At 37.9% G+C, this 258800-nt stretch overlaps 6 protein-coding genes and 2 pseudogenes across 9 annotated transcripts; 7 read left to right on the top strand and 1 right to left on the bottom strand.

The window, feature by feature from the left end:
- Positions 1-2031: 2031 nt before the first annotated feature.
- Positions 2032-56583, top strand: LOC127629829 (lissencephaly-1 homolog A-like). The gene is made up of 11 exons (XM_052107091.1): positions 2032-2161; positions 17405-17644; positions 33003-33087; positions 39899-39973; positions 40229-40435; positions 44638-44806; positions 46108-46210; positions 46704-46932; positions 52374-52475; positions 52578-52734; positions 56323-56583. The coding sequence occupies exons 2-11, from the start codon at positions 17613-17615 to the stop codon at positions 56394-56396; spliced, it is 1233 nt and encodes a 410-aa protein (XP_051963051.1). The 5' UTR covers positions 2032-2161; positions 17405-17612; the 3' UTR covers positions 56397-56583.
- Positions 56584-61225: 4642 nt separating this feature from the next.
- LOC127629860 (RNA N6-adenosine-methyltransferase mettl16-like) lies at positions 61226-104159 on the top strand (annotated as a pseudogene).
- Positions 104160-108549: 4390 nt separating this feature from the next.
- Positions 108550-143564, top strand: LOC127629859 (max-binding protein MNT-like). 3 transcript variants are annotated; one of them, XM_052107138.1, is made up of 7 exons: positions 108550-108824; positions 110449-110516; positions 116506-117064; positions 117379-117420; positions 118140-118251; positions 139114-139306; positions 139638-143564. In XM_052107138.1, exons 3-7 carry the CDS (start codon positions 116595-116597, stop codon positions 140426-140428), a joined length of 1608 nt encoding a protein of 535 aa, XP_051963098.1. In that variant the 5' UTR covers positions 108550-108824; positions 110449-110516; positions 116506-116594; the 3' UTR covers positions 140429-143564. The 3 variants fall into 3 exon arrangements, with proteins under 3 accessions (XP_051963098.1, XP_051963096.1, XP_051963097.1); XM_052107136.1 differs by lacking the exon at positions 110449-110516 and having other exon boundaries at positions 116503-117064; XM_052107137.1 differs by lacking the exon at positions 110449-110516.
- A 3017-nt stretch (positions 143565-146581) lies between these two features.
- Positions 146582-150995, bottom strand: LOC127630234 (solute carrier family 35 member F2-like). Its single transcript, XM_052107709.1, has 8 exons — positions 150909-150995; positions 150625-150800; positions 150346-150473; positions 149302-149461; positions 149020-149176; positions 148848-148900; positions 148574-148728; positions 146582-147316 (listed from the first exon to the last, which is right to left on the bottom strand). Exons 1-8 carry the CDS (start codon positions 150983-150985, stop codon positions 147050-147052), a joined length of 1173 nt encoding a protein of 390 aa, XP_051963669.1. The 5' UTR covers positions 150986-150995; the 3' UTR covers positions 146582-147049.
- Positions 150996-152156: 1161 nt separating this feature from the next.
- LOC127629886 (vacuolar protein sorting-associated protein 53 homolog) lies at positions 152157-191598 on the top strand. 2 transcript variants are annotated; one of them, XM_052107173.1, is made up of 22 exons: positions 152157-152297; positions 153161-153241; positions 154259-154308; positions 154409-154475; positions 169896-169982; positions 170261-170376; positions 170975-171094; positions 173371-173449; positions 173585-173728; positions 173816-173958; positions 174732-174873; positions 175031-175129; positions 177092-177186; positions 180467-180709; positions 181338-181485; positions 181580-181662; positions 182199-182277; positions 182445-182593; positions 182718-182787; positions 182943-183080; positions 188365-188469; positions 189361-191598. In XM_052107173.1, exons 1-22 carry the CDS (start codon positions 152211-152213, stop codon positions 189532-189534), a joined length of 2499 nt encoding a protein of 832 aa, XP_051963133.1. In that variant the 5' UTR covers positions 152157-152210; the 3' UTR covers positions 189535-191598. The 2 variants fall into 2 exon arrangements, with proteins under 2 accessions (XP_051963133.1, XP_051963134.1); XM_052107174.1 differs by having other exon boundaries at positions 175034-175129.
- Positions 191599-191754: 156 nt separating this feature from the next.
- Positions 191755-195652, top strand: LOC127630112 (refilin-B-like). The gene is made up of 3 exons (XM_052107544.1): positions 191755-192342; positions 192583-192656; positions 193921-195652. The coding sequence occupies exons 1-3, from the start codon at positions 192154-192156 to the stop codon at positions 194234-194236; spliced, it is 579 nt and encodes a 192-aa protein (XP_051963504.1). The 5' UTR covers positions 191755-192153; the 3' UTR covers positions 194237-195652.
- Positions 195653-198547: 2895 nt separating this feature from the next.
- LOC127629503 (exonuclease V-like) lies at positions 198548-204956 on the top strand (annotated as a pseudogene).
- A 27314-nt stretch (positions 204957-232270) lies between these two features.
- Positions 232271-243631, top strand: LOC127629983 (protein ABHD15-like). Its single transcript, XM_052107335.1, has 3 exons — positions 232271-233275; positions 238633-238985; positions 239218-243631. The coding sequence occupies exons 1-3, from the start codon at positions 232745-232747 to the stop codon at positions 239771-239773; spliced, it is 1440 nt and encodes a 479-aa protein (XP_051963295.1). The 5' UTR covers positions 232271-232744; the 3' UTR covers positions 239774-243631.
- The last annotated feature ends 15169 nt before the right edge of the window (positions 243632-258800 follow it).

Here is a 258800-nt window from a genome sequence, read left to right on the forward strand (position 1 = left end):
TTATGTAGCAACATATCAATTCAGCATTTCGATAACTGCTTGCATGAGAAACCGATTTGACGTGATCTAGATTTTTAGTGAGAAAGGTTTGGATCTTATTAAGATGCCGAAATAAAAGCATCTACTTTGCTACTTTTCTTTCTTGAATTACAGTTTTGTATTTGATGTGTCTTCCTGGGTATAATCTCTGGTATAATATCCATAATATTCTTCAAATTACAAGTTCATCACAAATGTGAATGTTTCTTGAATATCAAACAATGGACCTTTTAATTTGTGGGAAGAAAACAACATTAACCAAGTGATTGCCAAAGAGGCTTTGCTCATTGCCTTTTGAAGATTCTTAATTTCATCAAAAAAGATTTGTTGTACATCAGTAATTTGAAGGAATATCACAATTAAGACGCCCACCCACCCACCCTATTCAGTCCAGTGAACATTTGTCTTTTATTTGGTCTCACTTTGATATGAAATCACCTGCACAAACCCATTATAAACTAGAACAACCAAAAAGAACATAAAGTTGTTTATCTGGGGAAATCTATATAGAGCAAGATGCTCAATCAGTTCATCTCAATGTCATTAATGCTAAACATCTTTTTTCTTCTTTTTTATAAACCAAGGATATCTGGATTTTCCTCTGTTTTTATTTTGATTTCCCTGTTCTCAACATGAACTATTTGTCATGCTCTTTTTTTTTTTTTTTGTCACTGAGCGATACCTTAATGTCAATTCTTCTAAATAACAATCTGATTATTTTTGGTCCAAGTATGCTTTTGTATTAAAATTAATAAAGGAACTAGAAAATAACATTTGCGCATATTCAGTCAAATATTATAGACTACTGTATCAGAACATTGACCACTTATCTTTTGTTTTCAATATTCTCAAAATTAAATAAACTTTTGTGTTACTCAGAAAAAACAAACAAAAAAAAAAACCTAATTTATCACCCAAAAATAAAAAAATCACTCATCATTTACTCCCCCTCATGCTATCCCAGATCCACATGACTTTCTTTCTTCTTCAAAACAAAAAATAAGATTATTTTTAGAAGAATATATCAGCTCTGTAGGTCCATACAATGCAAGTGAATGGTAATCAAACATTTGAAACTCCTAAACGCATATAAAGGCAGCATAAAAGTAATACTTGTGACTCCAGTGGTTTAATCAATGTCTTCTAAAGTGATCCAATCGGTTTTGGGTGAAAACTGACCAAAAATATAACTCCTTTTCACTATGAATTGTGACATCAACAGTCTTCTTGGTGATCACGTTTTCAAGCTTGATTACACTTCCAATAGTGCCATCTAGCACTCTGTGCATGTGTCAAGCTCTAGGAAGTGTAATCAAGCTTGAAAACATGATCGTACCTAGAGACAAAAATTTGTATGGTTTTTTCACTTGCATTGGATGGACCTACAGAGCTGAGATATTCTTCTAAAAATCTTCGTTTTTGTTCAGCAGAAGAAAGTTGGACATACACATCTGTGATGATGAGAGAATTTTCATTTTTGGGTGAACTATTCCTTTAACATCCAGTAAATGTTTTTGTTCATTTCTGGATTGTTTGTTATTGATGTAGCCTAATGAAATTGGGGCATACAAATACACTAAACTTTATTGATAGTTCAAGCCACTAGTCGGTTTCTAAACAAAATATTTAAAAATATAACTCTGATAAATATTTTGCCTCACAGCCTGAATTGTTATATGGTAAACTGTGAGTGCAGTGCACCGGCATAACTAGCACAAAACTAGCACATGACACACAGGTGCTGTACTGTCTAACTCCAGCTGAGACTCTCATGAACAGAGGTCACAACGCTCTGATTAAGGTCACTGATGTGAGAAATAATTTTTCATAGTTCATTTTCTTTGTAGACCTCTGCAGTAAAACCGAGACAATATGTGATGATGTGACTATTTAATAAAGAAACGCCCACAGTAAAGGAGGGTGTGATTTAGAAGGGCGTGCGCGCCTCCGCCTGATGATGAAGTCAGCCTATGCGCGCTCCCGTACCGTGTAGAGGCGAATGCGGCGCTGCAAGGAGGCAGACCCTGAGACTTGAGTCCCCCCCTTTTGACTCGAAAATAACACGTATTTCTTCCTTTACCAGCGTCTTCTGGGGATTAACATTCAGCGCTGACTCTGTATGGTAAGAACAGACCATTAATCTCACTCTTTGCAGTAATGTTAAAGAAAACTAGCCGGTTAATGCTGTTTGCCTGTAAGTTTTGCGCCTCCTTTTCTCGGTGTCTCAAAATGGCGGACGCGGCCGTTGGAGAAATACTTTAGCTTCTGTTTTTTTCCTCACATATTTTGGCAGCACAACGGATGACTGTGTGAACTCAATCGCTGCTAACCAAACACTCTATTGTGTCCTGGTCTGCTGTTCTAGCGGCTTCTACGAGATGTATGTAGTCGGCGAATCAGCACGTCGTTTCATCAATGTCATGTCAGCTAGCAACAGTTGGCCAACGCCGTGTCAAGAAAATCTATTTGATCTTTCGTAAACATTCATATGAACATGGACAGTCTCTTGTACAGTTCGGCCCTGTTAAGAATAAGCGTGATGAGGGCTGGGTTAGAAACTCTTGTGAGCTGCCTATATAGACTGCATTCTCGTGTGTGCCTTCCGATAACTAATAAACGTCACTTTTTAATATGCCAAATTGTCAAACACATTTGTCAACACCTACCCTATCCAGAAAGCATTTTGGCTATCACAGGTGCCTTCGAGTCGATATCTAATAGGTTAAACTTGATGTGTTTCATATGCAAACGAGCTTAAGAATGGTCAAGGTCTTAGGCTGTTTTAAATCCTAGTTAGGTGCCCTGTCTAGACAGCAATTCTGGGCATTATAGACACGTTCCGAGCAGTCGACTCGAGGTTTTGGTGTTTGTTATTGTGAATGAAAATTATGAAGCTTGTTTGCTAATGCATAATGCATTTTTTTTTGCTTGCGACTTGACCTGAAGATTTGTCAAGTCGGTACCGGGCTGTGGCTATATTGGTTATTGCCCGATCTCAAATGCAGGTCGGTTGATTCTTTGCATGCATACCAGCAAGATTCTACTTTTTCAGTGGGATGTTTAATCATTGTGTTGACATGTGGCCATCACACCTGCAGTTAACTTGGGCATCTTTATATTTATAAAGCATATTTAACCATATCTTGCTAAAGTGCAAGTGTTTTGCATCCCCTAATGATCATCCATCATTGCTGTACTTGATTTAATAGCGATGCAGTGGTGTGATATTAATAAAGTAGTGGAGTAATTTGGTTCAGCCAAGAAAGATGCTGGTTTTGTGATCAATTTCAATAGGATTTCTATAAGTGATGTTGAGGAGGCAAGTGCATCTGTTATTTAGTTATAACATCCTCATCTTGATAAATGTTACCTTGTGAACTATCTTGATCATAATGGTTAAGCTATTGTGCCAAGTTTGGTGTACACAACCTCTAGATATTTCAAGTGTCTTGGCTTGTTTTAGTTTGTGTTAGTTGACTCGTGCATTGTATTAAAGATATTTTGAATGTGTAATGACACTATATTTTGAAAAAACAATGAAAATATTTCTTCATCACAATTTTTGCTTCCGCGCCTGATATGTCAAGCCGTACATCTTATCACTTGGCTTGTTGAGCACGTTACTACGGAGACATAGAGCGTGTGGAGGCTTTGCTATTCTCCGCTGCATCCATGCACAGCTCACCATGTACCCCACCGAGAGCGAACCACATTGTAGCGACCACTAGGAGGTTACCCCATGTGACTCTACCTTCCATAGCAACAGGGCCAATTTAGTTGTTTAGGAGACCTGGCTGGAGTCACTCAGCATGCCCTGGATTCGAACTTACGACTCCAGGGGTGGTAGCCAGTGTCTTTAGGCAATGCACTTGACATTTTATTCTCAAGTTAGTGATATTTTGGTCATCTTTGGACTCTCTGTGCCATCCAGATGAGCTACTACTCAGCATTCCCTCAGCAGAAATGTAATGTGGTCTGGATATCATGGCAATTCCATCAAGGGACTGAAAGAAGTTATTATTAGTCCAAGCTTTATTGGCCAGCGAGCTGTGTCAGCAAGCACAATTTCACAAAGAGGGATGTTTCCTTTTGCCATCTGTCTAAGTGATACTTAAAGGACTATGACAGACTGGCCTATTAATCTATAAGAGTTTAGACCCATAAAGATGTCTTTTGTATTCCTTAAGATTTGAGTTAAACAAATGCAGGCATCTCCAGACCTCCTCACACACACACACACATCCTCTTGACTTGCACATCCACTGGTGGTGTTTCCATCATCTTCATGAACTTCTTTGTGAAAGCAACAACTCAATAGAGCGCAACAGTGCCCGCCCACTTTTTCATCCATCTGGGGTCCGGAAGTGTTTCCCCATTCATTTCTCCCATAGACTTTTCATTAAATCTTTCATAAAAGTGTTGTAAGCCATGAACCAAACTAACTAGCTCTGACGAGAATCACAACATCACAAACTTTGTTTTGAGGCAAAAAATTATTTTTAAATCTGACAAAGGTACAAGAGTGTGTACTTGCCTTATCATCTTTCATGAGGACTTAGGATCCCACGAAGTATTGTGAATGATGTCATTCAATAAAAAACGATGGGAATATATAGAACTATTGATTTTAGGTTGTTGAATATATATTATTATTATTATTATTATTATTATTATTATATATTTTTTTTTCCACTTATTGCATAATAGTAGGATATTAACATATAAAAGTAGTTTAAGGGTGAAGGGAGACCAAATCTATTACGTCATTCACAGTGCAAAATGGGTGCGCGCGGTCACTCCAAGGCATGTTTCGTGGGCTTGATTGGTCATGGTTCTCTGATTGGTGATGCTTTCTCTGCTGGTCCATGGGTAATATAGTTGTTTACCATAAACTCTGCTATCAAACACTACTATCTCAACTAACGAGTTGATGAGTTGAATCAGGTGTGTTTGTTTGGGGAGGTATCCAAAATGTGTAGTGTTTGGGGGGTGTGCTAGGAACAGGGTTGAGACCACTGCACTGATCTAAAGAAATTTGACAAACGGACTGACTTTTTTGGGGTTGAAGTTGCACAGGGAAATGCTGGTAACAGATTTGACTCATTACTTCTCTCACACATCTTTTGTTAGTTTATCTTTTCTTTTTGAAGATCTCTTGCCTGTTTTTACTAACTAACAATGAAAAAAATAACACGGCATGGGCTAGATTTCTTTAAATTCTTTCTTTGTCTTAATCGGATGCTCTTGTTAGTGTTTTTTTTTTTTGTAACGGTAATTTATAAACAATACTTGACTCTTTTTTCTTCAGATGTATGGTTCTGTTGCACACAGACAGTTGCTACATAAACTCCTCCAAGCCCTTGGCTGAAATAATGCTATGCTCAAGCTACAGTAATTGTTTAAGAAATTCCTACAGGCAGTTTGTAATGACTGGGATGGAAGCAGCATGGCAAGAAGTACGTTTTGAAATGCATGTTTTGGGATTGTGGGTTTGTGCACTCTCCAGTTGTCCATCTGTTCCTTTATGGTTGCGATGATGTATTTTAGTGCTAGTGTGGAATCGTAATGCATTCTCTATGGCAACTAAAAGCTCCAGTGTTTGATGTGTGAAATGTAGATTTCGTGGTCACAATTGGATCAATAGACCCACTGTTTTTGACTGCTGGTTAAATCAGTTTACATGGAGAAAAGTACTATGGCATGTTTTGGTACAAAAATGGTGATTTAGCCTATGTGTTTTGAGAATGTGTAAGCTTATCTATAAGAATTGAAGAGGTTACAGTAAGTGTTGGTTTCTCGTAACACTAAAACATCAGAAATTAACCTTTTCATTAAGGGGCAATATTTGGTTTCCAGGGGTATTTTTACCTTTTTTTTTTTTCTATTCTAACATAAAATTACCCTGTCATCCTTTTTATGTTAGAATTTAAACCATTAATAAGGGGGGCATTTACAGAGAAAGGTTGCAGCAGGTAGTTTAATTTTGGAATACAATTCATTTTAATAACATTAAATTTTCCAATCATAGATAAATGTAATGAAACCCACCTGCCCACATCGCTCAACTTTTTATTAAGGGGTCAAAATTAACTCTAACTAAATCACACAAATTGCTGGGAATAAAATGCCCAAATACTTAATGCCCTGTTTGGGCCACTAGAAGACAACTGGCTAGAAAGCTGTTACTGGGCAGTACGTTTTCAGAGCCTAATATTCAGATTTAGACCAATTGACTTTGTATCTTGAGAACTTGGAAAAGATATTAATAATTCTATGGAGGCAAGGCATAGATCTAATGGGATCATAGACGAATAATAAAATATCATCTGCGTAAAGCAAAAGCTTATGTGCCATACCTCCATCCATCACCCCTGGAAAATCATCTTCCCTTCTTATCAGGGGTGCTAATGATTCCAGAGCAAGACAGAACAGTAATGGAGAAAGAGGGCAACCCTGCAGGGTGCCCCTATCCAGAGTAAAATAATCTGAAATTAATCCATTTGTTTGTACCGCCACTACCGGGTGTCTATAAAGTAACTTAATCCATCCACTTACCATATCAAATGCCTTGTTGGCGTCGAGTTAGATGGCCGCGACTGGATGATCATTTGCCACTGGCCACATAATATTGATGAAATACCTAATGTTATCAGAAGAACTGCAGCCCCGAATAAACCCCATCTGATCTATATGTATAAGAGATGTCATAACTTAATTGGTTCGCCAGAATTTGACAATATTTTTACGTCTAGCTGGATCAGGGAAATTGGACAGTAACTCTTACACTCGTTTGGATCTAGAGGTCGATCGATATTGTTTTTTTCAGGCCGAAATCCGGGTCGGCCGATTAATGCTGTCGATTTATTTTGGCCGATATGTGCTTGTTTTTAACTTCTTATTTGAATCTTTTATTTGAAAGATAAAATGTAACACAAATAATTACTCAAATAAATTTCTCAAGAAATACATTTATTGAACACTTGACCAATCTGCACTTGTACACTTAAATAAAAAATGTATAATGTAAAAACATATTGTATAAATAATGTATAACAAATATATTAAATAAACAAAGCAGGTGTTACGAACTGCTCCGAGACACGAAGGTTGAGATCCAAATGCAGCTTTAATTAAGGGGCAATCCAGACACGTAATCCAATATTCAGAGCATCCAAGAGAAGCACAGGCATAACTAGGGATGGGTATCGTTAAGGTTTTAATGGTATTACTTCTCTTACCGATACTGCTTATCGATCCTGTACTTTTTGTTATATATATATATATATATATATATATATATATATATATATATATATATATATATATATATATATATAGGCTATAATATATATTAAACAAAGATAAACGTTATTGCGCATAATTTAAGCCATTCCCGCAAGGTTAGCTTTTGTAGTGCGAGAAATTCCCGCACAAATATATTTGCTTCATCTCAGAGCAAATGATTAAAAAATAAATTCACAGATGCGAGAAAAAAGATGTCTCACTGTATTTTATTTTCGAATTTAATACCTCAATCAGCGCTGGACCGGCATTCTCTTCCGCTGAGCCCTGGCTGTTACAGACAGATCATGTTTCACGCTGTCAATGCAGTGGTCTGCGTTGCGCTGATCTTATCCACACTATCGAGTGTAGGTGCAGCATTCTAACATTTTGAGTCATAATGAGCTGTTTGTGAAGAAATTATCCGCTTCCAAATAATGTCATTTTAATCACGCAATTGAAACATTATAAACCATTTTGCTTTTTATGGTGTGCGAGTGATAGAACGCGGCAGCAACGAACCAACTGATCAGTTTACAGCGTAACAACATTGAATTCTCGGCCGAACAGCTGATCATGATAGCTGTACAGGGCGCCTTATTATTCATCTCCATAAATATATCTAGTAGTAAAGCAAGGGTTAGAAATCAATTAATCTTTTGCTGATACTTCCTTGTCATCATGGAGAGCGCAGTTCATGGTTGCATAGCAACAACAGACGCCACGGGAGAGCACGCGCTTGTGGAAAGGAGTTCTTAATATCAATTTGAAGGAGAGCATGGTGTATTTTGTATGAAGTTTAAAAAAAAAAAAAAAAGCAAAGAACTGAACTGAAACACATGAACGACACTGAAATAGAGAGACATTAATATATAGCCTAGGCCTAGTTTAAACTGAGGTCTTAATGTCAATTTGAAGAAGAGCATGGTGTATTTTGTATAAAGTTTTTTGTTGTTGTTAACTGTTTTGAGAACTGGAAATGCACAATTCATGCATACAAATCTGTATATATTAATAAATGAAGATGATGAAATTAGCAATGCATCAAAAGTTACCCCCCCCCCCCATAATCTTTAGATCCCCCCCATGTAAGGGGGGAATTCCCCCCCAGTTTAAAAAACGAAATTCAGGCCCTGCCTTTTGTTGTTTGATTCGCAGTAATGGCTCAATCGTCAGCCTGTTTATTAGACCGCTTCCCCTTTAAGACCGAGTTCAGATCTAATAGACTCCTGATGCACCATATTTTCTCCCAACTATTTCCACAACTACGTCCATTTAAGACATAAACTGTGTTTAAGTGAATCTCCAAGCCGGTCGTTTTGACATATTTTTGTGTATAGTTGATCGTTTAGACGCGCACATGAAACCCAAAGTAGCCTATACTTTGCTTGTCTCGTTGCGGTCTGTTTTGGAGCGCGCGCCGCCTTGGGAACGGTATCTCTTGCGCTCTTTATTATTAAAAGCGTCCCACAATTTAGCAACAGTAGCTAGACTGCATTATACAACAATCACCGATCGTGCTGATTCTGACGTTTAATTTGAGTTTTAGGGAGAAATGTCAGTGCACCGCTGTGAAGGGAAGGAAGTTGTGCTAGACAGAATGCGGCTTATGTATAAATATTATTTTTATAATCTTTGGAAGGCGAAATCTAAAATAAAATCAGACTAATAATCACAGATCTAAACCAGGCTATGTTTAAATGTTTAGTTCTGTCCTCTGTCGTCACTCATTAAGCAGGGCTCGTGTTGTGCTCGCTGTGGCACCGCGTGAGAGAGATATATCCTCTCTCTCTCTCTCTCTCTCTCTCTCTCTGTCTCTCTCTCTCTCTGACTGCGAATAGCTAAATTGCATCACAGACAAATGGTTTCATATTATTATACATAGAAATGGCTGGCGAGATAAAATAACTTTCTCTTTATAGCAATAATAAATGTATTTTCTTAATTTCTCCAGTACCGACAGCAGAACCGATAACGTCCGAGCTTACCAAAGCCAGTCCTTCACTAGCCTATAGTGCGTTGGTATATTTTTATTACTTATTTCTCTGCATTGAGTGACAACCCTCTCAAATATAAGACACACAAACAGAACAAATAGAAGTCTCAGATTCACTCTCTGTAATTGCTAAATTCTTGCTTAGATATTGTGACATGATAGCAACGCGTTTGTCACGTTTTTCTTGAAGTTGGCAGTAACATATCAAAAGATGTAATTAAATGTAAAGAAGTTATACAAATTTAATCCTTACAGTTTTCTCCAAGGAACTTAGCTCCTTCCTTGTGAGGTCTGCTCACTCTGCTTGAAAATGACTCTGTTGTTGTTCCACAACAACACTAGGCTGCCCACAGATGCGCCTGCCTAATAATCGGCTTGATATACTTGGATATTTGCCGATTATGTTAAAAAAATGTCGACCTCTACTTGGATCTTTATCCTTTTTAAGGATCAGTCTGATCCTGACTTGTGTCATTGTTGGCGGAAGCTTTCCATTCTTTAACGATTCCTTCTAACAAAAGTGGAGCCAGTTCTGTAGCATAAGATCTAAAACAAATTCAGCTGCAAAACAGCCTGACCCCAGAGCCTTGCCTGTTGGCAAGTCCTTAATTACCTTGCATCCCTCTAAATTCAAACAATCCAATTATGCCTCCGAGAGCCCCTGTAACAACTTTGCCATTGGATTTCTCAATTCTGGTGTTTCAATACAAAAATTAGCAGAATTACACAACAGAAGATAATCTATAAAACAAACTCTAGCCAATAAGTGGAATATTTACCATTTTTTTGTAGATTCATTTACTTAACTATCTCGAAGGTGTGTACCTCCACAAATCAAGCTTCAGCCGCTAGCGGAACCAGCACAAAAAAAAAAATAAAAATGGGCTTCGAACACCAATGTACTGCATGAAATATTACACAAAACCAACTCCAGCCAACAGGAGGGATAAGCACCCAAAACGAGCAATTGATCCAAGCTGTCCCGAATAAATGATAATACACAAAACAAACTCTAGCTGCTAGGCGGAACCAGCACAAAACAAAAAAAGTACCCAGTTTCCTCGAACAGTCAAGAGAATGTTCAGTGAGTCTGGTCCACTAGGCGGCAACATGAAAATCACCAAATGGCTTACTCACTCCTTTGTCTTTATTTAGGACAATGCTTGCTGTGGGCATTTAAATTCTCCACTGCCATCCTTAGCATCAATTCTCAGTTTGGCCAGAAACATCAGAGCAAACGCAACCTTCTGTTGATGTAAGAGATTCTTGCATTCTCTGAATCGTTTTCATTTCTCTCTTGTTGAAATTGCAAAGTCTGGGAACAAGTAAATGCTGTGGTTCTTCCAAGACAGCTTTCCATTACTCCTCGCTTCGCGTAACACAAGGTATTTTATCGTATGATCTCAGAAAATTAACCAGAATTGATCGGGGCCTGTCTCCCTCCGTAGATCTCTGAGTCGGGACACTGTGAGATCGCTTGATTTTCAGCTTATGGCCTGTTATGTTGAGCAGAATCGGGAAGAGCCCATCTAGGAATTTTACCATACCTCGGCCTTCCTCATGCTCAGGAATTCCAACCATTCAGGCGTTGTTTCGTCAATTACGATTCTCAAAATCCCCAGTGTTTCCAAGATGGGTTCAAAATCTCCCTTGGTCTCTAGTGGGTTAGCAGCTAATTCCCTCTCTGATGACTCCAGATAATCTATCCGTTTCTCGACATCCCTCCATTCTTGTAATCAATGCAGAGAATTTCGGCTCCATGGAAGTGATCGATCGACGTATCACAGGAAGATTCTCCAAGTCTGCAACGACCTTAGTCAGCATTGCCGACACATTCATCAGTTCACACCAGATTTCTTTCATTTTACTGTCCAAATTGAGTCCAGGGCTTTCGGTCTGCCGCTGAAGGGAATCAGCTTGAGCTTGTAAGTGGCTTTTAATATCTCCGGAGCCTGAGAATTTTGAATTCTTTGACACATTTTCTTCATAGAACAGTTATGGAACAGGGTTTATTGAATCTCACCAGTTTATGACACGTATAGTATTAAAACTAGCAAAGTGCACAGAGCTCGCCATTCAAACGTCCGCTCCTCGCATGGCATCCACACTTGCAATGTTAACCGCTTTGTTAATTGTTAACAGGAGCGATAGTTTTATCATGTTATTTGCATGTCGAATTAACAAGTTTAGAAAAGTTTATACATCTGTAACATCTTAAGTTCAGTATCTGACAAAGCGCTCCCTCACTGCACTTACTAAATTCAACAGGTGCTCAAACGTGATGCTGACATCTGCACGGGCGAGAGAGGGAGAGAAGGATCGGATTTACTCGCGCATCTTCTGGAGTTACAGTTTGATAGAAATACAAGTTTATTGATTTGAGTTGTTCATCTGTATCTATTGGTTTAATCATTTTAAGCTGCACTGTAAAGTGAATAAAAGTGTGCAGGAATTTCCCGCGCAAGGAACTATTATTTTCCATGGTAAATAATAACTGGATGTGAAAGAGCTACAGTGTCATTACAAGTTCCATTTTAATAGAGGAGTCACAAAAAAGAAGAGGAGAGATGGAGGATAAAGACCCCCTCTTACTCTTTGCATATCATTCACATTTTTGGTGTAGTCTCCTGCTTCCCTCAATGTTAAACTATTGTGTTAGTGGAGAAAGACAGGAAAAGAGTTTTGGTTGACATCCCAAGTAACACTGCTGGGATTGGCAGGCCTGCTGATGTTGGCATGACATTGGTGAATTGATTTTTGCTTCTCTGTATGTGATTATCTCAGTGGTTGTAATGACTGGTATGTCAGGAGTGAAAGTGGATATCAGAGCCTCTCTAGATGTTTATTGTTCAAGTGGTGCTCAGGATCTGGCAATTTAAAAGCTAATGATAAATATTCAACCCATGAAGTATGCTGATAAAAGCAGCATTTTATTAATTTATTGCCATTTATATGTGTCAAATGCTACTCAAAATGGCAGGGAATGAAGTGCACAGTGAGCTATGAGCTTTAAAAGCACAATACACAGATCTTAGATACTTTCTACATAACCATCCTACAAACAAATGGAGCACATTGGGTCTGTTGATGAGTTATGCTATACCTAAAACGACCCTGACGTCAATGCGTATGCGACAGTGATAAATAACTTACAAGCACAATATCTGTGTTATGAATTACAATACACTAACATTAAGAATAATCAACACTTACTCGTTCTGTACATCCCAAGGAACTTGAACGAAAACGGCTGCAATAAACATTTGAAAGAACTTCAGCGAGTTTCTTAGCATCCAACTCCTGTATTGCAACGTTATTCAGCAGAGATCATCACTATGCCTTATTCCCTTCTGCAAAGTCATGATCTTCTCCAGTTAGAACACAGCCAGATGTGCTGATTAGATGCAGGAGGAGGGGACATTCTCGTTATAGAAAGCATTTGATTGGAAGAGTTGAGAGTCATACATTTAACTGGCTCGGTTTATCCAGAAGAGAGAGAGACTGCATAAATACTTTTATCTTCTGAAAACTTTTGGAAAAAAAAAGTTTTGAAGTACACTAGCATATAGATGGCCTTAAAGCTAATAGCAATAGATAAGGACTAAAAGCAGCAAAACTTTAGTTCTGATTTCACAGGATCTTTAAAGTTAAGCGTTTTGTGTTTTGCTGCTTGGGTGAGGAATGCAGTGTTCTGATCTCTTGTTTGTAATAACAGGGACTCCCTCAAGCCACTTGTAGGCCTTCTGTGTAGGGTACTAACTGGACTTGAATACAGGTCTAACTAAGAGGCTTATAATGTTTTCTCTTGTGCCATCAGTCCCATCTTGGAGAGAACTGAATCTAATGGCTGGATTAACTCCATAAAGTCAAGCTGTTTGTTTCCAGGAGGATACTCTCAATTCAGTGCTTTTCCGAACTGTAGAGTCGTATATCAAACAGCTACCCAAAAGGTACTTGCTTGTTGCTATCAAGCTGTGTATTTCAATGGAGTGCAGAAGTAGGTTGATGCTAAAATCTGGGTCATTGGTCCCTTTTGCATGTGTTCAGAGATCCTGACAGGGGCAAGAGATGTCTGTTACAATACACACCACATAGTGGACCGAGTGCTGGGGGAAATGGAGCAGATGGAACACCTGATGAAATATGTGTTAACCCCTCAAAACTACCATCAGAGAAGGAACGGACTATGTTATTTATTCACTGTTGCCTTAAGGCTATGTGGCCACTACTCTTCTAGGCTGCTTTTATTTGCATTTTGAGGTCTGTTATTGTGTATGTGCTTTCACCTGGTATTAGGATCCATCTTGGTTGGTTACCAGAAAAGTGTAAAACTCTTGTTTCACCGCAGTCATTGATTGACAGATGATTAGGCAGCCCTTCGTTGTTGCCAGAACCCATTAGCACTTGCACTACAATGTTCAAAGTGCAAGTGTTTTTGAACAAATCTTGATGTGGATGAATCTCAAAATATTTTGGATTTAAATCCATATAAATCAGTCCTATTTCAAACAGGTCACCTGAAACATGTTAAAGGGTCATGACCCCCCATTTAAACCTGTTTCCCCCATCATGAAAGAGGCTGTAGACTGACTTTCTTTTTTTTTTTTGTTGTCATTTTTGGTTAATTGTATTTTTTTCCCCTGAGGCCCACTTATTATGTTAGTAAAGCTTTTCTGCACAGGTCATAATATAGATAATTTCCCACCCTGTCTATGGCCATCTGTTCTCAGTGTCTCCTTTTAACTTCCAAGTAAATACATTTCAGGTTTACACAACAGCCCATTGCATCCGAATGTATTAAACTGTTCACTCAAGCACAGCAGCACCATAAATTATAAATATAAAAACATCATGACATGAAACAATTTTCCAGTTTTGTGGTCGGGCCAAATAGTTTTGTCAAAAAACACTTTAATTTGCTCATAATTGAAATTGCAGCATTACCTTTTAACCATTACCTCAAAAACGACTGGTTCTAAAGCATTCATTCTAAACTCCTCCATTCAGAGAGCTTACTCTGCTCTGATTGGTCAGACCGCTTACTATAGTGTTTGAGGGCAGGTCAAAGCTGTTCGCGAGCAGCCAATTAAGACCAGAGGTGGGTTTTTGTAACCAAATTACGTAGGTTAGTACAGGACGTAAGTCTGAAATTACTAACGACTCTTCAATAACTCCATGTGTCGTCGTGCACTTTGATTTTTGAAACTTTGCAATTTTTTTGACATCCACAATCAGCTATATAACACATTACATGAAAGGTAATATTTGAAAAACCATAATGGGTACTAATTCAAATTTGACGAATATATAGAATTTGACTTTGTCAGCCTTAATAGTACCCGCATTTGTCTTGTTCTCTTCACCTTTCTACCTGAGTGCTGGTGGGTGACTGCAATTATGTAAAAGTAGGTGTTGATGTCTTGCTGTAGAGGCTGTCAGGTGCTGATATATTTATCCGTGTGATGTCACAAATTAAGGAAAATCCAAACAAAATTTTTTTTGCAGTTTAAATAGATGCTCTTTTTGAATTGAGGAGGTGGTTTTGAGTTCTGAAACTTGCAGTATGTTTTTATAGTACAATGAACTCTTACACATCAAAAGATCAAGGGAAGTTTTATTCCTCATGTCATGACCCACTTAACCCTCTGGGGTCTGAGGGTATTTTGGGCCCTGGAGAAGTTTTGACATGCCTTGACATTTGTGCTTCTTTCAGTTACTTAAAAACATATTAATGGCTAAAGTCTGATTACACTGTATTCAGCACAAACTGGGCTACAATAATATGTGAGCAACATGCATGTACAGGTTTGTATTTTTGAGAAAATAATGTTTATGCATGGATTTTGAAAAAAAAAATAAATTAAGTCACTGAAATAAGGTCATATAACGCATACTAAACATTTGTCCACAAGACATTTGAGAACTGGATCTTGTAGCCTAGAGTTTTTGCTACAAAATAATGTGAAAACCATCCTGATCACTCATTCATAGAAAACAATATAGTAATTAAACTTTTGTAAGACACTTTTAGTGTTGATAGTTCACGCCTCCTCGCATATTACCTATCTTGAATATGGATTTATTTCACACCTGAGGATACAAAGACCCCTCCCCTGGGCCTATCAATGAGGGATGGAGACTTAATGATCAAAATCAAGTTTTAAGTTAAAAGAAGTAATCTGACTATATATTTTCTTTACATAAAGACTTTACTTAATTTTAGACCTACACTACCCAGAGTTTCCGCTAGAAAAAAATTGGTTTCGTTTTACGGATATTTTGATGATATGCCGGTCAAATATATCGCCTCTTAATTAAGTCAAGTTGAGGAAAACTGGAGGCAGTCTATGTAACTTAAAAAATGACATAATCAGGCCGTATAGAATGCAACATATTATTATTAGCTTAACTTTCAAATAGACAGAAAAAAAAAACATGAACGTCCGATTGGCGTCAATCAACGCCAATTGTTTTTTACTGTGGTTTCACACACATTCACTTTTTGAAACATTGAGGCAAGGATGTACCTAATACAAATAAATAAAACATCTCCAGTTAACTAGCAGATCATTCATTTAGTCCGTTATTAAATAAGAGATCTAGCGCTAAAATCTGTTGTTTTTGAAATCAAGCTGAGCTCGTGTCCGCTGCTATCAGTTGCATGGACGACGCTGCTGCGCGAGTTGCGCAGTCTTCACTAGGACGCCGCGTTTCAATCTGTCGCCGTTATGGAGACTCTCTATTAATTCCGTGAAATCACAAAATAAAATGCACACAAACGTGTCCCTGCTTGATATAGACTGTAACCATGCACTGATGAACATAGGCTATTCAGTTTTGATGATAGAGAAAAAAAACTGCACGAATGCGCGGATTAGTAGCACATAATATTATAATATAATGATTTTCTAATATGGGCATATTTAAAGTGTATTTTACTAATTTAACCTGAACACATATTTGCAAGCACAAGCTTTGTTGATGATAATGAGGCATTTTAAACACTAGATAAAATATAATCTAAACATTCATATTATTTTTATATCATATAGCATACAATTTAAATGCCTGCTTTAGCCGAAACAACATTTACATGTAATTAAAGCTTGCTTATTAGGACATATTTAAAATTTCAATACTCTGAATCCTGGCTGGTAAGTCTGGAAACAGTACCACTTGTAAAATATGAACATATTTTCCATTTGATATAAAATAGCATGTCAGGTAATGAAAACTAATTGAATTACTCGTCTGAAATTGTATCCTTGGCTGGATCAGATCTCTGTTTAAGATACAAACGTTCATCGGAGTCCTGCTCTTCTTCTGAGGAAAATTTGAAATCTTCCATACTATCCTGGAGATTTCTCGTCTGTGTATTGTTGCAAACGCGCTGAAAAATGAATGAAATGTGTTTAAATCAAACCTCACAGTCGCCTGTGTATCGTTGCAAACACGCAGAAAAATGAATGAAGTGTTTACAACTTCACAGTCAGGGGGCGTGTACATTTGTGTTGATCGTCTCAGCACATTAGCGTATGAATGGCGTGCTCTGGTGGTGGGTGGGATCACATTACAGATAATGAGATGGACCGGTAAAAACTGTACATTGCTTAGTTTCAAACAGATTGCATTGCAGGAGAATATTTGTTTTAAATTTGAATTGTTTTATTTAAAAGTAGACATTTTAAGCTTTCTTTAGACATGTGTTTCATGTTTGTGTAATAAGTATTCGCAGAGTTTCAGTTCATTTTTGTGACGTGTTTCTGAAATATGCTCGTGAACACAGAGACTGCTGAAAGCTCACCCTTTTTATTTTCTTTATTTTACAAAAGCACAAGATTTTGTTGTTTATTGTGAGTGTACACAAATAAAAGTAGACCCTTAATAGTCTCTAATGATGTCTTACACTTATCTGTATACCCAAAAATGAGTATTTTAAGTTGTTTCTGCTGTAATGACGAAAATATCCAGCAGGATGCGCCGGCACGTCCGTCGCCCCAGAGGGTTTATACCAAGTGTAAATGGGGCCTGAGATAATTTGTCCTTTCCAAACTGACCGAATTTTGAATGTGTCTTGTTCTCTCACAGGTGCAGTGACTGTCTGGCTGGTAGGTGCCTGCAGGCTGTCAATGCATGGTGCTCCCGAAGACAGTCATTAAGGAGAAGTGTTTTGGTGTGAGCTGCTCACTACCCTGCGATTCGGCCACGGCGTTCTGTCTCTGATCTCCTGCCAAGGGAGACCGCAGTTTCTGCACGCTCATTACCTGATTCTCCCCGCCCCGTCCCCACCGCCACCATGGTGCTGTCACAGAGGCAACGTGACGAGCTGTAAGTTCACAAACCCTCTAATCTCCTTTCTCACACAGGACTGTGATGGCACACTATAGAAAATGTACTTAGAGGGATGTCGCACGTTTCGACATTTGGGTGCATTACATAGCCACATTGCATGCATGTTCCAATCAGAAGTTGTGCTGCAAAATAAACATTATTCATCACTTGGATGGCTATTAGTTGTAAAACTTGCACATGTTGTTTGGTTTGTTGATCCGTTTGGTCATGGGATTGCATTCTAACCACCAGCGAACTGCTCCAGAGTTCGTATGCAATTGGACCTAGACTACCTCATCCAGGTGGTTTTGGACCAGTTGTTTTGGTGCAAATCTGAGTGTGATTGCTGTGGTCTTATATGCCTAATAAAACCGAGAAAATGCACCAGGTTCCAAAACAAATGCTCCAAATGAGCCATGTGTGAAAATGTCAACATTCACTTTCTTCACATGTTTTTCCCTATACAATGAAAGTGAATGCTTCGGGATACTATTCGGGTGTTATTTTATTAATTTAATTTGTAAATTAAACTAGTGTTTCACAACTATATCTTTACGTTTAACTAAGAAGTAACTTTGATGTCTAGTGGATTGTCTTGTAACCGACCGTAGCAAGTTTATGGCATGTTATGCCATATAATAGGTTTGTGAATGTATGAAGGAAAACATCATAATCTATTCACCTCTATGATTGCTTGTACCTCATTAAACTTGTGACCATAGTCAAAGATAGTATAGATTCATCAGGGAGTTTAACATGTGAAAAGAACACTGGTTTAATGTCTTGAGCAGATGACTACAGGAATTCTAGACAAAGCCTGGACATCAACTTCATCCCCTTTGTCTCCCATCAGGATTGACATCATTATAATAAGCTTAGAGAGAGCTTTTAGGCACTCAAAGAAAAGTGTTCGATGAACTGACACCAGATAGGATGTTTTAATCTAGTCACCCAAAAAGGTGTGTGTGTGTGTGTGTGTGTGTGCGTGTGTGCGTGCAGATTCAGTGTCTTACAGCTATGCTACACGCATTGTAATTAACCTTCGAATGTGCATGAGTTGGACAAATAAGGGTTTTTATAATCCCTGTGGTTTGAGGCAATGATAGGAGTGATTTTAAAATGAGTTGAATATGTAAACCTGTTTCCCCCATCATGAAAGAGGCTGTAGACTGACTTTCTTTGAACAAGCACTTAATGAAGATATTGATTGCTGGAGCAAATCTTTTGTTATCCTTACAAAAACGTGAGAAATGTATCCATGTCTGTATTTTAGCTTGGGATGTTAATGTCGAGATGTTACTCTTGAAACTAATTAGAATCATAACATGATTTTCAATGGGACTCTTTTAATGGCTTAATTCCATGAGTCAACCCACTTGATGAATTAATGCATAATTTTTTGTTTTATGCTTTAAAATTGAATGCTACTGTGGGTTAGACTGAAACATTAGTTGATTATTTAAAAGCTGATCAAACAAAAAGTTAACTTCTCTTCATACTTTGATTCACTGGCGTGAATGGTCTTTTTTTTTGCCTGCCAGCCAATGCTGGACAGTTTTTGTGAATGCTGATAGAATACCATGGGGGCATCTTGATGCATTATTGCTGAATTCACTTGGACAATAGAGGAAGGGAAACGGAGACAGTGATGAACCGACCGCCTGCTTTGACAGTTTACCCTCTTCCTTTGGCAGATTTCTCTCATACAGAACACATGAAATCTGTGTTATCCAATTTATTCAGGCTTTTCTCAATACATAGCTCAGCTTCTCACCATACAAAAATGGTACTTGAACCCATTCTTGTTCTCCGAATTTCACAATCTTTTCTAGGTCACGTAAAGACAAGTATGTGCATTGTTTCTTTGACCCACTTGTCATATCCGGTTTATGCATTTCCTTTGTCTTAAGTTTTCTTTTTGTCTAGCTAAAAATATATTTTTTGATGATTAGGTAATAAGGTGGATTTTCATATTCATTTACAGCTCATCATCTAAACTTATCTCACATGTAGAAGTCAGAAGGAGTGGTAGTTTAAGATGTTTATCATGGTCATATGGTTGCACAAATCCTAAAATTGGCTGTATTTACTTTCAAAGTCATAATGGAGTCAGTCAAACAAGAGAACATTGTGTTTGTGCACTGAATGTATGGCAAATTGAAGCCTGTAAGGGATTGTTTTAAAAATAATATACTGTGTATAATTCAGCCTTTTGAAGTGTAGGGATAAGGAAAATGTGTGTTTTTATGATGAAAGATCATCTGTCTTGAGTTAAAAGGGTCATGAAATGCTTAATTTTATTTATAGTTGAATTATCTTCCCTGGGGTCCACTGATTATTTTAGTAATGCATGATAATTTTACACCTTGTATCTGGCCCTCTGTCTGAAATGCTTTGTTTTGGCCTAAGGGCCTCCTTAAAACTTCAACAAATGGTTATGATTGGCTAATACAGCCATATTTGAAACTCAACTGGAAGAGCATTAACAAGCTCCAAAACACTATAAAACTAAATTTCAGCATTTACACAACGTGCATCTAACACATTGCATCCGAATGTATTAAACTGTTCATCTCAAGCACAGCTGTGAACACATGCAACCTGTCTACATTGGATGTGAGAGGTGTCATGTCACGTCAAAAGCATATCATCTAAATGCTTTGTACACTGGAAGTGCCTGTTGTGGCGTATTGTGCAGACGGTCAACCGGTGTCCCGGTCCATTTTGTGCTGCATGCACTGGCTACTGCAGCCACAACACAAATAAACTGTTTAGAAAGTTATTGTAGGCAGCCTCAAGTAGTGGTCGACCGATATGTTTTTTTTATTTTTAAAAAGGCTGATGCCAAAATCCAGAGAGCAGGGTGGCTGATAGTCCAATACAATGCAGATATATCACACAATTTAATTTAGTAAATAACAAACATATAATTGCTATAAAAATACTAAACTCTTAATTAGCACTATATTTACTCAATTACACACACACACACACACACACACACACACACACACACACACACACAAATAAGTGTATTTTATAGATTTGGTAGATTGCAGTTTCTTCAGATTTCTATTTAGTCATCAATGTTTTGTAATTTATATGCACATGAAGAAATTGTTAATATATAAGAAAGAAGGAAATAACAGTACACACAGTAGTCCAGCAACCATGGATGGCATGTCCACATTTAGCAATCGCATTTACTAAAAAAAAAAAAAAAACTGTTTACGGATGTACATTTTCCTGGTTTCGGACGCAGCCTTGAAGTTGCACTAACGCGCTCGTGTGGATCCAGGGCGAGCGACAATCTCCTTACTGTTTAAATGGCTTGGAATGTCACAGGTCAGACCGTCATGATTTGTGAAATGAGAGTAACATTTCATCCTGAAGTGTTTTTTTTTTATTTATTTTTTTTATTTTCTGGCTGATAGAATACCCGCTCAACGGTTTGTGAATTACATCCGTTTAAATGAGGTATCTGCATATTTGCAAACTAAGTATAATTGAAGTTTTATTGATATTTGACTTCTAATTAGAAAAGAAAGTTAAAAGTGACTTGGAACTGCTGAGGAGAGACTGTTAGAATACATGCTTCAGCGGAAGATTTATGAGTGCTCCACAGGATGCTGGATCTGCACAAGTTGTGTGAGGTTTATTACATCTGTTTTAACGAGATATGTGCATATTTGCAGAGACTGTATATGATATTAGTTTTATAGATATTTGCCTTTTTATCATTAGACAAGACAGGGAAATTTACAGGGATCTGTTGAAGAGGGAGAGGGAGAATGAAACGGGTGAGCATTTTAACATACGCCTAGCACATCTCTGATATGCGGATCGTTTAAATGACATTGCACACCGGCCTATTATTGTAGTAACACGATGGCACATAACAACATAAAGAAAAAATCGGCCAAATGGGAAAATGTATAGGCTGATGCGATAATTAAAACAAAATTAGAATATCTACCTATTTATAGCCCTTGACCACTAGCCTCAAGCCATTGCTTGGTGTCAATGGACACGGCCGGTGTTGAAAGTGTGTCCGCACCATAAACTATCAAACAGTCATGACATTTGAAATATTCATGAATGGAACTGTTTACTTGTGGTTTTATGTTCAAGTGTTTTTAACTGCCCCATTCGTCATTAACAGTTCCTTTGCAAAGCTTGAATCGTTTTATGACCGGTTTACAAGCAATCCACGCTCATACGAGCCAAAAAAATGCAATCCATGCTGGAATTCACACATTCATGATTGAAAGACACACATGATGCACATTCATAGTACAAAGCACAGTGTGAACTTGACACACATATCCAGTTTCCACTATCATCCTGCAATGAAATGCACATTGTGAGAAGTGCATCAAAACGGTCAAAGATGTCTACCTAGTGCATGTTTACATAAACAATTAAAAATAGCACAGATGGGTGCAAGACGGTGTCCATGACGCTTTTGTTCTCAAAATAACAAAAGGTACATCAGCTGAATGAAACCAAATGGCTTCTCCTTTTCGGAGTTGTAACTTGACACCACGTCTCTTAAAAGCGGGCTGAAATGTGTATCAAGCAGTCAAAGAGTGTCTGTCTAGTGCATGTTTATACACAGAAATAATTCAAAATAGCCCAGATGGGTCCCCTTTGGTGTTCAGGAGTAGTGAGGCCATACAAGGCCTGTCTGCCCTGCTCTCTCTGTTTACGAACTGTGCCAGTGAATGGGGCTAAGGGTGTGATTATGTGAAGTAGGCATTTTCTCTGCTGTAGAGGCAGTCATGAATTCATGAGCCCCCAAATTACATTGAGTAGTCTCAGAAATGGAGAATGAGGTGTTTTTCAGCTTTGTTTGAATAAATGCTTTTATTGCACTGGGAATTAAGTTTGAGGTCTGAAATTTACAGTGCGTTGTTTTTTTTAAATTTATTTATTTATTTTTTTTATTTATAATGAAAGACCTCTTACGTCAAAATATCAAGAGAATTTTATTCCTTATGACATAACACCTTTAACAGTGTCTCCGGATTCATGCTCTCCTAGAGAGCGATTAACCTAAATTAGATCAATATTGCTGTCGACATGCTGTTTGATCATGTTGCTTGTATCTTTCTAATAGATCTAACCTTCTTTAGCTTTGGGAGTTTATTCTAATTTAACAGATTTGCAAGTAAATTGAGATGCATTATTGTTTGTTTAGCTCATGTCTAAATCTTGAATTGCCTTTTACATTTAAATCAGTCCCCTATATTAGGTACAGCAGCCGTGTGTTGTGCTTTAGGTGTGGCAGGTGTGTGCAGGCCTGGGCCCCCTCTACCTCTTTGAGCAGAGCTGCTCTTGCCAACCCCTGCCGCCTGTCAGTCAGCAGGAGTCCCATCAGCAGTATGGATTTAATCTGTAGACTGGCACACGAAGGTGGCGGCAGCCCTTCTGCTGCGTTTAGGAGCTTAGAATGCCACCTCAGCATCCCTAGAGTCAGTCTAGACCTAGATTTATTTCATTATTGGGAAGGTTTGAAAGGCACATTTGAGATATGCTCTGCTTTGGTTTTAAAGTGGTAGTTCTCCCAGTAGTGCTCACCCTTGTATGGATGTTTGACTTTCTTTACCCTCACCCCTCAATCACCATTCAGTTTCGTTGTATGGAAAAAAGATGCAGTGACTGAGGCAAACATTTAGCCTTTTTTGTTCAATGAAGAAAGTCATATGGGTTTGGAACATCATTAAGGGTATGGTAATTATTACAGAATGTTAATTGTGAGAGAATTACCCCTTTAGATGACATTTTAGTTGATGTTTGCATGGTATTGTTTTGTGATGTTTGTGGTTTAGTACTTGTTTATCATAATGGTATTTGTGTGGAGGAGCTGAACAAAGATTTACATACATAATGCATGCATTAGTGCCACACACAGTCAGAGATTACTGTGCCAACCACCACTCCTTTGCACTGGTGAGGGAATATGAATGTCTAATCTAAAGCTTCCTCTTGACAGAGATTGGTAATCCCTCTGCCGCTGTGCGTGCGTGTGTGTGCGCGAGATTGTGCTATGGCTCAGGTCCTCATTTAAATGACTAAACAAAAACACCGCTTTAGTGCTAAGACCCTGCTCTGCTTGGCTTCTTATGGCCTAAATCTCATTAACGCCGCTGTCAAAGTGTGTGTGCGCGTGTGCGCGCGACAGCTGGCTCAACACCCCCTTTGCTGTGTACACCCGTAAATCCATGTCCGAGTGTCCTCTACATGCACTAACTCAAGGTCTGCCATCTCTGAACTTGTTAGAGGTTGATGTGTAGCACTTGCAGTTCACCTACATTGAGATCACTAAAATAATATCTATTTGTATCATTATTTTACGTGAGTGATTATTTCTCCTAGTTTCACATTTTTGGCAATTGTGTGGATCAGTTTTCTCCTTGTCCCTGAAATCCTTGCATGAAATGTCTCAGATCTGACAAGCTTTCCAAGTATTTACAGTTAGCACACTGTATTTGAGCAGTTTAACAAAAATAGCAATAATGAATATTGAGTTAAAAAAAAAAATCTGAAACTTTTTATCCATGCAATACTTGCTGCCATAATGTTTGGGTGTTGTGGGTAGTTGCCTGGACATTGCTTTGTCATTGCCAAGGTGTTCTGAGGGTGTGAGGCTGATAAGGGTGTGTTTTGGTGTTTGGTTCCTGAGAAGAGATGCTTTGGGTGTGTGTAGTCATGATGGGAAGGGTGCGGGATGCTGCCTGGCTGGGAGTGTTGATGTGGAAGCAAGCACTTAGCAGAAGTGATGTGAGGGTGAGATGACGCTCCTCCAGAAAGAATGAGGTAATGCTGCTCTTCTCCTCCTGCAATCCACTCTCCTGTGCTCTCTGGGATTTATTGTCTTCTAGTTTGTAGTTTGATATTCACTGAGGACATGTGAGCTGCAGATTCAGCGATTTGTTGTTCTGAAAACTACACAGTCTACTATGAGAAAGATCCAGTGCCTGTCAAGACATGGGTTTTATCATACAGGTGCCAACAGAATCTTGGTTAGGTTCACAACCATTTTTGCTGTACAAAATACTTACAATAAGGAATTGCATTGCTTCGCAATATCAAAATTGGATTGTGATTTTAATTTGTGGACTCCGTTTCGGTCTCTCTCGTGCTTAATGAAATGACTACAAATACAGGGGCAATTACACACTTTGGAATTACCTGCATTTATAAATAAATAAATTTGTCTTTAAAATCTGGTTTGATCTTCATCCAAGTTACAATATTGAACGAACACAATGTTTTAACTAATAACAAACAAATTATTGTTTTGTTCTTGTACATATTGAATACATCAGTCAAACATTTACAGTGTGGGTTGGAAAAGTTATCTGAACTCCTAGGCTAATGACAGGAGTTGGCAAACCTGGCATCCAATTAGTGAAACTAGGTGTGGGTTAGCGATACTTTGACTTATAAAAAGCACTCCTACATTTTGAGTTTGCTATTAACAAGAAACATCTGCTGGCATGGACCGTGCCTCACAAAAAAAGAGATCTCAGAAGACCTATGATCAAGAATTTTTGCTTTACATAAAGCTGGAAAGGGTTACAAAGTTACCGCGAAGAGATACTTATCTGTTCACAGTTAGACAAATTGTCTGTAAATGGAGTTTATTTAGTACTGTGGCTACTCTCCCTAGAAGTGGCCGTACATCAGAGATGACTCAAAGGGCACACTGCAGAATGCTCAATTAGGTAAAAAGTATCCTAGAGTGATGGCTAAAGACTTGAAGCAATTATTGGAACTGGTAAACATCTCTGTTCATGAGTCTAGCATACAGAAAACATTAAACGGGCATGATCCATGGCAGGACACCACGATGGAAGCTTTCCTACAAAGCATGGCTGCATATCTTGAGTTTGCCAAAGACCACCCTGACATTCCACAATGCTACAGGGAAAACATTTTCTGTCAAATTGTTTGGGAAGAACACTCAGCACTAGGGTTGTGCCGATGGACGATATCATCGTCCATCGTGATGGCTGACCAACATCACGATGTAGAGCCACCATCGTGATGCCACGCCCCCTTTTGCGAGTCTTGCTAGTGTGACTCACTAATCCTAGTCTCTTCTATAGTTAACCTAAAAACTTTGCAGGGATTGCTCTGTAAATTAAATTGAGAATATAACTAATGCATATATGCTATTTTAAATACTGTAGTATATGCCAGAGACGTGACGTGTTAGTCTGTGAAAATACCGTGTCAGGCAGGCTACACAAATATTGATCTTGACATTGTTAGCTTCTTGTCTTTTTTTTACATGTCTTACACTGTACATTTAGATTAAAATATTTTATGTTGTAGGCTACAAGAAAATAGCCTTTATTAATTAATTATTAGTAGTTGTAGTGTCTCAGAAAATCTTGCTCATTGTCACATAGCTCTTGTATACACTGAAGCGGCAGTTTAAGATAAACCCAGACCAGCTGAACGTCAAATAACTTTTGTCTGGTTAATACTTTTAAAGAAAAATGTCCTTGGCCATGAATCCATAATGTCAAATCAAATGAAAGAAACAAGGTGAATATGAATAACACACATTTATTAAAACATAGAAGAACAACAAATAAAGAACTAGAAAACGGGAACAACACTCAAACCGAAACTCGGCATTAACATTTCACTTATAATTAGCAGCACAATTAACTTCAGCACAGGCTACAAAATAAATTGTTATTGAAATATTGTAAAGTGGTCATATGAACTACACAAATGAACGATTAAAAAATAATATGCAAAATCGAATAGCTCCATAACGGATGGCGAAAAATGCGTAAAGAAGTCTAATATCTTTCACCATAGACCATGTTTAAATTTCGATGTTTCTGGCCAGAAATACCAACATATTCACTTTATCTGGTTTTAATAAGCTGCGGATTGGAGTAACTACACTACCCGCTGTGCTGGAGACCAGCTCTGATGGAGTACTGGTAGCACATATGCACAGATATTTCCGTGCTAATCTTGCCATGAACGGAAACCTTTTGTCGTTCGTTTTCCACCAAGTCAGCGGGTCCTCTTCCCCATCAATGGCCATTTCCTGCAGGTACATGGTCATTTCTGCCTTCGACCATTTGCTCATCAATGAGTAAAATAACGAAATTTATAGTTTTTAAGTGGAAAATAGTATTTATGTAAAGATATATATATATATATATATATATATTAAAATAAAAAGTGCACAACTCTTCTTAAGTGAAAGCTAAAAAAAAATGCTTCACGTGTCGCAACCTACTGATAAAGCCGACGAGTCATTAGTTGGGTTAGTAAAATAACGAAAAATAATTTTTCATATCATTTTTGAAAATTATATGAAATTATATTAACCCCGAACAATATCATCGTCCATCGCGATGTTTTACTCTCAACATCGTCAACTGCCAATTTAGGAGACATCGCCCAACCCTAGCACTACGCAATTATCTGGAAAAATTAATTTCCAAGATTATCAAGATATTCTACAGGATAATGCCAGGGTGGCTGTGTGCCAGCTGAAACTTAGAAGTTGGGTGATTCAGCAGGACAATGACCCTAAACATCGAAGTAAATCCACTACAAAAATATTGACTGGAGCAAACTAATGAATTCACCACCAGCTCAATGATAATGACTAACAATATGAACTTCACAAGAATAGATTTTCCTTGGAACAGGAGCAAAATATAATCTGGTAAATCCAATCAATGCATTAGAGAAGTCACCGGACGTTCTCAACAAATGTATCCATTTTATACTTAAATTTTCAGGTTTTATTTTTGCAAGTTTTCTAGGTTAAGACAATAATGTGGGAAAGGATATTCACTTTAAATTGAAATTAAATTTATATTTATGCATGCATGCATTTAAAAAAAAAAAAAAAAAAAAAGTTTTATTACTACAAAAACTTTAAACTGTGATTTTAATTTGAGCTCTAGTCAAAATATCTCTGAGGTTCTCCAAAGGAAAAATTTCCTGGGTTAAGCAACCATCTGAGGGTGTTTGGTGCACTGATGGCATGTGAATCGACATGCATTTAGTTGTTGGAAAATGAATCCAAATTCAATACAAATAATGAAATCATAATAAATCCACTTTTTCTTTTTACCACGTTTTTCTGTTCTACCTGACACTTTGCCATAGTCACTGATTTGGTTTGGCTAGCTCACCTGTTGTTTTGATCGTTGCTTACAACAAGCAGCTTTGCTGCAACTTTTAAAAAAGCCTACGTCTTTAACACTCATGAGATGCGCACCAAACAGCTAATGTTAGACATACTGTATGTCTTTTTATATATCTCATAAATTAAAGATGATTCAAATACTTAAAATTGCCATTATTAATTGTGCTTTTATTACAAAATAATTTAAACTTTTTCACATTCCTTTTGTTTTTCTTGTAACCCTCAGAACAGAGAGAGCTTCGGGACCCCGCCGTGAAGATCTAATGACCCCTAGTGGGGTTGGAAATCACTGCATTATTGTATCGTAATTGCGTTGCAATTGAACTAGTACCAAACTGGCGAGAGAGTCTCCATAATTAGTTTCAGGATCTCTTGCACAATTCACTTCATTTTTGTCCTGTACAGCACTTAGAAATTAACTTGGAAATATTTGCCTCCCGATCAGATTTTTTAGGGGCATTTGTTTTTTACCTTTTTATGAGGTCATTTTTTAAAAACCAATGTGTTGCTTACGGTTTTATTAATTTAAATGAAGTAAATACTGTGAATGCGCACACAAATAAAAATATATTGATACAAAGATCTGAAGTATTGATGCAATCTCTTGAGAAAAATAATTACTAATAAATATCTGTACATTGTGCTATTGACAGAGTCCTACAAAATATGATACAAAGTAGATATTTGGCATGAGAGAGAAGATGAGCATTGCATCAGTACAGATATAGACATTGACTTTCTCAAGACAGCTTTTGGTTAATTTGAGGAAGCCCTCTGCACACTCATTTTCATTGCTGCTGCTTCTGTCCCTGCTCCTCGGTTTCCATGGATACTAACCCAAAGCTATGAGCATTCATTTATTTGTTCACAATGTTTTCTTTTCCTTGCTGTGTTTGGTACATCATGTCCTTCCAAACCAGTTTTGGAAAGCTGGAGGGGCTTGTCTACCTCGTGCTGCAGTAAAAATTGTAATACAATGTGATGTTTTTTTTTTTTTGTTGAGCTGCATTTCTGGCAAGGTATCGGTCAAACATATCCCTCCGTACAAAGACAACAAAGCAGTCAAGACACCCTCTATCATCAAGCAATATGCAGAGTATTCCTGCTGCCTGTCACATGAGAGAGAACCTTGTACTGACCTTGACTTAAACTTGGCACCTTCTTTGTCACAGGCTACAGTGGATCCACTGGTAGAGCTCTGTGAATTTGTCAGTCTGCTCTTTAGTGAACTGACCAGGGTTTACTCCACCATACACAGAGCCAGCTCAAATCTGCCAGCTGCATTTATATAAAATCATAATAAAGAAATAATTTATTTCTAGCTATGCCACGCACAGAATTTTTCTCTCCCTGTGTTTGCTGTTGGTCTGTTTTTCTTATCTATAGATTATATAATTCTGGTTATCAACCTTGATTTTGATCTTATCTTAATTTTAAGATTCTATGCACACAATGCAGCTGTTTTGCTAAAGCAGCATTTCCATATTGGGCTCCTTTCCTCACAACCTTAGATGCTTCTGGCATCACAATGCCAGGATGAGTTGGACAGCAGAGTGACGTCTCAGACAGTAATCTTTGTCTTCACTATCACCACCATCAGTTGAATGTCTTCTGCTCGCCACAGACTTGCTGACTCCCCAGTAGCTCACCGAATGTGTTAAAAACAGTGTTTGAGGCTTGATACTCGCTAAGCTACCCAGGCCCCAACATTCTGGTGTTTTTGGCTTGTGCTGTATTTATGATAATAGACTAGGACTGTCTGCATGTCGAGAAAATTTGGGCCACTCACAGCCTGTCCACGCCGATGACAAAATTTGCATCACTCATACTGTGCACATTCCGATCAGCAACACAACCGACGTATACTTTGGTAGAGATCGACGATAATCCGTTTTACTGATTTTCACACGATTACATAATTGGTTATCGGCTTTTTAATATCGGTTTCATGATCAGTTGCGCCATCTTGTGGATCTCTCGTGAACTGTGCACAAGCGTAATTACGGCATTGCCTGCAATGGGAGACTGAGACAACAGTGTTCACAGGGGAAGTAACTGGCTTATGTAATTTATTGTTTAAATCAATTATTCCATGTAACAGACATTCGTGCTCAAGTGAGATGTATTACAGAATTGCTTGTGTAGTGAGAAATAGCTGAAGATTAACTCTCATAGTGGCAAGCAAATTTTGCAAAGTCCACAAGCTGTAACATTTTACTTTAATCAGAGAATGTTGAGTGTATGATGGAAATAAAATAGGCTAATTTAATTATTTGTTGCCTGTGCACCTTGTTAATCTCGTCAAGCAGATCGTTCACATTCGGGAATGTTTGTCATCAGGTTCCAACTAGCCACCGTACATAGCCCAGCCAGAGAAGTTTTGTTAAAGTATGTAAGATTCAGAAACCCTTGTTATTAATGACACCTGTGGCCGTTAAGTGAATTGCAGCCAGCTAACTGTTGCTCGTGCTCACGCACACACTCCATAGGTACGCGAGCGAGCATCGACCAAAGCAATGACGTAACATACAAAAAGAGACGTGATTCACCAGCATCATGCTGACAGATGAGGTACCATAATTAAAATTACACCGTTATGATTGTTTTACTACAAACTTTAAGACTGTATATTATATTTGATTCTCCAGTGCTGGAACAGGGTTAAAACAAAGTGTGGATATAGGCTGACTATTCAAGAATGTAGTTTGAAGTAATCACTTTTCTTTGCATGATACATTGACTGCATTTATACGATCAATGTCGCCGTTAGCTAGCTAGCCAGCTTTAGCTTTGCTAAATTTGGCAGTAGCGGTTTATAAAATAGACTGCACATTATAAAATGTTGACACAATTCAGTATTGATGTGATTCAATCACATCGATATATCCAACTGTCATTTTGATATATCGATGCGCTCTTGTTTTATAATAAGATTGTATACATTTTCTGTATAGCCAAGTTAAGTTACACTAATGAATGGAGCTTTTTGCGTTATCTTGAACATTGTCTAGTATTCATTTAATGCGTTATTGTAGTTTAGCTAAAATTACACACATCAATCCTTATGCCATTATATTTCAAGTGCTTTGTATTTATATAAGCTTAACTGTCCAATAAGAACACCAATTCGAGGTCTGTTTTGATCCCCAAAACTGAATCAAAACAGTTTTCGCTTGACCACGATCACATTCTTGCTTAGCCAGATGGGATTCAGTAGAGCAATTTTATTTATTTATTTGCTTACTCTGAGTTTGTGTAGGAGTCTGTGTTGGTAGCTGGACATTTGCTAGATTCCATCTAAAATAACGTTACCTAGTTTTGCAGTTTGTTGTCGCTGTTGAATAGCGGAAGCACTGAGGCAAGGCTGTCTCTGGAGAGCGCATAAACGTCACATCCTTTGGATTTTCCCGGCAAAAGCAACCCACTTCCGTTGCATGAAAATCAGTCTACAGGCTAGGAAGTTTTTTTAAGTTGCATTACAAGCCATTCACACATTGGCAAAAAAAAGGGCAAATATTACATGAAAGTTGTTACATATTGCACCTTTTAAGCTTTGAAACTCAACAAGATCCATTTGTTAAGATTCAACTCCCTAAATCTGTATTTCAAACATTTCTCTACTGTAATCTTGGCATCCATGTGTATTACAGCTCTGTGGAAAATAATTAACTCTCTCCGCAACTCCTTTGTTGTGTCTGTCATTTCATCAGACAGGTTGCAAACGTGCTGCAGATTGTAATAACATGGTAAATACCGCTCCGTCAGTAGGCTAAAAATTTCATTGCAATATTGACTAGACTGACAGAAACATTTATTATTCCGATGCCATTTCAGATAGACTCCTTAATTGCTACGATGTATTCACAATTATTTTATTTTCTCATTTCAAGAATGTAAGCCCAGCGACCTAGTTGGCTATAGCCTTATAAACCATTAAATGAAAACAAATAGGGATGCACTGATACCACTTTTTCTCTTCCGATTCAGATATCGGAAATCTCTGTATCGGCCGATCCTTATCCGATACCAGTTTTTTGCATAATCAGTTTAGAAATATGTTTACATTCTAAATGCATATTATAAGTAAACCAAACTATTGAGCATCTACATAGATGTTGTTCAGAGATTTTGTTCGGGAGTAGCGCTCAAATATTGCGCACTGCTTTTAAGGCTAAAAATAGCTGTGTGTGTGTGTGTGTGTGTGTGTGTGTGTAAACGGAGCAGCGCCATTCACTGACATGCTGAAGCAGCGCGTGCATTTTATATATTTACTTTTTAAACACCACTTTTTGTGATTCACAGAGCTATTGTATGTCTTCAAGTGGCTTTGAATAAAATGCATGAGTCATATGAACTTGATATAAAACTACAAATTAATTATTTTTTGAGCTTGACCGTAACGAACATGACTAACACACATTGTCCAATTTGGATCGGACTCGTCGGACCGATACCTTATCCATTTAAATACATCAGTATCGGAGCATCGCATTGGTTCATTTTTAAAATGGTTAAAATGTTCAAATTTATTTTGTTGTTTGTCAATTTAATACTACTAATAATAATACAAAATATTGTTATTATTTTGCACTATTTCAGAAATTCAGACACCCCCTTTTTTTTTTTTTCTTTTTTAGAAAAAACCTTTTGTTTAATAGTATGGGTGGAGTGGAAAAAATTGAAAGGTGTTATTAATAAAGTAGTTTAAGTTCCACCTATGTTTGTTATCACCCATATATATTAGGTTATATATGGTTTTGGAACAACAAGAGGATTATTACTTTTTATTTTGGGATGGGTAAATGATGACACAATTTTATTTATGGGTGTACTTTTCATTTAAGGAAAATCCTTTTTTTTTGTTTTCTTTACGCATATATGGGCCAGTAATTACATTTGTATAGGCAGGGAATTTATGTCTTTTCTCCTCCCTTTGCTTTATCAAATATAACTCAGCATTTAAGCACAGTGTGTTCATAAGCAGATGTATTATGGTTACCTAAATAAAATTCCAATGTACCGAATGCCTTTTTAACATATGCTCAGACTCTCATGTTCTCTCAAATATGTCAAAAGCTTTCACCAACGGCCTTTTCTTAATCCACAGTCATAAAGCCTGGTTATCAGGAGAACTAATTAGGCTTCTTTGTTTTTCAGAAACCGAGCGATAGCTGATTACCTTCGTTCCAACGGATATGAAGAGGCATATTCAGTTTTCAAAAAGGAGGCGGAATTAGACATGGTGAGTGTGGGAACCCCCTCCCTTTTAACACCAGTCAGGCCAATGTTTCTTAATTTGAAGTATTCCCCATTTAATTGGCGCCTCTGTATGAGGTTGTGACTGACAGCACGCATGCTGAATTAAGGCACTGCAGAGATAATAATGTGTGGCAGATGTAAAGCCCCATGCTCCCTGTTGTCTCAGCGATGCTTCTCACTGATAAAGAGACATTTTGAATAGTGTTTTTCCATTATCAAAGGGGTGAACACGAGAATAACTAACTGAAATTCAGCAGAAAACGCCTTTTGTGTTGGAGGCCGTCTGGCTTTTGTCTGGAAATATGAGAGCTATTTAGCATGCACAGAAGCTGTTGTTTGAAAACAGCTGGTTTGACAGAAGATAAACATTCATGTCCATTAGTGGGAAGAAAAAGGATAAATGCTTGATCCGATCTCTGGCCCGAGAGGTGGTCACTGGATGATGGCATGGGGCTAAAAGCTCACTTTAATTAAGCAGAATGCTGTTAATATGGGTTAATTTAGCAGAAAACATCTCATCGTCAATCCTTCTAGCTGTTAAGATGTTCTGAGAGGTGGCAGGGATTTGTGATTTGCACCTCTGGATTGCAAGTGGCTCTCAGAGGGCCAGAATGATCTGATGGACTGTCAGACTGGAGTGATTATAGGCTGGCTCTGCTGATGGGGATGATATTCAGCCATTGACTGCCATGTATGGCAGAGGGTCCAGGCAGATGGTTGATCAGACCTCGGAAAAGGCTTGAAATGTCCCTCTCCTTCAGAAATGTATGGCACTACCCCTCACACTCCGCTTAATAGAGACAGCACTTGTTCTGTTCTGCTGGACTTCTCTGATATTAGTCCAACAGAGACTCAACTCTTTTGCTCTCTCTCTCTTTGCCTTCCATGTCCATAAGATGGCTCCATGATATGGGAGCCATCTTATGCTTTTGCATTTTTGATGGATGGTCTCGAGATGGGGTATTTCTAGGTTGTATCACGGTTCTGCACTAAGCCAAAACAGAAATGTTTACAATTGAGGCTGTGCTCTCTGCTGTGAAATGAAACCAAAGCTGTTTCAAAACAAAGGGAGGTTCTGAGGTGACAAGCTAACTAAATGTAGCCTCATAAATCACTGATTTGGAATGCTCTAAATAGATAGCTCCTTGTGTGAAGTGCACAGATGACTATTTAAAAATGGATTCCATTAGAATTTTACCTATTGCACGCTACTAAGCTGACCATGCAATACTCCCAAGAAGTAGGGATGCACCAATATGGAATTTCTGGGGCGAAACGATATCCAATAATTCACAGCTCATTGTGGCCGATATGATATTTAAAGTTTACATTTTTTATCATGAACTTAACTAATTAACAGGACTCCAGACTGTGACCAAGATGGTCGCAAATGCGACCAAAAATAATTGATTGTGACAACAATTTAAAATCAAGTCACCATTGGCGACAGTCGTGTTGTGTTTGTTCACATGCGATTTCGTCAGATATCATCTTGTGAGTTATTGAATATATTCTTAGAACACACACACAACCAGTGTCTTGCACCGCTTTTCACCCATTCTGTTTCTGATGAGCTTGCTGCACTGCATGCAACAACAAACCCAGCGCAAGAGACTAATGAACAAATGGCTCTTTTGAACCGGGACTTTTTCATGAATCACTCAAAGAAATGAGGGTTTACACTCAGGTTGGCAGTTTTAATCAGATTCACTTTCTCAGCTTTCGGTAAGTTCACAACTGGGAGCGCAGACATTTCAAAATAAGAGTCCCATGTGTATTACAGGCTTCTTTATAATTAAAAGTCCCGTATTGTGTACCACTTTATTTTCTTCTGGTAATTATTGATTGGGATTGGAGTAGCACAATAAACTGCATGTGGATTTCATTCAATTTGCACTCTTGTAGTCTCTGTGTCTGGACCATTTGGTAACAGAGTAAGGCAATATTTTAAAACAATTAAAATTATAAACCCTGGCGGCCAAAAGTTTGGAATAATTGACATATAATTTGTGGAATTATTTGTTGTTTCGGAAGGAATTTGGCACTTTAATTCACCAAGTGGCGTTCAACTGATCACAAATTATAGTCCTGATATTTCTGATGAAATAAAACTGCACCATCACTATTTCAGAAATTATTTTTTTATCAAATCTAGACTGGCCCTGTTTCCAGCAGCCATCACTCAACATCCTATCCTTGAGTAATCATGCTAAATTGCTAATTTGGTACTAGAAAATCACTTGCCATTAATTTAAACACAGCTGAAAGCTGTTAAGCTTAATTAACTAAATATTGTTGTTGTTTTTGAGTTGCCACCGTATGCAATAGAATGGCATGTCTTAAGGTCAATATTAGGTCAAAAATGGCACACACAAAAAATAAACCGCTTTCTCTAGAAACTCATCAGTCAATCATTGTTTTGAGGAATGAAGGCTATAGAATGTTTGAAATTGCCAAAAAAAAAACTGAAGATTTCATACAATGTTGTACACTGCAGTCTTCAAAGACAAAGGACAACTGGCTTTAACAAGGACAGAAATAGATGGTGAAGGCCAGATGTACAACCAAACAAATAGATGTCCTCCTCTGACAGCTTCATTAAATTCTTCATGCTCGACACCAGTTTCATGTACAACAGTAAAGAGAAGACTCAGGGGTGCAGGTCTTATGGGAATAATTGCAAATAAAAAGCCACTTTTGAAACCGAAAAACAAAGAAAAGGGTAGAGTGGGCAAAGACATGGACATTGGACAACAGATAATTGGAAAAGATTGTTATGGATCTTTACCCCATTGAGCTTTTGTGGGATCAGCTAGACTGTAAGTTGCGTGAGAAGTGCACGACAAGGTGTGTGTGTGTGTGTGTGTGTGTGTTTATCACTTTGTGGGGACCAAATGTCCCCATAAGGATAGTAAAACCCAAAATGTTTGACCTTGTGGGGACATTTTGTCGGTCCCCATGAGGAAAACAGCTTATAAATCATACTAAATTATGTTTTTTGAAAATGTAAAAATGCAGAAAGTTTTCTGTGAGGTTTAGGTTTAGGGGTAGGGTTAGGTTTAGGGGATAGAATATAAAGTTTGTACAGTATAAAAACCATTATGTCTATGGAAAGTCCCCATAAAACATGGAAACACAACGTGTGTGTGTGTGTGTGTGTGTGTGTGTGTGTGTGTGTGTGTGTGTTAATCCTGATGACACTCTTCCAGAGAGAATAATTAACTTCAAACAGCTGTGATAATGCATTAAACCAAAATGAGGTTAGAAATGGCATGTAACAAAAATTTTGGGTCTTGTTTTAATTGCAAATACAGCCAGACCGATATTTATTTGATTTTGAATACAGTTACCGATTTTAGAGGAGGAAAATTCACTGATTACCGATATGGTGGCTTGGATTGTTTACAGATTTTGCACTGATATAACTATAAAAAGCTAATCAGCAGGCTGCTTTCTTAATTTTGATCAAAGAATATTTGACATTATTTTTATTATACATTGTCAACATGGGAAAAAGTACAATATTTCCCTCTGAAATATAGTGGAGTGGAAGTACAGTGGATATAAAAAGTCTACACACCCCTGTTAAAATGCCAGGTTCTGATGTAAAAGAATGAGACAAAGATAAATATTTTTCCACCTTTAATGTGACCTATAACGTGAACAATTCAATTGAAAAATAAACTGAAATCTTTGATCCCCAGTTATAAGAGGGTGTGCACACTTATGCAACCAGGTTATTGTAAGGTTTTTCACCCCTCCCCAAAAAAGATTTCAGTTTGTTTTTCAATTGAATTGTTCACATTATAGGTCACATTAAAAGTGGAAAAAGTTCTGACATGATTTATCTTTGTCTCATTCTTTTACATAACAAAAACCTGGAATTTTAACAGGGGTTTGTAGACTTTTTATATTCACTGTATAAAGTAATAGAAAATGCCATGGTAATACTCAAGTAAAGTACAAGTATCTCTAATTTGTACTACAGTACAGTTTTCTTGCTTATCAAAACATAATCATCAATAGTTCACTTTTAATGTATAACATAAGTCAAACAATAACTCTTGGTTTGCTACTGCCGAGTCTAGAGATAAGCAGCAGTGTTACACCTTATTCTGGTGGAAAACCAGACTTTTAAATATTACATTTTGTAAATGCAATGACTGGAATTGTTCGGTTGAAGGGGGTACCAAATTGCGAATCCTGAACAAAACAGTTTGGTGAATACATGTTTACACATTAGCTTCCACTCAGCTGACAAGCAATGAAAGTAGCTACGTGGTTAGCTAGTTAGCTATAAGCTTGTTGTCTCAGAGATTAAAAGATGGATGTTGTTTATTTACTTTCCAACATTGCGTCTCACCAAATAGGTAACAATGTAGTGTGAAATCAACTCCCAACTGGCACAATCCACCACCGCACCATTGCCTACTGAGCTGCAAATAGATGCTCTATTTGCCTTTCAATCTGCTACGTTACTGACTGCACTGACAAAATATAGCTGGCAAACAGATGTGATAAACATGAGTGACATGGTTGTCAGGAACAGGGTTAATGTTATATTAGTTTTATTGAAAAGGGAAAATTAAGTCATTGTTTATTAACTTTCCAGTATGTATATCACAAACTAGTAAGCAACTTACCGAGAAGACACCACTTAACTCTGTACCGCTCAACTCCGCCCTGTCATCAGCTCATATCTGCGCGTATCAGAAAACATATACGCAGATTCCGATATATCTGTGAAGGGCTAATATCGGCCGACTGATAAATTGGTCGAGCACTAATCGTAATGCTGTACTGCTAGTAACGATCTGCAATTTTCCACATTTGGTTTGTTTCATGACGTAATAAGCTAAAATGATCGTCCCCTAGTAACATACTGTACATGCATGTTTTTATCGCATTTTCATTTGCTTCATGAAACATAAACGGAATATGGGAAATGGCATGTCGTTACTTACAGCAGATTATCCCAAATTAAAACCAGACCCAAAACAATGTAACAAGGTACAGAGATGTTTAAATAACCCTCACAGATCAACATTGAGCTTGGCTTTCATTCACACGGACGCACTGTGTGTGCGCACACACACCGTCGCTTGGGGCTGCACTAGTCTTTGCCTGAATGGAAGACACTGCAGGCAGTCAGAGATTCTCAGCCACAAGCAAATAAACCGTAACTCATTATCAGCAAAAATATACACGTTAATGGCATTATCGGTGCGATTTTTAATATTGAGATTTTCCCGGTTATTGGCTGATATATCATGCATTCCTAACAATAAGCATAGAAATATGTCCAAAGCACCCTTAAATATCGAGGAAAGTTGATTAGTTCATGTATCTGTATAAGATGCATACCAAGACAAGGTATCTTAATAGACAGCATAACCTTCCTGCTGTCTGCAGTGCATCTATAAAATGCTGTCTATTTAGTCTGCTCAATAGGTTTTGGAACAGAGATAATGTATACACTTCTTTCAGCAAGCACAACCCTTATTGCCTTCAAGCTTAGACTGTGAGCCTGCATATTTAAAAACACACAACTGTAAGAATGTTTTTGCCAGAGTAAACTCAATTACTCTTGTTGGCTTATCATACTGCTGAATTGGAATCTGAGCCCTGACTGAACCGCAAATGTGAATACGGGTTTTGATACGCAGAGTGGTAAAGCTAAATATCAAACATCATTGCTTTTGCTATTCCAGCCTCTTGAGCTTTTGATAGGATAGATCTTGTAATTTTCTGATGTTTACTACTATTACATGGACACCAGAAAGCAGCTTATTTCGAGAAAGCATTTACATGCACTGTATAAGCGGCGTACTCTCTACAGCTCGTTCAGTAAGCAGCCATCTCCACAGCAACGTAATTTTCCTACGACACTTGTGTAAATGGCATCCATGAGGAAGAATTCGCCATTTCATTATTCATTGCTTCGCTTCATTTCCAGAAATTCCCAAGTTGTTGCTGTTTGTTTTCATAACTTTCTACCACCCTGCAGCAGAATTGCACTGCAATAGAGTTTTCCTCTTATGTGAAACTCTGGAATTCCCCCAATGTTCGAGCACATATATGTGAACATGAGGGACCGTCGATATTTTACATTTGTGTGTATAAATGGTATAGTTTACGCTGTATGTGCTTTTCTTTCTTTACTCCTAGAAATGTTGAATTCTTTTGGCTTTGTTAACTTGTTTTTGGGCTCCATCCAATGACGTTAGTTATCCAGTCTGTTCACGTACATGCGCACTCTTCATAAACTTGTAAGAACACTGTTTCTGTTTCCATGACCACATAAATTGTGTTCTCGGATAGGAAACTGGGTGTGTTTTTTACTTAATTCCTTAAACGCTGTGCTCGTTTGCATGACATTTCAGAATGCCGCTTTCTGCAAAAAACCTGGAATAAACAGACATCCCCTTCTGATGAAGAAACAACCACTTGCCCACCCTAAAGATCAAGAAGCCCCCCAGAGATAGAATCTTAGTTTCAGCCCTGCGTTGGAGATACTTTACATTTTAAACCAAGATCTGAATGTGACTTCCAGAAATGTGTAGACCCTGAAGATAATTTTTCACAGTGCAGTGTTTGTGTAATTGTAATCTTGGTAAGATCTATTTGTCTGCAGGAGATTAACCCATGTGAAGGGATTTAAAGGGAATTTACACTGACCACTGTGGTGATGGGTGTATTCCTCTGGTTTTGCTGTAGACTTAATTCTTGTTTAGTTTTTTTCAATACCATTTGTTCTTCTATGGTGTAATGTTTCTTTAATCTTTTGTTACCAGAATGAGGAATTGGATAAGAAGTATGCAGGCCTTTTGGAAAAGAAATGGACTTCAGTCATCAGATTACAGAAAAAGGTTTGCACATTTCATATTTAATGCAAATCCTATTAAGGAACATGGAGGTGGCCTTGACTCATTGACTATTCATACTCAGAAATACAAATTATAGGGTTTAGAGATGCCTTTACTGTGCCTGTACAACAACAACTGCAAACAAAATCAAAGCATAATTTAATCTAACGCTTTTGTTTATTTGAAATGTAACTTTTATTTATTTATTTATTTATTTATTTATTTATTTATTTTTTATAACATGGTACCTCCTCCCAGGTGATGGAATTAGAATCAAAACTGAATGAGGCGAAAGAAGAGATAACTTTAGGTGGGCCAATTGGACAGAAGCGAGACCCCAAAGAATGGATACCCCGTCCCCCTGAGCGATACGCCCTGAGCGGTCACAGGAGTCCTGTCACCAGAGTAATTTTCCATCCTGTCTTCAGTGTCATGGTCTCTGCTTCAGAGGATGCAACAATAAAGGTGAATTAGTCTTTATCTTCCAAGCTTTTTGTCTGCATGGTACACATCTCATACCTAAAAAAAAAAAAAAAATAGTTTTTTTGAGTTTTACAAAAATAAAAATTATGATCTGTTTGACTATTTATCATGGCTAAATAAATAAAAATATTTAAAATGTACTGGTTTTTTAGGGTTTCTTATATTGTTGTTCTCAAATCTCGATTGAAAATGGCACGTTGAATATAGGTTAACCTGCCTCCCTGATGTAAATACAGTGTTGTGCCTTGAATGAGCTGTAAATTTGACTGCAGGCAGCCATTGTCCTCACAAGTCTGCACAATCAGTGTGATATTCCCCTGGTATGAAGCACTTCTCCTAGACATGCCCCATTTCTGCATGACTGCTATTCATAACAGAGCCCAGCAACTCTGTGCACATCCTCAGTGATGCCTCCAAATGAACAACCATACCATATGTAGCCTAAACCTTTATTTATAGACAATTATTGAGGGATTTTTTTTTTTTTTCCAGCCATCATTTATTTATATTTTCAGGACGGCACCCCTCCATGTTCTGTTTTATTTGGAATTGTTCCTCAATAGTGTTCCTCTAATGTACTGAACACTTGCTTTTCTAGTAATTCATTTTCTACCTCAGTGCTTGCAGCTACAAAGACCAACCTGTGACCGACAAGACTGCGCTGTGCCCCCCTCCTCCTTTGCCCTAGATTTGAACACTGCTTTTAAATCCTTCCCTAAAATCCCCAGCACTCACCATTATAAATGGGCTGCCCCCAGCCAGACAACCAGGACTTGTCCAAATATTCTTCCCCATTAACTACAACTACATATGCATCGCTAATTATCAGGGGCCTCTAAACCTGTGCAGCCTAATGCATTATTTTCTCACCTCTGCTCAGTGTAATGTAGATGTGGCAAGACATCTATGGTAGACCTTTTTAACACTGAGATTTATTTTTCTTTTATGTTAATTACAACTTTGACAGCTTCCTTTTTTTCCTGTTGACAAGACCGTTTTCCGTCTGATCAGCCTGGACATAAGAGAATCAACCAAATGGCTTGCAGTTCAGTTTCATGCATGAGTAGTTGTATTTTGAAAGCCCCGTGTTTATCATACAGATTGTAATGTTTTATACATGCTCTAACATAGTCTTATGTGAAATGTCAACAGTCTTATCTAAAATAGCTCTCTGATTTTTATCATGTTCTTTTTTTTCTTTTTTTTTCCGTTTCGTCTGATTTTGAAGCCTAGTGATTTACAGTTTTTCTTTTGATTCAGGCGCTTAGTCTGTTAGATATAGATAAACAGAGTTTTAGTTTGCCTAGTTCTAAAAAATATCAGTTTTTGCTTGCCATGCTGCCACAGTTCAGGTTTGCTGTTATCTTGGGCCACTCTCACAATGGGTTTTTTGCATCTATCTACGTGTTGTTGTTTTTTCCCTTCTATGTAAACATTCGCTAGAATGATGTTTCTGAACGTTGCACCATGTTTTGCTGTTTTTAGCTTGTCAATCTTGAAGAACTTTTAAAGCATTCAATCCATTTATTGCACCGTATCTAGCTTTCTTTTAATGCAAGAACGCTTTCTGCCTGAATGGATCCTTAGAGTTCCTTTTTTAATTTAATATATTATTGATTCCCATCTTAAATCTTCAACCCTTATGTTGCGTTTCGGTCATTTTGACACAGATTTTTTTTTTTAATTTTTTTTTTTTACTTAATCCAATTGGTTTAAAATTCCTTTACTTTGTTTACATATTGTATCTGAAAACACAAAAAATTTTGGACCATTTTATTGGTTTTATTTAACTTTTGTTACAACTGTTGTGTTCCTGGTGAAAATTAACCAGCCATTGGATATAAATGGATTAGACAATAAAACACTGAAATATTAAGTGTTCAGGAGCATCGTTTAGATGAGCACACATGTGGATGTGTGTTTGCACACACAAAGTCCTCGAACACTACATGTGTTGAGTGCCCTTTTGTGCATTGTCTTTCCATATACAGACTTTGAGTAATATTTCAAGATCTACTTGTCATATGTTGTGTTTGGACTAGTTTGAATTGGGATAGTCTTCTGTAAGTTATGATATGTCATTGTCTATATTATGTGTCAGAATTTAGAATAAGGAAAAAACGTTATATATTAAATAGGGTTGTCGATTTAACACGTTAATTCAGTGCGATTAATTTGATAAAAAAAAAAAAAATATCACGTTAAAAAAATTAACACAATCGCCCCTGGACAGTAATAAGGAAGATTCCTTCCTGAGAAATACAAGCTTGTAGTACTACCTGTCTACTCCAGAGGGCAGTAAGTGAAACTTCAGCTGTGTGAGCAACACAGTTTATACGCGTGAAGAAATCAACCCATCAGCAGACAGAACAACACACACATGCATAACTTTCTTGCGTTCAAAACACTTGGAGCGCAAATCCGAACTAAGGGATCTCAAGTTGTGTTCTAATTATTAAACTATATTTAACTTGACACCGTGACCTAAAAAGTTTATGATTCAACGCACCCGAGACCGCTACACAAGCATCTGTCTGACGCAGGTGTACATTGACGGGACCTTGAACAAGCCCTCATAATTAATCTCCAACTGATTGACAAATTCACTTGTGAAATGGATTGCTGTGAACTGTGTGCCAATGATTGACTTGTGATCAATATGGTAGTAAACAATACATTGTATTCTAAAGCCACTTTTTATATTGTCTTATCAATGATGAACTCTTCTGCCAAGAGTTCTATATATATATATATATATATATATATATATATATATATATATATATATATATATATATATATATATATATATATATATATATATATATATATATAATTTTAAATGTTTAAAGATAACTATGTATCATTGTTTCATTATTATGTATTAAATAATTTTTATATGAGGGGCTTTCTCAGCAAATATTTGTAAATGCGATTAATTAATCGGGACACTATGTAATTAATTTTGATTTAAAATTTGTAATCGATTGACAGCCCTAATAATAAACAGGACTGTCTATTTATGGGTGTTAGTGGGAATTTCATAAACTAATACTCAATGCTGTTTGGGCTCTGAGTGAAACAAATCTGCACATTGTATTTTACTAATAGAGACCTTTATAAAAGATCTAATGCAATATAGGAGATTTATTAATAATCTTAGTGGGCCGGTCATTTTTGATAGCACAAACGTACATAGCACAAACGTACACAAGGGTTAAAACAACAGTGCTGAAATTCGGGCACATACAGAAGGATCAACAAGGGCAAATTTAAGTCCTTACAAAAAGTACACGAATAATATTATGTTGCAGTCTCAGATACATGGTTTAAGCACACTCCTTGGATGCTTGACTGACCCAGGTCTGCCACATCATGTGTTTTGTGTGGATATTTTCTATCAGCACACGACTGGATGGGGTTCAGGCCCCCTCCACTTTAGAAGCGGGAGGCAGATAAGCAGGTGGAGGGGCTTTTGTCATTAGCCGCCTGTGCAGCAGACAGAGCTTATCCCTCTGTGTCTGCAGCATGCAAACTGCTGAAACCTGATCTTCACATTAAGCCCTGGGGCTGTTTATCATACTGCTGCATCCAGGTGAACAAGCAGATCATGTTCACCGCACTTCACCAAAATGCTTTAACGAAAAAAATAAAACTGAACTTTAAGGAGTTAATGTAATGTTAAATGATCTGCCCCAGTCTTGCTAGGAGTTCAGGAGATAATGTTTAAATTCTAATGATTCTTGAAGCAGACGCTATAAACAAGTGTTAGATTGTATCCAGAGGGTAGTCTGACACATTTGATCGTGTTTAAAAAGCAAGCAACATGACGGGTGTTTTACTGAATAAATAATAGCAGCCGCAAGCCCAAACCTGCCTTTTTATGCTTAAGCTCATTATCATTAGATAATTGTTAATATGATAAAAGGAGTAGTTAGTCCAAAATGACAATTATGTGGTGATTTACTCACCCTACTCTTTCCAAACATATATGCAGAATTTTATTTGAAGAATATAACAAAAATTTGTGAAGGGAAAAAAAAAATAATGCTATGCAGGTCTGGAAAGATATAATGACAACTTTCGTTTTTGGGTGAGCTATACATATAACATGTTTTTTATGTACTTTGTCCATGTTAATGTGAATGAATAGGGCTAAAACATGCATTCTGTGTCTGATCCAGGTATGGGACTATGAAACGGGCGACTTCGAGCGCACTCTTAAGGGCCACACAGACTCTGTACAGGACATCTCCTTTGACCAAACTGGAAAGCTCTTGGCCTCCTGTTCAGCAGACATGACCATTAAGCTTTGGGACTTCCAGGGCTTCGAGTGTATCAGGACCATGCACGGTATGCAGTGTCTAGTGTCAGATATTTTCATTGGTTCTGGGAACTGTTAGGAGCTGTCAGGTGTCTCAGGAGTGAGTAGAGTGTCAAGAGGCAGGTGTTGAATGCAGCTCATTAAAGTTCCAGCTTGCCAACAAATCCATAAGACAGACTCTCACAATAATAGTAGCCAGCCTGTAACACATTTCTTCACCTGTGCCATTTTTGAAGGCTTTCTTTTTTTTTTTTTTTAGATATCAGAGAATTCTGTTTTATAGCCTTTTAGTTTTAGACATGTTTAAATTATTTGTATTATTTTATTCCATGAAAGTGAAGACAGTCCTAACAGGACAATGGTAATTCAAATTGGTAAATTTGAATAGCTTCTGTATAAATGTGAGCCTAAAGGCTTCTCTTATGGGAGAGCAACACAGAAGCGAATATGCATTTTTACATATGGGTGCTCCATGTTAACAAATTTTCACTTATGCTAACACTTTAAAAAAAAAAAAAAAAAAAAGCCCAAAACTGGCACCTCAACGTTCCTACTGAAGAGAGAGAGAACATAAGCTAATCAAGTGTTGTCAGAGTTTTCCTCCATGTCATTCGTAATCCACGTAAAAAATGTGTAAACCCTGAGTGGTAATAATCCAAATAATGTGTGCACCAGCTTGTAATGTGCTCAAATCCAAATGCTTGTAATTTACACCCTGTCACTAAAGCTGGCACATTGCCCTGAGACTAGGTTAAACTGTTGTAGAACAGAAATGAAAAGTCGGGCAAAGGGGACACCCCCCCCCCCCCCCTCCATCTCGCTTCGTGGGTTGGCTGCTTTAGCAAAAGATTATGAGATTTGGACAGCAGTTTAATTATCCTCTTCAAGACAAGATAACATTTTGTGGTTCTCCCCCCATATTTAAGACTGCCTTTTTCTAGGCTACTTAGTTTCATCATCTATTCAACTGCTTAAAAATGGCGTCCTGTGTAATTAGCTCTTCTCTTTCATTGCAAATGGAGAACAAAGCCACCCAAGGCAAATTAGCAGCTTATTACTCCCCGTTAAATTGTACAATACGTTTTAAAGCTTAACCACTCATTGTCAAGCGTTAATGTGCATAACATTGATTTGCATGGTAGAAATGTTTTCATATTTTGTGCTGAATTGGCATATGTATTCTGCTGTCTCAGACAAACAATGTGTAATTCCAAATGCTTATCCAGATATTTGTAAACTCTGATTTGGATGTGCTGTGGATGACAATGGTTATTTAAGGATAATATGAGAAATCTTCTACTCAATTCTTTGCTTTCCTTTCTTTTTTCAGGGCATGACCATAATGTTTCATCAGTAGCTATTATGCCCAATGGAGACCATATAGTTTCAGCCTCAAGGGATAAAACCATTAAAATGTGGGAGGTGGCCACTGGGTAAGTCCTTAACCAAATGCTGTATGCAGGCTTCTCATTCTTTTAAATAGACATTTATTGAGATACTGGGCATATTGGTTGTAAAATTTAAGGTGTAGGTTGCTGGCCCAATCCCATTTTGGAGTGATCCAAAAAGGTTGGAGTTACTTGGTTCACAGTTCTGCTTAATCACCATTGTGCCTTAGATCAATGCATCTAACCCCAGCTTGCTCCAACAGAACAGTCCTTTCAATTACTATATTGTTAAGTTACTTTGGATGAAAAGCACCTGTATTTGCGCAACCTACAGGTCTCAGAACTACTTTACAAGTTGTAATAATAGAGGCAGCCCTTTGATGATAACAAAACACATTTGAGATGTGGGGAACTTATTGATTTTATTACATACTGTATCTTTCATAGAAGTGTTTGTCCCTCAACATGTATAGCAGAAATATAGAAATGTTTAATTCTTTAAAGTTTTTATGTCTGTGGTTGCTGGCACCCCTAACAGGTACTGTGTGAAGACATTCACTGGCCACAGAGAGTGGGTGCGCATGGTGCGGCCCAACCAGGATGGGACCCTGATCGCCAGTAGTTCTAATGACCAGACGGTGCGTGTTTGGGCGGTGGCCTCGAAAGAGTGTAAGGCAGAGCTGCGGGAGCATGAACATGTGGTGGAGTGCATTTCTTGGGCCCCTGAAAGTGCACATCCCACTATTCTGGAAGCGACTGGCTCAGAGGTGAGAACATATTAAAACCACAAAATTAGGGGGTAGCCCTAGCATTTACAAATGCAAATGATTTCTCTTGTCTGTTATTTTAAATCAAAAACTGTTTTTGAATATGTGCAAAACATCTTACCCTCTAAATCCATTAGGAATACTGTAGTATTTGCAATAGCAAGTGTTTTTCCTTGTCAATTTGGTTAAAGGACTTATGGATTATTCTAGTTTCAGAAACAATATTTGACTGAAATTGCATTAATTTACATCTGTACTTTGCTCTAAACATGTAGAAGGTCATACTATATTTTGTAGAGTTCATGTTACAGTAGTTTATTACTAATACATTTAATGTACTTGCTGTGTATTATTTTGTATTAATGTTACTATTACTAATTACTATAATAAAGTGTAAAACACTGTGAACAAAAGTGTCATTAACCTCACAAGACCAGACCATGACTGGTGTGCTCATTTTCCATTTCCCTTTTTGATTTGTAACTAGTAGCATCTAATAAACAAGCAAAAATTGTATGTCCACATATGTGGACAGCAGGACTAAGTGGTAAAACTGTAAATAATGCCAAGCTATAGAATGTCAGATTTTTTTTTATCTAATAGTTTATGATTCCAGGATTGCTGGTTTTAAATGTTTTTGACACATTACTGCTGATTTTTTTGTAAAGCTGAATAATTAATTCAGATTTAAAGTAATGGCCAGCATCATCCAATCACTGCCAACCATGTTAAAATAGAATTATACATTATAAATTCTGAATCTATTGATTTACCATTATCCAATGTCTGCCAAAACATGATGAGTGGAGCAAACATCATTACCAGCCTGAAACTGAACTTTGGTCAGATTTTACGAGTGAATGCACTTAGCTGCATAGAAAGCTATAGGGTTTCCCCCTGCTGTGAATGACTTAACCTCCAGTGTGCTGTCTGTCTACGCTGGTCTCAGAACAGTTCGAAATGCACATTATTTTCATCTTCAGCAAGACTCCGCGCAACATCAAATACCTCGGTCTAGAGCATGTTTACATAGTAAAACAATTGAAAACAGTGCAGATGGACACAATAAAGTGTTTGGTGTGAACTGCCCCTAAACCAGGTATAAAGAATTTCACAGAATTGTACAAAGCTAGTAAAATAGGCTAGCTCATCAGATTTCAGTGGCCCCAAATTTCCAATTGTCCGAGGCAACGAGAAACCAGTTCTCATATGTTAATTCAGATCAACAGGAAATTTCATCCTTTTCTTTTAACTATATTTCAAGAGGTTTCAATGAAAGTGTTCTTTGTTTTTGTGGTTATTCAATGCATCATCTTTTGTTCAGATTTTTATATTGGTCTTTGCCTTGTAAACACATTGTGATGGGCCTGAGGATCTAAAATTGTGATGTAGAATGGTTTGAACTGGACCATGAAATTACATTGGAGGGATTAGCGCTTGATGGCCTAAGGTGAAGACTGTACCATTTTGATATTTGTGAGTCTTATGATCAACCGCATCCAATTTCATATTTATCTGATGAAGCATAAGCCCTCATAGCATGTGGAATACCAATCAGGCTTTAACTCTCAGTTATTACAATCATTGTATGAAGGGAACTTTTTCCTCCTATATTTAGTTAGTTGTCTTGGTCTTGTCAAACCAGTTCAGGTACAATAAAAATAGAATCTCTTGACATCAGTAACACTGTCACAGATGTTAATTGCGAATCCCTGAATGTTATTTACAGCAGCTCTGTTTAATGGTATAAATTTGCTTTGAACACACTTGTCTGAGCATGCCAGCCTCTCAGCATGAGCAGTTTTGATTGTAATCTCCCTTTGTCCTTACACCCTACAGCAGAGTTGGCTTTTATGGAGAGAAAATGGATAAAGTCTTAATGTAATGGCCATCATCCATTCTTTACAAAAAAATAAACAATAACTGTCTAATAGTCACAAACACCTCTGCTCTTTTTAAATCCTCCTTTTCATTGACTGTGCAGAAGATTTGTAATAGCTTTCTGTACTCTATTTTTAGAGGTGTGGTATTCACCAGTCATTCATCAAAGTGGACTTATTATTGGATGTCTGTAATAAATGATCCTCCGTTGAGAGTCAGACTCGTCTAATGATGCTGTTGGTAATGCGTCAGTCTTTATAAACCGTTTTTCATAACTGTATTGTGGATCAGAGACTTGCCCCTGCACTGTATTGCATTTTCTTCAAAGCAAGAACCATAAATATCAATATAGATGGTGCAGGCTCTGTGTTAAAATTAGGGTTGTCAATTTAACATTTGATTATTAAAAACCAAAAAATAAATTGCAGTGACACTTTTACAAAAAGGCTCCATTTGCTAACATAATCCATTGGGTATTGATATATAAATATATATGTATTAATCTTTATTAATGTTTACATAAATACAATTGTTCATTTTTGGCTCATGTTCATAGTGCTAGGGCTGGGAATTGATACAGATTTCCCGATTGTATTCCGATTCACAAGCTTATGATTCTGATCTCAATTCGATATTGATTCATATAGATGCCTTTGTGACTCCATTTTGCTTTCATATAAAATAAATTCTCTCAGTTAATGCTCATGTGTGTGCGTGCATGCATGCATGAACTTCTTGGCAATTTGAAAATATTTAATCAAATTGGTCATATTTTAGCTTTTGAAAAATGTTCAAATTCAGTCTGTTCCATCAAGTAATGTCTTGAAGTTCAATATTTTGCATTGCACATATACATACATTGCATATATATATATATATGTATATGTGTGTGTGTGTTTTTATTTTTGTTGTTTACTTGCATAATTTCTTCTAGACTCTTGGATATAACAAGAGAAGAGATTATTTAGTGCATCCATCTGTAATTAGAAGTAAATTCAGTCTGTTCCATCAAGTAATGTCTTGAAGTTCAATATTTTGCAGTGTATGTGTATATATATATATATATATATATATATATATTATAATATACACTCACCTAAAGGATTATTAGGAACACCATACTAATACTGTGTTTGACCCCCTTTCGCCTTCAGAACTGCCTTAATTCTATGTGGCATTGATTCAACAAGGTGCTGAAAGCATTCTTTAGAAATGTTGGCCCATATTGATAGGATAGCATCTTGCAGTTGGAGATTTGTGGGATGCTCATCCAGGGCACGAAGCTCCCGTTCCACCACATCCCAAAGATGCTCTATTGGGTTGAGATCTGGTGACTGTGGGGGCCATTTTAGTACAGTGAACTCATTGTCATGTTCAAGAAACCAATTTGAAATAATTCGAGCTTTGTGACATGGTGCATTATCCTGCTGGAAGTAGCCATCAGAGGATGGGTACATGGTGGCCATAAAGGGATGGACATTGTCAGAAACAATGCTCAGGTAGGCCGTGGCATTTAAACGATGCCCAATTGGCACTAAGGGGCCTAAAGTGTGCCAAGAAAACATCCCCACACCATTACACCACCACCACCAGCCTGCACAGTGGTAACAAGGCATGATGGATCCATGTTCTTATTCTGTTTACGCCAAATTCTGACTCTACCATCTGAATGTCTCAACAGAAATCGAGACTCATCAGACCAGGCAACATTTTTCCAGTCTTCAACTGTCCAATTTTGGTGAGCTCTTGCAAATTGTAGCCTCTTTTTCCTATTTGTAGTGGAGATGAGTGGTACTCGGTGGGGTCTTCTGCTGTTGTAGCCCATCCGCCTCAAGGTTGTGCGTGTTGTGGCTTCACAAATGCTTTGCTGCATACCTCGGTTGTAACGAGTGGTTATTTCAGGCAAAGTTGCTCTTCTATCAGCTTGAATCAGTCGGCCCATTCTCCTCTGACCTCTAGCATCAACAAGGCATTTTCAGCCCACAGGACTGCCGCATACTGGATGTTTTTCCCTTTTCACACCATTCTTTGTAAACCCTAGAAATGGTTGTGCGTGAAAATCCCAGTAACTGAGCAGATTGTGAAATACTCAGACCGGCCCGTCTGGCACCAACAACCATGCCACGCTCAAAATTGCTTAAATCACCTTTCTTTCCCATTCTGACATTCAGTTTGGAGTTCAGGAGATTGTCTTGACCAGGACCACACCCCTAAATGCATTGAAGCAACTGCCATGTGATTGGTTGATTAGATAATTGCATTAATGAGAAATTGAACAGGTGTTCCTAATAATCCTTTAGGTGAGTGTATATATGCAATGTATGCATATGTTTTTATTTTTGTTGTTTACTTGCATAATTTCTTCTAGACTCTTGGATATAGCAAGAGAAGAGATTCTTTAGTGCATCCATCTGTAATTAGAAGTAAATGTTTCTTTTGTTATTTTTTTTTTAATCTACAACTTACTGTAAGAAAAGAAAGGGTATTAATAAGACATTAATCAATGACATTTGGATCTCGTCTTTGGACACAGAACGAGTTAAACCAAACTTTTATTCTCAACACGCAGTGAAAGGACCTTTTGTACTAATAACTTATTCTCAACTATACCTCTGAATCACTGGGAAGTGAAATCTGATCATTTACTAGCCAGTGGCTAATCGTTGACATTTTTAGTCGCATAGCATGGGATTTGGTTGCACATGTGAGTAATTTATTTGAATTATAGAGGGTTGCCACACAAAGTGAAAGCTCGATCTTAGGATTTAAGAATCGATATCGAGATAATTCAAACAAAGATCATGATGCATTAGAAAAACGATATTTTTACCCATCCCTACATAATGCATTAACTAATATTAACATGTACAACTTTTGATTAAAAAAAATGTGTATTGTATTAGTATGTTCAAATTATCATCAACCTAGAATAATAAATGCTTTAAAACTATTGGTCATTTTTATTCATGTTAATGCAGTTAACAAATGTAACCTTATTGTAAAGTATTACCAAAATGCAGTAATAAATATTAATGCAAATAATAATGTACACAAAGGATGTGTTCTTGTGTTCTTAACAGTTGGATGCAGTGCAATAGAACAGATGCAGGGGTCTTGACACATTTTTCAAAGTTGAATACATTTTAGCACTAAAAACACCGCTCAAGGAACGAGGTGTTGAAAAACCCTCAGATGCACTGGCTGAAGATTTCAGTCATGTGTACATGGGCCAAGATATTGCAGATGGAATACAAGAACGCATCTTTTGTTGACGGGCCCTAAGTTTACATTGGATAGACTTGACAAACTCGATTGCTTTGAACAGCAGGCCAGTGAAAGACTTCTGTTCAACGTATTGGAAATGAAACCAAATAATTTGACTATAAGCCATTGTTCAATGTTTTTGTCTGCTACAATAATGTAATGTCTTTGAATTATCTTTGTATGTGGGGTTTTCTCAGCAAATATTGCTATATGCAATTAATTTGAATAACATTTTTCATCATTAGGCCTTGTTAAAATGCTTCATATATGTTCATCTTTGCTTGTTCTTTTGCAAGACAAAGAAGAGTGGGAAACCTGGACCTTTCCTGCTGTCTGGTTCCAGAGACAAGACTATCAAGATGTGGGATGTGAGCATTGGGATGTGCCTTATGACACTGGTGAGTGGCCTAGTGCAGTGGCTAGGATTCTCAGTAGTGTAGAGGATGACTGTTTGAGAAGTGTTTTGCCTCTTTTGTCTTTTCATCTGGTGTTGTCTTCAGGTTGGCCATGATAATTGGGTGCGTGGTATTCTTGTGCACCCTGGCGGAAAGTTCATTGTGAGCTGTGCTGATGACAAGACCTTGAGGATCTGGGACTACAAAAATAAGCGCTGCATGAAGACCTTGAGTGCCCATGAGCATTTTGTTACCTCTCTGGGTATGTGACCTTAAATCGGCCATCTTTTCTCACCAGATGGCATTACCTGGTATTGTTTGGAATGCTTTGTAGTTGTTTTGATCACCTGGGAAGAGCAAAGATGCCTCTTGGAAGTGTACAATACAGCTTCACTCGCCCAAAAGCTGATTTCTTAGGTTGAAATTGTACAACTCCCAGCCACAAAAGGTTATCCTATCAGCTGCTGGAAACATGTTAGGAGAGGAAGCTGAGCCCTCCAGTCTTTTAACTGCCCGAGTCCAGATCTTTGTAGTGGATCAAAGCACTGAAGCTCTCCGGAGATGCTTCTTTTTTTTTTTTTTCTGCTAGCTTCCAGTAGACTTCTGTTAGGCTTTAGACTTTTTTTAAATATAGTTCGGTACTCAACGCATCTTTCAGGCTATTGTTTTAAGTGATGATTTGGTTTGAATTGAGAACTGGTCTTAGTTTCTGTTTGTGACTTGAGTTCTCTTGTTTGTCACAGATTTGAGTCTGTTAATACAGTTAATGGAAGTGTATTTGAAAAGCTTTTATATCTTCTAAGAAAGCCTATATTTTCCTAATTTCTCACGGGAAAATTAGCAGTTTTTGTAATTTGCTTGATATGTCCAGATTTGTTTTAAGAAAGTTTAACGTTCAGTAGAAAGAAATATTAGTAATAGGTTTTGTACATGCAGTACAATCAGAAGATATTCAGACACCTCTAGTTTGGTATGTTGCAGTCTTATGCTAAAATGCTTAAATTATTGTTATTATGGGGTATAGAATGAAGATTGGAAAAAACAACAAAGCAAAAAAATATTTTTAATAACTTTGCAAATTTATTAAAAAGAAAAAACTGAAACAAGTATTCATGACACTTGGAATTAAGCTCAGGTGCATCCCATTTCTCTGGATCATCTTTTAGACGGTTCAACACTTTGATTGGAGTCCACCGGTGGCAAATTAAATTGATTGGACATGATTTGGAAAGTCACACCAGTCTTTGTAAGGTCTCACAGCTGCCATGAGGTCAAAAGAAATGCCTGCAGAGCTCAGATACAGGATTGTGTTGAGGCACAGATCTGGGGAAGGCTACAAAAAAATTTCAACTGCAATGAAGGTTCCCAAGAGCACAGTGGCCTCCATAATTATTAAATGGAAGAAGTTTGAAACAACCAGGACTCTTCCTAGAGCTGGTCTCACGGCCAAACTGAGCAATCAGGGGAGGAGGGCCTTTGTAAAAGAGGTGACAAAGAACCTGATGGTCACTCTGTCTGAGCTCCAGAGATCATGTGTGGAGATGGGAGAAACATGCAGAAGGACAACCATCACTGCAACACTCTTTATGGCAGAGTGGCCAGATGTAAGCCTCTTCTTAGTACAAGACCCCCCACCACAAAAAAATCACCTAAAGGACTCTCAGACTGTGAGAAACAAGAGTCTCTGGTCTGATAAAATGAAGATTGAAATGTTTGGCCTCAATTCCAATTGTTATGTCTGGAGGAAACCAGGCACAACTCATCACCTGCACAATATCATCCCAACGGTGAAGCATGGTGGTGGCAGCATCATGCTGTGGGGGTGTTTTTCAGTGGCAGGGACTGGGGGACTCGTCAGAGTTGAAGGAAAGCTGAACGCAGCAAAATACAGAGATATCTTTAATGAAAACCTGGTCCAGAGCGCTCAGGACCTTAGACTGGGCCAAAGGTTCACATTCCAACAGGACAATGACCCTAAGCACACAGCCAAGACAACACAAGAGAGGCTTATGGACAACTCAGTGAATGTCCTTGAGTGGCCCAGCCAGAGCCCGGACTTTAACCCAATCGAACATCTCTGGAGAGACCTGAAAATGGCTGTCAACCGATGGTCCCCATCCAACCTGACAGAGCTTGAGAGGATCTGCAGAGAAGAACGGCCAAGTCCCCAAATCCAGGTGTGCAAAGCTTGTCGCATCATACCCCAAAAGACTTGAGGCTGTAATCGCTGCCAAAAGTGCTTCAACTAAGTACTGAGTTAAGGGTCTGAATACTTATATTAATGTGATATTTCAGTTTTTTCTTTTTAATAAATGTAAGTTATCAAAAGTCTGGTTTTTGCTTTCATTATAGGGTATGGAGTGTAGATTGAGGTGGATTTAGTATAAGGCTGCAAAAACGAAAAATGAAGAGGTCTGAATACTTTCTGAATGCACTGTATATATATATTAGGGGTGTAATGGTTCAAATTTCTCATGGTTTGGTTTGTATCACGGTTTTAGGGTCAATGTTTAAAAACGATTCAGTTCTTGCCATGTTCAGAACTAATTATATTACTACCTTGTCCAAAGTAAGAATACTTAATTTGGTAATAAACTTCCAACATGTTAGCACCTTACGGGAAATCACTACAGTAACCATAGTTTCAACATAGTATTTTTTAGTAAAACCATGGTAACCACAAAATTAACTTTGGTTCATACAGTCATGGTTACTGCAATATTACTAGAGTAAAACCCTTGATACTGTATGGATACTACATTTACTGTAGTAAAACCATGGTTAATGGTATCAAACACATGGTTTCTGTCAATAAAACCAAGGTTACAGTATCTATGGTTACAATATCTATATAGTAAAACCACTGTTAATTCTCTTGGGTCCTTAATAACAAAAAAAAAACATTTTCTCTAATTACTATAAATCAAAATTTTAATGTAATACCTGCATTATTATGCTACATTTATCAACAGAATGTGCATTTCAAACTCAACATTTATTCAACATTCGGAAGCTGTACATCACTATTGGAATAAGCACAATATTAAAATGGATAAGAGAAGGAATGACGTAACATGGCTCGACTCTTTTAATCATACACTGAAATTCCCAATCTTCATCAACAGAGTATGGCATCATATCTTTGGTAATGAACTCTGAGTGCTTAAGTTATTGTTAAGTGTCTGTCGGAATAAGAGTTCCTGGAATGAAAAAAAACGGAAGGGAGTATGTAAATTTCGGGCTCATCTTCGTTTCGCCGTGCGTGATATATTCAATGTATTACCGTGAGTTTACGGCACTCGCTTTGAGCAATATCTGCAAACAGTGCTTATTTATTCAACTTTTTTTACCATCGCTGTTGTAAATGACTGCAAATCGAAAAATGTTTCCAGACAGGAGTCTTAAATGACTTTGTGCTTCTCTATCAGCGGCTTGTTTCCTAATTTTCCATTACACACCACACATGCAGAACTGTAATGTTATAAACTGATTTAACATACTAACAGTTAATTGGACAGCTACTGTCTGTAGAAAGTTGACCCATGTAAGAGACAGGCGAAGCATATCCATCTACAGAGTGCATTAGCGGATGTTGTAAATTTTGTAAATCACCAAACCATATGCTTGAGATGCATTGTCAGACTTGAGATGAACCATGGTGCAAATGCTTACCGAACTGGCTCCGTTTTTTTACCAACAACCATTACACCCCTAATATATATGCAAGTTAGCCTATATCAGCAAGGCCAGGCCAGTAGTCAAAGTCTTACTGGTTTTTCCCTGCAATATCATCATGGTCACATCAAGGTACACATGGGCTCATGCTGATGTGTGTCTCATCTCTCTACAGATTTCCACAAGTCTGCTCCATACGTCGTCACCGGCAGTGTAGATCAAACGGTAAAAGTGTGGGAGTGTCGCTGATCGAACCTACAGGACCCTTCACAACACCTCCATGCTCCCCTCAACATCTTCCTGACCCACTCCACCTCCTTCAGCTTCCTCCTGCTCTTCTGGATGCACTCAAACATCATGGTTATCACCCACGGAGCTCGGGTTCAATACCATGTCCTTTTATGTAAATTATTCTGGCTGTAGATTGAGCTATTAAAGGGGGATTCTTGCATGGTGAATCCAAAACTTAATACTGTAAATTGACATAATTTTGTCTAGAAGTACCATAGGTTTAACATGGGCTGATCTTTCACTCAGCCTGACCTACCTAAGGCAGAAGCTGACTGGGTTAATGTAGGGCACTAAACTGATAATATAATGACAGTGTCATTTATTGTTTGTCTGATATATTCTTTTTTTATTTTATTTTTTTTTTTTCTTTCAAGGTCTTTTGTCTGTTTCATGTTCAAAAGCTACAGAAATAACTTTTAAAGCTTAGGTGGAGAGTCAATCTATGGGGCTTGTTATCAGAACTATTCTGTAGCTTTGTTACATCACTTCTGGAGTGTTATCTTATTGTGGATTTAGATAACATATAATGGTTGCGTCTAAAAAAAAAAGTTTCAAAAGTTTTGTTTTGAAACCATTGGGAATAAATCTTTGTACGCTTGTCATGACACATCCTATTGAGAAGTACAATCCTAGAGACATGACTTTACACTGTAAGAGAGAATTTTGATTAATTGTAGGAGTTGATTTGTATGAAACTCCTGCATCCAAAAAAGCTATGCTGCATAGTGGGCAGCAAAAGTTTTCCTTACTGGCTCAAATGAACCTTGAGCCAATAAGGAACCTTGATGGTTATCTGTCATTCAGGAGCACTTCAAACTTTTAAGTACCATAAATGATTCCTCTACACTTGATTTGGCCCTTAACAGTTGTTATTGTTAACATACTGCACCAATGAGCAAGGATTTATATCCAGATGATGTTCTTCATTTGTTTTTGATTATATTCTGCAATTATCATGTTAGCTGGATGAGTAATTATCTCGTTGCCCGTATGTCAGTTGTGCTGAGACTTGTGTTCAGTAAAGACATTTGGCACTTGAATCACAAACCCTCAGTTTGGACCTAAGATATAAAGCATGACAAGGGCTCAAAGTTTCCTCTCATTAGAGGATGTGCAAAATCTGTCATAAAAGATGGAATGATGGCAACTTCTGGGGTTAAGATGAAATCAAAAAATAACACCTGATACTGTGGAAAGCTAAATCTTCTAATAAACTTACGAGTTAATGTGGAGCTTAAGACTAATGAAATGCTAGCGTCTGACTGTTCTCTTTGTGGAGAGGCTTGAAGGGGTATTGTTGTTGTGGGCCACAGCAGAAGCTCTTTGTATGACATGTACGTTTCTAAAAGAGCTGATTGCAAGAGGTCCTTGAACATCCCTGAAATAAAGCATCACAGGTGCTCAAGCCATTATTTATGTCTGATAAGTGGCACATTCTCTGCTATTCTGTTAATAAAAGTACAAATAAAAACAATGGGAAATTATTTGATATGTACTGAACTTGGAAGTAAACCATTCCATATCTTTTAGGGGGAAAATTGCCTTTGGCTTTGTGGTAAGACAAAATAAATTTAGTTAATGTGTACATCCCTGCTATTGTTAGATCTTTGGTCCCATCAGACTGAAGGTCCAAGTAATGTAAGACTTGTTTTAAAAAACAAAAAAAACAATGCATAAACTGATATCGTTTTAATTAGCCTTTTCATTCCAATACAATAATATAATAAAGACTTTCATTGCTTAACCATGCTATTATGAAGCGATTTCCTGTTGTGTGTGTGTATGTGTGTACTGGATGTACCTGCTGCTGCTGGAAATCTGATAGTGACTAGTCTGAGATATGTACCTGTCGACGTAGCACTGCTGCATGTATAACAGTTCTGAGGAATGAGCTGTCTGGTGGGGTACCATTGGCCACATTTAATCTCTGGCAATGCTGAAACTGTCTTAAAGGGATGGTTCACCTAAAAATTCAATGTTTGTCATCATTTACTCACCCTCATGTCGTTCCAACCCCATATGAGCCTTTTTTTTTTTTTTCTTGTCAGGAACACAAAAGGAAATGTTTAGTACAAAGTTAGTCTTTGAGTCACCATCATTTTCATTGGATTTTCTTTTCCCCCATACAGTGACGGTGTATGGTGACAGGCTTACACTGCCTAATGTCATCTTTGTGTTTTGGGTGTATTATCTCTTTAGGCCCAAACAAACAAATTGATATCTTGAACTATAAGGATGTGATTGTGTAACCTGCTCATTTGAAATAGGACATATATGCATTCAGAATTGCTCCTCAGTGGTTAAAAGGAGACAGACAGACACCCAACCAGATAGGTCAACAGGAATGCTAACTGTGGACATGCTCAGTATGTGGTCTGTAGAGGCTGTCTGTGTATGTTTGTATGAAAAGGGACATTGACTCTGTTCTTTTTGCTATGGGATTGTGGCAGACTAAGCAACCTAAGGGAGAAGTGGCCATCACTAGCAACCACTGCTGATGCCTCCACCTATAATTTTTTGATTTTGCTGCTGGTGGATTAATATTTCTTAAGTCACTTATTGAGCTTAGGCTTCAATGTATTACAGAGCAAAGAGATCCAGTAGGTGGTTGATAAAAGTAGCTTTATACTACAAACTGTAAATCTAAACAAGAATGTGAGTAATTATCATTATTTGTATTTTATGGTATGTACAATCACGGTGGAGTTTATTATCCCTGTTTGAAGAAATCTCTGAAAAGTTAATCCTTTGTGATTGGCTTTCTTCAAGACTCTTAGGGGCAAAGGTCTGATACTGAGGACTCGCTGAAGATTGGACTCACCATTTTAAAAGAGATTAGCCTTTCTTGGTTTGACAAGAACCACACAGATGGCAAGACCTGTTTTTGTACGTCAGAAAACAAAATGTTGGCCGTGCGCAGGTCCCAAGCAATCCCACTGCTGTAAATATTGGATGGGTTAATGTAGAGACAGACTCTTGAAGCTGTCTGTTGGTCCATCCTCTTGCCACAGATCTGTCATCAGCTATAATTTGTGAATAGATTGGAGGCTTCAGACTTCACAGCTTGAATGGGACTCTTTACTTTTTATGGTATCACTGTTCACACAGCCAATTGTTAACAATATACCTGGATGTTATTATTGTTTGCAACATAATTAAAGAAAAAATTAAGAATCTTGTGTCTGTTGCTAGTACTTAATGTGTGTTAACAATGTTAGTGACATTCAGTTTCTAATATAGTTATAATTCCAGTGAATCACATATGCATTTAAGGATGCATACTTGTTCCTCAATAGGTATAAAGTTAGCTGTTAAATAGGCGGCTTGGAACCACCATGTTGTTATTTTTGAAATAATTAAAATTACAAGCTATATTCATATAGTGATTATGCCAGATAGTATACTTGTTTACTACATTTTTTTTATTTTTTTATTTGCTGAAAGATGTACCTTTGGCAAAATCACTCAAATGTTTTTGAGTTCACACAAAAGTGAAAATTCTCGCATTGTTTACTCACCCTCTTGCCATCCCAGAGGGGTGTGGCTTTATTTCTATTGCAGAACTCAAACGAAGATTTTTAGAAGGATATTTCACCTCTGCAGGTCCTTTCAATGCATGTGAAAGGGGTCCAAAAATGTGAAGCTCCAAAAATCACATAAAGGCATCATAGAAGTAAACCATATGACTGCAGTGGTTTATTAGATACCTTCTGAAACTATACAATCACTGTGGGTGAGAAAAAGATACATATTTAAATCTTTGTTTACTATAAATCTCCACTTTCACTTTCAGAATGTATAAACGGATGTATCTCTTTCTCACCCCCACCTATCATATTGTGTCTAAACCATAGATTTAACCACTGGCGTCTTATGGATTAATTTATGATGCCTTTATGTATGCTGTCTTTTTTTGCTCAATTTATGTATAGATATGATTTGACCTAGTTTGCAGGCAAACATTGAAAATATACTCAAGCCATGTAAAGGCCACGATAAGGATCTAATGAGAGGGAAATATGACCAACAAAAATGTAATTAGAAATATTTCCCCAAGGCTGAGCATATAAGGTTGGTGAGTGTAAGTAATGGAATTTTAGTCTATACAAACAAAAATACAAACATTACAAAAAGCAGCTGTTTAATTTCACTGGATATCATATTTTATTACAGTCTGTTATGAAGTGATCCTCCTGAGCTATAATTGATTACAAACAGGGCATATCAAGCACACTCAATCATAATAGGCTTCTATACATAGTTATGATAACTCCAGTCCCTCCCACATGAAATATAAGTACTGTTTTTCATATTTTATTACAAATAAACAAGACTCGTGACGTCATACTTGTGCCTCGGCGCAGGATTGTGACTAAACTCCGGAACAAACACATTGAACGTTGCTACAACGTGAGTTATCACTGAGAGTAAAGTCTGGAGAATATTGAGAAATTAAGTTATTAATCTTAAAACTAGTCCAAACGGTGAAGTCTCACGCGTTGTCGTCGTTACAGTTGCATGTTTGTCTAGTAAATGCGTGAGCTGTTTGGTTGCATTTTACAATATCTCATTTAGTCGGAAACATTTGCAAGTTTAATTTTAAATTTATAATGGCATACCTGATAGACAAGAGTAATATACATAGACACAGTCTGATATAACGTCACATATGCATGTTTCCTCAATTCATGTGTAAATGGGAATAAGACCTATTCTTTTAAAAACTTTTTATGATTTGCTTGTCGGTGTCTGTGATGTCATTTGTAATTTCCAGTGGAGCAGAAATAATGGCGCTGAATAAATCAATGCATCCTCGAAACCGTTATAATGATAAACCGCCTGATTTTGTCTATCTGGCTTCCAAATATCCAGAATTTCAGAAGCACGTGCAGACCACACTGACCGGCAGAGTGACGTAAGTAACATTCTGTATTGTGTTTTTAAATGTGTCAGATGAATTGCTTTTCTTTATAAACTGTATTCTGTTCAAGCATTGTGAGGAAAAGATACTGATCTGTGTTGTATGAGATGATAAGCCACAAATAATGTGTAATTTTAACAAATCTGCAGCCAGTGTCTCTGAAGTTTCAATTATTTTTTAATTGATTTCCCTGTATTCAGCAGTTGTGAGTGGCATGAGATCATTTTAGAGATCACAGACAATCACACTTATGCTCTCATAATGATTGATTTATAATTGTGGTTAACAATTTTGAAGGTGAAGTGTGTCAAACAGAACTGTAAAAAATAACGAGATTGTTGAAGTGTGTCAAGAAGACAAATTTCATGTTGGCTTGAGATAGCCTTCTCTGAAAGTTGAAAATAATTAAAAAAGTATGTAGTTTGATGGTCTTACCGGCCCAATGGTCAGAAAGATATATATATATATATATATGTGTGTGTGAGAGAAAGAGAGACTGAGACTGAGACTATTTGCAGAGATGGACCACTTCTATTAAAATGAATGGGAGAAATTGACCCTTTTCACATATCCGGGTTGGAGAATGGAAGTAGATGCATAGCAGGGTAGACTTCAATGGCTGTGAATGGGAGACTACAGCAATATTACATTTTTGCTTACCTGTTTGCTCCAACAGCAAAAGAAAAATCAATGATTACACTCAAGTTTTTGCAAAAGATGATAAAAATAAAGAGCACTGGATAACTTTAGTAAGAAGAGAGAAATAGACAACATTTTCTGTCACCCCTCAGCAGCTGTGTTAGAAGCCTCGTCGCAGCTCTGGTAACTGATTTTTTTTTAACGTATTTCAGGGTAATATAATACAACGTGCAATATTATAAAAGTACATTAATGTTTTTAAAATTGGAAATATAAAAAGTTTTCTACATTTGCTTTGTTAATGAAGGGGGAAATGCGTCACAACAGGTCTGTGAAAAGGGTCTTTGGAATGCCCAATGGTTGTAGAAAAGGAAGTCACAACTTACAGATAAAAGAGTAACTCAAGAACGCCCATGCGCATTAGCTGAACCAGCCTGAAAAATAGTGTTATTTTCACGCGTGACCTGAGCTAAAGAAACACAATGTATGATACCACTGTTGTCAGATTTGACTGCTGATTTGAAATATGTTATTTGATTGTAATTTTGATCAACTGTTTTGGAGATTGTGTTCTTTCCTCATTCAATTTGATAGGAGCTGCATTTTTGTCAAGCCAACATAATGTTTGTTACAAACTGGTTTCCTAAACACTCAACTCCATTTTCCAGGGAAATAGATTGTATTGCACCAAACTAACAGGATTGGTTGAGCCAGAAATTGATGTCCATTCTGATAGATGGACACCCACTGTTCATGATCCAACCAATACCTCATATTTAAAATCTAGTCACACCCTACATTTTGTATGATGACTTTAATCTGTGAAAGGGGAAAGTATTTAAACATAGAATAATCTATAGACATCACTTTTAACACATTATCCCATTGAAACAAGCCCTCTCTACCTTATGAATCCATTGCTGTAAATGACAGGTCATATAAATCAGAGATGCATCATATTTAATGCCCAAAAACAAGTCTACTAGGATGCATATATTCTCAAGGGAGTCAGCCAGCCATAGAGTGGGACGTCTCTCTTTGAATTTTTGTTTGGCTTGGCTTGTAAAGGAGATAAGTTACTTGGGGATCAATAATAACATTGGAACAGTATTTTAGGCATGTCCCGTTGAAACAGCCGCTATGATTGGATGGGCTTCCTGCTGTGAATGTCAATAGACAGCAGTGCACCCCGAGCTCCAGGGGAGGGGCTGAGCTCATGCTGTTGTCAGAAAATGAATTTGACAAGCAGCGCTTTTCTCTGAGAAAATTGTCTGCTTTTTTTTTTCCCTCCATTTTTCCAGTCTCAGTTGTAAGATTAGTTTTTGGTCTAATGGGAATCATATTGAGCAAACGCCTTAAAGACATGTCTGAGGCTGAACATCTTGCATTTTTTTGCCAAGTCTCAATATTTCCAGTCAGTCCCACTTGGTTGTGCATGGATACTGTTGACCTTGCCAAGAGGAGCATACTTTTCTCTTTCGAGTGATAAGTCCCATTGGTTTCAGAGTTAGTGCATGCAAATCAACCCTGTGCCTGCAGGGTTTCAGCCCTGAAACAGGCTGGCAATGTTTGTTTCGATTGAGTCTTGACTAGAGCAAAGTTCTCAGCCTCTGGGATTTTAGCCCCCATGGTGCTAGAGGGCAATGTGTAAAATCACAAAGGTATTCCTCCTCTCCACCCTGGCCCAGGTCTCTGGAACGTCTCCATCTTTCACAAAATCTGCAGTCCAGTCATGGTAGAGCCTGAGGGTTTGTATTCAAAAAAATGTACAGTCTCGGACTCCATTATTATGCTCGCTATAATTTTGCATCGGTTTGGCAGGAGAAAGAAAGACCTCCCTGATTTTGTATGCATGAGAGGAAGCAGGAGATTTCAGATGCTCTGAGACATTTCCTGCCCACATTTGTGGGAAAGCACTGCAGCTATGCACTACAGAGACATATTGTGGCAGGTGGAAAGGGGCACAAAACCACCCTGGAGTGTTTGAACGATGGAGGGCAGGAGCTTGTAATTGGGACACATAAAAATATGAGACATGTCAGATGGTGTGTGTGGGCTGTGTGGCATTCACTCTCTTCTGTCTTCTCTGATCGTTAATAATCCTTGAGGGAACTGAAAAAGGACTTTGGGTGTAATAAATTATTTTCCCAGATTTAGGATCAAATTTAGAACTACACATTTGCAAAACCATAGACCTTTGTTGGCCATTCTAATTCAGAGTAAATGATATATGAATTTGGTCTTTAGTTAAATCTGGGATAGATTTGCAGTGTTGTGGAAAAGTGAAATAAATAGAATATTTAATAATATTATAGAGCAACTTTAGAGATTGTAAGGATTTGCAGAGAATTAGGAATACAGGTGAGGTTGTGCATAAGGCACTTATATGGTTTGCGCTATATATGGTGTATATAAAGAGCAAGGTTATGTGCATATGCTTGTATGCTATTATTATATTATGCTATGTTGTGTCTTGAGGATATATTTCTTGTGTGTTGAGTTTGTATCATTGTAATGTGTATTGTTCAACTGGTTGATTGTGCCTTATACAGTGTCTCATAATATATCACAAAAAAACTGTAGTTGGTGTGTCCTGTTACCGTGTTGAGATCCTGTCTTCTCACGTCACATTGCCTCAGCTGGATAAGTCATTATAACATGGCAGAGAAAGAGAGGTCTGTGCTTCAGAGCGGCCAGAGGAACAAAAGAGAGCTGGGCTGTGGGGGCTTGCTTTTACAACCCTAGGCTGTATTGATAGCTGAGCACCTGGAGAGGCTTGGCTGATAGCATTAATATGTCCATCTTTCTACTGTCTTTTCTCTCAGGTGTGCTGTCAGGTCTGGCCATAGAGGCTCTTTTTGAAGATTCAGCTTGAAAAGAACCCCATGTTTCCTCACCCTTTGATTCCTAATGATGGTCTTGAAAATTCAAACAATGCCCCTGAAGCTATCTGGCTCTGCGGTCTAATTAGGAGGGCTGCCCAGCCTGTCCACCACAAAGTCCCTTCTCTGTTAGCATCGTTTCTTGCTCTATTGTGAAAATCTGGTATTTGTTGTCTTGCTAGTGTGCGTATACATAATGAAAAAGATGTACAAAATTACACATTTTTCAATATTGACTAGTACCCGGATTGCCTGAACAACTTGTCAGCTAATCACTCTTGAGGAAGATCTTTGTAAGTAAGACGCAGTCACACTACTAGACTTTGTGCATGCAAAATTATTTTGGACAGCACAATGGAGAGGATATGATGTCACTTTGAGGGGTTTCTGGTTTGCTGTTGTACCAAATGGAAAATAAAAATTAATATTTTCTGTGGTTACTCATTAACTACTAAAGAAGTTTACTTTCACAATCCAAACTCGGTAGATTAAGAGCTGTACTGTTCTGCTTATGATCAGTAAAGGTGACCAGATCAGCTCCAAGTCCTAATTTGTTTCTCATGTGTTATGCACGATTGCAATAAAATCATCCCAGCCTTGGCCACATAAAACATTTAAAGTACAGGGCGATTTAGTTTAAAACAGGTCTGCGTCAGATGTAGCCATAATAAAAAAAATTATTAAAAAATAAAAAGCTACCCTGGTCTTAACTGTGAAAAGTTGCTTTGTTCAGTTACATGTACGGGTTACATCAAATTTGAATAAAAATGTACCATCTTTACATTCACATCCTTTTGTAGATCTCGTGATATTTGATTTCTAAAGTCAGTTGTAGGTGGCACAGCGGTTTTGGACAGGACTTTGTGTCCTTTGGGAAGTGTTAGGAGATTTCTTCTGTGCTGTATTTTGTTTTGTTGAGCCAAGTCCTATTCCGATGTCTGGGGTTGTTTCGACAGCACAGCAGCTGGGGCTCATATGTGTATGTATGTGTGTTTTGTGTGGTCTGACAGTCTCTGTAACAACAGCCTGTGAGAGGAGGAAATGACATTGTGTAAATGTAGATGAATTTAGTAGCAGGTGTTAGTTTGTCACGCTTTGCATGATTTTAAGCAGTGTGTAAAACCTGCCATCTGTAGCAGTTGTAAGTTACAGCACACAGTGTTACTACTTTGTTTTTTTTTATTATTTTCTCCCATTTTCTCCCCAATTTGGAATTCCCAGTGTGCACTTAGTGACTTTAATATAGGTAGTGGAGGACAAATCTCATTTTCCTCCGTGTCTGAGGTGTCAATCCGCGCATCTTATCATGTGGCTTGTTGAGCACTTTACCGCGGAGACATAGTGCGTGTGGAGGCTTCATGCTATTCTCTGTGCGGCATCCACACACAACTCTCCACGTGCCCCACCGAGAGCGAGAACCACGTTATAGCGACCACGAGGCGGTTACCCCATGTGACTCTACCCTCCCCAGCAACCTGGCCAATTTGGTTGCTTAGGAGACCTGGCTGGAGTCACTCAGCATGCCCTGGATTCGAACTCGCGAAGGTTGGTAGTCAGCGTCAATACTCGCTAACCTACTCAGACCCCACATTTACTACTATTAACCACTGTATTGGACCACATACTTTCCCCATCTCTCTCAAACCAAACCAGCTTTGGCTTTATAGGTTAAGATGATTTTATTCAACAGTGCCATTTTCATCTTTGAAAATAAACACAAAACAAACATGTATAGCATATTTTCCAATTTTGTGTCAAATGTGTTGGCAGTCCGAATCATATAATGAATATTCCATGCATTATGCTCTTTTGTATACTGCATATTTTGGCAAATGTAGTAGGTCATCCCATATTCATACAGAAAAATTGCATATTGTGCACTATACATTGCAGAGTATTGCTGAAAAAGTCAGAGTAGTACAGTATAGTATCCTATTCTGAACTCCCCCCCCCCCCCTCTTTTTCCTGTGGTATGCTAAAAGATTTGCTTAAACCCAAACTGATCTGCTATTTAACCAAAACTTCTTAAGTTAGCCTCAAAACTTCGTCTTAAGACATTGGATTTGGCAAAATATTAAGTCTTTTATACATGTGAATTATCATTAGCTTCTTCTTTTAATCTTTCAAACTCCAGACATTGCCTCGCTTGTTAGATAAGCTTCCTTCCATTTTTACTAAGTCTATCATGCCACAGTTTGGAAGATAGGGTTAATCTGGAAAGAGACTCTCTCCAAGAGGTATATTGGTATAACAACGAATCATCTCCCCCATCCGTCTTTCTCTGCTGCCACTGGAGGAGAAATATATTTCAGAAGAGGAAAGATTTGGGGCGCAGATGTCATTCAGAGAGAGATAGGATTAGAAGGCGTGAACCAGAGAGACGACGTCCATCAGTGGCTTGTGGACTACCTGGAAGGAACGGGGGAGCATTAAAAATGTAGACCAATGAGACATTTAATATTGATTCTGTGGTGAGATGAATAAGAAAAATCTTTAAAGAGTAGGGCTCGGCAATATAGCTAAAAATCTTCATATTTTCCAACCTTTTGATAACATAAATTTCATGTCTTAATATTTTAGAATTTCTTAAGTAGTTTATAAGGATGATTTAATTTTTTAATTGTCAAGGCATGTTTTCCGCATTTTGTCACTAAATGAACACAAGGAAGAACGATAATTAAAGGACTATTCCGGGCTCAATACAAAGATCAATCGATCTTTTATGGCATTTATGGCATAATATTGATTACACAAATCTGTGTTCCGGTGAGGCACTTACAATGGAAGTGAATGGGGCCAATCTGTAAACGTTAAAATACTCACTGTTTCAAAAGTATAGTCACAAGATATAAACAATATGTGTGTAACAATTTTAGTGTGAGAAAATTGCTTACTGACCATTCTGTGTAAAGTCTAATGGCCATGATGATGTAATGTCAACAAACCCTTAAAGGACTGTAAAAACTATGATTTAAACAACTTTACAGTAATATATGAGTTTTAACTGAAGAATGAATGTAAGTGCATTTATAAAATTTTAAGCTTCACTTTTCTGCCTTTAAACCCTCCAGAAATTTGCCCCATTCACTTCCATTGTCAGTGCCTCACTGTAACCACGATTTTTGCTTTGGTGGCAAGTCAGCATTATGCCATAAATACTGTCGATTAAGCTTAACTTGTATTGAACCTGGAATATTCCTTTGATCATTTTAATTTATGTGCACCAATACAACAATACACAGGAATAGTATTTACCAACATTATATAAAAATATATATAAAACTATTTTAATACATAGAAAATGCCATGCATGGACTTTATATATGTGCTTATTGTCACGGGGCAAGTGGGATTGTGAAATTATTTAAACACAGCCTTTTAGGAAAACTAATGGCCAAATAAATTGTTGCAATATTCGTTGCTTAATTTTATATTGCCATCAAAATCATTGCAAATATATGGTGAATATTCTATGATGTTAAAATCAAAAGTGCATTTGAATATTTGCGATATTTACAGTGTTGCTTAATTTTATATCGGCAGTAAAATAATTGTGAAAATATTGCTAGTGTTCTATAATATCCAAATAAAAAGAATATTAAAATTGTTGCAATATTCACAATGTTGCTGAATTTTATATCACTATCAAATTCATCACAAATATATTGTGAATTTTCTATACTGGCCAAAAACCCATTTAAATTGTTGCAATATTTTACTTAATGTTATACTGGCCTCAAAATCATCGCAAAATATTGTGAATATTTGATGTATCGCCTAGCCCTATGTAAGAGTAGCATTAATCCCTGTAGCCTGACAGGCAGTGTGGTGCATTATTAATGCAGTGGAGGGCTGTCCTGGTTAGGGATCTCTGTTGAAATGATGGGTGTAATTGCAGGGTTCAGCCTCAGCTCACTTACCATTGAGATGAGGGGATATGTGGGGTGGGGGTGTCACACATCGCTCATCCTCTCTGCTGTCTGCTACAGAACTACTCCTTATTTTAGTCTTGCACTCCCCTCTTTATGTGTCATGCTTTGACGAATAGATCATCATTAGCATCAAGCATCAGCTTGTCTGAAATGCTGTCATCATTTACTCATTACAAGTTTTTTTTCCAAAACCGTATGGCGAAAATCGGGCTCTAGTAGAATGCCCAAGCTGCTCTTTATCACACAATGAAAGTGAATGGTGACCACAGCTGTTAATCAAGATTTTTGGTGAAAAACTGCTAACATTTCAGTCTGTTCCTCGTACAAAGGTACCATATGGCTTCAGAAGTCTTTGAATATAATGTAAAAATCATATGGACTATTTTATGATGCTTGTGTGGCTTTTTTAAGCTTGACAGCATCTAGTTCCCATCCACTGTCATTGTATGGACGAGCAGTGTAAAGTTATTTCAGAACTTATCCTTTTGTATTCCACTAAAGAATGAAAGTCATAAAGATTTGAAATGAAAAGAGGGGGTGAGTAAATGACCAAATTGTATTTTTAGGTGAGCTATCCCTTTAACAGATGACGCAACTGCAGTTTGCCTTTAGTGTCCTCTTTGAAAGTTTCAGAAACAATGGAAAACCCTTGTAATCTCAGATATCAAAGTCCTCTGGATATTTGCTGAACTCAAGTTTACTGCAGGGTAAAGTTGTAACGAGATCTCGGACGACGAGATTTGACATGGTGACAAAAACAAAGAAAACCTGGCAGTTGGTGGATCTTCAATCCTCATAAGACTACTGTCCTCTCAGTTATCTTATTAAAACTGCACTGCTAGATTCTTTGTTTTCATAAAACAGCAAAAAAGCTGTGGAGCGTGCATCTGTGCTTTGTTTGATAATGACTCCATTTGGAAGCGTTTTAAGTTCAGGGGATTAAAACGTGGCTAAACAGAGCTGTAGAGGTGACCTTGTGGTGCTGATGGGTAGACTCTTGCTGTGCTGTTGTGTTGGTCTGATTGGTTAGTGCTGTACTGAAATTAACCTCCTTTAGCCTGACTGGAATTTTAGTTGTTGTGCTGTCAGATTCGGTTTTTGTGTGATTTGATTTCCTCCTGCTCAACCACCATATCTCTGCTCACTACAGATGTGCAAAAGTGGATATTTCCATTATTGACTAATTCGAACGTTACACATAGGACGCGTGCTTGTGTTTAAAACATGGCTAGACAAAACAGAATGGGATTGAACGCAGGGTAATCAAGACATGTTTTTAAAGGTTAATTATTTTTACTTGACATGCTAAAGAAGTGCAAGAACTATTGCTAGTCAAAACGCAATGGACAAAGATGCCGGTCTTCATGTGTACATTGGCCAACATAAAAAAACATACTATACATTTGAAAACGCTGTCTTCGCATTGTCGTGTGGACAGGTCAGACATCTGACATCTGAAAACGATGATGTATTTGTTGCCTTGTGATGCGCTTATGTGATCCATTCACTCCAAAACAATCAAGATGGAATCCCATGTAGCATCATTGTTGTTCCTGCTATTCACTTTGATATCTTTGTTAAAGATAAATGTTACTTTGTACAACCATCACATTGTATCCCTTCAAAGGCGATGGGAAGTTTTCTCTGAATTGCTGTCCGGCAACAAAATACAAGGACAATTGCAATTCAGACCGGACGTGGAACTGCTTTGTTTTTTTTCACATGCGCAGAAAGGAGATATAAGAGTTTTCATATGCATCAATGTGGATGAGCAACTTTTGGAGAATGGAGAGCATTTTGAAAATGCCTTCTTTCAAGTGTATCCGGATTAATGTGGACATGAATTATGCAAAGGGTATATTGCTCACAGCAGGCCAGTGTCAGAAATTAAGTTTTAAATTAAGGGACAATATTTGCCTCTGGATTTGATTTTCAGGGGCATTTTTTTACTTTTATGAGGGCAGATTTTATTTTTTTAAAACGCAGCGTATTCAATCAATGAATTTACACAAATTCTCAAGATTGACAATTTATTACCTCTTACCCTAATGTTTAAATCAACAACTCCTATTTATGCCATAATATGAATAACTAGAGCTATATTAGAATATTAAGAATTATTTCAGATGTTACAAATGAAAATACAAACATAAGAATTCATTACGAGGGCACTTTTTGCCCACACACTTTGAATATTTCTCTAATGTTTTTCATTTTTGGGAACATTTTTGCCCAGAGCACCACTTAGTTTCTGACCATGCATCTGCTGATTTCAATCTTGACTGTAAATGTTCTGAAATGTATTGTTGAAGGTGGTGAATTTGTTACGAATATGATGCTTTGATGGCTGAATGAGGTAACACATTAGGTGACATCTAGAGGCATCTTTTGAGGAGCGTAGATTTACCAAGCCAATTTCAGTATATGTTGAACAAACTGCACCTCTGTGGTTCTGGTGCTCCGATCTCATGTAGTTCTGCCCTCCCCAAAAGCATTTTCCCTTACAATATTTCATCAGTCATGTGTCTTATATTTATGAAGGACTGTTCAAAATCAGAACTAGCGATGCTCAATATCAGGAATGAATCACTCTTGATTCAGTTATTTTTAATGAATTGCTGAAACAAATTAGTTGGAATAATTTGGACAATCTCTGTATAGACTGAATCATTTGAAGTGTTTCTCGCTCCATTATAGGGTTGCTTCGATACCAAAATCTTGGCTTCAGTACAATACCGGTCCTGGTACCTCGGTATCGATACTATAATCAACAAATAAAAACCCTCAGATTTTTTTATGAAGATACACAGAAAATGACTTGATTAGAAAACTGCATTAGAATACACAAATACAAATTATGTGTTTTCCATTGAAATTTTTCTGGATTCCATGTTAACTGTTTAAATAAAATGTTATGATCAAATGGTGTTTAATTAAAGTGATACATACAGCTTTCATCAAATACAAATATTTTATATATATATATATATATATATATATATATATATATATATATAAATATGCAATTTTATATTTAGTAAAATAAAATGCTGCACAACAGAGCTTCACAGTATTTATGAAAACATTACTGAAATAAAATTCTGATTACTTGTGGCACTAGGCTGTTATGGCTGAATCACAACACTTGCATTTGTGATATTACTTACAGATAATAATAATAATAATAATAATAATATTAAAACAACCATTTAATTTTATAAGTATTATTGCTACTTTTTGAATATTACATTTTCATACAGTAGTTATATTTTTCTGTCTTCAATTTCACGCATCCAGTTGAAAAGAGCGTTCATGTTAGCTGGACTTTTATTTTGACAGACCTTTGAGTTCTTCCTGTTTTTTGGGGTAGTTATATCAAGCCTCCCATTAGTGCTGGGATAATCCTATCACGACTCAAATCTCCGAGCTGCACCGGAGGAGTTCATTTAAGTGTCAACAGCTGTTTATACTCTAAACCAGTGGTTCTCAACCTTTTTTGAACAAACGCCCCCCTGACCTCTTCATGATCCTCTTAACGAAAAACACTTCAGAAATACTATTACAGACAAACAATTGCAACACTGATATCTGAAGCCAGAGTTTTTGGTAAAAAAAAAAAAACTGAAACAGAAGTTTCTTATTGTATTTAAACTACATGTAAAAGCCTGAAGTTGAGTAATATTGTGTTTGGAAAAAAATGCAAAAACACATGGATTGTTTGAAAGGTGTTGCAAATGTATTTAGAAATTCAAACAAATTCAGGCTCACACACAAATTTTATTAAGATGAACCAATCACGTGAACAATAACTAACCTAAATGGCCAATGAAAAAGCAGCAGTCGTTCACACACTCAATTAGGCAATATATACTAGGCTTCAAATTTGAATAGCCTACAAACGGTCATTTGATTTCAAATGACGAACAAAGACAACAACAGCTCGGCCACCTGAACTGAACCGAAGAAAAAACGACGTCAAAAACAGCCACTTTTTTTTTTATTAATTACGGTCATTAGTGTGAGCCCTGAGCACTAATTATGCGCCTAATTATGTATTCCGCGTTATGTACAGAAAAAGCCGGTGAAAGCGCGCCTCTATTTTGCGCTGAAAATTCTCTGCCTCTTAAAAGCATGTGTAACTTAGGAAGCGGCTCTCCTGGCATATCCTCCTGGTGAAGTGGCAGCAGTAATCCAAGCAAGACGAAGACATAGGCTAAGGAGAAGAGCTGAAAAGATTTTTGCGCAGGCCGCCTGTTGAGTACCTCTGAGTAACGCCCCCCATTTGTGCCTGAGTGCCCCCCTCTCTGCTGCCTCGTTCACACCGCCCCCCAACACTGTCCAAACGCCCCCTAGGGGGCGGTACCGCCCCGTTGAGAAATGCTGCTCTAAACACACTGCATGAAAATGAAGCACCAGTTAAAAGAAAATTAAACAGCAGAAGAATGTAATTTAATGAAATAATATACAGTCACATGCGCTGCATTCTACAGAATGAACAAGAGGTTCTGCTCTGTTCATCTGCGTCTCACTCTCACTCTACACTCACACACACACACACACACACACACACACACACACACATGTGTGTGTGAGTGTGAGACGCAGATGAACAGAGCAGAACCTCTTGTTCATTCTGTAGAATGCAGCGCATGTGACTGTATATTATTTCATTAAATTACATTCTTCTGCTGTTTAATGATCACATTTGGCTACATCCAGAGGTTTTTTATTTTAATTTGTCATTGATTTCATCTCAAAACGGTCACATCTCATATTGTTTTGCTAATGACAGCATACTGTAATATTCATTTTAATATAAATGTTTTTGGTATCATGATACTGCGTTAGTATCAGTAAACCCTGCAACCCTACTCCATTAACAAGTAACAGAATATTTCAGAACACAAAGAGCAAACTGAGAGCAAGATAAAGGGAATTTTTAATTGACACACAACCTGCAAATGCATCCTATCTTTTGCGTCCTCTTGTCCTAGAGAATCTAAAGCCCAGTTGGTCTCCCCTGCATGTGCCCTTGTCTTTGAGTCAGAGGGCAGGTTTTATTTACTGAGTCTCTGAGCTTTTCTGACAATACCCACATACATGTATCATTTGTCTGCTCACACACTAGCACACATCCACACCATCATGCCCTACTAATACTGGACTGATCTCACAATGAAATCCGAAAAAATAGGTTGACTTTTCTTTAGCTAAAATCAATCTGTGCTTACCGCAATTTGAAACGGTGCCTTCAATGGCCAAATGGTTGTAGTTGGTATATGGGCAAGTGTGAGCTCCATTTTCTCTGAGAAATGCCCATGGAGGGGCGCCAGAAGCGAGCTGTTTTGAGCTGTACAGGCTGTAATAAATTGAACAGGAATGCATATTTTATAAACCCCCCCCCCCCAAACCTAAACCTTATGCTACCTCCAAATTGCACTCGTCACTGATTATACGAATACGATTACTTGCTGGTTTCAATGTGGAATCCGAACTCGGGTCTTCAACTCTGCATACCCAATGCACTTCCGGTTGCACCTCAAGGGTAAATGCTCTGGAGCCGATGTAAAAATGTCTAATAGGACTTAATAATAGTCTAATAGTCGGCATAATGTGGCCAATCCTAGGGTACGGAACTCTCAGAAACAACATGATGACTTCCTGTGTGATCATGTTGCTTACACACACTCCTCTGCAGGGCTGGAGCACTATTCACATGCACAGGAGTAGTTACTGTGGATTCGATGCGTAACACGCTGGGCTGCAGCAGTCTTCGTCCTGTGAGCTGAATGGAAGGCTAAAAATAGAGGGCATGATAAAAGCTTGCAGCATCATCCTCTGCACACTGATCATGACCTGGTGCATTCACGGTCAGCCAGTAACATGGGAGCATTTACACACTCAATGAAGACCACATTAGCTGATGGGGCTCCATTATGGGATATTTAATTCTATTTGTAAAGTCCATATGTCCACATTTGTGCTTTGTGAAGACTGTTATAGGTTATCCTTTTGAATGGTTACCATGGGAACCATCCATGACTTTCATATTCATATTTAATGCCCAAGGTCTTATTTTCAATATTAATAGACTGGATAGAAACACTGGATTAATTATGGCTAATGTGTTAATAAATTATAAAGATGAAGAGGTATATTGGATTTTTCACAAAAATTTGTGCTCCTTGAAATTGAATAAATAATGGAATATGATAAAATATAGAAATGAAGACTATGTTAAAGGGATGTAACCTACACAAGGTTGCTGACATTTTTTAGAGTTGTGGCGTGGCAGGTAATGGACATGCTCGGACACATTGTGTGGTGGTGGTGTGGCTCTTATGCGGGCAACCAAAGTTTATCCTTTTATTTTCTTGGCTTAAACTTTGAGGTCTGGTTTTGCATACAACATAGACTCTCAAGTACATGGATAATTGCCATAGACATTGTCAACTGCTTTATTATAAAACATCTCCTGAGACATGTAAATGTACATCATAAATGTAAATATTGCTCCTGTATCAGTACAATCTTACACCTCTCTGATTGACTAGCTGTTGATGGGGTTTATTTGTAAAAACAAACCATAGTTTCATTTCAAAAGTAATATCACATTTATCAGGCTTTTTTTGTGGTGAAGCATTTCCTCTCTCGCCTGGTTATGCATACAAGTCTATTCCAGCCCATTATACCCATTATTTAGAGAGCACATGCTCTCCGTAATGTCAAAAATACTTTTTATGATGGAGGGCTCTCATGCTTAGGGTGGGGTGCAGGTCTTTCTAAGGGCTCTGCAAAATAGCATTTCACACACCATGGCTCCATTCCAGGGTATCATAGGCGAGCACCTCACACACACATTTTGCTTCCCTTCAGAGGTGCCAGACATGGTCTGCAGCATGGCGCGTTTAATTACATCTATAGAGGTGTGAACATACGAAGACACCCTAATGTCACCTGCTTCGCTCTTTTAACTGCAGAAACGTGACATTGCAGCAGCAAAATGCTATTAAGGAATAATTAACCCAAACTATATATATGTGTGTGTGTGTGTGTGTGTGTGTGTGTGTATCTAACCTTTTCTTTTGTTTTTTTCATTTCAAAAAGTGTTTTTTTTTTTCTTCTTTGCAATTCTTCCCATTAGGCCTGCACTCCTGAGTCTTCTCTTTACTGTTGTACATGAAACTTGGTTTGAGTAGGTAGAATTCAGTGAAGCTGTCAGGACATGTGAGGCGTCTATTTCTGTCCTTGTTAGAGCCAGTTGTCCTTTGTCTCTGAAGACTGCAGTGTACACCTTTTGTATGAAATCTTCAGTTTTTCAAGCGTTGTATAGCATTCATTCCTCAAAACAATGATTGACACGTTTTTCTAGAGAAAGCTGTTTCTATTTTGAAATTTTTTACCTAATACTGACCTTAAGACATGCCAGTCTATTGCATACTGTGGCAATTCAAAAACAAACACAAAAACGATGTTAAGCTTCATTTAACAAAACAAATAGCTTTCAACTGTGTTTAATATAATGGCAAGTGATTTTCTCATACCGAATAAGCAATTTAGCATGATTACTCAAGGATAAGGTTTGGAGTGATGGTTGCTGGTAATGGGGCCTGTCTAGATTTGATCAAAAATAGCTTTTTTCAAATAGTGATGGTGCTTTCAGTAATGTCCTGACTGTACTTTGTGATCAGTTGAATGCCACTTTGGTGAATTAAAGTACCAATTTCCTTCCAAATATATATATATATATGGGGATTTAAGGATATATATTGAGGATTTAGAGGGAGGGGGAGAATTCTTGGTGTTGATAATGAAGGCATCCCTTCCATTAATAAACCAGTGGCAGCTGGTGCTACATTGTGTTTCTCAGCATGGACATTTTTATGATTAGCACTAATGGAGCAGGGGTATGTGTTGTGTTTAAAAAAAAAAAAAAAGCCTATTAGCTGATCCCTTCCTCCCATTCTTTCTCTATTACCCCCCATTAAACCTTGTCCAAACCGTCTTTATCCCACAGACTGAACTTCAAAGATCCATAGGCTGTTCGGGCTCTTACATGCAGCCTGCTAAAAGAGGACTTTGGCCTGACCATTGAGATCCCCCTGGAACGGCTCATCCCCACCTTCCCGCTCCGCCTAAACTACATCCACTGGGTGGAGGACCTGACCAGGGGGCAGGGGAACCCACGGAGGGGGATTGACATTGGTTTGCCAACTCACATAATCTGGTGCTATAAAATGTAGGTGGTATGACAACAAGTAATGAATGTTTATACCTGTACTGTGCAAAGTCTTAGGCACATAAAATATTTCACAAAAACATTAGTCTTAAAATTGTTATTTATATCTTTACCTTTAGTGTGCCAATAAGAAATATAAATACAATTTAGACTCCCAAACATACCTTTTGCAAATAGAATAGAAGAACAGGGAGCCCTGCAAGAGATGGCAGGGCCCCCAGAGAGCCTGTCACTGGGATTACATAATTGGATTACATGAAGAGACCGAAGCAATTAAGAGAGAAGAACTGTGGTGAATTCTCCAAGAAACTCGGAACATCCTTTCTGCCAACAACCAAGAAAAACGGTGTCCAGGTGTACCTAGGCGAATTGGTGCTGTTTTGAATGCAAAGGTAGTCAGACCAAAAATAAATTTTTTGTTTTTTTATATTTACTGGATTTAATATGTTAATTGATAAATGAAAACTACTTGTGGCATTGTTTTTTAAAGACGTCCTCACTATGCAACACTTTTCACAAGTGCTAAAACATTTGCACAGGACTGTATATACACTCACTGACCACTTTATTACGAACACCTGTAAACCACTAATTCGTGCAATTATCCAACCAGCCAATTGTTCGGCAGCAGTGCATAATATCAGGCCGATATGGGTCAGGAGATTCAGTTAATGTTCACATCAACCATTAGAATATGGAAAAATGTTGAACTCATTGATTTCGACCGTGGTATAATTGTTAGTGCCAGACGGGCTGGTTTGAGTATTTCTGTAACTCCTGATCTCCTGGGATTTTCACAATCACCTGTCTCTAGAGTGTACTCAGAATGGGTAAGTTAGTGGCAGTTCTGCAGATAGAAACACATTGTTGATGAGAGAGTTCAACAAAGGTAATTCCCACTGTCCCGCTCCTGGGCTACAACAGCTGAAGACCATGCTGGGTTCCTCTTCTTTCAGCCTAGAACAGAAAGCTGAGCTAGCATTATACACTCACCTAAAGGATTATTAGAAACACCTGTTCAATTTCTCATTAATGCAATTATCTAATCAACCAATCACATGGCAGTTGCTTCAATGCATTTAGGGGTGTGGTCCTGGTCAAGACAATCTCCTGAACTCCAAGTTGAATGTCAGAATGGGAAAGAAAGGTGATTTAAGCAATTTTGAGCGTGGCATGGTTGTTGGTGCCAGACAGGCTGGTCTGAGTATTTCACAATCTGCTCAGTTACTGGGATTTTCACACACAACCATTTCTAGGGTTTACAAAGAATGGTGTGAAAAGGGAAAAACATCCAGTATGCGGCAGTCCTGTGGGCGAAAATGCCTTGTTGATGCTAGAGGTCAGAGGAGAATGGGCCGACTGATTCAAGCTGATAGAAGAGCAACTTTGCCTGAAATAACCACTCGTTACAACCGAGGTATGCAGCAAAGCATTTGTGAAGCCACAACACCCACAACCTTGAGGTGGATGGGCTACAACAGCAGAAGACCCCACCGGGTACCACTCATCTCCATTACAAATAGGAAAAAGAGGCTACAATTTGCAAGAGCTCACCAAAATTGGACAGTTGAAGACTGGAAAAATGTTGCCTGGTCTGATGAGTCTCGATTTCTGTTGAGACATTCAGATGGTAGAGTCAGAATTTGGCATAAACAGAATGAGAACATGGATCTATCATGCCTTGTTACCACTGTGCAGGCTGGTGGTGGTGGTGTAATGGTGTGGGGGATGTTTTCTTGGCACACTTTAGGCCCCTTAGTGCCAATTGGGCATCGTTTAAATGCCACGACCTACCTGAGCATTGTTTCTGACCATGTCCATCCCTTTATGGCCACCATGTACCCATCCTCTGATGGCTACTTCCAGCAGGATAATGCACCATGTCACAAAGCTTGAATAATTTCAAATTGGTTTCTTGAACATTACAATGAGTTCACTGTACTAAAATGGCCCCCACAGTCACCAGATCTCAACCCAATAGAGCATCTTTGGGATGTGGTGGAACGGGAGCTTCGTGCCCTGGATGTGCATCCCACACATCTCCATCAACTGCAAGATGCTATCCTATCAATATGGGCCAACATTTCTAAAGAATGCTTTCAGCACCTTGTTGAATCAATGCCACGTAGAATTAAGGCAGTTCTGAAGGCGAAAGGGGGTCAAACACAGTATTAGTATGGTGTTCCTAATAATCCTTTAGGTGAGTGTATATTCAGATGAGTCACATTCAGGGCTAATGTAAAATAGGCAAGATATACACACTTCTGCACTTCATATAATAGTATATTAATTCAGCAAGTTACAACGTTTCCTGGCATTTGTAAACAACTAAACTTCACTTTGTGTTGTACCTAACAACACCTCTTGATAAGTTCTTATGTGTTTTCCATGCCATACTGCTCTCTTTCTTCTCATTACTCCATGTGTCTTAGTCGCTCTCATGTCTACATAACGTAATGGAATCCTGTCCATTGATATTCATGTGCATATAGGCCTATCTACCTCGGTAGAGTAAATTATTTTCGTTCCACGGTATATATAGTTCAGTACCATCACACTGTCTAGACCAAGGTGCTATCCTGTTAAAGCTGCTTGTGGTCCCTCGTGATGGTAGTATAACGCTTGCCAGTGCTGCTTACTGGTTTGCACACATGCAGGCTGGTAGAGATTTAAAACAGTGTTGGCAGTCACACCCAACCAGATCTGCTGGATTGAAATTTGCCCCTCCACCACCACCATGATCCATCCTCAGCCATGAAAACTCTCCCTTGAATACAGATGGACATCTGTCCTTTCTGCCTCAAAGGAAACTCTAAATACCCTGACAACTGTCTGTTTACCCTCGTAACCAAATTGTATGTGTGATATAGTTGTGGCTTGGCTGATTAGGTTAGATTGTGGATTGAAGACCTTTGCCAGCTCTGGGATGAGATTAGCTTTGTTAGTGTCACACACATGATGTATAGCTCTAAAACTCCTCTTTTATTCAGACCTTATGGGGATCATCTTTGAGTTCTGCTAAATTTCAGTCCATTTTAATGCTGGCTGACTGGGTAATAGATGGCCATAGCTGTCCTGCCTCAGTCAAACTGCATAATATAATTAATTCCTCACTCTGTCAGGCAGTCTGCTGCACTTCTTATTATCATACTAATGGTACGGTCACACTAAGCTTTGAGCATGTGAAATTACTTCGGATTCTACAATGAATATAGGCAACAGGTAATAGTAGTTCCAGAGTTGCACTTATGTTGAACATGATATGAGTACACTAAAAGACAAAATAACAATATTATTACAGGGATCTAAAATATCACGATTTATGAATGTATCGGTACAGTCCGACACACTATGCCTTCTGTTTTAATAAATCAATTATAAATAACAAATAAAACTAAATTTGAGTCTGTGGAATTTCAAAAGTATTTTTTCTGCACACATTTGCAGCTGTATTTGTTGGTATTTTTAGTATGAATCTCCATCTTTTGTACATTTTTGCTGTCCTGTGTTCGCATGCATATAAATGGTAGTGAATGGAATACAAAGTGGATTGTGACTGACCTCAATACATACAGATTCCTGATGGTTGGTGTGAAAATGACACTCATACAACACATTTAATTGAAATACCATTTGGCACAATTTTGCATATGTTTTTGTGATTTTAATTAAAGGGATAGTTCATCCAAAAATGAATTCTCTCATCATTTACTCATCATCGTACCATCCCAAATGTTGTATGACTTCTGCAGGCTAGAACAACAATTTTTAGAAGCATATTTCAGCACATACAATGCAAGTGAAGGGTGACCAGGACTTTGAAGGTTCAAAAGGCAAATAAAGGTAGCATAAAAGTAATCCATAATACTTAAGCGTTTTAGTCTATCTTCTGAAGCGATATGATGGGTGAGGGTGAGAAACAGATCAATATTTATGTCCTTTACTAATTTTATTAACCTAAAAAAATTTTGCTTATTGAATTTTGAAAGTTACATGTCAATATTCTGCCTTATTGAATATCATTTTATCACTTTTCTGTGCTCAGTTAAGATATTGAAAATCAGTACAAAATATGTTAGGGATAATGTGTAGTGTAGTCAGTTGGTCATTATTGCAAATGTAATCCCTTTTTCATGCTAAGTACATGGCTGCTTACCAAATAAATAAATAAATGGACATGAAATATTGATTTGAGTTGAAATTATTTTATTATGTGAGAAGAAAGAGACCTCAGGGTGATGAAAGAGACATGAAACTATTGCAGATATTGGTCAACTGGAACAATGGTCATTGCAGTCATTATGCAAAGATATTTGGCCACAATTGACCAATCAGAATCAAGTATTCCTCATAGCCATTTAATAGCTGAAATTAATACAGTTAACACTATAAATCAGGTGATTTCTTCTGTCACTAGGTGAAGCATATGTTTATGTATATGCTCATATCTGGAATGGAGGAAGATCATATTTCATTTGTATTTAAACACTGATGTCCTATGGTGTAATGTGACAGGTTTTGGCTTTGTACAGGTACCGGTGCTTCCTGTATTTACCCCCTGCTGGGAGCCTCCATGAATGGCTGGTTCTTTCTCGCCACAGAAGTGGATGACATCTGCTTTAATTATGCAAAGAAGAACGTTGAGCAAAACCACCTGGTGGAGCTCATTAAAGGTAGGAGTGTGAGACTGAGAGAGAACTTGACAGTTTTATATGTAATTCAACCCACCTTGATCACTGAACTATATATTTATGTCTTTGTGTGTACTGAAGTGGTAAAGGTGCCCCAGAGGACTCTACTGATGGATGCATTGAATGACGAGTCCATTGTCTATGATTTCTGCATGTGCAATCCTCCTTTCTTCGCCAACCAGTTAGAAGCAAAGGTGCATTCAGCTCTTAACTTTGAATAGATACTCAAAACAAGGGCTTTAAAGCCCTCCAGGCAATACCTTTCTCTGTGCACAAAACAATTGCTGTTATCCATTCTTTCTGCTGATTCCTCCCATCTCTACTGCCTCCTCTGTCAGGGGGTGAATTCGAGGAACTCGCGCAGGCCTCTGCCCAGCTCCATCAACACAGGATGGGTCACTGAGATTATGGCTGAGGGCGGAGAGCTGGAGTTTGTGAAAAGGATCATCCATGACAGTCTGCAGCTCAAGAAGAGACTTAGGTCACAAACACACACACACACACACACACACACACACACACACATACATTAAAGAGAACCCAAACTGAATATTAGTTGGTTCAGACAGCTAATAAACCCCCAACCAGGTGAGTAGGGATCTTAAATCCCTTCATCCTGACTTTTCAACTTTGCAATAATGAGCTGTTGATTTTATGGTAAATAAATAAGAGCACATCAAATATAGATTTGAGTTTAAACTTTTTTTTATAATGTGAGAAGAGACTGCTGAGTGGTATAAAAGATATTAAACTATGTCAGGAAACTGGTTGCCATTTTCGGTGAAGAAAAACACAGTTACAGCGCGGACAAGAGGCATAAATGTAGCAAAATCAATGTGTTTTCAGTTAGTCAATAGTGTAACATGGCTTTAGTGGCCTGAAATGTGCAGTTTTGTGGTCATTATATAAAATTATTTGACACAGAATGCCACGTTTTGACCAATCAATTGAGATTTTTGGAAACCGCTTCTTTTTTTAATGTATTTTTTTATTTTAATTACTTTTTGTTACTATTATTATCAAAAAAACATTTGCTCCAAATTCTCAAAAATATCTAAATCAGGACATCAGGTTTACTTGTTAATTGGCCATTGCCAGTAATGTCAAAGTGGTCAGATATTGCCTGATTAATCAGCCTGGATATGTCAGCCCATCACTAAATTACTCTCAAAACCTGAAGAGCTGTAAGTAGTGTAACAGGAAAGGAATAAACAAAATTGTGTGTCCAGGTTTGGTGTTTTGGGCTGAGAGTTGCAGGGGGGAAGTGGCCATGCTGATGAAAGGAGTAGGGCAGATGGAGGCTGGGATGGATCTGTCATTCAGAGTTTGTGTAATTAATTGACAAGCAAAGTAAATAATTACCCAGGGCGGTATCCGGGCCGCCCGACGGGAGCAGCTGTGAGTGTGCCTGGGGCAGACGGCGCACTCCCGTTTGCCAGGACTGTCAGTGGAGCACTGAAGTGAGGCATGTGGGGAGGGGCAGTAGAGCAACAAACATTAGGCCTGATTAACCATGTCATGTGTCAAACCCCAAGAGGCAGAACGGACTGGCCCGTGTGTGTGTGTGCATTAGGGATGTCAAAAGCACCAGTATTTTGTTAAGTTATCTTATTATTGTTGACTATTTAAGAAAAGGAGAAAACCACTCACTGCTCTTAACTAATTTCTTTGTTCTTTATTACTCACTGTGCTATCAAGTAATTTCATTTGTTAATATTTAAATTAACTAAAGCACACTAGACGAATGAAGGCTGCGTTTATACAACGCACAGCGTCTTTTTACGTTTAGTCCATTGAGGAAAAGAAAGAGAGAACATCATGGCCAAACCAAAACCACTAATGGTTTTAATCTATTATTAATGTTCTTCGACTAGCTAAGTTCTCCTAGGTACGGAATTTAAGGGACGTGTGCGAATAGGAGAAAAATCACCAAACAAATAACTAGGTGGAACAAAAAACAAAAAAATATGTTTTCTTCACAATCCCGTGGAATCAAGAAATGTGAAAATTCACTGGTAATTGCTAAAGGGTCCCAATGGTAATCGAAAACTTGGAAACATCAGGGCTTTTTAAAATCGAGTTTTCTATTCCTGGAAATATCTGGGAAATAAATAAAATCTTAAAAGTCATGGAAAAGTAATGGACATTTCTATAGAGAATATACACTCACTTAGCACTTTATTAAGAACACTATGGTCCTAATAAATTGCCTGACATGGTCTTCTGCTGTTGTATTACATTTGCTTCAATGTTCAACATGTTGTGCATTATGAGATGTTTTTCTGCTCACTACAATTGCCCAGAGTGGTTATCTGAGTTACCGTAGACTTTGTCAGTTCTAACCAGTCTGGCCGTTCTCCGTTGGCCCCTTTCTTCAACAAGGCATTTCTGTCCACATCACTGCTGCATACTGGATGTTTTTGTTTTTTGCACCATTCTGAGTAAACTCTAGAGACCGTTGTGGTTGAAAATCCCAGAAGATCAGCAGTTACAAAAATACTCAAACCAACCCAACTGGCACCAACAATCATGCCATGCTCCAATCACTGAGATCACATTTTTCCCCATTCTGATGGTTGTTGTTAACATTAACTGAAGCTCCTGACCCGTATCTGAGTGATTTGATACATTTCACAGCTGCCACATGATTGGTTTATTGGATAATCGCATGAATAAGTAGGTGTACATAGATTTTCACCAAAAAAAGTGCTCATTAAGTGTATATTTTTTATAGTTTTTCCCTCTGCTCTAAAATATTTCATCATGTGTTAGATATTGCTCTTGTGTAGAGTAAAACCTGCTCTCAAGCCATAGTGATGCGCCATTTGTCAGTGAATCGTTCTTTTGGGTCAGTTCTTTTCAATTAATTAAATTGGTCAAAATGATTCTGTAAAGGGGTTCAATGGGAAGCAGGAGGCGAGAACCGTCTTAAAAATATAAATAATATTTTAATAATAAACTTAAACACACAAAACACACACATGACAGACATGTCCGTAAACTATCTCTCTCTCGTCTCCACCGTCTGCCATCGGCCTTTATCCCTCTCGGAGGCTTAATTAGCCTGTAAAGGAACCGGGAGTGTATAATCACGACCCGGCCCCGCCCTCCCACAGATTCATAGTTCAACTTAAAAGTCATAGAGAAGTCATGGAAATTCACTGATTAAAAAAGGTTGGAAATCCTTTCAGTGTCAACTACTGAAATGTTGGTATCATAACATCCATAGTGTATGCATACAAAAGTTGATTGGCAGTTTGGACGGTTGTTTATTTAGATTTTTTTTCTGACATATGCATCAGATATTAGACTTGCTGGTAAATCTTGTTTTTATGTGTCATGTGCTCATGTTGAGAATTGACTGGTTTCCACAGGGTAAGGTGGGCACTCTTCCATCTCGCTGTGTGTTAGCAACTCCCCCCTCTCTTGTGGGTTCAAACTATGCAAGCAGACTGTAGTCAAAGTGTGTGTGTGTGTGTGTGTGTGTGTGTGTGTGTGTGTGTGTGTGTGTGTGTGTGTGTGTGTGTGTGTGTGCGCGTGCGCGCGTGCGCGCATGTGTATACTCTAGACTAGCAGGTGCCCATAGAGCCAGCCAGGCATTCTGATTGGCCCTCTGAGATCCCTCTTCCTCTCCTGCCCCTCGGATCTGTAATTAGTGTCAGTCTTCCTCCTTCCCCTCCTCACTCGCACTCATCCTAAATACAACTCTGATTTTAACAATTGCCATACTTCTGTGCTATTGAAAGTGTAATTGTTACTACTTCCTCCTCAGGGCTTGATAAATGAAAGAATGCATAAACACCTCCTGTTCAAGCGCTTATAGATTCTGGAGCACCCCGTTAATAGCTGAGCATGCCATGTGCTGGGGTGCCAAAGCCTCCCTCCAGTGTCTCCAACACTGGAGAACATGTTTCAATATTAGGGCTCTTAAATATTTTATTCTACAAAATGAAGTGATTACCAGTCCCCCATGTCTCCTTATATGCAGTCTTATGTGTGTTCCTCTATTATGTGTGCCCACTTCAAAAAGCAAGAGTTTGGCCCTTAAAATAATTTAGAGTCGTTCTTCAATGATAAAAAGCAGGTTTATTTCTGCAAAGTAAATTTAGAGATTCAAAAGAAATACCAAATTCGACTTGAGCATTAATCAATTATACATAGATTTTACTCCGGCTGAGGATTCTCCTGCCAATCTTTGTGGACACTGGATGTTGAAGCCTTATCTTTTCATAATATATGCGGATATGCATTGATTTTTGTCTCATGTGCAACTTCAAAGCTCCCTGTCAAGGTGGTGTTTTTAATTAAACATCCAGTCTTAAACCTTAAAAAACAGAGTAGCCAAAGTGACTGATGCCACAGAGTGAGCCCATATCCTGCAGTTTATTTGATGTGCTCTCATGGATCAGCTGTCAAAGCTTTTTTTTTGTTGTTTAAAGGTGGTACAGTTGCATGCTGGGTAAGAAGTGTAGCCTGGCACCTTTGAAAGATGAGCTGCGGAAACAAGGGGTGAGTTTTGCTTAGACGTGTGTGTGTGTGCGCGCGCATCAAGTGTCTCATACACTTTGTTCACACAACAAACAAATGCAATTTAGTTTCAAATCCAATCATTAAGACTGACTGTGTACACTTATTTTGCAAGTGATAAAATCAGATCTGTTTATCTACACCGATCAGCCTCAACATTAAAAGCACCTGCCAATTATTGTGTTGGTCCCCCTCATGCCGCCAAATCAGCGCTAACCTGCATCTCAGAATAGCAATGATGAAATTCTTCTCACCACAATTGTACAGAGTGGTTATCTGAGTTATCGTAGAATTTGTCAGTTTGAACCAGTCTGGCCATTCATTTATGACCTCTCTCATCAACAAGACGTTTCCATCTGCAGAACTGCTGCTCACTGGATGTTTTTTATTTTTGGCACCATTCTTATTAAACTTTAGAGACTGTTGTGTGAAAATCCCAGGAGATCAGCAGTTACAGAAATACTCAAACCAGCCCGTCTGATACCAACAATCATCCATGCGATTATCTAATCAGCCAATGGTGTGGCAGCAGTTCATAAAATCATGCAGAAACGTGTGAGGAGCTTCAGTTAATGTTCATCAACCATCAGAATGGGGAACATTTTTGATCTCAGTGATTTGGACTGTGGCATGATTGTTAGTGTCAGATGGGCTGGTGTGAGTATTTCTGTAACTGCTGATCTTCTGGGATTTTCACACACAACAGTAACTAGAATTTACTCTGAATGATGCCAAAAACTAAAAACACCCTGTGAGCGGCAGTTCTGCAGATGGAAACATCTTTTTAATGAGAGAGGTCAACAGAGAATGGCCAGACTGGTTCAAACTGACAAAGTCGATGGTAACTCAGATAACCGCTCAATTGTGGTGAGAGGAATATCATCTCAGCTATTCTGAGATGCGGGTTGGCTCTGTTTTGGTGGCACGAGGGGGACCTACACAATATTAAGCAGGTGCTTTTAATGTTGTTGCTGATTGATGTATATCAGTTGCCTTAGAAAAGACTTAAGCATCAGCACAATGCCAATATACATGAGATGTAATTTTGGATAAAGATGATGGAAAACCACTGCCACTGCTCATGCCTATCACAGGGATGTGAACCACTCGCCTTTCAGCTAAAGTCACCTTTTCTGAAGTTTTCCTTTATTAAAATCACTTGAAAGGGTTTCTTTAAGCTTGAAACAAGGAAATGAAAATTCTCTTATCCTTTAATCACCCTTATGCCATCTCAGTTGTCTTTGTCTTTCTGCTGAACACAAACAAAACATTTTAGAAGAGTATTTCAGCTCTGTAGATCCTTACAATGCAAGTGAATAGTGGCCAGAACTTTGAAGGTCCAAAAAGCACATTAAGGCAGCATAAAAGTAATCCATAAGACTCTGGTGGTTAAATCCATATCTTCATAAGCAATATGATAGGTTTGGGTGAGAAAAGTCCTTTTTTTTATATAAATCTCCACCTTTGACCAGACCCAACCTGTAGGTGGCGATATGCACAAAAAATGCAAATCACCAAAAAACAAAAGAAGAATATGAAAGTGAAAGTGAAGATTGATAGTAAAAAAAAGACATGTATTGATATGGTGAACTCACAATGTATGTGAGAAAACAAACAGCAGAGGCATTTTAAGCATTCATAAATATACTTCAAATCTACTTGAAATCAGACCTGACTGTTCAGACTGAGATACATTACAAAATATCTGATTTGAAAGGGATTTCAGACCACAGACGGATGTGAATTGGATCAGGATTTTATGTATTATTTGTTGTTCAGACTACAAAAAACTAAACAGACAATTTTTGTTGCCTGTCTGCGTAAAGCCGTGGGAGTCGAAATCCCCCAATTCTGACCTCAAGCATTCCAGTCACTCATAAATTATGATAAAATGTAAACAAAACAAGATGGCAATTTGTTTTCTTATGCCAATTATGTTACAAATTTAAAAACCCTTAACACTAAATGCTTCTGTTTTTTTGTATTACATTTTAATTGTTAGTCACCACTATCCCGGAAATTATGTCAAATGATGTTTCCTACTGAGGTTGGGATTGAAAGAACTGCCCCGACTTTAGCCACATGCACACTAATACATTTTCATTTGAAAACACACTGATATTGCTGTGTTTACCCCTCTCATCCATACTGGATTGGCATCTTCCTCCAACAAAAATAGAGGGTTTTTCCATTACTGCATGCTTTGGGAAAGATAATGTTAGGAAACCGAAAATAGAGTGCGTCTGTGGCCTTTACAAGTATGATGCGCCACTCCAGTGGTCATTTTCATGTATGAGGTGGGACAATTCCGAGTTGCTATTCTGGAACACAGCATTAGATCTCTACAAATAAACAAGTGGGCATTTCCCCAAGACTCCAGGTTAAATGATCGTAATGAGTTTCACTAGCATGACCTAAAATACGCACCATGACAGGGAGCCCTAATGGACTAGATTTCATTAGTTTGTTAGGCATCATTAGTTCCCACATCACCCCTCTGTCTGTGGCAATACAACATTACCTCTGCCTGTGTCTGTACAGTTAGAACTCTCTAATATCTGTGAATGAAAAGCATTTGTCCTGCTCATAGGTTATTAGTCTGGTGTCAGTCAGTCAGCTCCCCTCCGTCCTGATGTGTCATTTTTTCATCTGAAGGTGCCATAGTTCTGTTGCCCCTCATTAGACTCATTGTGCTCCTGGCTGACATCCAGCAGACTGAGCTACTTCCTACTCTCGTTATTGGGGCTGTAATTAATATGCTAATGCTAATTGTTTTTTCTCTTTCTCATTTGTACGCTCACTTTCCCCTCTCCTTTTTCTCACCCTTTATCTGTTGTTTGAATGACCTCAGTCTACAAAGGTCAAACTGGGGTGGGTTCTTCTGAAGAGCAGTGTATTATAAGGGTGCAATGGGTGATCATTTTTGTTATAAATTTTTTTTATAACACCTCCCACTGTGTGAATGGCAGGTCTGTGCCACTAACACTTACTAAAGCTTCTGGGATGGTCTTGTGACACTCATACACTATGTGCTGGGGTGCAACCATTTCTGTAAAATGTTGGGTTTTGTACGTCTGTAACAAGATGTCTTCTCTCAAATTATAAATTGTTTGTAGTGATTTTTTCATTACTTAACCTAAACAGAACCCAAAAGTGGGCAAAGAAAATAATCATTATTTATAAATTGTCACTTAAGCAGTTTTGGAGCCAGCATTGCTTATACACTCACTGAGCACTTTATTGTGAACTCCTGTACACCTACTTATTCATGCGATTATCTAATCAGCCAATCGTGGGGCAGCAGTGCAATGCATAAAATCATGCTGATATGGGTCAGGAGCTTCATTTAATGTTCACATCAACCATCAGAATGGGGAAAAAAAATCAGTGATTTCGACATGACATTATCGTTGGTGCCAGGCGGGCTGGTTTGAGTATTTCTGTAACTGCTGATCTCCTGGGATTTTCATACACAACATTCTCTAGATTTTATTCAGCATGGTGCTAAAAACAAAAAACATTCACTGAGCATCAGATCTGTGGACGGAAATGCCTTATTGATGAGAGGTCAACAGAGAATGGCCAGACTGGTTCAAGCTGACAGAAAGGCTATGGTAACTCAGATAACCACTCTGTACAATTGTAGTGGGTAGAATAGCATCTCAGAATGTACAATGTGTCAAACCTTGAGGTAGATGCGCTATAAAAGCAGAAGACCACTTCGGGCACTTTATTACGACCGCAGTGTTCCTAATAAATTGCTCAGGGAGTGTATCTTTCTTGTTTTTAGATGCATCTCTGGTTTGTGATGCTGAACCATCAAGGGTCAATCATCAAATGTATCTCAAAATAAAAAATTACAGTGTAGTGTATTTTGCTGCAGCATATGGCTTAATGCTTGTAAAAGTGTGGTTGAAGACTAAATATCTGTAATCAGAACGGTATTGGACAATTATAGTGTCTTCGTCATTATTCGTAACAGCGAATAGCGCATTTCTACAATGGCATTGGTGAGTTTTGCTCTTGCGTGATGCTGCATCTTCACTGCTATTGTAGGTGTCAGCGCAATGCAAAAAATACTGAGTTGACCTGTAGTATTGAACTTTGCATCCAAACAAGAAAAATAAGCTTGTTGTTTTTCAATTAGTGCATATTATGGAATATTGGGAGAATACACTTGGAAAGTTAGGCTACTGAAACACTCCTATACGTGATGATTTGTTCATAATGTGATACGTGTATGTGTGTATGTATGTATATGTATGTATATGTATGTATATGTATGTATATATATATGTATATATATATATATATATACACACTCACCTAAAGGATTATTAGGAACACCTGTTCAGTTTCTCATTAATGCAATTATCTAATCAACCAATCACATGGCAGTTGCTTCAGTGCATTTAGGGGTGTGGTCCTGGTCAAGACAATCTCCTGAACTCCAAACTGAATGTCAGAATGGGAAAGAAAGGTGATTTAAGCAATTTTGAGCATGGCATGGTTGTTGGTGCCAGACGGGCCGGTCTGAGTATTTCACAATCTGCTCAGTTACTGGGACTTTCACGCACAACCATTTCTAGGGTTTACAAAGAATGGTGTGAAAAGGGAAAAACATCCAGTATGCGGCAGTCCTGTGGGTGAAAATGCCTTGTTGATGCTAGAGGTCAGAGGAGAATGGGCCGACTGATTCAAGCTGATAGAAGAGCAACTTTGCCTGAAATAACCACTCGTTACAACCGAGGTATGCAGCAAAGCATTTGTGAAGCCACAACACCCACAACATTGAGGTGGATGGGCTACAACAGCAGAAGACCCCACCGGGTACCACTCATCTCCACTACAAATAAGAAAAAGAGGCTACAATTTGCAAGAGCTCACCAAAATTGGACAGTTGAAGACTGGAAAAATGTTGCCTGGTCTGATGAGTCTCGATTTCTGTTGAGACATTCAGATGGTAGAGTCAGAATTTGGCGTAAACAGAATGAGAACATGGATCCATCATGCCTTGTTACCACTGTGCAGGCTGGTGGTGGTGGTGTAATGGTGTGGGGGATGTTTTCTTGGCACACTTTAGGCCCCTTAGTGCCAATTGGGCATCGTTTAAATGCCACGGGCTACCTGAGCATTGTTTCTGACCATGTCCATCCCTTTATGGCCACCATGTACCCATCCTCTGATGGCTACTTCCAGCAGGATAATGCACCATGTCACAAAGCTCGAATCATTTCAAATTGGTTTCTTGAACATGACAATGAGTTCACTGTACTAAAATGGCCCCCACAGTTACCAGATCTCAACCCAATAGGGCATCTTTGGGATGTGGTGGAACGGGAGCTTCACAGGCAGTTCTGAAGGCGAAAGGGGGTCAAACACAGTATTAGTATGGTGTTCCTAATAATCCTTTAGGTGAGTGTGTGTGTGTATATATATATATATATATTACACACACACTGTTAAGTTGTTAATTCTTTGACCATGCTTGATTTAATGATTAGCCATTATTGGCTTATTTAGGGAACCAATTTAATTTATAGTTCCATTATTGGTTCAGTATGCTGAATGTTCCTATGATATGATATGCAAGAAAATCTATTACGTAATCAGTGGTCTGTTTCGTCAGACATTAATATCCTTTATTAAAATGAGCTCAATTATTAATGTAACAGTATTTTTATTTCTGTTTATATTTGCAGTCACACATAAACTGAACACCCCTGTGCTCACTAAATGTTAAAGTTAGAGAAAGATTTGGAATCTTCTGACTGCTGTTCTTCTGTTCTACAATGCATCACACATTCATTTCTCCGTTTTTGAGCCAGTGTGAATGTAAAGCCTTGTGTATTTTTAACCAATTTTCCTGTACAGTGCAAATTGCACCTCCATTTACATTTAGTGTCTAAAGCATATTTTGGAAATTAATTATTAATCAGTCAAATCGATTTGTGATGGATTTTTAGACAAGCCTAATATTTGGATACATTAACAGCCCTACCTACTTCATTGATTAAAGTAGTATTATGTTTTACAAGTTTTAAAAAAGGCCTACGTTAAGTCATATACCATAACACAGGGCTTAACAAATATTTAGAGCTAAAAGACTGCAATGCAATGGCTTTTAATAGTACATGTCACTCTAGTGTGCTTCAGTTTCGTTTTACATTTACATCTTCCTTTGCAGGTGCCCAAAGTCACACACACAGAATTCTGTCAAGGTCGAACCATGCACTGGGCGCTGGCTTGGAGTTTCTATGATGACGTACCTGTACCGGTAAGTAAAGTCAGCAGAGAGCGCCTGCCTTAGTTTACATGTCTCAGATTAGACAGTAAGGAAGTCCTCATGTAACCTATATACCATAGACTTCACAGACTGTCTGTTTTATGTGTCCTCGTATAGGGAAAACAACACCTGCAGAATATTCACTGGGCTCTGCCCTCTTGTAAATAATGCATCTTTAGCCCATTCCATCAGACACACTTGACCTGCTTCCCAAGGCACAGTGCACCTCCTTCGACAACGTTTCATAGCAACAGTTTCTCGGGCACGGTGACGATGCTATATAGTCACGTGCTTTAGAAGGCAATGAGGAACAGAGCAAAAGGAAAAAAGGGCTGAGGGGATGGAGAAAGGGGGCAGAGGGATGATTTGTTATGGTCTTTCAGGAGAATTCCCCAAGTCCCAGATGCCTTTCTCCTCATGAGCACTTGAGCAGAAAGATTGGCCTACATATCTGTCTGCATGCGAGTCACTCCCCTCCCTCTCCACCTTCAGCAAGCACACAGATCTCTCAGATATCATTCTGGAGCTGTATGGATATGTCTAGATTTTAGTGATGGGTCACAACAGTTGACTAGTCATCCAACAATCTAGATTTTTTTTTCTTTTGATATTTTTAGGTGCTTTAATTAGCATGCCAAAAGTGCGATGGGCTTTAGCTGTTATGCAGTTTACACGTTTAACCTTCTCGGAAAGGTTGCGTTTTAAATGTATCCACTTTAAAGCACCAGCACTGACCATTCAGACGTCTTTGTCCAGTGTGCCAGGACATAGTTTTCAGAAATAGTCCAAACTTTTAAAAACGTGACTTAAGATGCCTGTTTTCTTTTCCAATGTCTTTGTCTAGTTGTTTTTTAACACAAGAACACACTTTATGTAAAAGCCCCCTACAGGCTAAGGCCACTTCTACACTAATGCGTTTTCGTTTGAAAACCATTTTTTTTTTCCTCCACATTTTGACCTTCCATCCACACCAAGATTATATTTTTGACATCGAAAATGGAGGTTTTCGAACAACTCTCTCAAGTGGATAAATTTAAAAATGCAGTCTTTGCATTGTAGTGTGGACAAGGGAAACTGAGATATCTAAAAACTGTGACGTATTTCTTGTGACAGTAATGTGTGATCTATTCAACCCAAAACAATCAAGATGGCGGCCCATGTTGTAGTAGCGTTGTTGTGCCTGCTATTCACTAATGTTATAATGTTTGTACAAAGTATAAATGTTACTTTGTACAAACTTCACAATGCATTCCTTCAAAGGTAACAGGAAGTTTACTCGGAATTGCTGTGCGCAATTCCAAATATAGAACACGAGGACGATTGCTTTTCAGACCGTACATTTAATTTTTTTTTGGAATGCTCAGTAAGGGGATTTTCAGGTGTTTTCATGTGTTTTAGTGTGAACGAGCAACTTTTGGAAAACACCTGAAAACGGCAGTATGGATGGAGGAGTTTCAAAACAAAAACACTGTTTTCAAATGTATCTGGATTAATGTGGGTGTAGCCTAAAGCATACTTATTACTTGCTGCTAGTTTTCCGTGTACCGCTACATAAAATTTCATCGTCCGCACAGTCTGCACGGACTGTCTGCATGTAGCCTGGTTTTTCTAGCTTTGCGTACATGTATATGTCTGTGCGTGTCGTCTTGACCATATGAATAAATATCACAAAGCAGTTGTAGTGTGCATCCAGCGAACATGTCTGTATGGGCTCACTATCATACATTGAAAGTAGGGGTAGGAAAAAATATTGATTTGTTCATTGCATCGCGATTTTCATTTGGACAATACCAATATTGATTTTTAAATCCCCAGGTCGATGCTAGTAAATCACATGCATATGCGACCATATATGTATCCTTTGAATAAAGCCAAGAGGTCAGTGTGTGCCGTTTCGCTCTTCAATTGGTCATGGGTCGTCTCGTCATTCGAATTCATGGTTTAGAGATCACCAAGCTTGAACTTTAGTGTGTGTGTGTATGTATGTGCGTGTGAATATATATATATACACACACACACACACACACACAAGAAATGTATCAGCCCTATTTGAAAGGCTAGATCGCTTGACTATATGAAACACCGGAAAGCACACGGATAAGCAAAGTTCACCCTGGCCTAGCCTTAAGAAGTACATCCGATCGAGCACAGATAAACCAGTCTAATTTTACAGGGGTTCCTTTAAAACCGGATAGTCAAATAATCAATCAGGCAACCCACTGACTAGTCAATTTTGAAAATGTGTAGTTTTGTACATCCCTATTAGATTTGGATGGCCCTTTAAGTTCTCACCTACATCCTTTTGTGCTTTTTGAACAGTTTTTCACTTCCTCTGTCCGTTCTCTGATGCCAGTTGAGCCCCATTAGTAGAATGCATAGAAGCCAGATCAATCTCTCTGACAGTTAGACCTTCAATGCAGACATGAATGTAGCAGTGGGGGGGGGTACTCTCACTCATAAAAGAAAGTAGGGTTTAAAAAGCAACCTGCAGTGCTGAAAGCAGTGTTTCCTCTAGCTTCACACGGCCACTCACGTTAAATATTACCCCTGTGTAGATGGAAGAAATTATGCGCAGAAGGCAGACTCAAGAATATGTAGGGGAGATGTTTTTATATCCAGGGCTAAATGAATGTGGCTTCCGCATGTCCATAGATTTTCTGTGTTGAACTGTGAGAATTCTTGTGCAAATATGCAGCACTGATTAATTTGTGATATAAGGAGCATGTCTTAGTAGTGTACAGACATTTTAATTTCATATCAGCAGCACATGCAGAAGCCAAAAGAGGCCATGCATTATTTTCACTCTTGTTTCACTGTTGTTTATATATATATATATAGTATTTTATATATATTTATTGGAAATTATGTGTGTGTATATATATATATATATATATATATATATATATATATATATATATATATATATATATATATATATATATATATATATATATATATATATATACACAGTGAGGAAAATAAGTATTTGAACACCCTGCTATTTTGCAAGTTCTCCCACTTGGAAATCATGGAGGGGTCTGAAATTGTCATCGTAGGTGCATGTCCACTGTGAGAGACATAATCTAAAAACAAAAATCCAGAAATCACAATATATGATTTTTTAACTATTTATTTGTATGATACAGCTGCAAATAAGTATTTGAACACCTGAGAAGATCAGTGTTAATATTTGGTACAGTAGCCTTTGTTTGCAATTACAGAGATCAAACGTTTCCTGTAGTTTTTCACCAGGTTTGCACACACTGCAGGAGGGATTTTGGCCCACTCCTCCACACAGATCTTCTCTAGATCAGTCAGGTTTCTGGGCTGTCGCTGAGAAACACGGAGTTTGAGCTCCCTCCAAAGATTCTCTATTGGGTTTAGGTCTGGAGACTGGCTAGGCCACGCCAGAACCTTGATATGCTTCTTATAGAGCCACTCCTTGGTTATCCTGGTTGTGTGCTTCGGGTCATTGTCATGTTGGAAGACCCAGCCTCGACCCATCTACAATGCTCTAACTGAGAGAAGGAGGTTGTTCCCCAAAATCTCGCAATACATGGCCCCGGTCATCCTCTCCTTAATACAGTGCAGTCGCCCTGTCCCATGTGCAGAAAAACACCCCCAAAGCATGATGCTACCACCCCCATGCTTCACAGTAGGGATGGTGTTCTTGGGATGGTACTCATCATTCTTCTTCCTCCAAACACGGTTAGTGGAATTATGACCAAAAAGTTCTATTTTTGTCTCATCTGACCACATGACTTTCACCCATGACTCCTCTGGATCATCCAAATGGTCTTAAGACGGGCCTTGACATGTGCTGGTTTAAGCAGGGGAACCTTCCGTGCCATGCATGATTTCAAACCATGACGTCTTAGTGTATTACCAACAGTAACCTTGGAAACGGTGGTCCCAGCTCTTTTCAGGTCATTGACCAGCTCCTCCCGTGTAGTTCTGGGCTGATTTCTCACCTTTCTTAGGATCATTGAGACCCCACGAGGTGAGATCTTGCATGGAGCCCCAGTCCGAGGGAGATTGACAGTCATGTTTAGCTTCTTCCATTTTCTAATGATTGCTCCAACAGTGGACCTTTTTTCACCAAGCTGCTTGGCAATTTCCCAGTAGCCCTTTCCAGCCTTGTGGAGGTGTACAATTTTGTCTCTAGTGTCTTTGGACAGCTCTTTGGTCTTGGCCATGTTAGTAGTTGGATTCTTACTGATTGTATGGGGTGGACAGGTGTCTTTATGCAGCTAACGACCTCAAACAGGTGCATCTAATTTAGGATAATAAATGGAGTGGATGTGGACATTTTAAAGGCAGACTAACAGGTCTTTGAGGGTCAGAATTCTAGCTGATAGACAGGTGTTCAAATACTTATTTGCAGCTGTATCATACAAATAAATAGTTAAAAAATCATATATTGTGATTTCTGGATTTTTTTTTTTAGATTATGTCTCTCACAGTGGACATGAACCTACGATGACAATTTCAGACCCCTCCATGATTTCCAAGTGGGAGAACTTGCAAAATAGCAGGGTGTTCAAATACTTATTTTCCTCACTGTATATATATATATATACACACACAGGAAATACAAAATGCAAACAAGGATGTTGAACCAGTGAATTTACAGTGGGGCCGGAAGGTGTGGGGTCAAAGGTCACAAGGCTGCAGTGCTTTCAGGAAGTAGTGCTGGGGGAAGTGTAAAGCCGGACAGAATAAACCCAGATGTCAACATCTTAAGATAACCGTGGATCATTCTGGCACTCAACTGCTTGTGTTCAGCTTAGTCTCGCCGCGGTAAAAATCTCATGGCTCGTGATTTTTGCGCATTTTGAAATGAGGCATGGTGTTGAGTGCAGAAGCCATTTGATGCATGTTTTACTCAACATGCTTAGAGCAAATGTGTCTCGGATAAATAATGTAAGGAGTGAGGGGGTTATAATTCACGTTGAAGAGGGGCTAAAAGCAGTGCATTACTCTGATTAAGACTGATAGAAATTAAGTGGGAGGGTATGGATTTGTGTGTCTCAGTCCATCCATTATGTGCTTAACACAACTAGACATAATGGGCAGAGATGGTTTGATGCCTCGTTTTTGCACTTCATAACCAGACAATCTATAAAACATCCTACTATGTACCTCAGATACAATACACAGTAGACAATCCTAGTCTGATCATATCATATTATGATTAATCACAGTATTTTGTTGTCAGAAATACAGCAACCACAATATTCTTTAATATTTTAATGAATTAAAGTCATTCTGCTGTTGTTCATAGATTGTATTGTTTTGTTAGTGTGCAAGATGGGATTTTTGCCTTGCTGTTAGAAAATGGCACCCTCTTGTGTCGGAGCAGGATTAAACGCAAAGGGACCCGCCTCAATGTTGAATTCTCAGAAACCATCACTTCAACACTGGCTGCTGAGATATGAATTCAGACAAACAGCAGAGCCAACAACCTAAACACAGGGTTATTCAGACACTATATCTATATACATAGTTGATTGTCCCTAAATAAAAAAAATTTGTTATAAGTATGGCAGTATATGTAGAGTAGAGCTAGGATTTTAATGGATGGCCTGTGGTGTTTACTGGACAGAGCAGAAGCAATTGTGTGTTGAGTGGAGCAAGAACCAGTGATTGACGGCAGATTAGCTGTGGGTTTTGTCTTTTATTGTGATTACTATTCCACATGGGTGGTGCATAGTCTGAAAGCCATCTAATTGGCAGATGCTTCTATCCAAAGCAACATACAGTGCATTTCCGGTATACTTTTTATTAGTATGTCTTTCCTGGCACTCAAACCCTTGCTATTGTTGAACAAACCCGTGTAATCAAAAGCAGAAGGAAAAATGGAAATGTGTCTGTGCTGTATTTTGTGTTTTGTTCATTAAAACAGAATGTATATGATACATTCCTGTAGTAGATGCAGGGTGTAGTTTGTTTTTCTGTATCAAAGAGGGGTCCTTTGGCTTGTGATGACTCATGTTGTCCATTAATCTGGTGCAAAAGATTCTTTATTACGGGAGGAGTGAGACATGTGACTGAAGCAATGCTTGAGGGCATTTTGGTTGTTTTTACATGATGTCACATGAGAGAGTTATTACCAGGTATATTACCAATTATTACCAGTTGTAAACGTCATGAAAGTCAAAACCTGGTTTGCAGTGTGGAGGTGTGGTTAATTAGTCAAACCAAAAAGTTGTCATTGTGGTATTGGTTGTCGTGACCCAGTGTCCATTGGTTCTTCTGGATCTATATGCAATGCCTGTGACTGCAGACAATATGAGTGCCACAAGCACCCCAAATAGATGCAGCATTGTTTCAGTAATTCAAGGTAAATTGATCAGTTGACTGTTTTTCTACTGCAGTGATTTTGATTGTGTTGCTGCCCTCTGCTGGTACCTGTTCATGAGATATAAAGGAATATTTCGGGTTCAATACAAATTAAGCTCAATTGACTGCATTTGTGGCATAACATTGATTACCACAAAAAAAAATATTCTATATAAAATGTATTCTCATCCCTCCTTTAAAAGTAAAAATGTGGGTTAGATTGAGGCACTTACAATGGAAGTGAATGGGGTCAAAACCGTTTAAAAAATAAAGCCACATGATGTAAACTATATGCGTCTGAACATGATTTTAATGTAACAACATTGCTTACTTATCTTTTCTGTGTAAACTTTTAACCAATTCTATACATTTTATATATAAACTTATAAGCCGTGACGATGTAATGTCAACGAACCCTAAAACCTTTGTAAAAGCAACAAATTGAACAGCTCAAATAATACAAACGTTTTAACAGAATTAACGTAAGTGCTTTTATAAATATATATCTATAATAAAATTATAGATCTATATTAGTTTTTGTGGTAATCAACATTATGCCATAAATGCTGTTGATTGAGCTTAACTTGTATTGAACCCGGAATATTTCTTCAAGCACATAGATTTTTTGCAGTCCTTTTTCAAATATTAAAGTCTACTAAATGGTGCAGAATTCTTACTTACTGTATTCCAACACTTGAGAGGTGTAATCACTCCAAAACACTAATGTCCTGCCAAATCTCTCTCAGTCTCCCCCCTGTAAGAAGCGTAAGCTGGAGAAGGCTTGTAAGCCCCTCACCTTCACTGTATTGAGGCCCACTATTGAGGCGCTACAGGCCCATGCACCCAGCATCGGCTGCACAGACACCAGCCCCACAGAGAGCGTCTTTGCCTGGCTGGAAAAGATACTGACAGACCTGAAAGTAAGCAGAAAAGAGAATTGAAATGGGATAGTTGCTTTATTATCAAACATTTGGTTTCCATATGTTTTATCAGGCATTGTCAGGTAAAATAGGATAGGGATTTCTGTTTTGTAAATTATTAGATGCTTTTTGTCCAAAGTGACTTAAAGATAACATAGGATACTATTTAAACCAGGGGAAGGTTTTGTGGTTTTTAGTCTAGATGTGATAGCTTTGAGACCATCTAAATGTTATTGCACTCCTAAATGTTGACAAAATTCACTCTTATTTAAAATATACAGTGTTCTGGAATAGTGGACAAAAAACACCAATATTGACTCATGTTGCAATACACAGATGTATGTCCAATCAAATGCTCACTAGGATGAGACTGTCCCTCCTTCTGCAACCAACTATTAAGTAGCAAATCATGGTTCATGGCTATGACTCAACTAAAGCGTAACTAAAGATAAGTCCTTCGATATGTCCCACCTGAACATCCTGTTTCAATCGGAAATGTGTCAACACAGGGCATTAAATTGAGATTTGATGGGGTCTTTAAAGGGATAGCCTCAGTCACCATTCTAATTCATTGCCTCTTTTTCCATACAATGAAAGTAAATGGTGACGGAGACTAACATTATACCTAATACCTCGTTTTGCATTGCATGTAAGAAAGGAAGTCATGTAGTTTTGAAACAACGTGAGCTTGAGTAAATTATAACAGAATTGTAGTTTTGGGTGAACTATCCCTTTAAATAAATATTCTGGGTTAAATACAAGTTAGCTCAATTGACACAATTTGTGGCACAAATTATATATATATATACACTCACCTAAAGGATTATTAGGAACACCTGTTCAATTTCTCATTAATGCAATTATCTAATCAACCAATCACATGGCAGTTGCTTCAATGCATTTAGGGGTGTGGTCCTGGTCAAGACAATCTCCTGAACTCCAAACTGAATGTCAGAATGGGAAAGAAAGGTGATTTAAGCAATTTTGAGCGTGGCATGGTTGTTGATGCCAGACGGGCCGGTCTGAGTATTTCACAGTCTGCTCAGTTACTGGGATTTTCACGCACAACCATTTCTAGGGTTTACAAAGAATGGTGTGAAAAGGGAAAAACATCCAGTATGTGGCAGTCCTGTGGGTGAAAATGCCTTGTTGATGCTAGAGGTCAGAGGAGAATGGGCCGACTGATTCAAGCTGATAGAAGAGCAACTTTGACTGAAATAACCACTCGTTACAACCGAGGTATGCAGCAAAGCATTTGTGAATCCACAACACGCACAACCTTGAGGCGGATGGGCTACAACAGCAGAAGACCCCACCGGGTACCACTCATCTCCACTACAAATAGGAAAAAGAGGCTACAATTTGCAAGAGCTCACCAAAATTGGACAGTTGAAGACTGGAAAAATGTTGCCTGGTCTGATGAGTCTCGATTTCTGTTGAGACATTCAGATGGTAGAGTCAGAATTTGGCGTAAACAGAATGAGAACATGGATCCATCATGCCTTGTTACCACTGTGCAGGCTGGTGGTGGTGGTGTAATGGTGTGGGGATGTTTTCTTGGCAAACTTTAGGCCCCTTAGTGCCAATTGGGCATCGTTTAAATGCCACGGGCTACCTGAGCATTGTTTCTGACCATGTCCATCCCTTTATGGCCACCATGTACCCATCCTCTGATGGCTACTTCCAGCAGGATAATGCACCATGTCACAAAGCTCGAATCATTTCAAATTGGTTTCTTGAACATGACAATGAGTTCACTGTACTAAAATGGCCCCCACAGTCACCAGATCTCAACCCAATAGAGCATCTTTGGGATGTGGTGGAACGTGAGCTTCGTGCCCTGGACGTGCATCCCACAAATCTCCATCAACTGCAAGATGCTATCCTATCAATATGGGCCAACATTTCTAAAGAATGCTTTCAGCTCCTTGTTGAATCAATGCCACGTAGAATTAAGGCAGTTCTGAAGGCGAAAGGGGGTCAAACACAGTATTAGTATGGTGTTCCTAATAATCCTTTAGGTGAGTGTGTGTGTGTATATATATATATATATATATATATATATATATATATATATATATATATATATATATATATATATATATATAATATACTTTTGAAAGCAAAAATAAAAAATCGAGGTTTGCATGGAAGTTATACCTCGATAATGGAAGTGAATGGAGCAAATCTTTTGTGGGTTTAAAGGCAGCAATGTGAAGCTTATAATTTTATGAAAGCGCTTACATTAATTCTTCTCTTAAAACTCTTGCATTACTGGAGCTGTACAGTTGTTTAATTTGTGTATTTTTACAGTCATTTTAGGGTTTAAATCGGCTTGAACTTTACACAAACATTTTTAGTAAGCAATTTTCTCACACTAAAATCATGTTAACACACATATTGTTTATGTCTTGTGGCTGTACTTTTGAAACAGTTAGTATTTTAACTTCTATGGATTGGCCCCATTCACTTCCATTGTAAGTGTGGTAATCAGGATTATGCCACAAATGCTGTTGATTGAGCTTAACTTGAAATGAACCTGGAATATTGTTCAAAACTGAGCTTTTGATTACAATCCCAGTGTGATGCAGTCTCTATCTGCGTTACTGTCTTCAGGTGCTTCACAAGCGTATACCTTGTGGAGAAGCAGAGCTTAGCCTCTTTCTAACTGCGGTGGAGAACACCTGGATCCACACTAGCCAGAAGAGACGAGAACAGGGCCGGCAACTTCGCAAACTCCCTAGAGCACAACCAACCTCTGCCTGCAACACAGACACCACCTCTCCATCTGTAGCTAGCACAGATGCTCCAGCAGCTGCAACAGAGGGCAGCACTGACCCTCCTGACAGCAATAGGAAGAAAAAAGACGAGCAGCACATCCCAGAGAGAAAGATATTGACGTCCCCATGGAATCCCCCACCAGCCAAGTACACACCGAAGAGAAGAAAGCGGCTGTTAGCGGTCCTCAAAACACCGATACAGTCCAGATCTTTCTCTTCAAGTGCCTGTTGAATGTGAAGGTGGAGGAGAGTGGTGTGGTGGTAGAGATGCATTGGGTGGAGGGGCAAAATAAACATATAATGAACCAGCTATGTACATGTTTGAAGAACTCTCTTCCGGTAGGTAGCCAAGCCCAATTACACTTGACATGGATTCTGTTAAGGGAATATTCTGGGTTCAATAAAGCCTCAACCAACAGCATCTTTGGCATAATATTGATTACCACAAAAACATTTTTTGACTTGTCTGTCCTTTTCTTTAAAAAATCAGGGTTCCAGTGATGCATTTGATGAATTGCGCCAAACCGCTAAATATTACAATACTCAAGAGGTAAACCACAGGACATTAACAATATGCATGTTAACAGGTTTTAAGTGTGATAAAATTGCCTAGTAAACTTTTCTGTATAAAGTTAAAGCCAATTTTAAAACTTTGTTGCCATGACAATGTAATGTAATGTCAACAAACCCTAAAACGTCGTTGATTTAAACTACTTTACATCTCAAAAAATACACACGTTTTAATAGAAGTATGAATGTAAGTGCTTGTATAAAATGATAAGCTTCAAATATTTTGTGTTTAAACCCTCCAAAAATTGGCCCATTTACTTTCATTGTAAGTGCCACAATGTAACCTAGATATTTGCTTTTTTCTATTATTTTTGTGGTAATTAAGATTATGCCGCATATGCTGTCCATTGAGCTTAGCTTGTAAAGCTTCTCTTCTACCTTTCCAATACAGATTCACCACCATACATCGTTCACGCTTGTGTGAGCCATAGAACTAGTAAAGCTGCTCATGTTACACAACTCCACACAATCAGATGATTTATTATGCATTGATCAAAGTTATGATGTGCCATTTTTTTAAGTTGTATAAAACATTTTTTTTTAATATGTCTTTTTGACTCCTGCTTGGTCATTTGCTCTGTCTGCTCTTCTAATCAGGCATATGTTATAGAATAATGAAAAGAGACCTCTGAATGGATCGGCTGTTTATATTCTTTACCTGGACTTATGATCAATAGAAAAATATATATATATATATATTTTTTTTTTTATATTAATCTCATATTAAATTGTGACGAGTATTCACAATTGTGAATTGTGCCACGCTGTGAGGGTGCAAGGCTGGCTCTGAATCAGATGATCAGCAGGAGCGCGAGATAAAGGGGGGCCAGAAACACTGGATCGAGAGAGGGAGAGAGACACACGGCCGTGCTTTATGTGTGTCTATGTGTCCTTATGTTTTGTTGTTTTAAGTTCATTTATATCATTAAATTTGCATTGATTGTTAAGCCGGTTCCTGCCTCCTCCTTGCCCATCCTTTTAACTGTTACATAAATATTTTATAAAATTGCATAACCTGACAGCCACTTTGTCAACCATTAATTTGGCTTTTTTTTTTTTCGATTGAGATATTTTTGTGATTTTAAAATCTATTTAATATTTAGAACATACATTTAAGCAAACCAAACCTAGTTTTTCCTTTTATAGGCAATAGCTTAATACTTTTACAAATACAATACAACATTTTTGGAAGGATGTTCTGCCTTTGCTTGTAAAACTTTTCAAAAAGATTCCTTTTGTTAACATTAACTAACAATACTTTTACAACATTTATCAATCTTGGTTTATGTTAATTTCAACATGTATTAAGACATGTTTAAAATCAAAAGTTGTATATGTAAACATTAGTTATTGCACTATTACGGATAGTTCCGCTCCTCTATACTGATTGGCCGACAGCTGTGCTTTATTTATGATTAAGCACAGCTCTGACCTCTTCACGGAACTTCTATTTTAGGCGATGGGCCGGACCTCGAAATTATGAATTTAATACTTACCTCACAGCTGTGTAAGTCTTTTTTTGCTGCGGTCATGTAATAAAATCGTATAAGTAGGCTACTACAGACATTGTTTCCAACTTTGTTGTTTGCACATTTGACGCAAAATGTCCTTACAAACTCTTACTTTTTTAAACCGGCAAATAAGCAGGAGTACTAATCATAACGTTAGAAAACCTCCCGTTTCCTTGACAACCAATGTAAATAATGAACACAGATGACCAGGAAGCTGCGTTCTTGAAATTACAATTTTGCTGTAAATCATTAAAAATGTAAATTTAGTTCTGTAGTTCAGTAATACTGAGGTAAAAATGAGGTGTTTTATCCATTTAGCCTCAAATGTAAAAAGCCCTGTAACCCCCCTTTCCCAGACAAGTTGGGCAAAGATTGTTCAATGTACAAATGTATGGGTGAACCTGCAAACCACAGAGAGTACAGTAGCTGAAAAAGCCGTATTGGCATTTAACTTAAATTCCGAAGACGTCCAAGATGTGCCGGCTAATGTTGGATTTCACAGAGAATGCTACATGCTCTTCACCAACAAAGAACACATAAGAAGAGCACGTAAGAAGATAGACAATGCAGCTAACAACACAGTGAAGGTTTGAATCAAATGTATAATTTTTATATAAAACGTTTCATTTATATAGTACGTTTAACCCCTTACTAGTCAGCCCCAATTTTGGCAAGTGATGCATTCATGACATCCCCAAAATAAAAAGGTTGCTGCTCAGAAGTCATTCTGAATATACACATAACCAACATATATTTAGAAAGCCAACCCTTGAGAGTTTACATTTCAAGACTCAAAATTAACCAGACTGTTATTAATATTGAGATATATAAGCTCAAACATAGAAACAAAAAAAATAAAAAATATTAAGAATATATTTATAAAATGTATAAAAATATTATGTGAATTTAGGATTGCAACTTAAATCCCCATGTTTTAGTTGTGGTTATTTTTAAAGACAATCATCCTGCACATCCTATTCAATATTCTATAATAAAATCAACTAATCGAATATTCGAAAATCGTGACTCATCCCTAATTAATATAGTATTTCAGTGCAAGTGGATGACATGACAAGTAGCAAAAGGCAGTGCAATATGTGTGTAAGTGGGGTCAAATGTTCATAGCAAATTTAAAAATAAAAAAAATAAACCAATGTAGCAGCATCATAGTGTAAACTACCAGTGTATTTGTGGAAGAGTCAATCAGCTGCCCTTAGGTTATTGGAGGGTGGGGGTGGAAGTAAGAGGCTCTCTATGATTCCCCTATAGAAAGTTAAGGGGATGGATTTGTGGGAGATGAGCCTTCCTCAACTGTGGGAGGAAGTGCAGAGGTTTTTGGACTTTCTTGGCCAGGTTCTGTTGGTGGTGTCGATAGATCAAGATGGGTCATCTGTGATGTGGATACTAAGCAACTCCGTGATCTTGACCTGCTCCATTCATGGTGCTGTTGATGTGGGTGTGGAGAGATATGATGTTGTCCGTGTCTGTGTGTTAGAGAAACAACTGAATTATATTCAGATAAATAAACACAGAAAGCAAACATTACTAGATAATTTTAAATCACATAAGCTACCATGCACAGAATTGTGTCATTGTATAAACTGTGACGATCAACTCCATGACTACCACTGTAAAGTTGATTTGAAATAATTTCTTTGTTTTGCTTTGCACTCTTTTTAGCTGATAATTAGTCTAGCTTACTTGTAGCCTAGGTAGCTTGCTATAAACCAATCCAACCTTGACATACCTGTCAAATTATTTCCTACTGTCTTCCCGTTTAAATATTTACCCGTAATTATCCCGTATTTGAATACTCTTTGCTTAGTTCATTGTGTACGTACCGAATGATTTGGATTAGCCTAAGCAACATACCGTTAGACCTAGCTTTACTGCTCCACTACCAACATTCTTTCGTGGCTACTGTTCTCATCAACGACAACGCATATATTCACGACGAAGTATAGCTTGCAGTCTTAAATACAACTTATATGAAAAGCATTAAGATATAGGGGTGTATAATCATTGTAAAACAAATCTTACCTTGACGTTGTCTTGCTGAGACACACCGGTCTCTCCAGGTTGGGTTGTAGACTCATTTGTCTTCAGACTGACGCGAGTCACGCGACGCCGGTTCAACGAATAACGTGATTGGCCAAATCAATTCAACAAGGTAACAACACAAGCGTTGATTGGATGTCACTCCGGCCAACGTTTGCGATCAGCTAGCGAAATTAAATCTATTTTTATACTTTAATGTGCAACAATTGGCGTTGGAAACAATCGGTAATCTTTTTGTGAATTATTCATACAGACAAATAAAAAAAATGAGCCAGACAGCTGCTGGGTAACTATCAAATCAAAAACTAAAAGAGATAGACGGACTCGGCCCACCGCCAACAGCTTCTAGTTATTCGTCTTGAGGTGCACTACTGCCACCAACTGGAGTGGAGTGGGTACTTTAACCACCCTCCGTTTCAACTGAAATGTGCTTCCGTTTCAACTGAAGTGCTTGCATACAACATACTGAAATGCTTGCATACAACATACTGAAATGCTTTTCAGTTGTGTGTGTGAGAGTGTAATCATTTTAGTTGTATGTATGAGAGCATTTCACTTGTGTGTGTGAGAGAGCGTTTCAGTTGTGTGTGTGAGTGCGTTTCAGTTGCGTGTGTGAGAGCGTTTCAGTTGCGTGTGTGTGTGAGCATTTCAGTTGTGTGTGTGAGAGCATTTCACTTGTGTGTGAGAGCATTTCACTTGTGTGTGTGTGTGTGAGCATTTCAGTTGTGTGTGTGTGTGAGCATTTCAGTTGTGTGTGTGAGAGCATTTCAGTTGTGTGTGAGAGCATTTCAGTTGTGTGTGTGTGTGAGCATTTCAGTTGTGTGTGTGTGTGTGTGTGAGCATTTCAGTTGTGTGTGTGAGAGCATTTCAGTTGTGTGTGAGAGCATTTCAGTTGTGTGTGTGTGTGAGCATTTCAGTTGTGTGTGTGTGTGTGAGCATTTCAGTTGTGTGTGTGAGCGTAATATTTTCAGTTGTATGTATGAGAGCGTTTCAGTTGTGTTTGTAAAAGCATTTCACTTGTATGTGTGTGAGCATTTCACTATAGTATGTGAATGAATTTGGTTTCATATGTGTATGTGAGAGGAAAAGTACATGTATGTGCATGGTAATTCTGAATAATGTCTCTAGGGGCACCTCATACTAGTACAGTCCCCGTGTTTTAAGAAAAAGTGGTCTGTTATATATATATATATATATATATATATATATATATATATATATATATATATATATATATATATATATATCTATTATAATATTGTTTACAAATCTCTTATATCACATTGATTATTTGATTTGTGTTTCGAACCCCTTTAAATCATGGTGACCAGGCGCTTTAATATGACTGTAGATTGATAGGTCTGTTTGAACAGTGACTGGATCACAAACAGTTGAGCTGCAGGTTGCATTTTCGTTTTGAGTTGGCGTGCGATACGCGCAGTATGACACCCGCGTGAGAATATGCCATGCCTTGTGTTTCTGCTTTCCTATTGGCTGATCTAATCTAATGTTTTATTAATCATACAGAGGCGTGGCTTATACAGCAGCATTGCGTAAAACGTGGATGTGACATAAAAAAAATGTAACGTTCCGGCCAGGCGTTTAAACAAACATACAATAATATTAATGTTTGACGATTTTCAGATGTTGTTTCATTTCGTGTTTCAACGTAATTTGTCGAATACATGTGGATATTTACAACGGACCACATCCGTGTTTTGAAAAAACCTTTGCGTTTGGGCGGGGTTTTGGAGGTAGGGGCGGAGCCCAACTGTCTGTACAATGAGTATGGTATGTTGACTGAATACCACAACCCGCCATCTTGTTGTGACTCGTCTACGTGCGTGGAAGAGTGTCTTCAAGGGGGATCCCGTCACGTCTTTCCTTTATTTATTTATTTTTTTTATAGGCGAGAAGGTTGGATCCCGGGCAGACGCTTTTAAATCTGGCTAGTTAAAGCCTCCTTAATTAATTTCAGCCATTGCTTCTGGACTCGAGCGTACAACGAAACAGAGATGAGTATCGAGACGCTGTTAGAGGCTGCGAAGTTTTTGGAATTGCAAGCCCAGCAACAACAGAAAGCACGTGGTAAGAACTGGACAAATGTTGGGTCTGTTGGGGCACAGACCTCCACGACTGGCAGAGAACGTCTTGCCATCATTTATCAAAGTAGTTCTGAAATGTAGAAGGCAGTTATTTTGAGATAATGTTGCATGGGATGTCTTCATAGGCTATGAGATATCAGGAATCAGTGTGAAAAGTGGCAATTCATGTATTCGTATTTAAACTGATCGTTGCAAACTGCATAGTTAAATGGTGGTATTTACGCCCACTTATCAAACTGTTGTTTCCCGGATAGTGACAAGTATCCATGCATGAAAATGCAAAGAATGTGTATTTATCTGCTTTGACTGGTGGGATAGTGCATGCTTAAACACTTTAGTTCAGATGGCAGGGGCTCGATGTAGGAAAACATACCTGCTTGCTTGCTTGCAAGGGCGGTGGCTTACAAGTAAGTGTACGAGTGCTAGTTGCGCTTTACATAATGACAGTGCTGGAGTATCACATTGACGTGTTCATTCATAATTTTATTGGGATGTATGCATACAAGGCTTTGTTTAACTCTCTTAAAGCGGTCTTTAGTACAGTTTATTTATTTCGGTTTAAGGTCTATGGATTATTGTTTTCTCTCCCGCTCGGCATGCATCCAAGACTGGGGCTTTCTCGAGCGCTTCGTCGACGTGTCCGCCCTAACCACGCCTTCTTGTAAGTTCCGCGTGGACAAAGCCCGCCCCTTTTCCTCCATGTGCGCGCCAGCTCTGTGTTGGGAGGGGGGCTTACAATCAGAGGGGAAAGTAGGACAGTAACCCCCCTGCTTGCTTTTCCAAAATGTACTGCAGTTATATAACACGGCTCTATGCGCAATTTTGGATCCTAGTGTTGCTCTTGCTATAGCTTCGCATTTATGCACCGGAAAAAATAAAAACAACAAATCGTGGAGGAATTTGCTGTTCAACATCACACGATGTAGCTAAAATGTGCAATTAATCAAGTTAATTTGGTGGGTTGTTTTAGTAACATGTATTTTACAACTGTTTCACCTGGCAATGGAAATCTTAACAATCAATTTCGCTTCTTTATTTTTCAATACAGCTGACTTTGTAATTCTACTCTGCATGTGACTCTGTAAAAGCATTCAGCCAGCAGTTTGTCATGCTGGACTGTAGTTCATTGCACGCTGGTGCATAGTAATTTCCTGTGCGCAGTTACCCTTTGCTCTCTATAAGTATTAAACAAGTATACTAAAACACTTTGCACAGTCAGGTGTTGTCCATAGGCATGTAAAGAAACACCTGACGGGCACATTTTGTAGGCAATATGTGGATACCAATTTTTTTTGTAGAGAAGCATTTAAGTTTTTAGGCCTCTATCTCTACCTTGTTGGATGCAATCTATATTCAAGGAAAAGTGGAACTTCTGTGATTTTGATATTATATTGCAGATTGCATTTAACTGCAATAAATGCATTCTGGACTTAATGTTTCATTAATCATCTGTTAATCCAATTTTTATGTTAATCTAAACAAAATGGGGTGTGTTAAGAGGGATTGAATGGTCACATTTCACTCTTGTTGACTTGAAAGACTTGCTGTTCCTTGTGTGTTCTGCTTCCTTGTGTATTCTGGTAATTGGATGTTGTTTTATTCCATAGTAACTAGACATCTACCCCACACAGCACCTGAGGCCTGTACCATGAAGCATGTTTAGGTGGCTAGCCAGGTAAGTTTTAGTTTGTGTCAACCCTGGGGTTTAGGTACCATGAAAGAGCGTCAGCCTTTTTGTGTTCATTGCCATAGTAACTTGCGTTCCATGGCTAACCTGCTCTGCTGGAGGTTTTGTTCTGGGTAACAGGTTGCTAACATATACTGAACCAATCAGCTGTGGGTAAAGTGACACCTGTGACGCAACAAAGTCTCTTCCGTGTGTCTCTTAAAAGTGCATTTTACAGAAAATAATCTTAGAAATCCACAAAAACCAACTCTTCATGATAAATTATTTAAAGTGATTTTCAGCAGATGTAGTCTTGTATTTTATTTCAAAGTGGTGTAAGCGATTTATGCTATTCTGGAACTTTCCCGAGACTGAGCTGTTGAACTGGACATGTCCCCTTTTTCCAAAAGACTGCCCTCCAAAGATAGCGTTGATATCGAGTGCGTCTTCTTCTGCTTATCAAACAACAGTAGCAAAAAATTGCCCTCAGCTGACAATGGTAATGAATTTGAAAATTACATTAAAGGGGTGTCCACACTAGGCTTTGAGCACACAGGTTTTTTCAGACAACACAATGGACCAGGATATGATGTCATGTGTGAGTGCTTCTGATGTAATGTTGCTCGTAGTTGGACAGCCGACTTGTGAACTCTGTTTTGATCGATGAACTCATCATTTGACGTCATTTACAAGATGGTGCAACCTCTGAGCATAAACCGGAGCTGGGTTTTGTTAAGCATAAAAACAAACTTTTAAGTATTTTCACTTTCAGGAAATGTCTGTATATTATGAAATATTCAATAAATGTACAGGAGTATGTTAGGAAGAATTTTTTGTGTATCAATCAATGCCTACATTTTCACCTATTTTCCTCGGAAAATAGCTACAGGATAGCCAGCTAGCTAGCATCTGGAAGACTGTGCTTGTGTTTATGCATTTGGCATGTGTTCATGTTACTTGTGGTTGACAGGAATGCACTAAGGTCGGAAATAAATAATACATCACAAATAAGAAATCGTATACATGTATTTAGTTAAAATATATTGTCTGCTCACTTTCCTGTAAGAATAAAACATGCAACTTCAATATATTTATTCTTTGTTTTGAGCCAAGAAGTCAGTGTGTGTGAGGTTTTGATCTTCTATTGGTCATGTCTTGTGGTCGTACAGATCCACGGATCAGACAGTTAAAAAAAACTTGAACTTTGGTACGCAGCGTCATACAAAATTTCTCCACATGAGCTTGTGTTTCCAGTCTCCAATGTTCTAATTGTTTGAATGGGATTGAATGGAGCACAAAGTGTTGTGTGACTGCCCCTTAAGGCTAAATCCTTAAAACTGAAGAAAAAAAATGCTGCCTTCATACAGACGTAGGATGAATATAAGGTGCTTTTAAAACTGTTCTGGGCCCAGTTTCCATAAGATTTACATTCATTCAAAAACACTGTTGGTTAAGCCATTAAATGATTAGGCAGCAAGTCAGCTGCCTAAGTTTTCAGATGCAGCCATAACCTTAATTAACCGCTTCTACTACTACTACTACACTAGAATAGGGTTGCAACGGTATGAGATTTTCACGGTATGATAACAGTCTCAAAAAATAACACGGTATATGGCATTACACAATTACTATTATCAGTGAAAACAGAAGGGTTATTTGTTTATTTTTGAGCAAACACTTTATTATAATTGAAACTTGAAACCATTTATTTTATTGAAGTATGTGTAAAAAAAAGTCTCCCTTTTGAAAATAAAATAAGCAGAATTATAATAAACAGAATTATAAACATGATAAAAAGTAGCATGTAACTACAAGATGTTATATAACTGAAGCATGTTAGTTTATATGTTAAATTAACTACTTAATGAAAAATAACATCAGCTGTGTGAGCTTTTGAAGTAATGTACTATGATTATTAACAATTAACATATACTGTAGATGCACAACAACGAGGCCAGACTGCTCTTGTCTGTCCCTATAACTCCGTGCTTCTCAACTGGTTTTGTTTCAGCACAGATTTTACATTGGACATCAAGTGTCGACCTGCCATAGATTAAACATAACCTGTATTTAATGTACCCTGGGTTGCATTTTCTTTTATGTTGCATAGTTTTGTTCATGGTTTTCCAGTACAAGGACATGCATCAAATGTAATTATTTTTGTTGTTGATGTCAAAATCTACAGGAAGTTTTCTCTCCCCTTTTAAAAATTGAAGAGCATATTAACTTATATGAGCCCATTATTATCCCGTTTGTTATCTAATATTAAATATTTATACACATATTACACAGAAGGAAATGCTCCTCATTACCATGGTTAGGTCAGTGTGCTAGTCTTAAATAATAGTAATAATAATAATAAATTAATGTATTTATGAAAAATAAATACTAGCTGAAACACATCTTGAAACTTTAACCACAACTGCCTCTGTTGATATAAAATTAGGTCTAATAGATTCTACCTTTAGATTCTTTCATATGAAACTAAAACATTTTGTCAAAATATAACAGTTACTTTTACTCATGTAAAATCCTGAAACAAATTTGTAAAGGTGATGGTGTGTAATTTATTTATTTATTTTTTTGGCGCATAGCACAGTGTTGCTCTTTTCCTCAGTGCTGTTTGGCATGTCAGGGCTGCTACTGTTTGAGAGGTTCGAATTGACAATCTCCGTAACACTTTAAACTAGAAAAGTCTCGCTAGAATTTAAATTGGTCACAGTTTTGATGTCTGCGCTCCGCAATATCGAGGGAAGCCCAGTTGTTGAACGCGCGCACTAGAGAGAAGAGCAGATCATTAGCGCGAGCTCGTTACACTCGCGAGAAGTATTTAGCCGTTTGCGAGATTATCATTAAATCTGCCTCGGCACGTAAATACTCGATCACTTGGGCGGCCGCCGAAATATCTTCAATGGTAGAAGTTACCATGGCATTGTTATTTCCCTGCTGTCCGCGACCCAGTCCGAATAGACCAGTTGAGAAACACCGCTGTAACTCATACACACACACTCATGTCAGACCGCCTCGCTTCTCTGACATCTTCTGTATGTGTGTGTGTCGCAAGTTGACGAGTCTGACAGACAGTCGAGAATCTCCGTCCGGTTGCATTTTTTTTCTCAATACCGTAGATAAGCAAATGTACATGGTATGATAACCGTCCATTTTCAAACCGTGGTATACCGTGAAACCGGTATACCGCTGCAACCCTACACTAGAACATGCAAAAGTTCTCTTAAATACCGCTGACTCTCTCACAAGAAGTGAGTCATGCTCGCTCTCTCTCGGTTCACTATAAACGTCCCTCATTCAAGTGCACGCGCACATTAACTAATCTCATACTCAAGATCAGAGCCTGAGTTGCCATAGAATGCATCTCGAAACCAATACTGTAGTCCTGAGTTTAACTAGCTTCTTGGTAAAGGCCACTGGGCTTTTCAGAAGCAGGAAGTTTGTGCTGTTCGACTAGCAATGTGGTGATTGGTTGTAGGTGAATTGCTGCTTGTTTGGCTGAGATCAAGTTGAAGGAAGACAGAGCACTTTTACCACCCCCTGTTGTTGACACACACAATAAGAATGCAAGTCTTAAGTCTCATTATCCTCTGAGTGCATGTGATTTGACACTGCCCGACTTTCCATTCTAATGAGATACATGACATTCCATGCACACACAAACACAATGTGCTTCTTAGTCTGTTTTTTATCTAGGCCACTTCATACACATGTGACCTCTTTACTACACGAGGTGTTAAGAGGATTTTAAAAACAGGTAGCATTATACATTGTGGAATAATTCATTACCATTTGACTGACACTGGTTGTACAATATGAGGAAGCAATTTCATTCCGTGGTGTCCAGTTGGTACTACGCTCTTCTGCTTTTTGACAAATTGTTGTTGTAAGTATCTCTCAGAAAGTACTAAAATTCACTTACCATCTGAAATCTCTAAATTACAAATGCAGCGATGTAAGTAAAATTCAAAGACCTTTTGGAATGGGAGAGGGGGTATTACTTTGAAACTATCAATGTTGAAAAACCCCTGAATGTCTATGGTGATTATGGCCCTGCTCTCCGATGTCACACAAAGGTACTAGTCTCCACTATTAGACTCACTGTAAAGGTAAATTCTATTTTTCTTAAATGATGTCAAGTAGGGTGCAGCAATTGATGCTGAAGGCTTGGCAAAGGGCCAAGAGGCTGTCCGATGGTGCTTTTGAATAGCCCAGCCCCTGCAGATGTAGGGAGTATAGTTGGAGGGGGTCTTGCATCATGTTTCCAGTTAGGCCAGCGAAACCTGAAGCCTGTAAACCATGTGCTCTAATGAGTGTACTCTCTATGCCTCACTGTTAACCAATAACACTAAATTGGCTGTATGCACACAAAAAGCTCCTTTAAAGGAATGTATGCCTCCGGAGGCAGCATTTTAAGACGTCGTAGGAGCGCTTCCAGTGCAATGGCTATTCTGAAAGGTAGGCATCTTAATTATGGTGCCATGATTTTTGGCCATGTTCTAAGGAAGTCTGGAAGTTTACTGGCAGTTCTGAGTACTGAAATGCCATTTTATCAGCTTGACCAATTGATTGGCCAGCCATTTTTAGATGATACAAAAATGTAAAAAAAAAAAAAATGGCAGATTAAAATAGGGCATTGCTTGGATAACAGAAATACTGAGTAAAATCAAATCAAATCACTTTATTTTCACACTACCATGTACACAAGTGCAACAGTAGGTGAAATTCTTGTGTGCAGTTCCGAGCAACATAGCAGTCATGACAGTGACGAGACATATACCAATTACAGTAAACAACATACTTACACAACACAATAATTATATACAATGCACAGTAAACAATACACACAATATAGAATACACAATATACAATAAGTGGGAGTATATGAAATATATATATAAGTAGTTGAATTGAGGAGAATATGTTGACAATCCAGTGTGAGATTATAGATTAATAAAGTGCAGTGCTAATTACTGATTTCTGATAGATCAAGTGTTCAACAGTCTGACTGCTTGGGGGAAGAAGCTGTCATGTAGTCTGCTGGTGCAGGTCCTGATGCTGCGATACCGCCTGTCTGATGGTAGCAGTGAGAACAGCCCATGACTCGGGTGGCTGGAGTCTCTGATGATCCTCCGAGCTTTTTTCACACACCGCCTTGTGTATATGTCCTGGAGGGAGGGAAGCTCACCTCCGATGATGTTTCTGGCAGTTCGCACCACCCTTTGCAGGGCTTTGCAGTTGTGGGCGGTGCTATTGCCGTACCAGGTGGTGATGCAGCCAGTCAGGATGCTCTCTACAGTATTAGTGTAGAACCGTGTGAGGATGTGGTGGTTCATTCCAAACTTCCTCAGCCGTCTCAGGAAGAAGAGGCGCTGGTGAGCCTTCTTCACAATGGCCTCAGTGTGGACGGACCATGTGAGTTCCTCAGTAATGTGGACACCGAGGAACTTGAAACTGCTGACTCTCTCCACCGGTGCTCCATTAATGGTGATGGGGCTGTGTACTCTGTCTTTTCTCCTGAAGTCCACTACAAGCTCCTTGGTTTTACTGACGTTGAGGGAGAGGTTGTGCTCTTGTCACCAGCGTGTCAGAGTGTGCACCTCCTCTCTGTAGGCTCTTTCATCATTGTCAGTGATCAGACCTACCACCGTCGTATCGTCAGCAAACTTAATGATGGCATTGGAGCTATGTGTTGTCACAAAATAATTATTTAGTTTTTTACTATATTTTGCTGTAAAAAATAGGGCATCGCTTGACTGATATGTCTGTTTGACTCATATGTCTTGACTGATTTGCCAAACTGTTCGTTTGACAAAATTTCTCATTAAATTATTTACCAACATTAAATTCTATTGAATAAATAAGTATCAGCATCAGTATCAGCCACTGAGAACCCATACCACAAACCCACTTGATCACTAGTTCTGTGTAAACGGTTTATCTGTGGTGAATCAGTGTTTTTTTTTTTTTCCTGTATTTCTTTCAGCAGAAGAAAATGAGCTTCAAGAAAGGCGATGTCACGAACAGGAGGCAGAGAAGCGAAGAGTGGAAATTAACTCTTATACTCAGTCTTTTCGAATGAATTGCATTACCTGGGTGGAGGAGTCTGGTCAAGAGCATCGCCACATCCCTGGACCAGCCCCACCCCCTCCCCCAACCATACCCATCACGGTCATCCCCATCCCAGTAGTGTCCTCCACTCCCTCCGCCCTCCTCCCACCCACCACTACAACTGTCAGTCCCTCGGCAGCACCCCGCCTAACACCTCCCAGAAAAGATGCCCACTCACTGCCAAACCAGCAGACTGTGCACCAGCGCCCCCTCATCTCGTCTCAGTTGAAGGCCGAGCCAACATCGCTGTCTCAGTCCAATGGCACCAAACCACCCCCACCCCAGCAGCTCCAGACCTTCCCGGGCTCCAACATCACATCCACTCTGCATGCACTTCTCCCCCAGCCAGGACCCCCTACAGCCCAGCACAGCCCTGCAGCTAGAGGCAGCCCAACGGATGACAGCCGTTATTTGGATGGCAAGAAAAGACCAGGAGGGTGAGTCATGGCTTGAAACTGTTATTTATGGCCATGTGAACAAATATTTAAAAGCATAGTTCACCCAAAAATTAAAATCATAATTTACTCATGTTGTTCCAACCCCATATGACTTTCTTCCGTGGAACACAAAAGGAGATGTTAGGCAGAATGTTGGCCATAGAAAATGCATTTAAATTATTTCAGTGAACTGTCCCTTTAAGACTAAATCACATGAAAGTCTAGTTTATAGTTTCTTGTATGTTAAATATCACATTTGGGAGTTAAGCATTTAAGACTTAGATAATAAAAGACCATGTGACCTGTTTTTACAGGGCAGGAACAAGAGAAGTGCACAACAAACTCGAAAAGAACAGGTAAATTATTTTCTCTGCTCCTCGTTTACCCCTTTCATGAAGTCACCTTCTTTCATCCAGTCTTTACCTCTACTGGCTAAAACAATATACAAGCCCCTTATTCTAAAAAACAACATGACTATCATCCTTAAACATGCAGTGTGCCTTTTCTGCACACCCAACAGAATTCCCAAATGAATGACTAGTTTCAAACACTGCCCATTCGCCATTCCAACAGGTTGTCTCGCCCCAAACTCACCTCGTTGGTTGACCCAATGTTATGACGGTTTAAATAAACAGATTGCACGTCTGTTTAGTGCTGCTAGTGGCTCAAAAATTACATGCCTTACCTTCAAACCCTGATTTTACTTGGCGTTAACCTCTGTTTCGAGCATTAATCTCAAAATGTCACAAATGCAGTGAGATTAAAATGTTGAAGTTTTTTTTTTTTTTAAAGCAACAATGGATTTTTTTTTATTATTATTTGTTTTTAATACTATATTGACTTTGTTACACTAATAGTTTTTTGGGCATGAAATCAGAGACCCTCACTCTGAACACATTGTAAAGAGTAATGTGTCTCGGCTGACCACTAGTGATTGGATCACCATGTGTAAACAGGACTTAAAATTTACGTTTTTTTGCTCACGCATTGATCAATTAAATTAATTACTACTTACTGAAATAATAAGTGAATGCTGACACCAGCAAAAACCTTGCCATTTATCTCCTTTTCTCAGACGTGCACACTTAAAGGAGTGCTTTGAAACCCTTAAGAAGAACATCCCTAATGTTGACGAGAAGAAGACCTCCAATCTGAGTGTTCTGAGAAGTGCTCTGAGATACATTCAGGTAAGAGCAAGTTGCAACGTGTCTCATGTTTATGTTCAGTGTGTGCTGTACTTCTGCATTTCACCACTTACCACATGTCAGCAGACTTCGAGGTCTACATTTACACATGCAAACAATGCTAGAGCAGCATATATACAACCCAATGAGGCAACTTTTTAATATATATATTTATCCCATTTTTATCCCAATTTGGAATGCCCAAATCCCACTTCTTAGTAGGTCCTCATGGTGGCGCGGAGACTCACCTTAATCAGTGTGGTGTAGGACAAGTCTCAGTTGCCTCCGATTCTGAGACAGTCAGTCCACGTATCATATCATGTGGCATGCTGTGCATGACACAGCGGAGACTCGTAGCATGTGGAGGCTCATGCTACTATCCATGATCCACACACAACATACCACGTGCCACATTGAGAGCGAGAACCCCTAATCGCAACCACGAGGAGGTTACCCCATATGAAACTACCCTCCCTAGCAACCAGGCCAATTTGGATTAGGACACCTGGCTGGAGTCACTCGGCACGACCCGAATTCAAACTTGTGACTCCAGGGATGGTAGTCAGCGTCTTTACTTGCTGAGTTACCCAGGCCCCACCAATGAGGCAATCTTAAATGTGTAAGTTACAGTGGTTTGGATTGAAGGTTAGTAGGCCAGAAATGAGATATGTCCACTGCTTGGACATAGCAAGGATGAAAATAAGGTGCATTTTGAACTGTTCTGACACCGGTGCAGACAGACTTGATTGGATGATCCTGGCCATTACTTGTATCTGAATTAATTATTATAATTTCTGATTTAATGTCTGTAACGTCTCAAATACATGAATAACCAACACTCCTGGAAACATAATAAAACAAATTTATAAAATCTTTCTATAGCTATAGTATTATTTCAAATTTCACAACTTAGTCCCGCTGTCCACTAGAGTTGAAATGATGAGTCAACATTATCGGCAATGGTCGACAATAATTTTCGTTGTCGAATAGTGGTCTGTTTTTATTTAACTCAACATGAGATCTTTTGAAACGCAATTGATGATGCGTGAGAGCAGCACTTCAGCTCGCACTTGATTGAGGAGAGGGAAGAAAGAGCAGCTCACAGTCCAGATGCACTCCAAACTTTCCAAACAGATTAAGGTGATGTAGATCATATTATATTTTACAAAAATGCCAAATAAGTAAATACAGAAGCAGTGTCGTCATGAAATAAAGCGGAGCCGTACCTAGTGTTCCGCTTGAGCAAAACTTGCCTGTCAGAGCGCCTTAAAAGGAAACACTGCGCTGTTATATACTGTATTTAATGCATCCTTTATTAAAGTTCAATAATAAGGCTGTATAAATAAGCACAAACTCCGAAACTGGCATTTGTCTGTGCGGTTAGATCCGCCTGAAAAATCTGCCTTTTCACACTTCTCCCGGCTGATACACTGTCTTGGGAGACGCTCATCACTGGCGCACACTTGCTGCAGCTAGATTTTGTTTATAGTGATTTCTCATGATATGCAGCTCTATAAAGAAGAAATAATTAGTTTTTTGTGAGTTAAAGATGGATCGAAATCAAGTGAACACAAAGGTGAGAGGGTGTAGTCTTGGCCCATTATACAATGCAATAGAATATTTTTTTAGTTGTCTTTTATGGTTTGTTTTCTAAAATAAATATCTAAAACTATGTACACTTTAGCAGCTGTACTGCAGAAGAAAAAGTTGTTATCAGATACATTTTTATATAATATTTAATACATTTTAATTTTAAAATATCGAAAAATCCTTAAAACAAGATACATTTACCTGAGAAGCAGCATATTAGATATTTAGACTTGCTTTTAGAGCTAACATCTTGAATATGAGTATATATTTTGCTCTGGCAGAAGTATGAACAAGTGAAAAAATACACTTATATTTAAGATGCATATCCTCTTAATGCAAGTCTAAATATCTTATATGTTGCTTCTCAAGTAAATATATCTTGTTTTAAGGACTTTTAGACATTTATTAAATGGAAAAAAATACTCGATAACAATAGGATGTTTTGCAATGAAATGTAATTAATTAAACATTAAAAATCCAAGTAGTTTTTCTCCTTTAATTCAATGATTGTTATTTAGAGGTATTTTTAAAAGATGATTTTGTCCTCTTTATTGTTAGTAAGCACGTTTAATACAACCTTTTAAGTTTGGGCACAAGCTGAATAGTCGGTTAAGAGCTAATGATTAATTGTTGCAATAATCAACCGAATTGTCGAATAATTGTTTTAATAAGTCGATTCTAAAAATAATCATTAGTTGCAGACCTACTGTCCACATATGTGGACATACATTTTTGGGAAAACCGCTTGCTCTAGAATATTTATAATTTTTTGAATGTTTTTTAGGTGCTACTTGTTACAAATCAAAAAGGGAAATGGAAAATTCACCTAGCAGTCACACTGGGGTCTCAGGAGGTTTAAGAGATAGTTTACTCCAAAAGTTACTCTTGTTATTTCAGTCCTCTGTGACTTACTTTCTTCCGTGGAACGCAAAAGGAGATGTTAGGCAGTGTTTTAGGTCTCAGTAACCCTTTACCTTCCACACAATTAAATTGAATGGTGCCTGAGACTAACATACTGCCTAATATGTCCTTTTGTATTCTGCGGAAGAAAGTAATACAGGGTAGAAACAACATGGGGGTTAGTAAACTATGACAGAATTTTAATTTTCAGGTGAAATATCCCTTTAACCATTGCCCTTATTTGACTAGTGTAAAGTGAAATAATAAGTCGTGCTCTGTCTGATTAAACAAAGCGTACATCCAGTGCCTCATTCACTCATGCACACTCAAGCACACCTACAGACAAACTCTTTAAGAGACAAAGAAAAAAAACAATCAAGACTCAAGATGTGTGTGTGAAACTAGGACAGTGTGGAAACAGAACTGTCACTGGATCCCTGATGCCCCCCCACCCCATGATTAAGCAGTTTGCTTCCAGTGGTTGATTTGACAGAGGGACCCAACCCACCACATTATCTCTCATTCGTTCTTTCTGCCACCTGTTGCTCAACAAGGCTTAGGGTGTGTTTATTTAAAGCACATGGCTTGTCAAAAACAACCAGCCCTTTGCTATGGTTTCTCTAGAAGTGATATACTGGGAGGTCAAAGTAAGTTTATGTAAAGGTGCAGGGTTTTAAATGAAAATGTACTTCTGCAATGTTTGTTTGCTTTCTTTGGAAAACCATACATGTGACAAGATCAATGTTGGAAGCTATCAGATGGTATAATTTATTGTTACAATGCGAGTTTTATTCATATGGCACAGAAATAATTAGGGTCTCAATTATGATGAACACTATCAGATACATTTACTACTACTGAGTACTACTAATAATAATATAATTTATTATATCATTAACTCTTAATAGCTAATACTTACTAGGACTGTGCAATATGGCTACAAAATGTACCAACATTTTTCAGCCTATTGAGGATATTTGATATATAGCTTATTTCAATTTCTGTTACGTCCATTACTGTTTTGTTCCATGTTCCTGCTAAAAGATTAGAGTGCTTGATGCAGGTCATAGGGCTTTTCTCTCGGTGATTAGTGTGTGTGTGTGTGTGTGTGTGTGTGTGTGTGTGTGTGTGTGTGTGTGTGTGTGTGTGTGTGTGTGTGTTTTTGAGATGGGGATGGGCTTTGGAGACAGTGTCGACTCTGCACAGTATGTATCCAGGCTTGCCATGGGCGGTGGAAGGCACGCGGGACTCGCCTCCACCCGTCTGCTTCTACTTGCGTTCCTCTCCATGGCCCCTTCCACCGTGCTCTCACCGACCAATCAGATTCTTCCAGGACTAAATAAGAGGATTGTTTGAGATTACTTTTCATTTTATTCACTTTATGCCACCTGGGGCCGGTTGCATAAAACTGTTTTAGACTAGTCTTATTAGTTAGTCTTCTAAAATGTTGGTCTTAATTTTTTCAGTCAGTTGCATAAAAACTTAGATCAGTCTAATTAAAGACCAAAATGTAAGACCGCACACCTCAGGCTAACTTTTGTTTACATTCCATTTTGCCATTGAAAATAACTGTCAGCTGAGCCAGTGGGGGCTGAAAGGGGATTCAATTGAGACTTGGTTGAAGACTTTGACTTCAAAAATGGTAACAAAATGTTGTGTTTTTAATTATTTGGGTTAAATCACTAAATGTGTTCATTAAAATACATTTTGAAGCACTGTAGTCCTCTAATATGCAAATATTCTCAGGGAATAAAAAATGTATTGAGCATCCACTGTTGGCCATTTTTTTAAGCTGTTCAGTGTCTTATTTTTTCCCACAATGCAATGCAAATTAGACTGTCTTACTAAAGACAACTGTGAGCAGGCTTTCTATGGCTTCTTTAGCTAGTCAAACTAATTGTTAGATGCAGTCTTAAGTTAATGGCTATGTTTATGCAACCGGCCCCAGATGTATATATATTATAAACCCAACTTTGACATCAGTGCTGCCATGCCAGATCTGTTTCCAAGTCAAAAGTGATTTAATTGATTAGTGCATTGATCTGTTATTACATTGATTAAAGGAATATGCATAGTCAAGGTGTCCAAGTATACAAAATGCATAACAGAATATTTATTCAAATATTTTTATTGATTTTTCTTATATTAATTCCAAACTCACAAACATATTCACGTCCCGACCCCTACCCACATACACACACATCCCCTACAACACAGAGGGGGAAAAAAATAATTAAAATAAATAAAATTCAAAATGGGAGGAGGGAGGAAGGTTAGGTATCAAAATTAGCTGTACTGGCAGATGGAAATTCAGATTTTACATAAGATAGAAAAGGTTGCCAGACCCTGTAGAACTTTCCAGAGGAGCCCCGGATAGTATATTTAAGATGTTCAACCTTGAGATATGCATTCCAGTTAAGGCCACCGTATTCCTTAGCATAATTGCAAGGGGTTCGATGGCAACATCAAAAAGCAGGGGGGACAGAGGGCACACCTGCCTTGTTCCCCTAAAAAGCGGGAGGCATTTGGATATTATGATATTTGTTCGAATGAATGCTTGAGGTAACAGAACGCAGGGTCAAAGCCAAACCTTTTAAATTTAGCAAGTGAATAAACATATTTAATTCTATCAAACGCTTCATGGGCATCTAAGGGTATTAGGATCTCCGGATTATTATTTAAAAACACCCATAGATAACATGTACATGAACACACATAACAGCACAGGATGATGAAATCATTAACACCAAAATGGTATTGATACCTTGTGTACGAGGCTGTATTCTCTTCCAGTACTCCCTACTCCTAATTAGATTACCATGTGAGCCTTCACTTAACACAGAACAATAAAAGGCTCTTACAGTTATTGAACTTCCAAGCTACCCTACAAACAAAACTAAATAGTGATGAAAGGAAAAAATAAATAAATAAACCATATATAACTCTTGTCATTGAACACTCTAAACCAATCATCAGAAAATAGTAACATTGAACATAAATTGCAGGATATTCAGACTAATAACACAAGTTTAGATATAGCATCATATATTAAGGTTATCCCGTTCAGTTCAATATGTGGTATTGACCGTAACAGAAGTAACTGGGCCACCTCATTCAGTCTTTATTAACTGGTTGGCTGCTGATTGGCTGCCCATCTTGTCCTTTTGCTGGACATAATCTTTACTTTAAACTAAATTTTTAGCTCATCTTGAGCCGCAGTTTGTCAAAGTTTAAGCACACTGCCGTTAGTGGCATCCCGTAGTCGTTGGCTGCATACCCATGAGCAGGCCAGGCATTAAGTCTCAGTGGAGGCTATGCATGTATATGAAGTTGACGATAATGTTAGCTGTTGCCCGGCCAAACGCCAGCAACCAGTATGTGTGTGGCTGTCACTTGTCCTTACTGGTCAGGTTCTTCATAATGAAGTCTTTAGGTTGCACCAGGTCCTTGAAGCTTACCTGTTGTCTGTCCTGTGTAGTAATCCTCACAACTGCGGTGTACCTCAGGTCGAAGCGAACACCCTCACAGTTATGAAGTAAGATCCTTACCTCATTGAATGCCGATTACTCCCTGCACACTGTCTGGGTGAAATCATGGAGAATCTGGATCTGGTCACCCTAGGCTGTAGTGACAGACTTCATTTATATGGCTTTCTTCAAAATCTCCTCTTTTTCATAGAAGTAGTGACATCTCACATCAAAGGCACGCAGTGGTTCATTGTCGTCAGTTGGTTTGCTGCGAAGGGTACAGTGAACTCTGTCTCAAGTCTCTAGGTTCAGGGAATCTTAAATAACTAAGCCACAAAATAAGTTATCCGTTTGCCGTGTTCACGCCCCTCTTTTACTCCTGTAATGCGAATATTCGAGTGGCGTGACCTCGCTTCGAGATCTTCACTCCGTTCTCTTAGTGCGGCCAACTTCTTTTTCATAGCAATGAGCTCCTTCTCAATGGTAGTAATGGAGTCCCCCCTTCGCAGAGTCCAGTTAGGTCATCCGCTCTTCTACTGCTTCCACTCTGGTATTAGCATGCTTCATGACATTACGTACCTCAGACAGGAGCTGGTCAGAAGAAGCATGTTTTGGTCATTCCCTGAGGCTGTGTCCTTAGATATCGCTTGGAGTTCGGAGCTTGCATTAGCATTATGGCTAGCAGCAGATTCTGCTTCACGGCGGTTACTCCGGCTTTTATTAATTTTGTTTTGAAGGCAGCTCCGAATATGTTCAAACCAACAGTATTCCAACTATAAAGTATTTAAAAAGCCCAAAGATGTAGCTTCAGCACCCTAATACTGGAAATAAAAGCTATATAAATGAAATAATTTTTCACAATTCTTGACATTTAATTGTAGAGAATATTCCTTGTATTAGGCCAGTTAGGATCACTACTTTATTTTAAGAATGTGAAATGTCAGAATAATAGTGGAGAGTTATTTATTTCAACTTTTATTCCTTTCATCACATTCCCAGTGGGTCAGAAGTTTACATACAAAGTCAATGAAACAAAATTTTTAACCACTCCACAGATTTAATATTAGCAAACTAGAGTTTTTCAAGTCGTTTAGGACATCTAATTTGTGTATGACACAAGTAATTTTTCCAACATTTGTTTACAGATTGTTTCACTTTTAATTGACTATATCACAATTCCAGTGGGTCAGAAGTATATGTCAAGCCTTTAGGCAATTAGCCAATTAGCTTTTGATAGGCTAATTGGAGTCAATTGGAGGTGTACCTTTGGATGTATTTTAAGGCCTACCTTCAAACTCAGTCCCTCTTTGCTTGACATCATGGGGAAATCTAAAGAAATCAGCCAAGACCTTAGAAAAAAAAGTGGACCTGCACAAGTCTGGTTCATCCTTGGGAGCAATTTCCAAACACCTGAAGGTACCACATTCATCTGTACAAACAAGTGTATGCATATATAAACACCATGTAACCACGCAGCCATCATACCACTCAGGAAGGAGACTTCCAAAGATGAACGTAGTTTGGTGCAAAAAGTGTGAATCGATCCCAGAACAACATCAAAGGACCTTTTGAAGATGCTGGAGGAAACCGGTAGAAAAGTATCTATAATCCCCAGTAAAGCGAGTCATAAATCGACATAAATTGCAAGGAAGAAGCCACTGCTCCCAAACCGGCATTAAAAAAAAAGCCATATTACAATTTGAGTGCACATGGGGAAAAAAGATCTTTCTTTTTGGAGAAATGTCCTCTGCTCTAATGATACAAAAATTTAACTGTTTGGCCATAATGACCGTCATTATGTTTGGAGGAAAAAGGGTGAGGCTTGCAAGCCGAAGAACACCATCCATGAAGCATGGTGTGGTAGGATCATATTTTTGGGGTGCTTTGCTGCAGGAGGGACTGGTGCAGTTCACAAAATAGATGGCATCACAAGGAAGGAAAATGATGTGGATATATTGAAGCAACATATCAAGATATCAGCCTGGAAGTTAAAGCTCAATCGCAAATGGGTCTTTCAAATGGACAATGACCCCAAGCATGCCTCCAAAATTGTTGCAAAATGGCTTAAGCACAACAAAGTTAGGGTATTGGAGTGGCCATCTCAAAGCACTTCAATTCGATAGAAAATTTGTGGGCAGAACTGAATAAGTGTTTTCGAGCAAGAAGGCCTACAAACCTGACTTTTGTCTGGAGGAATGGGCCAAAATTCCTGCAACTTATTGTGAGAATCTTGTGGAAGGCTACCCGAAATGTTTGAACCAAGTTAAACACACACAATGAATGTATTTGGCTAAGGTGTATGCAAACCTCTGACTTCAAATGTATGTCTATGCAAGCAATATAAAAGGTGCTAGAAATAAAAAAATTTGCAAAATGGCAAGTGTATATTATTTTGAATTTATGCAAATAATTAAGTAGTCCATTATATTTTGTGAAGTTTTAAGCTGACCATTGGTTTAATGTTGTTCTAAAGTCTCAGGAGTTTCCCTGCAGTACTGCCTGTGTCAGTTCTTGTAGTTTATAGCTCCGCCTCCACCTTGCTCTCCCTCCCTCTCTCTGTGCCTGTTTTCTTCCCTCACCCACTATCTCTGCTATTTCTGCATGTTCCCTGCCTCAGCCACATGAGTAGCAAGCACATGGTTAGACTGAGCTGTGTGACGTCACTGAGTACACTCATACTAGCTTAGCCACATCCCCAAAGCACCCGCATTAACTGCTGTCTTTTTGTATGCCTTTTTCTGTTTTAAGAAACTTGCAGTACCTGTTTTGCGTTGTGAATTCCAGTACAGTGTTTTCTACTGATTCTGTGGCTTATGTATTGTTTAAAGCAGCTAGTATTGAAACAAGTTTTTCAAAGGTGTATGCCAAACTAAACCCACCCAAAACCGTTTTTACAGGATTTGTAGTGGATTGTAAAATCCATAGGATCAGCTGTCCCTGGTGCAATGTGATTTTGTTTTTATGTGGTCATATAAAGTAAATAAAAACACAGATCTTAATTAAATGAATAAGGAATAATATAGCTACAAATCCCTTATTAAATTAATTCAGTTCTGTGTTGTTATTTACTTTATATGACCACATAAAAACAAATTGAATTTTTGGCCTTCAGTCTAGTTTTCGCATTGTAGTGTGGACCGGGAAAACAGAGCTATCTGAAAACGATAATGTATTTGTTGTCATGTGACAGTCATGTGATCCATTCAACCCAAAACAATCAGATAGAGGCCCATGTTGTAGCAGTGTTGTTATGCCTACTGTTCACTGTGATAGCGTTGTTGAAGATAAATGTTACTTTGTGCAACCTTCCATTGCAGTCCTTCAAAGGCAACAGGAATTTTACTCTGAATTGCTGTCCGACAATGGAACACAAGACACTTATTGTGGAAGAGAAACTTTTGGAAAATGTCAGTGTGGCCGGAGAGTATCCGGAGTAATGTGTACGTAGCCTTAGATCTGTTATTTGGCAGTCCAAGTCTTTTCAGTCCAGTTCGATTTCAGTCAGACTAAAGCGTTTACATGACATTTATTGTTTTAGTCTGAATAAAATCAAACTTCTAAAGAGTTTATGGGTCATTATACAAAAAATTGGACCACAGAATGCCACAATTAACCAATCATAATCTAGAATTCCAGAAAGCAGTGTAGTAACCATAATTATTCATCCAATTTTCCTCTCACAATCAGTAAAACTGTGATTTACTATCAACTTCATGCTGCCTCTTATGTCCTTTTTGGAGCTTGAAAGTGTTGGGCCCCATTGACTGGCATTTTATAGCCAAAAACAACATATATTGGTTTGTGTTCCAAAGAAAGAATTATCTATTTTGCGTAAACTATTTATGGTTTTTTGTTCTTTATATAACAGATTGTATTAGATTTGCACTACGTGTGTGTATGTGGGTATGCATGAAGGTGAGTGTATGTACGTATATGTATAATTATTTATTTTGTGTTCTTTTTTGTTTTTAATTACCTATGTCTTGCTGCTGTTTTTGGTATTGTTTGTATTGTTGTAGACTGGAAGCTCCTGTCACCTAGACAAATTCCTTGTATGTGTAAGCATACTTGGCAATAAAGCTGATTCTTCTGGTCTTTTGGCTTTTTACTGGGATAGGGAAATTAGAAAGGTGACAGGAAATGTTAGGGAGAAGAGTGGGAATAGGATTGGGAAAGGACCTCACGAGCCGGGACTCGAACTCTGGTCACCCGTGATGCATCAGCACCACATCTCATGAGCTCTGAGTCCCTTATGTATTGTTAAATGTCAGCCCAATCTCAGCTGGTTATAAGGGCAAATTTGTCCATCAACATTTCTGTATGAAATTCGGTATTTCAGTCCACTGGAAATTGCACAGTAAATAAAAAGTGAAATTAATTTAAATTTGACATTGATAAGTAACCGATTGTGTCATCTAATCAAGCAAATTGGTGGTCAGTTGGTGTGTGAACCCTGCAAAATGGAGTCAGAGTTGAGTCTATGACCTGATTTGCCCCCATATCGCCATAGTATGAATACTCTGATGGCATAGGCTTGTCTCACCCCCAAAATGCAATCCAGACGTTGTTATTGCCATGTATGAGATGATAGCATCTTAGTCATTTTCATGTGGGAGATGCTTTTGCCCAGTTAAGCTGGCCTCGGCTGAAGCTGGAAGGGGGCTCCATGGATCAGGAGTTCACTGGGTTTGGGTGTTTGTGGAGCAGGCCGTGTGTGTGTGAGTAATGGTGGCAGGCATGCACAGCTGTGGGCTGGAGCTGAGCCTGGTAGAGCATACAGACCAGAAAGGGAGAGAGCTGAGCGTACAACAAACCTCATCAGTTGTGGGGGGTTGGGTTGAAAAAGGACTGGTGTAGACAGCCTGGAAGAAATTTGCCTGCTCCCCCAGGGAAAGGAGAACTCACTTGTTAGAAACGAGCATTGAAATACTTGCATTAAAATACATGGTTTAATTTGGTGACCAATAAGCTATGAGAGGCCATGATATATTGTGAATAAAATCACAGCTAAATTGCAATTTTAAACACGATGCACATTGGAGTACCTTACAAGGCTTTAACCACATACTCAGGATTGTGGTGAACCAAGTCTAATTACTAAATGTTTGCATCGCCATTGGAAAAACCTATATTGGTCGACTACTCCTCGATGCCTCCACCACAATAGCTTGGTTTGCATCCAAATATTTTAATGCACATTTTGAAAAGGGAGCACAAGATATCCTGAATGGAAATGCTTGATACTTGAATAAACTCAAAATTTGCTTAAAATGTATTGCATTAAGCAGAGGTGGATTTTCTAGAGTTTTGCATTAGTTAAAATGTGTGTTAAGTTGTTGGAAACAATGATGTGTTTTGACCATTTGTGCACATGTTATGAGTGTGCTATAGCTTGATGTGACTGGCCAAACGAAATGTCCGAACTTGGCACACAATCCTTCAAATATAGCCCTTGACATTCAGAAATGTTTAACCCACAGCTGGTTATTAAAGTGTGTCCTCACAATCCTCAAGAACAGTTTTGAGAGCAGCGCTCTCAGGCATGTGGAGGCTGGTGGCGTATGGGCATCACATCCATTTCAGCTCTCATTATATCAGATATTACACTTATTGTGCTGTGTCTCCTGAATGCTTTTAATAAAAAGAGGTAGTTGCGCCAATCCTACAAATAAAGCTCAACCTGTAGTAAGGAGGTAATTTAGCTGCTCGATCATGGCAAGGCGGCTCACTAATGTGCATCAAATGGTGGATGGAAACATGCACAGATTCATATTTTCTTTAGTCAGATTTTTAGGAATGCACTTAAAAAGTGAGAAACATTTTGATAGAAACCCAGCTAAGGTCTAATAGCCCAAACCAAAACAGTATAGCATGGCCTATAAATTGGTTACTATATAATACAGAATGAGAACACGGATTTTAATTATAATGTTTTTTTTTTTCCTGCAAATTCATTATGTGCCTTCCTTCCACTAGAAGATATTGTTTTTAGTTTTTCTTTGTTATTAAGACCTTGTGCTCCTAAAGATATATTCTACTATTCTTTTTTCTGCAAATTCATTATGTGCCTTCCTTCCACTAGAAGATATTGTTTTTAGTTTTTCTTTGTTATTAAGACCTTGTGGTCCTAAAGATATATTCTACTATTGTTAGGATTAACAGAATGAATCAAAGCAGCAAAACTTGTTACATAAAGCTTTAACACAGCACATTAATACTATATATGGAACCCCTGAGAGGTACTCAATCAAAAAGGCCTTTATACGGTTTAGTGCAGGCAGCACACTCGCACTGTCGCACTCTGCTGCCCTCTCACGATTCCCGTTACCAAGGAGACAGTGACGGTTTCCGACTGTTGCCTTGACTACGATAGGGTACCCCAGCATCTAATTTGCTAAAACAAAGATGGTAACACCTCAGTGAGGAAGAAGGGCACTCGGAGCTTTAGAAATGAAGTAGTGGGTATTGATTGGCTCAGTGACCTGTGATTAATTACGAGATCTCATCAGCAGGAGACGGAACGTGCCCCGTATTGAACCCAAGCCGATCTGCAAGACCTTCTTTATCTTCTGTCTTGCTAACTCCACACACCTGTACCCATATTGAATGACTGGCCTGGATCTTCTCTCAATGATTTTATTGTTTATGCTGGGCCATGCTTGTCCACAAGGGCTAGGAATTGCCACAGACCTCCCGATTCAATATTACAACGATTTGATGTCCAACAGTGAAGATGCATGGTTTGATGGCTTTACAAGCGGTGCATAAAAGGACTCATCATAAAAAATGAAAGGGACAAAGCTACTCTGAGAGAAAAACGGTTTGTGTGGAATTTAGCACAAATACAGCTTCCTACAAGTGCATCTGAAATTATTCACAACGCTTCACTTTTTCCACATTTTGTTATGTTACAGCCTTATTCCAAAATTGATTAAATTCATTATTTCCTCAAAATTCTACAAACAATACCCATAATGACAATATGAAAGAAGTTTTTTGAAATCTTTGCAAATTTATTAAAATTTAAAAAACGAAAGAAATTACATGTACATAAGTATTCACAGCCTTTGCCATGACAGTCAAAATTGAGCTCAGGTGCATCCTGTTTCCACTGATCATCCTTGAGATGTTTCTACAACTTGATTGCAGTCCACCTGTGGTAAATTCAGTTGATTGGACATGATTTGGAAAGGCACACACCTGTCTATATAAGGTCCCACAGTTAACAGTGCATGTCAGAGCACAAACCAAGCCATGAAGAACAAGGAATTGTCTGTAAACCTCCGAGGTAGAGAAACATTTCTGCAGCATTGAAGGTCCCATTGAGCACAGTGGTCTCCGTTATCTATAAATGGAAGAAGTTTGGAACCACCAGGACTCTTCCTTTGGCTGGCCGCCTGGCTAAACTGAGCGATCGGGGGAGAAGGGCCTTAGTCTGGGAGGTGACCTGTCACTCTGACAGAGCTCCAGCATTTATATGTGGAGAGAGGAGAACCTTCCAGAAGAACAACCATCTCTGCAGCACTCCACCAATCAGGCCTGTATGGTAGAGTGGCCAGACGGAAGCCACTCCTCAGTAAAAGGCACATGACAGCCCGCTTGGAGTTTGCCAAAATGCACCTGAAGGACTCTTAGACAATGAGAAACAAAATTCTGTGGTCTGATTAAACAAAGATTGAACTCTTTGGCCTGAATGGCAAGCATCATGCCTGGAGGAAACCTGGCACGCTCATCACCTGGCTAATGCCATCCCTACAGTGAAGCATGGTGGTGGCAGCATCATGCTGTGGGGATGTTTTTCAGCGACAGGAACTGGGAGACTAGTCAGGATCGAGGGAAAGATGAATGCAGCAATGTACAGAGACATCCTTGATGAAAACCTGCTCCAGAGCGCTCTGGACCTCAGACTGGGGTGACGGTTCCTCTTCCAACAGGACAACGACCCTATGCACACAGCCATGATAACAAAGGAGTGGCTACGGGACAACTCTGTGAATGTCCTTGAGTGGCCCAAACAGAGCTCAGACTTGAACCCGATTGAACATCGAGAGATCTGAAAATGGCTGTGTGTGCACCGATGCTCCCCATCCAACCTGATGGAGCTTGAGAGGTCCTGCAAAGAAGAATGGGAGAAACTGCCAAAAAATAGGTGTGCCAAGCTTGTAGCATCATACACAAAAAGACTTGAGGCTGTAATTGGTGCCAAAGGTGCTTCAACAAAGTATTGAGCAAAGGCTGCGAATACTTATGTACATGTGATTTTTATTATTATTATTTTTTATAAATGGGCAAAAATTTCAAACAAACTTCTTTCACGTTGTCATTATGGGGTATTGTTTGAAGAATTTTGAGGAAAATAATTAATTTTATAAATTTTGGAATAAGGCTGTAACATAACAAAATGTGGAAAATTGAAGCGCTGTGAATACTTTCTGGATGCACTGTATATCTATTTATTATTGTGTAGGTGATATGTAGTAACCTTCCTGCTGAGTTTAGGTCCAACACTCCACTAACATACCTGTCATTTAAAAATACAAATACAAAGGCCTTGTTTAGCTGGTTCAGATGTTTTTAATTATGGTTGGAACTGACCTCTGTAAATAAATATAGAATAATAGTGAAAGCTAATTGGGCATTATTTAGATGATATTGAGCATGTTTACATGCACAATCTTACACTGATTATGCTTAATAAGATGACAGATGCTACATTTACATGTACACCAATACTCTGATTATTGCAATTATATATTTCTGGCTTATCCAGTGTGTGCAATGTTGTGTGAATGACTGTTTTAATTTTTACGTCAAATACAGAGAATAATCAGACAACTTCAAGTCTCCATTTAAACATGGGTTTGTTGCGTTTTAAGTTTTTTTTTTAATAAACTGTTTTTTGTTAGTTATCTGCATATTGGTGTCCAAGTAAACACACTTGATGTTAAAGGTGGGGTATGTGATTTTCTTTTTTGACCATTTTTTCAAAATAACTTGAAATCCTATTCCTAACCCACTTACTGGCTGTAAATTAGAAGCACTGAAATGAAAATTAAGCAATTTAATCATCTGTGGAACGGGCAGGACTCGAAAAACTCCAGCCAATCATTTTCAAGACCATCTAGAATCATTGGACAGAAAATGTGTCAATCAAACGGTCGTACCATGCCCCCTCCCCCACCACCCTGGCGCGTGTCCCTTTCAGTGCGCATACTCAAAGCTCGTGACCCAGTAACAGGAAGCGATTGTATTTATGTATGGAGAATAGAGCTTTTATAGTGCTAGTGGGGTTGTTCCACATTTCTATGAATCCTGTTTTGAATGGAAGACCGCTGTACAGACGCTCAGGGCTGGCGATGTTCTTTTTTTTTTTACAGTTATGAGAAAATCAGCTCTACACCTTTCAAGAGTGGTATGCGACCTCTCCTCCTGCTGTGTCAACAATTTGCTCTGAAAAATTGTCTGACAGGTGAATGCACTGTTTGACTAGTGAGTCTAGAACACTGCTAGAACACTGCGATCTGAGTTTTCGCCGTGCATGATTGCGCGTCCATGTTTTTCGAATGGGTGGAGTCAGGGCCAGCGTTGGAGGAGAGAAGGTAGGACCTTAGAGTTGTGTATTTTCAAAATCTGCCGGCCGTTTTGCAAATCACATACCCCACCTTTAAGTATAGTTCAGTTTGTACTCTTTGTGTACTGCTGATGAAGAATAGTGTTAAAGCATCCTAGAAAATATTATTAATTTAGCTCATTTATGAGGCGACAGGCTTGCGCGAAAATGATAAAATACATAGATTAAGCATCAATTAAACAACTAATGCACAAGAGTCGCTCTTCATCTTGTTGCAGCAACACTATCAAGAGTCCAAACTAAAAGTTTCGACGGAAAGAGGGAAAGGAATATGAAATTGCCCACAGCTTCCATTATATTCTTTTAGGAATAATTGACGAATGACCGTTGAATTATAATTAAAATAATGAACGTCACGTCATAATTACGGTTTCTTAACCTTAAAAAGTGTGCACTCTTATAGGCCTCGTTTGCACATGGTATAAGATCACCCAAAATCTTAATACCTGGTTCAAATGGGGCAATAGTCAGGTACATTTTAAGATGCACCTCAGATGGTCTGAAGACCTGTTTATTTCCACATATTTAATAGTTCTTTCATTATATGGTACACTTTATTACAAACAGGATTGTTTCCAGACTGTTTACTCTCTTCACAGCACGATAGTTCAAACATTTGTTTCTTGCCCCTTTTCCTAAAAGAATTTAAGAAACAGATCCTCATAATTGAGGATCAAATACGTCTATTTCTCTCCATGCAGTGTCTGTTTGTATTGGGCATAATAACTTCAGTCTATTTCCATGCGATACATATCACTGTATTGTACAGACACTTTAATCTTTCCTATCCATCCTCTTAAGGGCCTTAGCTGTTGTGCCCTGGTTCCCTGTTTGTTTCTTTTGCGTCAGCTGACAAAGCAGAGAAACTGGGTCGCTTAGGCCTGGCCCAGTGTCTACAGAGTCTTGCCCTCTGTCCCTCCCTCTCACTCGCTCTTTGTGTTGAGTTTCATCTTTCTCTAATCTACATGTTTGTGAATTTGGACCAGTATGTACGTGTGTGTTTCGTGTTTATGTGGTAGGATAGAGATGATCTCTGGTCTCTCGGCTTGTTTGCCATGGGCAGTCTCACTCTACCCAGATTTCCACTTGTGATTGGCTGATCTTGTGTCATAGGCTCCTCCCTCTGATCTTACTCCACTTGTGCACTCGTGCACACCAAGTGAATGCCTTCCCAGAAAAGGGAGGTACTCTCATGCCTCGAGTATTCCACGTGTTTATGTGTGAGTAGCAGGGCTCTGATGAAAGCAAAAACAGAGGGTGGGGGAGGTGTGCACTGAACTGAGACATCCAGGAAGAAGCTGGAAACTCTATATGCCTGTCGGGAATGTTTAAAAGACTACAGGCACACTTACGGAGAAGCACAGGACATTTTTACCTTGAAGACTAAGGCATTTTATAGATTGCTTCCTTATAAATAGTTACATCAATACAGACAGCCTTTATTGTGCTTTATGAGGATATACACCGAACAGCCACAACATTAAAACCACCTGCCTAATATTGTGTAGGTCCCCCTTGTGCCTCCAAGACAGCACCAACCCGCATCTCAGAATAGCTGAGATGATATTCCTCTTACCACAATTGTACAGCGTTTATCTGAGTTACTGTAGATTTTGTCTGTTCGAACTAGTCTGGCCATTCTCTGTTGAATTCTAGAGACTGTTCTGGGAAAATCCCAGGAGATCAGCAGTTACAGAATTATTCTAGCCAGCCCATCTGATACCAACAATCATGCCACGGTCCAAATCACTGAGATACATTTTTTTTCCCTCGTTCTGATGATTGATGTGAACATTAACTGAAGCTCCTGACTCGTATCTGCATGATTTTATGCACTGTACTGCTGCTACATTATTGGCTGATTAGATAGTCACATGGATGTTTGTTGGTGCCAGACGAGCTGATTTCAGTATTTCTGTAACTGCTGATCTTCTGGGATTTTCATGCAACAGTCTCTAGAATTTACTCAGAATGGTGCTTAAAACAAATCAAATCACTTTATTGTCACACTACCATGTACACAATTGCAACAGTAGGTGAAAGTCTTGTGTGCATTTCCGAGCAACATAGCAGTCATGACAGTGACGAGACATATACCAATTACAATAAACAACATATTTACACAACACAATTTACATATCAAATGTACACATAATTACGCAACACAATAATAATATACAATGTACAGTAAACAATACACACAATATAGGATGCACATACAATAAAAAATTTAAATAAAGTGTATATATAAAAAAGAAATCCAGTGAGCAGCAGTTCTGCAGATGGAAACGCATTGTTGATGAGAGAGATCAACAGAGAATGGCCAGACTGGTTCAAACTGACAAAGTCTACGGTAACTCAGATAACCGCTCTGTACAATTGTCGTGAGAAGAATATCATCTCAGGTTGGTGCTGTTTTGGCAGCACGAGGGGAACCTACACATATTAGGCAGGTGGTTTTTTAAAATTAACTTAAAACTAAGAAGAATAAATTATTAAAATGTAGAAAAGGTACTAGCTACAAGACGAATACTGTGTATTTTTATTAACCTGCACTCCCAAGTTTCTATTTCTATGGACTTGTTGGCTTACTTATTTACAGAGCTCCAGACTGTGACTAAAAAGGTAGCAAATGTGACCAAAGATAATTAATTGCGACAATATTTTAAAATCTAGTCGCCACTGGCGACAGTCGGGTTGTGTGCATTCACATGCAGTTATTCTTAAAACCCACACAACCAGTGTGTCTCGCACCACTTTTCACACATTCTTTTTCTGATAAGCTCGCTGCACCGTACGCAGCAACAAACCCAGTGCAAGAGAGTCGTAAAGAAATTACTCGAAACATGAATACATGAATCACTCGAAAAGAACTAAGGGTGTGAACTCAGGAGCTCAAGTTAACAGTTTGAAGCGAATCATCGGTCAGTGTGTTCACAACTGGGATTGCAGACATTTCAAAATAGAAGTCCCATGTGTATCTCAGGCTTCTTTATATTTAAAATACAGCACCACATTATTTATAAATATGCGATTCAGCTTTTTACACTTAGTTTAGGGACTCATACACAACTATTACACAACGTGCAAACATTCATTGATGCTCAAGAAGACAACACACTACTATATGTATACTATAATTTATGTAAATATCTACAATGCAGATTCTGAAGAGCAGTACTAAATTAAAATAAAATTTATATTTGTACAAAATGTATATTTTATATATATTTGTATAAATTATTAAAGGGGTGTGAACATTGAGACAAAAGGGAAATGCAAACTTGCATATCTTGCATATCAGACAGGCCACAAAATAAAGTGGCAGAAAAGTGGCTTTAGGAGTCAATACATTTGACATATTATTGAACATAAGCCTATCACTGGCCTACACTCCATAATCCTTTTTGTATTTGAGTTCATCAGCCTGTCAGAGGTAGACTTGAACTGTTTAAACAGGACTCGTTCTTGAAGCATCTCAACATCTTGCAATATAAATGCTGTGTTTTAAAAAATTGTCAGATTAAATTTAGTTTGAAACTTTGTAAAATACCTCTCAAGACCCCTGCATTCTGTAGTGCTACATCCAACTGCCTGCTGTCGTTTGATACGAGTGGTTTGGTAAGAGTATGGGCTGAGACTGCGCTGACTACCCCTACCTCCTGCGTAATGCAAAAATACAAAGGAGGTACTTCAAGCATGAATTGCCAGATGGTAGAATTTTTTTTCAGTATGATTATTTGATAATCTTTTTAACCTGTTACTTTTTGTATAATTAATGAAAATATATATTAACATGGAATTTACAGCCCTTATTATTACAGATATCCTCCAAGCCCATTTTTATTATTGTTGGTAGCTAACCGTTTTGAGTGGTAGGATGGCTCCAGTTGCAGTGGTATAAATGGAAAGAGATTGCTGAGTGATAAGAGAGAAATTAAGGTAGCAACGGTATGTTGCCATGGATAATGGTGTAATCCATGGCAATTTATTTAGCAGTTATCATACAAAATTATACCACAGGCTGTTGAATGCTTTATTCTGATTATTTGATGGATGTTCTAAGGTGTGCAATTATTTTTCAGTAAATGCATGGCTATGAAGTAGCCAGGTCTTGACCGCATTACGGTTCCATATCACTTCACCAGATTATTACTATTAGTTATTTCAAAGAGTCATAGAGACTACCACAGCAAAATAACCAAATAAAACAAAGATATTGGCTAAGTAAACCAGATAAGAATGACAAACAGTTTCTTTAATATCCTAAATTGATATTAATATCTGTGGAAAGCACCCTCATGCTCCCTCTCTCTGTTTTGCTCTCACCCACTCTCACATGCATATGCACATACATAGACACTTTCTGGAAACACACAGAGCATTGATGTCAACATAAAACGTAATATAGCAGTTAAACAACTAAAAAGCTACATACAAGAATAGTGACGCTACATCCCTGCTTCTGAGAATTGTAGATAAACTGACAGCTTCACAATTTGAAGCAATTTTACTGACAAATAAAACTGATGAGAGCCATGCTGAAAACTGCCCCACCCACTCACACAAACACAAACCAGTATTTGTATTTGCTAAAAAGCAGCCCAAACCTCCATTATAGTTCTAAAGTGACTCTTCTGAACTAGCAACAAATACTTGGACTTTATCCGCTTCACGTCGTGGCTGCATTCCCACCTCGGGGTGTACATTATTTTTCAATAATTCATCGATCTGTCTGCAGTTATTTCTTGCATATTTGATGGATTAATGCCACAATTGACCAATCAGAAGCAAGAATGATAAATCAATGTTAACTTCTGTTCACCCAGGTTCCTGAAGTTCTGATGTAGATGCTGCTACAGATTTAAACACCATTGCTGTTTATTTATGTACTATTTATCCAAAGTGCTGGTTCATCCATTAACTATCTTATGTAGGATTAAATCCTAAACTGAGCTTCTTGAACTTCATTTTGATGTTTGAGGATTTCACTTGTATACAAACAAGTTTTGTTTCATTCATTCTTGATGACTAACAGACATGTGGAATCCATTTCCTGCCCCATTACTGTTATGAAATGCATATCATTAGTAATCTTAATTGCCTGGGCATGTTCGTCTTGTCTAGTATAACTCTGATCTGCTTTTGCTGCACAGCAAGTTGACATTTAATTCTTGCAGCCATGTGTATTGTAGACTCTAAACTCTTAGCCCATCTCCCAAGCTCTTAATGTGTGTGAAAAATGCACACTTGTTTACTTTTTTGTTTTCCCCATAGACTCTGAAGAGGAAGGAGAAGGACTACGAGCATGAGATGGAGCGCTTGGCACGGGAGAAGATCGCTTTGCAGCAGAGACTTGCAGAGCTGAAGAATGAGCTGAGCCAACAGTTGGATGTGATTGAGGTTGACCGTGTTCTTCGACAGACTGTCCAACCAGAGGATGACCAGGCCTCTACCTCCACTGCCTCAGGTTAGTACTACAAACATCCAACAAAGTATGGTTAAAATGACTTGTCTGAAGTTCATGAGGCTTAAATAATTATTTTGGGTTAAGTATAAGGTAAAAGATTAACACTTTATTTTTTTACTCCATTTGTAAACCAAAAATGTTTTTTACAGAAATTAACTCCTAAAGGAAGTCCCATTTTGTTTTTCCCTTGTTAATTTACAATCTGACATACCAGTCACACATTTTCTGTTGTAATTGTCATATAGCCTATTAGTAGAGCCTTAATGTTTATTTAATCAAGACTATTAATTTAAATACTTTATGGCCTATTTCTTTGTTTTTGACTCCACAGAAGGCGAAGACAACATAGATGAAGATAACGAAGAAGAGAGCATGTCTGTTTCGCCCAGTGCCTTACCCAATGTGCGTCCTGCTCTTCAGCCAGAGTTAAAGACCCGGCCTGCCCCCTCCCTTATATCACAGCACATCTCTATCCCACACAAACCATCCAAGACTTTACCGCTCATTCCCACAACTCTGCTATCTCCTGCCGCTGCCCCAATCACAGCTCCTACTTTGCCCCCAACCCCTGCAAAGCCTCCTAACGGTCCAGCATCCGCTCCAGCCACCCAGCAATCACAGGCTGTGGTTTCCCCCTACACCCTACCTCCAGCCCACACCCATATAGTGACTATGCCTAGCCTCCAGCCTACAGTCATTACCCACGCCGGATCAGCATCTCATGCCTCCGTCATTCAAACCATCAACCACGTCATCCACCCAGGCTCGAAGCATGTGACCCACATCGCCCCCTCCACCTCCAGTTCTGTGCAGCTGGCCCCTGGAACTCAGTCAATTAGCCACATCACGGTACACCCAGTGGCCCATCTTCCTGCAATCTACCCTCAGCCTGTGACGGTCACACAGCCAGCCGTCATGAGCCATATCGCACACACACTCTCCCATGGTCAGATGAATGGTATGTCGTCCCCCAGCACACAGGCCACCATGATGGGCAAACAGACACCGTTGGGCACTCATGTGGTCACCCATCACCCTCAGCTGATGGGTCAGACCGTCCTTAACCCGGTCACCATGGTAACCATGCCTTCCTTCCCAGTCAGCACGCTAAAGCTGGCCTGAAGCGCTGACATTCTGTCCCTGAAATAAAATAGACAGTTACAGAGTGGACACAAGGTGATGAATCCTCCCCATCCCAACCATTAACTCTTTGAGACCGCAGCCCCCCTCCCCACCCATGCACACAAAGCCACATGCAGCATTTCAATCAAATGAACTCTAAATCTGCAGGACTCAGTACATTCCAAATGAAAAGAAAGTATATAAAGACTCAAAAGCAAAACAAAGAAATTTATTGAATGTCTATTGCTATATAATGATTATATAATAAAAGACAAAAAGAGAATGTGTTGGCGAAGGTAGAGTTTGATGTCTACAATGCTAATGTGCTGCTCAGTATGTGTTTTAGTCTCTTGTTTTAGTGTAGTGTTTTACGATGCAACTGTGGTCCGATCTCAATTACAGCAACTCTCAGCCAGCTTATGTCTGACTACTAGTTTAAATTACTTTGCGATGTGGAACCCCCATTATATCTTACACTGTACTCTTCGGCACCCACTTGACCAGCTATAATGTACAATGAAGAACTAGATTCTAGTTCCTACATTTCTATCTCCTCAATGTTCTCTGACCTAGTCACTTTGGTTTCAGCCTTTACATTGAAAAATTATGTGGTTGATGCTAGACTGTAGCATCATCACTGACCCTGTCCCAAATGGCACTAGAGTCTAAATTTTCCTGAACTTCTGCCCTGGTAATATCAAAGTCCCTGTATAAGGCAAGTCAGGTCACTCAGGGCACATATTTAGAATGCATCCAGGCAGCAATTTTCTAGTCCTACAAGTACAGATCCCGTCTGCTTGAATTGAAATAGACTGAAATCTCCAAAATGGTTCGATCAAAAAAATCAATCAATACATTTTATTTCTATAGCACTTTTAAAAACAGCACATGTTGACCAAAGTTCCTCACATTATAGCATATACATACAGAATGTAGAAAATACAATAACGCATAATAAAATAAGCAACCCACAAATGATTGGTCAAGATTGTATTGCATTTCAAATCGGCAATAAAATCTGACAATGATAGTATAATAAATGGTTTAATTTGCTCAAAACACGCAAAACTTTTTAGGCTGATACACGCATTCTCAAGTTCGTGTCTCTTATCAAAAAGGTGATTGATCCCCTTTAACTGTAATGGGTGGTTCACACTGAATGCGTTTTTGCTTCTGTCTGCACTGTTTTTCAATAGTTTTTCTATTTAAACCTGTGCTTGATGGAAGAGACCATTCAGCCGAGACGGAGCACTTGTATTAAAATGTATATAATACATTTAAATTCCCAATATGGCGGATGTAGAAAAAGAAGTCTTGCCTTACCGGTAAAAGAGCCAATTAACTTTTTGATACAGACATCACCTGTCAGTCAACTCCAGCCTGACAAATATAGTTTATTTTTATGATACCATTATTGTCAATTTTTACTGTTAATTGTATCAAATGTTATTTTATCATAATCTTGACCAACCATTTTGGAGATTTCTGTTTTTCCCTATTTCCTTTTATGCCACTTGTATCCATAGAAAATTGTTTTCTGGGAGCATTCCAAAGATGGATGCTGATTCGACTAACTTGCCTTAAAAGTTACTTTGCTTGATGGATGTCTTTGACCTTTGCGCCGTGTCTTGCTGTTTTGTTTTTTAGCTTCTCATGCAAGAGCACAACATTTTAAAACATCGTGTTTGGTTAAATAGAACATAAACTTTTAAAATCGAATCTCAAGACATCTGCATTCTGCAGCATATAGTTTTTTTATAAGCGCAAGAACGCGTTATGTGTGAACTGCCCCTAAGGCGGGACACTCATTCATACAGCCACCATATTTACCATTACGATTCTCCCTCACATAAATAATAGGAGTGACCCGTTTCGACCTAGAAAGTCTGTGGTAATAGTCCGCTGTGAAGTCCACAACTCTTTGGCCTCTGAGCACCCATCTGAAACCTAAAATATAAAATTGGACACCCTTACGGTCTTGTAGATTCAATGGATGTACACAAGCAAAGGCCATGAGACTGCATGTCCACATATATATCGCCATTTGGCACAAGGTCATGTTAGTAGTCAAACGTAGAGTAGTAGAGCTAGATTTAGAAACTCTGAGCAATTATTACACGTGTTTCTGTATGACAATAACTTATGCAGAGTTTACATCATTTAGTTGTAGTGCTCTAGCTGGCATAGAGACTATTGTTTTGTGACTGCTATGTGAGTCATTGAAAGGAATCTGACAGCAGTGCCTTTAACATTGTAAATCTGGTGTCCTGTTCAATGCTACACAGACGCCCCCTTTTGTTCTCATTCTGCAACTGCTCATTTTGAAAAGATGTTATTTGGTAACAAAGCCACCTACTCTATAAAGCTTATTGGTGTATGAATTCAGCACCTGTTGCACAATTAAAGGTAAACAAACATGAAATATTCATTAGTTCATATCAGAGGGTGCAAAGAACTTGTTGTCATTGTGAATGTTTCCAGGCAATTAGATAAGCGTTCGATGTCTTCACCTTGCCACTGGTAATAACATAATTATGTGGGAAGGAAGGTCAGTCAGTACATGTAGCAGATATCATGTTTAAATATATATGCTATGTGTGTGTGGCAAAGGCACATCTTTAGGTTAAAGGACTGTTGTGTGGGAATTTAAGAGAGAACAAGAAAGCATGGCAAGGGCAATGTATCCACTCGAAGCTTGAGGCTATAAGAAAGATTTCCCATGTCTGTTAAACCACACTGACTGCTACACAGATATGCAGGTAGAGCACAAGCAGTGTGTACTAAGAGATTTGATTTAAACTAACACTGTGATGCTTCTCAGTTGTTCCATAAAAGCAAACCAGGTTTACAAAACAGCCTAGCGTTATATTGAGCAAGAGAGTCCCTGCATTTTTTTTTTTTTTTTGCTTTTGTTAGCGTGTGAGAAATTGATTTTTATGGTTATTTTTTGTATGTCAGGCTCTAGTTTTTTGTATTTGCACTCTGTAGGAAGTACACATGAATTCTTAGATGTATGTGGCTGTTTTCTAATGTAGATGGATGAATTCTGTTTTAAAACTAACTTCTAAAATATGTTCTTTTAGAATTCTGGGACCATGTACAGTACTGTTTAACTTTTCAGAACTCTTTTTATATAGTCCTGATATTATATATATATATATATATATATATATATATATATATATATATATATATATATATATATATATATATATACGTATATGTATATGTATATGTATGTAGTGTGTTTTCCCTATGGAGAAAGTTTAAGTTGTATATAGCCTGTAAATTTGGGGCTGCATATAGATCTAACTGTCCATTTATGTTATGAATAAATCAAATAAAAGAGAACAAATGTTAAAATCTTGATACATTTACTTATTGTCCATGTGATAATTTTTAGGCAGTCCAAAATCATTTAAGAAATTCTTTAAGTCAGTAAGCCATTCTTGCATCACTTTGCACTAGCAGGTCCGTTTGACCCAGGTGTTAAAGGAATATTCGGGGTTCAATACAAGTTAAGCTCAATCAAAAGCATTTGTGGCATAATATCGATTATCACAAAAAAAATATTTTGACTCGTTCCTCCTTTTCTTTAAAAAATAAAAATAACAAAATTGAGGTTACAGTGAGGCACTTACAATGGAAGTAAATGGGCCACATTTTTGGAGGGTTTAAAAGGCAGAAATGTAATTTTATAAAAGCATTTACATTAATTCATCTGTTAAATTTCATGTATTATTTGAGCTGCAAAGTTTAAGTCGTTTTAGGGTTTATGCCATAATGTCATGGCAAAGAAGTTGTAAAATTGCATTTAACTTTACACAGAAAAGGTTAGTAAGTGATTTTATTATGCATTACGCATTTAACAAGCAAATTGTTTGTCTTGTGGCTACACTTATGAAATGGTATTTTAAAGTTTATGGATTGGCCCCATTTAATTCCATCAACATTTTGCCACAAATGCTGTTGATTAAGCTCAACTTGTACTGCAACCGGCATATTCCTTTAAGTGATCAAAACCATAAAGTCTACATTACAGTGAAAATGTAATGTAATATATGCACATAAGATTCTAAATCACACCAACTCTGCCCAACTTTGTGTGAGATATTTGTGTATGCAATTTGAGGCTTTATGCTTCTCTCACAGAAACAATGTAAAAACTTAAAGGTTTGTATTTTGATTGTTTGCATGGTTGACATTCCACATAGCATTGATAAAAACAAACCCTGGTCCCCTCTAACTAAATAACACACCAAAACTGAGGAGCAAGTGATGAGAAGTGAAATTATATCTGAAATACATTTAAATCATCTTAAAAAAAAATGTTGCATCCCTTCTGTTAAATCTTAAATGGCATTAGCTCAATTTAGTTCAATATTTATCTACATGTTTAAACCACTATGCACTTTAAATTGAAAAAGGTTGCTAGAAAAGAAAAACAGGTTTTGTGGTGAGCGGGCCTGCGGCTTTGGTTTTGGACCTCTAGTGACTGTTTTAACCATAACCATCTGGTGATGGAAGGCGTTCTGGCAACGCACAAATGCCATGAGGAGATCGGAATCCAAAAACCACATAATTTGTCCCTGCTGCTTCTCCACACTGAAATCCCTATCCCTATAAGACATTTTTTCAACTAATTGAGTAAACTCATACCCTCTTGTTAATTAACTTAACGTGGATCATATAGAATTAACTTAACTATTTAAGTTAAGGTAACTAGATGCAAGTAGGCAATTCAGATATGCTAATTAAATGTTGTTTCTACATAATAATTTTAGCTGAATAAACTAAAATTTATATCATACAATTGCAAGGCAATTGATTTGATAAACAAGATTATAACTGATTTTAGGTCATTCATTAAATAAACCTATTTTTACACAGAAATGCACTGACACCAGCTTCAGTTGCACAAGCAGAACCGATAAAGTGTTAACAGGGTCCAGTTTGACCAAAGGTCAAAGATCACTTTAATGGTGACATTACACGAAACAACTATTTGCAAATAAAAAAAACATAATACTACAAAAGAGCTAAAACCTCCATGAATTCTTAATAACAACTATTTAAATGCTGCCATATGTTCCCTTCGACCAAGTAAACATAGTTAAATAATTCAAGCTCAAGGAATTATGGGAATTCCCCATAGCCTCAGTTTTGCACTCGATACAAAAGTTATTAACATTTAGAATCTTAAATCTGGATTTTTAAGAAAAATAAGTTCAAGGAACGTAGATATTTAAGTTGAGCCCAAAACTTAACATGACAACATTTGGGTTTGCAGTGAAACAGAGAGTGTCTGAAATCAAAGGTGAATATTAGGTTATAAAACCTAATTTCCCACTCTCTGAATCTGTCCATATTCATGTGTCATACAAATTTACATTAAAATAGGAGAAATTACTAATGCCGTCAAAGTAGCCTACAGATGTGTTAAGTTGTGACAGGATCAGTGATTTAGTGAGGACTGATGATTCCCACCTAAACCAAACTAAACAATCACATAGTAAATAATCTTATACAGTACTGTGCAAAAGATATTTACAAAAGCATTTGTCTTAAGATGGTTATTTGTATCTTCAGCTTTAGTGTGTTAGACTCCCAAACATACTTTTGCAAATAGAAAAGATTAGAATAGAAGAACAGGGTGCTCTGCAAGAGATGGCATTGCCCCCACAAAGCCCCCCAATGAACATTGAGTCAGTCTGGGATTACATAAAGTGACAGAAGCAGTTGAGACAGCCTAAATAAATAGAAGAACTGTGGAGAATTCTCCAAGAAGCTTGGAACATCCTATCTGCCAACAACCAAGAAAACCCGTGTCCTGGTGTATCTAGGAGAATTGGGGCTGTTTTAAAGGAAAAAGTGTTCACATCAAATATTGATTTAGATTTTTTATGTTTACTGGACTTTGTATGATGTTAACTGATAAATGAAAACTATGTATGGCATTATTTTTGAAGACATCCTCACTATGCAAAAGTTTTCACAAGTGCCTAAGACACAAGACACTAAGTACAGTACTGTATATGTGTAGTAAAGCAGCCCAGGTAAGAAACACATTTTTCACATTTTCAATGCTATGACAACATCCTACCTCTTTACAACTTTAAAATAGCTGTCTCAAAGTCCACTCTAATGGTGCAATCATTCTTTTATTGTAGACACAACACAAAACAATTTGGACATGATTTAAAATGACAGAAAAATATATTAAACAAAATGTTTTGCAATCCATTAAGTTTACAGTAATATATCCATTTCATTTTAAAGTTCTAATAATTTTGTTATACGTTATGTTTTCTAATCTTGTGTTTAAATATACATTTAAAGATATGATGATGGCCTCCTGCGCCACAAATATCAGTTTGCTCTAGCAATAATAATACAGTTTAGCAGCTTAAACACACAAAAATGTGATGTGACAAGAACATGAACTAAATGTTATTATTAAGCAGTTATATCCTTAAAACACAAATGTAAGTAATTCTCACAATTGTGAGGTTGACACATTTTAATCAATAGACCAATATTAAAATATAATGACAAAGTAACTATTTAAAAATGTCTATGGTCTAATTGACCATTCTGATTAATGTGCATGATTTATTAAGGCTACATTTTAGCACTTCTTATGACAACACATGCTGGCTGCCCTTCATTTAGCCGGTTCTTGAATTGATATCTTTCTAGCTCTGTATTTTCACAGATTATCTCCTTGACACAGCCTTGAGTGCTCTCGTTATCAAACTCAGCGGCATGATTGTCATAACCTTCACCATCAGACATTGGGGCGAGAGCTGGGCTCAGTGTAGGGACAGCATTAAACATGATGAAACCAATTAGGATCACCACCAATGAGACAATATATAGTCCTGAAAACTGAGGAAGAAAAAGTGATGAGGTCAGAATAGAGTATATATGCTCATACATGTATGGCTTACTTTGAGAAACCTGTGCAGGGGGAATCATTATACCTCTGTGCATTCATTATACTGTATAAATAAATGACTAAGATCCTTTTTTGGTGGGAAAGGTCAAAGAGCTGCTCAAAGACACTCCCAACATTATCACACACATAATCAGACTTAACCAGCTCTATGTCACAATGACCTAGAATACCTTAATAGATATGACAATAAGGACACATCTACATTATTCTGGGAGTACAAAATGAGAGAGTCCTGTGTATGGTGATGCAAAGATTAAATTAAACCAAAATTAGATTATTTCTACTAATACTTACATTTTTTCACTGTATAATTCACATGTAAAAACATTATAACAACATCATTATTTCCTTCCATTTAAAGGGATAGTTCATCCAAAAATGACAATTCTCTCATAATTGACTCACACTGATGCCATCCCAGATGTGTGTCAGTCTTTCTTCTGCTGAACACAAATGAAGATTTTAAAATCTCAGCTCTGTAGGTCTATACAATGCAAGTGAATGGTGGCCAGAACTTTGAAGCTCCATAAAGCATATAAAGGCAGCATAAAAGCAATCCATACCAGTGGTTAAATCAATGTCTTCAGAAGCGATATGACAGGTGTGGGTGATGTACCAAAATGTATGTCCTTTTTTCTATTAATTCTCCTACCTGCCCAGTAGGTGATGAAATACACAAAGAATGTGAATCACCTTAAACAAAAAAAGAAGAATGTGAAAGTGAAAGTGGAGATTTATTGTAAAAACAATTACTTAAATATTGATCTGTTTCTCAACCACACCTGTCATATCGCTTCTGAAGATTTTGATTTAACCACTGGAAGCCTTCAACGTTTTGATCACCATTCACTTTGGACCTGCAGAGCTGATATGTTTTTCTAAAAATCTTTGTTTGTTTTCAGCTGAAGAAAGAAAGTCATTCACATCTGGTATGGTATGATGTGAGTAAATTATATATATTTTTTATTGTTTTCCTCATCAGCAATTAAAAGTTGCCCAAAAAGTGCAATGAACTTACCACTTCGATGTTTCTTAAAAATCTGACCATCAATTCAACTTAAGATTTTAAGGTTTTAATGGTTGCACATTTTTTGAGTATAACAAGACTTTAGTTTTTAAAGATATTACATATTTTAAGCAGTGCTGTTGCTAACTTTTTTCATAGAGGACCTTAGTATTTTACTCACTGTATATTGGAACAAAAAGAGCCCACAAAACAGGCTGAAGAGGTCTCCAGTAAGCAGGGAAAGATTGGCCACTGTGGCACTGGTCATCTTTACCACCACAGGCATAAAGCTATAGAAGGCATACATGCATAGTGCATATCCAACCAAGACAAGTGCTGAGAAGAGGGCAGAAAAACATAAAGCTTTAAAACGTGTGATAAATTCATGTCATTAGCACATCTGACTTTATACACAACAGATTTCCATTTGTTTGCAGAGTGTTTGCTATACTTACCGATTTTCCATGTCCACTGAATTTTAGACACTTCATTATATTCAAGAATGCCTCTGCAAATGAAAAAACAAATTAAGTTGTGATGCAGATGATGAATATATTTTGAAAAAATAGCACTGATGTTTAGGAACAGGCCTAATATTTTTGTGATTATCAAGCCAACATATCTTACAGTTGTATTGCACTGATAATCGTTCCAAAGAGCCCAACCATGCCAAGAAATTCCACCCTGCTCAAGTTCTTCACTGTGTACTCTTGGCACACGTTAGAGACAGCATACAGAGAAGCACTGACGAGAACCAGACCATCCCCAAGGAGAATGTCACTTGCTGTTGATGAATGAATACCGGTAAGATTTCACTTAAGTGATGACACATTACTCATTGCGCTGAATTATGTTCTGGACAATTTATGGGCAAAAGACATTCTTTGGAAATATGAGCTGGCTCCTCACTAGATCCCTGGTCCTGGCCAGCAAGGATGTCTGCCCCCACCATGGCTCCCACACCAGCCAAACATACACATACAGCCACGTAGTGAATTATCCTATAGCGGGTCTTTAGGAAGATCCAGGACAGGATCATCAGAACTGGGATAACAAAGCAATCCAGGAGCTGAAATATTGTTAATAAGGCCAGTTAGTCAAACAGCACCTTGCCTTTGAGAACCAGAACTGACTTCTGTCAGCGTGTAACACTGTGATAACTGTGCACACGAAAAAGTGACAGATTCTAAAATGCAAATTCAAACGTATGATCTGTTTTAAAAAACATTTACTTCGGCCCAAAATGTATTTGGAATCTAAAGTCACACTTGAAAATGTATGCATTTGCATTATAGAACAAATATCTAGCCAAGTGGCATCATTTTATAGAAATATAGCACAAACATATTTTTTCAAGCAAAATACATCAAAATTTAAAACAATATACCTGTATATTACCTATTGATATATTGTTTAAAATTAAGACAAACTAAGACAACGCACACTTAGTCACATTCTGAAAAATGTCTATAGTTGTGCAGAACTACACCTGAGATTACTCTGAGTGAATTTGAAAGGAACTGACGTTATACATCCTCTAAAATCCCTTGGACATCAGTTGGTTAAAAGTAATGGTTAAAAAAATGCTCAGAAAAGTTAGTTACATTTACATTTGGCAGATGCTTTTATCCAAAGTGACTTACAGTGCAATTATTACAGGGACAATCCCCCCAGAGCAACCTGGATTTAAGTGCCTTGCTCAAAGACACAATGGTGGTGTCTGTGGGGCTCGAACCAGCAACCTTCTGATTACAAGTTATGTGCTTTAGCCCACTACGCCACCACCACTCCACTACACATAGTTCTGAGAAAAGGTCTACGACTTTGTTTTGGTATTTTGTATCCATGCAATGAAATTCATAAATGTTTAAGAGTCGCTTAAGTATCCAAAAGTGTCCAAATAATTTTTGGGGTCAAAGTATCATCATGCCCATTCAAGAACACAGCAATCACCTGAATGCTGGTTAATGTTGTATACTGGTAAGCTTTTACGACTGCATAATTAGCCTCCACATCTGTTAGTCCCAACAAGAAATACTTCCACCCTCTGGTCTTTAATATCTGCAAAATATTTCCATCACCTACATTAAAAGAGAGGCATCCTGAATATTACATGCCAAAAGAATCCTTTAATGATTGAATATTAACACACTGAGAACAGAATGATCAAATTATTACAAATAATACGGTTGTTACTAAATTAAATTGATTCAATTGTTTTTGGTCAATTACCTCTTCTGAAGATCAGTGCCATGGTGTAAGTGATGCACAAGAGGCTATAATTAAGGAAGCTCTGCAGCATGGGTGTATTCATGTAGTAAATAGAAGCCAGATACTGAGATGTTACAGCAGTTCCACAGATCAGAGCCGAAAGCCCCTGTCCCATCAGCAGAGTTTTGAGCAGTTGCCTGTAATGAATAAACAGGTTGTTAATATTGGTTGCATAATCTACAGTAAATGTACCTGTAATTCATCAAGTCCTTTGTATGATCTGATATTTTTCATGTTGCACCCACCATGTGAAAATATTCCCTAACTTGGGAAATCTTTCTCTCATTTTACAGCAGAGAGTGTTCATCTGGTGTTGAGGCATCTTGGGTCTCTTCTACAGTCTCATTCATATCAGAGAGCATTCAGAAAGTAACAAGATTAATAATTTACAGTCTGGGACACAAAGTTCAAAGCAGAGGGCTAATCTTGTACTTTAAGATAATATGATGAAGAGGAGGAGTTCACATTTCATGGGGTTGCCATCCATCCAGGATTTTCCAGGATCCTCTCGGTTTTTGGTCATCTGTCCTGGAAAAATGTTCTTCCATTCTGGTATACAAAATGTCTCAGAATTGTAATAATCACAATATTAAATGAACCCATGTTTATAAGCACACTATGAAAGGAGAATCAAATACATTCTCATATGAATCATAAGAAAGTCTGATTAAGTTTAGTGAACTGGTTTGTTCAGATGTTTGAGATTTTTCACTTTTATGTTAAAAATTATTTAAACTTTAGTCTATTTATTATATACTTATAGTATATATTTACTATATAGGAATGTCCTTCCTTTAAAGGGTAACTAAACCCTAAACCAACTTTTTATAGTTAATGATCTGTAAGCATGGGGCTTTATTAGTACTGGTCATTGATTCAAGTAATTTTTTTGACATTTGTTTTAATTCTACAATATATGGTGTAAAAACGTCTGAGTGCTGCCCTCTTCAGGTTGAACGGTGGCTACTGCATTTGAATTTTCCTATTGGCTGTTGCGGTACTTCGTGACGTAAGTGGTGACAGCTGACGTAAGCAGGTTCCAGCTCACCACGCCAGATTCATGTACATGTCGTCTTGCGACCGTGTGAGGAATAATAATAACATAGAGTCTGACAGCAGCTGTCAATTAATCCGTCAGTACGAGTCTCAGTTGTCTCTTAGCTGATTTAAAACATTGGAAACTGAAAAAGAATTACCCTTTTGATCTGATCTCTTGTGATGAGTCTCCATGTTGCTCACTGGGGTTATAAATACAATTACTATTTAATTACTTATTTGTAAACACAATTCACAATTGTATTTTATATAATTACACAATGATGACTCTAAGACATTACAGACATTACAGTTTTATCTTCTGTTAATGCATAATCTTCTCTAAAGCTGCTTTGAAACGATGTGTGTTTTGAAAGGCAAATAAAACTGACTCGACATGAGTCTCCAGTGCGACAGATGGCGCCAAATAGTCATACTCTTCCCGCGCGTGACATAGAAGTAGCACGTCAGCACAGGATACAGGGAAGGAAAGCAACTGTTTACAGTCTTTAATGATGGAAGACGAGGAATTAGAATTTGTGGAGGATTTAGAGGCCATATTACACCTTACTCCAGAAGTGCAGTTGGCCATTGAGCAGGTAACATTGTTTTATTGATGGTGGTGGCAGTGAGCTCTCACAAGCTACTGTATCATCAGCTGTTTCATGAGATGCCTTAACCAACCAGTTTGATACACCGTCCTTGATTAAAGCTCCCACTCTTGTTCATTTACGGGTTTATTTATAATTTTGCTTATGTGCTTCCGTAGAAACTGTTTTGAAAACAGAAAGCAATTAAAACAGCAAACTAAAAATCCAGGTCTGTTCTTGTTAGCTTGTTATTTGATAGGCTGGTGGGAAGACAGATGAAAACAGCTTGACATTGATATAGACAATGTTAGAAACTATATTATAGCTGTCCCATATAATGTAGTATTATATATAGTATGTATCAGAACTATATTAACTATGACATTAAACGCCAGTAGAGTAAAATAGCTGGAAAATCTGGTGTTCCGCGAGTTTGCAAGCATTATCTGGCATGTTCTTGACAGCAGTAACAATACAAACAGCTGTTCCATATTTAAAACTATATTTATAGTTTTAAATAGAATTCATTGACATATAAAACAGCTGAAGGCTCAAATTTGCAGCTTTACATTCACATGTAATAGTGGTGCAGTTGAACTATGGACAGAGCAGAACATAAAATAAATTCCTCTGAAACGCATTCATGAATTGATAATTACATTAACAGATCTGTCTAATTGCAGCTGGCAGGAAAGATCTTGGGTAATGTTTATCAGAGCACAGTGGTGGGAAAAAAAAAATTGGCGGCATCATGAAGAGGATTTGCAGATTTAAATCCACATCGAAAGACATCTTTGAAACAAGCAGAGTCTGCTCAATTGTTTTTCCTGTCCCGTTCAAGCATTCTTATATATTATATTTTCATTGTAAAGGTTTTCCCCAGCCAGGACCCTTTGGATGGAGCTGACTTCAATGCTGTTGAATACATTAATACATTGTTTCCAACAGAACAGGTGAGCAGAACTGAATATTTTATAATTAATGTTCAAATCACAAAAGTCAAAATATGATGAATGTAGAAGTTGTCATTTTGAGCAAATATTTGTCTTATTTGAATCTGTAAGCTCTAGTTCTGAGAATTACCAGTATCAGCATTTGTCATAAATTAATGAGGAATATCGAGAATATCTTTCTGTAACCGATACCATATTGAGGCCAGTGACCATTAATCATACTTTTTATTTATTTTTCATTGTTGGAGAAATTCTTCTTGGGTGACAGAGCTGTTCAGCTGCGACATCAATTTATAGGCTAACCTGGAAAATGGATTCGACATGGGTTCCCTCTGGATTTTCCTATGGGTTTTTATAATGGGGTTTTTAATCTTATGAGTAAAATAAGGTCTGTGGTTAACATTACTTGATGATACATGATGGTTTTGTTCTACAACATAAATTACACACTTTCATACCTCAAATGTGTATTTTGAAGCAGATGTGTGTCCATCCATCCATCCATCCATCGTCAACCGCTTATCCTGTGTATAGGGTCGCGGGGGGCTGGAGCCTATCCCAGCTAACATTGGGCGAAAGGCGGGGGACACCCTGGACAGGTCGCCAGTCCATCGCAGATGTGTGTAAAATATGCAATTCAAAATGGCTTCAAAATTCACGTTTGATGCATGAAAGTGTGTAACTTATGTTGTAGGATAAAACGTCCACGTATCGCCAAGCAACGTTTACTACAGACCTTATTTTACTTATAAGCTGATAAACTGATAGGAAATTCCTGATGTATCTCATGGCAGATTCTCTTGCTGGTTTTTGGACGACAATCTGAACAGCTCTTATTAAGGTTCAGGTCTAAATCATATATTGAATATTCATACTCTCTCTTGATCACTAGAGAGCGCTATTTAATTTCAGCATGCAGGGGTTACTAGGAAGATGTTGAGCGATTATGGGAAGGCTGGTGAATAGTGTATAGCTTTTGACAAATTATAATTCTGAACTTATTGTTTTTACTTCTAGTCATTGGCAAATATAGATGAAGTGGTTAACAACATAAGGCTTAAAATCAGGTGAGAATGTAATATTTTTACACTTACTTGCTTTTTATTCATATAAGGGAATTTATTAGTCTGTTAAATTGTTTTTGTATATAATTCTTCTTTTCATCAGACGGTTGGATGACAACATCAGGACTGTTGTGAGGGGACAAACTAATGTGGGGCAGGATGGCAGACAGGTGAGTCATTTGTTTCATCATTGATTGAGTCAGATCAATGCCAGGTCACCTGTTCGGTTGTGAGCCAATAAAGAAATACAAATTCATTGAAATTTGTAAGTTTAGTATGACAAATATAAAGCTAATTCCTCTGGGCTTTGAAAAGAGAAAGGTTATCTGAGAGTTTTTTATTTATTTATTTATTTATTTTTCCATAAACTGACAGTTAAATGGCATTAACCAATTGCTAGAGAGCTTTTGGTAGAGCTTCACCTAGAGCCAGAAGCTATGAACAATAATTATTTCAGGGTTTTACTGTTTTTGCACTCTATAAACAAATAGATGTAATTGTTAAGGTCATTTTCACCCTATAAATTAGCTCTTAAATGTTCTACTGAGGTAAACCACTCTCAACACTTTACATGACATTCAACACCCTGGCCACCTTGTGGATCTCACTTCTCAAGTAATCGACGCCTGTCAGAGCCATCATGTTTCCTGTCCCAGATGCAGTCTCTTCCTGGAAAAGAAGATACACTTTACTCTGAATTTCCCTGGTCTCAGCAGTGATTCCATTCCATATTGTGGTTTGGTGTCCTACTATTTCTTGGACTAGACTGGAAACCTTGATTCAACACAGATCCGTTCTTAATCAGGGCGGCAGAATGAGGTGAAATGTGACACTTGATTGAGATGTAAAACAGAGGATGGGTGAATGAATGTGACTGCGGCTGTGACTTGTTAGTGAGGTTAACTGGTACTGCATTACCCAGTATGCACAGAATGCCATTTGAAAGAGCTTGTGTCTGAACCAAGGAGTATAAATGTACCAGGAGAGAGCTATACGTTAGCATCCCCATTTATCTTTATGGCAGTGTTCAGAAGTACCCTCCTAAAAGAACACAATAAGGGGTAGTTTCTAGATGGTAAGCCTGGATCTGAGTCACATTTGCGGCTACTAAAGTTAGGATAAGGTTAAGTGGTAGGGATAGGGTTAGGGTCAGGTTTAGGGGTAGCAGTTGGTATAGAGTTTCTGTGGGACTTCAAATAAACACAATATAGACAGTGTATGAATGTCACATATGACTCTCATGAGCCTTTTCACATATTGAGGGATACCACCTAGACCCAACCCTGACACATTCTTTCACTTGTAAAACATCAATTGTAATATAATTAAATACTTGCGATTTAAATGTTGCTTGGAAATAATTTATTTCTTCAGAATGCACAGTTATTTTTTAATTGCCGTCAAAGGGGAAACATGATTCAAATGAAAATTACAAATTTGAATATTCGTCTAATTTAAAGTAGGGGCACCGATCTAAATCGACTGATCTTTGTCTTAAGTCTGTGATCGGCCAATTGTTCCTAGAATGTGTTCAAGACAATATTTGAAGGCCCCCTCGCCCAAAACTAGACTTGTCTGATAAAAAAAGATTATCCATGATAAATTATTTATTCTAGAAGTGTCAATATTTTATTTATATATTTAATATGTGTGTATACTCGGGTTTTGGCCACAGGGATGTTTGTTGGGGGTGGTTTGGGTATTGAGGGTGGGGGTAATGGGGTTTAAGGGGGATAATGGTTGACTGGTTGAGTATTTGAATGTTTTGCTTTATGTGTCATGTTTGTGGAGCAACCGATAAAAAATTTTAATCTGAGATTCTAGAAGTTTCAAAAAGATCCAGTTTATCATTTGTAGGCATACTCTTAAAGTATTTTTTAGCATTTTAATTAAGTAGGATTATTTTAATTATATTAATGTTTCTGAGGCCCCCTAGTGGGTCCCGGCCCTCTTGTTGAGAACCCCTGTTCTAGAGTCATTATGGTAGTAATACTGACATGCTGAACTGTGATCACGGAGAGGATAAAGAGACTGCAAACGGGTATAAAAACGAATTAAACAATAAATAAAAATGCTTATACAAATCAGAGTACATGTGATGTAACGTGAGTCATGACAATCAGACTTTGTGTTGAACGAAAGAGAAAGAGCGATCATGAGCATTTTAGTTTTACTCTCTTTAACATGAGCACTCTCGGTGTCAGTCAAACATGTACGCTCTCCAGGTGCTCTCAATATCTCATCATCAGTCACTCATCTCAGCACTGTTCTGTGAGGATCCCAATTTAAATCAGATTAATGTTGGTCACATTACCATGGAATAGCAGAACTATTCATAACTGTTACAATACAAATAAATGTTAGAAATTCACAATTAATGTAATTTTGGCAACTTTATTAAAAACGTTTAATAATTTTTTAACAATAGTTAATGCATTAGGTATCATGAACAACAATGAAAAATATATTTTTACAGCCTTCATTTTTATTGTTCATTGTTAGTTCATAGTGCATCAGCTAATGTTAATTAATACAACTTTTGATTTGAAAAATGTAATAGTATATGTTGTAACTAACATTGCGTTTATTAGTTCATGTTAACTACAGTCTTTTTGTTAAATAATGTTAACAAATAGAACCTTTTTGTGAACGGTTACCGTGATTTTACTGTGTGGGGCATAAACATATACCTGCACAATATAACTTGCAAAAGTGTGGCAAAGGGCACACTCATTTACTCACACATCCCAGATGTATATGATGTTCTTTCTTCTGCAGAAAACAAATTCAGATTTTTAGAAGAATATCTCAGATCTATAGGTTCATACAATACAATTGATTGGTAACCAAGATTTTGAAGCTCCACAAAGCACAAAGTCAGCATAAAAGTAATTGTGTCCTGAAGTGATCCAATCGGTTTTGGGTGAGAGCAGACCAAAATATAGCTTTTTCACAATAAATCTTGACCACTGCAGCCTCCTTGGCGATCATGATTTAAAGCTCAATTGAAATTCCTAGCACCATCTAGAGCTCTATACATGTGGCAAGCACTAGGAAATGTAATCAAGCTTGAAATCATTATCGTGCCTAGATTACAATGGCAAAAAGTACAATAAAAAAATGATATTAGTTAAAATTAGTTACACATCTGGGATGCCATGAGATTGAGTAAATGATGAGAGCATTTTTATTTTTGGGTGAACTATCCCTTTAAGATAAAAATGCACATTTGTATTCTAAAACTATGCCATAATTTTTTCATTGTTTGCCAAGCACTGGCAATGACATCTTTGCATTCTTTGCTAAAAAAGGCTAGATGCAGCGCAACATATACAGTAAAAAAAAACATACATATGTCTCAAGACACTGTATAAACCACAAAACAAGGCAAAACGGTCAAAGACGTCCATCTAGTGAATTTAAACGTAGGAAAACAATTGGAAAACTGTGTGGATGGATGAAAAAGCATTCATGTGAACGACACCTTAGGTGGAGGCTTTCTTACCAGTGTTTATCAGATTAAGCAATGGGTTTTAAAACAGAAATTAGTTCAATTTAGAAATGTGTCTCAAGATCATTGGGTTCTTTTGCATTCTGATGTTCTATGTCTGTTTGAACAGCCCCTGGGCTCAGAGACTGAGCCTCTTCACCACCAAGATCAACTGAACACCACTACTGTATGTGAAATATTATTACCATAAATACAACTGTTAAGAATGAAACGCACTGTGGTATCACTGTTATTATGAATCTTGAGTCCAGGGTAGTTCTTTGGCACCAATGCAACTCTGTGTTAACAGAGAACAGTCTATTACATTCGGAGTTTGGCAATATTTAAGGAAAACATTTGAATTTAGTTTCTCAGCCCAGTTGACAGCCCTAGTTCTGGCACTACCAGCAGGTTCTAACGGTTTGGCGCTAACAAGCCTATTCTTGACCTCCTTGTCTAAATGGTTCACCGTTAACACAGGGCCTTAAGTCTCATGGGCCGTAACCTTCTGAGATGATTCCACAGAGAAGAGGAAAATCCTTTCAGCAGATGGAACAGTTGGGGTGAAGATTGCACATGTAGCTTGAGGCTGGGAGGGATGGCAGAGACGGAGGGAGAGGACTTGAAAGACCCACTGCAGCTTTTTTTTGTTTAGTCTGTGCGGAATTTATCAGTGAGATGGAGACATCCTCGTCTGGAACAGGGTCTCTGGGGTTCACTTGATGACATTTCTAGCTGTGTGGAGGAGGTGGAAGGTGGAAGTCTTGAGTATTTTCAGTTTTCCCCTGTGATACTGAAAATCCCAAAGTTTGAATTGGGCATTTCATTAAGTCTCCTTGGAGTCTGAGTCAAGGCTCTTTGATGTTCAGATGAAACCGACCTCCTCATAAGTAGTGTCTTAAGGAAGTCATGCCATAAATGTTCACCCTGTTTAAGGGTTCTGACTCCTCCTTTCTGGCTTACTTTTTGGCTGAAATTGTCAGCTGTGCTCCTCAATGGATTTTAGTCAGGGTATACACCATATTCCATTTTTCATGATTGGAAACAAGTAGGACTGGGTCAAAATATACATTTTCTGATTAATTCATTTTTAATTTCAACAATCCCTATATCGATTCTGACAATCCCTAGCCTAGAACAATCTTTTTACTTTAAAGTTTACTTCAGTTTTGGTATTGTTAGGTCCCAAGAACTGAAAGTGTGGAGGCCCTCTTGTTCTTCTAAGGATTATTATTAGGGCCCAATCACTGAAATTTAGGATTATTATTATGAAAGGATTATTATTATTCTTTTTTTCAAGGTTTTCTGTAATTTTGGGGTACTTAACATACGTGAAAAACTCTTGAAATTTTGCACACATATCAGAGTTGTCTGGGAAAAGTTGCAGGGGTGGGGGTGTTCTGAAAATGGCAGGCCCTGAACTTTCAAATACTCTTCCTAGGGCATTCTTGTGACTGGCAGCATATGTGTGCAACATCATGCCAAGACATTGTAGTTGTTTAGAATGGATTTTTGATATTTTGAATAGTGTCGCTATGGTGAAGCCATTCATTTATGCTGAAAATTTTAAAACAGGAAAGTCCTTATATCTTCTGTGTGCATTGTGTTTTTGATGAAAATTCAGCTGTATGTTTGGTAATGGGGGGGCTGATCACATTGTTGTGGCTATTATGGGTCACGGTCTTAGTGGCACCAACTGTTGCTCCCTTTTAAATGGCAATGTGAGGCGGCCTCTGTAGCACCTCCATTTCACCAACAGTCACCAATATTAGTAGAGAAATAGTTCTTATAAAACTGAACAAATTTCAAAACAGGAAGTTGGCCATTTCTGATTATTTGAATATTGCAGTCTCCGAACTTTTAAATATTCCTCCTAGGGGAGTCATGAGACTGTCACAACATTTAGACAACATTATGCCAAGACACTGAAGATGCTAAAATGTGAACAGATTTTTGATATATCGAATGGTGTTGCCATTGTGCGGCATTAAATTAATTGTCAGAAATGGGAAACAGGAATTGTCTCATCTTCTGTGTGCATTGTGTGATTTAGTTAAAAATGTATATGTTTAGTCTTGGGGGCTAATCACATGGATGTGACTATTTTGGTTCATGGTCATTAGGGCTGAAACAATTCATCGATGTTATCAACAACGTCAACATTAAAAAAATTGATTTTTGTTAATCTAATAGTCGGTTGATGTCATTTAACGTAACATGTGATCACATTAAACTCTAATAATGACGTGCCAGAGCAGCACTGCAGTTAGCACAAGACTGAGGAGAGGAAGAATTACAGAGCTCACATTCCAGATGCACTCTAAACTTTCTGAGCAGCTTCAGATGATGTAGATCGCAAAGTATGAGGGAATTATACAAAAATACAAAAGTAACTACAAGAAGCACTCTCGTTGTGGAATAAGTGGAGCCGGAGCTCTTTAAAGGAAACACCCCGGCATTACATCTTAAATGCAGTTATATTTGATGCATTATAGCTTTTTATTAAAGTTCAAATAATACAGAAGAAGATCATGTAAACAAATGCCATTTATCTGTGCGGTCAGTGCCTCTTCTATGAGTTGCGTGAATGACCTGATCTAAGGGGGAGAGAGATTGAAATTGCACCCGGCTGAGACACACTCTTGTCGCAGGGACGCTCATCCCTTGAGTGTGCGCTTGCTGCAGCTAGATTATAACGTGATGGCTCGTGACCAATTTAATCATAATGTAAGTCACTGTGCATTTCTTATCGTTAAGAAAATTGGCAATACGTAGCTTTATTAATAAGTGAGAGTTTTTTTTTTTGTGAGTTAAAGATAGATTTAAATGAACAGAGAGGTGAGAGAGGGAAACAAAATACGTTTTTGATTTGTTTTTGTTTTGGCTTGTTTTCTAATATAAATATCTAAAACTCCTTTTAAAACAATGTACATTTTCTTTAGCAGCTATATTGCAGAAGAAATGTCTTAAATTTACTTAATCAATTAGCCAGAATATTTGACAATATTTTTTACGCCTAGCTGGATCAGGGAAATTGGACAGTAAAAATTTGGTATAAACTTCTAACTACAGCTCTGTTTCATAAGATCTAAAAAACTCTGCAGCAAAGCCATCTGGCCCCAGAACCTTACCTTGCTAAGCTCCTCCAAGGTTATCAGAATCAAGATAATTGTTTTGCTCTGTCGTCAAAAAATTCTAATATCCTCATCAGTAGACAAAGACATGGAACTATAAAGATCAAGGTAGAATTCTTTAAAAGCATTATTAATATCAATGGCCAAGGTAAATATTTCACCACCAGGAGATTTAACCGAGAGAATGTCAGAAAAAAAACCCTCTCTGCTTTATACATCCAGCCAAAAGCCTCCCCTTCTTGCCCCGAAAAGACAAAACTCCACCCTACGTGACAAAATAGTATTATATCTGTATTTCAATTGGGCCATCAGATGACATTTGGCACTTCAATCTCTGCTTCTTCACTTTTAATATTCCCTTCCAACTAGTTTTTGTACTTTGGATTTTTTGATGAATGAGACATACTGTATAATCTGACCCCTAAGAACCGCCTTAAGTACCTCACAAGCCACGCCCACAGAGGATACTGAGGACCAGTTTGTCTCCATATAAACATTGATTTCAGCCTTTAAAATTTGTTGAAAATCAGGATTTTGCAAAAAGGATACAGTAAAGTGCCAACTATATGATTTATTTTTCACTGTATGTGCCAACATCTCTAAACTCACCAGGGCGTGATCTGAGACTTAAGATATTTCCTGTTGAGCAATCAACAACAGATGACATAAGGGACTTGGATATAAAAATAAAAAAAATCTATTATGGAATAAATCTTATGGACTTATGAAAAAATGTATAGTCCCTACCAGATTCAAAAGTCACAAGTTTTTACACATCCTGTGAAGTGTCAGTGTTGCTCTAGTGGGCTTACACACTTTTGCTTCACTATGATCAAGGAGTCCATCAAAACATTTAAGTCTCATCCCAATATTATAGCATGAGGTGTGTCAGCGGCTTGCAACATCCCTTCAAGATCTATAAAAAAGCCCTGATTATCAGCGTTAGGTGTGTAAATATTAGCCAAAATCAACCTTTGCCCCTGAATTTCTCATTATTGAAAACAATAATGACTCTTCCTAATTTATCTTTAACCTGTTAGAGACATTTGAATTGTAGATGCTTACTTGTCAATGTAATGACTCCCCTGCTCCTACTTGACCCAGCACTAAAGAAAACATGTCCACCCCATATGCAAATTGAATATTTCTTCTGTTTAAGAAAATGAATAACCTTCCTTCTTTTTATGGGGTCATCCAGCCCATTCACATTCCATGTGGAGTGAGATAATCAACTCATATTAACTTTTGACATGTTAGAAATAATAGATTGTGTGTCAAAAATAAAAATGATAAAGACCACATTCCACATTAGTACAACAATCAAACTCCGAACCTCCCCTCCAAACCAAACAAACAGCAAAAAGAAAATTGTGCGCATTAACCCCGTGCACGACTGTGCCAACCAGCATCCATCCCTTTAAACTCAAACAGTCCATGTGTGCCTACAAGAGTCCCGAGAAAATTATAACAATTTTGTGAGACAGAATTTCACAACAAAAGATAATCTATAAAACAAACTCCAGCCAATAGGCAAAATAAACACAAAGAACATGTAGATTAATTCCCAAAACTGTATCAAATGTGTGTGTTCCTCCACAAAACAAGCTCCAGCTCCTAGATGGAACCAGCACAAAAATAAACAAAATGGCACGACAGCTTCATCAGACAGTCAAGAGTATATTCCGTGAGTCAAGTTCACTTGGGGGCCACATGAGAAACACCAAATGGCTTACTCACTCCAGTGTTTTTATGAAGGACATCGCTTGCTGTGGACTTGTAAATACTTTGCGTCCATCCTTAGTATCTATTCTCAGTTTGGCTGGAAACATCAGAGCAAAAGCGATCTTCCGTTGATGTAAAATAGTCTTGCATTCCTTGAATCGATCACATTTCTCTCTTGTCGGATTTGCAAAGTCTGGGAACAACAAAATGTTGTGGTTCTTCTAAGAAAGCACTCCTTTAATCTTTGCCTCGTGCAACACAAGATCTTTTTTGGATGATCTCAGAAATGTGTCCAGAATTGATCGTGGCCTGTCTCCCTCTGTGAATCTCCGAGCCGGGACTCTGTGAGCTCATTCGATTTCCAGCTTATGGCCTGTTATGTCGAGCAGACTTGGAAAGAGCTCGTCTAGGAATTTCACCATATCTCTGCCTTCCTCTTGCTCAGGAATTTCAACAATTCAGAAGTTGTTTTGTTGATAATGATTCTCTAAATCCTCCAGTTTTTCCCAAATGCTTTCCAAATCCACTTTAGCTTTACAATCTGGAAAAATTGCATGTTTTAGCGTAATATGAGGTCAACATTCGGTTGAGTGAAACATGATTGATTCAAGTGTTAATACACACTGCATTCAAAAATCAGTAAACACGTTTAGGCAGATGGATTATAAGACTAGTCTCCCACTGGCAACAACATGATACCCAGGGTGAAATACTCGCTCAATTCACAGACTTGGGCTGCGAACTGCTCTGTGATACAGCTGGCTCTGGATCAGTGGCTCTGAGCAACATTCTACATCGATTGTGTACACAGAGAAAATGTCTTCGTTTCTAAAAAGATTCTATATTTTTGTTTAATAATAAGCAAATAGTTTGATTCATGAAGCCGTTTTTATGACATTTTGGTAGCATTAAAAACATTCAAGTTGTATCAACATGGGCCTTTGAAGTTGTATGCAGTCAACCAGTGGCGTCTGTACGCACCATGGATCAACTCAAAACAAGTGTGCACTGAGATGACTTAAGTGAAAAATATATTTTTTTTTATCAGACACATTCCTTGAACATGTTAGGCTGGCATTCCCCACTGAATTTTATCCTGACTTTTGAAAAACATCTTAAGGTGACACATATTCAGTTCAAGCTCTTTATTGTCATTGTTCAAATACAACTAATTTATTGATGTACAATTATATATGATGCAGGTTCAAGTGTTGGACTTTGCTGCGTTAAGACAGTGGTTATTCTTCATTTTTCATATTGGCTGCCATGTTGATGGAAAAACAAATCATGCATATTCATGCCATCGATTCTTCATTATAAATATGACAAAGACCTACTTTATAAATATCTGTTTGCTTACTGTGTTGTTTTGACTGCTGTGTTGTACAGTAGCTACCATAACCTGCAAGGTCTCTTGTAAGCAATGCATTGCTTATTTGTATGGAATGCATAGCATAGCAGAAAAGAAAGTGGCTGTGAGAAAAAAGTAATGCAAAAATAACCCAAAAGTAACGTAATGCTTTACTTTCCATAAAAATTTACTTTTAAATTAATTAAGATTTACTAAAAAAGTTAAAAGTTACTTTTAATAGTAACGTTACCCAACTCTGTTTCTGACCATTGTTATCCTTGGAATATTTTGTGAAGTGGAAATGTATTTAACAATGCTGGGAAATGTTTTAGATGTGTGATATAATTCCCAAAAGGAAAGTCAACAATAGACCAAATATTTGGTGCAAATTATTTGGTGAGTCCCTTACATTGACTTTCCCTTTGTCTCACTCAGGGATTGCTCTAATGTATATTATTTTCTTGAATACCTGCAGAACGTTTGCATATAAAAAGTTTTACATGTTGTTCTCCCAGATGCTGCATTCAGATGAGAGTTTTATAACTGTTGGGGAGTCAGTTGGGATCAGGATGTCTCATGTTGTTTTTGGTATCTGGAGCTGCTATTAGGAATGACGAGAAGGAACCACCCAAAGAATGTGGTATAAATATTTAATCTAAACACAGGATGGTAAGTTTACTGGATGTGTGTTTTTCTATCAGTCCATATAGACCAGTTCCAGTTTTTCTCTTTGGAGTTATTTTATTCCTCGGTAGCATTGTCAGCATAGGTTTGTGGCATTTCAAAACATTGGCCCCTACACTTGCTATAAAACCCAGAATTTAAGCTTAATTATCTAACAACCTTTTAGGGAATAATTACATTCAGGAAATCAGTAGGATAATCAGCAAATGTGCATGCGTGGAATGCTTTATTTGATTGACATCGTAATCAAAGTGGAAACTATCATACTGTCTCATTCCTGCCTGTCAGAAGCCATTAAGCTATCATAATGATCGTCATGTTATCCTTGTCTCTTTCAAAAAGCTCCTACATAGTCTTAATTTGAGTCACTATATTACAGCAAAATGTAGCAGGCATCCAAGCATGTATGTTGTCCTATAGTCTCTGGCCTGTCTAAACCATCTGGGGAAACATCCCCAAACTTCAAATAGAGTCCACATGCGTAGCAGCTGCTTTTCTTTCTGCCAGAGCAGATTAAACCTCCCTCTCTCTCCCAATCAGTGGGGAAGTATTGTGAGATAATGAAGAGATTCCAGGGACTGTCCTCCATCAAGCAGTCCATCTTTCCACCTCAGGAAATTAGCTTGGGAGGTCTTCCTCTTTCAGCTGGAGGATAGACACATGATGATGTGTCCTTGTCTGTCAGATCATTGACTACGGTTACATGGACAATAGAAAGAAGCTTATTGCAAGAAAATAGCATTCCCGTTTACATGCGCTGTAAAAGCGGCATACTCTTTACTCCCATATACATGTGACTCAGTCAGTAAGCAGCTTTTGCCACAGCAAATTAATTTTCCTATGATGCTTTTGTAAATAACACATGGCATCCAAGGAAGACTTCACTATTTTACTCTGTTGATTCGCTTTATTTCCAGATATTCCAGAGTTGTTGCTGGGTTGTTTCCTTAACTTACTATCACGACCTGCAGCTGAATTGTGATGCAGTATTGTGGGTTTCCCTCTTACAAAAACTCTGGGATTCCCCCAATGTACCAGCGCATATATACGGCGATAGGGGCAGTCGATATTTTACATTTGTGTGTATAAATGTTTGTAGTAGTATATATGGTTTTCACACTGTACTCCCAGAAATGTTGAATTCTTTCCGTGGTGTTGACGTTTTGTTGGGCTTCACCTATGATGTTTGTTATTCCTGTCTATCCCACGCATGCCACTTATGTGTTTACATTAGGGCTGCAACTAACGATTATTTTGATAATCGATTAATCTTAGGATTATTAGATTGATTATTTGGCGATTTATTGCAATGATTAATCATTAGCTTTTTACAGATTATTCAGCTTGTGCCTCAACATAAAATGTTGTACTAAATGTGCTTTCTAACAATAAAGAGGACAAAATCATCTTTTAAAAATACCTCTAAATGACATTCACTGTATTAACAGGAAAAAATATATTTTTTTATTAAGTTTAATTCAGTAAAGAAATTCACTGCAAAAAAAAAAAAAACCATTGTTATCAAGTGTTTTTGTCTTGATTCCATTTAAAATTGTCTAAATATCCCTACTTGAGAAGCAACATATAAGATATTTAGACTTGCTTAAAGATAATGAATCCTAAATATAAGTGTTACAAATATATTTTGTATATACTTGTAATTTTTTCACTTGGTTATACTTCTGCGAGTGCAGTAAAGACAAAATATACTTATATTCAAGATTGTCTAAAAGCAAGTATAAATATCTGCTATATATATGCTGCTTCTCAAGTGAATGCATATTTTTTGATATTTTAAAATATTTGTATTTTTTTATATTATATTCAACATTCTCAGATAACAATTTTATCTTCTGCAGTATAGTACCTAAAGTAAATGCAATTTTTTTTTTAAATATATATTTTATTTGAAAACAAGCCAAAACAAATAAAAATAAACGTATTTTGTTGCAGTGTATAATGGGTTGAAGACTACCCTCTCTCACCTCTGTTCTCTTCAATCCATCTTTAACTCACAAAAAAAAACAACTCTCTCTTATTAATAAAGATGAGTATTGCCAATTTTCTTCACAATAAGAAATGCACAGTGACATATATTATGATTCAATAAGTCACAAGCTACCACATTATAACATAGCTGCAGCAAGCGTGCGCGCTCAAGGGATGAGCGTCCCCGTGACCGTGTGCATCAGCCGGGTGCGGTTTCAATCTCTTCCCCCTTAGATTGGGACATTCACGCAACTCATAGAAGAGGCGCCGACCGCATAGAGAAATGCCAGTTTTGGAGTTTGTTGTTAATTACATGATCTGCTTCCGTATTATTTGAACTTTAATAAAGCTATAACACATTAAATATAACTGCATTTAAGATGTAACACCGGGGTGTTTCCTTTAAAGAGCTCCGACTCCACATATTCAATAATGAGAGTGCTTCTGTAATTACTTATTTGGTATTTTTGTATAATTCTCTTGTACTTTGTGATGTACATCACCTGAAGCTGTTTGGAAAGTTTAGAGTGCATCTGGACTGTGAGCTGTGTAATTCTTCCTCTCCTCAGTCAGTCGTGAACTGCAGTGCTGCTCTCCTGCATCATAATTAGAGTTTAACGTAATCTCATGTTGTGTTAAATGAGATCAAACAACTATTCGACAATTACAATTTTTTGTAGACAATTTTTTGTTGTCGACTAATCGTTTCAGCCCTAGTTTACATGAGCACATTAAGCCGCATTATCCAAGAGAAACCTTAGTGTGTTAAACCACATTCTCTTAATCCCTTGATTGGTGTAAGGAAATCAGCATTCTTGTTTGCATGACGTTTCAGAATGCCGCTTTCTGCTAAAACTTTGGAATAAACTGTTTTCTTAAGTGCAGTATACGTGGTCATTGTTAAAGACCCAATGAAATAAAAATCTGTCTTTTAGTCCACTTGTCTTAGCTTTGAGAAAATTGGTGAATACATTTTCTTCACTTAATATGATATTAATAATTCCCTAACCGATATACAGTTCACTGCATATTTAAAAGGTAGTCTATTTCCTCCCTGAACACAGACCAAACAATGACCTTTTTCACAGACTTTGATGCATTTCTGACTTTAGTTGACAGAGTTTAGCACACTTTTAATTTCAATTATTTAATGTATTGTTATATCACTATAATTTGTGTTATATAACCCTGGAATTAATTATTAAAAAAAAAAACTAGTGATACTTTACCAGAGTAATTTTTACAGTAAATCCATCTCTCTTTATTTTTTGTCTTTCGGAAATGTTTGAAAATGTACAGTACTGGCAAAAGGCTTCGGCACATAAGATGTTTCACAAAAACATTTGTCTTAAAGGAATAGTTCATCATTTACTCCGCCTCATGGCATCCCAGATGTGTATGACTGTCTTTCTTCAGCAGAAAACAAATGAAGATTTTTAGAAGAATATTTCAGCTCTGTAGGTCCATAAAATGCAAGTGAATGTGTGCATTTGGAATGTAGCCATCATAAACGTAATTCATATGACTCCAGTGGATTAATTAAGGTGTAAGGAATAGATATTTATTTAAACAAAAAAAAATGTTGGGGGGTGAACTATTCTTTTAAGATTTTTATTTATATCTTCAGCTTTAGTGTCTCAATAGGAGGTATACATTTTAGAGATCCAGACATTCCTTCTGCAAATAGAATAGAAGAACCCCACTGAACATTGAGTCAGTCTGGGATCACATGTAGAGACAGAAGAAATTTAGGCAGCCTAAATAGAGAGAAGAAAATCCTTTGGAACATCCTATCTGCCAACAACCATGTATACCTAGGAGAAGGATAGTATTGACCAAATATTGATTTAGCCTTTTATGTTTACTGGATGACGTTAAATGAGAATTGTTTATGGCATTATTTCTGAAGAAATTCTCACTATGCAACAGTTCCACAAGTGCTTAACTTTTCACAGTACTGTATATTTTATTTTGTTGTGGGAGGAAATGGGAACACAACAATAATATTTGGTCTCCCATTCACAGCTATAGACGTTTACCCTGCTATAGTTTACTTCCACTTTCCAAACCAGGAAATGTGAAAAGTATCCCTATTGATGAAAAAACATGAGCCCTTTGATATATCCTGACTGCCTGTAATACATCAACACAGGAAAGAAAATGGCACATATCAAGTGATTTCTTTGTGTTTTAAGACCTTAAATCGAGGGCTTTACTTCAAAGCAATGAAAGTCTAGGCATGAACTTGGACCTGTCTTGCAATTTGAAGAATGCTTTCCCAGAAAGGAGAATGCATCACTCTCAACACCGTTTGTGTGTGTGTGTGTGTGTGTGTGTGTGTGTGTGTGTGTGTGTGTGTATGTGTGTGAGTGACTCTGAAAGCATCTCTGTGTTTTTGAGGAGGCTTGTAAAAGTGGTAAATTCCAGGGGGCAGCTGGTGCCGGCTGTTAGAATTCCATTTGTCTGTGAAGGAGAGAAGAAAGAGTGACGGCCAAACTCTCTCCACTCTCAGCCGAGGAAAGTCTCTCTAAACACATTGGCAGCGGCCAGTATCCCCGTTCATCCAATGCTGCAGCTGCTCTCAAAGGAAGTTCTGCATGGTAGTAATTATGCATTGTCAGAGTCCAAACACTGTGGCTGCAATGGGAGGTGTGTCACTGGCTGTGACTCTGCATTGAGTGGCTGGGAAAGTCAAAGCCCATCTGATGTGGTGGTATCAGGTGGAGCAACATGTGGAGGCCCAACGGTGCAGCTGCTGTAGGCTTGGCTTACAAGAATGTGGAGTAAAAAGCAGCAGAGGGTGGTTTCATCAGGCCATGTGGTTTGGTCCCCACCCTGTTGAAGCATAGAGATCTTCCCACTAAAAATAATATAGTGGCTGGAAGGTCGGAAGGGCAGGCAGGAAACATGCTCATTAAATCTTCATCTCATTTCAATCTTGGATCTGGATAGTATTTTCATATTAAATACGAGTTCATTTATTAATTGCTTTTAATGTGGCTGAGAGATTTAGATTGAAAGACTGTTTTTTTAAATCGCCTCGTTTGAAAGGGATAAAACCAACCCAACACAAACTCAATTTAAGCTTGTGAACTTCATGTTGCTGTTTAAGCAGTCTCCCACATAAGACTCTGAAAATACCGAATTGACAGTGAGGCTGTAAAAAAACACTACTGCCATGCTATTTGGGTCATTGTAGATATTTTGTCTCCTCTTTCAGGCACTGGAGGAGGCACAGAAAGCCATCCAGCAACTCTTTGGCAAAATCAAAGACATTAAAGACAAGGCGGAGAAATCAGAGCAAATGGTGAGTAAAAATAAGCCCTCCAGACAGGAACACAGAGTATACAAGTCCCAGAGTAAATAGCCCCCCCCCCCCAAACAGGGTGGGTAACTGAGGAAGATAAAACTGTGACATCCTGTGGTTTTGTCCACAGCACTCTTTTTGAGCCCAAGAAAATACACTACACATTTGTGAGTTGAATTCAGTGCAGGTCATAGGAAGGGCAGGGGAACAATAGCTCTGTCCCTGGGCTGAATATGCTGGAGCAATCTAAAGGTATCTAAAATGTAACTCTCCTTCAGGTGAAAGAGATCACACGGGACATCAAGCAGTTGGACCATGCGAAACGCCACCTGACGACTTCTATAACCACCCTCAATCACCTGCACATGCTGGCCGGTGGTGTGGACTCTCTTGAGTATGTTCACACAAGAGATATTCTCCAAAGAACAAAATCAATGATTGGAGGTTGCTCTTTGTTCAGTAACCACTAGGACTTTCAATTTAACGCATTCATTTAGTTAATTATATGAAAAATAAACACATTGAAAAAGTTTATGTAATTATTTATGCCTCCTGATCCTGTCATCTTAAAAACACAGTATCATGGTGTAAAAAAAATAATGGAAGTCCACCTGACCTGATATATGTACATAGTCCATCAATTAAAAAATAGCGAGAATGTCGCCTATGTGAACAGACCCTAAGTCTCGATTGCAATCCAAAGGCCAGTGATAGTTATATGTTCAATGATATGGAAATAAAAAATAAGTATATTGACTTAAAGCCACTTTCTGCAATGTCTATTCAATGCTTTTATCTGACATAGTAATGTAATGTCTTTGAATTGTCTTCATTTTGGGGCTTTTCTTAGCTAATTTTGATTACGTGCAATTATTTAATTACCATATCATGTAATTAAATAGATTAACATTTTAAATTGATAGCCTTGATCACACAAGAAGTTTTGGATTGAATTTAGTATTTAAAAACCTTGTCTGATTGTACCTTTGCAGAGCTATGACTCGAAAGAGGCAGTATGGAGAGGTGGCCAATCTCCTGCAGGGTGTGGTCAATGTGCTTGAGCATTTTCAGAAGTACATGGGAATCCCACAGATTCGCCAACTTTCAGAGAGGTACAAACACATTTACACACTCAAACTAAAGACACTCACTCACACACACTGTTTATATGACATAAATCCCTGTTGTAATTCAGTGTTACTGAAGGTCTGTGGATCCTGTATTTGTTTACTGAGAATGTAGCCCAGGAAGGAAATCTGCTCCACAGTGTATCTTTATTTAAATTCTTTCCCACTTTGGCCTTGTCCCTGAGCGTAAAGCTGCTCTTTGTTTCTGGCCCTTCCCAGTGGTGGAGCTCTCTCTGACTGGGTGGTGCCATCCCTATCCCCTGCAGGCCCGGAGGCTGCGTCTTTTGTTAGGAAAGAAACAGGCCTCCAGTCCTTGTGTTCCTGGACTTCCTATTGCTTGTTTATATTAGATGATCTGATAAAGCTGTTGGTTCATAAGCCGATGGCAAGGAAGGGTGTGTTTGATGTGAAAAACAATTTCCTTGATTGTTCCAGTTTATGCTTATCTGGAAAAGTTTGCATCTGTGATTCCTTTTCAGTGCCTGCACAAGCCTTTTTCTTCAGTTCTTAAAGAGATAGGTCACCTAAAAATAACAAATCTGTCATTATTTACTTGTATGACTTTTCTTTCTTCGGTGGAACACAAAGGGGATTGTTTGGTATATGGATGTGTCAGGGTGGACAACATTTTTAGTGGTGGTGGTTTTAATGGAAGATCCATTTCTTTTTTTTTTTTTTTAGTTAAATTAAGAGACGCATCTTCTTTGAAAGCTTCTTATTTTTTTTGCATGCTGATAGCTTGCTGTGCTAAACAGTGAATAACAGTCAGCATGGTTGAACCCTCTGCAAGAAGTCTTTTGGTAAGGCTGACATTCTGCCAAAATCCATGCAAGAAAGAAAGACATATGGGTTTGAAACAATATGAGGGTGAGTTAATGAAGACAGTAGTTTCATTTAGGGTGAACTATCTCTTTAACTTTTCACCTTTCTATTCTCATATGTTTAAAAAGTTTCTTTGATTTACAATGAAGATTTGTTTTTTTGAGCATGCATTCGTAGATCAAGTGGCTCAAGCAAATACAATCTTTTGCTAAAACAGCATTTATGTGTGCCAAAGTATATCCGCTGTTTCTGACCGCTGCGTGACCGTTTTTCCGTCTGTTTTTGAGGTGTAGAAAAATATTAAAGTTGATGAGGGTGGGGATTAGGCCTCGGAATTTACAATGTAAATAATACCAGCCCTCCTTTGGTGATCAGATGGGCTGTTTAGTGCACAATAAGATCTTGCTTGTCTTGAACTACACAAGCTTAAGAGAAAAAAGTCAGTAGCACTTTATTTTACAGTACTGTTCTACAATTACGTACTATATAATTACAGCAACTATAGTAATTACTAGGTACTGACCCAAACCTTAACCCATATTAAGTACATTAAGTAGTTACCTAATACTGCTCAGTACTTTCTTGGGTAAATACACTCCAAGGATACTGAAAGTACACGTACTGTAAAATAAAGTGCAACCAAAAGGTCTTAAGAAAATTTTTTAATGGTAATGTCTAATTGGATGTTTGTGATGCTCAATGTTATTTGAAGCCAAATATGGAGAAAGTGAGATGTTTTCATTCTGAGCCCGACCGTCCCTAAATGGAGATGTCTGGTTGGTTAGAAGGTGTGGCAAATATGTTTAATCAGGGGCAGCAGCTGAGGGATGTGCTGCAGTTCAGACAGTGTTGGAGTCTAAATGGAGTTGGTGAGAGAACAAATTGGTAGAAATCTGCCACGTTGAAGACTGTTGGCTGACTGGCAATCACATGTGTCTCTTCCTCTCCTTCACTCTCTTTTTCTATCTCTCCCCCTGAGTGTGGTGTTGTTTACTTGGAATGGCACTTGCATGAAGTCTGGTTTTGCCAACTACTGAACGAGAAATGAAAAGAGCATCTTCTAGTCATCGCTTTGTGGTTCATCCAGACCCTTTTGATGGGACTGGGCTTAGTTTTAGAAATTGTGCTCCAGTGTAGAACTTGGAACCATTGAATTGAATTTGAATTGACGTCTGTATTCATTTAAGTAGGTAGCAGTTATTTCTCTCTCCGGTTTTATTTTTGCTCAGTGCTGATCTTGGCCATTTAATGCAGTTGTTTTTAAGATATGTTACAGTTCCATGTTCCATGTACCAGCCCTTCACCTATTGCCCATACCAAGGCGTAGATCCCTTTATTGTGTTTTAAGACTGGATGTCAGGGAATTCCATTATGAGTCCACCAGGTGTCTTTTTTAAAAGCAATTCCAAGGATTATTCAAATGTTTTCCACCTCTTCAGAGTTAAAGCAGCACAGAGCGAGCTTGGCACACAGATATTGGCTGATTTCGAGGAGACGTTTCCAGTCCAGGCGTCAAAGGTATTGCCCTGCAAAACTGAGATGAACAGATTATTTGTTATCAACTCTTAATAATAATGCAGTTAGATAAAATAATAAAGTTAGTCTCTGTATCACTTGAAAATGGATGATAAACATTTGGTTTGTTATTAACAGAAATCTGGAGGTCCTAGCATCATTCTAAAAGACGCTTGCTTGGTGGCGAATGTCCTGGATCCTCGTATTAAGCAAGAGATCATCAAAACGTTCATAAGGCAACACCTCTCTGAATACCTAGTGCTCTTCCAAGAGAACCAGGATGTAAGTGTGACCCTGATTTGTGCATCTGTACATTGGCATGTAGAAAATGTGCTATATCTTCTTCCTCCTCTTCTGTTTTCAATACAGGTGGCATGGCTCGACAAGATAGACCGCCGCTATGCATGGATCAAGCGTCAGCTAGTGGACTATGAAGAGAAGTATGCCCGTATGTTCCCTGAGGAGTGGTGTATGACTGAACGCATCGCTGTAGAGTTCTGTCATATTACTAGGTACAAACATAGCACCTCACACTAATGCTGCATTCATGTCATTGAAATTACCATAGTTAAAAGTTCCAGACTAGTAAAAACCATTAGTAATTACTAAGCATCAAACGTAGTTGTATTGTCAGAATTTTATGAAAGCTCTGATTTTGTTGTGGTATTTTGTCAAATTGATTTAAATGTTTAAAAGGTATAATTGATTAGAAATCCGGCATGATGGGATTTACATGCATTCAGTAAAAAAGACTTCAATATTACACTTGTCTAGACTTTAGACAACTCACAACTATGGAATGGTTTAACAAAAGAATAAATCGTGTACATTATGACATGAATGATTGGATGGGGAGGGGAACCGCTTACATGTCTTGTATTTCAGCAGCAGTAGGCTGTATGTGTGTTTTCTATGGTCAGATTCCTCTCAAGAGAGTCATTCCAAAACCCTCAATGCCTGGAAAGAACGTTTGAGGCCCGTTGTAATCCGATCTTAAATATTTATCTTTTTTTGAAAATCTTTTTTTAAAAATGTATGTAGGAATGGATTCACCACATCATCTTCTGCCTATTTAGGCCTAATTTTTGTTGCAAAAGGGCACTTTTTCAAGCTGACTATAACTGGAACTGCCTTTTGAAAACAACAGTGGTCCACTGTGGTTTTCTTTAACAGCCAAACCAGGCATCTGCACATACTGGCCTATAAAAGCACTGAACTGAAGCCTTAGTCCTACTTGGCACATTTGGTTTTGCTCACTACAGTCTGTGTTTTGTTTGCTTATCAGAACCGAGCTGGCTAAATTGATGCGAACCCGTGCCAGGGAGATTGAGGTCAAACTTTTGCTCTTTGCTATTCAGAGGACTACCAATTTCGAAGGGCTGCTTGCTAAACGCTTCTCAGGCTGCACCTTGAACGACGGGCCTGGGGTAAGGCCATTTCCCATGTTGTTCTTCTAGCTTTGGACCATGCCGGTTTGAGGGCGAGCACAAAAGGTTTATATTGGGGCTTTAATGCACTGGTAATCCAGTTTGTTTGGTTTAAACTATTAAACAATGTGATGTTTCTTCTCCTTTGCTTTCTCAGCAGAAAAGACCTGAGATGCCCCTAGAACCCACTAACCCCTTTCTGGAGGATGAGTCTGGGGAGGACAATGTGTCAGAAAAGGATGAAGATTTGGATCGAGTGAGACTTCTTGTCCTTGTCCACACTTCTTAACCGTTTGTTTTCACAAGTTGCACACTACCATGCAGCTTTGTTTTATCCTACTGTCAGGACTGAAGTAGACATGCAGAAAGAGTTTAATTCTTTGAATTTAAAGGTGTAGTTCAACCAATAATTTTAATTCTGTCATAGTTTACTCCCCCTCATGTTCTTTCTTATGCGGAACGCAAAAAGAGATGTTTTAATGAATATTGAGATCAGTTTTTTCATTAGTCTTTTTTTTATTTTTGCACTTTTTACAACACTCGTCATTTCAAAGCAGCTTTACATAAAATTATGCTGTTACAGAAAAATAAGTTGGAATGTTTTAAAGTCTTCATTGTGCGGTTAGATGAAACATTTTATTGTAGATTATGCCTTAAAATATTATTTGCTCACCTCTAGTGAGCAAGCAACTTTGGCAAGGAACACAAAACTCCAGTTCCCCTTTGGCTAAACAGCATGAATATAATAATAACTGAGTAGATGTTGGTGGCCAATGTTTAAACAAAAGGATTTTGTATAATGTAAGTCCATCCTAAATTAACTGCAGAAGTGCACACAGATGCATTGCCTTTTGTTATAGCAGTGGATAGTGATTCACTTTAAAGCTTAAAAAGGAGGGAAAGTATCATAGAAGTAGTCCATGCGACTCATGCATCTTTTGAAGGTTTATGAAAAGTTTTGGTTAGAAACTGCCCGAAATTTAAGTCGTCATTGTATTTGTATTGCACTTTTCACAACACGCATTGTTGCAAAGCAGCTTTACAGAAAATAATGCATTAACAGACAATGAAACCATAAAATCTATAACGTTTTAGTCATCATTGTGTGGTTTGATTAAATATGATTGTAAATTGTGTATACAAATAAATAATTAAATCATAATTGTCTGCGATGGACTGGTGACCTGCCCAGGGTGTCCCCCGCCTTTCGCCCAATGTTAGCTGGGATAGGCTCCAGCCCCCCGCGACCCTGTACACAGGATAAGCGGTTGACGATGGATGGATGGATGGATGGATGGATGGAATCATAATTGTATCCCCAGTGAGCAAGCTGAAGGCGACTGTGGGAAGGAACACAAAACTCAATAAGATTTTGGTTTATGGAGAAAAATAACCAGGCTCACTGTGGGGGTCAGTTCCGCTCTGGCTAAACAGCATGAATATAATGCCAATATTAGTTTGTCATTTAAAATTTAAGTTTTATTAATAATACTTAAGTCATTTTTAAGTGAAAATCTGTTGCACGTTCCAGGGACGTTAAAAACAAAGCTTTTTGCATGAACACGCATTCCACTGTGAATGAGCTTCTCTCATGCAGTCGTGAACACACAACAAACGTCAAGATGAATTTTCATTTTTGGGTAAACTATTCCTTTAAGTTTAGCAGTTTAGGGAAACTCCTTTGCAGCTGATGACCCCATTTGTACCATATGCCGTTTACCCCTCCCATCGTCTGATAGAACTTGATACCACATTTGGTACTGTTCCAATGTGCAATTTACTTTTCTTTCTAATGTTGTTTGATTGGACTTACGTTTGAACTCTGGGTCAAGGTCAGATGCATATTCTCTGATTGTTGTGTTATGAAAACATTCAAGGCTTGATGTACTTAGAACTCTTTATTTGTGAGTGCATTTATCAAACTTTTAAAGTATACTTTATGACAGCTTGGCTCTGTCTTTGATCCTTTATTTATTCCATGCAGATTGTTTTCTTTTATCTTTACCTTTCTGAAGATTTTCTCAGTATCAGGTGTTGTAAGAGGTTTCTGATGATTTGGGTTCCTCAGAAGTTCACTGTTATCACAGTGCAGCTTATGTTGCTGTGTTTTTGCAATGGAATTTCCTTCCACTTTCCCCCGTGACTCTGGTGCCACTGTATCGCATGAAAAGGAACCTCTTAAGAAATCCCTGATTGAGCAATGTTTTGCTGTTCACAGCCAAAGAAGCCCAAGGCTCCTGACAACCCATTCCATGGCATTGTGTCCAAGTGCTTTGAGCCTCACCTCTACGTTTACATCGAATCACAGGATAAGTAAGTGAAATGAGCTGGAACGTTGTACACAATAATGAGAGAATGACACATGCAATGATAAGTCACACTGAAAGTTGCCTATTCATTTACAAGTAACCATGCTGCTAAAGAGGTTTGATACAGCTCAACAGATCTGAATTTTTATAGACTCCACAAAATCAAAATTAAGCCTTTTTTAGTCCGTGTGTCTACATGCTATTGTACTCGAACATTGAAAAAATACACTTTTAGCAGATTTATGCATTTAAAAGTCTTTCTCTTCTGGTAATATGGACTAAAATATTGATGACTTCAGGCTTCAAATATTTGATGCTCTGATGTGACTCATTAACATGGGACAAAAAAACTGCGCTCATTGAGCAATTTCTTGGGGTCTTTATTGGCTCTCACAAACACCCTCTTTAGTAACTCAGGGAAACTGATGCTTAGATGGGCTTGGTTTGTGAGCTTCCCTTTCCTGTGCCCCCTTTTCAGTAATTACCATAAGTCTTTATCTCTCTACCTCACCGGTGGCCACTAGGGATTGAGCGGTTTAAAACGGACTGTTATCATACCTTTGAAATATTCTCATTAACGGTATTGCATGAAGAAAAAGACAGATTTTTTTCAGAACTTTTCTAAAATGCAAATCAGTTTAATTAAGACAGAATCTGGGACATTTACACAGCATCATATAAACTTGACTAGATCAAATAAATCTTTAAATTGCGACTTTCTCATGTTGCATTTGACTGTCACTCAATTTTAAAGGTGACATTCAGGTGTCGCGAGTGCTATGTATAACGAGCACATCAGAAGTCCAGCACGAGCGCAACATTTACAGACATGTCCGAGTCTGAACCTTTATTTCCGCCACCACAGAAGTTTAATTCGGCTGTCTGGTATTACTTGGCTATGTAAAAGACCCACAAAGCACCATCAATGTTGAAATACAGTACACAGGATTTACACAAATTATAGTCCGTAAAATCACCAGATTCAATGTAGTTTTACATGATTTGTATAATTTGTAACTGATTTAAAACCTCATTCAACTTTACGATGTGCCAACAGTAGGCTAATGTGTTTGATAATACTAATAATGTTTTATTTGTAAAACATGGTACTAAATAGTGTTTACAAAATGCATGGCTTTTGGTGGTCAGGAAATTGACATTGACAAAATGCATGCAAGAAATTGACAGTGAAACTGTGGCAGAAATTGTCAGTATTGGACAAAATGACAATAAATAAACTGCACATGAATAATATATTTTCAGTAGGTATTGTAGAATTGAACTAAATTACAAATGCAACAAATTACTGAATGCATGCAAATGAATATTTTAAGTTATTAACCTGGTTAACCTGGGCAATAATCATTATAAATTATTACAATTAAATTTCATAAATCATAAAATAACAATAACAAAATATGTTTAGTTATAATTATCTGACTACTGTACATGTTGGCAAATTTATTTTTTTTATTAATGTTTACCTGTTTGTGATTTACCTTGTCGGATTAAGAGAGTGTGTTGATGTTCAAGATCAAAAGTTAAAAGGTTTAATGTTGAAGAAATCCAAAATAAAGTTCAATTGGTTATAACTGAAATAATTATCTGTGTGTTTATCAGAAATAGCCTATTTCATAACCAAATATTGAACTGCTTTTAATATTATCTATGCACCTAAATACAGTGAACCCGTAATACCGTGGTAATTTTTGTGACCGTTATACCGTTAAAATGTCATACCATTACACCCCTTGTCCCCACTAAAGCAAAAATGGTTCCCATTAGCTGTTAACCACAAATGCTGTAGACATCCTGAAAAGGACCCTCTTCTTCTTTAAACATCCATCTTTTCTGTTTCTCGTTTTTTTACCTATTTCTTTCTCCCTTGCCTCGCTGTCTCACCCACTGGAATACCAAGAAAAGAGCTTCGTATGTAGGCTATTCTTTGGCCCATGTAATACTGCTGGCACTGCCTTAAGTAGAGTGACCTTTTTGTTAACAACGGCTTGCATTATACCGCTCCAGACTGACATGTCTGGCATGAGTGTCCACATTCTTCTTTTGGGTTAGTACTGATTACTCAGTGCTGAGAGAGATGGACTATTTACTGTGACATTATAATATATCTTCTGTTCAAAGCAAGTTTAACACCACTTTATGATTCCAGTCTCATTCAGATATGTGGTATCATCGCACATTTTTCTGCAATACTTCTGATCAGTTTGGCATTCTGCAGTCGATGACCAACAAACTGTATAACTGACTGTTGTCCCAAACAATTTCCTACATAGCTAGATTCATTAATTCTCCTATAATTAAAGGGATACCCAAAAGAAAAATTCTGCCATCATTTAATCACTCTCATGTTGTTCCAAACTGCAAAGACTTTCTTCCATGGAACATAAAGGATGTTAGGCAGAATGTTAGGGGCTGACAGCCTTTCATTGTGTGGAATAGATTCCATCAAAATTTATGGTGACTGAGACTAACATTCTGCCTGACATTTGCTTTTTAGTTTGGAACAACATGAGGGTGAGTAAAGTACTACAAAATTGTCATTTTTGGGTAAACTATTTCTTTAAGCTCAAGTACCTAATCCGGGAAATTTGAAAATGGTGTTTTTGTTTTCGAAACACTCTTCGTCCACACTGCCGTTTCCAAACATTTTCCCAAAGTTTGCTCGTCCACACTTAAACATCTGAAAACCCTTAAATCCCCTTACTGGGCATTTAAAAAACTAAAAAATATAACGGTGGCCCGGCGTCATTTCCATGTATGGTCTGAAATGGAATTGTTGTTGCCTTTGAAGGAATGCAGTGTGAAGGTTGTACAAAAGTAACATTTATCTTTAACAACGCTATCAAAGTGAATAGCAGGCCCTACAACGCCGCTACAACATGTGCCGCTATTTTTATTGTTTTGGGTTGTATGGATCACTTGACTGCATCACATTACAACATATGTCATCGTTGTCAAATATCTAAATTTTCCCTGTCCACACTACGCAAAGATGGCATTTTGAAACGTATCCACTTAGAAGAGCGTTTTTGGTGAAAACTTAGAGAAATTAATGCATTTTCAAGTGAAAGTTTGGACATGGACTTAAATTAATATTTAATGTCCATTTATTGATTTATTTAGTAAATACTATGTAATGCTGTCAGTAGGTCATAGTCACAAAATATGCCTCTTCAAGTTTTGCAGTTTTGGCTCTTTTAAAAAAACAAAACTTGATGTTTATGTGTTGACAACCCTATCACTAATGTTATTGTTTCTTGTCTTAGGAATCTCGGAGAACTGATTGAGCGATTTGTTGCTGATTTCCGGGCTCAGGGTCCTCCTAAATCGGGCACAGATGAGGGTGGTGCTGTGCTCCCCAGCTGTGCAGATCTCTTTGTGTATTACAAGAAGTGCATGGTCCAGTGCTCCCAACTTAGCACTGGAGAACCAATGATTGCACTGTCCACCATCTTCCAAAAGTATCTGCGCGAGTATGCTTGGAAGATCCTGTCTGGGAACCTGCCCAAGTGAGTTGAAGGCTCTCACATTGCTTTTCTCTGTGTATTCCTTGTTATGATTGGATTCTTGGTAGTTCTCTCAAAAAAACAAAAATGATTGTGTTTTTACAAACTCTTAAGTCTTTCTTCAGTGGAACACAAAAGATGAGAGCCTGTGTCACCGTTCATTTTCATTGCATCTTTTTTTCCATAAAATAAAAGTTAGGGGTGACTGAGGTTGTAAGTTCCTTTACATTCTGACTAAGATCTCCTTTTGTGTTCCATTGAAGAATGAAATTCATACATGCTTGGAACAACAGAATTTTTTTTTTGGCTGAACTATCCCTTTAAAACTGTAGTGATGCTGGAGAGGTAAGAGAGTGGTCGTCTCTGTATGGTCGCATTTGTGTAGTTTCTCTGTGCTGTTCTTCAAAGGAAGAAAAATCCTCATCCATTGCTTGTGTGGTTTACCCTGTATTGTCTTTGGGAGATTAAAAATGGGGGCTTTGTTTTGGAGACCTGTCTTGTGGTTTCCATGCTATTTTTCTTGTGTTTCTTTCAGCAGGGAGGGTGGTGTTTGGCCAGAGGGTGAGTTAGGGTGCTTTGGTAACCATGTTTGTGTGTGTTTTGTGCGTGTTTTGTGCGTGTTTGCATGCAGAACCAGCACCAATAGTGTTGGTCTGACCATTAGCAATCTGCTTAAGGAGAAAGAGGGATCAGAAGTGGCCAAGTTCACGACCGAAGAGCTCTGTCTTATCTGCAGCATCCTCAGCACAGCCGAATACTGCTTGGCTACTACTCAGCAGGTTCCCACAATCACACACCATAAACACATCACTCATATCTTACAAACGTATGTTTTTTTTTTAATTGTGCAAATGTCCTTTCTTTTGTTAACAGCTGGAGGAGAAACTTAAAGAGAAGGTAGACAAATCCCTTATGGAGAGAATCAATTTAACTGGAGAGATGGACACTTTTAGCACGTAAATATCAGTCACACTTTAAAGACACAATTAAATCAGTTTACAAGCGCAGCTTTCTTGTGTTGACATGTTTCCTATTGAAACCGAAAGTCTGGATGTATTGAAGGAATCGTCCCATTTCTTTTTACGTCACAGCCATGAACCATGATTTTCCACATGCTAGTCGTGACTGGATGTATTAGGTGGAGGAACATTCTCATTCTAGAGAGCATTTGATTGGACAAAAGTATGTGTAGTGCAGGATGAGTCATCAATATTTTGGTCAATTTTCCCAGAAGTCCGAGACTGTAATTTGTTATTGCATATATTGCTAAAGTTAATTTAGTCAACTTTTAGGAGTACACCAGCTTATAGTTGGCTTCAAAGCTAAAAGAAATAAAACAAAAGCCACAAAACTTCCATTTTGATTTTAATGAGGTCTCTAATCATGAACTAACCTGACCTTCAAGGCTAAGTAAAAACATATTTACTGAAGGAAGTTAGTTTTTCATGACTGGTCTGCTTGTAATTTTCACATGACTATCTCTGTTTTGCAGTGTTATCTCCAATAGTATCCAGCTCTTGGTTCAGGACCTGGATTCAGCATGTGACCCAGCGCTCGCAGCTTTGAGCAAGGTAAACTTAAACTTTAAACTTTAGAACTGCCCTGAAGATGAGCACATGCTTTCCTGTTACACTGTTAAAAAGCTTTAATTGTCTTTAAAATATGTGTGCTTTTAACCAAATCAGTGTGCCTTTTTTAGCATTGAACTTGATTTTGTGTGTGGTGTATGTTTGTACAGATGCCGTGGCAGAGTGTGGAACATGTGGGAGACCAAAGCCCGTATGTGACCTCTGTAATCATGCACATCAAACAGAACGTGCCCATCATCAGAGACAACTTGGCCTCCACACGCAAATACTTCACCCAGTTCTGCATTAAGTTCACCAAGTCAGTACTGCAGTCAGTTATTCAACACCGCAACAAACCCAAAGGCTCTTTTATAACCCACAGTATTTTCGTACCTCTGATTTGAAACCATACTGACCATTTTAAATTCATCTATTTGTTTCAGCTCCTTCATTCCAAAGTTCATCAACCACCTCTTCAGGTGTAAGCCCATCAGCATGGTTGGAGCAGAGCAGGTAGGTGTAGATTCAGACTGGAAATGGACTGGGTTTTACATACATGACCCTATATTGCTAGAGTACCTCCAGTAATCTTTGTTTCCACAAAGCTTTGTAATAAAGATGCTGTTCATTAGTGGGTTCAAAAAATGTCTTTTACTTTTCCTGAATAGCTTCTACTGGACACACATTCACTCAAGACTGTTCTGCTAGACCTCCCTTCTATCGGCTCTCAGGTGGTCCGTAAAGCCCCGGCGAGCTACACCAAAATAGTTGTTAAAGGAATGACTCGAGCTGAGATGATCCTCAAGGTGGGAACCTCTTATATGGATTCACAGCCCTTAAATGTTTAATAATTCACAATATTTTCACCAGATTCAATTTTAAACAGGCTTACCCATTGATAAATTCACTATAGGGAAGTCTTTAATGATAAGCTGCTCATAAAGCTCAGTATGGCACAGTGCTTGTTTGGAGTTATTTACCAAGCTGTGCGTGTCTTGTTTAATGAGCTTTCTGTAATAGACAGAAAGTGCTCACATGCCTTGGCTTTCCTGCCCCGCAGCCTGTATGCTGCTGAGGGAAGTTTATTCTAAAGAAAAAAAAAATCACGTTAAGTAAGGCACATACACTCACTGAGGACTTTATTAGGAACACCTGTACACCTACTTATTCATGTGATTGTCTAATCAGCCAATTGTGTGGCTGCAGTGCATAAAATCATGCAGATAGGTGTCTGGAGCTTCAGTTAATGTTTACATCAACCATCAAAATGGGGAAAAAAACTGATCTTAGTGATTTCGACTGTGGCATGATTGTTGGTGCCAGACAGGCTGGTTTGAGTATTCGTATAACTGCTGATCTCCTGGGATTTTCATGGTCAACGGAGAATGGCCAGACTTTTTTGAGCTGACAGAAAGGCTACGGTAACTCAGATAAACACTCTGTACAATTGTAGTGAGCAGAAAAGCATCTCAGAACGCACAACGTGTCGAACCTTGAGGCAGATGGGCTACAACAGCAGAAGATCGCGTCGGACACTTTATTAGGACTACTATAATGAAGTTCCTAATAAGGTGCTCAGTGAGTGTATAATGAAATTAAAAAGAATAAAAGTATACCAAAAAGAGAGTTGACAAGACAGAGTTTTCGTTTTCATCATTGTCCTCTGTTTTTGAGCAAGCTGACTTGTTATCCTGTCCTCAATCAGACGTACGATGGAAGATGCAATGGAATATATGTTGCTTCATTGTTTAAAGTGCTAAAGTAGCAGAACTGCGGCCAAAAAACATGCTCGCTGTGGTCCATTTATGCAAAAGTCCACTTTCATATCTGTTCCGCGAGTGCTGTTGAACTTGCGCCGGCCCGGAACCACTGTCACGTCACGAGTGATTTTGGATGCTCCACATTAATGCAATCTCATGCATGAGGCAAAGCAGTGGTTGGATGGAAGTGTTTCTTCTTATGAATAATGTGGAGAAACGCTCAGAATCTAATGACATAGACACATTCTCTAACCAATCACATCTCAGACTTTACGTATACACCTCAAATTTTGTGAGGTTACTTTTATGATTGGCTAAACCTCCATGTACTGCTTAATTCACACAAGTCAGGCCAAGTTGCTGAATACTTAATAGACATTGATCTGAAACTTAGGTGGTTATATGTGCTTATCGTTGTGACATTAAAAGCAATGATTTTGGCATTTTGGTAGCATGTGGAACACTGAAGTATACTTTGGCCTCACGTTTTCATGAATAGTCTTTGTGAATTATGGTGGGGGCTTTGCGTTTTCAACGTGAGAGTGTGTCTATATAGTACAACATGCTCAATTTTTTTTTTTTCAAGAGATCAAGAAATGTCCTGGGGCCAGATTCACTAATAACATTTTAAAGAAAAAATGAGTGAAAAAAATAGTTTGTGAGAACATTCTTAAGAAGGCTTTTCGGGAATACAAAATATTCGTAACTTTTTTTCTTAAAATAGAAAATAAGAAGAAAATAGTAGTTTTTAAAATAAGAATTTTATTCTTAAAAATGTTTTATTCATGAATCTGGACCCTGTTTACCATAATACATCACTTTTAATATTATGTATAGACAGAGGCCCTAGTTGCATAGTTGAGCTTTGTATTGTATAATGGAATGTAGTAGATGATGGCGTGTGCCTCTTCCTCTCCCTGATCCCCCAGCCCAACCTTTTTCTCCCTGACCCCTATCTCCAGCCCTACCCTTGCTCCCCAGGCTTTTATGAGGCTCTCCGGGGCTTTCCTGCTCCAGGTCTTTTAACTGCCTGGAATTCAGCCTTAATCCACTGAATGTTCAAAATGGGATCAGCTCTAATTATGCAAGATCATGCAAAGGCCATTTACAATGAGAAAGCACGCTACAGGAAAACAGTGGCTAGTCTCTGTATCACCTCAGGAGACTAGGACGGCCTGATTTATGGTGATCATTGAGCCATAAAGTCTTATTAACTGAATTGTTCAGTTTTTTTCTCTCTCGCTAAATGAGGCCTCATTGATCTTTATGACAACATCATTAGATGAGTTTGACCACAGCGATGCATCGGCCAAACATTGGTATCGGCTGATAAAAGCAATTCTCTGCACTCTGACTTTGACTGATTATTTAAAAACAAACGTTTATCAGCACTGATTATTTTCTATCGAAAGGGGGCAGAAAAATATCAGACGATTAGCCTACAAATTTTGCTGTGTTTGAAAGAAAATGTCTTGTGTTGAATTTCTTGGAATTGGGTTAAAATGACAGTAATTTGAATTTCATAAGGTGGAACTTCCTTTAAAACTTTTATCGCAACTAATTTGATTACTTTTGAAGTTGAATAATTAATTGTTAGTGATTTGGAAAAAAAAAGCAGAACCTTGAAATTATTGTTATCAGCAGATATTCTAAATAATCGGATATCGGATCGGCACACAAATTTTGTATAAGTGCATCCCTTCGCAATGTAAATGTGTTGATGAACACACGACCAGTGACCTAGAATGTGTTTACATGCATTCCTTTTTTTATGGACAGTTGAAGGTTTGTATAACATAAAGCTGGCCTTGATTTTGACATGTGTTCAGTGGGTCTTTAAAATCTGGTTAGCATTTAATGATTAGCTTTGTAGGGCCCCAGGTGCCTCTCAGGTAATTACTTCCATCTCCATCAGCATTTTGCTGTGCAGTTCTTGGGAGAGCAGTTCAGAGAAGTAGACCAACTAAAATTATGTTGCTATTGTTATGCTAAAATGCTTTATATAAAAAAAAATTTCACATCAATCTACACTCCATTCCCCATAATGACGAAGCAAAAAAAGTTTTTTGATAACTTTGCAAATGTATAAAAAAACTGAAATATCACATTGACATAAGTATTCAGACCCTTAACTCCGTACATAATTGAAGCACCTTTGGCAGCGGTTACAGCCTAAAGTCTTTTCGGGTATGATGCAACAAGCTTCGTATACATGGGTTTGGGGATTTTCTGCCATTCTTCTCTGCAGATCCTTTCAAGCTCTGTCAGGTTGGATGGGGACCGTCAGTGAACAGCCATTTTCAGGTCTCTCCAGAAATGTACGATTGGGTTAAAGTCCGGGCTCTGTCTGGGCCACTCAAGGACATTCACAGAGTTGTCCCTAAGCCACACTTGCGTTGTCGTGGCTGTGTGCTTAGGGTCATTGTCCTGTTGGAATGTGAACATTTGGCCCAGTCTGAGGTCCTGAGCGCTCTGGACCAGGTTTTTATTAAGGATATCTCTGTATTTTGCTGCATTCGTCTGTCCTTCAACCCTGACCAGTCCCCCAGTCTCTACCGCTGAAAAACACCCCCACAGCATGATGCTACCACCACCATACTTCACCTTTGGTATGGTATTGCGCAGATGATGAGTGGTGCATCATTTCCTCCAGACGTAACACTTGAAATTGAGGCCAAACAGTTCAATCTTCGTTTCATTAGACCCCACAGTTTGAGAGTCCTTTAGGTGCTTTTTTTGTGATTTGAGATTTGGAATGCCCTATTCTCAATGCACTCCAAGTCCTTGTGGTGGCATAGTGAATCACACACAAATCTCAGCTGCTTCCGTGTCTGAGACCGTCAACCTGTGCATCTTATCACATGGCTTGTTGAGCGCATTACCGTGGAGACAGCACATGTGGACGCTTCGTGCCATCCACCGCGGCATCCACGCACAACTCACCAAGCGCCCCACCGAGAGCGAACCACATTATAGCAACCACGAGGAGGTTACCCCGTGTGACTCTACCCTACAGAATGTATTTGCAAATGTATCAAAAATCTGTTTTTTACTTTGGCATTATAGGGTATGGAGTGTAGATTGATGTGAAAAAAAAAACATATTTAAAGCATTTTAGCATAAGGCTGCAACATAACAAAATGTGAACAAAAATTAAGGGGTCTGAATACTTTCTGAATGCACTGTACTTTGCCTTAGCAGCAAGGGTTCTGCTGCCATGTGGTCTTCAAAAGCCAAGTGAATTAGTGGAAGTAAATTTTTTTTTGTATCATACATAGTGGAACAATAGCACAGTCATTTACCACCTCAGTCTCACTTAGTCATTGTTCATGAGTTACACCAGTCAAGTGCGACAGCCGCTAAGCAGTTTACGGGTGAAATATGACCTTCATCGCTGGTGGTGGCTAAGGCTTGGCTGCCCACATGATCCTTATAATGGAGTAAACATGGAGAGTAATCTGTTAAATATGTCTTTACTTTCTTTCCTTTACTGGGAATGGGTTCCTGCCCATTCAAGGGCCCAAACCTCAGAGAGATGTGAAGCTGAAAGAGTTAGTGCTAGCCAAGCATACTGCAGCCTGTGAGACGTGGCTGTTTTCCACAGTCTCTCTTTTGCCTGTCTAAGAACCCCCCATTTCAGCTCTTTTTGTAATTGAATGGAAAGGCAGACTTTCTCCCCCTCCTCTTGCTTTCTCTTTCTTTCTCATTTATAATGTAACTACAACAAGCCTCCTCAAGGCTTTTCCTTGGCCTTTCTCCAGGACAGTCGCTAAATAAATCACTCTGTGGTAAGGAAGGAACGTTCAGTATTCAAGACGATCCAAAGCATTTATGCCCCTCTTTATTTTGACCATTGCCTATCCTGGCCCCTGCAGTTGTGGAAAGCAAAAAAAAAGGAAAGATAATGGGTATAAAGCCGAAATTTTGAGGGTGCTGCACCGGGTTCTCTTTAAAATCCAGCAAAATCTGTCAGCCATGTGTTCCTCTGCCCTGTTACAAATCTAAATAATCACAAGCTATCCTGTTAATATTTTTTTCTCCCAACCTTGGAGGGAAAAGAATCTGATTAATAATGCACCCCATTTAACCTTTTTTACTACTCATTTGAGACTCTCATTATACTAAAATAAATTGAGGCCAATTCAGCTTCATTCATGCATGAAGTAATTGCACTGTTTATGTGAGCTCTAAATAGACGCTTTATGGTTTTGTCTTTGTTTTCAGCCATTACTATCTCCTTGTCAACTTAAGTTGTCTCTCGCACCCACAGATGGGCTAGTGTGGAAAGCCCAGCTGTAGTTTAGCTGACTTGTTTCTCTTCACATTTCAGGTGGTCATGGCCCCTTACGAGCCATCAGTGGTCTTTGTGGACAACTACATCAAGCTCCTTGCTGACAGCAATCCTGAGACTTTCCAGAAGATTTTAGATATGAAGGTGAGTCTGGTTTAGGGATGTGCGTAACTAACAATTTTCATAATCGACTAGTCAGCTGGTTGTTTGAACTAGTCGACTAGTTGATGTTAAGGATAATGTATAATTAGGCTCCTTTCACGTGACACAGATCAGATGCGTTTCAGAGTGATATAGGTCATATGCTAAGTGCTGAACTTCAACATGGTGAATAATGGATGTTCAACAAATAAATACATTAAATAAATATAACATCTTATTGTACAAAACTATCAAAGAAATAAGACAGTCTCTAACAGAGAGTGGCACAAAACCACTTATGCGCATCCTGATTGCAAAATTACCTGATTCGGTGTATCCGGAGTGCTTCAGGGCGATCATTGCTGCACATTCAAAAGTGCAAAACTGCAAGATAATAATGCAGGTACACATCTAGTTCACGAAATCAAGCAGTTTAAACCTTTTTTACTGCAACTATTTATTTCAGCAGTGTCAGACAAAATCAGAAAAAGACTTTGATCATATCATCTCACAAATATGGGAAAGTCACTCACAGCAGAGAATGTAATGTCCGACAGTGATCGTCTTGAAATGTGTTTTGAGGCAGCGTGTTGCTGTAATAACAGGGCATATAAAGACTCAACCTAAAGCACTAAAGAGATGAAACTTCTTGCAGAGAGTTTTACTGTGCATCCACATTGAAATGGCATTTTTTTACACCGTAAACCACATACTTTGGAAAACAATGATGTAAGGAAACTGAAAACTGAGATTTCAAACAAAAAATTTTCAGGCCTGGAAAAGTCATGGAATTTTTTATAGTGAATATAAATGTTTGTAGTTATGCTCAATCACAAATGGCTGCGAACCCTGATGAAGCATACAATCTCACGCTCTCTCTGCATTTATCCATAGGGTCTGAAACGGAGTGAGCAGAGCACTATGCTGGAGCTCTTCAGACAGAGGTTGCCCACTCCCCCCTCAGGACCAGACGGCGGTCCTTCATTATCCTTCAGTACCCCCACCCCTGAACAAGAATCCTCCCGCATCCGCAAACTTGAAAAGCTAATCAAAAAAAGAATCCAATAAATTCAGTATGACCTGTATTGCCATAAATAAACTAGTGTGAGCGTTCACTGGCACACACCCTTCTGCATTCACTGCTGTTAAGACATCAAGGCATGAGAACATGTCTACAGTTTCATCATGGTGAAAAAGATGTGTAAATAGTACTTCTATGTCTCTATGTATTTATGTTCTCTTACAGATAAGCAGTGTCCAGTCATGGTTTAACTTTGGTGCTTTCATGACTTTACTATGAGCCTTATGATTAAAGTCTTTAGAGGATGATGTAATTTTCTTAAATGCAACATTAAGGGGATTAATGAGTTGTTTGTTGCTTCCCCCCTTTTCACTCCACTTTACAACACTAAAACTCAAGGCTCCCATAGTGTATGTCATTTAATTTGCACATTTCTCTGAAATGTCTTTGCACTTAAAGCAAAACAGAGGGCAGTGTGACTCAGAGAAGTAACCTGCTGCTATTCTGGCAAAAAGTCTTCTAGCCTGGATTTCCAAATCAAATTTGGAAATCCAACGTGTTCATAATTGTCCCTTCTTTATAGCTGTAAACGACTGTGTGGAACTTGGCTTTTGCTTTGGGTAAAGGTGCCTGTGGAGTTGGAGACTCAGTGGGCAAGTGGGATGGGAATTTGCATATAACAAGGTCTCCAAGTTGGAGTTTCTGCTACTCCACAACAGAGGAACTCCAGGCTTCCTGTCTCCCGCTGAAATGACAAACCACTTGTTTTGCAGTTTAAAATGCTTTCCCAGGTTGGAGTGCACAGAAAGAATCACTCGTATTGTAAATGTTTTAACCCTGCAGGAGCTGTAAGGGAGAACATTTTACCCCTTGCGCATTCCCTAGTCATATTTTCCCTGTGTACAATAATTGTAGTCTATAGGAGATTTTTGGAATGCAGAAATATTAGGGTTTGTATTCAGTGGGGATGCATTCTTTTCCTTCAAGTCGCTTACTGTTGTAAAAGACGTGTTTGTTTTTGTCAAGTGTTTGACAAGAGTTTTTTAGATTATTTTTTTTGATAACATTATGGAATCTGTGTACTGTAGTCTTTACCATTTATTTTCTGCAAATGGCTTTGTATTTGATCACAGACCTCAACAGCAGTGCTTATCAAGCCAAAACATGTACAATAAAGGTAAGGTTTTTTTAATGTGTTAAAGGAATATTCCAGGTTCAGTACAATAAGACAACATTTAATCGACAACATTTGTGGCACAGTGTTGATTACCACAAAAATGTATTTCGACATCTCTCATTTTCTTCAATCTGGGTAACATTGAAGCACTTACAATGGAAGTGAACGGGGGCCAATCCATAAACGTTAAAATACTCATGAGTATTTGTACAGTGCACAGTTTCAAAAGTATTGACACAAAATGTAAACAATATGGGCGTTAACATGATTTTAGTGTGATCAAATAATTTGCTATAACTTTACACAGAAAAGGATATCACATTTTCAACTTCGTTACCACACTGTAAAACCTAAAACGACCATAAAAACTTAACAGCTCCGATAACACGAGTTTTAACAGAAGAATATTGTAAGTGCTTTTATAAAATTACAAGATTCACATTTTTGTGTTTTAAACCCTCCAAAAATTGGCCCCTGTTCACTTCCATTGTGTCTCATTATAACTTTGATTATTGCAGGGTTTTTTTTTTAAAGAAAAGGAGAAACGAGTAGAATGTTTTATTTATATTTTTGGTTGTCAACAAACTCTGTAGATTGGTAGTTCACAAATACTGTAGATTGAGCTTAGCTTGAATTGATCCCTTTAAGAATGGGTTAATGTGATGAGTGTGAATTGCAATATTTTTGCTCTCCTTGTTGATGATTTATACTGTCGACTGCTTCTATTTAAAAATTCCTGCTTTCAGATATAACATTTTATTTGTTAAAATCAAAATCTGTTCTGTTTTTAATATCAATCTGCTTATATAAATTGTAAGAGCTTGTCAATAAGATATGTTGCCTGTCTTTGCTTTGGGATTGACAGTTATTGTCCTTGTCATTTGATTTGCTGCATTTGCCTTTCTCATCGGTCTGATTTTAAACTTGATGTATTAAATTTGGTCTCAATCTAAAGGAAGGGCCTTTTGACTTTCTCTAATTGGCATTCCAATCAACAGTTGGAGGCAGATTTATAGGCGTTTCCCTTCTCGCAGTCCTGTAAAACAATGCATGTCTTGAAGAGTAGATGATTTTGAATGCAGGCAGACTGACTAGGGGGTACACGTGGATTGCCTTTCCAATGACCCACTGACTGAATTCGCTCGAATGTGGATTAAGGGGAATTTCTATTCTCCCACTTTTTAAGACATTTGAACAACAAGCCCACTATTTGCAGTCAGTCAGCGGCTTCTTCAGATCTGGGTTTAAAAGTCTCGCTTAGTCAACGGGAGCGGTGAGCCAGCGACACGAAACGGATTATCGACAATCGTTCGTGGCATCGCACAGCTGGTTTTATTTTAAATGAGCTACTCGGATCGCGGCTAGACCGGTTTCCCCACAAGATTAACAACGAAATACAAATTTGAATAGGATTACATTTAAATAGATTATTAGGCGAACTTGTTGCACTTAAAAAAAAAAAACTAAAAAAGAAACTTTTTAAAAAGCAATGGTGGGAAGACTCAGTTTGCAGAATGTGTCTGACGACGATCCGCTGGATATGAATTTTAAAGCTGATCGACCGCTTGACAGTCCGGACTCCGGTCTGCCTCCGAGTCCCAGCCCGAGCGTTTGGTTACTGCAGGGCACCGGGACGGGCACCCCGATTACTGAGGACGAGAGCAGAGCGCCAGCTGTGGTACGTCTGATAAATCTTCTTAAAAGTTTATTTAAGCAGTGATTTATCTTACTTGGACTGTACATGAACTTCGTATTAATTTATTAAGCATTTATATCATCATCACTGTCCATATGAACACATTACATTTCTCTCTGACAGGACAGTGATGATGATATTTAAATGCTTAAACAATGCTTGTTATTGTCATTCAACTGTAACTGTATGCTGCAATCTCCAAATGTTGTCTTTTTACTGCAGGGTGTTCCTCAGTTGCATGCATTGTCATATGGGGAAGGAATTGAACTTGATCCTCTGCCATTAAAAGAAATAAGGTAAATGTCAACCCAGGTAGGCCTACTATAACCCTGCCGAATGAGTTGTTGCAATAAGGCTCTGTTAAATGCATTAGGAATCATGAACTAACGATGAACAAAATATGTTCACAGCATTAATTAATATTGTTGTTACTTTATGAAAAGACAACTGTTAGTCCGCGTTAGTTCATAATGTAATAACTCATATTAACATATGGGACAATGACGTGACGCTCATATTTTGTCCAGATCTGACTTTGAAATGATCCAAAAATAGATACAAATTTTAATTCACACAAAAAAAATTACTTGAATACACATGTTTTATGAAGAAAGTGTTTTTTTTTACACTGAGTTCTAAGTCAGTGTTAGTGTCTCTAAAAAAAAAATGCCATGTGGTGTAACCATCCACAGACAGAAAACTTGATTGAAATATTTTATTATTTATTTAAAAAAAAAAAAAACAAGCAGTGAAACAATTTTATTTAAAAAAACAAATGATTAAGTCCTGGTATAACCACCATGTAGGTGGTATTTTGAAAAGAAGAAGAAAGGAGCCATTTAGACCATTAAGATTGTTTGTGAAGTTTAAATATATATATTTAAATATATATATATATATATACAGTACTGTGCAAACGTTTGAGGCACTTGGGAAAAATATTGCATAGTGATGATGTCTTCAAAATAATGCCATAAATGGGTTTCATTTATCAATTAACATCAAACAAAGTCTAGTAAACATAAAAAAATCTAAATCAATATTCAGTGTGACCACCTTTGCCTTTAAAACAGCCCCGATTCTCCTAGATACACCTGGACACAGTTTTTCTTGGTTGTTGGCAGATAGGATGTTCCAAGCTTCTTGGAGAATTCCCCCACAATGCTATCACATGTCATCTGTTGCAGGGCTCCCTGTTCTTCTATTCTATTGAAAAAGTAATGTTTGGGAGTCTAAAATTTATTTTCCTATTGACACACTAAAGCAGAAGATATAAATAACCATCTTAAGACAAATGTTTTTGTGAAACATCTTAAGAGCCTAAAACCTTTGCACAGTACTGTATTATATTGTATATTATTAGATGTTAATACTTTTATGAAAAGGAAAATATTATTTAGGTCATATTGAGTAACCCTGAGAAAACTTCTTGATGTTCTTAGACTTTGTGCATTGTAGATAATCCAATAATGCATAAAGTGTTACTGATTTGTTTTCAAGCATTTATCTTGAGCAGCTCAAGTCATATGAAACACTAACTAGTTTCATGTGTTTTTAAAGATACACATCATCAGTGCATTATGATTCATATCGGCACTTCATCCAGGATGTGACCTTGCAGCCCAAGGGTTTGGGGTTGGAGATGTGCAGCCAGACAGTCTTGGCCCTGCCTCAGAGTACTTGGAGACATTACAAGACCCAGCTAGAGTTCCAGCCCCGTCAGCGGGTGCAGCGCTATCAGAGCACCACCATAGTGTACCCCAAACACACCCGGACCTTCTACACCACCCAGCTCAATTATGATGGCCACAAGGTGGCCAAGCGCTTCTTCTCTGCTATAGAACTACAGGCATCTGACTGTAGGACTGGTCTTTGAAAGACAGACTGGCATCTGTGCCCAACATTTTGCCCATGTACTATTTATAAACCACTGCCTGCATTCATTGTGTCCCAAGAAGAAAGAAAAAAGAGGAAACTCAGACTAAATTGTTGCTAGTTCCCAAGACTGATGGTTTTGTAGCAAGTTTGTTTTAAGATGAAGGAGATTACGCAACTGTGTTGCTTTGTTTATAATGGCTGGTTAAGTTGAACATACATGTATGGACGTTTGGATGGTTTGCTCGATCACTGTGGTGGTTGATTTTACAATGGTATTAATTGTATGTGGAAGTGTGGTTTGTTGTTTACTGCTGAAATTCAAGTTTCAGATATTCTGCTCTAATATTGGACCATCACTGCTTTGAATGGTTAGTTATAGATGGCATTAGAGCAATATAGGATTTACTCTTGAGGGCAAACTGATTTGCCCCATCATGAATCCAGTGTTGGTGTAATAGAAATGCATTTGAGTGTTTAGGTTACAAAGTCAGATCTTCCATACTATCACATAATTCTATGTAATGGATCACTTGAGACCAAGAAGAGAAAGTTCACGTGTATTAGGGTCTGTAAAGCTTATTTTTGATTTGGGTATCTTTGCACAAGGATAATTATAGGTTTATGTGTTTAGAACATCTGAAACTCCACCACTGATATCTGAAACGGACAGATCAATGTTTTTGTTGTTGTTTTTTTTCTGCTGTAATTCTCCATGTGGATTTAAGTCAGACTTTTATGCATTTTCTTTATTTTATTTAAAAGTTTGATAACACTTTGCAATAAGGTTCCTTTCATTAACATTAGATAATGCATTAGATATCATGAACAAACAATGAACTATATATATTTTACAATATTTATTCATCTTTGTTAATGCTAGTTAACACAAATAAAATTGTTCATTGTTAGTTCATGTTAGTTCATAGTACATTAACTAATGTTAAAAAACAACTTTCAATGTTGTATTAGTATCCACTGAAATCAACATTAATACATGCTGTAAAAGTAGGCTATTGTTCCTTGTTAGTTTGTTAACTTATGCTGTTTACTAATGTTAACAAATGAAACTATTGTAAAGTGTTACCAAAATTTGCTTGCAAATACAACTCTTGGTTTTAGTAAGTTGGTAAGTTATTCTTTGTGTAATTACTCATGAAGGAAAAAAAGAGAAGTGAGGTCACTATTCGAAAAGAAGGATTTGTAGAATAAGTGAAATAACTTTCAAAAGCACTTAAGTCTAAATACATGTTTTTATTAGAGGCACTTTTATGCTGTATTTATTTAACTTCATTCTGGTTTTTATTGTCTTTAATTCTTAATCTGCGCAGTAATTAATGGAGAGGGAGAGATGAAAATGTTGCATGTTTCAAGAGATGTGCTGTCAAAGTCTAAAGTCTTTTAATTTTTATTCTATGTCGCAAATGAAGTGTTGAACTTAAATAAATTCAGTTTTTAAAGTGACATGTTTGGATTTTATTGCAATGTGCGTTCCCTGTGTACGTTGTGTACAATGCTCTTTAGTGTTCTCGACAGCCCCCTAGAGGTGTGAGGCAGTACTACTGGAGATTGTCTGTATAACCCGGCCCGACCCTCCCTTGAAAACATTTTGAGAGCAATAATTTATTAAAGGTAAACAACTTTAATATAAAACATGTATTCATGTTAAAGTTTCATTCTCACAAGTTCTCTTTTGGACTTTAATATGTTATTATTATTTGGAATCAATTAACCAAGCTCTATGTTGTTGCTGTGACCAACTGTCAACTTCATTGGATATTAATGGAGGTCACGGTCTTGTTCAGGTCTTCTTGGGCGACCAGATAGCGTTGCCATCTGTTGGCTTTATAAATCTCAATCCTCTTTTCCTCTGCCACAGGAGCTGCCAGTACGCCAACACACCTATCACTCTCCTGGGGTGGGCTGATCGATGCTGTCTTATTTTTTGATTGATTGTGTCTGGCGGCAGATCCGGACATCTATTTGTGTTTTTTTTTTACCCTCCTTTTGCCATTTTTGGCCTTTTTAGTCATCCTCTTGGGGCATCCAGGCCTGTTCTTCATGGTCACATCAGGTGTTGCTTTAGTTTCTATTGATAGTCTCTTAAACATTTGGTCTATGTGGGTTTCCTCTGGTGTTGTTTTCAGTTGATGTATCTTAAGGGTGAATCCTCTTGATACTGTGATACCTGAGAAAGATTGTAATTTGTATCATTCCTACCGAAAAATCAGTTTAAACCAGCTTCAGCTGGTTTCATAGTCTTGGTCAAGATGGTATGTTGCTGGCTTTAGAGGGACTTTGCTGTTTTTCAGCTGGTTAGGCTGGAAGACCAGCTACATCAGCTGGAAACCTGCTTAGCCGGGCAAGGAGACCAAAAGGAGACCAAATCATCTATGGGCTGGTTGAAGATTTTTTACGTAACTAGTGGGTAAATGGTTACTTTAAAGAAACTATCTTCTGTAGAGAAACTTACACATCATTCTTCATGTATTCCTTTCAGAGTAAAACTACCCACCGGTATTATAAGAATGGGAATGAGGTGGTGTAATTTGACATCTTGTTGTGATTGATCCACAGTTGCATTTCTGGCACATCATTTTCTTTTTCGTAATAACTTTGGACATCCTCATAGTAATTATTTTATTTAAATGGAGAAAAAAATAAAAAAGTTTAACTACACTACTCAATGGCCAAACTACCATTACATCAAATATGAGATACCATGGAAACCATTTAGTGGTATATGCCTGGTGGTATTATATATCTATGATTTTATTGTGACACAGAATTTTTTATTTTAAAGTAGGCTTTTTAAATAACCATGTTTTGGTATTATTCGGAATAAAGGCGGTGGGTCATCAGATACATTTGCATCAAAGATGTTAAAGGAGGTGGGTCATCAGATACATTTGTAGCTAAGAAGTTAAAGGAGGCAGGTCATCAGATACATTTGTAGCTAAGACGTTAAAGGAGGCGGGTCATCCGATACATTTGTAGCTAAGAAGTTAAAGGAGGCGGGTCATCAGATACATTTGTAGCTAAGACGTTAAAGGAGGCGGGTCATCAGATACATTTGTAGCTAAGACGTTAAAGGAGGCGGGTCATCAGATACATTTGTAGCTAAGACGTTAAAGGAAGCGGGTCATCAGATACATTTGTAGCTAAGAAGTTAAAGGAGGCGGGTCATCAGATACATTTGTAGCTAAGACGTTAAAGGAGGCGGGTCATCAGATACATTTGCAGCAAAGATGTTAAAGGAGGCGGGTCATCAGATACATTTGCAGCTAAGATGTTAAAGGAAGCGGGTCATCAGATACATTTGCAGCTAAGATGTTAAAGGAGGCGGGTCATCAGATACATTTGTAGCTAAGACGTTAAAGGAGGCGGGTCATCAGATACATTTGTAGCTAAGACGTTAAAGGAGGCGGGTCATCAGATACATTTGGAGCTAAGACGTTAAAGGAGGCGGGTCATCAGATACATTTGCAGCAAAGACGTTAAAGGAGGCGGGTCATCAGATACATTTGTAGCTAAGACGTTAAAGGAGGCGGGTCATCAGATACATTTGTAGCTAAGACGTTAAAGGAAGCGGGTCATCAGAAACATTTGTAGCTAAGACGTTAAAGGAGGCGGGTCATCAGAAACATTTGTAGCTAAGATGTTAAAGGAGGCGGGTCATCAGATACATTTGTAGCTAAGACGTTAAAGGAGGCGGGTCATCAGATACATTTGTAGCTAAGACGTTAAAGGAAGCGGGTCATCAGATACATTTGTAGCTAAGAAGTTAAAGGAGGCGGGTCATCAGATACATTTGTAGCTAAGACGTTAAAGGAGGCGGGTCATCAGATACATTTGCAGCAAAGATGTTAAAGGAGGCGGGTCATCAGATACATTTGCAGCTAAGATGTTAAAGGAAGCGGGTCATCAGATACATTTGCAGCTAAGATGTTAAAGGAGGCGGGTCATCAGATACATTTGTAGCTAAGACGTTAAAGGAGGCGGGTCATCAGATACATTTGTAGCTAAGACGTTAAAGGAGGCGGGTCATCAGATACATTTGGAGCTAAGACGTTAAAGGAGGCGGGTCATCAGATACATTTACAGCAAAGACGTTAAAGGAGGCGGGTCATCAGATACATTTGTAGCTAAGACGTTAAAGGAGGCGGGTCATCAGATACATTTGTAGCTAAGACGTTAAAGGAAGCGGGTCATCAGAAACATTTGTAGCTAAGATGTTAAAGGAGGCGGGTCATCAGATACATTTGCAGCAAAGATGTAAATCGGTACTGGCCTCAATGTATCCTCCCCATCAATGCACAAGTCAGTCCTGCATGCTCAGAGGTACATTGTACAGTCCAGCACCTCAGTATTGTTATTCTCCCCAGCACTATAACATTATTGTTTCATGACCTCAGTCTTTCTATGCTTTTCTTTTGTTCTACCTCAGCCGCATTGAAGAATCAATGGAGCATGGAACTGTACAAATGGATGAGGTGAAGGGTTTAAAGAGAAAAAATCTCTATGAAAAAAGCTTCAGTCAATGCAGAGCTTCCTGAAGCGGCATCTAAGTGTGAGCCTTCTGTGCTACCAGTCTTGGTGTGAGATGAAGACTGTTTACATAGTCTCTTGAGACCACATGTCAAGAGAAAGGAGATGCAATGTACTGAGGTACAGATTGGAAAACAAATTAATTTATCAAGAGGTGAAGACTAATGTGAACTATAAAAGATTAAGTTTCCCCCTTATTGTAATGAATAGTGCCATATCAATTATTATGCAGATTCATGATTAATGCACAGTTATTAATCTCTTTAGAACTGGAAATACAGGAGCATGTCCCTGTTCATATCCTGAGCAGAGAGGATTCAGAAGCCATCAACTTCTCAACATGTTACACATTATAGGTCGACCAATATATCGGTTTTGCCAATTAACAGATTTCTGAAACTATCGGTTATCTGCAAAAATCCACACCGATAGTTTTTCCACATTGCCCCTAGTGCTGGAGCAGCTGGGAAGGGTCCGCTTTCATTATACAGTAAGAGAACGGCCTCTAGAGGTGAAATAAAATGAATCACTTCACTGATGCCTTGTGATGTTTGTTTTGACACTGAGGCAACACTCTGCATGGAGCGGAACAATGAAAAGGTATGTATACAGTACCCTACAGTGCACTTTGTCATTATAAATAATTACTTTGTTGACTAGATGTTGCATTAGTAGAAAACAGCAGTATGTTTGCCAATGAGGCTAACATTAAAGCTACTTCAAGAGGTGGAAACAATGTCACAAAAATACACGCAAGTCCTACCCAAATGTTTACATTTCATGATTGCTACAATCTATTTGCATTAATTTATATCCAGCTGGTTTATGCTTATGCATGCATTAGCCAGCTAAGTTGCATATTTAAAGCTAGTGACGTGAGAAAGCAAATTAATATCCTCATGCAGCCGAGAGAAACATATAAACAAATCAGAAACGCAATTCAATTAAATGTTTTTGACTGTAAATCGATGACTTCAGATCGATCACATTATTGCATAGGAGATGGCGCCAAGCACATGACACAGACTGAATGATGGCTCAAATGACACAATGGAACTGAATGAGATCTTGTTACTCATGCTTGCTTGCTTTGGAGAGATAATATACCTTTAGTAATTGTTGTATTGCATGTGTAATAAGTTCTTATGTACAATTATTATGTTGTAATTGTTTAAAAACGGAAACACTTGACCCTCCATGTTTTATTTAATTTTTTTGTTGAGTTATAAGCTTTTTTTGGGCATGCCACTGAAATAGGAAATCTATTAAAACACCTTCAGAACTTAAAGGGTTAAGTGTTGTTTTCGTACTCAGAATGAGTTTCTGTTTTTGTGTAATAATGTTTAACAATTACATAATAATAATAGTTTTTTGTGTGTTTCAGGAGAATGTGTGCGAGAGTTTCCTGTGTTTGGTGTACTGGAAGGTGTTTTTATCATGGGGGTCATTGATGAGTTGAGGTATAGGCCTACCCAGCAGGGGGAGCTGGTCCTAAATGTTCATAAGACTCGCAAACAGAACGCGATGCCTTGGAGTTGGAGTTATTTATTACAAGATTGGCCTTTGTCCTTGCTGATACCAGGAGTTGATATTTGCACTGTTTTTTGTTTTTTGTGCCTCTTCTTGCTCTCACTGGATAAGTTTAACGATGTAAGAGTTCAACATTTAGTATTACCTTTCAAAATAAAGATAATTTCATCTGTTCTGTGCACTCTATTCCCATACATCTGTTTGTGTTATTGTGTCTCATTATTAAATTAAAATATGGAAAACTGTAATAATAAAGAATGAGTGGGACCTGGGAAGCTCAGTGAGTATTGACGCTGACTACCACCCCTGGAGTCGCGAGATCGAATCCTGGGCATGCCGAGTGACTCCACACAGGTCTCCTAAGCAACCAAATTGGTCCGGTTGCTAGGGAGGGTAGAGTCACATGGGGTAACCTCCTCGTGGTCGCTATAATATGGTTCTCGGTGGGTGAGATGGCGTGAAGCCTTTTTTTTTTTTTTTTTTATTTATTTATTTATTTATTTTTATTTTTTTTATTATGCAATATAAAAATAACAAATACATATACAAAAAAGAACAATGAGGGTTACATTACACTTTGACAAAGCTTGTTATACTAGTTTATATGCATTACACCATAAAAAAATAAAAAAATAAATAAATAAACAGCAGAAAAACATGTCCTTTTTTTTTCTTCCTTTCTCTTTTTCCCTTTTCCTTCCAAAAAACCATGTAATAAACATAGTCAATTTTGCACAATCATAGGATACAGATTGACAAAATAAAAAAAAGAATAAACAAATAAAATAAAAATAAAACGGTAGAGATATAACTCATGGTACATGAAGGATCTCATCATATTTTTTCAGAAAAGACGTATATTTTCTATTATCGATTGTTCTTAGTGATTTGATTAAATATTTGACTTCACAAAGGAAATCATTAAAAGTAGGAATTTTCTTACGAAACCTTTGTTTGTGAAAGTAAAATTTTGCCACAAGGATAAGAAAGTTAACAGTAGATTCTAAAGATTTGTTTGGGTTTTCAAAGAGACAAATTACATCCTTTAAGTAAAGATTACTGATCATATTAACTTTAGAAAAACAATAAGAACTTAAATCACTCCAGAAAATTGAAGAAACATTACAAGAAAAAAACAAATGACAGACGTCTTCGACTTCATTATTACAGAAGGTGCATACCTCATCTACATCACAGTATTTGGACAAATGTGCGTTACAAGGGTGTATATTATGCAAAATTTTAAAATGCACTTCTCTCATTTTATTGGGTATACAATATTTAAATGGAAGTAACCATGTTTTCCTCCACTGAATGTTATCTATTATAGAATTCCAAAAGAATTTTCCTTTTGGAGTACATAGGTTTCTAGATTGAGAGAGTTGACGAATAAATTTATTATTACAATCTTTACTTAAAAGTGAAACACCATCCAGACATAACAAAGATAATTGTTTAGAACATCCTCATAGGTAAGGGAAGCTTTCATCAAACATATTAAACCACTTGGAATAGCCTTTGTAACAGAGTTAAATTCTTTAAACTGGATAGGATATTTGTAGATATTCATACAACTCTCATAGGATAGCAAATCACCATTAGAGTTGAATAGATCTGCAATAAAAATTATGTTTTTATTAAACCATTTCTCAAGAAATAATGATCTATTTCTAATTTTAACATCTGAATTATTCCACAAGATGGTTTTATGGGGGGAAAAGTTGTGGTTGTAAACCAATTTCCAAGCTAACAGAGCTTGTTGATGAAAACTAGCCAATTTAATGGGTAATTTACCAGTGGAGTAATTACATTTCATCAAAAAGGAAAGGCCACCTATCCTTTTAAATATGTTATTTGGGATAAAATACCACAAATTGTCTAACCCAAGCAAGCATCTCTTTAACCAATTCATTTTGAATGTGTTGTTGGTATCGTCAAAGTTCAGGACTTCAAGACCACCCTCACTTCTTTTGTTTGCTAGAATATATTTCTTCTATTTGTGAGATTTATTATTCCAAACAAAATCAAGAAAAATTTTATCAATATTTTTGGAAGTGTGATTATCTACAGCTAAAGACAGGGAAGGGTACACAAACCTGGATAATCCCTCTGCTTTGGATAAAAAAAACTCTGCCTAAAATTGACAGATCTCTTTGTAGCCAACTATTAAAAATAAATTTAGTTTTGGACAAACGTGAAGAAAAATTCAGAAACTGTGTACTAATTAAATTTTTCATTATATGAATCCCCAAATATTTCACTTCATTTTTAACTGGTATATTTTCAATTTCAGATTCTGCATTGTCAAATAAGCACATAATTTCACACTTGGATAAATTAAGTTTGAGTCCAGAAGCATTAGAGAAGGCATTAATTGTAGCTAATTCTGGAGAGACTTGCTCTTTATTTTTCAAGAATAGAGTAGTATCATCTGCTAATTGTGAAATACAAATCTCTCTGTTAAAGACACTAAGACCAAAAAAGTTATCATTTCGCAAAATATCAATGGATAATGTTTCCACAACCACTAAAAATAACAATGGGCTTAAAGGGCAACCCTGTCTTATTCCGCGAAGAATAGGAAACCTAGGTGATGTTCGTGAATTTAAAATTATACAGCTATCAATCTCTTTGTACAACATTTGGACAACATTAATAAAACTGGATGGGAATCCAAAGGCCCTTAAAGAGCTTATAAGGAACTGGTGCTCTACAGTGTCGAAAGCCTTGTAAAAGTCAAGGAATAAGATGATTGCATCAGACTCAATTTCTTCTTTGTAATCAATAAGATCTAGAACAAGACGAGTATTACAACTAATATGACGTCCTTTCATAAAGCCAGTCTGTGTTTCATTGATGATGTGATGTAAATGTTGTTTTAATCTCTTGGCAAATATAGAAACAAATCATTTATAATCAAAATTTAAAAGTGTAATAGGACGCCAATTATCAATTAAAGTTACATCTTTGTCTGGTTTGGGAATAAGAGATATCACTCCTTGTTTCATAGTGGGAATCATCGTTCCAGATTTTATACATTCTTGAAGCATTAAAAAAAAGGGTTGCTCTAAAATTTCCCAGAAGTGTATAAAGAATTCTAATGTGAGGCCATCGCAACCAGGCGACTTCCCTTTTTTCATCGATTTCATTGCATCCCTAATTTCACTTAATGAAACAGGAGCCTCACATAATAACTTAAATTCATCACTAATTTGCGGTATATAGTTCTTAATTTGATGTAGGTATGAATCACTTTGGTTTGCTTGAAAATCAGAGGAGTATAAGTTTCTATAAAAATTTGTGACAAAATTCTCTATTTCTTCAGGGTGTTTTGATACAGAATTTTTAATTTGCAAAGCAGAAATGCTTTTCCTTTTAAAATTCCTTTTCTCAAGTGAAAAAAAAACTTTTTTTCTCTCCCTCCTCAATCCATCTCAGCCCTGGACCTAACGAAGGCACCTTTAACTATTTTAATATATATCTGGTCTAATTCTAATTGCATGGTTTTTAACTGACTAATTTCTGTAACAGAGAGATTCTCTTTTTTGATTAAGTTATTAATGTTGCTTAACAAGTTAGCTTCTTTATCAGCATTAACCACTTTAAGGGCCTTAGCTCTATTAATAGCTAGTGATCCAGCTTTAAATTAAAAAAATTCCCAATTAGCATCATGTGACTCAAGCTCATTTTTTAAAAATATTTGTTTAACTAATCTGATCATTAAATATTTTATCTTTTAGCAGAGTATTGTTCATCTTCCAATAACCACGCAAGGTATTCTTCCTTTGTTTTGTTTGCAAATTCAACTTAATTACTAAGTGGTCCGAGAATGGAGCATAATGGTGACTAACATCAAACACATATTGCAGTATCTGTTGAGAAATCAGAAAAAAATCTATTCAATTGCGTGAAGCCTCCACATGTGCTATGTCTCCGCGGTGACGCACTCAAGCCACGTGATAAAAAACGCGGAGCAAATGAGATTTGTCCTCTGCTACCTGGATTGGGGTGAGTCACTACACCACCACGTGGATTTAGAGCGCAATGGGAATTGGACATTACAAATTAGGGAGAAAATCTCTCTCTCTCACACACACACACACACACACACACACACACACACACACACACACACACACACACACACACACACACACACACACTATAAAGATAACAATAATAAAGAATGAGTAGTTGTGTCCTAAATTTCGACTGGTAGCATATATACCTGTTATTGATGTGGGACTGTATAAATTGCTCTTTGATTGATTGGTCAGAGAGGAAATGAAGAAAGACCACATTCTGAATCACCTTAAACTGTGCTCAGGTCAAGCACTTGGTGCAGGTGTTCAGGCCTATGTTCAAAGCATTGGGGTTCAGATGGCCACATTTGTGGAGCTGGTGGATGCTCTTTTAAAAGCTGTGTGTTCTTCTGACCTCCAATACATTGACCTGGTTCAGATTAAATACTATCACCAAGGCTCTAGTGGACCCATTGGGACAAGAGTCACTCCTTTTGATGAAGCCCAATTACGGGGAGAGCTTGAGGGTTATCTAGCCTACTCGACAGGTCAGAGGGAACCCAAAGGGGTGGACATGATTCCTGGAAATGTAGGCTGACCATATTTAATTACCTTTATTGATATTTTTACCTTTGATCTTTTATACTTTTATTATTCCCTTATGTGATCTATCAGTTTTTGTTTTTAATGTGATGTGAGCATTACTGTGCTGCTCTATAATGATAGAGTTAGGCAGTAAGAATTCATAATGCATAATGTTTTTATTAGAATGGATTTAATAGAACCAGGCTGAAAGTTTTCTCCCTTTGTTTGCATTCAGAATATTTATCGTAATACTTTTTTTTTATCATCAGACACATTCTTGCAAGATATTTGTCTTGTCTTGCATATATATTAGTAATATGGGATTGTCTAATTGAGTGTAAAAGGTAACTGTTTTGTTGCATCATGCTTTGAAACCGAGATGTGCATGTATTCACAACTTAGAGCATTATTGTAAAAAATAATAATAAAAAACTAAATCATGTAATTAAAAATAACTAACTAAATAAATTAATAGTATAAATGTGTAACTAAAAATGTACATGATGGAATTTGTGCCGTTAGATGGTGCTATAGCACAGTTTCTTATGTACTGAATTTCTCAGGTTTCTCATGTTTGGTCATTTCTGTAAAATGACAAAGGAATATTCCGTGTTCACTACAAATTAAGCTCAATTGACAGCATTTGTGGCATAATGTTGATTGCCACAAACAATTCATTTGGACTAAAATCACAAATCTGGGTTCCAGTGAGCTTTTTACAATGAAAGTGAAAAAGGCCAACCCATAAAAAAATATAAAAAGTATAGCCACAAACAGGGTTGGGAGGGTTACTTTTGAAATGTATTCCACTACAGAATACATGCTGTAAAATGTAATTTGTAACATATTCCGTTAAATTGCTCAAGGTCTGTAACATATTCTTAATACTTTGGATTACTTCCTCAGCACTGGCAGATTTTTTTTCACTTGTTTTGACTATAAAAACTTTTCCAGTACAGTAAGACACAATACACGTTAAAAATACATTCTCTGAAAAACCTAAATATCTTATGCAGTGTTGTTTCTAAAACAAGACAAATCAAATTGATATTGTTTTAAGGATTTTTCGATATTTTTACTGGAAGACAATAAAAAAATTATTATCAAGTATATGATTTTTGCCCTAATATCAAAGGTCTTACTAGAAAAAAAGAAATTATGATCCAACTTGAATTTTCTTGATAAAAAATATGATCGTGTCTGCTAACATGTGCATGTAAAATGGAAAAATAGAAATTGCATTTTAGTTTATCATAAAGCTGACAATTTACACAAGGTTTCTTTTGCTCCAAACTTACTTCAAACTCACTTCTCTGTCTGCTTGTATGAATGTAACATCATAAGAAAGTGTTTCACCGCAGTTCAAATGCACTTTGGATCGCATCATTTATATGAATAAAATGTTTTCATCTGAAAGGAATAAATGCAAAGTAATCTCTTCATTAATCAAAATTATTTTTGAATGTAACTGTATTCTAAATACCAGTGATTTATATTGTAACTGTAGTGGAATACAGTTACTTATATTTTGTATTTTAAATACATATTCCTGTTACTTGTATTTCATTACTCCCAAACCCTGAAAACAAGACATAAACAAAATGTGTCTTAACATTAAAACTAACCTTTATATGTTAAATTATAGAACATTTTACAACTTCGTTGCAAAACCCTAAAACAACCATAACAAATATGATTTAAACTAATTTACAGCTCAAATAATCAACAAGGTTTAACAGAAGAATAAATGTGTGTTTTTTTTTTATAAAATTAGAAGCTTCACATATCTACCCCATTCACAAACTGGCCCCATTTACTTCCATTGTAAGTGCCTCATTGTAACCTCAATTTTTTTCTAAATAAAAGGAGGGACAAGTTGAAAATATTTTTGTGATAATCAACATTATGCCACAAATGCTGTCGATTTAACTTGTATTGAACCCAGAATGTTATTTTAATATGACAAATGACATTATAAATATGACAATATCAGTGTTGCTCCTACATAGAATAGCAAAGCTCAATTTGACTGTTATTACTAATATTAAAGCAGTTAACAATGACTTGTGGGAGTGACTGGAAATGCCATTTTTTGATTTGCTGATCTTTAAAAGTGACAGGCTAGTTTTGATACGGAAGATAAAGCCATACTGTAGTTTGTTTAATTGGGCTTGAAATTAAATCAGGAGTCTGAGTTCCAGCACTAGCATTCTCTATGTGATGTCACAGACTGCAGGCCTCTGGAGCATGTCCTCATTATCAATATGATACAGTTGGGCTGTACACATGACACATCTGGCATTTAAAAGAGGTCAAACACTCCCTCAGGGTGCTTCCCATACTAACATCAATCATACTAACTAACATCATACTAACTAACATCAAACACAGTTTTGCCCAACTCTTAAACAATGCACAAATGTTTGAAATTGTTCTTAGGCTGCTTGACAGGAGAGTGTAATAAAGAGTGAGCGTGTATAGGGCTTAGTGTTTCTTTATATGAAATGAAAAGTAAATGTAAGTATAAACATAAACTGAAAAATACAAAAACTAGCATAACTGCAAAAACTGAAGCTAAATATTTTCATGGCTCCAAACATATACTATACACTGATGAGCCAATATATTATCACCACATGCCTAATATGCTGTCTGTCCTCTGCGTGCGCCAAAACAGCACCAAACTGCAGAGGCATGGAGTCTACAAGATCCCTGTATTATCTGACACCAAGACATTAACTGTAGATCCTTCAAGTCCTGTAAATTGCGAGTGGAGCCGCCGTGGATCAGACTTGTTGATCCATCACATCCCACAGATGCTCAATTGGATTGAGAACTTGGGAATTTGGAGGCCAGGGCAACACCTTGAACACTTCATCATGTTCCTCAAACCTTTCCTGAACAATGTGTGCAGTGTGCAGAGAGCATTACCATGCTGAAAAAGGCCACTGCCATCAGGGTATACCATTGCCATGGGGTGTACCTGGTCTGCAATGATGTTTAGGTAGGTGGCATGTGCCAAATTGACATCCACATCCACAGCTGAGCGTCCGTGGGTGGGACATAATCGCAGCATTTATCCAATGACCGTCTATTTTCGGAGCACTGAAAAAAACTGTTCAGAGCAGCCCCATTGAAGTCAATGGACACTCGGCTTCAACAGGGAAATGCACTGACGCTACGGGAATGTATGAGAAGTAAATCGAGTCAGCCGACCTGCTATATGTAATGTAGCTGATTCTGAACGAACTCGTCTTCGAGATGAACGTGTTCTAACGCATTTTTAGTCAATAAATTGTTTACACAATAGTACATATTTGACCATAATTTTTTTTGACATTATAGGGGAAGCTGAGCTTCCCTTGCAGTCTTAAAGAAATCCCCACTGGCGTGATCCCATTCCAAATTTAGGGGGGATTTTCATTACTGCCGCCCACAGGATAAACTGTGCATTGCACCCAAAATTGTTTGGTATTGTTTGGGCAAGCTTGTTGACAGGGGGGCAATGTCCTTGGTAGTGCATATGAGCTACTGCTTGGTAGATGGCCAGATACTGTCCCTATTCTTTTACTGCCTCTGGAGGCATTTTTATTTCAATAATGAATTGATGTGATAGGAATTCTCTCTCATTCATTTTCTTATTGCTTACCTCATAATCAACAGATAACTCAGACTGCAAATCTTAATAGAGAAGAGACTGCCCTCTAATTTGATATCAGTAATGATTTTGGCCTGCTTTACCCAAGCTCATGCATCATCCACCGGTGAGGCTGAGAGCAGGCTGTTATTAGATTGTGAAGATGGAGATCTGCTCTAATCTGTTGGTCGATAGGCTGAGAGCTGTACCCTGTGCTGTGTTTGCACATGACTGCATTAAACCACCACACACCCTCTCCCTTAATGCCATGACCATAGAAAGCTGCAATTCAGCCCGTCTGATTAAGTCCCTTAGGCACTAACGACCCCTCATTCAAGGCTCTTAAAAGCTCTCCCACCCACTCAGCCTCCAGTAAAGTGCTAAAGCACTTCACTTCAGCCTCTACAAACTCTGTCACCTGGCAGAACGAGCAGCCATGCAACACTAATGTTCCACATGGGTTAATGCTCTGTTTGTTTTGCTCCCTGATTTCCGCCAAACGCAATTCCTGCCTGCCCTGATCAATAGATTGCACAACAAAAGGGTCTTTGTATGGTGATTGCATTAAGCACAGACAAAAAGAAGTTAAAAGGCCCTGTTTTTTCTATAAAAGGAAAAAGGTTAAATGATGCATGAAACAAAGTGCAAACATGTGAGATGATTTAATTGATGCTCATGTGAGTGAGCGGTGCATGGTGACTGATGCAAATAAAAAAATATGTTGTTTCAAATTTGTCAGAACTTTGGAATCAAATACAAAGGGAGATATTTGCATTGATAAATTGTCATTGCATTGGATAACATTATTCCCAGCAGACAAATTATTCTTCCCACATATTATATACAGGCTGTAAACACATACATATGGATAGTTTTCCTTTGTGTTATAATGATATATTTTCTGAGATAAGAAACTGGCAGTCAGAGAAATTGAATCAACTCAAAAGTTGCCTTCATGATGCTAGGTTGGTGGCCAGGATGTTGCTACGGTTGCTAAGGTGTTCTTAGTGGTGTTTATAGGTAAATATGCAGTTATTAGGGTGTTCTGTGTGACTGTTTGTGTGTAACTAGGTGGTTGCTTGCTGGCCTATGTCAAAAGAGTCCACCCTGAAGTCTCTTTGATTTTCTATTCCCTAGATATGCTTTTGGACCCTCCTTCATTGTAAGTTTGTTTTTTTCATGCGTTTTATCATGCAGGGAAAATCGCAAGTTTTTTGCTTAGAAAAGTACAAATACCTCTCCACAACATCCTGCCAGATTTGAGCTATCATATATGTAAAACAAATAGTGTGAGATGAGTTATTCACCTAAGTTTATTACTTATGTTTAGGGGTTTGTTGAAATTCCGCTGAGCAATAGTATAGTTTAGAACCACTAATAAACACTATAAGTATCCATTAAACAGAGTAAGCCTATGACGCAGGTTTTGTTGCAGGGTGACAGCGGTCTACTGCCACAAGAATTTAACTGAGCCAGGACAGAACTCCACCCTGCCCAGTGTGGAGATCCCCACACAGTCAAATTATCTGTGCCTGGAGCAACTGAAACCTACTGGTCCATTTACCAATAGCAAAGCAGAAGTAAATACTGGCCAAACCCCAATCTCTTTGTCATCAACAGTCAAAGGACAAAAACACAGCTGTCTCCAGATCTTACTTTTTAATCCAGGGATCAGTGCTACATTGTGGATAGACTGTAGTGCTCTAATATGCATTCTCAGACACAGTCCAAACAGGGAGGAATGGGACAAAAACCCCGACATCATCATTTATTTAATAACAGAATGAAATATAAGTCTGTTTTGGAAATGTGTGCAATATTAATATTATTAATATATATATTAAGAGGGAGATGAAGGAAGGGTAAAGAAGATGAGAAAGTTTTACATTATTTCAGTGCAGCTCTGAAGAGTGCTATGTTATATTATCATTAACGGAATAGTTCACCCAAAAATGAAAATTCTCTAATCATTTACTTTTTTACCCAGATGTGTATGACTTGCTTTTGTCTGCTAATCACAAACAAAGATTTTTAGAAGCATATCTCAGCCCTGTAGGTCCATACAAGAATAGTGGCCAGAACCTTCAAGCTCCAAAATTCACAAAGGCAGCATAAAAGTAACCATAAGACTCCAGTGGTTTAATATATGTCTTCTGCAGTGATCCAATCACTTTGAGTGATAAATATATCAATATTTGAATCCTTTCTTACCATAAATCTCTTTCACATAAAAAAAAAGTTAAGGTGGAGATTTATAGTAAACAATGACTTAAATATTGATCTGTTTCTCACCCACACCTATCATATCGCATCTGAAGACATAGATTTATCCACTGGAGTCTTATGGATTACTTTTATGCTGTATTTATATGATATTTTTTATATGACTTTTGAATCTTGAATCACCATTCATATGCATTGCATGGACCTACATAGTCAACAAAAGTGTCGATGAAGAACATGCTTGAGATAAAAAATTAGACAAGTGATGGTTGAAGAAAACAAAGACAGATCAAGAAAAATAACACTTGTAAGCAGAATATATTTATTGAGCGTAATTTCCGATCAAGCTGTAATTTTGACAATTTATGCAAAAACTGTGATGATAATATTATTAAATTGTCTGCATTTAGGATACATAAAATGTTAGCTATTAAATTAGCTTTAGCAAGTGAAAGAAGTGTGACATTAAAATCTAAAAATGTTAAAGAAAATGCAATTTCCATCACTGTCATTTTCACCACAGAATTCTATTAAACACAATACAGAATGTGCTGGAAATGACACTGCGGTGGGAATTTCCATTTTCCAACAAAAACATAAATCTCCTGTGATGCATGGACATATACTGATTGAAATTGTTAGTAGACAAATAAAAAATTTAGTGAGTGCAATTTCTTTTTAATATGACAGTGCTAAATGTGCCCGAAGTCTAAGAAACACCCACCTATGTTTGATTTTAAGAAAATTTTTGTTACTTGTGTAACTGATCCTACTCGACCCACTCTGAGCGGGATTCAAACCGCCGTCTCCGGCATGGGAGGCAGGGGCGCTAACAAGGAGGCTAAAGGCTACAGCCCCTAGCGTCAGTCACTAGAGCACATCTTGAGACCAGTGAAGGGAGGTTTACACACTGCACAGTTGCCTACCAGCTGGCTACAATTACAGTTGGTATGATAAACAATTTTGCTACTGTGTTGGGTCACCACTTGATGTTCAGTTTAAATCTGGGTCCTGAAGCAAAACCATTTGAGAACCACTGGCCTTTATGGTAACTCAATAAACACCAGTAAGAAAAATAACAAGACAATGCACTTTTCTACTCATTCATGGGCAGACAGTTCTTCTTATGCCTCTTAAGCACACTTAAGAAGAGTTTTGAATAGATTCAGATCATTCCATATCAGCCCTTTACAATTTGTTTGGACTTAGAATGGCTAAACTCACTTTTCCAAATTTTTGGCATCACAATGGCATCAGTGCAATACTGGCTTTAAGTTTCATGCAAATACCCTTAAAACACTGCAGATCTGATTGTGTGCACATTTTGTCCTTATAGAGTAATGGTCTGGTAAGTGAAAAGCAGAGGGGAGTCGCCTCATTTTTCATTTTGTGTGGTGGGAGGGTGAGAGAGAGTGCCTGCAGGAAAGTCTGTGGTAAAGTGCCTGCAGGAAAGCATTGGTTGGACTGAAGCATCCTTTAGTGAAGGCACAAATAACTATGATCAACTAAGAGTGAGTGAGTGAGCACATATTAGTGGCACAAGTGCTTTTGTGTGGGTGTGTGTGGATGCAAATGTGCAACCGAGAGATTAATGGAGCAGTTCATACAGTGCTTCGTTAAGGAAATTGCAGTTGACGGTGACTGTGCTGGGCAGAAAGTCCTGTAACAGGGCCTTATCTCAGTCACACAGCGCAGATAGACACACAGCTCATTACGTAGCTCACAAGTCAATATGATAAGTTACTTTGCTGAAGGGATAACGTTCTACTTAAAAAAGGGTGAGAACAGAACTGTAATCGTACATTTAAGACATTCCTTGCTGGAAAAAAGCTTAAACCAGAATAAGATGGTTCGCTGGTCTTAGCGGGTCTCCCAGGCTTGTCAGGCTGGTGTGCATGCTGATTTAGGGGGTTTTGGGTACTTGGGTAGTATCTTAAAGCAGCCAGCAAACCATCTTATAAAGGTTTTCCATCAGATTATGAATAGCCTTTCTCTCCTCTTCAAATCGAAAAGATGTTTTTCTTGTTATTAAAATGTTTTAGTTGTGGTGTCAATGATTTGATAGGCATATCGCCTGGCTCATTTTTTTCTCAACAAAGTGGCAAGGGCAATTTGACTTCAGGTCAAACATTCCATTTATTATTGAATAAGATGAGAAGATATGAATTCATTTGCTATTTATAGCATGCTCATATAGTCAGCTTGATCACACTGGCAAGTCAGAGAGCATTTAGCAATTCGTCCAGAGAAGTAGAAAAGGTAGAATAAACTGATCTAAATTAACAAATACAGCACATCTTTGTTCAGATATTAATAGGGATGATCCTTGCACAATAGTCTTTGTCTTTCAAAGATATTTATTAACACAACTTTGGTAAAGTGTGTGTGGCCGGGTTAATTCAAGTGGGTCACGCATTGGAAACATCTGTCGTTTTAGGACTAGTTTTAGGACTTTTAGGGCTAGGCTGTTAAAATTTCTGCAGCACCACAGAGCTCAACTCGCATAGTTTTCCATTCAATTCAACCCATATCATTATCAAAGGACAAAGATTCTTGTCATTACTGAATGATATATTGTGTATAAGTATCTTTCATAGAGCCTGCACAATGTATTTTCAGTTACAAGTATGCCTTTTTGTTGTTTGACAGCTTGAATGAAAGACCTATTCAATGCTACATACAGAGAAATTTCATAATAAACGTTGCCATTTCTAATCGTTCAGTTTTAACAGTTACATCAGTTTCATACACTAACCTGCAAACTGTCACTTTGTTCATTCTTGAAGAAGTACAAAAGTCTTGGTAACTTTGGAAAGCCATCAGATCACAATGTGTATGTGATATGCTGCGACCGGCTTCAGTAAATGTTATATCACCCCCTTGTGGTCTCCCAGTGCTATTACGTCAGACTACATTGAATCAAAGGCAACCACAGTGAATTGAAAGCACACAAATTAGGCTTCTAACTTAAATGTGAGCTGATGTTAATAAATTGATGCCTTAAAAAATGTATCTCTAAAATAACATGCTGATCAATAATCTATATATGGCTATTTTATGACATCCCTAGTATTTCTTATTTTCTGATTACTCTGTTGCTTAGCTAAAGTGCTTGCAATATAGTACTCAGGCAGAATGTTAGGGACCATTCACTTTAATTCTATGGAGAAAAAAAAAAAAGATGTAATGAAAATAAATGGTGACTTAGGCAAAAATGTTGCCTAAATGTTGCCTAATATCTCCTTTTGTGTTCCACAACAGAAAGAAAGTCATACAGGTTTGGAACAACTTCAGGGAGAGAAATGCTTTGGACTGAACTGTCCCTTTAACAAGGGATAGGAAAAAATGCAGGTGCCAGAAATGCAGGCCTGTCAAAAAGCATAAAGACTACCATTATTTCACAACAAAATACTGTTTGCGCTGCTAAGCTTTCACAGACGTGAATGTTTCTCGGAAAACTAATGCATTTCAATAAAATGGTTGTGAATCTGCCTTGAACATTTAAAGGGATGCAATGTGTTCTTTACAAAGCAACGGGAAACTCATGTCAAATCAGTTGGTGTATCTGTACCCTGTTGTTATTCATAAAACTTGTGTGCCAGCATCTGGATTGCCATCTGCATGTAAACATGAATGTCTCAGCAGAGGCTTTTTGGAATGTGTCTGCAAAAAGAGCAGCTCATAAAAAGGTTCTCAATATGTCTATTATATGTTTCTCTATAGTGCAATAGGTGCCACTTCCTTTCCATTATGAGAGCATGAATCCTTGACGGCAGCACTCATGATCAAATGTACCATCTTGCCCCATAGTGCCCCCTGAAAGGAACAAAACAAACTATCTAGCCATCATCTGGCTTGCACTGGAAGTGGTCCTGTAACACTGATTACACATAATGTTCTTTTCGGTTGTGATTAAAACACAAATGCACCCGCCTTGTTTTTGACGTCCTTTTCCGACTGTGTGATACAACGTGTAATCAGTGGGATAGTGTGCATGTCTCTAGTGTTGGGAAGTAACTAACCAGGGATGTGATTTTTCTAGATTAACACGGACTTCCTTTTTTTTTTCTTGGGCCAAAAATGTGACTCGTGTGAACTTCGATAAACTGTGTATTCTGTGCCTTCTCAGTGAGCATTTTTCATCCAAATGAGTGTCATTCAGCCTTGCCTCAGATGGAGTCGCTGCTGATGTGTCATGCACATGCTCCAGAGTTGAGAACGTGTGAGACAGAAGCTAATGATTTTCATGTCAGCATTTTATTAAATAAATAAAAATAAATTAGGTTTATTTTAATTAATCCAGAGAAATAAACTCTCATTAATGGTTAGATATAAAAAGGGTTTGAACTGTTGCCACAGTCACTCACAGGTAAAAAATTGCTATTGTTATATAAATATGTGATGTTTGCTGTGAAAACATGAAATTCAACTTCACATTCAGTATCAGAATCAGAATCAGAATCAGAATCAGCTTTATTGCCAAGTATGCTTACACATACAAGGAATTTGTCTTGGTGACAGGAGCTTCCAGTCTACAACAATAGAAACAATACCAAAAACAGCAGCAAGACATAGGTAATTAAAAACAAAAAAGAACACAAAATAAATAATTATACATATACGTACATACACTCACCTTCATACATACCCACATACACACATGTAGTGCAAATCTAAAACAATCTGTATATAAAGAACAAAAAACAGTATATTATGTACAGAGCAATGTAAGTAATGGCAGAAGTGGATATGTTGGATAATATAAATAAAAAATAAACTGTGTATTGCACATAATTATTGCTCAATGGGGCAATTTAATTGTTCATTAGATGGATGGCCTGAGGGAAAAAACTGTTCCTGTGTCTGACGGTTCTGGTGTTCAGAGCTCTGAAGCGCCGGCCAGAAGGCAACAGTTCAAAAAGGTAGTGGGCAGGGTGAGTGGTGTCCAGAGTGATTTTACCAGCCTTTTTCCTCACTCTGGAAGTGTATAGTTCTTGAAGGGGGGGCAGGGGGCAACCAATAATCCTCTCAGCAGACCGAACTGTCCTTTGTAGTCTTCTGATGTCTGATTTCATAGCTGGACCAAACCAGACAGTTATTGAAGTGCAGAGGACAGACTCAATGACTGCTGAGTAGAACTGTTTCAGCAGCACTGGTGGCAGGTTGAACTTCCTCAGCTGGCGAAGGAAGTACAACCTCTGCTGGGCCTTTTTCACAATGGAGTCGACGTGTATCTCCCACTTCAGGTCCTGTGAGATGGTAGTGCCCAGGAACCTGAATGACTCCACTGCTGCCACAGTGCTGTTTAGAATGGTGAGGGGGGACAATGTTGGTGTGTTCCTCCTAAAGTCCACAATCATCTCCACTGTTTTGAGCGTGTTCAGCTCCAGGTTGTTTTGACTGCACCAGAAAGCCAGCCGTTCAACCTCCTTTCTATATGCAAACTCATCATCATCTCGGCTAAGGCCGATGACAGTGGTGTCGTCTGCAAACTTCAGCAGCTTGACAGAGGGGTCCTTGGTGGTGCAGTCATTGGTGTACAGGGAGAAGAGTAGTGGGGAGAGCACACATCCCTGGGAGGCACCAGTGCTGATGGTACAGGTGGTGGAAGTTAATTTTCCCTGCCTCACAAGCTGCTGCCTGTCCGTCAAAAAGCTGGTAATCCACTGACAGGTAGAGGTGGGAACAGGGAGTTGGTTTAACTTAGTCCGGATTGTGTTGAAAGCCGAGCTGAAGTCCACAAAAAGGGACATCCTTACGTATGTCCCCGGTCTGTCCAGATGTTGCAGGACGTGATGCAAACCCATGTTGACTGCATCATCCACAGACCTGTTTGCTCGATAAGCAAATTGAAGGGGGTCCAGAAAGGGTCCAGTGATGTCCTTTAGGTGGGCCAACACCAGTCTCTCAAATGACTTCATGACCACAGATGTCAGGGCGACAGGTCTGTAGTCATTAAGTCCTGTGATTTTAGGTTTCTTAGGGACGGGGATAATAACGGAGCGTTTGAAGCAGCATGGGACTTCACACTGCTCCAGTGATCTGAGTGAAGATGGGGGCCAGTTGGTTAGCACAGGAATGAAGGCACGCTGGTGAGATGCCATCTGGACCTGGAGCCTTCCTTGACCAGTACCAGTATATCAAACCATTTGTATGTATAATCATGAACCCCTGCAGACAGAGTCCTGATAATAGAAAATGTTAGACAAGTCTAGACCAATTTTTTTCCTGTCTAGTTTGGGAAATTAACTTGGCATGACCATCGTGAAAGTGGCACTTACAGTCCATGTAGAGAGAAAACCATCCAAAATGCTTTATATATCCATCAAGGCAGCATTATGGATTAAGACTGAAATCAAGATATGACCTTGCATGAACTGCAAAATGCTGCTTTTTAAACAGTCTGCATAAGTCCACTTAAGTCAGCGATGCGTGGGCTCTAGCTCCTTCTCGCAGCTGTATGCTGAACACGTTATTATTACAATTTAAATCACAAAGCTAGTTAAAGTGATCCCTTCCCAAATGTTGGATACAGATTTAGTAACTTCTACACTCTGAGTGGTTTTGTGCTGATCAGTAACAATGTTCTTTTGGGCGGCTGTGTCTCAGGTGGTAGAGCGGGTTGTCCACTAATCGCAGGGTTGGCCCACACGACTCCACATGCCGAAGTGTCCTTGGGCAAGACACTGAACCCCAAGTTGCTCCCAATGGCAGGCTAACACCTTGCATGGCAGCTCTGCCATCATTGGTGTGAGAATGGGTGAATGAGAAGCAGTGTAACACGATTTGAATACTGCTAAGGTTAAAAAGGTGCTATATAAGTGCAGACCATTTATCATTCTTGTCAATAATTAATTTAATAAAATATGCAATAAACTAAATATTTTGACTGTAATCTAAGATATTTAGTGTAGACAATCTTGTGTGTGTGTTTTTTTAGGTTTATAACAGGATCTCATTTTACTAGATTCATCCAAGTCCCCATGTTTTATTTGTTGTGCCAACATACTTAACTGCTGCAGTTCATCACTGTCAGTCATGTTCTGTAGTTTTATTATTTGTATTTTTTTTTTTTTTTTGTAAATTCATTTACTCACCCTCATGCCATCTCAGATATGTAAGACTTTCTCTTTTTTTCCTGCTGAACACAGATTAATATTTTAGAAGAATATTTCAGCTTTGTGGGTCTTCACAATGCAAGTGAATAGGTCCCAAAATTTGGAAGCTCCAAAAATCATAAAAAGGCAGCATAAGATTTATCTATAAGACTGTTTCACACACACACTTGAAATATTACTCTAAAAATCTTTGTTTGTGTTCCCCAGAAGCAAGAAAGTCATACGCAACTGGGATGGCATGAGGGTGAGTAAACGAGGAGAGAATTTTCATTTTTGGGTGAAATATTCCTTTGAGACCCTTAGTGTTTTTGTGCCATGTAAATACTGCTCTTATCTGATAGCTATATAATTATATAGCTATCAGGTCATACACTGACCCTTAAATGCAGTGCATTTAGATTTTGTGTTAGCTTATAATGTAGCTACTGACTTAACTGCTTTAAATTGTCAATATCTTGTTGCTTAGGAACCTACAGTTTTGCAGTAGCTTTTGGGGATTTTACTTATTTGGTGATGAAGACGCCTTTGTCCATCACTCTGTGCCAGTATTGGGGTCTAGAGAGTGTAGATGTCCAGTTGCTATTTATTGCCAGAACCGGAATATACATGAAGTTGGAAAAGCATATGGTGTCCTGATGAGCTCTAACAGAATTCACCTGTTAGAATCTGAGTCCTGATTGGTAGGATAGGGAAAAGGTATAATGTCCTGGTGAGAAATGTTTAACACCAGGACTATGTTGTCATAGATGCATCCATTTTTAATTTAGAGTGTGCCATACAAAGTTTCCCATTACAGCTCTTACCGGAAAGGCTCTGCGTATGTGTTTTGTGGGTTAAGCTGAGCCATACAGAATTAAGCGAAGAGGCTTAGCATCTTATTGTCGCAGGGTGTGCAGAGGTACAGTTAGACCGTCATGTACTGTACTAAAAAATATTAGAGTGGTGTGCTACAGTGGTTTAGGAGTGCCATATGGTCTAGGGACGTCTTTAGGGAGGATATTCTTAGAAATCCTCCTTAACGTCAGATGAGGGGAGAGACTCTTTGGAGTGACATAGATTTCTCTTAAGAAAGACAGGAGATGGATGTAGAGATTAATTTTACTAGCAGGCCCTATGCCCTTTAGGAGAAGTACAGTAGTTTTCTTCTGGCAACACTGGGCAAGTACTGAACTTTGGGAGAATACCTTTGGAGTAGTGATTCTAAAGCAGGGATAAGTGTACCCCAGTGACTACTTAAAGGGATAGTTCACCCAAAAAAACTAACAAAAAAAAAAATAACAAATCTGTCACAATTTACTCACCCTCATGATCCAAACCTGCAATTGCTCTGAAACTGAAATTAATACAATGGCAGTACATAGTAACTCACTTTAACACATGAACTAAAATGTTATATGTGACTTGTGCATCAAATTAGACATTTTCTTTACAAAAAGTCATACAACCACTTTGCATGATGATCTGATTGAAATGTATTAGTTTGTATATACAAACTGTGCTGAAAAATAAAAAATGGTGGCTACGTCAATAACATCAAACCTCATAAGTTCTTGCGCATCTCATGACCAAGCGCCATGAAGTCATGTCGCAGCCTCATAGGTTTTTCAGGTTCCTCATTAAAGGCTATATCCTTCACTTCAAATGTATTTGTTTTTGAAGTGAATACGGATTAGTGTGGATGTGGCCTCAGACTGTGTTTGAGTTATATTTGTTGTTCTAATAAATAAATTATGAGCACAAAAGTCAAGCTGCTATTTCTTTTTAAAGGAATGCATTTTATCATTTGGTCCTTATGTGTGAGTGTTGTAGTTGTACTACAGCAAGGGAAGGCCTTATAGCGTGAGCATCCTGGGGGACTGTGTTGATTTTGGCTTGTAACCAGATAGGCCAGACTGTGATTCCAGTGAGACTGATCCCAAATCAGACAAATGGATTGTCAAAGTTACATGGGAATGTCATACATAAAGCAGAAATATAAAATCCCACAAAACTATTTTGAAAACAAACTAATCATTTATGACAGCAGAGCATTAATTCAGTGAGGCAGTGATGACATGAGGCACATGTGGCTCTACATCAGTTTAGAAAACAGTCATGAGAGTCATTCATTATAATGCCTTTCCTGTCTTTTATTTGTGTTTAGTGAGCTGCAAGGCCTTGAGTTTAGGCTGCATTATGTGGGCACCGTATGTGAGTGCATGACTACACAAAGAACACCAAGAAATAATTTAGGAAAATAACTCATTGTCAATGGAGAGCTGATGCCCTTATGTCCTCAGTCCACATGTCCACAGGCACGTTCTCTTTTGTGGTCAGATAAGTGCAAAAATGAATGCAAAGTGAATGCAAGATTGTTGCAGAGATTAGTTGGTTGATTTCCCCTCTGTAACTATCAAAATATTGCTCTGTTTGTTTGAGCAGCCTGTCACAGTAACATTGGCTCAACCAATGGTGTGAGATTGGGGCGGGACTTGTTCAACGAATGGAAGATGGTGGAGTTTTTATGAATCAAGGGATTTGCCAGGATAATCGACTAATCCACTAGTCTTCCAACAACTGACTAGTCAATTATGGGGTCGACTACTGACATGAATAGTTTTAGTAGTGGTGGTTTTAATTGGAGATGCAATTCTCAAATTAATTAAGAGATATAGCTTCTCAGAAAGTGTTTTTGAGTGATGATAACTTGCTGTTCTTAACAGTGATTAACAGTCAGCACATAAAACACTCTACAAGATGTTTTGTCTCTTTACTGCTTTTGGTTTAGTCCGTTTATGCTGTTACAGCAATCAAAGCACCGAATCAACAATACATTTCAAGACAATTACTGTCAGACGTTGAACACCCAAAAAATGAAAACTCTGTCATCGTTTACTCAAGATAATAAGTGAATAACAACTTAAATTTCATTGTGTACAAAGCTGTTGTTGAATGGCTTCAGAAGACCTTGAATATGATACACAAGCTTTTAAGTCTTTTAGGAGTTGACAGATCCAGCCTTCATTCACTTTTATAATATTGACAAGAGTGGCCAGGATATTCTTAAACAATTATTGAAATGCATGTGTGTTTGGAATAACATGAGAGTGAATAAAGGATGACAAATTGTTCATTTTTGACTGAATTACCCTTTAAAGGTGCAGTATGTAAGATTCAGAAACCCTTGTTATTAATGACAACTGTGGCTGTTAAGTGAACTGCAGCCAGCTACCTGTTGCTCACGCTTGTGTACACACTCCATAGGGACACGAGAAAGCATCTGCCAAAACAATGACGTAACATACAAAGAGGCTGAACGTACTTCACTGGCATCATGCTGACAGATGAGATAGCGTAATTAAAATTACACAGTTATGATTGTTTCACTACAAACTTTGTGATTAATCTAAAACTACTTATAGCAAACATAGCATACTGATACACGCATACAGCTACATACTACCGAACTATACCAGACAGTTTACTGTTGCATTGCACTGTTATGTTGTACTAGGATTTGTATGTCATATGTTGTACTAGGATCCAGAAAACAGTGTTTACTTAAATGTATTCTTTATACCTCACTCTTAGTTTAAAGAGAAGATTGATGAAATTATTTGAAAGTTACGAAGCAAAGTAGCTTGCAATTCGTCAGTGTTAGCAGGCAAGATCAATCCTTGTGGCACTATATTTCACATGCTTTGCAGTTATGTAAGCTTACCTGTCCAATAAGAAGAATGCCAATTCAGGGTCGGTTTTGATCGCCAAAACCGAAAGTAGTTCCCTCCAGGAATCAAATGCCCTGCTGACAGTGGTGTGCCGTGCATTTTACATCTAAGCCTTCAGTGTGATTCATGCCATTAAGAAAACTCAGTTTCACAATTAATAATACATACACATCATACATTATGTCACAGCTAACTAGTAATAACAACTGGCATTTTAAAAACACATCCACACACGAAAGCCAAAACTTAAATCAACACTTAATGCTCAAGCAGGCTAATTTTAACTGCAGCATGACTGTTTTGTCAAATGAACGTCTCCCGAACAGACATTCAAAAATTCTAATTCTTCAAATGAATCTAACAAGGAGATCTGTAATACCTGGAAAAATCTATCTAATAATATTTGCGATTTAAATGTTGCTTGCAATACATTTTGTTTCGTCAGGGTACACAGTTATGCTGCGTTCCATTCAAGTTGGATGTGGGATATTCCTACTTGATATCGCTGACCATAAATGCATTCCATTCCCCAATATTCGGAACTGAAATGCTCCCTTTAGCTTAGCAGGGGTTTGACTCTCATTTGAGATGTTTCCTAGCAACCCAACTGATAAACAATGCTGCAGCACTAGCATTTGTGCTTCAGGTGTACATTTATCAAAAGAGATTATAATGTTTTATATACCTGTTTCTGCAGGTGTTTATTAAAAAAGCTTTAACATCATGTAATATGGAAATAAACTCATTTATCGATATTACTTTATAAAGTAAATGAGTTGAGAAATTATGCACAAGCCTTTGTAAAAAGTTAGAAGTTTCGAGAAGTTGTAATTCTGACTTAAAGATGCATCCATTGCACTTTTCCTAGGAAGTTGTAAAATCTGACTTTCCAAGTTGATTAGAACGCAGCGCTACTTTTCAAAACTTGATCAGACACTGAATGCTCAAGCAGCCTAATTTACACTTAAAAAACTCCTGATATTGCTGTAACAATGCAAAAAGCACTTACCAATTTACTTGAAGTGAAAATCAGTCCTCATTTCCTGTTTAATAAATTAACCAATCACACGGTCATTCAGAACATCTCCTGTTTTTAAATCCATAAGTATCTCTTTCTTAATTCCAATACCAGCAGTGATGACAGCCGACTGTCAGCAAGATCTCGCGCTCTTTGCTTTCAAATGACGTACATCACTTAAAGTGTGATTGTGTCACTCAAGGCCAGCTAGAAGGCCTTAATCGGGACATATCCTAAAGATCACACCAACCAAGAACAAATATATCAATCTGATTGGCTGATGAATCTGACAATCTGACTTTAGTTGCCATTCATTTGCTCTGTTGAGGGATTCTGAAGAAATTTTGAAGGCCTGACGGGGTGGAGCTCAGACTCACGTGCTGCTTTGGGCATGTGATTTGTAAAACAGTTGTCACATTTCGGTTGTAAGCTTCAAGGAATAAATTCTGACTGGATAAACTTTGGAAATCCTTTGGATTTTCCCGGCAAAACAGACCTGCTCCCTTTGCATCAAAATCAGTCTACAGGCTTTAATAGGCAACTTAGGAAAGGGCTAATTTTTCAAGTTGCGTAACAAGCCATTCACACGTTGGCAAAAAAAACATATTTTATTTACATATTGCAGCTTTAAACTCTAATTCCACCTTGATCTTCCAATATAGACATTTCTGTACATGAAAACTACCCTGAAAAACTCACAGCAGCAAGAGGTCTTGATGAAAGGAGCCGCTCTTGTTTAAAAAGGAGATTTTCCACATGCCAAATGAAAAGCAGTATTTATTTGAGGTTATAGACTTAAGACTTGAGCACACACAATCAGTCACAGCTCATTTCAGCTCCCTATATCAGACTGCACACTTTTTAAAACTGATGTTGAAGTGCAGACAGATTCGTGCCAGCTTTCCACATAGATCTCTTGACACAATAGAATTTGTTAGAGCCCAATTTACAAAATGTACAAACCCTTACTAAAGTTTCCAAAACACACTCTGAGGCATTGAAAAGAGATTAAATTGTTCCAGAGACACAGTGATCCATGAGCATAGAAGTGTTTGTCTTAAGTTTAACAATATTCTTGTGTTAAGAAAGCTTTAATTTATTGGTTCTCATAGAACTTTCATTTCATCTTGTCTGCTTTTATGAGAGAGCGTAGGATTGAACTGAGCTATCCCACAAAACATTTTCAAAGAGACTTTAAAGGAGGATCAATAAGAATAATGAAACTTTGTTTCTGTTTGTACGGTAGGTTTGGATCGTTCAGTTCTCTTGATTCAGTGACGCTCACATGCTACATTCAACAAGCATCAGAGCAGCATTTTCTGCTTTGGTGAAATGTAATCCACTAAAACACAGCAGAGAATGGTCTGTTTTCTTTTGCTGGAACATTTACCTCAGGCTGACTACTACAAGACTAGTGAGAGTTGTCTTACTAATCACTTTTTGCATTAAACAAGGCTTCAATTCTCAACAGGAAGGCTTATAAAACATTTAATATGCGAGACTGTGGAACAGGACAAAGTTTGAAGATCCTTTAAACTTTCCTTTGGTTCCTCACATATCCAGTATGGTAAATGGTCTGCACTTATATAGCGCCTTTTTAACTTTAACTTTAATTTAATGTGCTTTACACTGTGAAATTTCACCCATTCACACACATTCATACACCAATGGCAGCAGAGCTGCTATGTAAGGTGCTAGCCTGCCATTGGGAGCAACTTGGGGTTCAGTGTCTTGCCCAAGGACACTTCGGCATATGGAGTTGTGTCTACCAACTGAGCCACAGCCGTCCCACAAATTTTACATAATTTACAGTACGCAAAATGGCAAAATATTGGTGAAGTTACTGATGATTTTCTAATTTCCCTAGTCTAATTTCCCAGTGATTTAACCATAATACAAAGAGGAGTGCTTACTGCTCAACTGGCATAAAACGGCAATAGCAATTGCATGATAAAATAGACAAATGCTCAATAATCAAACTAAATTATTATCAATGATTTGCAGAATAAACAATTCTTATGCAAAATAATATAGTTAAGTAGCTGTAACTGTATGCAAGTAGGTATATCTGCAGACCTGAGACCTCCAAAATGGGTGCAGAATATCCAAAAGAGAGTATGGCTACTCCAGAAGGATGCAGGGTTACTCAAATAGGGGGTTGCACCAACTCCAAAAGGGGCAATCACTTCCACTCACGGTTATGCTTAGGGAAAAGGTTAGGTTAGGGGCTCCTTTTATCTTTAATGGAGGTTTGGAACTCCCACCACTTTTTGGAGCTCTGCTCAGCTATATCCTTCTCACACAATGTGGTGCATGCAGCCACAGGTGTGCATTTTAAAATGGATTTGAATTAAGTTACTCAATCAAAATTTAGAATAGAAACTATCTGTATTATGCATTTGGCCTAAGCCTTTATTCAAAGCAACTTACAGTGAATTCAAGGTATACCTTGTACGTGCATTCTCTGGGATACAAACCTATGATATTGCTGTTGCTTACACCATGCTCTATCTTATCAACAAAGAAGCACATCAAAGCACATGCTGTAGAGAAACCTTCTGTCCCTCAGTGACCATCTTACACTTACAAATGTTTGCTTTTGCAGCTCTTGATTCACTTGGCCCGAGATACAACAAACAGTAACCTTTTCTGACCATTCATTCACTGTGTACTTGGCCACAATGTAGCGTTCTGTTTACCACACGTTCACAGCACACTAAGACGCACTAACCGGGAGCACAGATGCACAATTTCTTCAGCTGTTTTTGCTGATCTACATTTGTAACAGATGAACCATAGGGAATAAAACAACAAAGTTAAATTCTGATTGTTAGGTTTCCACAATGGAGTATGTTTCATTTGAACATCAGGGGAATACATTTTGTTTTATGTTGTTGATTCCTAAAACGTTTGCTCTAGATTTTGTGTGCAATAAATGTTAATTGCATAATGTTAGTATTTGCTTGTAATGTGAGCATGTTGTGAAATAATGAGAATTGCTTGTATACAAAGTGGATATCTAAACGGTAATATTCATTCCGATGTTTATGTACATACTGTGATACAGTCAGTTCTTTGAGGCTACGTCCACATTAATCCTGAAACATTTGAAAACAGCGTTTTTGTTTTTAGAAACGTTCTCGGTCCACACTGCCTCTTTTAAGCATTTTTGAAATGTTGTTTGTCCACACTGAAAAGTATGAAAACCCTTAAATCCCCTTACTGTGAAATGGCGTTCCTTGTACGGTCTGAAACACAATTCTCCTTGTGTTCCATCGCTGGACTGCAATTTCGAGTAAACTCCCGTAGCCTTTGAAGGGATGCAATGTGAAGGTTGAACACTGTAACATTTACCTTTAACAACACTATCAAAGTGAATAGCAGGCCCAACAATGCTGCAACAACATGGGCCGCCATCTTGATTGTTTTGGGTTGAATGGATCACATGACTGCGTCACATTACAACAAATATGTCATTGTTTTCAGATACTGCATGTACAATTTCCCTGTCCACACTACAGTACAATGACAGCATTTTAAAAATGATCCATTTGGGAGTGTTTTCGGAAAGCTCAGTTTTCAGACAAAAATGTATTAGTGTGGACGTGGCCTGCTTGAGTTATTGCGCCATTTAAACCATTATTGAGTTAATGTTTTAATTTAGATTCAGTTTATTATTTATGAAACCTTGCACTATGAACCCTTTGCTAAAGACTCATTAAAAGTTTAAATTCACCTTCATCACTCGCAAGATGTCGGTAGAAGTCGATCTCATCCTTAAATTTTTTTCAACATAGTCCTGTCAACACATTAACATCTTTGCCTGTTGGATTATGTGATCCCTCACTCTCTCTGTTTCTCTTATTTTTCTGCACCTCTACCCTACAGACAGCTGCAATAGTTTGCTTTAAGCCATTTCCCAATGAGGGGTGTACTAATGAGACCTGATGTGTGGCTTGCTGCTTCATTGCTCATCAGACACATTCATCATGGTGTGTATTAATCTTCTGTTCAGGAACAGGGACTCAGAGACCTAGACAGAGAGAGAGAGAGGCTTGAGGGCTGCCATATGAACTTATCAGCTCCAAACAAACAAAGCCAAACAAAACAATCATGTTCAGCTGTTAGAGCATGGTGCTAGCAAAGCCAAGGTCATGGGTTGGATTCCCAGGGATCACACAATACTGATAAAATGTAAAGCTTCAATGCACCGTAAGTATTCTTAAATGTATGGGAAAAGAGGAATTCTTTTTATGCATCACAGGCATAAGGAAATAAAGCACTTTCTTATCACTTACATCACTTTTTGACACCTGAGACCTCATGAAAGTTGTAATTTTGTGACTTTAATTTTCCCTTGAATAGCAACATGAGAAAACATCCGCTCTTAGCTTGTACTGTTGCTAAATGTCTACCGTCACCATGGAGATCTGCACCACAGTACTTTTACAAAGCAGCTGCTTGCAGTACCTCAGCCTGCATTGCTGGAGGTAAGACAGTTACAGTGGTTAAGATCCAGAGCCTCTCAACCTCAATAGAAACTCTATAAAATGATTTTGCAAAATGTAGGTATAATAATGTGATGTTCAAATGCTCATTGTCATTAGATTCTGTGCATGTCCATCACAAGTGATAATAACCATGCAGCTGCAGGAATACTGCATTTATACTGAAACTGACTCTGCAAATGTCCTTACAGTAAATCTGAACTTTATCTGCAGGTGGAATTGTGAAGCTCCACTAATGATTAACCAAACATTGTAAATATTCATACGTAGCTGAACTTCACTTTGAACAAATAGTAATATTCACTGACATCCCTGCTGAAAAAGCAGCTTCAAACAGCCTAAGCTTATTTGCTGCCCGGTCTTTTTGCTAGTTTTAGAGGGCATTTGGGCACTTGTTTGTTGGTCAGGCTGGACCAATTGGCTAGCCTGCTGACCACCAGCTTGGCCAGACTGTAAGACCAGCTAGACCACCCGAAGACCAGCTAAGATTAGGCTTAGGACGGTATATGCTGTTTTTTGTTTTGTTTTTGTAGCTGGGATCACACACAAAGAAAGATTAATAGACCTGAAGAAAAGGCTCACCAACAGGGAACTTCAGTGCACCTGTCTCAATTTGGTTGGTCTAACTTAGTCCTTTAAAACAGGAAAGGCATGAGGAAGAGAACATAGAAGGATGTGGTCAAAATGCCTCACACGCCACAGTGCAATGTTTGAATTTACCATCACATCACCATATCCAGTTAGTTCTGCATTGTGTCTGAAAAGCCACTGCAGCAGTGAGGGCCAGCCCCTGCTTGCACGGTGTATATTTGTCTCTGCAGCATTTCCATAACCAGACCTTTGCTCTCACAGACAGTTTCATGAGAGCTGGCAGCATCGCTGCATTCTAAACTGCAACCTTCAACTTAGACCTATAGAGCAGTGGGTCAGAATGGATGTGGTTGTCATCATCTGGAGATGTTTATTTACATTCCGGTAAAATATCACTATGTGTGTGTGTGATGGTTGACGTCACAGTGTACACCCTCAGTGGGGTTCAGACTGGAAACAGCCACAAGAACACAAAAGATTTATCTTCTATCTCGTCTTCCAATTTACGAGGCTCTTCAGTTCTTCATAACATGTATAAACAGTTATAGAAAGCAGTTTGTGTGTTTTATGAGTGGAGAGTTCTGCAATGCTGGTGCTTAGACACTTTTGCTGGTACTTAGCTGAATTATGGGATGTGTGTTTGTGTGCCACAGGTGTTGGGTTACCACGGTGGTCACCGTGAGAGGTAAAAAAGGTACATATCTTTGTCAATATGCCATGTCAACATGCAGCTCAAGCATTTATTACTTAAACCTCCTGTGACCCGAGCATGACTGCTGCATCACATTTCTTTTTGATTTGTAATAGTAGCATCTAATAAATATGCATTTCACCTAATAAACATTTCTAGCAAAATGTTCTGCTTTAGTAGTAAAAAGTAGGATTTATTTTATGATATTGTTTATTATGTTTCTAGGAGTTTGGTAATTTATGTTTTTGAGGTGTAACTGATGTTACATAAGAAATTAGCATAATTAATTTTGATTCAAAGTAATGGCCAACATCATTTAATCACTGTTAAAATGCAAATATACATTATAAATTCTGAATCTAGGTATTGATTATCATTGTCCCATGTCTGCCAAACATGTTGAGTGGGCCAAACCTCCTCTGCAGCCTGAAACTGAACTTTTGGTTGGATTTTAGGAGTGAATGCACTTAGCTGCATAGGAAAGCTATAGGATGCTCCCTTTCTCCTTATTTAGGAAATGACTTAACCTCCTGTCTGTCTGCACTAGTTTCAGAATAGTTTGAAGTGCACCTTATTTTCATCCTAACTCCATATAAAGTCTCTGAAAGCAGCATTTTTCAGCATTTGGATGAACCCATTGATTCTCAATGTGATAATGTACAGTAAATATAGGATTTCTATGGGAAAAATGCATTGTGTTTAGCAGCATGGTGTTTCACGATAAATTGCTAAAGTTTAAAAAATAGAGACTTTCAAGTTTCATTGTAAAAACTTAATTAGGTTTCTTACCAGATGTAGTTTTGTTGTGTTTGTCTTCCAAAGAAAAACTCAACGATGTTTTTTTGTCACATGACTCCATCAAACATATCAATAGAATAGAACAATACGGTATGTTCAAAGAAACTGCCACTGCCTGATTAAAGCAGAACAGAACTGTCTCATTTTTCTTTTCAAAGCACCATGCTTGAAGTTATACAACATTTCTGTTGATTCAGTAGTGACACAAAATGTTTTAATTTCATTTCAGTTTAAAGAGGAAAAATTAAATGTTTCTTTATCTCAGGTTCAGCCTACTGTGAATTAAATCTGCATGAGTTTGCTGAATGATCATCTGCCTGTGCTGGAGATTTCTCATTTATAATTCATGCAGTCGTACTTGCTGTATAATTTAAGCCAACAATGTAGGCTTAGTTTTAGTATTTCAGTTGGAATCAGCACTCAAGGGAATAGGCCAGATATAGACAAGCTCTTCCAAACTCCATTAATGGGCAGGAATAGTGGAAAAAGCACAAGTATGGCATGCTTTCTTCTAATTTATATGAGCCAGTGACTTATCACAATTACATACAGGGCATATCTGAATCATAAAGAAGGCAGATTGGTGCAAACTAAGAAGAATGTGATACAATTTGGCTTCTAAATAGTGATCATACAATTGGAATTGTTTCATGAAGGTCATGGCTGCTCAAAAACCTTTCCCTCGTTTGTTATTTTTATCCTTTGTTTCCTCACTATCCACCCAAGGCTATCAGAGGCGGTACTGTCTTTTTCAAAAGATTATTCTGAGAGACTTCCTTCATAGCAATGGGACACTTTCATTGTCATTGAATGCTATGTGGGTGTGACACTTGTGGAAAACTTGTATAATATAGCTGCATTGCTGAAATACAATAAAAGGCCCTGTAGTTGTTTTTTATACATCCTGGCAGACAGTATCCCTGAGGTCGATACTGTCCCTTGAGCATCAGGTGAAAGGCCTGTCCAACAATGATAATCTAACAGCTGCCTACATGCAACTTAAAGGAATAATTAACCTAAAATGAAAATGATGTCACTATTTACTCACTTTCATGTCGTTTCAACCCCACAAGACTTTCTTTCTTATGCGGAACAAAAAAAGTAGACATTTTCTGTCATTTCATATACAATGGCAGTTGATAATAACTCACAGTTAAGCTTAAAAAAGGACCCAAAAAAACAGAAAAGTATGAAACTTTAGTGTCAAGTTTGTTAGCACGAGCGTAATGAGACAAGCTTGTTCACAGTGGCAAACTCAGGTGTTTAATGCTAAAAAGATATTGTGTGAACATGAGTGAAACTGTGAACAAACTTTCCTCATATCTTGAATGCATGATGGACATCAAAAGTTTCATAGAAAAATATCTTACATTTTGCTGCATTTCTCACCAAAACCCTATCTCATGCCTTCAGAAGACTTGGAATATGACACATGAGTCACATGGACTACTTTTATGATACTTTTGGGTCCTTTTTTAAACTTAATTTTTTCTCACTATCAACTGCCATTGTATTAAAAAGACAGAACATGAAAGTCATTACAATGTTTCCTATTGTGTTTCACATAAGTAAGAAGGTTTGGGATGGCATGAAAAGAAAAGGTGATAAGAAATAAGAATAATAAAGGTTTGGAATGACATGATGGTGAGTAAATGATGATGTGAAGCATTCTTTAAGACCCAATCTCTCAATCCCCAAACAATCCACCACACAATCGCATATCTTTATGTACCATACACACAACAAAGAATAATCCCAAGTCAATATTTTCTCTTTTCCACATTAAAGTGGTAATCACACTGCAGTGACAAGTTAAATGTACAGTAGGACAAAACAGTTTGTGTTGTGTGTATAAATACAGCTTATGTTTTAATGTCAAACAAAGCTTAATGTCACATACCCAGTAAATCTGATGCATTGTTATCCCTATATTAAAATATGCTGGCATTAATGGAACTATTCTAGTGTCTGTTCTGAAGGCATTAAGAATCCACTGAGAACAATAGCTCCAGTGCTGCCAGCAGTCTGACTGCAACACACCCAGCTGGAGCTGTTCCACATATAGGCTTTGTTTATTGCATTATAACCCCCCACATCATACAGGCCTAATGCATTTTGGAAAACTGAACACTCATCTTTTGTAGAAGGACCATTCTATTCATTTTTCAAAAGTATAAAGTCACACGTGGCCATAAAACTAATATGATAATAAAATATGGATATCAGGTGATTCTGAACTGTGACATCAAATGATTATGTGGCTATGAAATTATCGCATTTTAAAAGAATTTGCAATAAACCTGTAAAACCTCTTTATTACTGTTTTGAACTGTTCCAATTTCAATGCTGCAAAACAAGGGTCAGAAATTAAAGTAATATTCCGGGTTCAAAACAAGTTACGCTCAATGGACAGTATTTATGTCATAATGTTGATTACCACAAAAAAATATTTTGACTTGTCCTTCCTTTTCTTTAAGAAAGCAAATATCTGAGTTACAGCGAGACACTTACAATGAAAGTAAATGGGGCCAATCCGTAAATGTTAAAATACTCACTATTACTAAAGTATAACAACAAGACAAAAGAAATATGCCTGTTAACATTTTAGAGTGATAAAATCGCTTACTGACCTTATCTGTGTAAAGTTATATCCAATTTTACAAATTCATTGCCATGACAACGAACACTTTAAACCCTGCAAAAAATGCCCCTGTAAAGAATTCCTTGGTTTGTTTGTTTTGTATTATTATTATTATAATAATACAAAATATTATATTATTATATAATTCTGTTGTAGGCCTAATTAATATTATGGCATAAAATATGAGATGAGGTTGATTTAACTATATGGGTAAGAGATAGCCAAATAAATTCTCAATATAATTGCTTAAGAGAACTATGTAAATTAATCGATTGAAGTATTTGAAATCAAAGGCTCCTACGGATGATCATGAATATCTTCTAGAGAGGGCGTTCCTGGTCTAGAACAGGGATGATTTACGGTCCGTCTCTGGAGCTAGTTTGTTACGCGCCTCTACACCTATATCTGACCGCAAGACTTTACAATAGCCGTTCTATGGCAGACCTCTGAAATGAGCACAAACATGCCACAAGACGTGGTGTATGCATCCGACAGGCGGATGCAGGTGACTAAAGAGTTGACAGTGAACGAGAATCTATTGCATAATCAGACAGAGCTCAGCTCACACAAACAGAGGCAGCGCGAGCGCTTCATTTTGAACTATGGCGGCAACGCACCAGATTCTTTCGCGATTGTGTCGTGTTACGCGCTGGAAAACGTCTCAGCTTGGAGAATAACAGCGTTTAGTTTTCAAAGAATTGTTGGATAGGATGACAAAAATTATCCTGCCTCAAAACTTTGAAGTTTGCGTTTACTTATACTACAAATGCTCGCGTGCCGTGCGTGTGTTTTGTGTGATTTGATCATTTATTTGAACCTACCGCGCCGGGACGCTTAGGAGGAATTTGTTTGTTGTTGTTTTTTCCCCCACTGCCCCTCAGAAGCCGTTCAAATGCTGGAATGGATTGGTGCTGTTTGCATTATGGTTTTAATGGCCATACTCTGGCCAGTAGTGAAGAATTTTGGAGCAGAGAGTCAGTCCACGCTGCTACTGCAGGGGCTTGAAATTCCGCGCAAAAAATGCGTGGAGAGATGCGACTCCAACTGTGACACGGGTACCAAGCAGAAACTAGAGGGGCAAGGTGAATCGCCGACGGTCGCCTTGATATGCAAACCCTCTGCCCTGGCAAACTACCTTCTCAAACATTGCACGAGTTTTTGTAAGCATTTATCGATACCAAAATGGAACTGGCGAGTGAGTCCGTCTTTACAGACTGTTTTCGGTGCTCTCTGGCCGTATGGCTGTCCTGTCCATTTTATTCGGGATATTTTGCAGATGAGTGACGATGGACTGGTGGCGTTGGACTGGGCTGTAGTTGGTGCGGCACATCACAAGAGGAGGAGAACTTGCAGTAATTCCACAAGTCCAATTCTGCTCATTATACCCAACTCTTTTGGTAAAATCACCAGGAATGTGCTAAAGGTAATTAAAACCATCACTTCACCTGACTACTGAGTGTACTGTCCTAGGGTCTTGTCTTACCATTATCATGTAAAAATGTCCAAATGCCTGCTGTTTAGTAATCAGATAGGAGTTACCTGTCCTGGACTGAGAAACATTGTTACTGTGCTAAAGATTTAAATAATTGTACATCAAGTCAGACTGCATTATGCAAAGACCTCAGTTGAGAAATTAACTTCATTAATCGCAAGGGTCAAGGGGCACAATATTTGTGGACATACTGAGGTGCAGGTACAGATATTGCTATGTTTGACCGTTTTGCATAAAATATTCTTTAAACTGACACTTTGTCTAGGTTATTGTTTTGCATTAAAATTAATGCAGAGTGAATCACACTTTCTGAATGATTTAATTATTTGTGAGGATTGTACTCTGAATGATGAAACCCCTTTGACGTTTTGCAGCTAGGCAGTGTCAGAAGTAAGTAATATCTCCTCAGGATTATTACTCACCATAGTTTGAGCCCACTCAATAAGTTCCAGGCAACTTTTACTACAACCCCAATTCCGACAAAGTTGTTGGGACAGTATGAAAAACATGAATATAAACAAAAAGGAGTGATTTGTAAATTATATTCACCCTTTGCTATTGAAAGCACCACAACTACACATTATATTATGTTTTACCTTGTTCATGAACAGTAATTTCTGCAACATGCTTAAAAAATATAGGCAGGGGCAATTTAAGACTAATAACAATTTGACGAGTTGAAATAAGGCGATGTTAAACAGGTGAGGCGATTGTGTCAAAGTACTGTATACTGTATAAGGAGCCTCCAAAAACAGCCTAGGCCTTCGTTCGTTGATTGTTCAAGACTTTTAAGAATCTCATCAATTTGCCAAGCAATGCTTCAGCAAATAATCCAGCACTTTGAGAACAAAGTTCCCCAAAGAAAATTGGATGGATTTTGGGCATTTCACCATCTGCAGTGCACAATATAGATAAAAGATTCAACAAATCTGGTCAAATCTCATGCTTAAAGGGCAAGACGAAAACCACTTCTGAATGCACGTGATCTCTGATCCCTCAGACGTCACTGTTTTAAAAACAGCATTCATCTGTAATGGATATCATGAGCATGAGCTTGGGATAACATTAGTAAACCTTTGTTAGTCAACACCACTCACCACTGCATCTACAGATGCAAGTTAAGACTTTAATATGCAAAGTAGAAGACATACATCAACACTGTCAAGAAGCACTGCCGACTTTTCTGGGTCTCATCTTGGATGGAAAGTAAAATAGTGTAACTGCGGTTCAAAGAGTCCACATTTAAAAAAGTATTTGGAAAAACAAAGCCGTTGTGTTATATGGGCCAAAAAGGAAAAGGACCATCCAAGGTGTTATCAGCATCAGGTCTAAAAGCCAGTGTCTGTATGGGCCAGGGGTGTGTCAGTGCCCATGGCATGGGTAACTCGCACATCTGTGAGAACACCATGAATGCAGACAGATATGTAAACATTTTAAGCAACATATACTGCCATCCAGCACCATCATTTCCATGGAAATCCCTACATTTTCTAGCAGGACAACTTTGAACCACATACTGCCCGGATTACAAGTGCATGCAGTCACTCCAGCACTCAAATGGATAGTTCACCCGAAAAATTGTTTTTTGTTAATTTACTCACCGTCATGTTCATTTAAAGACATTTGACTTTCTGTCTGCTGTGGAACACAAAAGGGCTGTATAGTAGTCTCAGTAACCATTGACTCTCATTGCATCCTTTTCCATACAAGAGAAGTGAATTTTGACTAAGGCTGTCATAATGCAAAACATATTTTGTGTTCGACTGAACAAAGAATGTCATACATAATTCCAGATAAGAGTGCCATCTCGATGTAGACAGGTATATGAATTACATTTGCATATGTAGTATTGTATAAACAATCAATAAGTCAGTTAAAATTACCCTTCACACCATAGGTGGAGGACTCAAGTTACATGACTTGACTCCAGTCTGACTCAAGTCGCAAATTTAAGGACTTGTGACTTGCTTGACTAAATGAAGACTTGACTTTGACTTGAGAACCAGCGACTCGAGACTTGACTTAAACTGCATGACTTGACAATGACTTGAATGTTTTTTATTATTATTATTTTCAATAACGTATTATAAACAGTAATGAAATGCATTTATAAAAATATTGTGACATCAATTTATTCATATGCAAAAATGTAAGCCCACCAGCACCACAGATCTGCATCTGCACAGTTAACGCTGTGCTCACAATGCGACAAAATGACAGATGATTGTTGAGTTCACAAAATAATCTCCTTTGGATATAAATGTTTCGAATTGGACTGTGTGAATAAAAAAAAAGTATGAAAAGATGCAATGCAATATTATCCGATACAAACACCACAACCTCATCAGACATTTCAAAAACTACAAAGAAAGGTAAGTAAATAATTTCATTACCCAGAAAGATTAATATATAAAATTACTGTTTCAGGTTTGTCAGTAAATGAAAATGATTCTCGATTAATCTCATGTTTTGTAGTGTGACAAGTTTGAAATGACCCGATATTACCTCTAAATGTGTGCGCGCCTTTTCTAAACCTTCTGCACCATCAACAATATACCATTACCATTTGTTGGCAATATAAAACATAACAGGCAGATCTGCAGTCACAACACTTTATTTAAAACATGACAAGTAGTATAAAATATACAGAATGACTCGTGATGAAATCCAAGTGCTCACATAGTGATTATGACTTTATAACTATTTTATATAAATGTATCTCTGAAGGGAACTGACTGTCTTCAGAAAAGTTTCAATGGCATTTTCTTTTCAACTTACCTCCGTATAATGCCTAATAAAGTATTGTTTATAAGCACAGGGCTGCTTTGTGTGCAGGCGTTAGCAGGGTAACAGCTATATTTCAGAGCAGAAATTAATAATTATTTAAAAAATGTACTATTTATTTTAGTACTGTGGCTTGACTCGACTTGAAAGTCATCAGGACTTGACTTGCTTGAAGTGAGCCACTGACTCGACTCTACTTGCTTGATTTGTCTGCACTGCACATGAGACTTGATAGTTAAGACTTGAGACTTGCTTGTGACTTTCTCCCACCTCTGCTTCGCACATTTTATGAGTTTTGGGGTTTGATTTATCCCCATGGTATTAGGCTGTTACAAGATGTCCCTGACCATCTACACACTCTCCGGTTTTCTCATGTATTATTATAATGGTATGTTGTTTACACTGTGGTGCTATTATATAGCACACTAGGAAGAGGCTTCACCCAATCTGCACATCACAAAATAGTGTGGACTGCAGTAACAGCTGGTGTGTTTTTTGACAGTTCAGGGAAATTAAGTAGATAAGGGACATGAAAATACTGTGTCGAGAGGCAGGCCTATTTCTATTTATTTGCATTTCGGTTGGCACATTTAAACATTTGTCATCATGAACCGAATAGAGGAATTACTGTTCTTTTATAAACTAGGTGTTTCTGCCATTTAATTGATATTGAAAGTACTAGACAGATGACGGGAAATGATGATGGGTGATGGAATTTTCACTGGACATTTGAGGTCACTTTATGGCCAAATTCAAACCTGCTTCTCCCAAATGAGTTCTAAGGCTCAATGTGTCTGGAGCCTATGCGCTGACCACTAGGCAACAGCTCTGACAACTGTGCTCTTTACAACACTAAAACTATCCAGAACAGGTCAGATCACAAAGTCATAATTTGATCCTTTGAATTTACACAAAGAAAATTATCAACACACTCTTGCCTACAGAATTCGGAATATATTTGCACTAGGGATGTGCCACAGTGTTTGACTACTAACATTACAATTTTTAGTGGTGTTGGTTTTAATGGGAGACGCAATTCTCAAATTATCTGAGAATGCAACGTCTTTGAGAGCTGTTTTGTGTGATTATAGCTTGCTGTGCTAAAAAGTAAATAGTAGTTAGCATAGTTAAACTTTCTGCAAGATGTTTCTACTCTTTAATGCTTAAACTTGTGTTCATTTATGCACCACTGCTGTTACAGCCATCAAGGCGCTGCATCAACAATACATTTCAAGATGATCACTGTTGGGTATTTTTAAGGTGTTGTGGAGAGATTAAAGTAATTTGCTGATTCTGTCTGACATTGCTTGAATAAACGGTTGCTGTAAAAAAAATGTATCTGCTTGATGTCAAAAACTAGATGTTTACCTGCAATTATCTTGCAGTTCTGCACTTTTGAATGTGCAGCGATGATCACCTTGAAGCACTCCTGTAACATTGATGTGTGTTGTTCAGGATGCACATAAGTGATTTTGTGCCACTGTATTGGAGCCTTTCTTATTTCTTACTTCTCTTACTTTAAACGTTTTGAGCAATAAGACGTTATAGTTATTTAGCCGATATTTTTGTTAAATAGCCGTTAGTTACCATGCTGAAGTGCATTTACTTTTCAAACAACCGAACGACTAGTCTATTATGAAAATTGGTAGTTTTGCACATCCCTAATTTGCACTGTGATGGATTCTTGATTATGAAGATCAGACTTGTCAAACTTAAAAAATATTTATATTTTTTTATTTTATTTTATTTGGAATACCCAATTCCCACTACTTAGTAGGTCCTTATGGTGGGCTGTTACTCACCTCAATCCGGGTGGCGGAGGACAAGTCTCAGTTGGTTCTCCGACAGTCAATCTGCACTTCTTATCATGTGGCTCGCCGTGCATGACACCGCGGAGACTCACAGCATGTGGAGGCTCATGCTAATCTCTGCGGTCAATGCACAAATTACCACGTGCCCCATTGAGAGCAAGAACCCCTAACTGCAACCACGAGGAGGTTAACCCATGTGACTATACCCTCCATAGCAACTGGGCCAATTTGGTTGCTTAGGAGACCTGGCTGGAGTCATTCAGCTCGCCCTGGATTTGAACTCGCGACTCCAGGGGCGTCAATACTCGCTGAGCTACCCAGGCCCCCTCAGTCTTGTCAAACTTGAAGAATTTGGCAACAGGCAGTGTTGCTCTCCCTTGCTTCGAGTCTTGAGTTCATGTGAATTTAACACAACCCTGATGTTAACACTATGCAGTGGCAGACAAAACTATGGAATAGCAATGACCAAATTGTGGTTACAAAATAGATGGATATACTGTATGTAAAATATATATATATATATACACACACACATACATACAGTATATTGGTTTTTTTTTTTTACAAGCAATGACCTGCTTCAAAATGATAGTATATAGACCTAAGACTAATTATCACAGGTGTGGACAAGTTGCAAGAAAAACATCTGTTTATGTGACAGCATGTAAAGGCTTCTTTTTTCTCTTTCTTCAGCTCTGTGAGGCTGCTCTAAGTCATGGCTACCTTCCTGTGGTCTTCAACCGCCGGAGCCAGAATGGGACACCACTCAGTACCGTTAAACTACAGCAATTCGGTGACCCAACTGACCTGCGGGAAGCAGTGCGTTACATTCGGTACCGGCAGCCGGCAGGCCAGATCCATGCAGTGAGCGAGAGCACCGGTTCAGGCCTTCTACTGTCCTACTTGGGGGAATGTGGCTCCTCCAGCTATGTGACTGCAGCAGTCTGCCTGTCTCCCATTTTTCGCTGCCAGAGCTGGTTTGAAAGTGGCCCCAATTGGTCGTTTCACTGGGCTCTACTGCTCTATCAAAAGATCTGCCTCAGCAGGTAGGGTTATAGGCTTTACTAAAAGAGGACATTGTTCCCTATCAGGCATTTCTGAAATACTTCAGCTCAGGGTGATCACAATTTAAACACAATGCTGTTGCCATACTAATTAGCAATCCATATATGTATATATTCTTTTGATTTCTTTGATCTGTCTAAACAGCTTGCCTGCTTAGATTTGTAATACAAATCAATGATGCTGACAACTCTTCCTGTTTGATCCCATCTGCAGGTATAAAACTGTGCTTGGAGAGTTTGTCCATACAGACAACTTGTTCTCCAGCTGCTCCTTGAGGGCAATGGAAGAAGCGCTCTTCTGCCAGTCTGACTTGAAGGGGGCATCAGTGGAGGGAGCCTGTAGCTGGGAGGCATACTGGGAGCGCAACGACCCTTTGCGAGATATAGATGAAGTTGCCATTCCTGTACTATGTGTGTGTAGCCAAGACGACCCAATCCGAGGGGAACCCCGAGCCACTCTACCTTTGGAGCTTTTTGAGAGTAACCCGCACTTCTTCCTCCTGTTGACTGGGTATGGAGGCCACTGTGGCTTCTCCATACCAGATGAGGCCCCTACTGTCTGGAGCCACCAGGCCTTGTTTGAGTTTTTTCGTGCCACCACGGATTTCTTCGCTGTAGAGGAGCGTACCAAGCTGGCGGCCAGGCGGAGGGGTTTGGGTGGTGCTGGCAAGACATTTCGCCATCGCAGTGTGAGCACATGCAAAAGACTGCCTGTTTGCTCGCATAACATTCACGCAATTTACAACTGGCAGAGGTCATACACCAGATGATGATGTGCGTAGAGGTTTCCCCAATGACGAGACAGAACTTGCAAAGCTAAATTATACCGCATTCTGACCTGCTGTTATACACAGTCTCAAAATCAGCAGTCGAGAATTGGACTACCATTGTCAACATTGTTACTGCTTATATTTGAGTATGTTGAGACATTTCATAGTTTGACAAATGTTAAAAGCTAGTAGAAAGTTGAAAGGATTAGAAATGGTATGTTTTCAAATAATTTCTCTGGCATCTGCCATATTGAATGGCAGCATATAAATTAGCCTTAAAGTTGTGGGTGTCTGTTTCAAAGGGATTGGTCCAAATGTTTGTTCTGTACCTCATGAATGTTTCAGTACGTCATTCCAAAATTTAGAGAAGCATTATTAAGCACATGGTGGGCGTTCCCTCAGATATACTTTTATAGGTCTGCAGGAATTGTCTAATTTGGGTTAGTACATTCTGCGCATACAATAACAACAGTGACATTTGTAATTTCTCAGTGTAATATTCTTCTTCTCGGAGACTGCTAGTTTATTTAGTTTTCTCTGCGGTGTGTTAGAGGGATAGTCTGTGTAATTGGAGTAAAGAGTCAGCACTGCTGGAATTTTTGTATGGCGTCATTATGAGGTTTCAGGGAAAGCTGGTCTCCTGTTGACATGGGTGGAGCTAGCTTTGCAGCTTTTCACAATTTGTAACTCAAACGCTGATTTTTGTTTTCCCACGGGTGAGTTCTGTTTTTGTTTTCTACCTTTTTTTTTTTTTTTTCTGTAACCCAAAACTTTTAATGTTTCTCTGGTGCCAAACTCCATGCATGTTAAATTATCTGTGAACACAGGAGCTTTAATTAAAGGGTTTTGGCTAAATACATCCTCATATATTTCCACAAACCTTTATCCAAATAAACAGGGCATCATACAGAATTATAGGTCATACTGCTGCATTAAATGGACCCCGTTTAAAGACCAGTAGTGTTTTGGATTCTGCTGGCCCCTGGGGTGTGAGGAATGGTGTCCCCACCATGCATCTTAAATAGCTTAAATCCAAAAAAGAGAGCTCGCACACTTACTGCTCCAAAAAATATTTTAATTAACAACTAAGTGGTTAAAGTTTCAACCCACACAAGCACCTTCTTCATAATTCTGGTGTATGTGTGTTTTTGATATACTGTAAATTCTTAACTAGCCTAGCGAGATTTCTTGGTCAATCAGCTTCACCAGGAAGACCATGCTGGTTTAACAGCATTTTTTCCAGCATAGTTATGCTGGTCAACAATATAGACCAGCACCAAACTAGCACTAGGCATCTTTTCAACAAGAGACATGGGTCTCTTTCTGTTTACTTCAACAGCTTTTCTTAAAAACTGGATCACTTAGGTGAAGTGACACTTTAGAGAGCTTCTGAGGAAATGAATCTTAAAGCAAAGCAGTAGAATTTGTTCGCCAATTCATTTAATGCATGACCAGGCTTTTTATTGGACAGTACAAAATATAGCTGCAGCCTGGAGCCTAAGCACAGTGAGAGGAGATATCTGATTTGAAGAGACCGTCTCTGGAGACTCCAGCTCAAATGATGAAAGCGTAGAGCAGCATATGTGGAAAGCTATAGCAGCTCGCTAAAACAATAACAGTCTTTTCCTCCGGCTTTACATTTCTTAATTAACCTATCCCAAACTTTTTATATTTTTAATATAGGCCTACTCTCATCGTTCATTCTGTAATGGGGTGATTCTCACAAAACAACAAAAAACATCCTGGTCCTATTTTACTTCAAAATAAGAAGAAACAAACAATAAATTACTGTTTTATACTACACATTTAGAAAATAAAGCCCCATTTAGATTTTTTACACTGTGGCATTTTCATGACAGCACATTTTTCCCCCCATTCTCATTACCGCAATGCGAAAGTAGATGGTCATTAGGATATTCTCAATACAGCAATGTGAAAAACATTATTTTTCTTAGTATTACTCCCTTGAAACTGCCTTTAATTTTCAATTACTTTAATTGGGAAAATCATTGTATCATTTTGTTGTTATTGTTTTCTGTAACCTAAGTTAAAAACAAAAATTAATTAAAAATGGGCTTTTACGGCTATGAGAATCAACATTGAAAACAATAGGATTAGCTAAAGTGAAATGTCAACTGAGGGATAAAATCCCTCAGTTGACTAAGTTTTAGTGTCCTGAAATAATGTCACAATGCAAAAAGTCTTAATGGTCCTCAATAGGTTTAACTGATATATGTTTACGGGTTGGAGGACAGAGGAGCGAGGAAACGAGGATGCACAATTTCAATTTAAGAAATGAGAAGCACCTCATTTCTTCATTCATTCCCCTTCAGGGGCTCTAGAGAAACCTTTTTTTTTTTCAGTGTTCTAATTTAATTCCTAGAAGTTGCACTTTTGAGTTCCCAAACATTTTTTTAATGCATTGTTTATGTATCCCTAAATCAGTTTTAATACTTGTTAAGATTTTAATTAAGTTGGCTCCTAATATGACGCAATCGCTCACCTCGCCTGCTAGTGACACCACACAGAGGACGTCAAGCTTGACAAACTCCGTTTTAGTCTTTATTTGGTGGATAAAATAAAAAACTTTGTGAGTAAAACAAATTCTAGAAAATAGATTGTCATCCCTCTATGAATTCAGATATCTTTCCAGCCATCTGGTCTTCTGGTGCCATCTAGTGTATAATAGATAATAGTAACCACTACATATTTTATTTTGATCAGTGATGCTCCAAGAGTGGCGGATTCTTAAACTATTTCATTTAGACACAGGTTGAAAGAATGTGGACACTTGAACTTCATGCCCACCTACTTGGACATTTAATTTCAAAACCATGGGCTTTAATAGGGGGTTACTCCTCCCTTTGTTGCTGTAGTAGCTTCCACTCTTCTAGGAAGGCTTTCCACTTGATCAGGGGTTCCCAAACATTTTTGTCAGCCAAACCTCTTTGGCCTAAATGATTTATTTGAAGTACCCCCTGATATTTTAACCTTTAGAAATATAATTAATGTTATATCTTTGCACTTTATTTTTCATATTAATGTTATATTTAAATGAACCTTTATTAAATCTTTTCTTATATTTATATATTTCATATTTAATTCACCACTGGCCTATCTATCCCAATCAGAGACTATTACTTCCTAGTAGAAAACACACACACACACACACACACACACACACACACACACACACACACGTTGTGTTTCCATGTTTTATGGGGACTTTCCATAGACATAATGGTTTTTATACTGTACAAACTTTATATTCTATCCCCTAAACCTAACCCTACCCCTAAACCTAAACCTCACAGAAAACTTTCTGCATTTTTACATTTTCAAAAAACATAATTTAGTATGATTTATAAGCTGTTTTCCTCATGGGGAATGACAAAATGTCCCCACAAGGTCAAAAATTTCGGGTTTTACTATCCTTATGAGGACATTTGGTCCCCACAAAGTGATAAATACACGCTCACACACACATACACACACAAACAAACACACAAACAAAGAAAAATAATCTTATATAATTGTCTGTTTTCTTTCATTTATTTGTTAAAAAAAAAAAAAAGAGTGAAATAAATAATAATTATAAATCCATTCTATTTATGTATGTAGCCTACATTTGATATATTGATATGATATAGCTAATTTAAATTAAAAATATATTTTTATTGAAGTATCAAAGCCAGGGCTGTAACAACCATTATACATTTTGAGTTTTTTTTATTTTATTATTTTTTATTTATTTGTTTGGGGTGGGGGAGCATGTCCCCCTTACTTCTAGAAATATTTTATATTTTTTAGGAAATTATATATAATTAGCCTATATTTTAAGTTCCTCTGCCGTGCAAGGAAATAGTAGGTATATATATATATATATATATATATATATATATATATATATATATATATATATTTTTTTTTTTAAAAACATGATTGCGTTGCTGATAATGAAAGTAATTGTGGTACATCATAACTTTTTATGGAAATTAGCACATGATCTTCTTTTGCATTAAAACATTTCATTCCTCACCGTCAGTCCATTGCATTTTTTTTATGCGAATCCCTTTTGGGAAACCCTGAACTAGATTTTGGAACGTGGCTTTGCTCCCATTCAACATAGCACAAGAGTATTAGTGAGGTAAGTTTGGGCCTTGTGCAGACCAGTCAAGTTCTTCCACACCACATTTAGTAACTATTTATTTATGAAATTCGCTTTGTGCACAGGTACATTGCCATGCTGGAACAGAAAAGAGCCCTTTTCTTCTGAAAAGAAAATAGCATGTCTGTCTGTATGCTAGTTTTATGGCTAGTTGCCACCTTGGCCTAGAAATAAAACATTATTTATGATTGTTTACTTCTTGTTTGATATGGAAATAACCACATATATAGTAAATAATCCAATCAAACAACATCAATACACTCAAAAATAATTTGAGCCTATTTTTAAGATATGCAGTTTAATTTAATTACAAAATTCCATCAAAATGAATTGGGTATTTTTATTTATTTACTGCCAAAATTATTTTAAGTTTTGCTAATTTAATTTAGTTAAGGATCACAAAATGTAATTTGATGGAAATTGTTATGAAATTGAAATGCATAAATCTTAAAAATACCCCCTTTTTTGTGTTTGGCATTATCAACCTAATAGATCTTGTGGTAAAAGGAAGGAAATTCCAGAACATTAAAGCATTAGCCAGTAGTAAGTACACTAAAGTTTAAAGAATCGTTCACACAAAAGTGAAAAATCCAAACAAACCAGTTCACTATCATATGAGAAATCGTATGTGTTTGATTCTCCTCCTAGCATAGTCTGCATGTAAATAAGGGTCCATATGTTTGAAAGCATCAGGAAAATATTGAAATTCTAGGACATTTTGTATCCTGGAATGGAATTTAATTTTACTAGGACAGATGGCCAAAAACCGGGATGATCCTGTAACATCCTGAAAGGGTGGCAAACTTATTTGTAGTTAAAATAGACAAAACCATGTTCCTTTTGGCCATGTAGTGTTTGTCAAAATGTGAACAAGCAGTATCATGGTGAGTTGAGATATTGACACATTAGTTGACATGATACTTTTGTATTTTCCTGAATTCAACCCAGTTTAGGTGGTTTCTGGTGACATTTTAGCTCTGTCTGAAGTTGGATCCCAAATATCTTATATATTACAATCCCACAGGCCTAACCTAAGAACCTTTTCTGAGCCATTTGTAATATCTGCAGATCTTGATATTCTATGCATCCTCATGCACACTGCTTCAGAAGTGTGTTCTAGCAGCAGATGGCAGTATAGAAAACAGCCTGAGACTGTGGAAAACCAATGTAGACATGACTGACAGTTACCATGACGTAGAGCTCTCTCTTTTTGGCTCGGAAAGCAAGTTTATATTTAGCATCTATTTTTAAGCTGAAACATGACACATGTAGCCTAAATAAAACCCCTCTTAGAAATTCATACAACACTTTTGTCCTAACATGCAGGGTTTGGCAGAATGGGTTTTAATAGACCACATAAACCATGGGTGTGCACTTAGTCATTGTAGTTCATGATTCAGAGAAGTTCTTTAACATCATTAGTGGGTCATCAGTGACCAGTGTCATCGCCCAGTCCCTAATGGGAATGTATTGTAAGAAAAGCAACATTTTCATACCATGTTCTTCATTATTGAAATACTTCCACATGAATAGGATGAACAGGTAAAGTGGGACACTACATTTCTGATGTTTTTTTTATTTTTATGTATGATCCAAAAGGCTACATAATTTTTTAGGAACAAGTAATAGAAGAATATAGACATAATAATAGAAAAGACTGTCGTTTATTTACGGTAACTGTACTGTGATGACTAAAATAGTGATCAGGTTCTATCATCACCTTCTAAAGCACAATGTATGTAATGATATTGTGACCTGCATGACTCTTAAAAACACCAAATATTACAAATAAAATTGACATCTTTTTATCCATCTTGAAAGTGAAACACAATTAAGCAAAATATAGTTTAAGGAACAGAAATAGAGAAATACATTAGTGAGTAATTCTTCTATTGTTCCTAGATATTGATGTAGCCTTTTGGCTCATACTTAAAAAACAATGCCAATGACATTTTAACAGAAAGTGTCCCACATTACCCGTTCATCATATCCATGTGGAAGCGTTTCAATAATGAAGAACATGGTATGAAAATGTTTCTTTTCTTACAATACATTCCCATTAGGGACTGGGAGTAACTGGTTAATGCTGCACACTGGTCACAACCCTACTGTGCTGCTAAATCATTGGTTTGACTACTGTGGCTTTTAGGTGTTTACGTTTTCTTTTTTGGTATTTTTTTTGGGAGCTTGACAGCCCGGAGTCCCTCTTAATTTTTATTATAAGGCAAATAATTGTGTGAAGATTCTTCAAATTTCTCGTTTTGTGTTCCTATAGGAAGAAAGAGAGCCATTCCTGTTTAGAGCGACATAAGGGTGAGTAAATAATGACAGAATTGTTTTTGGACAAACTATTCCTTTAACATTAAAGCTTAAGACAATTTGACAGGTTTTCAGATTTGACCTGTTTTCATCCTACCTTAAAATTTTGGATAGAAGACTCAATTAAACTTTCATGTGATAAAATGATATGTCTCAAGACTAGATGAATCTGAACTGGATGTTTTGTGTGTTTTGTTGACGTAATCTGGGCTCTGCAGTTGCGAGAGCTCCAACACCTGTGTTTTTTGACCTGCCCTCTGTCGCTGCTACCCAGGTGTGACCATTTCCCAACTCAAGCAGCAAATATTTGCAGAAGCCTTAAGCTAAATTTTCACATGTGCATGACGCAGATGTACTAGGTGGGGTAAACTTAAAATCTCTCTCTACTGCTCTCTTTCATTGCTCTGTTTCACATACATTATGTATCTCTCTATTCCTGTTCCTCAATCGGCTATAATCTTTCTCAATAGATTTGGCTCTTGCTGTGAACTGGAGAAGAACTGGTAAACGCCTATATCCTGGGCAGAGACAAAAGGAGGACTGACAGCAAGAGATGTAATGTAGGGTGGCAGGTTTCCTGGCTTGTCTTTAGGGGGCCAGATCAGTCGAACAATTGGAGCCTGGACCTTTGCATTCTTGCATATTTGATTTTTCTGTGGGTGAATCACATTCTTTGCAAACTTTATGGCTGATTGAGAAGGAAGCAACAGAAGCTGTTCATGCTTAAACAGTCCTGTGGCCTGCCTGCCCTACCAGCAACTGCGTGGTGGCATTGCTCCCTTTGGTGGAGACTTGCATCAGGTTTTTTTTTTTCCATTGTGCAACTTCACGCCTGTGTAGCATGATCTCTGGGCACTTGACTGCTGACTGTCATTAGATACATCAACCACAGGCCAAAAGAGACATTAGTTTCCACTGTTACAGTCAAGTGTTGTTGACCAGTGTAAAAGATTAAGTCATAACACAACAGATTTAAACAGTCTTAGAATATTTGACTACTACAAACTTTTAGAAAAAAAGGGGTAAATGCCTATTTCTATCTTTGGGGGATTTAAAGGGATAGATCACCCAATATGAAAATGATGTCATTTACTCAACCTTATGCCGTTCCAAACCTGTATGATGTTCTTTTTTGCATGAACCACAAGCAAGGAGAAAGTCCAAGCTGCTCTCTTCTTGGTCAGCATTCACACGGATTGCATGAAAAAGAAGGACAGTGAAACTCAATGGTGACAAGGGACAGAGCAGCCTGGGAATTTTTCTCTTTTGTGTTCCACAGAAAAAGAACGGCATGCATGAGAAAGGAAGACTATCCTTTAATGCCATTAATACCTGGGAACACATTGCACGGCATAATCTGGTAATATATAAGGCCCCCAAAAGCTATATTTCTTTCTTTGCCTTCTTTATCTGTCAGTTAATATAATTAGAACGTAGTTATAATGCTGTCCTCTATTTAGATGTGGACCTGAAGCACTTGCCTGGCTTCCTAATTTATCTGTCTGATTTATTGGAAACATGCAGGGCCAGCACAACTCCTGGCTCCTGTCATTGGGATGTAGGCCTCTGGCTTTGGAGAATAAGGGGGAGGTAGAGGAGGGTGGCTGGGTACCCTGGGTACATGAGACATCTGTGTCCTCTGTCCACAGGGCAGCACCTTTCTGCTTTTCGTCCTCATAACAAAGCGATGAAACAGGCTGGGGTGGGCCGGGCCCCTCATTTGCAGTGCCATCAGAGCAATGCTCCTGGAAATGTACAGCGCCTGTCTCCTAGCTTATTGGATGCTGTGTCTCATTACATCCACATGAAATGGCCTTAGTCTCCCTGCCCCAATTCTAGATCTAATTTCTTTTAAAGAATCCTCCAGGAAACAAATACAGCTCAAAGGGAGTCAAGTAGAGGTCAGAAGATGCCCTTTCAATAGTTTTTCTGCAGCTTGTGATGTCATTAATGTATATTGACAGAACAGGGCCGCAGCACAGTCAGAGGTGTTGGGCAGTGTATGTGCAGAATAGTGCAGATGCCTTATTCAAACATCCATAATCTGATTTTATATATACATATTTTTTTCAGATATAAATAGGGCTGCTTGTTGCACAATAGTCTTTGTCTTTTCAAACTTTTTCTCAACACAACTTCGGTAAAGTATGAGCGGCAGAGTAAATTAAAGTCAGTCACATACCGGATGTGTCTGGCGGATGAAATGGCCCATTCTAAAATTAGAAACAATTATTTTCCATGAAGGTACACACAAACCACATACCTGTGCCTTTCCTACCTGTGACCGGACCGGCTTCAGTAAATGTTATATCTCGTTCTTGTGGTCTCCCAACCCTAATATGCTAAACTGTTAAACAGAAGGCCAACTGCATGAGTTGGACAGCATGCAAATTAGGCTTCTTATTTAAATGTCAACTAATTTTAAAATACCAATGCCTCAAAAATATATAGATAAAATATCGTGCCAATCAATAAAACAATAAATAGAAATCTTATGACATCCCTAGTGCAGAGCAGCAGAAGCCTTTAAATCCTTACAAGAAAACATAAGCATTAGTGGATACATTCCTCAACCTATAAAATAGTACTCCCGTTCATGTCCAGAAGACATATTAAAATAAATTAAACGTATGTTGCGCTAGCTGATTTAGCAGTCGTCTTATACAGACATGAAGTGGCATAGATGCAGCATCATACAAAGCAAAAACTTTCAGTTACTGAAGCCATTGTAGAAATGCACCATTTGAAGAGAGCCATGATTCATTTATTTTGAGAGAAAAATTGTCAGATAATAGGGGGTTACTAAGATAAAATAAACCGTATGTGACTGGTCATGTGATCATAACATGTCCTCCCCCATGAGGCAACCCACTTCATGTAAATTAAAACTGCTTTTATTAGGCTACTGATGTGACTGGAGTCTTCTGAGTGTGCATGGTTTTCAACATATTTCCAAAATAGTTATGATTTCTTCACAGTGCTGAATGTGTAAACATTTTTAATGAGGGAAAATTAAGGAGTGTAATTACTTGGTGCACCTTTAAAACCAAGTTATTGCCTTCATAAAATGAGTTTAGCTACACTAATGATTTTCATTCCCACAAGCTTCACAGCAGAGTTGGGGAAGCTATTTTGAAAACGGTAGCCTCCCAAGTTTTAAGCTACTTATAACTAGCTAAACTATATTCAACTGACTCTTTTGGAAACAGTAGATAACTTGTAGTAGCTACACTACAAGCTACTAACAAAAAGTAGGTAACTACAATGCAGCTTTTTAAGGAAGAAAATCTTTTTTAATACATAGAAGTTCTGATTACATAATACCATCTTATAAGTATAGTTAGCTATTCAGTGCATATAAATATATTTACATGAACTGTCCAAAAGAACCGATTCTCTAAAACAAATAGACTTCCCAGCGCTACATATAAATGAACCTGGAATCAATTTTAACCAAGTCATTTATGTGAACATTACACTGACAAATGTAGCATTTTGTGACACTGCTATTCTTTGAAAAAAGTAGCTAATTACCAGTGTTGGGTGTAATCTGATTTAAAAGCAGTTTGTTACTGTGATATAATTACTTTTAATTACTTGTAATCACAGTAGTGTAATGCATTTCATTTTTAATTATTGTAATCATATTACAGTTACTGACTTCTTATGATGGCCTATGTAGGACAGTTTTGATTTCTATAGTTGCATACAGCCTTTTCCAGAACATTACTTATAATTTCCAGTTTAGAGGTCATGTGTGAACACGACCCTTTTGAAAATACTGGTAAATTTTACTCTGCCAATTTTCCTTAATGCAAAGTTATATCATTACCTATACATTTCCTTATTGATGGTATGTGTAAACAGCACATTTGGTACATTTACCATGAAAGGCAACCAAATGAATTTCCTGTAATTTATCTGGTTGCAGGTGTGAACTGGGCTTATGACAGCTGATGGGACAATGACAGTGACCGAGGAAATATAGACATAATTTTGTGAAAATTGTTTTCTAAAGTAACGTAACAGGAAATTAATTCGTAATTTTATTACTTTCCCTTGATGTAATTGTAAAGTAATCAGATTGCAATTATAGAGAAGTTATTAGTAATTTGAAGTGGATTACTATTTTTTTGTAATTTACACAACCCTGCTCATAACTGGAAAAGCGACTCTATTGTGAAATAAACTACTGTCAAGCTACTGAAAAATATACTCCTGTTAGTAGCGTCTTTACTTTTTGTTAATCCTCAATACTGCTGTACAAAATCATTATTTTGTGTTAATGTAGGCTTAAATTAAACTTGTTTCAGTGGTGAAAGGCCACTTCCTGACTCAATATCCCCTCCATACGAACAAAACAGGTCCCACTGACATTTCTTGAGTTCTAGTCTCCAATCCTGACCACAGCGTTACAGATTAAACCAGCAAGTACAGTGTGTTTCAGCAAACTCACATGATGTGACTCAGCAAATATGTCATGCTTTCTTTACAGACACTAAAAGAACAGAAGGTGACACCCGTTAGGTCACAGCTCAGAGGAAACTGGTGACTTTGCATCTCTGTGAGAAATGATTTACATTTCCCTCAGTTGGATTTCTCTCTAAAGGGAAAAAAACCTTTCCACGCAATCCAGGGAGAGGTATATCACAGTGGAACAGAGGTGAAACAGATATTATAGCCATGAAGATTAAAAGGATTGACCTTAATATGGCCTAGTTCAAGTGCCTGTGTAGGGGCTTTAGAGGTACAGGCTGCTCTGGGGGGTGCTGGGGTGGTGCAGTGTCATCACTTGGCATTGTGGCACTTCCTTGCCTGCCTGCCAGGTTATGTAAATGTGGAGTGCTGAGCAGAGGACTGTTCTATAGTTGGAACATGGGCCCTATTTGTGGAAAATCAGCTGGGCAAAATGCTGGATCTGTGTCATACTGTAAGATTGGCTGGTGTGGTGCAAGAAGGGCTGCTTTGCAGACAGGTGCCGGTGTAAATTAGGTACAGGCTGAGCTCTTTACCCTTCTGTGAAAGAATTGAAGGAAAGTCTTAGTTGACCGTAGGGTGACCTCACTGGAGATTGGAGTGCAGGCACAACAAAAACAGTATTGTCGTTTGACACATTCAAGGTTTTCAAGGTCATTACAGCTCTAAAATTACGTTGTAAGATGTATATTTGCTCGATTAAATAAAAATTAAAACTAAAAATGAAAATTCTGTAATCGTGTATTCACCCTCATGTAGTTCCAAAGCCATATGCCTGTCTTTTTTCCATGGAAAACAAAGGGACATGTTAGGCAGAATGTTAGCCTCAGTTACCATTCACTTTCATTGCATCTTTATACAATAACGGTGAATAGTAATGGGGCAGTTTGCCTAGCATCTCCTTTTGTGTTCCATGGAAGACAAAGTCTTACGGGTTTGGAACAACATGAAGATAAAAAAGTAAATGACAACAACATTTTCATTTTGGGGTAAACTGTCCATTTCAGGACAGAACAAGGATGCATATTGGAATTAAAGAGACAAGAGTAAATTAAATAGAGAGATCTAAAGACACAGTATATTGTGAACAGGATAACAAGGTGATGTGACCTAGTGGGCAATCGTTGTTGGGAAGTGAATGTGGGTCACTCACACCCAAATCACTGTCACATGCTTAACTAACTCATATCGCACCTCCAGCCATCAGGGCCATTACATAACCTGCTGCTGATTCCATGGTACTCTCAGAAAACACAGCCGGTTCACAAATGACTGAAAGTAATTGCATTTCAGAAGGCAAGTTGAGTTTTTGAAACAGTTACACCTGCTCATTTGCTGGTCTTAGCTGGTTTAAGATGGTCTTAACTGGTTTTGGGGGGTCTCCCAGCTGTTTAGATTTATTGGTTTAGATTTACAGCTATTTAGTTGTGCCTTGGTCTTAATAGTGTGTATTTATGTGTGTTGTCAGACTTTGTAGTGATTATTTTCCTGTTTTGGTTATTTGAGCTGATATCAGGCCCTTGCCTAATGCTCTGATAAAGAAATCAAGGCAAGAGGTTTGGGAGCATTTAATTTAGGTAACTCAAGCTGCTTTCAAGCAGAATTTGGCTGTTTTGAAAGTCTCACAGATCATCTTGTCAAGGAGAGTGTGTTCCATTACATGAACAAGGCTAATCATATCTGTAAGTAGGCCTTGGCCTTGCATGTGGAAAGGGAGATAAATTCCTCTCAAACTTTCACTGCTGGTGCCTACAGTGCCAGAGTCCACCACAGCAAGCACAGTTAAATGTGGGACAAATGTGATTATAAGCCACCTATATGATAAACAGAGCCTACTAAACAACAGGTTTACGGGTTCAAGGGCAGAATTGTGTGAGAAATATAAACCACCTTGAATCGCCCCAACCATGGTAAGAACCTGCAGCTTTGTGTTAGTAACCGAGGTACCAACAACGTAAATACTATAAAGATATAAGGAATAATAAAACAGTCGTACAATATGTTTTCTGTACATGTCTAAATATGAGGTTTTGCATGTGCAGAAATAAAATGGATAAATGTTTTAAATAATGAATTAATTTAATTTAAAAAATCCTCTTTGAAGTTATTGTAAAATGTTTTTGTATCTGTAATATATTTTTTAGCAACAAATCTTTTTTCATGTGTATTTCACATAATCTGTTTGATTTTTTTACTGTAAGAAGCATATAAAAGACAGTCTGATTGTTATTCTGTTAGCTGATTCCACTAATACATGTTGTGGTTCAGTAAACTTAATGTTTTCTCTCCTGTGTAGCGTTGACCATGCACTGCACTATACAGTAGGTCTTGCTGTGTTTCATGTGATGCTAAATATTTAAGTTTAAACTAAATCAGGCCACACTGATCATTTCTTTAGCTGTGCCTTGATCATAAGCCCACTTACTGTACCAAAAGCACTTTTAGAAGACCATTTCAAACTGTGTTCACGGTACATCATTCTTCCTATTCCAAACAATTTTACACAGATTTCCTTGTTGGTAATAGAAATGTTAAAAAAAAAAAAAAAATTCTGTCATAATTTACTCACCGTCATACTGGTGGTGCTAGGGGGTGGCCACCATGGACCGAAGCCTGGCCACCCCATTGGACACCCCACTCGCAATTGCTGTTTTAGTCTTTTTTTTTTTTTTTTTTGTGCACTATTTAGCTCTTTAGAGGTGAAATCATCTCTGTAAAAATTTGCAAACTTAACATGTGTGCACACCAAGGTCATCAAATCTCTCCATCCCAGGTGTTAATGTATCCACCCCCCACCCACCCCCACATATAAAAATGCTGCCGAATATTTCTGTGCCACTACAGACTGATCGCTTGCCTCTGCCAGGCCACCCCTTTGAAAAACTCCTGGCTCTGCCCCTGATCTGAAGGCATATGATAGGTGTTTGTGAAACAAGCCAAAATGTATGTAATATTTTAAGTGAAATGGGCCACTGTGAACAAGCTCTCATGGCACTCGTGAACACACAATAGACATACTAAGGTCATCAAATTTGTATTATGGTAAATTAAAATTAAACAGTTTCTTTATTATTTTAATTAATAATAATTTTAATGAATAAAGTTCATTAAAATATTAATTTATTTATTTAAATTGTCATAATATTTTTTAAATATTTCAATTAAATAATAGTTTGAATAATAACTTTAATTGAATATAATGTATTTTACTAATTAAAATTATATTTAAAAATTTTCTATGCTATTATTTTAATATTTACTAAGTGACAGAGTTGTCACTCCTTCAAGGAGGTAATTGTGTTCTGTAAACACAACTTTCCCATGTAACAGTGTGGAAACAACTTAACGTAACATTCTGTAAAACATTGTATGCTTGTTCTGAGATATCGTGTAATACGTGGATTTGTTCATAACTGTTCCTGCTTTGCATACTTGGATGCTTGTTTACATTAGTATTTTATTTATTGCATGTCTGCTCATCAAATGTTTAGTTCAACAGAAAATCGAACTTAATATGGGCTTGTTTCATCACTTCATGATTAACTGAATATCATTCAAACAATGAATCCGATCTCACACTTGAAATGGCTTATCACATCTTGCACGGTTGACTGCTAAATCAGGAACCTGGAAAGTCCAGCCCTACTTTTAAACAAAGAGGTTGTTCTAGAACCCCAGCAATCAGCTCTGATGTTAACAGCATATGATGTAAATATAGCTAGTGCCTTGTCACTGAGGTATTGCCTTGCTGGCAGTTGCAACTATCCAGTTTAGAACAGCATTCATCCAGGACATTCCGAGATCCATCTATTCACTCATCTGGAATGTATAACAGCTTTTTCCCCTCTCACTTGTGTAAATCAATGATTGTTAAATGTCTTTAACAATCTTTAAAGAGATTTATATTTTTCATGAGAGACGCGTAATTGTCATGTTTGTTTTGCATGTCTTTGCAAGGCTCTGTCACATATCATTATTTGTGTTTAGCCAGTGCTCATTGTCATGATATGACATGATAAGTGCTGAGTCATGCTGCGACTATCTTATAGGTGTGGTCCTTCTTCTCAAAAACATAAAGTTGTTTTCTGCAGTGTCACTTTGAACAACATCCACAGTCCCCCTCACAAAAAGGAAAACTGCTGTTCAGATTCAAGAATGCATATTTTACCCTTACCTACTTTTACATGGTGTGCACTGGCTCTTTAAAATGCTGTTAAGTGTCATCTCGCACGCACTTGCCTGTGCTGAGTCATTGGGTTCAGGCTGGTTTTGTAACCTCCGCCCAGCAGGAATTCTCATTGGCTTGAGCATCCACTCAGCCGCCTGTGTGGTTGGCTGCCAGAACCACTAATCAGTTCTCTTTTGCAAAAGGCAGCTCTTAAAGTTACAGTGGCTTTACTCTGATTCTTGTGGGTGCTGCTTTACAGCAAACAGGGTGGGGTCAGTCAAAAGTTGGGGTAAAATGAAACAAAAAATTAGCAAGTGTGCCTGGGTTGATGAGTGCAATGCATAACATTAAATTATCTGAATTTGTAGCTGAAGTTTATGCAAAGGTTTCAATCATGAACCTGAATATCAAAATGTTCATTATAAATATACAAATCTACAGCTCCCAAAGTCCTATTTCACAAATCACAAGGTTACATCAGGTACCATAAGTACTATGACATAATTAAGTCAGGGAATAAAGCTGTTCTCATAAGCTACTGTAAATGCAAAAATGTGTCAAATAAATCAATCAATAAATACTGTACAACAAACAGCTAACATGGTGAAACATCCTTTTTTATACATGCCACAGAAAAAAATGCCACATACTTGTGATTATACTGAATTATTATTACAAAGAGATATTGCATATTCGGAAAAAATATGCTCTCTCAGAGAAATAAGATCATCCAGTTGGAGATAATTTCCATAGTATGTTCTCAGCATGGAGGTGCATTGCTGTACTTATGCAGGAAGGCACTTGCCTGGGAGTGGGCCGATAGATTCCTGGAATCCATTTAAGAGCTAGATTAATTTGTCCTAGGAGAGACCGGTTCTGTGCTCCTGGTATAACAACACAATATGTACCACAATGTAAGATGACATATTCTTTAAGTATTTTGATGTGTTCACATGGAGCAAACAGAGTGACATTCAAAAACTAAATTGAAGAGGTTTATTTTTAAGTCCCCTAACCCTGGGATGTGTCTATTAGGGACATGCCCAGGCAGTGGGCCGGAGCTGGCATTAGTGTATTTGACCTAATCAGGATCAGGCAGAGAAAGTGTCCTTCAGGAGATAAACTTAATGTCTGCCGTTTCTTGAATAACAGGATGTAGGATGTCTCACAGACACTGTCTATAGAGATACAGTAAATCGAATCTGTATGACTGAGTTTGACTTACCTTTTCTCCTGAAGGACATATTGTATAAGTAACACTTGTTTATTTAAATTGTCAATGGTTGTCAGAGGCTTCAAGGAAACATTATACATGTGGGAACAGAACAGGAAATTGCTTTGTCAAGGTTTGTGTGTCACCAACTCAATACAATACACATTTTAAACCAAGGAGTCTCAAATCATATTTGAAGGAATTCATTTGACTAATATTTCCCTCAAACACTTCCTGTTGGATCCAGGACTTCACTATCTCCTGTGTTTAATTAGGGACCCTTACAGCTGCAAATATTTAGCATTTCATTTAATTTGTTAATTTCTTGTATTAACATTAAAGGGATAGTTCTCCTAAAAATAAAAATGCAGTCATTGTTTACTCACCACTGAGTAAACACGACTTAATAATCAGGTTCCTATGAGGCACCTGGAGGTTAAATCCCTCCCGGCCAAGCCTGTTCCCCTCCTGGGCTCTCTCAGTGGTCCTCGAGAAACATAGAGAGAAAAGGAGAACCTTCTAGGGAACCTTCGGAAGCGAAGTGAGCGACAGACGGGGAATAGGAAACAAGCGATCAATAGAATGCACCGTTGCTCGTCATGGCTGGTTAGGGCAAAAACTCTGATTACCATAGAAAATATACCTTTAATTGCATGTCATTTGCTTTTAGGTTAGGACACAGTATGAATGTGGGTGCCTGTAGCCTCCTCTTTGTTTCTGTTTGATTTAGGAGTACTCAAAAAAAAAACAAGGCTAGGCATAGAAATACATAAATTCTACAACTACAAACACTTCAGACATGTTTAGTAAGTTCTGTTCTCTGTTTTGTGTGCAGCTGTGTTGTGTTATCTAGTCGCTATCGCTGTGGAGGACCTGTATTTAATGATGTCATGAGAAGACAGTGTGAACTGTGGCTCTTGTGCCCTATTATGAACGCACACAGGATATCAATGATCAGTTATCATTTCCACGAAATAATACATTAGATGTTTGTTTCTCACCAAACATTATCGTATGCTGTCATAACAATCATGACTCTCATGGAATAATTTATTAGACTTCTGAATTAAATTTTTGCTTTCTTTTGAAGCTTGAAAGTTGTAGTCATCATCAACTGCCATTGTATGACTTCACTGAGCACAACATTTTTCAAACTTTTTCCCTAAAAAAAAGAAAGAAAGAAAGTCATATAGGGATTTAACAACTTAGGCGTGGGTAAACAATGACTGAATTTTAATTTTTGGTTGAACTAATCTTTTAAGTAACATAGGCCTTTCAGGTTTATTCCTTGCTGTGCTGTGACTTTAATGCTGGACTTGATAGTCGAAGTGTTCTGAATGTGAGAATGTGAGATAAAGTGGAAGGATATGAGACACTGCCCATATAACAATGACCAAGCAGCTGTTTAGTAGTCATGGGATGGAACACCATCTCTTTCCCTCTTATTTACCATTACAGCATTTGCATACAGTGCATGCCACTATGGTATAGTAAGGACTTCTAAACTCATACACTTAATAATATTCAGATTGCACATGATGAATCACAAAATTCCTTTGATTTCACACAAGCAAACAGCTTTTCTTGATGTTATTATTTACTGCAGATACAATGCAACTATTGATGTTATTTTTGAGTATCAGAGAATACAATAATATTGAATAATATGGAAACACTTTACAGTAAGATTGTATTTGTTCAAATTAGTTCTATCTATTAGTTAATATGAACTAACAATGAGCAATTCTTTTCCAGCACTTATTAATCTGGGTTAATGTTCATTTCAACACATACTAATACATTTTTTAAATAAAACTGTGGTCAATTAACATTAGCTAATGCATTATGAACTAACAATGAACAGCTGTATTTATATGAATAAACATTAACCTGGATTATTGAATGTTAATTAATAAGTATGGTAACACTTTACAATATGGTTCTATTCATTAACATTAGTTAATGCTATAGGTACCATGAACAATCTATTTATTTACAGCATTTATTCATCTTAGTGAATGTTAGTTAATAAAAATACAATTGTTTACTATTAGTTCATGTTAGTTCATAGTGCATTAACTAATGTTAACATATACTAACAATTTTTTTTAATCTAAAGTTGTATATGTTACAACTAACATCAACCAAGATTTATAAATGCTGTAAAAGTATTGTTCGTTGTTATTCATACTAACTAATGTTGTTAACTTATATTAAAAAATGGAACCTTATTGTAAAGTGTTACCAATAATATTAATCCAATTCCTGAATTCCATAAAACACATTTCTCCTCCATTTAGCTATTTTTGTTCACACTATGGCCACAAACAAAAAGGATGCTTTTTCCAAAATTCTGATAAGAGAATAAAAGCCTGCACTTTTCAGTTCTTTTCTCTCCTTCAGTGACAGGAATTAGAATTTTTTTGTTCAGAAATCCCTCCAGAATCAGCAAGCTACCAATTAAGGTTTCCGCCCACAAAATAAGCAATAGCAGCTTTAAAGTCAGCTTTAGATTTCACCTATAATTTCATATGTATATATATCTAGATAGATAGATAGACAGACAGACAGAGAGAGAGAGAGAGAGTTAGATAGACAGACAGACAGACAGACAGACAGAGAGAGAGAGAGAGAGAGAGAGAGAGAGAGAGATAGATAGATAGATAGATAGATAGATAGATAG

The sequence above is a fragment of the Xyrauchen texanus genome, chromosome 36, assembly GCF_025860055.1.
Source record: "Xyrauchen texanus isolate HMW12.3.18 chromosome 36, RBS_HiC_50CHRs, whole genome shotgun sequence".
NCBI classification, from domain to species: Eukaryota; Metazoa; Chordata; class Actinopteri; order Cypriniformes; family Catostomidae; genus Xyrauchen; species Xyrauchen texanus.

Coding starts and splice junctions, on each gene's coding strand:
- LOC127629829 (XM_052107091.1), top strand. CDS start 17,613: ATGGTGCTGTCACAGAGGCAACGTGACGAGCT. Junction 17,645..33,002: donor CAGAGGCAACGTGACGAGCT/GTAAGTTCACAA, acceptor TTTGTTTTTCAG/AAACCGAGCGATAGCTGATT. Junction 40,436..44,637: donor CAGAGGATGCAACAATAAAG/GTGAATTAGTCT, acceptor TGTCTGATCCAG/GTATGGGACTATGAAACGGG.
- LOC127629859 (XM_052107136.1), top strand. CDS start 108,752: ATGAGTATCGAGACGCTGTTAGAGGCTGCGAAGTTTTTGGAATTGCAA. Junction 108,825..116,502: donor GCAACAACAGAAAGCACGTG/GTAAGAACTGGA, acceptor TATTTCTTTCAG/CAGAAGAAAATGAGCTTCAA. Junction 117,421..118,139: donor AACAAACTCGAAAAGAACAG/GTAAATTATTTT, acceptor TCCTTTTCTCAG/ACGTGCACACTTAAAGGAGT.
- LOC127630234 (XM_052107709.1), bottom strand. CDS start 150,985: ATGCCTCAACACCAGATGAACACTCTCTGCTGTAAAATGAGAGAAAGA. Junction 149,177..149,301: donor TGGCCAGGACCAGGGATCTA/GTGAGGAGCCAG, acceptor ATTCATCAACAG/CAAGTGACATTCTCCTTGGG. Junction 148,901..149,019: donor ATTATCAGTGCAATACAACT/GTAAGATATGTT, acceptor TTTCATTTGCAG/AGGCATTCTTGAATATAATG.
- LOC127629886 (XM_052107173.1), top strand. CDS start 152,211: ATGATGGAAGACGAGGAATTAGAATTTGTGGAGGATTTAGAGGCCATA. Junction 173,729..173,815: donor TCTTCCAAGAGAACCAGGAT/GTAAGTGTGACC, acceptor TTTTCAATACAG/GTGGCATGGCTCGACAAGAT. Junction 183,081..188,364: donor GAGCTGAGATGATCCTCAAG/GTGGGAACCTCT, acceptor TTCACATTTCAG/GTGGTCATGGCCCCTTACGA.
- LOC127630112 (XM_052107544.1), top strand. CDS start 192,154: ATGGTGGGAAGACTCAGTTTGCAGAATGTGTCTGACGACGATCCGCTG. Junction 192,343..192,582: donor AGAGCAGAGCGCCAGCTGTG/GTACGTCTGATA, acceptor TTTTTACTGCAG/GGTGTTCCTCAGTTGCATGC. Junction 192,657..193,920: donor CTGCCATTAAAAGAAATAAG/GTAAATGTCAAC, acceptor GTGTTTTTAAAG/ATACACATCATCAGTGCATT.
- LOC127629983 (XM_052107335.1), top strand. CDS start 232,745: ATGCTGGAATGGATTGGTGCTGTTTGCATTATGGTTTTAATGGCCATA. Junction 233,276..238,632: donor TCACCAGGAATGTGCTAAAG/GTAATTAAAACC, acceptor CTCTTTCTTCAG/CTCTGTGAGGCTGCTCTAAG. Junction 238,986..239,217: donor CAAAAGATCTGCCTCAGCAG/GTAGGGTTATAG, acceptor TCCCATCTGCAG/GTATAAAACTGTGCTTGGAG.